The sequence below is a fragment of the Rhipicephalus microplus genome, chromosome 8 (genome assembly GCF_043290135.1).
Source record: "Rhipicephalus microplus isolate Deutch F79 chromosome 8, USDA_Rmic, whole genome shotgun sequence".
Taxonomy (NCBI): domain Eukaryota; kingdom Metazoa; phylum Arthropoda; class Arachnida; order Ixodida; family Ixodidae; genus Rhipicephalus; species Rhipicephalus microplus.
Window position 1 is genome coordinate 19,828,225 of NC_134707.1, and position 288,358 is coordinate 20,116,582.

Here is a 288,358-nt window from a genome sequence, read left to right on the forward strand (position 1 = left end):
CATTGTGCCGGCATTCTCTGCAGTCTGTGTTCCTGTATACTCTTCACGCATTGAAAACAGTGACAGTGCGTTCGACGCATTAGTGGAGCCCTTTCATCTCAGTTGCATTAAGAAGAACACATTGGTGCCGCATTGCATAGTGTCACTCGTTCAAGGACGCACAGGACTATGGGCGGTAAACTGTTCAGCTGAGTCGGTGGTTCTACCAGGAGGACTGAAGCTTGCCAAGTTCAAAACATACTCACCGATGGCAGTGGCTGCCCTCAGTGATGCTCCAGGTGGGGCCTCAGCCAATACTTCTACGGCCGATTCAAAACTTTTACCTATGATCGACAAGTCACTTACTACTGACAAACGCCGCATGCTTCTGGACGTTTTGTCGAAATACGTGGCGATTTTCGATTTTTCCCATGACCATGCGCCCTCGATTCCCGCGTCTCGGATTCTCCACAGGATAAACACGGGAACAGCACAGCCCATCCGCCAAAAACCCTACCGAGTGTCGCCGTCTGAGCGCAAGATAATTGATGAACAAGTGCGTGATATGCTGCAGAAGGGTGTCATTCGAGAATCATCGAGTCCTTGGGCGGCTCCCGTGATTCTAGTCAAAAAGAAGGATGGTACCTGGAGATTCTGTGTGGACTATCGCCGTCTAAACTCCGTCACAAAGAGAGATGTCTACCCTCTCCCACGCATTGATGACGCTCTAGACTGCCTCCATTCAGCATCCTACTTTTCGTCCATAGACTTACGCTCAGGCTATTGGCAAATACCTGTGCATTCAATGGACAAAGAAAAGACGGCTTTCGTTACTCCGGATGGACTATATGAATTTAACGTGATGCCTTTTGGTCTATGTAACGCGCCCGCTACATTTGAAAGATTCATGGACACCATTCTGCGCGGCCTGAAGTGGAACATCTGTATGTGTTATCTTGACGACGTTGTTATCTTCGGGCGTACATTCAGTGAACATAACGAAAGGGTAGAGCTGGTTTTGAAATGTATTCGAAATGCTGGCTTGATTCTTAATGCAAAGAAGTGTCATTTCGGAGCTCGACAAACACTGGTGCTGGGACATCTCGTCAACAAGGATGGCATCAGGCCCGACCCGAATAAGACGGCGGCTGTTAGAGCTTTTAAACCACCTGGCTCAGTGAAGGAGCTTCGGAGCTTCTTGGGCCTCTGCTCTTACTTTCGCCGATTTATTCCCGCCTTTGCAGAAGTTGCCTTTCCACTGACCTGTCTTCTCCGCCAAGGTGCTAGTTTTGAATGGACTCCTGATTGTGAAACTTCTTTCAACCAACTGAAGTTCTTGCTCACGTCGCAGCCTATCCTGCGGCACTTCGATCCTTCTGCGGCGACTGAAGTTCACACCGACGCAAGCGGCATTGGCATAGGTGCAGTCCTGATACAGCGATGTAATCAAGTGGAACACGTAATCGCATATGCCAGTCGTACTTTAAGTAAGCCGGAACGCAATTACACTGTGACCGAACAAGAATGCCTTGCACTCGTCTTCGCTGTGCAGCGATTCCGCTCATACCTATACGGTCGTCCTTTCCAAGTAGTTACGGATCATCATTCTTTGTGCTGGCTTATCAACCTTCGGGATCCGTCAGGCCGTCTAGCACGCTGGGCCCTCCGGCTGCAAGAGTACAACTTCACGGTATCGTACAAGAGCGGCAGGAAACACGCGGACGCAGACTGCCTTTCAAGGATGCCAGTTGATGCTACAGTTTGCGACGCTGACGATTTCGATCATCTGATTGCGTCCGTAGCACCAGCGTTCCCGGATAAGGCCACCTTTGAAACTGAGCAGCGGAAGGACGTGAGTTTGAATCCGTTATTCGTGATCGCACAAGCATCCACTCCGGAAAGCCGCTTTTGCGTCCGTGATGGTCTACTGTACAAGAAATCCATCTCCGGCACCGGTTCCCGCTTCCTGCTGGTGGTTCCAGAGGCACTACGGTCATCTGTTTTGTACGCCATGCATGATGACGCCACTTCAGGTCACCTCGGAACGACGCGCACTCTTCATCGTACCCAGGAACGCTTCTACTGGCCACGTATGCGCCAGTCAGTTGAGTTGTACGTGGCCAGTTGTGCGCAATGCCAGGCGCACAAATCTCTCTCAGCAGCTCCGGCCGGACATCTACAACCTGTGACGCCTCCCAGTTCTCCGTTCGAACAAATTGGCATTGACCTGGTGGGCCCTTTTCCGCGTTCATCGAAAGGCAACAGATGGATTGTGGTATGTGCTGACCATCTTACTCGGTACTGCGAGACTGCTGCCCTGCCATCCGCGACTGCTGGTCAAGTGTCGTCCTTCCTTCTCCATTCTATCATACTGCGTCATGGGCCCCCTCGCGTCATCATAAGTGACCGTGGACGTCAATTCACGGCAGACGTTGTCGAACAACTTCTCCGTATGTGTGGCTCAGAGCTCAGACACTCGACGCCTTATCACCCGCAGACGAATGGTCTCGTCGAGCGAACAATTCGAACACTGGTGAATATGCTTTCTATGTACGTTGCTTCGAACCACAAGAACTGGGACGATGTCTTGCCGTTCGTCACATACGCGTTTAATACTTCCCAACATGAGACCACCGGCTACAGCCCGTTCTTCCTCCTCTATGTTCGACCCCCCCGTTATACTCTGGATACAATATTTTCCTTCTCTGATCGGGACCAATCAGAAATCTCCCTAGCAGAAACTCTTTGTCTCGCCGAAGAAGCTCGTCGTCTTGCTCGTTTACGTACAATAGCCTCGCAAGACAGATCGAAAGTTCGTTATGACAGCAAGCACCGGCAGGCCACATATATTCCGGGAGATCTCGTGTTGGTGTGGAAGCCTTTACGCAAACGTGGCTTGTGCCAAAAACTGCTCGCGCACTACATCGGACCTTTTGTTATCCTTGACCGCCTGAGCGCAGTCGACTACCGCATCGCACGTCTTACAGCTAGCGGGAGACGTTCCAGAAAGACAGAGGTCACGCATGTCGCTCGCCTGAAGCCTTTCAGTCAACGCGACACTGCATGAAACGCGCGGCGCGCTTTGTCTGCGAGGGGGGAAATGTTACGCCACGTATGTGCCGGACGAAGAAGGAAAAAGAAGCAAGGGGTGTGGAAGAAGAAGATCATCATCATCTGCCTGCGCCGATACGGCTCGTCCCTCGAACCGTGTATCAATAAACCCCCAGACGCCTATTGAGGTCGTAACAATATATATATATATATATATATATATATGTATATATATATATTATCAGCCTGACTACGTCCGCCCCGCCGTGGTGGTCTAGTGGCTAAGGTACTCGGCTGCTGACCCACAGGGCGCGGGTTCGAATCCCGGCTGCGGCGGCTGCATTTCCGATGGAGGCGGAAATGTTGTAGGCCCGTGGGCTCAGATTTGGGTGCACGTTAAAGAACCCCAGGTGGTCTAAATTTCCGGAGCCCTCCACTACGGCGTCTCTCATAATCATATAGTGGTTTTGGGACGTTAAACCCCACATATCAATCAAATCAGCCTGACTACGTCCACTGCAGGACAAAGGCCTCTCCCATGTTCTGCCACTTAACCCGATCGTGTTCCTGTGCTTGCTGCTGCCTATTTATTCCCGCAAACTCCTTAATCTCATCTGCCCACATAACCTTCCGTTCTCCCTTTAACCCGCTTGCCTTCTCTGGGAATCCAGTTGGTTATCCTTAATGAGCGGCGGTTATCCTGTCTACGCGCTACATGCCCAGCCCATGTCCATTTCCTCTTCTTGATTTCAACTCTGATGTCCTTAACCCCCGTTTGTTCCCTAATCCACTCTGCTTTCTTCTTATCTCTTAAGGTTACACCTACCATTTTTGTTTCCATTGCTCGCTGCGTCGTCCTCAATTTAAGCTGAACCCTCTTTGTAAGTCTCCAGGTCTCTGCTCTGCAACTAAGTACCGGCAAGATACAGCTGTTATATACCTTCCTCTTGAGGGATATAGGCAATCTACCTGTCATAATTTGAGAGTGCTTGCCAAATGTGCTCCACCCTATTCTTATTCTTCTAGTTGCTTCAATTTCGTGGTTCGGCTCTGGAGTAGTTACCTGCCCTATGTAGACATGGTCTTTTACAACTTGAAGTGCACTATTACCTATCTCGAAGCGCTGCTCTCTTCCGAGGTTGTTGTACACTACTTTCGTTTTCTGCAGATTGCTTTAAGACCCACCTTTCTGCTCTCCTTGTCTATCTCCGTAATTATGAGTTGCACTTTGTCCCCTGAGTTTCTTAGCAATGCAATGTCATCGGCGAAGCGCAAGTTACTAAGGTCCTTTCCATTACCTTTTATCCCTAACTGTTCCCATTCTAGGCTTTTGAAAACCTCCTGTAAGTACGCGCTAAACAGCATTGGGGAGATTTTGTCCCCCTGCCTTACACCTTTCTTGATTGGTATTCTGTTGCTTTCTTTATGAAGCACTATGGTAGCAGTTGATCCCCTGCAGATTTCTTCCAGGATGTTTATAAATACGTCATCGACACCCTGATTCTGCAGTGCCTGCATGACGGCTGATATTTCTACTGAATCAAACGTCTTCTCGTAATTTATGAAGGCTATGTATAGTGGTTGGTTATATTCTGAGAATTTCTATATTACCTGATTGATAGTATGAATGTGGTCGATTGTTGAGTAGCCTGTTTGAAATCCTGCTTGTTCCTTTGGTTGATTGAATTCTAATGTTTTTTTACTCTGTTAGCAATTACCTTTGTAAATGGCTTGTACACTACAGAGAGCAAGCTGATCGGCCTGTAATTATTCAAGTCCTTGTCAACTCCGTTCTTCTGTAGTAAGATGATGTTAGCATTCTTCCAAGACTCTGGTACTCTTCCCGTCAGGAGACACCTCGTAAACAGGGTGGCAAGTTTTTCTAACACAATCTGTCCTCCATCTTTTAGCAGATCTGGTGTTACCTGATCCTCACCAGCAGCTTTGCCTCTTTGCATGCTCTTCAAAGCTTTTCTGACTTTTTCTATCATTACTGGTGGGGTGTCATCTGGGTTACTGCTAGTTTTTATAGTATTAAGGTCGTTGTTGTCCCGGCTATTGTACAGATCTGTGTAAAACTCCTTCGCTATTTTAATTAACCTATTCGTATTGGTAGTTATTTTGCCTTCTTTGTCCCTTAGTGCATACATGTAATTTTTCTCTATGCCAAGTTTCCCTTTCACTGTTTTGACTCTTTCTCCGTTTTTCAGAGCGTGTTCAATTCTCTTCATGTTATACCTTTTTACATGGCATACCTTACGCCTATTAATCAACTTCGGAAGCTCTGCCAGTTCTATTTTGTCTGTTGTACTTCGGACATTCATTATTTGACACTTCTCAGTGAGATTCTTGGTTTTAAGGGAAAGCTTGCCAGTGTCCTGTCTAACTACCCTGCCCCCAACTTCCACTGGACACTTCGTAATGATACTCTTCAGATTATCATTCATTGTATCTACGCTAAGGTTGGTTTCCTCACTAAGAGCCGAGTACCTGTTCTTAAGCGAGACTCTGAATTCCTGAACTTTCCCTCTCAGTGCTAGCTTACTGATTGGCTTCTTGCGTATCAGTTTCTGTCGTTCCTTCTTCAAGTCTAGACGAATTGGAGACCGTACCATTCTATGGTCACTGCATCGTACCTTGCCAACCACTTCCACATCCTGCATGATGCCTGGGTGTGCACTCATTATAAAGTCTATTTCGTTCTTGATGATAATGATATGTAGCTTTTAATGGCGCAAGGGTCATGTCTTGGCCAAAGAGCGCCTTGGAAAAGATGGAGGAGTGGAAATGATTTGGAATATAGCAATGAATAAGATGATGCTACAGGGCTGTATAAAGGCCTAAAATTGCTCGCCCTAAGGCGGATAAAACATGATATATTAAAACAATGTGAGTGAGGTGAAATAATTAGCTATAGACTAATGACAATGCTCATTGTAAAAGAATAAGAAAAACTTTGGGACTGTCATGTTATTTAGCACATTTGCCTCATCAGTGCCCTCGAACACAAGAGGCACAAGGCAGGGTGCTGTCTATGCGGCCACCGCAACAGCAACCTCCGGACAGAGACCATGCTACGGGTCACCTCGAAATATAGTTTTGAAACCATGTATTTCTTTTAAAAATGCCATCAATAATTTTTGTTTAAACAGTGCATCCCTACCAATACACATAGAAGGGTGCAGGGGAAGCTGCTGTCGATAGGGCAGTAGAAAATGTTTTTTTCTGATACCATCCACCTCGCTGCACTGGACAAGGATGTGGAGAACTGCAAGTGGTTCACCGCATTTGTCAAAGCTATGTTGTTCACCACCAAACAGAAGATATGAATGTGTGTTGTGTGTGTGTCCTGTTTGTAGCCTGGTAAGTGTTACTTGTCCGTAGCGTGATTTAGATACCGGTGGCCAATTTTAGAGTTTAGGTTTGATAATATGTAGTTTATTTTCAGTATGCCTGTCCCATAGGCGCTGCCAATATGCTCCGAGTCTTTGATTTAGGAAGTGCTTCATGTCAAGTGCAGAGACAGTCAAAGATGGGTTAGTGGCAGCATTGTCGTGCGCAGATACAGCGAGCTGGTCCGCGGCCAGGTTTCCAGCAATCTCGTGGTGCCGTGGCACCCAGCACAGCACAACATAATGTTTGAGTACGTGGATTGCACATAAAAGCGAGTAAAGTGATACAAGCACATGATTTTTATGTTTTTTCATTGTTTTCAAAGCTGTTACAACACTCAGAGAGTCCGTGTATATAATCGCGCGTTCTAGTCTTAATTCCTTATTATGGCTGGCAGCAACAGATAGTGCATGAGCTTCTGCGTTGAAAATGCTTGTTTGTGGTTGCAGAATACCGGAAACTGAAAAGGATGGCCCTACAGCTGCATAGGACACAGAAGTGAGAGACTTGAGGGCATCTGTAAAAAATTCAGGGCAAACGTATTTCTGTTTAAGTTCCATGAAGTATGTGTGCATATGTGCAATAGGTGCATGCTTCGTCACTTCGGCAAAGAATATATTGCATTCTATCACCTGCCACTGCCACGGCGGTAGGTGTGCAGCAGGAGCCATGAAACACGGTTCAAAATGCGGCACACCTGTTATTTCGGCTAGGCCCCTCAAGCAAAGTGAGTAAGGCTGCCTCATTGAGGGCCGGTTTTCAAAAAGTGCACAACTAGACAGATCATTAATTATGGAATGCGTAGGGTGTTCCTTATCGCCGTTCACTTTCAGATAATAGATAGAAGACATGTAGGACCTCTGCAGGGAGAGTGACCACTCATTCGACTCAGTGTAAAGGCTCTCTACAGGGCTCGTTCGATAAGCACATGTAGAGAGGCGGATGCCCAGGTTATGTACAGGATCCAGAATTTTCAATGTGCTTGGTGAAGCTGAATGATATACTATTGCCCTATAGTCAAGACAAGAATGTACCAGGCTTTTGTACAGATTCATGATGCACTTTCTGTCGCTGCCCCAGGATGTGTGGGACAGTAACTTCAGGATATTCATTGTTTTCATGCATTTATTTTTAAGGTGTTTGATGTGTGATGCGAATGTTAGTTTTCATCCAAGATTATACTAGGAACTTATGTTTTGTGCTTACGGGCGGAGGTTCGCTTTAGATGACAATCTGAGCATCAGGGTGTAAGCATTTTTTCCGTGTGAACAGGACACATGTGCTTTTTTGTGCGTTGACTTTGAACCCATTTTCATCAGCCCATTTGGACACTTTGTTTATAGCAAGCTGGACCTGTCGCTCACAGATGCTGAGGGAACACGATTGGAAAGCTATCTGGATGTCATCAACATATGTGGAGTAAAATATGTTATGGGCAATGTACTGAGGGATTAGGGCTCCTCCATGTCCACTTGCAGTTTCCTCGTGTTCGGTAGAAGGCATTCAAAATCCATAAATTATTGCGTTCTGCGAATTCTGCTAGTAGCTCTCCCCTGGCGCTTCTAGTACTGATGCCATAATTTCCTACTGCCTAGTCTCCAGCCTGCTTCTTCGCTACTTTTGCATTGAAGTCACCCATTAGTATAGCATACTGCGTTTTTACCTTACTCATTGCCGATTCCACGTCTTCATAGAAGCTTTCAACTGAAGCGTCATCATGGCTGGCTGTAGGTGCGTAAGCCTGTACCACCTTCATCTTGTATCTCTTATTCAGTTTAATTACGATACGTAGGACTCTTTCATTATTGCTATAGTGTTCCTCTATGTTGCCAGCTATGTTTCTGTGCATTAGGAACCCCACTACCAGTTATCTTCTGTCAACCAAGCCCCGATAGGAAAGAACGTGCCCATTCTGTAGCACCGCATATGCGTCATCTGTCCTCCTAACCTCAATGAACCCGATTATATTCCATTTAACACCCTCTAGTTCCTCGAATAGTACAGCTAGACTTCCCTCACTAGATAAGGTTCCAGTGTTAAACGTTGCCAAGTCCAGGTTCCAATGGCGGCCTGTCCGGATCCAGAGATTCTTAGCACCCTCTGCTGCGTTGCAGATCTGACCGACGCCGTGGTCAGTTGCTTCGCAGCTGCTGGGGACTGAGGGCCGTGAGTTAATTGATGTATGCATGTGGGAGGAAGTGGCCAGATACTGCACCAGGGTGGCCAATCTTTCTCTGGTGAGGGAGTGTGTTACCGGCAGTGGTTACCGGTGAGGCCGCACCCCAGGCCTCTTAATGCAGTTCTATCACTACGCGGATTTCCTTTCTAATCCGGTTGGGAACTGCGCGGCACCGGGATTTGAACCACGGACCTTGTGCATGCGAGGCGGATGCTCTAAGCACTACGTCATCGCCGCAGCCCCAAATATATACACCTGCCCACAAACGTCACTTTACACTTCAGATATACTTCAGGAGCCCCTGGCGGCTATGGTGGCCATCCACTACCGAGCCAATCAAGGGGGACGCTACAAGCTTGAGTAACCAACACTTGGAGACGACAACCATGCATCACTGGTATAACGTGTTGTATTTCTCCGAGGTTCGATAGCTACACCAGGTTAACCCTCGCCGGCAGGAAATTTGGATGTAAGCAGAAAACAGAAGATGACATAGATGAAAAGAGTGAGAGAAAGGCGGAGCTTCGGGACAGAAAACAGGAAGAAGCGACTGCCGATTTCCCCTGGGTGGGTCAGCCCAGGGGGGCTTTCTAAGTGAAAGTAGGGCCAAAGGGGTTTGTTGCCTCTGCGGGGGCACCTTAAAGGTCCAAGCACCCAGCGTTGGCTCAAACCCCAGGATCTCCTTTTCTCCGGACATGGCAAAGCCACGTATGGCTGGGCGTGGGAGGGACTCGAACTCTCCCCTCTCAGTTAGCTCGGGTCTGTGGTGTCACTCCGCACCAAACGTCTACTTGCGCAGATGCTCATTCGGGGATCTGGCACGAAATTCAGAAGCTCCATGCCTTAATATCATCGTCTGACCTATACGCATAAGTCTTACTTCTTCCCTAGTTGCCATCCCTTCCTTTTTCGCTATATATATGTCGACGTACTATAAGCCTGCTGTTGGCAGTCAGCGCCCGCACTCGTTATCGTCGCATGTGTGGTGATTGATTAATTGATTGATATGTGGGGTTTAGCATCCCAAAACCACCATATGACTATGGGAGATGCCGTATGTGAAGGGTTTCGAAAAGTTCGACCACCTGCGTTCTTTAACATGCACCCATATCTGAGCACACAGACCTACAACATTTTCGCCTCCATCGAAAATGCAGCCGCCGCAGCCGGGATCGGATCTTAGAGTGGTATGTCAGCAGCTGAGTACCTTAGCCACTATACACTATGTGGATTGAGCCCTTTGTATTCTAATTGACCCGTACCAGTGAAATGATTCAACAATCTCAAGTCAATAAAGTTGCAGTGCCGACCATCTCAGTTAAACACGATAGCGTTGAAGAGCTCGTTTCACAGAATTTTTGCCGTCAGTGGCGTTGTTTTAAAGGTATAATAACCATCTTCTGCGTGACCGACCAAGATGCAAATAGTTTCTGGGTACTAGTGAGGATCGAACACAGCTTTTCGCCTGGCAGGCGGATATTCTACCACACAACCACACCAGTTTGAAAAAAAAAAGTTAAGTTGAGATAGCCTCCTGTGCCTTGGGATGCATCGAGAATAACGTTCATATTTTACACATATACGCGTCTTGTAAACAAGCTTCTGAAGGCAACATACACTATCGCAGTTATATTGCGTACTGCAAGTGCGCATTGTCATAAGGTGTCAATATAACAGTGACTTCGCGCATCGTTTGAAGCAGCAAGCCATTACAAAAAGCCCACACGTCAAAGTGAGTATTCACTTAAGACGATGGAGTGAGGTGCATCATACCAGGTTCGAAAAGATTTCACGCGTACAGTGCTTGTGCTTCAACGCATGCTATTCATTACACAGAGGGCAATGATATGTGAAGGGTTCACGAAGACAACCCACTTCCAACTCTATTGACTACATTATAGTAATCCACAACTTTGACTTTTCGAGTAACATCATACGATAAAAAGTATGCTTTACAGGGTGACAGACATAGTGGGCACAGGGCATTGCTATCATGTTCAAGACGATGCTTAAGGATAACCCGATTTTTTAGTAAATATCATGTATCTACTTTAATTATACAGGTATCATGTCGGGTTAGCGTCAGTCGTGGTTAAGCATCACCGTTCAAACTATTCTTCGTAGCACTACACGAGGCTAACACCCTCGCGAGCACAAGCACTTCATTTCAGGTTACCCCTTCTGGTGTTGATCATATCAATGTTGCTTTTGGCATGGTTGCATAACTGTAAACGACTGGTTATATAAAATATATGTGACTGTTCCACACATATATCTGTACGTGCATTATTTGTACATAAATTTACAGGAATTTTCGTAACACGTCGTTCAACAAAATGTTACAACCCAGCGCTTGCTTCGCAGGACACTGTTTGCCATAGTGCATGACGTACCATTTTGTTTATTCTGCAGATTGATGTGGAACATTTTTAAATAGGCCTGTTGAGAATATACGAAAGAAGTGAAATTTATCTTCAAGGTACAATACTGTAACTTTCAAAGAATGTCAAATCTTTAGGGAACTCAAAACAACTTCAATATCCTCTAATATACTTTTGACAGCTGCCAGGCGATAAACAATCCGCAATCTACAGAACCGAAAAAGGAATACGTGCAGAGTCTACGTGCAATCCGTGCAAGAATACGTGCAATCCGCAATCTATATTGCCGAAAAAAAGGAATACGTGCAGAGCCTCTGCATAGGATACCGAAATATGATGCATATTTTTGTTGTTGTTGCACCCTTGACAGATAGCGCGCGTTCCAAAACACCTTCGTACTTACGAATACGTGTAACTTACTCATTGGAGACGTCGGCCGTCGTGCCGTGCCGTCCATTCAGAGTACACTGATTGCTTGGTGGCCACGATGTTTATGACAACGCTCGCTTCTCCTCGCCGCACCTTTCCACGCTAGCAGCGACTCAAAGTCCCGTACTCGGGGCTTTCTCGTAACGAGCCTTGCGATGCTTAGCGACAAGCGTAACAGAATTGTTTATGGTGACCGGCACAACTGCGTCGCGAACCAGCAACTGCTTTTGCTTTCGCAAACAGGTAGTTCGAGCAGTAGCGATTTTCATTTACCCCAGGCGCTCCGAAGCAACCTTTTTTGAAAAAAAAATGACCGCATATCCAGGGAATGGAGGTCAAGAAGCTTGCTCCAGAGGGTAAACCGGTGCCCCACCACGATGGTCTAGTGGTTAAAGTACTCGGCTGCTGACCGGCAGGTCGCGGGATCAAATCCCGGCTGTGGCGGCTGCATTTACGATGGAGGCGGAAATGTTGTAGGCCAGTGTGCTCAGATTTGGGTGCACTTTAAAGAACCCCAGGTGGTCGAAATTTCCGGAGCCCTCCACTACGGCGTCTCTCATAATCATATGGTGGTTTTGGGACGTTAAACGCCACAAATCAATCAGAGGGTAAACCGTGAATCCTGTGTACATATTCTGAATTGTCATCATATAAAGACGTGACACGAGAGTAGTTGTGGTGTGATTGTGAATACACGTTATATACATAATGTTAATTATACGTTTTACATATCTATATAATTAATACACAATTTTTACATATCTATAAACTATATAGATATATTTGCTTGCTGATGCCGTAAGTACATTTTGTTTAAGACCTTACTTACGGGTCACATAAGCTCGGAGGAACGTTTTCCTTTCAGTACAATGGCTTTGTGATCCGCAAAGTGCAAAGTCAGAGGACCTTGAATTATAGGATGTATACATCCTATAGTAATTATAGTAAAAATTTGGAGAAGGGTTGTTACGGCGAGGTCGCGCTGCAGCCGCATTGCGAGCCTAACGCGCCGCCACCTTGGCATCTGCTGTGTTCATATTAGGCAGTGGTATCGCCACACACTGAGTGATGTCTGGCGAAAGAGAAAAGATTCGCGCCAAGAGCGAGCGCTATATATAGGGGTGGCCACCTGGCGGTCTCCTACCAAACTAGAGCACGCGGCGAGGGTGGACTGAGCGTCGTCTGAGTGGCGGCGCGCCATTCAGTGAGCGCTCTTGAAACTAAGAGCACAGCTCATCCTCTACCGGGAACAATGAGCTCTATTGTAAACGCTGGAAAAATGACGAGAGACAATCCCCTTGCAAAAGAACCAAGCTATTAAAAAAATTCGCGTTTCGGTTCAGCTTCCAGGCTAAGGAAATTGCAGTGATAAGGCGTACATAAAAAAAAAAGAAGACAAACACAATTATCAGAAACAGAGTGAGCCATGACTTTGTAACTAAACCAGTGGCGCATACCAACCCGTGCATGCAAGGAAGTATTGCTAACTATGGGAGAAATTAAAATTACTATGAGTTTCAGTTTTGATTGAGCAGTGTTTTGCTACACTAATTTCAAAAGAGCAACACGGCATTTACGATTAGTTTTCAGAAATGACGCATAATTGTTTCGGTTATCTGGTCAAGTATGTTTTAATATTTCAAAAAGTCCTCGAACTAACTGTTCATTGAATAGAGCTTTGTAGCGTCGAAATGGTAAATGTATTATGTGGGTCGCAGGCGTCTGTTAGTAACATGACCAGCCTCCTCGTCACTTTGTTCTTGAAAAAGAATTCAATCTAGTTAAATATCTCGTAAGGTCCCGGCGAAGAATGCCTTATATAAAAAAATCTCTCTCGAAATTCATGCGGCGTTTTGCAGCTGTCAAACAATAAGTATTATGCTCTGCCAGAAATGTGGGAGGTCTACTTCTTGATTATCTCCATCTAATACAGATGGTTTCAAGCGACAAATGTATTAAAAATTACGTCATCTGCCAATATACGGAACCATGTGTGGATACGAAGCAACAAGTGGTAACGCTTACATAGGCGGCGGCGTTGTGAAGGAGAGAAACATGAAGAGGCGCAAAGCGCGCAATGATGGACCGGTGTTTCCTAGCGCACCAAGCCAATCACTGCTCATGGGCGATGAGAGACAGAAGACTCCGATTTAACACGGGTACCCGCAGTTTTAGTTAGTGCACGCGCTGCGAACATTTTTTTTTGTTGGACCCCACACAGCTGAAATCTCCCAGCTGCACTGCCTTGAAGGCAAAGGTCCAGTGCCCATATATACGGAGCGGCTAGCGAACGGTTGCGCAGCGCGAACAGTCGGTGTTTTAGGGAGGAAGCACCTTATGGCGTGGCTCGTGCGTCCTGCATTGTCGTTTTGCGTAACCACCTCTCGTTAGTTCTCGATCCAGCCATAGAGGGTGAGACTATTACTATATAACGAATGCATATACGCTGAAAAAATGCAAACGGTATGATACTAGAGGACATTACTTGTAGAAAGATAAAAATTAAAAGGTGAGTTTTAAGAAAACACGGACGATGTCATAGGTACAGAAGGAGAGAGACGATCGCGCGACTACAATCGCGTGTTCTTCAGCGGCACCGTACGCCAGGAGGCGCTCTATAGTATGATAGAAGCGCCATTTTTGGCACGCGCACATTCAGAGGCTCGGCGGCGGAGGATGGACAAGGCTGCCGACCGGCGTGCTTGCATGGAGGCGGTGGCTCGTGCTCGAAGAAGTGGCCTCCACGTGCGGGCGTGGGTGGCCGAAGCGAAACGCGAAGCAGCGCGTTGTCGTCGATAGGACCCTACAGTACGAGAGCGGGAGGTCGAATCGTCGTGGCAGCGGCGTGCGGACCCAACTTCGCCCCATTCTCTATCATTCACCCTGTAGATATGCTGCATTTTTTTAAATCAACAAAGTCACTAGCAGACGTTGACGGTGTCGGCGTTGGGAGTCGGAAGTTCGGGGAAGCGTAGAAGAGGAAGGGAAGGGGCTGCGCATGCGCAACGGGGATGTAGACGCCGTGGGAAAGGTTGTCAAGCGGAGATAAAGAGAGTGATTCGTGAGCAAAAGAAGGGAGAAGGGTTGTGCATGCGTGTGTTAACGGTGTGGGCAGGGATGCCTCGAGGAGAGAGGGGGGCCGTTAGCGTATACTAGTAGACGCTGCCTGCGTCAGCGCTGCGAGGTGACAGAGGCGGGGACGACTTTACAGGCACAAGTAATCATTTTCCACTTCCAGGCCTCCAGATAATTTTGCAAATATTTGTCAAACTAAGTCAAGATTAATATAAGCTCCCCACTGAAATGTAATATTTATTGTTTATGATACATTTAAGATATGGTTATTATGATAGGTTGAATTAGACAGACAATTGTCTGTTTGGGCTTGAAAGCAACAAGGAAATCTGTACGAACTGCCTTGTAGCTTGCAGTTTGCGCTCTACCATGACATGGAAGCCACAAGGTTCCTTTCGCTTCTGAAATTTCTGGACTGTGGTTTCATGTGCTCCCTGGCTCATTTGCCGGACCAGCACCAATTTCTCGTGAACATAGAAACGCTCTTTCTGGGGAATCCATGTTGCTTTACTTGTGCCTTCGCGCTAAAAAGAGGTTGTCAACTCATTGGCCCTGTTATATCTTTTACACTGCCTTGCGGAACTCTTCTAAACCAATAGGCAACTTTCATACTTTTGCAGGCTGGCGAGGAATACTCGCCGAAAACCATGTTTCATGTCGTCATTGGACTGAACCTACTACTCGGCGTGTTCCGGTTGGTGAGTTGTCCTCCATTTATTGCATATCACACCATAAAAATTGTACGACCATGTTAATAGTATGTTTTGGCATCCTGTACAGCTCTTGAAGAATTAAGCTTGTCTGCAAGCTAATCAACCGTACCAGTCGATGAATGACAACACGTGTGCCTGGCTTTATGAGCAGTGTAGTGAAACCTGACACCGCTGTCACACAGTGCCCTGCTTGTGACCGTCATTAAACCAGAGTGGGTTCTCATTTATTAGAAGCGATTGGGTCATTTTTGCAGTTTGTGTCAAGCAGTGTCTCGCGGTAAAGACATTCGATCCAGATGCGGCTGTAGTGCGACTAACATTGACCACAAGACAGCTATATTACAGAATAATTTCTGTAATACAACTGTAATATCCCTCAAGTGCCACCACTGACGTAGGGGCTCCTATAAAATGAGCGTCTGTGATCAGCATCATAACATGAATTTGCTTCATCTATTTAAAAGCGCACCACTACTGGCAGCAGATGTAAGTAACTAATTTGGAATGTAGCTGCCCTAAGAGCAGTTGTGATTGATAATGAAATTGTCAAGTCAACGAGAACTTTGTGAAATATCCAATGACTTGCCGAACGACTTTTCACCAGCTGTTTCTGAAGTTTCTTTATTGACGAGATTTTGGGAGACCTCTTGTTTAGTCACTGAAGAAATCACGAAGTTATGAAATGTTTCCAAAATAAGACATTAGTCGTAAATTCTTGCGACAAAGTGAGGTGCCAGGTAGTTAGTTATGTTATTTTTTGTGGTGCAAAAGCAACAATGGCTATGATGCGCCAGACACGAGGTGATTTTGATGTTACGGTTTTCTTAATTTCTCAAACAATGTCTCGAATTTCAGGTGTCTGCAGAACAGTTGCAAATAAATGGTCCAGGTGAGTATCTATATAATAATTGATAGCATACAGTAATAATGAATGGTTTATGAAATATTCAGGTGAATACATTTAATATTCGCGAGTTCACGCCAAAACTCTTTCTGTCATTCTGCAAGATCAGAAATCCTCGCCATCTTCAAAACGAGGGTTTCCACTCAGTATATTGTCAGTGTACTAAAACACTGTAGCCACTGTGAAGAAGTTCTGTAGAAAATTGGCGTTTACGTCCGAAAACCGCAACACAATTTTGATGGACGGAAAAGTGAAGAATTCATGGAATCTCTGGCGCTCGGCTACTTATTCTGGAACTAATACTTAATGCAAGAGCGTCTAGTAATTTGCCTTCAATGAAATGCGGTTCTCGTAGAATGGATTCAATCGCACGAGCTTTGGGTGAGCAGGCGGTCCCAGAACCAGTATGCTACTGGGGTGGGTCGAGTAAACTAATGCTGCTAATGTGCCACTAAACAATCGAGTTGAAATCATACAGCTTTGCGGAGGTGCTCTCTTAAACGAAACTGCCTTGGTCATCGGACCGCATATTCGGTCGGAAATCGCACTCGCGGTAAAGAATATGGAGGGAAAATTTGAAGAGGGCCAACACCCTAAAACTATGATGCTCGAATAAATCATACCCACCTCAATGTAACTACCTCTGCAAGAGCGTTCGCAGCGCTTAAATAGGACATCACGGTGTAGTTCTTCTAAAAACTTCATAGACAGATCTACAGACCACTGAAGCTCACCACACCTATTGTCAGAATGGCTTTGTGCTTTGAGGCATGATATGCAGTTTTTTATGACGCGAGGTCCAAGTATAGAGAGAGATCGCATGACTGATATTGTGAGCGCTGGCCAATCAGTTGTGATGTCGGGATGCTATATGGTTGTAAGATGGCCCAAAATGACTCGCTGTATGGAAGCGCAAGACATAGGAGGCATAAAAGTATGACAGTGACAAGTAAAGTTGGTCGCTTTAGATTGATTTCAGGAGGCATATTCAACAAGCTATAGTGCAGCAAACGCGTCGCATGATGCTCTTAAAATGCTGGAATACCTCGCCGAGCACTTGCCAAGACAAGTGTCCCGAACATACCAACGTGTACACGGATGTTGAAGGTGTGACAAGTGATCGTGGTGCGAAAATGCGAGGACTTGGAGACATCACAGCTCTCCGTCAAGGCCCTTGAGTTCTGGAGCCACAGCGGGAAACTTTGTTAAAAGGACGTGCTACGGATTGCCCGCGTATAAAATATAGGAAATATGTACGCACGTGAGCAACAGTATGCGTAATATGGGACCACATGTGAAAATAGCCGACTACGCCATACGCAAGCAGTTCGTTCTCGAGAAAATGGCTGTGACGGCATTGATCTCGGCACCAGACACCCCAGACGGCAACACGCAGGATGGCATTTGGCCGTACACTTCTGCTTTTGGGCGTATACGTTAGACATTGTCACAGATATTTAAAATCCATGCCAATGGATATGAAGACATCTCATGGTATATGGTGATGGAACAGTGTCAAAAACTCATTTTCCGGTCAGCTTCTTGTTCAGTATCTTGTTCCTTTGTAACAGGGATCGCAAGCAGGCAGCCCGCGGTTCTCCATGCGGCCTTCAATACATTCTTTATCGGCCAGAGCCAGCACATGCCTGTCTATCATTAGTTAATAAATGGTTTCGTAAGCTACAGTGATATGAACAATCTCAAGCATATTTTATTCAAAAAGGACCCCATCCACTGTGTTGAACAAAAGTTTGAAACAAAAACTTACTTCGAACTTGGCATCCATGTCTGGGTCATTCGGTAGATGCGTGAATCTGCAGTTTGAATCCTAATGCTGTATCTTCTTCTGAAAATACCCAAACATGAGGCACCAGCAGGGCGACTTTTGAAATTGGCATTGTTGGCTGACTTTTTGTACGAGCTATCTCGACTCTCCTTCTTTCAAGTTTTTTTTTACTGTCCTGGACTTTCCCGGAATAAGTTGGACGACTGCGGACCGCTAGCTAAGGTGACCTTGGGACCCTTAGCCCTTGGAAGTGAATCGCAGGTACCTCCGTACATGTTGAGAAGGCAATGCTACTTCGATACAAAGTGAAGATTTGCTTTATCACTAAGGGTGCTGTTTGCATCTGTAATTATTAACACTATGTTGCTTTCATTCCTCAAAGAATGTGGCATATCAGCACCGTCAAAAAGGATTGTGAATGGCAAGGCAGCTCAAGAGGACCAGTTCCCGTGGATGGTAAGTTGCCAAGGTCCTAAATTTCTTTGCTACTAAAAAAAAAAAAACGTGGGTTTTAAACAAAGTGAGCCTGCTTTATTTTTTTTAAATACACCATCTCTCACTAAAAAAAACCAACAGTAGTAGCATGCAAAGCAGCGCATGGGTCGACTTCGGTTGTGTTCTTCACAGGCACCTTTCCCGATGTGAACACGTCCTTGCATGTGGAGCACACCATGAATTCACTGTAGTTTCTGTTATTGTTACTCGTACAACACTCTTATCGGAGCGCGCCAAGCGGGAGCACGTGACTTCATCACGTGTCTGAAGAATCTCGTTCCCCGACACGATCAGGTGATTGCTGAGAGAGTGCGAAGGGGAAAGTCCACAGCCCCTCACACAGCCACTTAAGCATGGCTGAACGCATAGCGTGTTCTAGCGTGTTGTGTCTGGAATAAAACGGGGTGTTTCATCGCGCGTCTGCCGAATCTCCTTGCCTGACGCAAATCACATGGCATATAATGAACTGCAGATCATGAAATTTCTGGTTGCCTATTATGAAAACTTCATATAAGACAGGTGTTGTCCATCCTGAATGTATTATTTCCCTGTAATCGGGCGTCAATAAACCACGGGTGGTTTCTGCAGGTTCCGACTGTATTGTTTACTGCTGGCGGGGCATTGCCACTTCCCGCTCAACAGTGGAGACGAAGGTGGGATTAAGATGGGGCTCATGAATGTTTTGGTCCCTCCGTTCCTTGAATTGCCACAGGGTACATCGTATGAATCTCTACAGATGAATCGTTATTTTGCCATTCACCAAATACATTCGCAGTGTCACCATCACCAAGTTCCCATCAGAAAATACCCGTCACTACAGTTAGCTACAACCTAAGAATGAATACAAGCCGTGCTAGGAAAACGTCAGATTGGTTGTCAATCACCTCGGTAAGGAAGTCTTGCAAGTCAGTTTTCTTTTTAACCTCAAGTGCCTTTTTTTCTCGTTTGATTGAATTATATGTAGGGTTTGACGTCCCAAAACCACCATATGATTATGAGAGACACCGTAGTGGAGGGCTTTGAAAATTTCCACCACCTTGGGTTCTTTAACGTGCACCCAAATCTGAGAACACGGGCCTACGACATTTCTGCCTCCATCAGAAATGCAGCCGCCGCAGCCGGGCTTCAATCCCGCGAGCTGCTGGTCAGCAGCCGAGTACCTTGGCCACTAGACCACCACGGCGGGGCCCTTTTTTTTCATGCCAATGTAAATACCATGCGTATATGGAAGGAAGGTTTACTGTTTCTACTTTAATCATGGAGTTCTAGCTAAGCAGGGCCGTTTGAGACTCTGAAGTTCGCCATTTCACAGAAACAAGGAAGTGTGATTCTATAACAATAGCTATGCAAATGACTTCAGTACATGGGTAGGAGCAAGACAGCAGTAGAAGTGGGTGAAGCTATTCATTAGTTCTATTTGATAATTATAACTATTTCCTCTAACCATCACTTCTTCTAGTCTTCTCAACAGACATAAAAGACACGCATGAAACATGATCGGTGTCACCTGCAAAAAAAGAAAAAAATATATTGCAAAATCAAAACAACGCTCTCCTATTGAAAAAAAAACATTGTCAAATGCTATTCCTCAGTGAAATGACTGAGGAATGACAGTGAATGACAGTGACAGTGAAATGACTGATCACGCTGCGTTTAGGGATAATATTTTAACGTTTTACGACTGCGTTTCATAAACATACCTTTTTACATTTTATTGGTGTTTATTCATTATACGTTTACATGTAAACCCGTTCACCTATGTACAACACAAAATCATCATCATTATCATCATCATCAGCTTGACTATATCCACTGCAGGACAAAAGCCTCTCCCATTCTCCGCCAGTCAAGTCAGTCCTGGGCTTGCTGCTGCCACTTTATACCCGCAAACTTGTCCTAACTGCGACGTGTGTAACACCCCAGAAACTATTATCACGTCCTGTGTGTGTGTCCTTTGTACGAAGTTGAAAGACAATCTCTTAAGTGCTTCATATTACCTAGACTGCGGGCCCTTTTCAGAAGAGAAAATGTTGGGTGCTTGGGAACGTGTGGACCACGCTCAACGCAGTTTAAAGGGCCTGCTCGCATTTCTAAGCAAGACAGGTTTAGATTCCTTTAGATTCTATTTAGATTCTCTTTAGAGAATCTAAAGATTCTCTAAAGGTTTAGATTCTCTTTAGAGAATCTGATATTGCAGAGACTTTTGTGCGTGTACTACACCGAACGAAACATTGTGTGCAGTGACTCATTGTGCTACACCACAATCACCCCTCATCATACTCTCCTCTTTCTTTCCCTTTTCCTCTTAACCCCATGTAGTGTAGCAGGCCAGAAACCCGCTTTCAAGACCGACCTCTTCTTCTTCTTATTCTTCTTGTAAAACACATACAAGTTTCATAATATTAGTGCATGTTATCTCTCACACTTAGCAATTAAATACTTGGCTTTTGAATCACTTTTACTGGTTGTGGGTTACTTGATAAAAAACTATTGTATATTCCTCCTGACATAATAGCCTTACTTCAAACTTGTGTTGTATTTATAAAACAAATTGCACCCTTCCATCTCCGATAACGTGAAAACCATACACAAAGAAAATCGTTACTTAAAAATTACTCGCGAGATTTTATTAAAAGTGCATGTGTCTTTAGGTAAACATGAAAAACAATACACGTAATTCATATTGTGAACTCCCGAAAAAGTTGGTTACAGAAATTGAAGTTCATGACTCACCTGGCGTGCAGCGTACAAACACTTTTCTCTAGTGTGTTTTCGTTTGATCAAAATTAAAAATGCGCTTGAGTGCCAATGGTGCGGATAGCAAAAAAGTTTGATATAAAGCATGGCTCAAAAAAGAAAAAAAAACTAGGTGCTTTGATTGGGTTTTATATTTGCAGGGACATTCGTACTACTCTCACCAACAGGATCAGAAAACTCAGTTAAAGTTTGCACCAGTGTTTAATTGTTTATTTTCTGTCGGCTTATTAGGTATTCCTGAAGGTGTTCTTCCCAGGCCAGGCTACAAGATGTGGAGGGAGCATCATAACGAAACGGCACGTGCTGACTGCTGGACATTGTACGCTACTGTAAGTATCGTGTGGGAATGAAATACATTCGTGTAAGCATGAGTGACTAAAAGGCTGAATGACCAGTAGAGCATTGGAGTGTAGGTTCGTCTGTGATGTGAAGTTAGTGTAAAGGTGCTACAAAAGTAAAAAGGAGCCCGTGAGATATGACCAAGATACGCAAGCCTGAACGCCAGTGCACTTCATTCACAAAATTGTCAAACGATACTGATGGCAGTCTCTTCTGACACTTTTTCGTTTAAAAACAACGAGCCACTTCTCTGGTGGAGCGCCCTGACATTCGCTTTAGCGTGGCTTGGCCACAGTTTGCGTGCTGCGTTTTAGCTTGGAAGCACCTGTACCTTCTTTTCTTCAGTGTGGTTGCACCCATGACATTGTATTTAGCCCGCCTTTCGGGTATAATGTTACAGCAGCAAGCACAGGACCAGATATGATGATAATGATGATGATGACGACGACGACGATGATGGTGATGATGATGAATAATGTGGTTTTGTGGTGAAGGGGCAATAAGTGGTCAAGGACATGGGAGAGATCTGTGATCTGCAGTGAGTTGTCTTGCTGCTAGTGAGTTTTGAACTGGTTCGAATATAGCGACACCTTCCATTACATGGTATCCATCAAAATAGCTTCTACCCACGAAACAGCAATGCCTGTTCACCCACTTAAGCGATTTGCTTGGGTCACGTTTCCAGCAACGATGAAGAGGCTTTGAAGATCGACGTCATCTACGGCAGCAATGATATTCACAAAGGCACAACCTTGCGGGCCATGAAGATGATTCGCCATCCCGAATTTGATGCCGCCAAGTTTCTCCATGACATAGCCATACTCCTGGTACCGTATTCCTGTATTCCAGGTGACCCGTTTCCTATATGTATTGTATTGAGAAAAAGCACGACGATGAACCCTTTGAAACTCTCACCAGATAAAAAGCATGTCACTTGGTCACACTCTCTTGTTTGGTGGTTTCTGGCCAGCTCCTGTCTTTGCGAAGACTTGTGCCTTCGTTCACGCATATGGGTGCAAAGTGTACTTCAGATTTGCGGCGAAAACACGAGGTTTTCGATAAGTAAGCGGTAAAACGAAAAAACCCGCGTTATTTGAAGGCTGTCCAGATGCTTGCAAGAAGAGTCAACAATACCGCGGCGAACACAGCCGAATTATTGGCAATCAAGAATAGCATATTTACAGCCACTCTGGCTTAAGAATAACAACAAACTGTAATAGCACAAAATTTCTTGAAGCTTGCCAGTCTTGATTGATATGTGGGGTTTAACGTTCCAAAACCGCCATATGATTACGCCGTAGTGAAGAGCTCCAGAAATTTCGACCACCTGGGGTTCTTTAACGTGCTCCCAAATCTGAGCACACGGGCCTACAAAATGTCCGCCTCCATCGGAAATGCAGCCGCCGCAGCCGGGATTCGATCCCATGACCTGCGGGTCAGCAGCCGAGTACCTTAGCCACTAGACCACTGCGGCGGGGTAAAGCTTGTCAGTCTATCCCTTGGAAAATTCCTCAATCATTGCACCATACTGCATGATACTACTCTACTATCGGCAGTGCTCCAGTTTTGTGGACACACATTTTGATAATGAATAAACTAACTTTGAAGGCAATTATTTGCCACTAAGAGAGAAGCTTTGGCATTTTCGTTAGCTTGAATCCTAGACTACAATCTCCGCTAATATTTCTCGTACTTTGCGAAATCGAGCTTTTATTTTTTTAGATCAGTACGTATTTAATTTTGTCGGTCACATAATTAGCGAGGCCATAGCATGACCGCCTTAACATGTGAATATGTTGGAAGGTGCTTCGATACCAGCTTGGAAGTATAACTCGTGCTGATGAAGTTAATACGGCTCAACGACGTCCTGCTTACCGTACTAGGATTTTCAAATAAAGTTTATTATGACTAATTTCCATTGTTTAGCATGCAGTGACCAATAATATTTGATGCAGATCACACATGGTATTATAGATCCACTCTAGGTAATGTAGGCGTGCACACGGGGAGAGCAAGACACCACCCTCTTCTTCCTGCTCATATAAATGTGGTGTGAACACTTCCCCGATACTTACTCGTAAGTGTCGCGTCAATATATTAAAGGGCAGAAATATAGTCACGCATGTTTTTTGATTGCCGAGATAGCCTCATGCATTACATGACCTGCTCACTGTTCACTTTTATCTTTAGAAAGCCAGGCTAAAATCTGGTCAGTGCGAGATGTACATTCTTCGGCAAGGCCAAGGAGAACACCCTGATGTTTGTTGTGAAACAGTTTAATTGATGCTAGTGCAGCGTAGCTATGCCTTCCGTTACCATTATGTTACGCATGCATTCAGACATACTATCCAAGCCCTGCATGGTATAATCTCTGTAGTAGCATTCAGCACTTCGCGGCTGGCATAATTCAAACTAAATCTAGTTCAGGGGACGTGTTCGAGCATTCATGTTGATATTGAAGACAACTGTACATCAAGCAATTGCTCATAAAGGCTTAACTTTGCATTTTTTTATCTTGCAGACGTCCTAACTTTTTCAAGGTGAATAATGTACAAGAACCCCACTTTAAATCCAACTTTGGTCTGCCGCTCAAATTTCACCTTCTTATGGTTGATTCCCACACGCCCAATGAGCAGTGATCTAGTCTCAGCATGTGTACATTTGCCGGTATATAGAAAACGCGGATGGGATCGGAACTTTTCGATTAGCGGCATTTGGATACTACTCTTTAAAAAAATTGCTAGGTTTGGCGCACACTGGTGAACGTGAAAATGAATACTGACAGACTTCACGCTCTAGCTTACGTGAGTGATTCATATTTTATCGTGCAGGTAGACAACGAATTCGTGTATGGAAACAACGCAAAGCCGATTTGTGTTCCGTCTGCACCCGTGAATATATTCAACTCCGACGTCGTCGTCGCTGGTTGGGGCTTTCTTTCTCAAGGTGACACTATCATTGTTTCTATGACTCGATGGTTAAAAATAAGATTTTTTCAAGCCCCGCGCATGAAAAAAAAGTAACGTATGGCTTTAGTTGATTGATATGTGAGGTTTAATGTTCCAAAACCACCATGAGTATGAGAGACGCCGTAGTGGAGGGCTCCGGAAATTTCGACCACCTAGGGTTCTTTAACGTGCACCCCAATCTGAGCACACGGGCCTGCAACATTTCCGCTTCCATCGCAAATCCAGCCGCCGCAGCTTGGATTCGATCTCGTGACCTGCGGTTCATCAGCCGAGTACCTTAGCCACCATACCGCCGTGGCGGGGTAACGTATGGTTTTGCAAACCGAATTTGCGCAGCACGTTGCTGCAACTTTATTGAGAATCCCCAATGTGGTCTTGCTCAGCGGGCCAAAGTTTTTCAGGTGGAAACTGAGGCTCTGCCTTTCTGCCACCGCGAAGTCCTGCTGGAGTTCCCAGAATACGTCGTTGTGGCTGACGCTGCGCTATGCAGTAGCTCACCGCGAAGGGAAAGCTTCGGTAGCAGAACCTTTTGCCATCTCCGTACAGTTCCTTTGATTTTTTTACATCTTAGAGATAAGAAAGCCAGTGAAAATTTAGGCTATGTTTATAGTAAGTATGGCGTACGTATGAAAGGGATGAATATATAACTTGGAGTTGGGAGGGACTGAACTTGTGACATTCAAATAACGCGTCCGTTGCTCTATCAACCGAGCTACAGCGGCGGTCACCTATGGTCTGCAGCGTCACCTAGGTTGCCCGCACAGCAGGATGTCTACAGTGGGTGGTCATGAGACGCGCAGGACACCCACAGCGGAAGCGTAGCACAAGCTTCATTCTGTAATTACGCGATTCCTGTGTAGAAGAAAAACTTCTTGTATCGTGTATTTCCAAGTGTAAAAATCGTGTATTTCCAAGTGTGAATCCAACAGTGAGCACCGTTGAAGGTGGAGGGAGGGAGGGGGGGCTTCACTTTCCTAACATTCATCAGTAGTGGCTGGCGACCACCTTGCCAACGGGTAAGCATGCCTATGTTGACTTGAGTCTTTCCGCTTCGCTTGTGCACTTGTACTATGTTCGCTTAAAGCAAGTGTATACACAGTGGTATGGAATGAACTCAACTACGCATCAAGTATGCTAATACCCGTATGCGGAACTACCAACAACAGCCAAAAGGAGATGCTGAGGTGCGACACCTGCACAACAATTAGAGAGCAGATAATGACGGTGCATCCACTCCCATTACCCTATCTCCGTGTAGACCTGTTGAGGTGTCGTTAAGAGAGACAGTTTTGGGTGGCACTTTTCCTTATTATAACCACTTACCCACTTGCATAACACCCACTACGAGTTCCTGCTGGAGTGAGAGTTAATCAACCCCCCTCCCCTTTATCAAGGTGGATAACGCAACTGGCTGGTAATCGCCTTGAAGGGGGAGAGGGTGCTATCTTGCTGCTGGTTTCATATCAGTAATGACTGGCTGCTTTGCTCACCACCAGGTGACGCGAGAAGAGGCTTTGATGGCTCTCGCTTCCACTTGACCGCGCCACCAGCAGCCACGGGAGAAATCTAGTGTCAGAAATCATACACTGTAGATGTGCTTTTTAACTTGAGTGGTGCCTCACTTTCATACTAGCCTCTATATTTATGCAAACAGTTTTCTTCACACCCGCGACGTGTTTGCATGATACTGAGCACACCAACGGCCCTTTTTTCAGGCTGGCGAATGAAACTCTGTGTATGTACAGTGTCAATTTTTATGAAAGGGAACACGGGAGCACGTGGCATGCGCGCTCCGGCGGCTGTTGGCACCACGTTCAAGGGGACACGAGAGCAACCACAGTCTCTCATGGCGTCATCTCGCGGTTAGCAAATCAACCATTTGAGCTGACATGTAACCAGTGGCAAGATTGCGATCCTCTCCTCCTTCAAGGAGAGTACGTGAGAGCTGGTAACCGCTTCAAAGGGGAGAGGGTTGCAAGCTTGCCGTTCTGTATCAGCAATGAATGGATGTTTTGGTCGCCACGAGATGACGAGAAAAGAGACTGTGGTTGCTATCGCTCCCGCTTGAACGCACTGCCAGCAGCCACCGGAGCACACAGGCCACGCATCAACGTGTTCCCTTTCATAAAAATTGACACGTACATTTATGTGCTGTCTTCATGAATATGTAAAGGCAAGTGAAAAAGAATATCAAACCGATTTTCGCAAATTGGTTCAGAGAATTACTTTTATACGCATAAAAGCGTTCCAAACTCCTCTAAATTTTGAAACTGCAGATGGCCAAGCAGTGGATTATCTTCGGTACACAGTCGTCAAGGTTGTCCCTAATGCACGTTGCGCCGACAAGTTCCAGCACACCGGCTATCGGCAGGATCTTATGTACTGTGCGTACAGGCTCAACACCGATGCTTGTCAGGTAAGCATGGCTCCTATACCACTATTAAACGACCTTAGTACGCGCAAACTGCACGTAGAGACAAAACTGGCCGCTGTGTTCAACCCCGTCACCGTCTTGCTGGACAGAGCATAAGAACTCAAACAAGAAATATATATGTTTTCCTTTACCTATCATAGCTCAAGTAAGTACAGATTTGGTGCTTGATGCGGTATTTTTGAACGACAACATTCTGAAAGTATTGCAACGCAACCACAAATCATGTTATGCTTCTAGATTTGTACAAGACTGAGCAGCCTGCAAGCTGCTAAGATTACTGCCTACACGTAAAACAAAAACACATCACTTCCCCTACGGGCAACCATGGTGGGATACAAAAGCATCACGGGGGATACGCATGAAGTTTCCGTTTCGTTTCCCTTGGCAACACAGCGCAATGAAACTTGGTGTTTGGTGTTTGGCGGCACAAGGGCTATTTGATGGCCAAAAAGCGCCAGTTCATGGGACTAGAGATGCGGACAATGGTTGTGATAACCGGCTGTGTAAGAGCCTTTAAATTCCTCGTGCTAAAGTGGGTAAGTGCAATGAAAGTTACAGTAGAAGAATTGATTGAGAACAAGGGAGACGTTTGTACGGGGTTGTCGTGGCTTTATTTCGAGATCGCTTTCCTAGCCAAAGTTGATTTTTACATTTGACTTCACTGAACCGAAGTTAAGGTCTGCTGGCCGATGCTTACGCTTACTTTCGGCATCCTGTGCGTTCTTCTGCTTCACGGTTCTTAGTGTTTCGCACTCTGTTGCACAGATAATGATGTAAGCATAGCAATCACGGGCTTTATACTGCGCCGGGACACATGCAACGCCTACCATGCCGCGTACCTTTAGGTTTAAATGGAAAATGCTGTATGCATTGATTTGCTGCGCCGAACATGTGTTGGAGAGGGGTGAAGGTAATAGGAGAGCGAACATCTGGTTTGTGGGCGCTCCTATATCCATAAGCAGTGTTGCGTGTGGCACCATTCATCACGTTATTTCAAATACAACGTATACACCTTGGCAGTTAAGAAAGGATACTTTTTTTTGTAAGACCAGGCTCACACGACATTTAGTTGTCAAGATCACCATGTAAATAAGCGTTTGTGAGAAGAGAGATCAAGACAAGCATCTACTTACTATAAACGTGGGGCACACAACTTTTTTGCTTTACTCAGCTACTTAACTCACGTCTCTCTTCAATGAACATTGAGCTGGCGTATGAATGCTACTATTTTTAATCATGTGTGACTGTACATGAGAAGAATAGTTAGCCTGCGTAAATGTGAGAGTAACGGCAGAGTCCTCTAATACAACTACTGGCTATGAAGCTGAGAGAATGTTCGGAATTGGGAAAGTAGCAACCGCTAGGGACGCCCTAGACTGCATACTATCATTGGAGCATTCTCGGCTCTGCATTTGCATGGCTTGGTTGGAACTAAAAAAAGTGTGTATAACTGCACCCGTAAAGCTTGACTTCATTTTCAGAATGTTGTTTCCTAAAAAAAATGTTCGGCGTAGCTCAATACAGCGCAATTTAGCGTTGAATGTGACCCTGAAATTAGAAATTTGATGATAAACTCATGGTGACGTTTCCATGAGATATGCTACCTCTATAAAATAAGCTTTTTTTACTGATGCATCTCAATTTATCTATTGACGAAGATAAATCCGTAGTTTATATAAGTTTTTTTGAGTTTTCCTGCTTTGTTTCATATTGATTCAACACTACAAGTTCGGTAGCTCATCCAATGTATTTTTACCTGCCTTTATTTTGCTGTGTAGCTTACTCATTGGCAATTTTCATGTACTTTATTGATTTCACTGCGAAGGCAAATGCATTATATGCCTCATCCAACGTGAAAATTCACCAGCGAGTAGTGGACCTTTTTAATCTGGACAAATATGCTGGGAGGCCATAAAAAATCATCGGCACAGTGTACGGCGAAAATTCCGCAATGTCGTGCTGCGACTTTATGATGCTTTAAATAGCCACTGCTACCCGTAAAAGATCCCACACTCACTGAAGTGGTTAACGCGTACCGCCCGCCTCCACTTACCACTTCGTTAGGTGTCCCTAGGCAGCCAAATAAAGAGAACTTTTCGGGAATTACCCTTGTAGTAAGATCGACACCAAGGTATGCAGAGCGAAAGCGGCATTCTTTCCAGTCTTCAGGCAACACACTAGGAACAACATCAGACATATACTGAAAACTGCACTTTGAAAAGCCAAGATATGCAACTGCCATCTGAACGATACCATTGTGAGGATTCTGTGCCGCTCCGCGGCGTCCGCTTAGAGAGCACTAAGCTCTTCCCCAGATTTTCGGTAGAGTGTCATAGCCAGTACGAGCACAGAAGGATCCTGGTAATGCAGAAGCTAAGTAGATTGGACCATAGATCGGCAAAAAATGTAGAGCTCGCGAAGGCTACCCCAATAGGTTTTCACGATTGGGGATCACTCGTACTCAGTCCCACAAAAATTGTTTTCACTTGGGATCACTCAACATCAGAACCATTAAAATAATACTAGACCGGGTTCACTCCAATTCACGGCTCGATATAAGCGAGCAAGTCGGCAGATAAAGAAGCTTGGCGACCTCTATGTGACTTCGCAGAATAAATTTATGACTTGCGAATATCTTATATAAAAACCAGATCACTATCCTTCATTACCTTTGATAATTTGCTACAACAGAAGATATTGTTGTTCGAAATTTTGTTCATAACATCACAGGGCGACTCCGGAGGTCCCATGATGACGCGAATAGAAGATGGCCGCTACCTTCAAGTGGGCATCGTATCGTACGGCATCGGGTGTGCGCTGGACGACATGCCGGGAGTGTACGCGCGTCTCGAAGCCCTCGTTCCCTGGTTAATGGAGTTCATCGGTGCCTACGACCGCTACAGGGACCTCAACATGGAGGACATACCGCCGTCGTCTAAATAGTGTGTGTACAAGCCAGGACCTCAGTGGATTTTCTTACGAGAGCTACTCAAGCGAAAACCACAAGTCTTTTGTAGTATTCATAATGCGAACTATAAGCGTCAAATGAAACCCCTACAGCGGCAAGCCCTCGCGATGGTATAACGCGTGCCGTTCAGCTATCACCGCGAAAAGGCACGCGTGTATGCGCAGAGCTGCCTGACAGTATGTGCGTGCCTACAACGGTGATAACGGCACGGCGTGCACTACACCGTCGCAAAGTCTTGCCGCTGTTCTGGTTTCGTTTGACTCTGAAAGTACATGACACGAAGTAGTCATGTACTTTCTGCAGTGGGATACCAGGGCCAAATGGAGGATTTCCAGTGATTACGAAGTTTCTGCCGGTACTCGTGCGCATATGATTTCGCTTTGGAGTGCACGCAACCACTAGCGCAACAAACACCGTAAAAAAATCGTCAAAACGAACCCAGGTCATTCGCTGTGAGGCCTGGCTATTGTAGTCGTCGTGACAGGCACACATGCTGATGTCAGCAAATGTAACTTCAGTTGCCCAAGGCCCCTATTGGTTGGGCATAATACGAAAATATTTTCTTTCGGTCACCAGCGAGTTTCAGGCAGCGTGTACGGCGCATCTAAGACGAAGTTTTTTATGATGACGACGATTATGATGATGATGATGATGATGATGATAGTAGATTATATAGGTGCAAAGGCAACTCAGGCCAAAGAGCGCCGAACACACGGTTTTTGGTCGATTTGATTATAGAAAGTCTACTCAGGGTCGCAAGAATAAAAGAGTGGAGCATAGGGTTTAAAGTTGGGTGTAGTGACTATGTGTGATGGGTTTAAAAGGGGCTATGCTTATGGGTTTTACAGAGTCATGAAGTGTTGACAACAGTCCTTGTCAGGACAAGGAGTGCGTGCTGCATGACATTTGATAAAGAAGTCTCAGCGGTTCTTTCAAGATTGAGAGGAGGCTGAGATTAGTGAGAATATGTTATGGAACGAAGGAAGCCTACACTAGCTAAAAACTTTACGACCACTCTTGGGGGGGAGCAAGGGATCGTCTCGAAGAAAAAATTGTGGGTGAGGCGGAATGTGGCGTTTGTACAGCTTTGGGAAGTGACACAGTCTTTCCGGTTGAAGGTACGGGCAGGTAATTAGAACGTGAACGACAGACAACGCATCGACAGACAGATACCCCTAATATATATGGCTGCCACTTATTCGCTTAGTTACAACTGTGTCAGTACCTTTTCATTCCAGAATCGGCCGCTCAATAGTAGCATTCGAGAATTGTCACCTTACTTCGTAGACTTGTGCCTGAGGCACGCGTACGTGCCCTTACTGAAGCTTCATGGTGCGAACAATAACGACAGCACCCGTAATTCTTGAGTACAGAAAATGTTTACGTGGATGCTGTCGCTGGACAAGTACGGTTTAGGGCTATTTTTAGAGAGTGTCTTAGTCGGTACATCTATAAGTTGGTGACGCTGCCATCGTAATATAGTGCACTGCACTGTTCGTAGATTTTGTCCATATACAAAAGCTTACCCGCTCATCCCCACAAGCTGTTTTTCCACCAGCTATAGGCAGCCAAAAATATTGGCCGTATATTTCTGGAAGAGTGAGCAATTGCAGACTTTAAGACAAAAGCTGTTACGAGATTACAACAACGGCCGTTTGTCGCGCAATAGTTAATCACTACCATCGCCGCTGTCCCCATCTGCTAAAAAAGACAATATATATTCACAATTAACCAGGATTCAAACCTGGGTCCTTTCCGTGGCAGCCCGAAATTCTATCAGAGAGCGATGCCGGTGCTTTAAACCTTTTTGCGAAATGCCCCTTACAGGCTTCTTGTCGAGAAAGAACGACGTTTTCATATGTAATAGAGTGCGGTTGGAGAGTAAATAAGTACCAGGCGTAACACAGTGTGAATCACCCAACTAGCGCATTATTGAGGTCCTTGATGTTTTCGCAAAATTCTCATATTTCTTCATTGTCATCAGTCACAGCATCAACAAAATGCACATGATGCCCTAAAGGTGTGTCACAAGTACTAAACTGCTACCGTAAAGCGAATAATAGCACATTATTTGTTTTTATATGTCCGGAAGCTATGATAAAGGGTGGTGAATTTCTCGCAGGTGCATCCTGTAAGTACACCCAAAAGAGTTTACGACGTGTGGTAGTAACGTATTGATACAGCTTTGGCTGCATCTGTGATGTGCTCTCCGCGCAGGTACGGAGTTTTCTGATCACAATAAGAATATATATATGTGGCCCAAAAAACCAATTGCCACAGGCACAATCCAAGCTGAGATAGCAGCATTAAGCCTTCTTTGGAATAACTTTTTCTCCCATTTTTTAGCAATAGCAAACTGCAGAAGTGATCTAGCGAGTTTCAAACGGGGCTTGTAATAAGGCCGAACTTAAGTGCCACAAACCTATGTGCAGTTTGGGCAACAACGTGCGATAGTAAACAGTAATCTTCCACATGTCCAAAGCACACCAAGAAACTGTGGGAAATACGAAACTCTCATTTTTAAAACAAAGGATATGCACGCAGGTCGTCTTAACAAATATTGCATCTATTCTGAACTCTCTTTTAGGGAGCTTAGATTGTTTTTGTTGTTACAGCACGTTGTGCACGGACTTCACTGCGGAAGAGCAGAACTGAAGAAACTAAGACTTTTCTACCTTTCTCGTCAAAGCATTTCTGTCACACGGAGAGACACCAGACTTCCTAAATGTTTGAAGCGTTTATGATTTGAAAAGTATAGGTAAAACATATATTGAGCAGGAGAACAACCATGTGCAGACGTGTTGCCAGTGAGATGTGTTTCTGCTGCACACAAAAGTATTCTCCCTTCTTCTCACGTAGTATTGAGAGTGCTCGCCGTAGAATAAGGAAGCGATGGTTATGTTTCCTAACAGAAAATAAAAAAACACGTTCATAAAGTTGTGAGCGGCACTGTAATGACGAGGATGTGCCAAGGAGCACACATACTCACAAGTGCTCAATAACCACTAAAATTTCTCTGAAACAATACATGGCCATGAAGCAGCAATATCATTCAAACCTATACACCACAACACTGCATGAATGTAGCTAGAACTGTCTGGGAAGTCTTGGCAGCAATAAATTTTGTTTAAGTGCATAATTGCTGGGAATATAACTCTCAATAACACAATCTTGTGATTGAAAGCTTCATAGTGCAGTGCTGCACAAATTCCGACCATTTGTCGTAGTACACATGGTCGTATGACATATGCAAGAGGCCCACTAGCAGTATGTATTAGTATAGATGCACATAAATTGCAAATGGCATTTCAGATTACGTATTGAAGAAGCGATATTCAGAAACAAACCACACACTTCTATATGTGCTCATGTATTACTACCTTCCAGAGAAGATTCACATGATGACATGCGTTTGCCTAGCATATCAGCCCAAGGTACAGGTTTTATGGCACTTGCTATCGTGAAAACGCAGTGTGGTTTGATAAGGAAACCACCTTTGTAAAGGTTTATGCATAGCCATTAACAAAACAATATAATAAAATCCGAGAAGGATTTGCATGTCACTCGTCCCATTATGTGTGCCGCACTTGTCATCTTCTCTCGACACCATTTTCACGGTTGCAATAAACAGAGGTCCTAATAAAATATATACCTGAATCTTGTGTCTTGCTGAGGAGCTTTCATTTGTTTTAGGGCGCTCAATAAGCTACCCTAATGAGCAATTGGCATACAAGAAGTGTCTGTCAAATGTAACATGGTCGGGGTACAGTTTAACTGAAGTTACCAAAATATTGTGTAGATCACTTTGTTTATAAACTTTCCTTGCACAAACGCTTATCCTAATTCGTTGACATATACACAGTGCTTTTCTAAAGAACCACGAAACAATTGAGTGCCGGTCGTTTTGATGCATTCGACAGTTGCACTTGCGAGCAATTGCGGATGATATATCCTGTGCTTTCTTTCGCCATATACAACACTTTGAATGAATATGTTCCTTACTACGGAGCATTTAGGTGTATGGAAAACCCATGTGCATTCATTACAAAAAGGCATACAGTGACCGATATGCGTAAAGTGGGTCCCTATACCAGTGAGCATGACAGGATTCAATGGAAAGTGCTGCAGGTAGGGCTCCCGTTCATTTACAGTGCCCTGTGTACAAATGGGCTCACAGGAGTAATGAGGACGTCATCTGACGCTTACGTTATCTTCCTTTCTGGCTGATCAAATAATCTATTGATAGTTTGATCAGGCAGAGAAATTGGGAAACATTTCTCATGCATATCAGGGAAGGGTGAAATTGCACTCCCTCGATCAGGTTTTCTACAAAATTATATTTTTGAAGGAAACTGTATCGCCACGCATGTAATTATTGACACGCTTCAATGACATTGTTGATGCCCTGCTGAGATTATTTTTCAATTTTCTTTTTCGCTTCTTAATTCACCCTACTTTCTTGATCTTTTCATTTTCGTACGCAATGCTGTTCACGACCGAAATGAAGTACCTATTACTTTGCGCATCAACCTGTGCTCTCTAGTTTTTCATACCTCACTGTTTATCACAAGCATGGCGAGCAATTATCACTTATTTTGGATGACACTCAGTGCATGTGCAGTTGTGACGAATGATATGTTAAGTGGCTCTATAGGGGCCTAAAATTCCTCACGCGTAGAGCAGATAAGACATGTAAATATTGAAGTCATAAAAGTGGCGTGACATGAGTGAAATATAACAAATAAATGACATGCCGTGATGATAAAAGCTGCGAAGGCCTGCGTGGTAGGCGCAGCAGTCACAGCGAAAGCAAAAAAAGTTACGGCATATTCACGGGGTGAATGATGATGAATGGGCGAAGCTCCGGAGGGATTCATCGGTAAACTGTGAATCTTCCGTGTAATTCGCCCAGTCGATCATCATGTAAAGACGTGAGAAACGCTGTGTGTGTATATACACAAATCAACTTTTATTTGTTCTTAGACGATGGATGGCTTGCGATGTCCCTTGCCTCGCGCGCTTGCATATCGGGATTCTGTCTGCGAGCGCGTGCTGCTGCCGCCTTGCGCTCTCTCCGCTGTGCAGCCTTATCCATCCGGCGACTCCGAGCGCGCGCCAACAGCGAACGGATTTTATTACAACGCTCCCCCTAGCGTACGTCGCCGCACTAAATCGAACGATTGCCTTCAACCAATGACACGGGCCATATGTGACATCATTCCTATTTTATAAGATCTCGCGTCTTTCATCAACTACAAGTACCGCTTTCTAGTTTATAACATCTTGCATCTTTTCATCATCAACTACAAGTACCACCATTTAGTAAACACTACAAGAACTAAACGAGAGGTGGCTGCATACAGGAGACGGTACCGCCATCTAGTGAACACTGCAAGAACTAAACTAGAGGTGGCTACATACAGGGGACCGTACCACCATCTAGTGAACACTGCAAGAACTAAAGTAGAGGTGGCTACATACAGGCTACAGGGGACGCACAGCCCACGCCCTAAGGAGCTTCGCCCCTAAAAGAGCGGCTTTGCAGAGCCTTTTCAAAACACTCATTGGGTAACTAACTACTAAGCTCTAAAAAAAGAGCGAGTAAAAAGGGTGTCTTTTTGTCCCACAACAATAATCGTCATCTATATTGCGTCCCATCCTTGCGCTATTACCCCACACCCGGTAAATTCCGGTCATGATCGACATGCCCATTATCAGGGTTACATTGCATTCTCGATAGCAAAGTGGCCAGTGCCGAGTTTTAAAGAAAGGAAGCGCACGCAAGCCTGATGACGATTATTGTTGTGGGACAAAACAACAAACCTTTTTACTCGATATTTTTTAACCTTAGAGCGTACAATCTAAAGGGTGTTAAAAGGGCGTGTGGTTCGTCCTTTTGTAAACTAATGGGGCTGCAACAAACATTCATCCCTTTAAGGACCAACGCAACCGGGTCTAACAGTTAGTCCCCTCAGACGAGCTCACGAGACCAACAGTTAGTCCTCACTATTACGCCTTAGTGAGTAACCGTTAGTCCCACAATTCACCTCAAAGGACTAACATTTACTCCTCATATTTGCACCTTAAAGGGCAACTGTTATTCCCCACATTTACACATTATCGGGCAACCGTTAGTACTCACAGTTGCACCTTGCCGGACGAACGGTTGATCCTCTCAAATACTCCAATCGAATGAACTTTTTGTCCCCAGTTCAAACATTGTTTTTTGTTTATTTTCGGCCATGCGTAATACTTTTTTCGCCTCTTTTTCTGCGCAGTGAGCAACAAATTCCGCAGAAAACACGCGAAAATGTAGTTAGCCACCTATGTGTAACTGCTTTCACAGTCACGACAACAACGAAAGAGAAAAGTGAGACATCGAAATCTTTTATTTTTCTACATACACATGAAGTTTCTCCATTCTTCTAATAGAATTCATGGTTAAGTGTACAAGTCCAGTCTCATTGTCAAATTTTGTTCACTCCTTGGAGAGCTCCTCCGACAGATACGATAGATGACAGAAAGTGCAGACGCCAGCGCACGCAGCCTTCTGCCTGTTGTGTTCCCACGGCTGCACGTACAATAACATAGTAAAAAATAGTTAGACACACGTGGCAGAAGATGAAGATGCACGCATATGACAAGTACGTGTACGTTACTATAAAAGCAAGCGTTTGAATATGACAAGCAAATAATTTACCTTCACATCTCACACAGTCCATCTGAAGCTGCTCTGACGAAAGATGGATGACAGGCATCACATATGCCAGGGCACACAGTCTTCTGCACGGTGTGTGCCCACGGCTGCACAATGAGTATGTAAAATAGTAAGCCACACGCGACAGAGGATGAGTACGAATGCATATGAAAAATACGTGCAAGGTGAAATGAAAACATATGTGAGATATGTCATGCTAATAATTTCACCGTGATGTCACACATCGTGAAAGACTCATTTCTACTCCCGTGGCACAACAGCTTAAGAGCCGCGGCCGCAACCACAACTCCGCGAACCACCGTGCCGCTAACAAGTCGGCCAGTCCTAAGCGAGCGACGTCGTTCAGCTCGAGCAAGCGAACTCGAGACCAAACACGGCACTGCACGTGGAGTGTCTGCCGCCCGCGAACTTCGAGCAGGAGAGTGCGCGTACGCTTGGCTGCCGCCACGAACAACGCTGAGCTGGTTCGGAGCGAGCGCCGAAGAAATCGACGGTAATACGGCCATTTTCCACAAACTCTAGCGAGTGCAGCGCGCAAACGGGAGTCCGCCGCGGCGGCCAATGGACGGCGCCGAGCAGCTTGCGAACGACTGACGGGAAAGCCAACTGTAATGGTGACCAATTTCCAGTGAGTTCCGACGCTAGCGAAAGCCCCGCCAGCCCGTGCTGGTGCACTTACAGCGCGCGACATACTACAACCAGGCTCTTTACGAGAAACCGCAACGTGTTTTCGACGACTCCCAACACAGCGATGAGGTCTCGGCTCAATATCGTCAGCCTGGAGCTCATCGCGGTGGCGAAGACAGGCGAGAACTCGATGAGCGAGCTTATCGGGAGGCCGACGGCAATGGCGGCCAATTTCCAGCTGGGCGCAAAGCACAGGCGAACTGCAGACGCCGAAGCTCACCTTCGCGATGCATTTCGTGCGTGCGATATACAACGCGACCGAGCCCGTTGCCGGCAGGCGCGATCCGTATCACGCACGCAACAAGTAGAGTAGAATAAAGAATGATAACCTACTTGCCTAAGAATCCAGCGCCGTTTTCTGCCCTGAGTCGGACTGAAATACATATCCGATAGGCATGTTGTCTTCTCGGCCGCCACATTGTTTTTCCCAACTGTTGCTGTTGTGTGTTGGTCGTGACTATCTTGAAGCCAGAAATATACAGCGCGGCGTGGTGACGTGTCGAGACTTGCTCCAGACTTCATGGGTGCAGCAAAACGCAAAAGCAGAACTCACGCTCATCCAAGCATACACACAAGCACCATGTCGTAATTCTTAGATCATCGAATCCAGGCGGCCGTCGTCGAGCACTCCGAGCACGACGCAACACGAACCATTGGCAGCGAAATACGAGGAAAGACTGAGGCAGCGGAGGAAGAGAAGGAGGGCTAGTCACCTTGGCAACGCCTTTCGCGCTGCCTGCAATCCCCGGGCGGTTCATCCCTTTGGAGCGTGTTTGAAGACTAAGTGGTTTCGTGCGGCACGCTTCCCTCTGTTGTTGCTTCTCAACGGTCTATCCATTCATCGCGCGCGCCTATTAGGCTCTGTTACTCCTTTTTCGGGTAATTTTCCGTTAGAGTGTACAAGCACACTTGCTTGGTATGCACTAGGGCATTAATAATAAACTTTTGGGTAGTAGGCCGGCAATCGTTATGCCATTTTTCATCCTTCTTCTGAGAAGCGTGGTATCCGCTAAACACTTGCAAAGTATTTTGTGCCAATTGTTCATGCAGTGTCTGTCGACGATGAGGAATTATGGCTGAAGAGGGCATGTGCCACAGCGGATAGTGGTACAAGAAGAAGCTTTTGTGATTAATCGGAGCATCGGATGCCCTACTCGTTACGCTATTCGCATTGTGCGATGACTGGTTGTTTTTGCACTGTTGTAAAACGCTTTGTATGTCGTATTAACGTGATTGCTTTCCGGACATCAAGCATGCCTAAGGCAAGTATGACAAGAACTCACAAGCACTGGTGAAGCTAAGTGATAAAATACGGGTTCGGCACCCTGCAGACCCGGGTTCGAGCCCCACTGTTGCCTTAGTGCTAGGTCATACCTGCTTTAGGCACAAAATTAACAACAAGTTATAAGCACTGGCATAACTCAGTGGTAGAATATTGGGCTGGCACCCAGCTAACTCGGGTTTGAGCCCCACTTTTTAAATTTGTTTTCTAATTTCGAGTGATGTGGTTACGGACACCAGTGGTGGCGGCGGTGGCAGCGGCGGCGAACAACAAACAACTGCGCGTGGCCCGACAGATGATCTTATAACAACTTTCGCTGTAAAAATTACTATAAAGACATGACGTCAGCTACATTGGCTTGTCGACGTTCTCAAGTTCAAGAACCATGAGTCAAGTGAATATTATACAGCATTCACCGCAGCAGCGACCTCTTTTCAAAAGGCATGCTACGCATTCACTCACCGGCTGTATGACAAAAATTATGCACAACCTTTTAAAAAAGCAGACATTGACTGATATGTTAAAAGCAGGTGCCTACCAATAAGAATGGGAGCGTTCAGGGAAACTTTCCGCTGGTAGGGCTTTCAGTTTCTCGCAGCTCTTCATTTAAAAGTGGGCTAGCAGTGGTAACGAAGACGTCTACAAAAGCTTTATTGCGGGGCCCAGGCTTTCTCGGCATATATTGATGCATTAGCGGTACAAAACCCATATCGCTGAAATATTGGCGTTATCTCCGTTGGGTTTCAGTGAAAGATTGCGTTTTGCGTGAAACAGAATTCATGAGCGATGCAAATCAAATGCAATAGAAAATTTTTAGCGTGAGGAGAAATCAAACCCCGGCTGTTGCAGGGTAAGCAGGTGTTCTGCCACAGGGCCAAGGCATTTTTTCTTGCATTCAAATATTACCTGTTACCATTTTGAACTGCACGCAACATAGTTCATCACAGTAAAATTATGTTGACCTCCCATCACATGCCATCCCTAACTTTGCAAACAGCAATTAACAGTTTTCATTGAGAGCCTGGTACCGAGTGCTAAATATTACACCTCCCGGTTGATCCGCGTACGTTTGTGCCCCTAAATGAGAAAAGTTATGTGAGCTGAAGAACATTGTGAAAATAACAGACTTCAGAAGGCACGTGCAAACTGTACGAGCGAGCAGCATGAATTACTGCCATTTTTCTTGCAACCATTTTTCTGCGGCAGAAATATGAAAAGTATTTTGGCATATATCATGGCTTAAAGTTTTCGAATTCTCTTTTTCACCGCGGCATTTAGACGAAAACCGGCGTGTGGAACATTTGGCTTGATATGCACTTAAGAAATGACATCTGCATTATGATATCAACGTTTTGTTGCAAAATATAAGTATGAAGAAAGATCATCGTCTGAGAGCATGAAGCTGAGCTGCACTCTGCTGGATGTCAGTTTCTGGGGTGGTTTTTCAGATGCCTAATGAATGTAGGAGGTGCTAGAAACGTTACCCGACAGTTTTATTCAACAATACTTTCGTGGTTGCATGAAAAAAATATGTGAGGTCTGGCATATAACTCGTAAAGTCTAAGAGAACACAAGTTCTCCCTCACCTCATAAGAATGATGTACCGCAAATTGGTGGCAAGACAAACATGTTTCACCAAACACGGCTTCTTGACGCACCACTGTGACTGAATAACATACCTCGCGGCTGTCAAAAAATAGTTTAAAAGAACACTCTAGACCTATTGAAAATATATTTATATGATCGACGGATGTAGTGCACGTACCTTGTGAAGCACACGCAGTCATGTGGTATGGTCACTGCGATCGTAGGCAATAATTGTGGCCTATAGTCAAGATGCTCAATCCAATGAGGCAGCGTGGAAGCTCTTGAATTCGGCTATCGCACTTACAATAGCTCCCACGCAAACAAAATGTAATCAGTAGCTACAAGGCTAAATCTCAGAAATACTGACCAAGAGGGAACCACGCTCGAAGCACAAATGTCGAACTTTCGAGACAAGATGATGATGATTAGTGTTTTTTGGCGCAAGGACAATAAGTGACCAAAGAGTGTCATGTCTTTATTATGATGGTGTTGGTGACCAATGTTAAAGAGGAGCCGGTGCGTTATAGCTGTATAGAGGCCTAAAATCCCGTGCTATACACGTGCGTAAAAAACAGTGCCATATCATAAAATCATGGAAGCGATACGTGATATGCTCTATAGATGGGCAATGCATTTCCAGTGAATGTGATCTTTACAAGTGAACGAAGGGAAAAGCGCACATATGAGTCCTCAAGGCCTTTCATGCCAAAGGCATGCAAGCAGAGGCTTTCATTAGGTATACCGTAGCAACAACCTCTTTTAAGGGGTCTTGCTATGGATACCCTGGCTTGACATGGATGACATGGATATGGATGACATAAAAACTATGCACTTTTTTGAAAACGCATACAATGACGGATAGTTAAAAGACGGTTCCCTGCTTATGAGCATCCGTAGGTGAAGCGGTAATTGTTCTTTGTAGAGTAAAGGGAAGTGTTTTTTTATAATGGTGTCTAAGACACTACATTAGATGAGAATGTGAACGGTGAAAGGTTCACCGTTCTCTAGAGCCTCAACGCAGCTTTCGAGACAAAAGAAATCATTATATGGGTGCCTGCGCACTGTTTCGTTCCTCGGAAGGAGGTGGCTCTCACCACGCATCTATGACTTGTGTGTCGATGCGCACAGATGCCCCAACTAAGATCGAGATTAATTGATTGATATATGTGGTTTAACGTCCCAAAACCGGCGTATGATTATGAGAGACGCCGTAGTGGAGGGCTTCGGGAATATCGACCACCAGGAGGTCTTTAACGTGCGCCCAAATCTGAGCACACATTCCTGCAACATTTCCGCCTCCATCGGAAATGCAGCCGCCGCAGCCTGGATTTGATCCCGCAACCTGCGGGTCGGCAGCCAAGTACCTTAGCCACTAGACCATGGCGGCGGGGCTAAGATCGAGAGCAGATGTAGTGAGTAGAATAGTCTACAGAGCAACGTGGAATCAAGAGGTCTTGGTATACTCTGGCACACCACGCACTTCACCAAGCCGCTGATCACGGCCTTGTGCCCCATTCAAACCAGCATATTCCACAAGCCCGTCATCAAGGACCGCTATTGACAGATGGATTATTTGAACCTATTTTTCAGTTGTCGACCAACCCAAACGCTGTTAGACAGGGCGGCGCAATCACGAATTACGAGCAATCGGAGTCCACACTTCTCAGCAGAGAACGAGGAGGACAGCTCTGAGCAATCCCAATGTACCAAGCACGCCGGCAGGGCCAGAGGGCTGGATGCGTACCACCAGAGCTGCCATTTCATTGCAAACTTTCATCCATATCAGGAATTCGTAGATGTACGTTACTGCAGTGCAACTGTGATGACAGCTTGTGTGGAGAATATAACGCTTCACTGCGACAAAAATGCAAGGTCTTCAGAAAGCAGAGTACACATCTACACGAGCATTTTTAATGAAATCAAGAACATCTCGTGTCTTTCTAAGAAGCGTGCTACGCGGGGAAGATCCATATTTTAAAACGAGTTGTTCTACGCTGGCGAGAAACGACGTCGTATATTTTTGCAATCAGCATTTAACCTTATCGGCATTCGACACTTATGGCTACTCTCCTCAGACAGACGACCATTTGTCCAACTCGCTATGTCTATTTGACATATGTCCCTCAGCGAAATATTGTTTCAATAACTCTATTAGTACAGCGTCACCATAGGCACCACCCATAGTGCTCGAGGAAAGTCTGCAATAGGTTCGAAAACGCCTTTTATAAGGAAAACGAAGGCAAAATATGCACCACAAATTGTGCTCGACGAAAGACTGCATTTTGTTACTAAGCGCTTTTTATAAAAAAAGGGCCATACAAGGCGCATTCACTAAATCTTTCAAACAAACAAAAAAGAGCGGCCTATGGTCAGCTTATATAATAATGTAATGCCGAAAAGCCGCAGCGCTCAACCAAAGTTTGGATTCTGACAAAGAGGCGCTCCGTCTGTTATAGACTTGTTACTGCGTACATCCCGTCCAATCGTGGCGCTGTAAAAGTGCTGCATAAGCACGTACTGCAAGAACTGTGTGCACTGCCCTGCGTAGTTGTCCATGTGTAGGTTCATTACCATCGCGCAACCATAGATAGATGTACTTGGTACAGAGCTTGGGATGGCGCTGAAGTTTAGTAATTGTACCAGTGTATTGGCGTTAGGCACAAGCATAATGTACGAGTTTTCTTCTGTCGGCATCGATGAATTCAAGTAAGACAGATGAGAAATGCATGACGCCATACCAGCATTCTTGCGGCAAAAGGCTGTGCTCCTGCAGGCGTCGTATGCGTAGATCGCGGCCTTGTGAACATTACTTTTAGGTAATTTGGTCCAGTCACCATCCTTGTGCTCTACGCCGACCGCCGCCCATGGTGCCAAATCTTGGATGATGCACAGCTGGTCCACCCTGACTCTTCTAGCGACCTTGGTGAAGTTAACGATAGCCTGGCGTGCAACGTGGCTTATGTTGGTACAGATGTCTTGGTAAGGACCTTGCCCCACGTAAGGAAGCTCGAACGTACCAATGAAAAAATAGTCTATGACGTTCGCTACGCTGTCTACCAGGTACTCATTGCCGACTCCCAAGGGCAGTACCACGGACACGACGTGCTTCGTCAAGCCGATGTCGACAAAAGTCTCCTTCAGACGGTGCAGCAGGATGGACAACACAACGTCGTGGTCGGACCCGCTACAGAGACATGTGGGTGCCACCCAGGAAACGGTGACGCCGTCGAGGTTATACATACGCATGTAGTCCGCCACGTTTCTCATGAGGAGGTCCAATGTAGGTGGGTCCCTACCAAGCCTCCAGAACTGCGGTGCATCCTGCTCGTGACCACCCAGCATTAGCAAGATTCGCGTCTCGTTGTATCCTAGAGTGTTCACAATATTCCTAAGCTGTGTCAGACCGTGGCTCTGATCGAAGCGTGGCAGTCGGTTTCTCAGGTGCCCGTCAACGATTCCCACAGACGCGTACACGACGTTGGGACAAAGAGCAAGTGGCAGCATTTCGAACGTGTAGTCATACGGGTATCCGAGCACCCGAAGATGGCGGACTTTGCTGTTATCGAACAGGCAAAATATAGGCCTCTCGCTACGGTTCGGTGCAGCAACAATTGTTGGAGTTGGACCAACTACGTACTGCAAAGACTCATCAGGAGGCGGAGATGGTAAAAGGCAGTTGGACGGTATTCCCACCCAGGAAAATGGAGTGCTCGCTGCGGTCGCTGCCGTTGTTCGGGCTGTAGTAGGTGACGGAGTGGGTGCTTTAGTCGGCATGGTGATAGGTATACCAGAAGTTTTAGACAGGGGAAACATAGGTGCTTCGGTCACTGGGGTGTTCTTGCTCCAAATAAGGAAGGGTGTGAGAAGCAGCCACGATGACAGGAGGAGAGGAAATGTCAAAGCGGCCCACAATGCCCACAGCTGGACGCACATACGCTCGTCTGGGGGTGTAGCTTCGTCGCGGTCGAGAAATCGACGTTCTGGCGATGTCACTGTGTAAGTGGGCGAAGGGGGTGGTGCAGCGATAGGCACGCGCAACGGCGAGGTGTCGACTAGGACGACAAGGTCTTTCCTGCCTGGCGCCGCAACCGCGAGAAGCCTGGGCGCTGTAGTTAACGTGGCAGGTTTCCTTGACGAAAGGCCAGTGTTTGCCACATTCCGGTGCGATAGTGGCACCGCGTTGTCGTGCAGGTCGCCATCCTCCGATGAAGGCCGAGTTGACGAAGCGTAATCCTGGCTATTGGTACCCATTGCACCAAATTTAGGGTAAAACGGACTCTTCAAACCGTGGCCCACAGCTTTTAGGGCAGAGTGGGATGTAACGTTCAAACCGTAGTTGGCACCAGCGCTGAGGTAGGGTAGAGTAGAACCGTGGACAGTGGCACACACCCACGTTAGGAAATTGGCCAAGCACCGGGTAGTTTTCAGAAGAAATTGTTAAATATTTGAATAAATGTCATACAGTTGCAGATGAAAAATGTAGTAATGTAACAAATTGCAAGCACTACCAATAGTTGAGTACAACATAGGAAGTCAATATTGGCTTTGTAATTTAGGTAATAATAATCAAGAATTTGCACGCAATTTAAAAAGTAGCAGCGTGAGTTGGCTCCACGATCAAAATTCCTGAACATTTAATAAACTTCACTAAGACATCGGCAACCTTCCCATCACTGTCTCCCAGAGTCAATACCCTGAATGAAGGCACATTTGGTACGTTTAGATCAAGTCTGAGGAGTCGGCAAAAAGTACCTGTACTTCCGCAACGTAGAGTATCTGTTGCAAGAAATGAGCTAACGTTCAGTTGTCTTTTGTCCTCCGCAAAAATAACAGTTAGGAGAAGGTGCCACAACCAGCACTATCTAAATAAAAATGAAGATATGAATAAGTCTCAAAACGTAGTGTATTGTTTGAAATTTCAAGTTATATTGTCTCACAAAGTTTACTGTTCCACCAGTGTCTGAGGTACTGAGATTCCAATGTAGCCGTTAATAATGAAGCGGTAATTTATAACCACACTTTTTCCCTATTCTGGCGCCTATTATAGATTTAGACGCCGGCGACCCATGAGTGACCGGGCTATATAAATATGTCTTTGCTAACACAGCCGCCATTTCATTCAGAAATTTGTGGAGTACTAGAATGGGCGCTTGATATGCAGGACAAAGTACAGGCCAAAAAAGCCTTGTTCATCTTCTTCTCTGATGGCTCATACCCAAAGCTTCGCAATCTTTTTGTTTGTTTGTTTGTTTGTTTGTTTGAATCCTCTAATCCATGGCTCGTACCCACTCTGGGGGATTGGCCAAGAGAACATGTAGTCTCATATGGACGATAACTGCATTATTGCTTACAACGAAAAAGAAGGGGGGGGGGGGAGTTGTATAGTGAAGACAGTATGTTAAAAAAAAGAAAGAAACCAAAGACTTAGATAGTGAGTAAAAAGAATCAACAATAAAGTAGACACTAATACCTACAACTTTATTTTGGGAGCCGACCAGACAGCTGGTTTTGCCAAACCCGATTAATTTGGTATGTCACGGATATATCCAGAATTGAAATTTACTTTTCGACCCGGGTTTTTTTAGAGTATCTGGTAACGTGGGCTTTATGTTGAAAAACGTTTAGAGCCTTGAATAAAATTATACACAGCATCGAATGCATCTCTGTGGCAATTTCCCAAAACAGAGGCACCAAAACCTAGAACATTTTCTGTGGTGAAATTTAAACCTAGCTTCGCAAATGGAATATCTAAAAGTCGCTTCCTAACTAATGCATAGTTACGACATGAGACAAAATAATGTTCAATAGTTTCTGATTCTTCGCAGAACGGACAAAGGGGGGAAAGTGTCAGACCAGCTCTGTGTAAATAAAAATTTAATGGGGGGACACGGCACCGGAATCTGGAGATTATAATTTCAAGTTTTTTTGACGGACTCCACTGGGCTTTCCATGGAAATTTGAGGTGCTGATAATCTGTCCATTGTGTGATCTTTTCTAAACTATCTGTAAAAATAGCGAATTTCCTATATCTAACCACTGATAAGTATTCTAACTCGGGAAGTACTGAAATTACTGGTCGATCGAGTGACGCTCGTGCCAAACCATCTGCCAATTCATTCAATTTTAATCCGCAGTAACCTGGGACCCACACTAATTTGAGGAGTTTTAAATGCGGCGGTGCTAATGTGTGGAACGCTGCTAGGGCAAGAGATTGTTTAGAGGTTGTCAGAGCTGCACACACCGAAAGTGAGTCTGTTAGGATGATTACACTGGTCTCGGTCGCAGGAATTTTACGAAGACCTAAAATAATAGCTACTAGTTCGGCTTCAAGTATAGGAGTGAAATCTGAAAGCCTTACTGAAAAATACCAGCCGAAGAAATCAGACGCAATTCCTACGCCTGCCTTTTCATTGTTGACAGAAGCATCTATAGCTGTTACATTTTTTGTTTCTGCTTGTACCAAGTAATCGTTTGATGTAGTGGTCAAAAATTTAAGAGATTGGAACTTGGCTTGTGGGGGGAAGATTTCATCGTACTCTATTGTAATATTGATGGTTGAGGAATTAGTTTCAATTACTGTGCTAATGTCTACATTTAAGCAATCCAGTTTCTTTTTAACGAAAATTATCTGAGGGGTATGAAATCGAGGCCAATGTGCAAGAAAAAAAGAGTCAGGGTCGCTGATAAATGAGTACTCTGATCTTCGTGCCGGTAAACTGCAATCATGCCGCTGGGACATCATCTTCTTCGCTTCACGCTCACGCACTGCGAGTATGACTTAATTTCAAACTTTAAATATTTTTTTTCTTCTTTCGGTTGAATATCTCACTTTACATATAGTCCAGGGACGCGATGCAGACATTGTCTATCAAATAAAGTATTTTCGGTGGGCGGGGACACTGTTTTCTACAATAATACTATGGTGATGTTGATGTCCTATACCTATGGCTCACACGTCATCTCAGGTTGAGGCCAAGAAACGAATAGATTGTAGGTAAATGTAATCACATCTGCATTGTAGGACTAATTTATTATAAAGCTACATAGAGGAAGAAAACAACTTAGGAGAGGCCCGAACGTCACTCCTTCTGAAGCCGTGGTGAAGCCGGAAGTCGGCCAAATCGACAGGGCAAATTCGCCTCTCTCGTTTATATCCGAATGTGAAGCAGAAGGCGCGACTGTCTCCTCGGACTCGGAAAGCACGTGGGTTGCGCAGCGCGCGTGTCGGGACGATCCGAAATCATTGGAACGGGGCACAACACTCTAGGCCAGCGCGACACCTTCGGCGAAATCGTTTCGTCCGAGTAAGAACAGCGAGTAACAGCTCATTGAAAACGAAGTAAGTACAAGAGAACTCTCACTAAATGCACTGACGACGGCGACTGTATCCCCGTCATTATTTCAGCAACTCTACAGCCAAGACGATCGGTCGTGCGCCTTCTACGGTTGAATTCCGTCACGTGACCAACGCGGCGCCTGGCCACTGTGCCCGTGTTTCGCGTGAAATTCGCGGGTGTCAGCTTTCTGGGACCACGGGGACTTTGAGCATGGTGCAAGTGACACTTGATTGATTTGATTGATTGATTTGCGGGGTTTAACGTCCCAAAACCACCATATGATTATGAGAGAAGCAGTAGTGGAGGGCTCAAGAAATTTCGACCACCTGGGGTTCTTTAACGTGCACTCAAACCTGAGTACACAGGCCTACAACATTTCCGCCTCCATCGGAAATGCAGCCACCGCAGCGGGGATTTGAACCCGCGACCTGCGGGTCAGCAGCCGAGTACCTTAGCCACTAGACCACCGCGGCGGGGCTGCAAGTGACACTTGAACGCGGTTGCTCTAACGCTAAGATTACAAAGCTGGCTGCGAGTGTAACAAGTGGAACAGAAAAGGTGTTTTTATACGCGCATACAACTTGTTACTGTACTACACATACCAACCACGAAACTGCGTATGTGCACACGGTCCACATTGCGTCTCGCTGGGCTAAACAGTTTCACCCGTTGTCACAAGCAGAAGCACTGCACAACCGTCTCTGACCTGCAAGGCGTTCGTCGTAGTTCCGCTTCGTCATGGTGCCACAACACAATTTCGCTGAACACTTCAAATGCTTCATCCGCGTCATCCGCCAGCCGAGACATGGACATGCGCTCGCTCTAAGCGCTGCTGAAGCCCCGTGGTGGACTAGGGGTTTTGTAAAGGTTGCTAGGAGTACAGTTTGCCAGTAGAAATCTGCGTGACCAACAACGTGCCACCGAGCACGGTTATTGTCCGTCACGGCTCAGCACGATATCTGCGGAGGCACACATGGCGCCGCCAGCCGCGGCAGCTCACTGCTAGACCAGCTACACTGCGCAACACGTAATCATAGCAACGCCGCCAATGTGCCTAGTGGATATAGCCGCCATGATGTCATTTCCTCCACCCTTTTCACGTAGTGCACCGACTGGGCATTCCCTCTCCTATCTTTTCTTCCTCCGTGCAAAGCTACAAATCTATTCTTTATCGGCGGTTCATACCCACTATGAAGGGCTAAAGCAGGAGCAGTCTCTTTTAAAAATGGGTTCATTTATTGATAAAAAATAGGGGATTCTGAATCTTCACCTTTAGGATTTGAACGCGATAGAGATATTTCGTTCCTAGCGCGTACTACAAACACTGCGTGAAATCTTTTCAAAACTGATATGCACGTATGAGGTGGCCTGAAAGGAATAGGAGCAGTAACGTGTGTGCCTTGTGTTGTGAGCGACCAGCTTAAAGCCAACAAGTCATTAGGATAATAACATGTTATATTGCCCCATGGCAAATGTACGCTTGTACCACGCAATATTACTGCAGTATTTCATGTGGCATTGGGAAGCATGCATAGGGACGAGCGTATGTTTCTGAAGAATGAAAGTTACTTTCACTGCATGTCGAAGTAGATAAAGTTATTTTCACTGTATTACAAGCACACGCATGGCTGCGTAGTAGAACACCTGCTTTTCGCACAAACCGTTCGAGTCGGTCCCTACTCGGACACAGTTCATTGATTTTTATTTGCATCTTTCTCGAATATTTGGCGACACATGGGATGATTTTTCGCTCCCAACTAACGAAGCAGACATTGACATCGACTCTGGAATTTCTCCGGAACGAGCTGCTCAACGCTATCGCGTCGAAATAAATACCCTTCAAATCGTAATGCAGTTACGATAGCAAATGTCGTAAAGGTAATAATTCTGCATTATGAAGGAAAATATAAAATATTTGTAGCATGCTTTTCTAAACGTTAGGGAGGGACAATTTACCACCAGTATTCAAGCTGCAAGAACCTCAATGCCTCTCTGAAGACACTTTCGGTTAGAAAATGGTGGGTAAGTTTTGCGCCGTACGAATAGCAAAATGATGTACGAGTCGCATTTGCTGTCAAAGTTGATCTCGAAGATTAGGCTGTACATAATGAGATAGGTTAACGGATACAAATGTGGTAAGTAAGATGGGATCTAAAACATTGCGGGCTGTGTTTTGAAGGTCACTGTTGTGAAGGATACTTCTAATTATCTGGATACCGAATCTTCAAGGCGAAGCTCCTAAGTATTAGGTTGTGCCTTCACTAACCGCAGGACCATCTCTTGGTGGCTCTCTGAAAGAGGCCTAGAAATAAAATCAACAACCAGGGGCTATAACCTGTTTGAAGGCGGTCGTTGCACTTTTTAAGCATCACATTGACCTTATTTATCACCCTTGATATGTATCCATCTATCCATTCATTTAAAAAAAACGTGAGGCCTGCAAAGAAGGCGCGGCACAGTCACCGCGAAAGCTCGGAGAGCGGCCTGTCAGAGACTTCAAAACTCGCTCGGTAATTACTGCAACAACACTTGCTTGATACCCACTAGGGCATTACCAATAAATTTTATTGAGTAGCAGGCCGGCACTTACTATGCTCGTTTTCCTCATTCTTCTGAGAAGCGTGGTATCCGCTAAACACTTGCAAGTAATTTCGTGCTAATTTATTATTCATGCAGTGACTGACGACGATGAGGAAGTGTGGCGGAAGTATAGGTATGCGTCACAGTTAATACGGGAAGAAGAACAAGTCTTTGCAATGGGTTGGACAATCGTAGGGCCAATGTGTTTTGTTCTTCGCATTGTGCGACGACTGGTTGTTCTTTCGCTGTTTTAAAACACTTTCTAAGTCGTATTACCAGAATTGCTTTCCCGACACCAAGCCTGCCTAAGGCAAGTTTGCCAACAAGTCACACGCACCTGAGTAGCTCAGTGGTAAAATACCAGGCTGGCACGCAGCCGTCCCGGGTTTCGAGCTCCACTGTGTCTTAGGTGCCACGATTTTTTCTTCTCACTTCTTGGGGTGTGGTTACGGACACCGGTGGAGGCAGTGGCGGTGGCGAAAAACTGCGCGTGGCCCGAGTTGTGATCTCTTAGCAGCTTTCGCTGTAAATCTTGCTTTATGTTCATTTTTTGTTATTTTCATCTGTTTCTGTCTCTCTCCTTATCTTATTTTAGATATTTATTGGACCACCGTTATCTGGGAGCTTTCGTATGTCAACTTTGTGTTGAAATATCAATTGAGGCCCATGAAAGTATGAATATGATTAACATTACTGAATGCTCACCACTAACGTAACGTTGAAAATCCAGTACACGAAATCGGTTGAAAAATGTCGACACATTGCAAAAAAATCGTATAAGCAAGGATACATTTGAGAGCATACAGAAATGTTTTGTTGTATTCTGAAGAAACCACTACAAATGAACAGGTTTGGTGCACATTGAAAACCGCGCATAGGGTGAGGTGCTCACCCAAATTTTGGAACCTGACAAAGCGGCGCTGCGTCGATTATAGACTGATGCCTGTGCCGTTGCCCAACTATGCCCCTATAGAAGTGCTCCATGAGCACATATTGCATGAACATCCCACACTGTCTTGCGTAGTTATCTTTGTGCAAGTCTAGCAGGAGCACACAAGCGTGGGCGGTAGTACTTGGCGCCGAACTGTTGATGCCACTGAGGAGCTTGAGAGCATCAATGTTCGGCACTAAGAAAATTGCTGCGTTTCGAGCTCCCAGCGTCGTATTTCCCGAGTAGTAAGTCAGATGGGCGATGCACGATGCGTTCCCAGCGTCCTTTCTGCAGATACTCATTTGACTGCAGGCAATATCCAATAGTGCCCTTTTAAGCGTACCATTTGCCATCCAAGCACCGGTCGGCAGTTCGAACCCAAGTGCACCCCAAGGTGCCAGCTCCACCATGATACAGAGCTGGTCTGCCCCAACATTCTTTGAGAAACTGGCGTAGCTGCTAATCACGACGCGTGGAGCGCGGCTCAAGTTGGCGCAGATGTCTTGAAAAGGACCTCGCCCCGTGTAACGCAAGACGTTTGTGCCGATGAAAAAATAGTTCACCACACTGGCTACGCTGTTTAGAAGATACCGGTTGTCAGCTCTCATGTCCAGCATCACAGATACGACGTGTCGTGTCAGGCCATGTTTGGCGAAGGTCTCCTTCAACCGGTGCAGGAGAATCGACAAAACCAAGTCGTGATCAGTACCGCTACAGTTGGAGGTGGGCTCCTTCCAGTGAACAGTCACACCGTCGAGCTGAAACTTGATCATGCCGTCCACCACGTTCTTCATGAGAAGGTCGAAGGTATTGGGGTCTCTACCAAGCCTCCAGAAGTGCGGGGCGTCCTCCTTGCGACCACCGAGCACCAGCAGAATACGTGTGTCCTGGAATCCCTGTTCGTTCACTATTTGCCTCAGCTGTGGTAAGCCATGTTTCTGTTCAAAGAGTGGAAGTCGGCTGACCAGCTGCCCGTCTGCGATTCCCACAGACGCATACACGACATTTGGGCAGAGGGCGAAGGGCAACGTTTCGAACATGTAAAACGGCTGGCGGGACGATCGACTGGCATTAACTTTAGCGTTGTCGAAAAGGCAAAATATGGGCCTCTGGCTGCGATCAGCTGCGGAAACACCGGCTGCATGGGGACCGACCATGTACGACGAAGGCTCTGTAGCAGGTGTGGCTGGCGAAAGGCACGCAGGGGGTATTCCCTGCCAGGAGAAGGGAGTGCTCGCTCCTGTCGCTGATGTTGTCTGTGCTATTGGGAAGGGCGTTGTCTGGGATGTTGGGAAGGGCGAACTGAGCGTAGTGGCTGGCACGCTAGGTGGTCTCGCCGAAGGAAATCTGGGCGCTTCCGTCACTGCGTTGTCCTTGCTCGAAATAAGGAAGGGTATGAGGAGCAGCCAGGACGACAGAAGCAGGGGGAACGTCAAGGCAGCCCACAATGCCCATAGCTGTGTGCAGATACGTTCATCTCGGGGCGTCGCTTCGTCGCGGTCGAGGAATCTGCGTTCTGGCGACATTGTCTCGTCAAGCGGGGAAGAGGGCGGTGCATTGAGGGGCAAGCGCAACGGCGAAGTGTCGACTAAGATGACGAGGTCTTCCCTACCTGGTGCGGCCACGGCGAGAAGCCTTCGCGTACTAGGTGGCGTAGAAGGTTGATTTGAGGAAGTAACCTTCACTGGCATCTCGCGGTGTGTCAGGGGTGACTCGTCGTTCAAGGCACCAGCCTCGGGTAGTGATTTAAAAGTTATAATCTGACCAGGGGTGTTAGTAGTCATTGCTGCGTAGGCTCCTTCGTCCTTGTCCTCCACTCAAGGCACGCACCCACTAGAGGAGTTGGTCAGAGTACAAGCTAATCTTTTTTCATAATTAAAATACCAGGTGATTTGCAGGCCCACTAGTTATTCGTGATTATTTGCAGATTTTAAGTATTGGTTACTTGAATTGAAAAAAACGTTATGCATGCCGAACTTAGTCGTACATATTCTGATGATTCCATGCAAAAATTTTGATGCATTGGTACTAGTATCCTTTTTCTCAATGCATTGAACTGGTGTCAAGGTATAAAAATTAACCAATCGATCATTTGCACTGATTACAGAAAATAGACAAAGCGGAATTCAAAAAAACGCGATCTCTGGAAATAAAATTTGAAGAAGCTAACGCGGCAATGAATTTCTCATGGAAACTTCCATCATCCTTGAACAAACAAGATTAATGCGCCAAGAAAGTAAAAATGAAATAAAACACAGCAAACATGAGGCAGCCCGTCAGTGTCATCGAGAATTCATGAGCCGAGTGGTGGTTGCAACCTATGGTTCCAAAACCCTTGTGAATCCTCGGCATCCTACGATGTCATTACGAATTACTACAATCTTTTGAGGCAGTTAAAACTACTCCAACACGGTAAGTTAACAAAGTGCCACGACTTTGTCTGGCGCTGACAGCCAACTCAATCACTCCCATGACTAGACATCTGTGCACGTATATACTTCGACACGATTGATGCGCATTCCTCGTATTGTGGGTCGGTAGCCACACCCAATTTCTGGGCCTGCAGGAGAGGTCCCCTACTCCCGATCTCCTGTCCAATTCATTGCCAAAAGGGTGGGATGCAGGTTTAACTTCCACCAGCCTGTTAGTTCAGCTCCCGTCCCTGCAAATGGCAGAGGAGGCAGCCACGAGGTTAAGCCTTGCGGATCATCCACCTTCTCAGGTCTTACCACAATAGGTGTTGTTCTCTCCCCGTCAGAGGAGGCGCAAACGTGGAACACGGTGCCTTATCAGTTGGGGACAGGCACGCGTCGCTAGACAGTTTTTGATGTGGACGGAAGGTGTTGATAACAATTGTGTTTCACATTTGGAAACGTGCCCTTTCGAACGAACGTGCCGAAACGAGGCATTGGAAGATCTATTTGTGGGGACCACCAACCAGGAGCTGTGTGAGCGGAAAGTGCGAGCAATAAAATACCGTTCATACTGGCTCTTGAGTATGTATCTGTATCGCAATGGGGCACAATATGGCCACTTTCGCGGAACAAAAGCAAGCAATATTTTTCTAACGTCGAATAAATTATTCTATTTGGTAAGGAAGAACGTGAAGCATTTTAAAGCAATACAACCGCTTGTTTTAGCCTCGTTGCTCATTCTTTATAGAGCAAGCGGTCAATCATAGAGCAAGCGGCCATAGCACAGGTGCTTGCGTCAAAAGAGCCAGCGTCTTATTCAGAGTTTTAAAAACGGAGATTCATAACCTTGCTAACGACGGGTTCTCGATAGAGGCGATGTGATTGCAAAGTGTCGCGGAGAGCACGACGTCTATTTCTTATGACCAAAGTGGGGATGGTGCCACGCAAAAAGGCAGCAGCCGACAAAAGACTGCTCAGACTTTCAATAAGGGTGGGAGAGAAGCACGAAAGAAATTCGGGTGGCATGTTAAGGCACAGCAGAGGAAGTCCATCCAGACTAGCACACACCTACGTAAACCGGGTACCAGTGTGGTGTAGGAGGCAGAACACTGTATACATTGAGAGACGTACGACCTAAATGTTACCGTTGAGCCAGCCCCATCATGCCGAGAGCAGTCCAATGACAGCAGATGTTCCCATCACGCAAGATCATGGCATCACACCAAGGAATCTAGATAAAGCGCTTAGGCACCTGACGAGCACGGCTGCTGGATTGGACAAAAGAAACCAGATAAAACAGCAATTGCTTGAGGTTTGCAATGAAGCGACAAAAGCAAGGGTTCCACAAGTATTTACAATGCCCATGGGCTATATAGGTGGCGCGCCGTGCAGTCTAATATGGTAGCGGAGGATGATGAACCCGTGAACTCGCATAGGAACACATAGGACGCACTGACGTTTGCCCCGTGCTTTCACCGGATGAACTCTTGACGATCGAATGAATGTATTCGTACCGAATTGCCTTCGCAAACTATAAGAACTAATAAATATTCGCTACCTCATTTTTTCTTGACCTTGTCATACACCGAGACCAAAAGAGAGTGGTGCTCGATGTGGAAGTGGTCAGAACACGGGTATAATTGTCAATGGCATACCACGCGAAGATGAAGCAAAACTTGCTTCACGACCTCACCATTCTAGGAAACAACTCCACTCCTAGTGTGGCTGCTGTCACAACGTCGTACCGCGGAACACGGGCCAAGGAATCCGTGGGCACACTCTTGGAAGTCGGTTTTGGCCGCCACAACACCACGATTATGGCAATGTGGGGCCTACAAGTAGGCTTTGGAAATTTGATAATGCACCGAAGGACGACAGCAATGTGACTACGCGAATTGTAATGAGGCTCAATCGTCTGGCCTTAATCGAAAATAGAGATAACTCAGAAGTCAGAAAGTAACAACGGCTGGGAGCGGGTGCCTCTATTGTCTGAGTGATAATTTAGAGCCTCTGAGGGCCACCTCCCTCTATGGATAAGAGCCTAGTAACGATGTTAACAAAATAGCAGTCTTAGCTCGTGTACTGGGACGACGTCGTTGTCATTGCCCCAAGCTTCGACAAGCATTGAAGGCACCTTGCAGTTGTACTTCAAAAACTAAAGTCAGAAATGTGCTGCTTTGCATTGAGGGGCTCTTGTTTTCGGGCCACGTGACTGGAAGGTGTGGAGTTCCTCTCAACCCCCAAAGAACAGCATCCATCGCTTCCGTCCTGCCTCCCACAAGACAAAAAAAGCCATGCGACTGCGCTTGTGCCCCTACTTCTGTCACCTCGCCAAGAAACTTTCACGGATCGCGGAGCCGCTAACTTGTCTCACGAAAACAGACGGGCACATCAAATGACAACGCAAACAAATCCAAGCATGTAAACAACTGCCATGACGCCTGCAGATGTTGCCAGTACTTGCGCACTTAGACCAGTACGCCAACACAGAAATCCACACCAACACAAGCAGCGTATGGCAATGGAAGTAGCGAAGCCGTCCTATAGCTGAGGACTAACGGATGTGAAAAGGCTATCAGTTATGTTTTCCGGTCATTATCGAAGGCGGAGGCCAACGTTTCTCCATTAAAAGAGTGCCTTGTCAGCATCTGTGCTACGTCTAAGGTTTGCCCCCACCTCCGTGACACGCTTTTCAAAGTTTTGAGCAACCAACACGCTTATCGTTGGCTAGTGAACTTGAACGACCCCGCTGGTCGCATCGCAAGGAGTTGAGCCTAGGGCACCAAGGATTCGACATTACCTACGTGTAGAAGACCCGAAGGAAATACTCCGACACCGACTGTCTGTTTTGTGTCGCCGTCGATGCACCACCGTCGATGCACTACCGTCGATGCACCACCGTCGATCGCCGTCGATGCTTCTGGATTTGTGCAAGACTGAGCAGCCTGCAAGCTGCTAAGATTACTGCCTACACGTAAAACAAAAACACATCACTTCCCCTACGGGCAACCCAGTTGGGATACAAAAGCATCACGGGGGATACGCATGAAGTTTCTGTTTCGTTTCCCTTGGCAACACAGCGCAATGAAACTTGGTGTTTGGTGTTTGGCGGCACAAGGGCTATTTGATGGCCAAAAAGCGCCAGTTCATGGGACTAGAGATGCGGACAATGGTTGTGATAACCGGCCATGTAAGAGCCTTTAAATTCCTCGTGCTAAAGTGGGTAAGCGCAATGAACGTTACAGTAAGAGAATTGATTGAGAACAAGGAAGACGTTTGTACGGGGTTGTTGTGGCTTTATATCGAGATCGCTTTGCTACCGAAGTTGATTTTTACATTTGACTTCACTGAACCGAAGTTCAGGTCTGCTGGCCGACGCTTACGTTTTCTTTCGGCTTTCTGAGCCTTCTTCTGCTCCACGGTTCTTAGTGTTTCGCACTCTGTTGCACAGACAATAATGAAAGCACAGCAATCACGGGCTTTATACGGCGCCAGGACACATGCAACGCCTACCATGAAGCGTACCTTTAGGTTTAAAGGGAAAGAGCTGTATGTATTGATTTGCTGCGCCGAACATGTGTTGGAGAGGGGTGAAGGTAATAGGAGAGCGAACATCTGGTTTGTGGGCGCTCCTATATCCATAAGCAGTGTTGCGTGTGGCACCATTCATCACGTTATTGCAAATACAACGTATCAACCTTGGCAGTTAAGAAAGGATACTTTTTTTTTATAAGACCAGGCTCACACGACATTTAGTTGTCAAGATCACCATGTAAATAAGCGTTTGTGAGAATAGGGATCGAGACAAACATCTACTTACTATAAACGTGGGGCACACAACTTTTTGCTTTACTCGGCTACTTAACTCCCGTCTCTCCTCAATGAATATTGAGCTGGCGTATGAATGCTACTATTTTTAATCATGTGTGACTGTACACGAGAATGATAGTTAGCCTGCATACATGTGAGAGTAACGGCAGAGTCCTCTAATACAGTTACTGGCTATGAAGCTGGGAAAAGTTCGGAATTGCGAAAGTAGCAACCGCTAGGAGCGCCCTAGACTGCATACTATCATTGGAGCATTCTCGGCTCTGCATTTGCATGGCTGGGTTTGAACTAAAAAAAGTGTGTATAACTGCACCCGTAAAGCTTGACTTCATTTTCAGAATGATGTTTTGTAAAAAAATGTTCGGCGTAGCTCAATACAGCGCAATTTAGCGTTGAATGTGACCTTGAAATTAGAAATTTTATGATAAACTCATGGTAACTTTTCTGTGAGATATGCTACCGCTATAAAATAAGCTTTGTTTACTGATGCATCTCAATTTATCTATTGACGAAGATAAATCTGTAGTTTATATAGGTTTTTTCGAGTTTTCCTGCTTTGTTTCATATTGATTCATCACTACAAGTTTGGTAGCTCATCTAATGTATTTTTACCTGCCTTTATTTTGCTGTGTAGCTTACTCATTGGCAATTTTCATGTACTTTAATGATTTCACTGCGAAGGTAAATGCATTATATGCCTCATCAAACGTGAAAATTCACCAGTTGCTGTTTTGTTATGTGTTATTCTAGAGGCCGATGAAACACTTGGCTTTTTGTATACAGGGATAACGTGAGTTTATTAAATTTTGGGGTACAAGGTTACGGCTGGCTACATGGAGGTAGGAAGGCAGAGTGGAGAGTTGAGAAGTGAGGGAGCAGCCTGCGTGCAGGAGGGCAAGACGCAACTCTGTACTTCAGCTTGGAGTTCGTAGAGTAGATCAGGAAGAAAAGAAAAACATAATTCTCGGGGAAGCGACACATTTACAGGGAGCATGCGTATGAGCGCGCCGCTTGCGCAATACACAGCGCGCCATGGCCGTGCCTTTTCCGTGTCCTTGTAAAAACTGTGTCCCGCGCCAGCGGCGTTAACCCAAGACGCGAAAAAACAAAAATGATCTTCTCGTGCTCATGACGCATTGAACGAAAACCGCATTTCACGCTTTGACACCATGCGCAAGTTTTGGACCCATTTTGGTGCGTCGTCTTTAGCACCATAACCGTAGCAAGCTACAATCGGTAATGCTGAAGTCTCTGTTCTACAAACGCATGTGTGCCTTGGATTTTGGAAACTGTGTGAAGCCACATGAAGCACCATATGTTTGGCTTCCCCCCGCCACCCTTGCGGCAACGTTAATTCCTGTAAAAATAATAAAAGGTGGAAATTTCACTCATTGCGCTATACTGTGTTGCTGGCGTACATTGAGGAATAAGTGGTCAGTATGCTGACTTTCAGTAAATGAGCCATTATCCATGGCCGCTCTGTCCGAGGGTTGTGCAATGTCGGCACCGCCTCGACAGTCTCTAAAGCTGATGGTTCCCGGTGACGCTTGGTAGGCGGCGAGCAGTGGATTTTTTTGATCTGGACAAATATGCTGGGAGGCCATAAAAGAAAATCATCGGCACAGTGTACGACTAAAATTCCGCAATGTCGTGCTGTGACTTTACGACGCCTTTAAATAGCCACTGCTACCCGTAAAAGATCTCACACTCACTGAAATGGTTAACGCGTACCGCCGGCTTCCACTCATCACTTCGTTAGGTGTCCCTAGGCAGCCAAAAAAAAACTTTTCGGGAATTACCCTTGTAATAAGATCGACACCCAGGTATGCAGGGTGAAAGTGGCATTCTTTCCAGTCTTCAGGCAACACACACTAGGAACAACATCAGGCATATACTGAAAACTGCACTTTGACAGGCGAAGATATGCAACTGCCATCTGAGCGATACCATTGAGAGGATGCTGCGCAACTCCGCGGCCTCCACTTAGAGAGCACTAAGCTCTTCCTCAGATTTACGGTAGAGTGTCATAGCCAGTACGAGCACAGAAGGATCCTGTTAATGCTGAAGGTAAGTAGATTGGACCATAGATCGGCAAAAAATGTAGAGCTCGCGAAGACTACACCAATAGGTTTTTACGATTGGTGATCACTTGTACTCAGTCCCACAAAAATTGTTTTCACTTGGGATCTGGTTCTTTCTTTTTTAAGATGTGCCTTACAGCTAGGAGTATGCCATAGCACTCAGCAGTAAATATGCTGGTATGTTCATTCATTGTTGCAGATTCAGGGTACGCTGGGCCGTATGCAACACATGCGACGGCCGAGGACTTGGAAGCATCACTCTAGTACTCAGCACACCTGTATTTCGCCTGCAAGTACATGAAATGCTGATCGATTGCGATTGGGAGGCCGTGCTTTCCTACCTCTAGAAATGACAAGTCGCAATTAATAGCTCGCATTTCCCATGGTGCCACAGTGTCCTTGTGGGAACTTAGTTGAAGATTGGAGACAGGTATATTAAGATTTTCGAAGTGTGAGGCCACTCTAATGGGATACGTTGGCGTGGCTGATGGTCACCTCAAAAACAGGTGGGCGTTTGATGTATCCTGCAATAGCTCACGAGATGGGTGGTCGACATGAGAGAGCACCTTGGTTGCATACTTGATGCTTGTGAACTGCCGTCGTCGTTCTAGTGACCACCGGTCTGTCTCAACATACAGGCTGGCTGTCGGGCTGGTTCGGAAAGCACCGCTGGCCAGCCGAAGCCCAAGGTGGTGCACTGGGTCAAGCATCTTCAATGCAGATCTTGAAGCTGACTCGTAAACTACCGAGCCGTAATCGATACGTGATAGCACTACACTGTTGAGAAGGTTGAGTAGACAGCCACGGTCTGTGCCCAATGACTGATGCGAGAGAATCTTGAGCAGGTTTAAGGCTTTCAAGCACTTAAGTCGTAGCTGTTTAATATGTGTAACAAAGCTGAGCTTTTAATCAACCACAACACCTAAAAATTTGTGATCTTTTTTGGTAGTTATGGTTTGTCCATTAATTGAAATTTTGGGGGATGGCCTTATGCCACGTAGTTTTGAGAAAAGTACGCAAACAGTCTTGTCACAGTTAAACTTAAACCCATTTTTGTCTGCCCAGCTTGACAGCTTGTTTACTGCCAACTGAATCTGACGTTCACACGTGGCTATGTTGCATGATTTTAAGCTGATGTGAATGTCATCCACATATACAGAGTAGAAGATTGTTTTAGGCAGTATGGTGCTTATGGAGTTCATTTTTACGATGAATAGTGTGCAGCTAAGTATGCCACCTTGGGGGACACCATTTTCCTGAGTAAACCGCCTTGAAAGAACATTTCCAACACGAACCACGAACGTACGTTCAGAGAGGTAGCTTTGAATTGTATTCAGCATGTTCCCTGACACTCCAAGGAATTGCAAGTCATGGAGAATGCCATAACGCCATGTCGTGTCATAAGCCTTCTCCAAGTCAAAAATACAGAAAGGCAGTGTTGTTTGTGAATGAAAACATCCCTGACGTAGGATTCGAATGCTACGAGTTAATCAGCTGTCGACCGGCCTGATCTGAATCCAGCTTGAGGGCGGTCAAGGAGGCCATTATATTCAAGATAATACATGAGGCGGCGGTTTACCATTTTTCCAAAAACCTTGCACAAGAAGCTAGTCAGGGCGATAGGCCTATAACTAGCGACAAGTGTGGCTTCCTTTCTATGTTTGAGGATGGGTATTATAACTGCCTCTTTCCCGGCCTTGGGTAGACGCCCGGAGGACCATACACTGTTGAACAGTAAGAGAATGACATCAAGCATGTGTTCGTGTAAGTGTTTCAGCATGCCATATGTAATCTTGTCTTGGCCTGCAGCTGAGTTGCCACATGTTGCCAGCACTGCCTTCAATTCGTCGATGGTAAACAGAGTATTGTAGCATCCAGCAGATGGCCTTCTATCACGGATGGGCTTACGTTCCTCAGCAAGCTTGTGTCGTTTAAAGGACTCTGTATAATGCGCTGAGCTGAAGATATACTCAAAGTGTTGCCCTATGGCATCTGCCTGGTGTTCCAGCGTATCACCAGCAGTACTGACGAGAGGGACCGGATGAGAGTTGTGCCCTTGAAGTGCTCTTACTCTGTTGTACACCCTATGCGTATCAGTATAGGAGTTAACTGACGAGAGGAAGGACTGCCAGCTCTGCCTCTTTGATTCTCGTCGGATACGCCTACCATTTGCTTTTGCACGCTTGAAATTCATCAGGTTGTCAGCTGTCGGGTACCTGCGAAATTTCAACCAAGCTTTGTTTTGATTCTCGCGAGCTTTTTTGCACTCCGCATTCCACCAGGGCCGTCGTTTGTTTCGCGTCTTGTAAGATGTCTGAGGGATCGATCGCTGTGCGGCCTGTATGATATGAAGTACGACCAATGCTTCACAGTCATCAATGTCTAGGTTCTCAATAGAAGAACGCGACAGTTCTTTAAGTTCTCGGAATTTTGTCCAGTCAGCATCCTGTTCTCTAAATCTGAATAGTTTTGTAGTCGTCTTACTTGTACTTCCTGTGTGTTTTTGGCAGACAAGAAAATGATCACTTCCATAGAGGTTATGAATAACAGACCAATCTATGGTTGCCATAAGTGAAGGAGAGCCGATAGCAAGATCTATGGCTGTGTATGAGTTGCACGCTGCGTTAAAGTACGTTGGTTCTTTTTTGTTAAATATACAGGAGCTGGAGCACAAGAGGAAGTTTTCGATTAAGGAGCCTCGAGAATCTGTTCTTCTGCATTCCCATAGGGGGTTGTGCGCATTAAAATCTCCAACCAAGAGGAATGGATGCGGGAGCTGGTCGACTAGAGTGTCAAACTCTTTAGTAGACAGGTGGTAGTTTGGAGGGATATATAATGAGCACACAGTTGTCATTCGTCCAAAGATAAGGGTTCGTATTGCCACTGCCTCTAAGTCGGTGACCAGAGTGAGGTTTTGGGACGGTAGTGCTTTCTGCACCACGATAGCGACACCGCCGGATGAATAAGCAGTGCCATGCCTGTCCTTTCGGTATACCGCATATCTTTTTAGAAAGTTAGTGTGTCTTGAGTTTAAGTGTGTCTCCTGCAGGCAAAGTATCTTAGGTTGGTGTTGCGCAAGTATTTCATAAATGTCATCCAGGTTCTTCGGTAGACCTCGGCAGTTCCAGTAGATGATACTCTCGGCAGCCATTTTTGAGAAAGAAGAAAGGTAGGAGGGTTATTCAGACTTTGCCGCGTTTGTCAAGCGCCTGGACTGGAGGGTGTTGGTTCCCTCTGAGGCCTTCTGTTGGGCTCCGCTTCAATAGGGTGGATTCCGTGAGCATCGGAGACGCTGAAGACGCCGGTGTCACATCCATTGCCCCCTGTGAACACTCGGAGGCTGATGGAGGTTTCTCAAGAGGGACAGGTGCCCTCTCAGTTGTCTGCGTCGTCCCCGAGGTCTCACGGAGGTTGACCTGCGGGGTTTGGATTGTCTCTTTTGTCTGCAAGACTTCGAACGTTGGTGCAGCCTGCGGCTACTTGGTGGGGGGCCGAGATGTGCACGCATCAGCAGAGCTGTACTGCGTGCCCACGGTTAATAGACGCCGCCCGGCCCCCCGGCGCGCTGCGTCAGCGTACGTTCTTCCGGAGAAGAGCGACACCTTCCTTCGGGTTTCAGAGAATGTGATGTTTTCCGTTACTTTTATCTGGATGATTTCCTTTTCCTTTTTGAAAATTTCACATGTCCGCGAGTATGCTGCGTGCGGCCGGTGACAGTTAGGGCAGCCTGTTTGCGTGGAAGTACAGCTCTTGGTAGGGTGCTCATGATCACCACATTTTGCACATGTTTGTTTTCCGCGACAGGTGTTCGACTCATGTCCATATTTCTGGCATTTGTAGCACTTTCTAGGATTGGGTATGTAGGGGCGGACTTTGCAGTGAAGGAATGCAGCTTTCACGGATTCTGGCAGGATGGAGCGGTTAAATGTTAGTACTATATGAGGCGTCAGCACTTCTTCATTGTTTCGCCTGATGGTTATCCACCGGATGGCGACTATGCCTTGCTCTCGAAAGCCTTCAAGGAGGTCAGCTTCAGTTTCTCGCATCAGATCACGTTGTGAAATGACGCCTTGAACAGTGTTAAGACTGCGGTGGGGGGTGATAGACACGTCCAGGAGGGCGACCTGCTTCTGTTTAAGGAGAAGGTTTGCATGCTGTTTCTGGCTTACTTCAACAAGAAGATCACCGGATGACAGTTTCTTTGCGTCATACTTTTTGCCTATTAGGTTAGCAAGGATTTTAGCTATCAGGAAAACCGACAGTCCTGCAACAGAGACGTTATCTGCCAGAGAGTGCATGACTAGAAATCGTGGGAAGTGGTCACAATCACTTTCAGTTCGTTTGGAGATTTCATCGGTGCGGTTCCTTTTTCGGGACCGATCATTGAGAGGGGGAAAGATTTTGCCATGAGGTGCATTTCATGTTCGGCGGCGATGGTGACCACCCACCACCGAGCCCAACAAGGGGACGCTACAAGGTAGAACACTTGAAGGCGCCAGTCATACATCGCCGCTATAACCAGATATAACTACCCAAGGTTGGGTAACTACACAAGGTTAACCCTAGCCGCCAGGAAGTTTGGAAGTAAACGGAAGAGACTAGAAGACAGGATAGATAAAAAGTGAGAGATAAAGACGAAGATGTAGGGAGAGAGAGATAGGAAAAGGCGACTTCCGATTTCCCCTGGATGGGTTAGCCCAGGGGTGCCGTCTTCGTGAATACGGGGCCAAAGGGGTGTGTTGCCTCTGCCGGGGGGCCTTAACGGTCCAATCACCCAGCGTCGGCTCAACCCCCAGGATCCCCTTTCCCCCGGACACGGCAAAGCCACGCACGGCTAGGCGTGGGAGGGAGTAGAAACTCGCTCGTCAGCTCGGGTCCGTGGTGTCGCTACACACCAAACGCCTACTTGCGCAGGCGCCCATGCGGGGAGTATTACATCTGTATGACGCGATTTCGATAAAGGCAGCGAATGACCAAGGTGTGGCTTAATAACGTGTAGTTTGTTTTGTGTGTGTGTATCCCACTTGCTCTGCCAGTATACTCTGAGGTTTCGTTTGAGAGACGGCTTAAGATCAAGGGCCGGGATTGATATGGGTGTAGGGGCAATGCTTTTGTGGACGGATGCAGCGAGCTGATCCGCCCTCACGTTGCCTTGAATCTCACGGTGCCCTGGCACCCAGCACCCTACAACATGTTGTTTGAGTGTGTAGAGTGTGCATAAAATGGAGTAAAGTGAGACAAGGACGGAGTTTTTGTGTTTTTTAAGAGTATGAAGGGCCGTTACTACACTGAGGGAGTCTGTATAAATTACTGTTTTTTGTATTTTTTTGTATTTGTAATTGCTTGATGTGTTTAGCCACCACAAGCATCGCATAGGCTTCCGCTGTGAAGATACTTGGGCCTGGATGTAGAGGGCCAGCATCCGAAAAGGATGGACCGACAGCAGCGTAGGACACAGAGGGGTTAGACTTGGAGGCATCTGTAAAGAACTCAGGACGTGTGTATTTGTGTTGAAGTTCCAGGAAGTATGTTCGGATATGGGCAATAGGCACATGTTTTGTAACTTCTAGAAAAGACACATCGCAGTCTATAGTCTGCCATTGCCACGGTGGCGGGTATGCTACAGGAGCCATTAAACTGTGTTCTAGTGAGACTCCAGTTTCCTCAGCTAGACTCTTCAGGCGAATTGACAAGGGCTGCCTCATCGAAGGCCTGTTTTGAAACAAAATTGAGCTCGACAAATCATTAATAGTAGAGTATGAGGGGTGCTTCTTGTCTGCTTTTACCTTAAGGAAATACACGAAGGACATGTAAGTTCTCTGCAGATGAAGCGACCACTCATTTGACTCAACATAAAGGCTTTCTACGGGGCTGGTGCGAAAAGCACCCGTAGAAAGGCGGATGCCCAAATGGTGCACGGGGTCCAGCATGTTCAAAGCACTTTGAGTCGCAGACTGATAAACAACGGCCCCATAATCTAAGCGGGTGCGAATGAGGCTTCTATATAGGTTCATGAGACATTGCCTGTCACTACCCCACCTAGTTTGTGACAACACTTTTAAAACATTCATGGCTTTTAAACATTTTGTTTTTAGATACTTGATGTGCGGTACGAAGGTCAACTTGTTGTCCAAGATTAATCCTAAAAATTTATGCTCCGTATTAATAGACAGACGTTGACCGTTCAGTTCAATGTCGGGTTCTGAGTGCATGCCTCTCTTTCTGGAGAACAAGACACACGTGCTTTTTTGTGGGTTCAGTCGTAATCCGTTTTCCTCTGCCCATTTGGAGACCTTGTTTAAGCCTAACTGAACCTGCCGCTCACACATTGCCAGATTGCAAGACCTAAAGCCAAGCTGGACGTCATCGACATATGTACAGTGAAACATATTGCGAGGGATGGTCAAGCACAATGAATTCATTTTTATGAGAAAAAGTGTGCACCTAAGTACACCACCTTGTGGCACGCCTGTTTCCTGCACAAATGTTTGGGAAAGAACCGTGCCCACTCGGACACGGAATGTCCGGTTTGACAGGTAACTTTTGATTATGTGAAACATTCTTCCGCGTACGCCAAGGTGGGACAGGTCTCTTAGAATTCCAAAAGGCCATGTTGTATCATAAGCCTTTTCAATATCGAGGAACACAGAGAGAAAATATTGTTTATGGACGAAGGCGCCTCTGATCTGTGCCTCGATACGAACAAGGTGGTCTGTCGTGGATCTACTCTCTCGAAACTCGCACTGAAATGGGTCGAGCAAATTGTTTGTTTCAAGAAAGTGTACAAGTCGGAAGTTTATCATTTTTTCGAAGATTTTGCCCAAGCAGCTTGTAAGTGCAATAGGCCTATAACTCCAAGCTAAAGAAGGGTCCTTGCCCTCTTTCAAAATGGGAATAACAATAGCCTCTTTCCAGGAGGTAGGAATAGTGCCAGAAGACCAAATAGCATTGTACAAACAAAGTAAGGTTTTTCGGGTTTCGTTTGGTAAGTTTTTTAACATTTCATACATCCCATGGTCAGAACCTGGGGCAGAAGTTCTGCAGGAGTTTAGAGATGTTCGGAGCTCAGCTAGACTGAAAGCTTGGTTATATGCCTCGTATCTAGTGGATTTGTGTTCGAGTTTCTGCTTTTCTATTCTTGTTCTGTATTTTTGGAAAGTGTCAGTATAGTGAGATGAGCTGGATACCTGTTCGAAGTGTGCACCGAGGAAGTTTGCCTGATCTTCCAAGGTATCACCCTGAGTGTTTACGAGTGGAAGAGTGTGTACTTGTTTTCCTGCTATCCTACCGACCATGTTCCAGACATTAGCCTCCTGTGTGTATGAATTAACCCCCGATAAAAACTTCTGCCAGCTTTCTCTTCTGGCCTGCCGACGCGTTCTCCTGCCTTGAGACTTTATTTTCTTGAAGGTTTCAAGATTTTCGGCAGTCGGTGAGTTCCGAAGCAGCCTCCAAGCTCTGTTTTGCTGTTTGCGCGCGTTTCGGCATTCAGAGTTCCACCATGGCACACGTCGTTTTCCAGGGTGTCCATTTGTTTGTGGGATGCATTTTGTTGCAGCATCAATCAAAAACGCTGTGAAGCAGTTCACAGCAACATCAATGTTCAAAGTACAGATGTCATTCCAACCTAGACAAGCGATAGTATAAAACTGTTCCCAGTCGGCTCTGTTTATGAGCCCCTTGGGAACACGTGGTGGACAGTCAGTTACTGTCGTTGTGCTCAAAACTACGGGGAAGTGGTCCCTTCCATACAGATTACTGACGACTTTCCACTGGAGTAGAGGGACAAGAGATGGAGATGCTATGCTCAGGTCTATGGAGGAGTTGGTGTTATTAACGAGGTTAAAATAGGTTGGTTCTTTTAGATTAGGAGGCACGCGCTCGACGAGATAAGGAACTGTTCGATCAGTCGACTTCGCGCGTCATACCGAGAGTCACCCCATAGCCTGCTATGCGCATTAAAGTCTCCAAGGAGAACATAAGGCTCCGGAAGTTCATCAATTAGAGAGTATAAATCGCGTTTTTGCAGGTGATAGCTAGGAGGAATGTAAATAGTGCAGATTGTGATCAGTTTATCAAAAAGAACTGCTTGAACAGCCACTGCCTCAAGGGATGTTTGGAGTTGTAAGTGTGTGCATGCTATTCCTTGATTCACTATGATGGCAACACCTCCGGATGATGTCTTGGCATCAACGCGGTCTTTTCGGAAAATAACGTATTTACGAAGAAAATTTGTTTGTTTTAAATTAAGGTGTGTTTCTTGTACACACAGCACTTTTGGTGAGTGTTCATGTAAGAGTTCTTGGATGTCGTCAAGGTTTCTGAGAGGGCCCCTGACGTTTCATTGTATAATTTGAGTGTTCATGGTGAATGTGAAATAGTGCTGTGTGTACGAAAAGCGAGTGCCTGTTTAGAAAGGGAGTTTGAGTTCACTTAACAGGGCCATCACCAGGCCCTGTTATCTGCTTTTTTGTTTTCTTGACGTGCTCCAGGGAGCCACGCCGCTCTTTCGACACCAAGGGTGCCGACGTATCCATTGCCTCCTCGGAGGCACTGGATGCCCGCACGTGCGGGCTGTTAATTCGAATTTCGGGCCTCGCCTGGTGAGGTGAGGCCTTGAGACCGGAGGACTCTGGAGTCTCCGGTCTCTGTTTGGGAGTAGGCGGTGTAGCCTGGGCTACAGCCGCCTTGGGGGCAGGTGCCACAACCACCGGCTCGGTATGCGCGGGCCGAAGGAGTGGCGAGGGCTGGTGCGGCGGTGCCCCCTGACGCGCCGCATCAGCGTATGTAGGTCCATAGAATGGAGCGACTCTTCACCGTGCTTCCTTAAATGTAATGTTTTCCTTCACCTTCAACGTAATTATTTCTTTTTCTTTTTTCCAGTATGTGCAGGAGCGTGAATATGCGGCATGATTTCCTTCGCAGTTTACACAGTGTGGCGGTTGTTTGCAGTTCTAAGACACGTGGCCTAGGACTCCACATTGTGCACAAGTCTGGCGACCACGACACGTTTTAGAGCCATGGCCATACCTATGGCATTGGAAGCAGATAGATAGATATGTGGGGTTTTAACGTCCCAAAACCACCATTTGATTATGAGAGACGCCGTAGTGGAGGGCTCCGGAAATTTTGACCACCTGGGGTTCTTTAACGTGCACCCAAATCTGAGCACACGGGCCTACAACATTTCCGCCTCCATCGGAAACGCAGCCGCCGCAGCCGGGATTTGAACCCGCGACCTGCGGGTCAGCAGCCGAGTACCTTAGCCACTAGACCACTGCGGCGGGGCTATGGCATTGGAAGCAACGACGAGGGTTTGATATGTACGGCCTGATAGATGTCTTTGTGTACCCTGTTTGAATAGATTCCGGTAGTTTACTGGATGCAAATGTGAGTATTAAGTGTTTCGTCGGTATTTCCTTATTATCTCTTCTAATGATGATTCTCTGTACATTTGTGACATTTTGGCTCTTCCACCCCTCAAAAAGTTCAGTCTCAGTCAATTCAAGTAAGTCCTTGTCAGATACCACTCGGCGAGTTGTGTTCATTGATCTATGTGGTGTTATGGTTATTGGTATGCCACCGAAATCTGAAAGACGGTCTAGCTTTTCAAATTGTTCTTTGTCACGGATTTCGAGGAGAAGGTCTCCACTAGCCATTTTGGTTACCTTGTATCCTGTGCCAAGAGTTTCGGTAAGACATCTAGAATCCAGGAAAGGAGAGACGGTACTGGCTTGCTTTTCAGTTTTTTCACAGTGGATAACATGATAGTGAGGATATGTTTCTTTGGGCTGGTTAAAAAAGTTTATATCATCGGTGCGTACCCGCTTTAAGCCGGTACGATCAGACAGTAAGGGGAATGCTTTGTGCATGCCTGTCTTATTTTTGTTCAGCAGCGTTGGCGGCCACCCACCACGGAGCCCAACGAGGGCACGCTACAAGTTTGCGGATGCTGAAACCTGCAGACGCCAGCCGTACAACGCCACTATAACCCAATGCGCCTAGACCAAGGTAGGCTATTTGCACAGGGTTAACCCTAGCCGCCAGGAAGTTTGGAAGTAAACGGAAGAGAGTAGAAGACAGGGCAGATAAATAGTAAGAGATAAAGACGAAGATGTAGGGAGAGAGTGATAGGAAAAGGCGACTGCCGATTTCCCCAGGGTGGGTCAGCCCAGGGGTGCCGTCTACGTGAAGCCGGGGCCAAAGGGGTGTGTTGCCTCGGCCGGGGGACCTTAAAGGTCCAATCACCCAGCATTGGCTCAACCCCCAGGATCCCCTTTTCCCCGGGCACGGCAAAGCCACGCACGGCTAGGCGTGGGAGGGAGTAGAAACTCCCCCGTTAGCTCGGGTCCGTGGTGTCGCTACACACCAAACGCCTACTTCCGCAGGCGCCCCTTCGGGTAAACTGTACGAGCGAGCAGCATCGATTACTGCCATTTTTCTTGCAACCATTTTCTTGCGGCAGAAATATGAAAAGTATTTTGGCATATATCATGGCTTAAAGTTTTCGAATTTCTCTCTTTCACTGCGGTGTTTAGATGAAAACCGGCGTGTGGAACATTTGGCGTGGTATGCACTTAAGAAACGACATCTGCATTATGATATCAACGTTTTGTTGTAAGATAATTATGAAGAAAAATCATCGTCTGAGAGCATGAAGATGAGCTGTATTCTGCTGGATGTCAGTTTCTGGGGTGGTTTTTCAGATGCCCAATGAATGTAGGAGGTGCTAGAAACATTACCCGACAGCTTTCTTTAACAATACTTGCGTGGTTGCATGAAAAAACATGTGAGGTCGGGCATATAATTCGTAAGGTCTAAGAGAACACAAGTTCTCCCTCACCTGATCAAGAATGATGTACCGCGAAATGGTGGGAAGACAAACATATTTCACCAAACACGGCTTCTTGACGCACCGCTGTCACTGAATAACATACCTCGCGGCTGTCAAAAAAGAGTTTAAGAGATCACTTGAGAGCTATTGAAAATATAGTTCTATGATCCATGGACGTAGTGTACGTACCTTATGAAGCACACGCAGTCATATGGTATGGTCACTGCGATCGTAGGCAATGATTTTGGCCAATAGTCATGTTGCTCAATCCAATGAGGCAGCGTGGGAGCTCTTGAATTCGGCTATCGCATTCACAATAGCTCCCACGAAAACAAAATGTAATCAGTAGCTACAAGGCTAAATCTCAGAAATACTGACCAAGAGGGAACCACGCTCGAAGCACAAAGGTTGAACTTTCGAGACAAGATGATGATGATTAGTGTTTTTTTGGCGCAAGGACAATAAGTGGCCAAAGAGTGTTATGTATTTATTATGATGGTGTTGGTGACCAATGTTAAAGAGGAGCCGGTGCGTTATTAGCTGTATAGAGGCCTAAAATCCCGTGCTATAGACGTGCGTAAAAAACAGTGCCATATCATAAAATTATGGAAGCGATACGTGATATGCTCTTTAAATGGGCAATGCATTTCCAGTAAATGTGATCTTTACAAGTGAACGAAGGGAAAAGCGCACATATGAGTCCTCAAGGCCTTTCAGGCCAAAGGCATGCAAGCAGAGGCTTTCTTTAGGTATACCGTAGCAACAACCTCTTTTAAGGGGTCATGCTATGAATAGCCTGGCTTGACATGGATGACATGGATATGGATGACATAAAAACTATGGACTTTTTCGAAAACGCATATAATGACGGATAGTTAAAAGACGGTTCCCTGCTTATGAGCATCCGTGGGTGAAGCGGTATTTGTTCTTTGTAGATTAAAGGGAAGTGTTTTTTATGGTGTCTAAGACACTACATTACATGAGAATGTTAACAGTGACAGGTTCACCGTTCTCTAGAGTCTCCACGCAGCTTTCGAGACAAAAGAAATCATTTTATATGGGCGCCTGCACACTGTTTCGTACCCCGAAAAGAGGTGGCTGTCACCGCGCATCTAGGACTTGTGCGTCGATGCGCACAGACGCCCCAACTGAGATCGAGATTAATTGATTGATATGTGGGGTTTAACGTCCCAAAACCACGATATGATAATGAGACGCTGTTGTGGAGGGCTTCGGGAATTTCGACCACCTGGGGGTCTTTAACGTGCGCCCAAATCTGAGCACACATGCCTGCAACATTTCCGCCTCCATCGGAAATGCAGCCGCCGCAGCCTGGATTTGATCCCGCAACCTGCGGGTCAGCAGCCAAGTACCTTAGCCACTAGACCACAGCGGAGGGGCTAAGATCTAGAGTAGATGTCGTGAGGAGACTAGTCTACAGACCAACGTGGAATCAAGAAGTCTCGGTATGATCTGGAACACCACGCACTTCATCAAGCCGCTGATCGCGGCCTTGTGCCCCATTCAAACCAGGTTATTCCACAAGCCCGTCATCAAGGACCGCTATTAACAGATAGATTATTTGAGCCTATTTTTCATTCGTCGACCAACCTAAATGCTGTTCGACAGGGCTGCGCAATCACGAATGACGAGCAATCGGAGTCCACACTTCTCAGCAGAGAACGAGGAGGACGGCTCTGGGCAATCCGAGTGTACCAAGCACGCCGGCAGGGCCAGAGGGCTTGATGCGTACCATCAGAGCTGCCATTTCATTGCAAACTTTCATCCATGTCAGGAATCCGTAGATGTACGTTACTGCAGTGCAACTGTGATGACAGCTTGTGTGGAGAATATAACGCTTCACTGCGACAAAAATGCAAGGTCTTCAGAAAGCAGAGTACACATCTACACGCGCATTTTCAATGAAATCAAGAACATCTCGTGTTTTTCTAAGAAGCGTGCTACGCGGGGAAGATCCATATTTTAAAACGAGTTGTTCTACGCTGGCGAGAAACGACGTCGTATATTTTTGCAATCAGCATTTAACCTTATCGGCATTCCACACTTATGGCTACTCTCCTCAGACAGACGACCATTTGTCCAACTCGCTATGTCTATTTGACATATGTCCCTCAGCGAAATATTGTTTCAATAACTCTATTAGTACAGCGTCACCATAGGCACCACCCATAGTGCTCGAGGAAAGCCTGCAATAGGTTCGAAAACGCCTTTTATAAGGAAAACGAAGGCAAAATATGCACCACAAATTGTGCTCGACGAAAGACTGCATTTTGTTACTAAGCGTTTTTTATAAAAAAAGGGCCATACAAGGCGCATTCACTAAATCTTTCAAACAAACAAAAAAGAGCGGCCTATGGTCAGCTTATATAATAATGTAATGCCGAAATGCCGCAGCGCTCAACCAAAGTTTGGATTCTGACAAAGAGGCGCTCCGTCTGTTATAGACTTGTTACTGCGTACATCCCGTCCAATCGTGGCGCTGTAAAAGTGCTGCATGAGCACGTACTGCAAGAACTGTGTGCACTGCCCTGCGTAGTTGTCCATGTGTAGGTTCAGTACCATCGCGCAACCATAGATAGATGTACTTGGTACAGAGCTTGGGATGGCGCTGAAGTTTAGTAATTGTACCAGTGTACCGGCGTTAGGCACAAGCATAATGTATGAGTTTTCTTCTGTCGGCATCGATGAATTCAAGTAAGACAGATGAGAAATGCATGACGTCATACTAGAATTCTTGCGGCAAAAGGCTGTGCTCCTGCAGGCGTCGTATGCGTAGATCGCTGTCTTGTGAACATTACTTTCAGCAATTTTGGTCCAGTCACCATCCTTGTGCTCTACGCCGACCGCCCCCCATGGTGCCAAATCTTGGATGATGCACAGCTGGTCCACCCTGACTCTTCTAGCGACCTTGGCATAGTTAACGATAGCCTGGCGTGCATCGCGGCTTATGTTGGTACAGATGTCTTGGTAAGGACCTTGCCCCACGTAAGGAAGTTCGAATGTGCCAATGAAGAAATAGTCTATGAAGTTTGCTACGCTGTCTACCAGGTACTCATTGCCGACTCCCAAGGGCAGTACCACGGAGACGACGTGCTTCGTCAAGCCGATGTCGACAAAAGTCTCCTTCAGACGGTGCAGCAGGATGGACAACACAACGTCGTGGTCGGACCCGCTACAGGGAGATGTGGGGGCCACCCAGTAAACGGTGACGCCGTCGAGCTTATACATACGCATGTAGTCCGCAACGTTTTTCATGAGGAGGTCCAATGTAGGTGGGTCCCTACCAAGCCTCCAGAAGTGCGGTGCATCCTGCTCGCGACCACCCAGCATTAGCAAGATTCGCGTGTCGTTGTATCCTAGAGTGTTCACAATATTCCTAAGCTGTGTCAGACCGTGGCTCTGATCGAAGCGTGGCAGTCGGTTTCTCAGGTGCCCGTCAACGATTCCCACAGACGCGTACACGACGTTGGGACAAAGAGCAAGTGGCAGCACTTCGAACGTGTAGTCATACTGGTATCCGAACACCCGAAGATGGCCGACTTTGCTGTTATCGAACAGGCAAAATATAGGCCTCTGGCTACGGTTTGGTGCAGCAACAATTGTTGGAGTTGGACCGACTGTGTACTGCAAAGGCTCATGAGGAGGCGGAGATGGTGAAACGCAGTTGGATGGTATTCCCACCCAGGAAAATGGAGTGCTCGCTGCGGTCGCTGCCGTTGTTCGGGCTGTAGTAGGTGGCGGAGTGGGTGCTTTAGTCGGCATGGTGATAGGTATACCAGAAGTTTTAGACAGGGGAAGCATAGGTGCTTCGGTCACTGCGGTGTTCTTGCTCCAAATAAGGAAGGGTGTGAGAAGCAGCCACGATGACAGGAGGAGAGGAAATGTCAAAGCGGCCCACAATGCCCACAGCTGGACGCACATACGCTCGTCCGGGGGTGTAGCTTCGTCGCGGTCGAGAAATCGACGTTCTGGCGATGTCACTGTGTAGGTGGGCGAAGGGGGTGGTGCAGCGATAGGCACGCGCAACGGCGAAGGGTCGACTAGGACGACAAGGTCTTTCCTGCCTGGCGCAGCAACCGCGAGAAGCCTGGGCGCTGAAGTTAACGGGGAAGGTTTCCTTGACGAAAGGCCAGTGTTTGCCACATTCCGGTGCCATAGTGGCACCGCGTTGTCGTGCAGGTCGCCATCCTCCGATGAAGGCCGAGTTGACGAATCGTAGTCCTGGCTATTGGTACCCATTGCACCAAATTTAGGGTAAAACAGACTCTTCAAACCGTGGCCTACAGCTTTTAGGGCAGAGTGGGATGTAACGTTCAAACCGTAGTTGGCACCAGCGCTGAGGTAGGGTAGAGTAGAACCTTGGAACCTTGAACCGTGGCACACACCCACGTTAGGGAATGGGCCAAGCACCGGGTAGTTTTCAGAAGAAATTGTTAAATATTTGAATAAATGTCATACAGTTACAGACGAAAAATGTAGTAATGTAACAAATTGCAAGCACTACCAATAGATGAGTACAACATAGGAAGTCACTGTTGCCTTTGTAATTTAGGTAATAATAATCAAGAATTTGCACGCAATTTAGAAAGTAGCAGCGTGAGTTGGCTCCACGATCAAAATCTCTGAACATTTATTAAACTCCACTAAGACATCGGCAACCTTCCCATCACTGTCTCCCAGAGCCAATACCCTGAATGAAGGCACATTTGGTACATTTAGATCTAGTCTGAGGAGTCGGCAAAAAGTACCTGTACTTCCGCAACGTAGAGTATCTGTTGCAAGAAATGAGCTAACGTTCAGTTGTCTTATGTACCCCGTAAAAATAACAGGATAAGGTGCCACACCAGCACTATCTAAATAAAAATGAAGATATGAATAAGTCTCAAAACGTAGTCTAGTGTTTGAAATTTCAAGTTGTATTGTCTCACAAAATTTACTGTTCTACCAGTGTCTGAGGTGCTGAGATTCCAATGTAGCCGTTAATAATGAAGCGGAAATTTATAACCACACTTTTCTCCTTATTCTGGCGCATAATATAGAATTGGACGCCGGCGACCCATAAGTAACCGGGATATATAAAGATGTCTTTGCTAATACAGCCGCCATTTCATTCAGAAATTTGTGGAGTACTAGAATAAATTTGTGCAGTACTAGGATGGGCGCTTGATATGCAGGACAAAGTACAGGCCAAAAAAGGCTTTTTCATCTTCTTCTCTGATGGCTCATACCAAAAGCTTTGCAATCATGCCGCTGGGACATCATCATCTTCGCTTCACGCTCACGCACTGCGAGTGTGACTTGACTTCAACCTTTAATTATTTTTTCTCCTTTCATTTGAATATCTCACTTTACATATAGTCCAGGGACGCGATGCAGACATTGTCTATCAAATAAAGTATTTTCGGTGGGCGGGGACACTGTTTTCTACAATAATACTATGGTGATGTTGATGTCCTATACCTATGGCTCACACGTCATCTCAGGTTGAGGCCAAGAAACGAATAGATTGTAGGTAAATGTAATCACATCTGCATTGTAGGACTAATTTATTATAAAGCTACATGGAGGAAGGAAACAACTTAGGAAAGGCCCGGACGTCACACCTTCTGAAGCCGTGGTGAAGCCGGAAGTCGGCCATATCGACAGGGCAAATTCGCCTCTCTTGTTTATATCCGAATGTGAAGCAGAAGGCGCGACTGTCTCCTCGGACTCGGAAAGCACGTGGTATGCGCAGCGCGCGTATCGGGATAATCCGAAATCAATGGAACGGGGCACAACACTCTAGGCCAGCGAGACACCTTCGGCGAAATCGTTTCGTCCGAGTAAGAACAGCGAGTAAGAGCTCACTGACGACGAAGTAAGTACAAGAGAACGCTCACTAGATGCACTGACGACGGCGACTGTATCCCCGTCATTAATTCAGCAACTCTACAGCCAAGACGATCGGTCGTGCGCCTTCTTCTACGGTTGAATTCCGTCACGTGACCAACGCGGCGCCTGGCCACTGTGCCCGTGTTCCGCGTGAAATTCAACGGCGTCAGCTTTCTGGGACCACGAGGACTTTGAGCATGGTGCAAGTGACACTTGAACGCGGTTGCTCTAACGCTATGATTACAAAGCCAGCTGCGAGTGTAACAAGTGGAACAGTAAAGGTGTTTTTATAAGCGCATACAATTTGTTACTGTACCACACATACCATCCACGAAGCTGCGTATGTGCACACGGTCCACATTGCGTCTCGCTGGGCTAAACAGTTTCACCCGTTGTCACAAGCAGAAGCACTGCACAACCGTCTCTGACCTGCAAGGCGTTCGTCGTAGTTCCGCTTCGTCATGGTGCCACAACACAATTTCGCTGAACACTTCAAATGCTTTATCCGCGTCATCCGCCACCCGACACATGGACATGCGCTCGCTCTAAGCGCTGCTGAGGCCCCGTGGTGGACAAGGGGTTTTCTAAAGGTTGCTTGGAGTACAGTTTGCCAGTAGAACACTGCGTGACCAACAACGTGCCACCGAGCACGGTTATTGTCCGTCACGGCTCAGCATGATATCTGCGGAGGCACACATGCCGCCGCCAGCCGCAGCAGCTCACTGCTTGACCAGCTACACTGCGCAACACGTAATCATAGCAACGCCGCCATTCTGCCTAGTGATTATAGCCGCCATGATGTCATTTCCTCCACACTTTTCACGTAGTGCACCGACTGGGCATTCCCTCTCCTATATTTTCTTCCTCCGTGCACAGCTACAAATCTATTCTTTATCCGCGGTTCATACCCACTATGAAGGGCTAAAGCAGGAGCAGTTTCTTTTAAAAATGGGTTCATTTATTGATAAAAAATAGAGGATTCTGAATTTTCACCTTTAAGAGTTGAACGCGATAGAGATATTTTGTTCCTAGCGCGTACTACAAACACTTACTGCGTGAAATCTTTTCAAAATTGATATGCACGTTTGAGGTGGCCTGAAAGGAATAGGAGCAGTAACGTGTGTGCCTTGTGTTGTGAGCGACCAGCTTAAAGCCAACAAGTCATTAGGATAATCACATGTTCTATTGCCCCATGGCAAATGTACGCTTGTTCCACGCAATATTACTGCAGTATTTCGTGTGGCATTGGGAAGCATATATAGGGACGAGCGTATGTTTCTAAAGAATGAAAGTTACTTTCACTGCATGTCGAAGACAATAAAGTTATTTTCACTGTATTACAAGCACACGCATGGCTGCGTAGTAGAACACCTGCTTTTCGCACAAACCCTTCGAGTCGGTCCCTACTCGGACACAGTTCATTTATTTTTTATTTGCATCTTTCTCGAATATTTGGCGACACATGGGATGATGATTTTTCGCTCCCAACTAACGAAGCAGACACTGACACCGACTCTGGAATTTCTCCAAAACGAGCTGCTCAACGCTATTGCGTCAAAATAAATACCCTTCAAATCGTAATGCAGTTACGATAGCAGAGGTCGCAAAGGTAATAATTCTGCATTATAAGGGAAAATAAACAATATTTGTAGCCCGCATTTCTAAACGTTAGGGAGTGACAATTTACCACCAATATTCAAGCTGCGAGATCCTCCTTGCCTCCGTGAAGACACTTTCGATTAGAAAATGGTGGGTAAGTTTTGCGCCGTACGAAGCTAGCAAAATGATGTACGAGTCGCATCTGCTGTCAAAGTTGCTCTCGAAGATTAAGCTGTACATAATGAGAAAGGTTAACGGATACAAATGTGGTAAGTAAGATGAGATCTAAAACATTGCGGGCTGTGTTTTGAAGGTCACTATTGTGAAGGATACTTCTGATTATCTGGATACCGAATCTTCAAGGCGAAGCTCCAGAAAATTAGGTTGTGCCTTCACTTACCGCAGGACCACCTTTTGGTGGCTCTCTGAAAGAGGCCTAGAAATAAAATCAACAACCAGGGGCTATAACCTGTTTGAAGGCTGTCGTTGCACTTTTTAAGCATCACATTGACCTTATTTATCAGTCTTGATATGTATCCATCTATCCATTCATTTAAAGAAACGTGAGGCCTGCAAAGAAGGCGCGGCACAGTCACCGCGAAACCTTGGAGAGCGGCCTGTCAGAGACTTCAAAACTCGCTGGGTAATTACTGCAACAACACTTGCTGGATACCAACTAGGGCATTACCAATAAATTTTATTGAGTAGCAGGCCGGCACTTACTATGCTCGTTTTCCCCATTTTTCTGAGAAGCGTGGTATCCGCTAAACACTTGCAAGTAATTTCGTGCTAATTTATTATTCATGCAGTGACTGACGACGATGAGGAATTGTGGCGGAAGTATAAGTATGCGCCACAGTTAATAGGGGAAGAAGAACTAGTCTTTGCAATGAGTTGGACAATTGTAGGGCCAATGCGTTATGTTCTTCGCATTGTGCGACGAGTGGTTGTTCTTTCGCTGTTTTAAAACGCTTTCTAAGTCGTATTACCACAATTGCTTTCTCGACACCAAGCCTGCCTAAGGCAAGTTTGCCAACAAGTCACACGCACCTGAGTAGCTCAGTGGTAGAGTACCAGGCTGGCACCCAGCCGTCCCGGGTTTCGAGCTCCACTGTGTCTTAGGTGCCACCATTTTTTCTTCTCACTTCGTGGGGTGTGGTTACGGACACCGGTGGAGGCAGTGGTGTCGGCGAAAAACTGCACGTGGCCCGAGTTGTGATCTCTTAACAACTTTCACTGTAAAATTTGCTTTATGTTTATCTTTTGTTACTTTATTCTGTTTCTGTCCCTCTCCTTATCTTATTCTAGGTATTTATCTGACCACCGTTATCCGGGAGCTTTCGTATGGGAACTTTGTGTTGACATATAAATTTAGGCCCATGAAAGTATGAATATGACTAACATTACTGAATGCTCAGCACTAATGTAACATTGAAAAACCAGTACACGAAAGCGGTTAAAACATGTCGACACATTGCAAAAAATCATATAAGCAAGGATACATTTAAACGTATACAGAAACATTTTGTTGTATTCTGAAGAAACCACTACAAATGAACAGGTTTGGTGCACATTGAAAACCGCGCATAGGGTGGGGTGCTCACCCAAATTTCGGAACCTGACAAAGCGGCGCTGCGTCGATTATAGACTGATGCCTGTGCCGTTGCCCAACTATGCCCCTATAGAAGTGCTCCATGAGCACATATTGCATGAACATCCCACACTGTCTTGCGTAGTTATCTTTGTGCAAGTCTAGCAGGAGCACACAAGCGTGGGCGGTAGTACTTGGCGCCGAACTGTTGATGCCACTGAGGAGCTTGAGAGCATCAATGTTCGGCACTAAGAAAATTGCTGCGTTTCGAGCTGCCAGCGTCGTATTTCCTGAGTAGTAAGTCAGATGGGCGATGCACGATGCGTTCCCAGCGTCCTTTCTGCAGATACTCATTTGACTGCAGGCACTATCCAATAGTGCCCTTTTAAGCGTACCATTTGCCATCCAAGCACCGGTCGGCAGTTCGAACCCAAGTGCACCCCAAGGTGCCAGCTCCACCATGATACAGAGCTGGTCTGCCCCAACATTCTTTGAGAAACTGGCGTAGCTGCTAATCACGACGCGTGGAGCGCGGCTCAAGTTGGCGCAGATGTCTTGAAAAGGGCCTCGCCCCGTGTAACGCAAGACGTTTGTGCCAATGAAAAAATAGTTCACCGCATTGGCTACGCTGTTTAGAAGATACCGGTTGTCAGCTCTCATGTCCAGCATCACAGATACGACGTGTCGTGTCAGGCCATGTTTGGCGAAGGTCTCCTTCAACCGGTGCAGGAGAATCGACAAAACCAAGTCGTGATCAGTACCGCTACAGTTGGAGGTGGGCTCCTTCCAGTGAACAGTCACACCGTCGAGCTGAAACTTGATCATGCCGTCCACCACGTTCTTCATGAGAAGGTCGACGGTATTGGGGTCTCTACCAAGCCTCCAGAAGTGCGGGGCGTCCTCCTTGCGACCACCGAGCACCAGCAGAATCCGCGTGTCCTGGAATCCCTGTTCATTCACTATTTGCCTCAGCTGTGGTAAGCCGTGCTTCTGTTCAAAGAGTGGAAGTCGGCTGACCAGCTGCCCGTCTGCGATTCCCACAGACGAATACACGACATTTGGGCAGAGGGCGAAGGGCAACGTTTCGAACATGTAAAACGGCTGGCGGGACGATCGACTGGCATTAACTTTAGCGTTGTCGAAAAGGCAAAATATGGGCCTCTGGCTGCGATCAGCTGCGGCAACACCGGCTGCATGGGGACCGGCCATGTACGACGAAGGCTCTGTAGCAGGTGTGGCTGGCGAAAGGCAAGCTGGGGGTATTCCCTGCCAGGAGAAGGGAGTGCTCGCTCCTGTCGCTGCTGTTGTCTGTGCTATTGGGAAGGGCATTGTCTGGGATGTTGGGAAGGGCGAACTGAGCGTAGTGGCTGGCACGCTAGGTGGTCTCGCCGAAGGAAATCTGGGCGCCTCCGTCACTGCGTTGTCCTTGCTCGAAATAAGGAAGGGTATGAGGAGCAGCCAGGACGACAGAAGCAGGGGGAACGTCAAGGCAGCCCACAACGCCCATAGCTGTGTGCAGATGCGTTCATCTGAGGGCGTCGCTTCGTCGCGGTCGAGAAATCTGCGTTCTGGCGACATCGTCTCGTCAAGCGGGGAAGAGGGCGGTGCATTGAGGGGCAAGCGCAACGGCGAAGTGTCAACCAAGATGACGAGGTCTTCCCTACCTGGTGCGGCCACGGCGAGAAGCCTTCGCGTACTAGGTGGCGTAGAAGGTTGATTTGAGGAAGTAACCTTCACTGGCATCTCCCGGTGTGTCAGGGGTGACTCGTCGTTCAAGGCACCACACTCGGGTAGTGATTTAAAAGTTATATTCTGACCAGGGGTGTTAGTAGTCATTGCTGCGTAGGCTCCTTCGTCCTTGTCCTCCACTCAAGGCACGCACCCACTAGAGGAGATGGTCGGAGTACAAGCTAAACTTTTTTTTCATAATTAAAATATCAGGTGATTTGCAGGCCCACTAGTTATTCGTGATTATTTGCAGATTTTAAGTATTGGTTTCTTGAATTAAAAAAAATGTTATGCATGCCGAACTTAGCCGCACATCTTCTGATGATTCCATGCAAAAATTTTGAGGCATTGGTACTAGTATCCTTTTTCTCAATGCATTGAATTGGTGTCAAGGTATAAAAAATAACCAACCGATCGTTTGCACTGATTACAGAAAATAGACACAGCGGAATTCAAAAAACCCGATCTCTGGAAATAAAATTTGAAGAAACTAACGCGGCAACGAATTTCACATAGAAACTTCCATAATCCTTGAACAAACCAGATCAATGCGCCAAGAAAGTAAAAGTGAAATAAAAACACAGGAAACCTGAGGCAGCCCGTTACCATCATCTAGAATTCATGGGCTGAGCGGTGGTTGCAACCTATGATTACAAAACCCTTGTGAATCTTCGGCATCCTAAGATGTCATTACGGATTACTACAATATTTTGAGGCAGTTAAAACTACCCCGGCACGGGAAGTTAACTAAGTGCCACGACGTTGTCTGGCGCTGACAGCAAACTCACTAACTCCCGTGACTAGACACTTGTGCACGTATATACTTCGACACGATTGATGCGCATTGCTCGTATTGTGGGTCGGTAGCCACACCCAATTTCTGGGCCTGCAGCGACAATCCTCCCACTTCCGATCTCCTGTCCACTTCACTGCCAAAAGAGTGGGATGCAGGTTTGACTTCCACCAGCCTGGTAGTTCAGCTCCCGTCCCTGCAAGGGGCAGAGGAGGTAGCCACGAGGTTAAGCCTTGCGGATCATCCACCTTCTCAGGTCTTACCGCAATAGGTGTTGTTCTCTCCCCGTCAGAGGAGGCGCAAACGTGGAACACGGTGCCTTATCAGTTGGGGGCAGGCACACGTCGCTAGATAGTTTTTGATGTGGACGGATGTCACGAGCTGGGCCGACGCTTCGGCTAGAGTTTCCACCTCGTGGTGTGATAAGGTGTTGATAACACTTGCGTTTCACATTTAGAAACGTGCCCTTTCGAACGAACGTGCCGAAACGAAGCGTTGGAAGATTATTTGCGGGGACCACCAACCAGGAGCTGTGTGAGCGGAAAGTGCGAGCTATAAAATACCGTTCATACTGGCTCTAGAGTATGTATCTGTAGCGCAATGGGGCACAATATGGCCACTTTCACGGAACAAAAGCAAGCGATATTTTTCTAACGTCAAATAAATTATTCTATTTGGTAAGGAAGAACGAGAAGCTTTTTAAAGCAATACAACCGCTTGTTTTAGCCTCGTTGCTCATTCTTTTGCTGGTGGGCATAGGATGGTAAATTACGTGGAAGCTGTTTCTTTCACACTTTCAATATGTGCCAGAACTCCTGGTTTCTAACAATGGTGTTCATGGTTGCTAACCAGGAACGCCAAAAACAAAAACCCACACGCTCAAACATGCACTGGCTAGCCTCGCCAATGCTTACACGCAGCATTGTGTACATTTTGATATGAGGAAACGACGTGATGGATCGCGTTGTGATGCGATACTGTGGCGACTGGAGAGGGTGAATTGAAATGCTATGGATGCATTAATGATGCGTAATCTCTGCCAGGAGTGTTATTCTCTGGTTCTCACTGAAGTGCTATGCATACCCTCTGCCGAGGAGTGCCGTATATTTATAATGACTTGTGTGTTGTTACCGAAGCAGCTGTTCATTGCATATATGCTCAAATTGAGTGTGACTTGTTCTAAGGTTTCGCACCACTTCTGTTGAGCGTGCATGTGATTGCTCAGTATTTGGTCTTACTGCCAGGATATATATATATATATATATATATATATATATATATATATATATATATATATATATATATATATATATATATATATATATATATATATAGTACATCATATATCGTTTTTATTATCAGAATTGCTCACCTTTTATGTGAATGCAAGGATTATCACTGAAAAGAGAAGATTCTTCAATAACTGGCTTCCCCTAATAAGAAACCTAATACCGGCAAAAATCAATACGCCACGTCAAGAAACACATGATAGAATGAGCGACGTGTTTGTAATTTTCGATGAATATTTTTTTCTGCGACATCAGATTACCTAGATTCCATTTCTGAAGAATTCAGAGCATTTCAAAAAACAAAGCAGGGGACTATGTTTCACAGAAAAATACTCTGAGACAGTGAAATTCGCATATTCAATTTGCAGCTCAACCGTCAGGGCTATCATACGTGCTGATTGTATAACTTGAGGTCTGCAAAACCTCTTTTGAATTTTAAGCGTAGACATTCTAAGCTGGTCAAGAAGCATTGCTGCAGCGTTGCTGGGACCAGCATTAACGAACGTCTCTGCTCCTGGAGTTAAAAAAATAGGTTTTTCATTCCAGCTCGTAGTTTGCAGGATGCAGGATTCTCTGTTTTTGCTGCTTCACCGGTCTGCTTAAATCTGGTGCAGCGCAGAAGGCACAAAGGATCCCTTCCACGGAATGAAAGCGAGTGGTATTTCGCTATTCTGAATTAAGCTTATCTAGTTGGTAATGAAGAGTGTTAAACTTTTTAACAATAGCTTCATTTATTTTGCGCTAGTAGCTCATCCCTTTGAAGTGCAGGTGGGCATAGGACTGTACATTACGCGGAAGCTGTTTCTCTCATGGTTTTGGTTTGTGCGAGAGCTGGTAGTGAACAATTGAGTTTTGGAAATTAGAAACGCGATGAAATTTCCGGAACCCAGTAACAATAACCACAGACGCGGTACCACAGGCTCTGAAATTCACTGAAACGTGGACTGGCGAGTTTCGCCATCACATATTTCGCCTTTCTGAAGCATTGAACAGACTCTCTGCTGAGGTGTGCCGTATTTTATTATGAATTCTACGTTTGGCACGCAAGCAAATATATGTCACAGGCATGACATCACAAAGACGCAGGGATTGATCGGTATGTAACTCTACTGCTGAGACAGGTGCATATCTTATGAATGAAAGGATACAATTGGTAAGGTTCAAAAAACGTTTGGTGACACAGTGAGGGTAACCCAGGTTGCCATATTGCGCAGCCTTCACCACCCAAGCATACACCAGGCAGTACGATTGCATAAAATACCTGCTCACAAGCCGTCAATCCATAGTCGTCACCGTTAAGCAGATAGTCTTAGACATCAATCTGCGCAACAAGAGACCACCACAAGATTGGGTGACTTTTCCTCTTCCTAACGGTGCTCGATCTACCTTCAGAGTTCTAACACATCAAAGACTTCAGCGCAGTCTTTTTGCAGGTGACGTCAGCTAATGGGCGACGTGTGGGAGCGACGACTTCGTAGGAGAAATTTCACTGCAAGCTGTGACTAGATTTCAACGATACGTCGCCAAGGGCTTAAAAGGCTTTTCCTTGAAAATCAGAGATACTGCTTTACATAGCTTCAAAAATAGGACGCAGCGCACTCAAGAACCACTCAACATAGCAGCCTTTTGCTGGTGCGTTCCTCAGGTACAACACAGAAGGTTACTGGTACTCAAAATATCAGCGAATAAACATAACATGGAAGCGACAAAAACGCCGGGTAGCACCCGGCAACCCATTAACAATTCCGAAGGACTGCCAAGAATTATTATGGCATAAAAGAACACAATGCTATGCAGCTAATCCGAACTTTCATTGTCAGCCACGTAGTATATGAGACCACGTGCCTGAAGTTGCAAGCGAAGGCAAAAAAATAAAATGCAGCATCCGAACGACATGCGGGCAACTTCTTGTTTTTCCGGTCACTCCCTCAATTAGAAACTTTGAAGCATAAGGAATGTGCAAGTAGGTAGACGAGCTTATTGAGGTTCAGATGTTACCGCAATATCAAAGACTCGGAATAAAATACTATACACAGCAATGTTTCGAAATGATGCGGATGTTACATGGAGATCACCGACACATGGTGTTGATCGCTTGAAATCAAGCGGGCCACCTGCTTTCAGCAGCGCCATTAAATCAGCGGAAATGGACTGCCCCTCCCTTTTGTGGCATCGTTCCCCCAGGCTTACGTGAGTGCCGGGAACATGGTCACCGTGGTTTCGCCGCCAGACCCTTTGGTCTGCTGCGAGCCTTGCGTTGGTTTTCCTGCGTAGGACGCTTGTCCGAACTTGCCCGGACAATGTGCCTTCCTCTTCCGTCAAGCACACGTCACGGTGCTCTGCCGATCCTCTTTGGCTGCCCATGACAGTCTCTCCCCCGATAACTTGCCTTCGACAGGTACTCTACTGCGCCGGCCCGATGCACACGGGTCTGCACGAGATGTAGACGCGCTGCTTTAGCAGGCGGAATCTCATCCATGCGCTCGGCTTCTGCGCTTTATGTGATAGCCCTAGCGCCTGTAGGCAAGCGTACATCCTGCTGGCCCGCAAGCCCATGGTTGTCAAGCTGAGCAGTATCTTGGGTAAATAAACCCTTGCTTGTTCACAACCTGTCTCGAGTGCAATATCTTCTGCGTCGTGTCGGAATATCAATGAACCTAGCTGTAGTGTCTATGGCGCAACAGAAGTGCAGATTGTCGCGTCCCGGTCGCTTGGTAGGGTAAGCCTTTCCCAAACCTATCACCAAAAAAACAAACTTCTACAATCATGGAGCAAGCCCCGCCGCGGTGGTCTAGTGGCTAAGGTACTCGGCTGCTGACCCGCAGGTCGCGGGTTCGATTCCCGGCTGCGGCGGCTGCATTTCCGATGGAGGCGGAAATGTTGTAGGCCCGTGTACTCAGATTTGGGTGCACGTTAAAGAACCCCAGGTGGTCAAAATTTCCGGAGCTCTCCACTACGGCGTCTCTCATAATCAAATGGTGGTTTTGAGACGTTAAACCCCACAAATCAATCAATACAATCATGGAGCAAGCGGTCATAGCACAGGTGCTTGCGTCGAAAAGGGCCAGCGTCTTATTCAAAGTTTTCAAAACAGCGATTCATAACCTTGCTAACGACGGGTTCTCGATAGAGGCGATGAGATGCAAAGTGTCGCGGAGAGCGCGATGTTTATTTCCTATGACCAAAGTGGGAATTATGCCACGCAAAAAAGCAGCAGCCGACAAAAGACTGCTCAGACTGTCAATAAATGTGGGAGAGAAGCACGAAAGAAATTCGGGTGGCATGTTAACGCACAACAGAGGAAGTCCATCCAGACTAGCACACACCTACGTAAACCGGGTACCGGTGTGGTGTAGGAGGCAGATCACTGTATACATTGAGAGACGTACTACATAAATGTTACCGTCGAGCCAGCCCCATCATGCCGAGAGCAGTCCAATGACAGCAGATGTTCCCATCGCGCAAGATCATGGCATCACACCAAGGAATGTAGACGAAGCGTTTAGGCACCTGACCAGCACGGCTGCTGGATTGGACAAAAGAAACCAGATAAAACAGCAATTGCTTGAGGTTTGCAATGAAGTGACAAAAGCAAGGGTTCCACAAGTATTTGCAACACCCACGGGCTATATAGGGGGCGCGCCGTGCAGTCTAATATGGTAGCGGAGGATGATGAACCCGTGAACTCGCATAGGAAAATATAGGACGCACTGACGTTTGCCCCGTGCTTTCACTGGATGAACTCTTGACCATCAACGCCTTCACGGGTGCACGGGACCAGATGTTTGAGCATTCGGATGTTGCAGGTTCCGTCAGCGCTGTCGCAACAAAGCTATAGAAACGAATACACACGCATGCTTTTCACAACTTCCAAGTTGTGAAAATTCGTCGTACAACAACAAAAAAAAAACGTTGTTTGGACGGTACCGGTGAAGTGAAATAGCATAGAGACGGAGACTGTAGACGTAACTGCACATTTCATCGCTCTTGCCATTTCACTTCCCTGGCCAAGCTCGAGCTTGTTGGTGGCATGTGGCGCTCCGTAATAATCACCGTATTTGGGCAACGTGCAATGCACCAGAAAAACTGCTTTTAATTTGAGCTCACTGTAGGATATCAATCAACAGATATAATCAAAGTGACTTACAAGCGCGAAAAAAAGCATTAACGCACGAAGGGACGTGAGGTGACACTTACTGCTCGCGAGCTATAGCAGCTGATTGTTCATCGTCGCTGTCAATCTTGGCGCGTTCTACATCCGCCGAAAAAATCTCGGGCGTTGAGACAGTTAACTTTAACACCAATGCTGAAAGTAACCTGAGGAATCCTCTCCGCCAAACGACTTCGATAACACTAACAATGCGTCACTCACTACGCACAACACCAACACGGTGGCACTCGTCACGTTTATTTTGGCACGGACACCAATTTGCTTCGACACCCGGCAAAAAGCGAATTGCTTGCACTGTGCTGCGATCTGTCAACGAACGTAAAAATCAAACAGCGCAGCGTTGTCTAAGGTAGAGTGACTTTCGAAGAGGAAATCACAAACCAGGCAATGCCAACTTCGTCCCGTTTGAATAGAGCACAAGATTTTCCAGTAGCATGAAAGGTTGGATGCGACACAAGGGAGTGACTTGGCATCATACTGCAGCAATACTATAGCACGCATCACCGAACAATACAGAGACACGATGACAATGTCCGCTTCCTTGCAACTCGCCTTAAAAAGAAAGGGTGCAAAGTGAAGCAGGAGCCACATTATAGAACATATCAAGGAACAAATTCCATGACCTTGTCATACACCGAGACCAACAGAGAGTGGTGCTCGATGTGGAAGTGGTCAGAACACGTGGGTAATGTGGGTTCAGAAGAGCACCACGTAGCACGCATGTTCAGTGCGGCAAGTGCTAATGCAAAGTTTCGATCTTGTTTTATAAAAGTGCATGCTATCACAATTACGCGACTAAGGAGAGACCAAGACAAAATAGCAACAACCACAAACAGCTCGTGTTGCCACATCCAGAGGTGCGGATTGTGCTCGGTCACCAATACGCCCAAGCGAACGACTTCCCGAAAACACACACACGTCCTTAAAGTGCGCTATGAGCATGCGGCGGACTGGTTTTATATTTGATTGTGAAGCCGTGGTAGCGTAATCAACGCGACGTTTAGGCCACTTGCGTCATGCACTCTGGGCATCGGATTGATTGATATACATGTGGGGTATAACGTCCCGAAACCACGATATGATTATGAGAGACGTCGTAGTGGGGGGCTCCTGAAAGTGCGAACACCTGGAGTTCTACAACGTGCACCCGAATCTGAGCACACGCCCCGTGACAGCATTTTTGCCTCCATCGGAAATGCAGCTGCCGCAGCCGGGATTTGATCTTGCAATCTGCGGGTCCCCTGCGGACATTGGGGTATCCCGTGAAAAGTACCAAGACAAAACAAACCGGGCCTTGTAAATATAGCCTTACAAACGCAAAACTCTTGATAATGGATTCGAGCTCAAAGCTGTTTTTTTTTTGTTCTTTGGTCCTCAAATTTTAGGCTCAAATATAAAAAAAATCTTATAATGTGTCAAACATACTGTATCCAAAACCCGAAGGCAGGAACACTGAAATAGCGATTTATTTAAAACTCTAGCGGCCGTCGAAACTAACCTAAAGGCTACACCGATAAACAAAAACAGCGCCGGTGTGGAGCCACTAGCACCACTTTCTTACGATCTTTCGACATAAATTCTACGATGCCAAACATAGCGCACAAGGCGATGAGACAGCAGCGTGGAGCTGTACTCACGGACCATTTCCCATGCGAGACGAATGAAGAGACTCCTACGTATATGGCGAAGTCTCGTAGCAATGTGTCCTAACGTCGAGGCTTAGGAAATCTTTTTTTTCTTTGGCGGGCAGTGCATAGCGTTAGCCACCGCTCGCAAACTCGTACTAGGAATCGGCGCTACGTGTCTGCAGGTTCGAAACATAGTTCACCTTCCCTGCGCCTGCGCGAACATCTGATAACTGACGAAAGTACGACATACACGTAATCTTGTTTCGAACGCAAGTTTAGATAATCCCAACGCCGAAAAGTTTTTGACGCGCGAAGCGACGGCTGAGATAGCGGGCGGCGAGAAATGAGTAGGTGGACCGCGCTTATCAGATCTTGATCTCGACACGCCGAATGCACGAAACTGCGCCGCTGCCCAGCGCTGCTTTTTTTTTCTCTGCTTTATCTCGAGAATGTGCCCGCTGTCTGGGTCGTCGAAGGCAAGTTACCGTACTTCTACGATTCTGACGCGTACTTCTTTTCTTTGTTAGCTTCAAAGTTGTATGCGCATTACTTTCGCCCTCGACAGTGCTATCGGCATCAAATTCTTTTTTTTTAGATGCGAAGCAGCTTAGGGTCAAGCTCAATCCGGTGTGCGGCGTGAGCACCCTTACTGCGCATGCGTGTCAAATCCCCCTCTCTCTTCTCTCTTAGGCCACCTCCTCTCTTGCCTCGCAACGCCAACTCAGGGAGCGGCTGCTAACCTGCGCTCCGTTCTCTATCATCTAGGCATTCCTTTCCGCGGCGTTTACACCGCCATTGCGCATTTGCGTCCCCTCTCCCTCTCTCTTCCTTCTCACCTCGCAACGCCGACGCAGGCAGTATCTGCAAGCGAGCTTACCAAAAAAAAAAAAACGAAACTGACTACTCGCGCTGTACAACTGTTCGCTTGCCACCTTGTATATAAAGGCACCGTTGACTTCCAAAGTAGTGCCGGTGTGATATTTCTCCTATGCGCTGCTGAACAATAAGAAGTTTCAGATTAGCGTTTGGCCCTCTAGAGAACAATGTAGAAACTTTAGCTGCCCCACTACATCAGATTTTTTGCAGGCGGGCCGTGAAACGCGAACTGCGGCTCGCGTTACGAAGCATGCGCAGTGGCAGCGCCCACACCGCAAGGGCTTGCGGTGCGCTGTTCTAAAACTCCCCAATAAACATTCGCAGCGTTCGAAGTCATTCGTCTCTCGTTGCTGAGTAGCAGTGATTGGCACGTTCGAGGAGGAAAGACTGGTCTATCACTGCATGCTTTGCGCTTTCCCAGGTTTGCGCAATGCCACGAAAAGTGCCAGTGTCAACGCATTCGCCAGTGTAAGCATTACCACCAGCTGCGTCGCATCTATACAAGGATCTCTTTGGCGAAAATGGCTTAAGTTTTTTTTTCAATATTCTTAGACATCTTGCAGTGAGCACCTTGCGCTCATGTGCCGCTTCCTGTCTTCTCATGACCCAAAAAACTATTAGATTCGCTCTATCAGCAATGTACGATGCTAAAGCAAGCCTGTGACATCTGAAAAGAAAGCTGACATTCATGTTTATGCTTGCCATTCAATTCAAGCTGCAGTTGTTCTACCGCTCGCACCAGATCATCGGCGCGGACAGACCGGTAACCCACGTCCTAGCAATTTCTTTTAAATGAGTACTGCGTTGACAATGACGTACTCTTGTGTCTGCCGATATGAGATTCAAAAGAAGCCACGCGTTTACGAATGTTTTGTAAGGAAAATACGTGATTGATTGATTGATTGATTGATTGTTTGTTTGTTATGTGAGGTTTAACGTCCCAAAATGACCATATAATTATGGGAGACGCCGTAGAAGAGGGCTCCGGAAATTTAGACCACCTGAGGTTCTTTGACGGGTGCCGAAATCTGAGTACACGGGCCTACAGAATTTCCGCTTCCACCGATAGTGCAGCCGCCGCAGCCGTGATTTTATCCCGCGGCCTGCGGGTCAGCAGCCTTAGCCACTAGGGGGGAAAACACCTACGTTGCGTTGGCTACTGAAGGCTCTTAACATTATCTGTGGCGTGGGTGACCACTTAGGCCGCCGCAGAAGGATCGGAGCTTCACCAGCAGCTCATCATGATTTTTGCAAACTATCAGTGTCGTGTTGAAGACAGCCAGATCAAAAGCAGGCTAATTCAATTCTGCTACCGGAACGCCTACGTTTTAATCCAGTGAAAGTTGTTAGGAGATCATTATAAAGCCGCTCTATCATATGGAACAAGCCCTCCGTCCTTTCTGTTCGCGCTCTGTGTCAGAATGATTGACTGCAGTGCCTTTTCCGGTCGCTATTCTCACGTCTAACCATGACACGTGCATACTATCACAGAATGCATACAGAATAGCCCAACATTCAGCTGCGTGCTTTTTGCAGCGCAAATCTCGGCAGCCATGCATTATCTGCAAACCTGAGATCGCTGTAACACTCAAATTAGGCTTATCTGCCTACTTTTTTCAGGGCTTGTAAGGGTGTGTACGCAATTTCTGCTTAGTGCACAAGCATCTGGGACACAATCATATGCAAAAAAAAAAGGCTTGTCAAGTACTTTCAAGTCTAACGGGGCGGAACATACTCTACTCTTTTTTACTTTAACGTGGTGAGCATGCTATGCGACTGCGGCGCCATGATGTACACGTTAAGAGAGCGATCTCGCGGTGTGGCTTGCTGCTGACTCAAGTGACAGTGTTCGCTCCGACAAAATTCCGACGAAAATTTTGACAATAGCTTTCATAGCAAGTTCCAAGTTTTCAATCAGAAGCAATAAAGCATTTATTCCGGAGCAGACTGACCTTCTTCATAATTGCATAAGGCACGTTCCCTCACACGCAAAATAAAATGCACGAAAGGGCACCCATTCTTGTCAGCCTGACAAAGCCCACTCCACAGCAAAAGCCTCTTCTATGTTCCTCCAATCGAAACGGCCCTGCGTTTTCTGCTGCTAGGTTATACCTCCAAGCTTTCTAATCTCTTTTGCCCACATAATTCTCCTCCTCAATCTCACGCATTTGCTTTCTCTTAGAATCCAGTGAGTTACCTCTAATGACCGGTAATTAGCATGCTTACGCACTGCGTGCACAGACCATTTCTTCTTCTTGATCTCAACTCTAACATCTTAATCACCATTGTTTCTCTGATCCACTGTGCTCTATTTCAGTCTTTTAACGTTACACTTTAGAGTTTAGAGCTGAATGTTTCGACAGTGTTTGGTGGAGAAGTAATGTGTACTTTCCTTTCACAGTGTATCCCGAGCCATTATAGTCGAGTGCAACATCCTCGACCTCAAGAAATCTTCACGTGTGGGGAGTATATGAATTATTTCATGGGAGCCAGCAAAGACATGTGGTTCAAAAGCCTCATTCCTTTTCAAAATCAGCAGTGTGTGAGCAGCCTCTCTAGGAATATTGCCATACAAAATACGGCTGGTCTAGCGCACTACAAAATTCGACTTTATGGGAAGCATGCGGAAGGAAAGGGAACGTGTGGTAGTTTTCTTTTCAGTAATACGTTACGATGCGTCTCTTAAGATAATAGTACTGTTGTGCGCAGAGCCATGTGTTAAACAGTCTATGGCATTGTATAAACACTTGTTTACAGTTTGCCAGGGATGACAAGAAAAAGGGCATCTAAAGACAAAAAAACTGACAGCTTTGCCGCAAAGGCAAAGTAATGAACGCGATAGCAACGAATTGGTAGGTCATGCGCAGCATGGCAAGCAGATCGAAACGTGTTCCACGTTTCTCACTCACAAATGACGCACGAAACGCACTCACAGGTACAGATGAACGCGAATAATCGTCTGAGTTGTTAGTGCGCTTTGTCTGAAAAGCGAGCCTTTTTGGCAAACGAAGGCTTTGCTACGATCGCAGTGACCCTTGCGCGCCCCGTAACTACAACGGAATCGTTCCAGTGCAAGCCCAACGCCAGCTAAGACGTATGATCCCCCCCCCCCCCCGGGTGATAAGGGCGCGCGAGAGATCGTCCATTTCCCTCCTCTACGCGGGCCAAAGTACGCGGGGGAGATGACAGCAGCCGCGCGCTCATTGTGCTCCCTTACTGTTAATGCTGAAAACACGATAGTTCCCCCCGAGATGCTCGCCATCAGCGGTAAGTGGTAAGTATAAATAGCTTTCTGTTTGCACTTTGAAAGAGTTGCCCCTCGGTGGTTCCGCGGTTAACGTCTTGCATGCAGGATACGGAGGTCCCACGTTTGATTCCGCGCACCGTAGGCTTTCTTCTGGAATTTTTTTTCTTTCTTGCGTTTTCATATATATATAGATACGTATCATATACTGCGCATGACATCAACGCCGACACCGGTGGTGAAATTCAGCCGAGAGTGTCAATATAGTTACTATCACAATAAGAAGAAAGAAAAGCACGGAATGGGCGCCAGAAAACAAGTTTAAAGGTAAGAAAAAAGAGTAGTGGGCGCGTGTGGAAAAATAACGCCGCCGAAGACGACGGAGAAGACAGCGCATGGTCAAAGTGGCCCGAGTCCTGCCCCAGAACTGCAACGCGTCAAAAGCCGCCCAGGTCATCACTTCGCGAGCTGCCGTCTTCATGGCTCTGGTCGTCTAGCTGACGGATGGTGCAGTCAGCGGCCGGGACGGGTCAGCGTCACGCTGCCTATCTTGTACGGGCCAGGGCTCTCAGACACCCGTCTGCCACGTCAACGTCGCACGGGCCAGAGTGGCCTTGGAGGTGCCCGGAGTTCCTTCTGCCACCTTGAGTCCCGCCATCGAATGGGAACGGCGTCGCGTAGGTCGCTTCGGTTGCAGAGCGTTCTTTTTCACCAGAGAGGATGCTTTAAGACAGACGAACGTTGTGAGCGACTGGAGATGCACATGGGATTTCGTTGTACTGGGACTTTTTAAGTTTTTTTTTTTCTGAGAAAGTAAGTGTTTATGATTAGGTCTGCCCTTCCGAGTGTACTACATTTTGTATTTCTGTTTTTTGTATTTGTATCGTTAAGTGAAATGAAATAGGTTTTTACGTCGCGCCGTTTCCGATTCATGTGTCAGTACAGCTGACTCAAACAAAACGTGGCGGGTAATATCAACATCGTGGCACTGGCAGTGGTGACGGTGGACAAATAAGGCCTCACGCATGACCCGAGTTTTGATATCACAACAGCTTTTGCTGTAATACTGTCGATCACCTGTGGTGCATACCTGCCTACCGCGGCTCATTGTATATTGAAATGAGTCACACGTGTCTGGGAGGAAGGGTTTTATGACGTACGTCATATAATTTTCACTAAGTCATCTTTTGACTAGCCGGGCATATTCGTCCGGCCCTCCTACTCTCCGATATTATGTTTAGAACATTGATCGATGGTTGTTAGCAAGTAAGGAGCAAACGGGCGAGATACGTGTGCAATCGACAACAGGAAATCCAACAGCTGGTGCTCTGTCTTAAAAAAAAGAAAACAAAAGAATTACATAGTAGGGTCGCAGTAGCGTGAAAACAAAAATGAAAAATACCATGAATACTTTGCACTGACGTTGCACACCGATGTCAAGGTCTCGGTCACGTACCACCCATAAATGCTTCTAACATCTGCTTCCGTTAGTCAGCTTGCCCCAACCGGAATCCTTACGAGTACCTCAGGCTGGTTCACATTGGCGCAGATTCTTTTAGCATAGAATAACGGCAATCCACTCAGGTTATTCAATCTGCACAAAAGGTGAGATTAGAATGCTTGCGCCTTTTCATGACAAATTGCGGTTTGTCGCATTATTATGGTGGCGAAATCCTAGATCTCCGTGTATAGTGCAATGTCAGATCAAGTTAACGAACAACAGGGTGTACCCATATAAGATTAAACCCGAGGTCCTGGGCACCATTATTTTTAGTGAAATTTACTGTACATGTGTGCCTCGGCACTAACTTCGGAACTATAGTTTAAAAATTCGTTTTGTGGAGAAACGTTTTCTCTCCTCCAAAAGTTTCAGCAACGTTTAGTGGTAATAAACGCTTTTCTGTAATTTTCGTAAATTCGTACATTTGAACGCACCTAAGCAAACAACGGCGCCCTGATCTGTGCACAGTGTTTATTTTTCTTAAAAAACAATCGATAGATGATGTTGACAAATGTTTTTTTTTATTTGTATAAAAACTTGGGAGAATATTTGTGGTGTCGGGGTTTTGATTAGGGTTCCGCTTTCGCGACCGTTTGGCTGGTCCCTATAACGCACTGTACAGGTGTATATAGTACGGATGCTTGTGTACTTAAATGGAGCTTCCGCCCACGTCTCGTGTGTGTTACTTCCCACTCCTTCTCGACCCAGCTTCGGGTGCCGGGCCTCGTATTCTCTCTGCGGCACGTCCGACGCACGGTACGACAAAAACATCACAGATATGGTGACCCGCAAAAAATACGTGGGCCCAGGAATTTATTGCAACAAACAACTTAAACTGTGTTCATCGAAACTCTGTACAACTGACTTTGACAGTTTCTGTTACTTGAACAAATTACTTTCGCATTTTATTGCGCTTTTTTACTCCGTAACTATGATCAAACGTAAGTACTTTAGGAAAAAGCTCCTGAAAATGTTTGTATTAATAATAAGTTCTTTTTAAAAAAAATCGCTCACATTGCAATCAAATACTTGGTCTACCATTTGTTTAAAACGATGTTGCATTATTTTCTAAGTTAGCTTGCACTGCGTTCCGTCGAATAGAGTCAACGTGACGGCCGCGCCGTTTGTTATCACCTGAAAAGTGTTTAGAAGTTGTTCTAAGTAGTTTTACACAATACAGTCACAAAAAAGCAACTCCACAACAACGCACTCGTCGTTAGTTTGCATGGTACAACAAGATTTGTCTTGCGATTAGTCACGTGACGAATCAGCGGCTGTGTCCACTCGTATTACAAAAGTGCCGTTTCTGCGGCGGAAGAGCTCTTTTTGCGCGTTATAATGGCGCTAAGACAATGAATGCAATATTAAATGCTTATTTGCGAAATGTGAAAGCTAAATTAAAAACTTAAAAGGGTAATATATTACAATAAAAACCCTACCGCCAATTTCACAGTAAGTTCATTTCGCCTGTGTGTTGCATGTTGTCTTCTGAAAACCTAAAACGTATATCTCCTTTCTATCAACAAGACATGCTTAATGAAGCTGTCATTCGTGTCTACGACGCCGGAATAACACAAACTGCAGTTGCTCTCACTTTCGTATCCGAACGTTTGTGCTGATCAGCGTTAACAGGAGTGTGTCCGCGTCTTTATAGTTTCAATAAAGTACATAGTTTAGGAGGCTTTGCTCTTGCGTGTCCACAGATACAATATTCAACACCGTCTTGTTAAATATCTGTAGGCACGCAAAGGTCACCTTTGGGCTTAAGCACTATCTGTGTCAATCACTGTGAATAGCGGCCAATACTAGCTATTGCATGAAGTATTACACCCTACTGGTGGCCCTGCTGTTAGCAGGGGTCCACGAATTCCTCACTCCTAACTGTTGCCCAGGTCTGTATCTGATTGTTAAGAAGTCTTTCTGTTAAACTTATTCATTGTTATATATGTATTACTTTAAAAAATGAATTTAGAGCCTCTTTCGCTTTCTTACAATAGTCAGGAAAGTGGTATTATTAGTTCAGCTTACGACTCAACTCTGAAGCGTAATTTTCAAACCGGTTAGTGGAAAAAGACAAGACACATGAAGACGACACAAAAAGTGCTTCTTTTTTCTCTTTTCTTCTATGTGTGCTTACTGGTTCAAAACGTCACTCCACCGAGCTTGTAGCCAGCCTCCGATTCTGAAGCTACGCTTTGTTCCTCTCTCAATTATTCCCATTGACATAGCGTTTTTTTTTTGCAGGTCTAAAAAAGAGAGAGCAGATTGCATATTGCCCACTGCTGCCTCGACATTCCAGAAAGTTCACCTGGTAAAACATTCCCAGTGGTCTATTCTTCACCATGGATAATGGGCCCCGCATGATGACCAAGCGGTCCGGCAACCTCAGGTACAACTCCCGGCTCTACGCCGACAATGACCAATTGCAGCGTGCCCTGAACTTGAAGGCGGTCGACTTGCTTCACATGGCTTTCGCGTCTGCCGACGACACCGAGAACCAGCAGTTCTTGGACATAGGCTGCGGTACAGGTGACTTCACACGTGACTGGCTGCTGCCTAGATGCCCGCCTTGCCGAAGATTCGTTGCCGTAGACGCGTCCGAAGAGATGCTCTCGTACGCCCGCGCTAACAACGCGCATCCTAAAATCCATTACGATTATCTGAACGCGCAAGGTGACGTCATGGACTTCGTCAAAGAGTACGGGAGGTTCGACCGGATTTACTCTTTTTTCTGCTTCAACTGGCTGAAGGACCAGGCGAAGGCTATGAGCAACGTTTCGCAGCTCCTGACACCATCTGGCGAGTGTGTCCTGGTGTTTCCCGCCTGGTCACCCACGCGGGAGTTGTGGCGGCAGATCGCGCAGCTCGATCGTTGGAAAAAGTTCTCAAAAGTGAGTTTCGACAGGTCGTTGGTTAGTGAGGCATTTAGAGAAAATGGTATCCTGCTGGACCTAATTCATTCCCATTCCGCGAAGCCATAAATTATTTCCTGTGGGGCTTGCCGGTTATAATTTCTGATTGATTTGAAGAACTGCAGTTCTGGAGATGTTCTGGGGATGTTGTGGGTAAAATTTACGAGCTAGTATTCATTAGCTAGTGCTCACTGACTAGTTATATTCAGACGTTATGCCGATTGCTATAGCCTAAATTAGTACAAATACGTCGAACTTAAAGCAGCTTAGCACTGATGGTGCCAAGCCTCGAAAAGTGCAGCACTTGGTAGTCTTCTTTGACTTTCTTGGATTCTCTCTAATTTCCACCTCTATGTCTCTTTCTTTTCGCAACTTTTTACTCTATTCATTTTTATTTACGTCACTTTTTTGTATATTTTTCACCTTTCCCCATCTTTCTGTTTCCGGCTTGCTTCTATCTTTCTGTTTCTATACGTAATTTCGCCTGCACTACATTATGTGACGACAGTATACGACAACATACCACAGCGTGGGCCCTTTGAAGTGCCCCACCATTAATATTATTGTCGATCAGCTCACAGAACTAGAGGAAGAACACTTCTTTTTGGAGCAAGTGCATGTTCAGTATTCTACTGGCTATAATGTAGATGGTTTTGCGTGCTCGGCGCCGAACGATGACAGCGTACGAAATAAAATACCAGCCCGGGTTTCTATAGTGCTGTGTATTTAAAAGAGTTTCCTATCGATCCTTTATCTATGCCTCTTTTGTTCCCACCTACTGCCAAAAAAATTTCGATGGTTAAATTATAGCCCTGTGTGAAAATGCTTCGGAACAAAAGTTCATTTGACTGAAGTATTCCTGTCAAGCATTAAGCATGTAGTGAGCATTCATGATCATTACTCAGTGTAACGTATGATACATTTCAATTCGGTCTAAGCTTCTCACACCTCTTTTATCAAAAGAAGATGCTCGACCCGCTTAGTGACTTCCCAACGCGAGTTCATTATATTGGCATAAAGATGTTCGAAAATAAGTACCTATTCTTTGATCATTGCTGACAGAATACTGCGTAAGAGTATGGCATTGACTAGACATTATTCCTTAGTGCACCTTCTTTGGTGCACATGGCTACACGGCTATGACAGCTCGCAGGAAATATTCTAAAGGTCACAATAGCAAATTTAGGCATGCTGGCATCACTTTACCGGAGGGTTTATATGCATGAATTATCTTTAGATGAGTAAACAGTCGAGTAACTTCTTGATTAAATGCCAGTCGTCTATCCGAACGGTAGCCTCTAGAATGCATCGGACTGCGTGAAGCTTCATGTAGATATACATAGCAGTGCCGCCTTATAATGCAAAAAGCACAACAGCATTGTGCGATTAGGTACACTATGCAGCCGGCATACAACACCATCGGCGCAGGACGATGTATGCCCATAGAGCTCGTGCAGCAGGCAACCAGGCTGCACTTTAGGATAAAGCAGGTGTCTCAAGCTCACCACAACTAGCTGTTCGCAGGTTAGAGCCAGGTGGGTCAGGACATTGAAGGAGGTTAGAAGATCAGAGTGAACCTGCTGGGGGCAGGGGTGCTGAACAAGCTGGAAGCTGATTTTGCTGCCTCAAAGTCTCTTTTGGTACATTTCATATGGGTCACTTCGGAAGAAGATTTAAATTCCAGAAAAGCAATGACACCGGTCAACAGAGTAACTTAAATTCGGACGCAGATTCTCGAACGTAATTCTTGGCCCATTGCTATATTTCGCTACAAGGTGACCACAGAAGCACATAAAAAATTTCAGAATCATTCACGTCGGCGCAACTTATGCATGTAAAAATAACAATATTTACGTGGCACAATAATTGTCATGTGGAGGCCGCACACCGCCAGCGGTAAAATTGCAGGCCCCATGAGACTCGCAGGGTGCGTGTTTCGCACTCCTGAGCTCTGAGCTACCAAGTACAGTTCAGGTTTATAATTGGTAATGTGGTAACTTTAGCCAACTTGTTTCGTGCGCTAAACAATGTAGGTAAACATATTTACGCACTATTTGAACGTCTCTCAATCGAGAATTCCTAGTGAAGCTCCTAACCATTTCTTGTCTGAACTGTTGACACAGAAGCCAAGTACACGCCGTGATGGACAGGCGCAAACTTGCTTACACACCCAGTGTGTAAGCAAGTTCTGCTTACTTCCTTAAAAGTCCTACTTTACGGGTATTGCATAAGGAGTGGTGCTTATTTAAACTGTACAGTGGTGTTTTTAATAGCTTCAGAAAACATAGGTAGGCAAAGCATGCCAGAAATGGTGTGAAAAATGGCCGTTGCGGTCTTTTACTATATGTAAAAAATTGGAGGCTTGGAATGAAGTAACCGATGTATATACGTTGTAGTGTGACTTCAAGTGGGTGACCAGTGCTATGAGATATGTGTAATTGGCGGGATATAATGTAGATGATGGAGTGCATTCAAATAAAAGATATGGAAAAGGGAGAGGGTGGCTATCTGTAGTGTGAAGCAAGGGTTTTCAAATCCGCTCCCTCCTTCAAAGATGACGCGCTGACGCGTTATGAATACTTATATTGGCGTCGGCGATTTCTAGCGTCAAACTGAGAGAGTCTTCCTACACCGCAAGGTATTTGAAGATTTCACGCCGAAAAGCCAAGACTTGAAGGACGACAAGGCGAGACTGTCCTACCTGCGTGGCGTCCTCGACTCTGCTGGCCTTACGGCCAACACGTGTGAGCTGCTTTATAACAAGGTCGAATTCCACAAAACTACAGAGTCCCTTGTCGGTAGGTGCTCTAGATTTTCAGCGCTTCTGCCTAAGCTAAGCTAGCGTTACAGCTGTGCATGGCCATTACCATTCCTCTGTAAATTCGTCCGTGTGAAAATATGCATTCTAACGTTAATGTCTCACAGACTGAATCTACGGAATACGCGACTTTTTTCTCGTGTAGCTCTGGCCACAATTACCGTCCGTAGCATTAACACAGAGAAAAGTAGATTCGATTGGAAAGGGTACCAGCTTGCTGAACTTTCTGATAATGGTCATTAGCAAGGATAACGCGCGCGCTTGTTTTGTAGGAGCCTTTTTTTTATTCTTCAGTTTCAACCTTGTATTTTATTGCTACATTTTTCATTCTCCCCACCACTACATCCATTTATCACTAGGACTGTAATTTTTATGGTGATATGATTAGTATACACTGGTGTGATTTCAGGTTTACCAATAGAAGGGGATGAATGTGCGCATTTAAATTACCCACATCTCACACTCCTTTCCTATTGCTCTGTTTTCATGCACAGATATCCAGCTCTCCGTGAATCCTGTTGCATCATCGCTATCGCCTGAAGAGACAGAGCTCCTACGCAAGGACGTCACCAACCTGGTTCTGAAATGGACGAGCGATCGCGCCTTTTCGTCACGGCCCTGTGTGTATCTCGTGCACGCGAGAAAGCAAGACGAATGTACAACTAAAGCAGGCTAAGTCATTAAAGTTCACCATCGTGATTTAGCGTCTAGAGCTTTGCAGCTGAGTTTAATTATCGTGCGCAGCGGGGACGTCTTAGGCGAAAATCTTATCAAACGGGAAATTGACCACCGGCGGCGACCATTACGCGACGTGGGGTTGACTTATGCAAAAATTATCTCGTGTTTACGCCGCCATATGACGTTATGATGATGTCAATTCTGACGTCATGACGTCTCCGTTCCCCGTGCGCACGCCTACTATGCCTTAGAGACGTCTTACATAAATTCACAAAAGAACCTGTGGTCTCTTTGTGCATGAGTGTGGTGTCACAGATTTAAGTTTCAAAATCGTTTGGCGGGCATTTGATTTGTGAAAAAGCACCTGCCTTTACCGTTTTCGGAACCTAATGAGGTGACATAGCAAAGATACAGAGAAAAAAAACCGCCCCTCGTTCACCCTAGTTAAATATTTGGGCGACCGTACGACCACCACATGTTCTCCGAAAAGGAGCTTTTCAACAAAGGCTAGTATGTAGGGCATAAGATTGTCGTCTTCACTCTGATGTTACCAAAATGGTGCGAAAACAATAAGCACAAATCAAAAGTGAATAAAGACCAATGCTGTTCTAACAACTACAATCACAAGGAAGACAAGACTCCTTCAAAGCGTTAACCCAGAAAAGAACATCACTACGTCATCCTGCTTGTACACCCAATTAAATGTGGTGTGTTTTTTAGAAGGTTGGACTACAGTTTTGTTTCAATATAGGCTTGCTGAAAACTACACGCCTTTGTTTCGGCTGATCATTTGTAGTCGTGCTTTTCAACAACGACTACAGCAGCGTGCTCATCACCCTAAATCACTCCGGCCACACATCTTGCACAAACCTCTCGGCTTCGGGACTGAGTTCGTTGTCAGGAACATCTTGAAGATAAAAAGCATGAGGCACAGGCGCTCCGTAGCTACTCTGTGATGCTTCCGACGTTGAAAAGAGCGAGTTAAACTGCTGCACTACTTTGACCAAAGCAAACTGTTGACAGTATCCATCAATCGGTGGCGGTAGAACAACACAAGCCGGACAAGCCGAAGTCGTCGTTGATGGAACCGTCGGAACCTCCAGTGCCTCCTCCTTTTTCGGCGCAAGCCTCTTTGGTAGTGCCTTCCGCCTTTTCTGAGGGGAGCGTGGGGGATCTCGAGTTTGCGCCAGAACCCCCGATAAGCTTTTGGTCGATGCTTCCAGCAGCCTTCGTAACTGACCTTGGTATGGTGGATCGTCTGCAGGATAGCCGTGCTGTGGGTGTCCTTGACTCACGCCCGCTCTTTGACTTGATACTTGATAGGGCTTTGCTAGTGATGAGCCTACCTTTTTCCCCATCGGACACATCAGAAAAGACCTACACTTCAAAGCAAGATATCTAATAACTTTCAAAATACTTGCGATAATAAACGTTCTTCTCCTGCAGGCTCTGATTAGCTCGTTGGTGCAAGATGGCAGTGTCTCGCTGATAATCGTTAATTACTATAAAACAGTGGAGAGCGTTGAATACCGGTAAGTCCAGGCTCTCCAAGAGTAGCCTAGTAACCAGTTCAGACAATTGGCGCGATTTTGACCACGCACTTTCAGTGACGCTGTGGAGGGTGAACTTCACACCATGCACTGGGACCAGTGGCCTCGTATCAGTCTGTCAGTCGGTCAACAAGCTTAGCAGACAAGGGTGTCATCGCAAAGCTCGAGGATAGCCTGATAGGCGTTGTTACTACCCGGTTCTAAGCATTCTTGAAGCACACTTTGATAAGTACAACCTCTTGATACACTAGGATAACCTCTGTTAACAGATGTCAGGCGGCCAGGGTGTGTGTAGGAGGGTATAGTTATGGGCATTTAGGTGGTTACTGACAGACACAAAAAAGTATGTTTAATGAGTGCTGTCTTCCAAAACAACCACGAACATCTGTTCCGGAAAAATAAGGAAACTTTGATACACATCTCGTCAGCCGAAATGAAGTAGTGTAGCATATATCTTGGGACAAATAATTGGCAGCCGCATCTGTGAATGCATTAGGTGGTAATAAATAAAACCAGATACGGACAATCACCTGTCTGATTGTCTACGGTGTAAATTTTTACTCCTGAATGCAATTAGTTGTGTATATACCCAACGTTATCTTGTTGAAGTTCTAGTTCAGTGTGTTTACTACTTGCAGTAAGTGCGGTATTTCGTAACGCAACGGGTTATTTTTTTCGGCCGTCAGGCATAATGCGAGGCTTAACGAAAAAAAGGGTATTAAGTACGCCACTTTCAAGTATCTTTACATATTCTTAATTACCCGAATTCTATGGTTGCATGTCTTTTCTGACTATTATCGTTATGAGTTGCTTCTCGATCATATTTGGATAGATGTCAGATAGTTTCGTCACTTGCCCGTCAGCATCACTTTTGATTTACTATTTTACGCTCTCGCACTTTAAGTGTAGAGGACAGCAAAATATTTCTTATAATAGAGATACCTAACTGTTAGGAAATTCAAGTCACACATGTTATAAGGCGTAATGGCCAAAGGAGTAGTGGAGGTGCCAACAAACACAATGACATTTTCAAAATAAAATCAACCAGCAACTCTTAAAAATACAGTTTCTACAGAAAGTTTGTTAGCGAAGCCATTCGCAGCACCTATTAATGCATTACGATGAAATCGACGCTGTTTTGGTGGTAGAGACTGATTGCTTCACTGAGACTGCCGCCCATCTGAAGCGATTATCCGATACCGACGCAATGCAAGCCTTGCCGCGTTTCGTGATGGTGCAGATAAAATGGCCACGCATCGAAGGAAACATGCGCACATCGGCATTTATTGATAAGTGCCAATGCGCCGGTAGTGAAGCAAGATATTTATTTCTGAGGCAACGATGCTTAAAGACGTAGCGGATGCACTGCAAGAGGTCACGTGTAAAGAGGTGCTTATCACTTGCTGTAAACGCCATGCTTAGCTGGTTCTGCTTCACATTGCTGTTTCTAATCAAGCTGGCCGAACGCTTCTCGGGCAGCGGTTGCTTGCCAGATCCACCACCGATTCCTTGCACTTTGTCGCTCTGCTTCTGAAGTTCTGCGACACCCTGGCGTGATAGCGTCGTAAGACTGGCAGTGGTCCTTGGGATACCAGCAACCGGACGTGGTCTACAGTGTTACAAATGGCCTCACCATCGCTCATTTCCGAAACTGAAAGGGCTGGCTTGAGGAATACGGCTAATGGCGAACACTACGTCCAGACCTTCTAGCAACAGTGAGTAAGACGACCCGCTCATGCTGAATCAGTAGCAATTGATTCACTAGAAATTTTTTGCAAGCTATCGACTTACGGTACGTAAATCTCTACCGTATGATGGTACCGCTCTTCCTTTTTCGGTTGTCAACCATATACCGGTACTGCAGCACAACAAAAAGCTCCGTTTCTCAATAGTTACCATGGCTTTCTCACGCCGCATCATTGCTTGACAGGCTACTCATTTTAACGAGGAACCTGTCACTCAAGGGTACGCGGGGTCACTGGAATCGGAAGCAGCAACAGCACAACGAGTGGTAAAGCAGAATGGCTATCGTAATGTTTTATCTTATTTGCGAACCATGTTTACTTGAGTCGCTGCGACTTGTACCGCATCGCCAACAATTGAATTTTGTCCTGCGTATTGCATTAGGCTTTTCATGCAGTGAAAAAAATGACAAATGGGCCACATAATTACTCTTTAAGCTGAATCGAACATAAGGTGGTATATAGGTACCGGCAAGAATGTCTGGCACTGGCGTTCCTCTTACTGCGAAGGAGAACGAATCGTCAGCACTGCAGGACCAGACACGAGGTGGAACTTGTGATGAACATCTCATTTGTTTTGATTACAAATGCGTGGCTTAATTTACTGCTTTGTCTTTCTGTAGTCAACGGCTGTCGCATGTCTGTTTCTGTATATCATAAATATAGAATGATCGAGTGAAGTGCCCTTGAACAGTGGTGGTACCAAACCAACAAATGCTTAGGCAACGATAATTTTCGTCATTTACCTGTGCCAACATCATCGAGTGCAGTCAATTAGCACTGATACGGCAGAGCCAAAGCTTGAGAACAAGAAGTGACGCATTGCTTCACCTAATGTTGGAGCAGCTCGTCTGTCTCAACGCACTACGGCAACTCATTGTTTCCGTTACTCTTTCTCATAAGGTTTTGCGGTCCTAGAAAATACATACCTTCTCGGAAAATCACTGAGGGAATCGTTTAGACATTACCAAGCTATATGTCAGACAAGGTGATGACGTGAATTTGCACTCGGCTGAAACTTCATAATGATTGAAATGGTGATTTTATTCGGCAAGTTTGTGCATCTTCTTTAAGGCAGCACCGAATAGCTCACACGAAGGTTCCGTGATTTAGATGTGCCTTTTCAGCTGAATCTTTGTTACTTGCGCAACAATGCGTACCTGATGGTACGTTTCATCAGTCTGACGGCGAAGGTGCCATAATAGCGGTAAATATCGTCATCCTGAAAGCTTCATGTACTTTGACAAATCATTAATGTACGATTTCTTCAGATCTCTAGCACTCATCTCTTACGTTCAGATCTATCGCGGTTTGATGTCAGGACAAATGATTTACTTAGGGGATGTTTCTTAATGTATAAAGTGCTTTTTTTTTGTCATCAACTAAATAAACATCTGCAAGACTCATTTTTTTTTTGAGGATAGAAATTTTCAACCCAAAGCACAACAGACGTTTCTATAGGTTATGCTGGAACATTCTGAACGGCATTCCGGGCATTCGGGAAAACAGTTGCTGAAGCAGAACTGCACTGTAACGGAGGCTGAAGTATTATAGCCTGATATTATAGCTGCAAAGTATAGCCTCTAAAAGCTTTGAAGTGCTGAGGCCATCATACAAAATTAGGACATTGTCATATCTTACGTGTCTTTCTCTCGAGAACCAATGTCTTTGTGACATGACTGACGATTTGCGGTCAGTAATTCTCGCAATGAGCGAAATGTGTATTAAACGCAATTGTTACTTGACCTATGGTTAGAGCGGTAAACATCCACATTTATATCCATATTACTTTGAATAGGATATTGTCGAATCATGCCCCACCGTGGTGGTCTAGTGGCTAACGTACTCGGCTGATGACCTGCAGGCCGCGGGTTCGAATCGTGGCTGCAGCTGGTGCATTATCGATGACGGCGAAATACTGTAGACGCGTTGTGCTCAGATTTGGGTGCATGTTAGCTAACCTGAGGTGGTCGAAAGTTCTGGAGCCCTCCAGTACGGTGTATCTAATAATCAAATGGTGGTTTGGGGACGTATATAATCCCCATATATAAACAATCAATATTGTTGAATTGCGCTATTGAAATCAAGGTTGCGTAGTTTGATGGCTGCAGTGTCTTTTTTTCACTTCGACTGCTACAACTACCGTTTTTTTGCTTTCAAGATAAAATTAGAGAACGTATAGGAGGTTGGCTGTCAGACTAGGGCCCCTCGATATCTTTTTGAGCACAATGTTTTGCACGCAGTATGGTTGCTGGCTTCATCCCCTACAATCTTAATTAGGTGCGGGCCATCTCATTGGAACATCCACAACGAGAGTATGAGCTTGTGAACATCCCAAGCAGGACCCTTCCCGATGATCGTGGCCTAGGATACGTTTACACTAAGCCGCCAAGCTCGCCCAGTGTTCCATGTTGTAGACGCACCACAAGTGCCTGACGAGTGCACCAGGTGGCTGCTGGTGCTCAGCAGAAGTTTCTCTTTGAGAATAATGCTGGAAGAGGAGTCACAACAAACCGGCATTAACTGTGGTGGTCACCAGAACATCGCCACTGCCAGCCCCTCTGCCTCCGAGACTCCGTCTCCGAGGGTGAAACACAGGGGATCCCCATCCTTTTTGTGCATAACTTTTTGCAAAATCATTCTTGTTAGATCGCATAAGTGTACACACAACTTGAAATTGCTACAACTGCATGGCTAGGCTGAATACATAGCCCCGCCACGGTGGTCTAGTGGCTAAGGTACTCGGCTGCTGACCCGCAAGTTCTGCGGTGGAATCTCGGCTGTGGCGGCTGCATTTCCGATGGAGGCGGAAATGTTGTAGGTTCGTGCAGTCAGATTTGGGTGCACGTTAAAGAACCCCAGTTGGTCGAAATTTCCGGAGCCCTCCACTACGGCGTCTCTCGTAATCATATGGTGGTTTTTGGACGTTAAACCCCACAAGTCAATTAATCTGAATACATAATCCTACAGCGGTGGTATAACTAAATTGTAATTGCAGCACTAGAATAGCACCACGCAGTAGGTGAAGTAAGTGTGGTTTGAATAGTTCAAGAAGACTGTTTTAATCCGGCACCTCACTACACTGATGTCCTAAATAGAACGTGATTTGTCTATTATTTTTGCATCGTGATTGACTGTGCTTACCAGTGGCTGGCATACAATGACACGATCTTTCGCTAACGCATCTTACGCTTGACACATATCTTAGACACACACGTGAGGTTTTCGAAGTCTTGTCTCTTCTGAACAAACGTAGAGGTAGATACTGGATGAGTTGGTGCTCCAGCGGAAAATGATGGCGTTACTGATAACGTAAAAATAATTAAAACGACCACATATTGGTTGGTAGGATGTCTTCTCAATATTCACATGACCAACTAGGCAGTCACAAGTGCTGAACTTGTCAATATAACCATTGAAGCCCAGGAAGCGAGCATGCATGGTGTCTCATTTCTCAAGAGAGGTATCACACGGTTGGACACTTGTGGCTTCCAGAGAACAGCATGGCTGCTTCGAATAACTGGCCTTCAAGGCTAAATTGCGCTTTGTGGATCGTTACTGTGCATATATTGAATAGTCTTTGTAAGGTATTCCCAGCACGATAGTCAAGTGAACTGTATACTCGGCTTGTTGAACCTCACTAAATGTTTCTTTTCAATATTTGATCTTTAAATACTTGTGATCATGTTTGGAGGTCGTAGTTGCCGTTGCGATTTAGTAAGCGTATGGCTCCCTCATAGGGTCTCAATGCGAGCCTGTCCCAGAAATTCGATCAATACTAAACAAAGTAACAACCAGCAGAAGCACAAACACAAGATAAATACAGACAGAACCACCCCGAGAATGATGCAAAGTGATCGACAACAATCCAGTAGTCACCACGGTTGCCATCGGGCAATCGCTGCTAGCCTCTGTAACTGAACTCACTTGGTATGCCTTCAAGAGCCGAGCAGAATCGCTCTTCTTTTCCGTTCACAGTATTTCTCAGATGCTTCGCCTAAGAGGCCATCGACAAACGGAGGTAATTCAGTTCCGCTTTACTTTACAATCAACACAAAGTACATCGTTTGGGGCTGATGTTCGCTTGTTTTATTAGATTTGGTACATTGTTGTCGGGACGAGTTAACACCACCACCACTGTGGACGAAACAAGCCCTTTGGCAGATTGCTCCGGCTAGCGGGACGTTGCTTCGCCTTCCAAGACCCTGGCACAACTCGGTATTCACTTAACGACTGAAGGGCGTTTAGCAAATCTTGAAGAAATCTATTAGTTCTTGAAGAATGACCTAACAGAAGAATGCCGGCTTGCAACCAGCCGAGTAGTCTTCTCTGCTGCAACTGCACTTCATCGACTCCTGCTGTCGATATTCACCCCACACTGAGTTTAAAGGGTTTTTGATGGGCATGCGAGTTTAATAAAGTTGATGAATAGGTTCGGTCTTCACGGACAGAATATTCAAGAAATCTTGCTTAAGCCATGCTATCTTGAATTCTTGTAGTTGTGCTGTGCAAAACATTGTGCGCATTCTTTGTGCGCACATACCATATTGTGCGCACATACCACTGGGCGTTTAGGGTGTGTCTACCCTCGGTACATCTACCTTCGGTTAATTAAAAACTTTACTTATTATGAATGTCTGACGCAGTTTCCAAGGACTCCGACCGGGCGACTAAGCTAAAGCAATTTCTTCATAGAGTACACGGGGTCACATTAAACATCCCTGCAGCCCATGCCAAGCAACATTCATGAATGCACGAACACGCTTGATATTCAACGCCCATGTCAAGCACCAGAATCTCTTTAAACACTCTGTCGTACTTCCAGGCCTTAATATCGGCAGCGTTGAAATGGGCAGGACAAGCGACTCCGCGTGATATTGTAGTTAACCCAGAGAGGTGGCTGCATGGTCTTGGCCCCGAAGTTTCTTGCTGCTCTACACCGCCGGTGGCTGGACGGTCCCCTAAGCTTTGACAAACAAGACCCTACGACACGCTGTAGACAGAACTGCGTCGGTGTGCACCAATCGAAAGCGAACACAGACTCTGTAACCTGCGAAGGCTTGCAGACTGAGCTCAATAATAAACGCAGTGCACTCGTCATGGTTGTTTTAGAGCATCCAGCATCCTAGGGCAGCGTGATCGCTCTCGTATTGTTTTTTAAATAAGCCTAAATGCCACGCCATAATATCTATGACCATATATTGGACTTAAAACACAGTGGTTCACTAAACAACAAAGTATTTCCGACGCCCACTAGGGTGGAGCAATCATTATGATGCCGAACTATAAACCGAAAGTTCGCGTGTTCAAGTACCGGCCATGGCAGTGTCATGTATTGAGATGTGGTCACTAGAGCCGGAATTAAATTCTGCAATCTTCAAGTTTGCACTCGAAGACCGTAAACACAAGGTTACAATGCGGGGTTCTGAAAACTGCAGAAAACGCATTGAAAGAAACGAAAGATGCACTCAGAAATCTAAAAACTCCTACGCTTTTGATTGACAAAGAAAACTCAAAGGAAGTATAAGCACTGTACTGTAACAGATCTCTTCGCTGGCACAATGATACAAATACACGTACAAGACCAAGTAAGAGAAAGGAAACATGCCGCATCACTACCTCACTAAGAGTTGTCGATTGTTCCGCTGTTATGCCCTGGTGGCATACGTTCTCTGCACCCTTCAAAACTCTTGCTTCCCGAACTAGCTCGAGTTTGCTCTATTGCTACCATACTGTCACTCTCACCGCACATCCTGTACAAATGTTTTATTCGAAATCTTGGTTTTTTCTCGGATTATTTTCCAAGCAGAATGCCGAAGCCACTGGTACCCGATATCCGTGAGGTTGCTGACGTGGAACTTCCATCGTTGAACTGCCAATGATTGTCCAGTGCTGATGGTCACTGGTGGCTTGTATTATCCCCGAAATACTTACTTACTGCGCTTGCCCAAGTCTTCGCCGAAGAAAAAGGTGCCAACAACGCCCCATAAAAAGTTCGTGATGTTCGCTGCGTAGAAACGGCAGCGTTGAACTGGCACACGTTGTCCAATGGCGATGATCGCTGGTAGCTCGGATGACCTCCAAAAGATTTAGGTACTCCTTTCACCGAAGTCTTTGCCAGTGAAGAGGGTGCTTCCACCACTTCATTTGTTGGAAGATTTTTACGGTACACCATTCGATTTTTTTTCTGTGAAGAACGTGGCGTTTTTCGAGGGGGCGTCTGAACGGCCAATGTAGGTGCACAGGGCTTTAGCGCCCCATTGGAAGTCTGTGAGGGGCGCGACGTCAAACTGCCAGCGTTGAAATTCCACACATTGTCCAATGACGGTGGTCGCAGGTAGCTCGGATTACCTCCGAAAGAGTTACGTACTTCTCTTGCTGAAGTTTTTGCCGACAAACGGGGTGCACCTACCACCCCAAAGGAAGTCCGGGATGTTGAAGGTTTAGAAACAGCAGCGTTGAACTGCCACACGCTGTCCGATGGCGATGATCGCTGGTAGCTCAGATTGCCTCCGGATTAGTTAAGTACCGAGCTTGCGGATGTCTTTGACGACGAAAAGGGTGCCTCTGCTGCTTCATTTGTCGATGATTCTTACGGTACACCATTCAAATTTCTCAGTGAATAACGTGGTGTTCTTCGAGGAGATGTGTCTGAATGGCGGAGGCACATGCACAGAGCACTAGCACTCCATGGGGAGTCCATGAAGGGCACAACGTCGAACTGCCAGCGTTGAAATACCACACTTCGTCCAACGGTGATGGTCGCAGGTAGCTCAGAATGCACCCGAAAGAGTTAGGTACTGCGCTTTCGCTAGTCTGTCGATGAACAAGGTGGCCCCACCACATTATGGGCAGTCTGTGATGTTCGCGGCGTAGAAACGGCAGCGTTGAACTGCCACACGTTGTCTAATCATGGTGATCACTCGTTGCTCGAATTACCTTCGAAAGAGTTAGGTACTGCGCTTATCGAAGCCTTTGTCATTGAACAGCGTGCCTCCGCCACTTCATCTGTGGAAGATTTAATCAGTGCATCATTCAATTGTTCTCTGTGAACAACGTCGTATTTTTCGAGGGGGGTGTCTCAGCGGCTGTGGTACCTGTACAGGGCAATAACGTTCCATAGAAAGTCCGTGAGGGGCGCGACGTTGAATAGCCAGCGTTGAACTACCACAGGTTGTCCAGTGGAAATGGTCGCAGGTAGCTGGCATTACCCCCAAAATAGTTAATCCTTATGAAGTCTTAGCCAACGAATTGGGGTACCCTCGCCGCAGAATAGACGGTACGTGAGGTTCGCAACGTGGTAAGGGCAGCGTTGAACTTCGACACGCTGTCTAGTGGTGGTGATCACCGGTAGTTCGGATTGCCTCCAGAAGAGTTAGATTCTGTGGTCACCAATGACTTTGCCGACAAACAGAGTGCCCCCGCCACTTCACTGGTGAAAGATCTTTTCGGTACGCCATTCGATTTTTCCTGTGAACAACGTGGTGTTCTTCGAGGAGTTGTCTGAGCACCCAAAGTACATGCACGCCTCATAGGAAATGCGTAATGTTCGTGACGTCGAACGGCCAGTGTTGAACTGCCACTGGTTGTGCAGTGGCGATGGTCGCTGGTAGCCCGTATTACCTCCAATATACCTCCGGCTCCCATAGTTGTCTACAGGGCACCTGAGTGGGGCGTACTTGGAAGAGGGGAGCCAAGCCACGCAAAATTTTGGTTCCTGAGTGTTCCTCGATTGCTTTCCTCTCCTTGTCACGGGATTCCCTGCGCAGACCCCCCAGTCGTCATCAAAAACGCCTAATGACCTTTCCGAACTGCCCTCGAAGCGGGTAAATCCCATAACTCAGCAGGCCACTCCGGCGCAGTCAATCGTTGTGTCTAGTGTACTAGCAGTTCAGTGAAACACAAAAAAGTTCCCTCACAAGAAATGGTTCTCTGATCGCAGCTAGCGATCAGGTGTGTGATTGCCGGAGCAGGCCATGGGCAATCGCTGACGGAACTGATTGATATTTGATTGACACTTGATTGACATTTGAGGAAGTACTAAATATGTGAGGGGAAAAGGCCGAGCGTGATACCGTAAAGTGTGGACTTGTGTCCTGGTGTCAGTCTCTTGATAATCCAACAGTGATTACAGTAAAGGTCGTCATCAGGAAGAGGAAGCTTTGCTTTGAAGATGCCGTTACCAGTCCAGACTAACTATACTCTGTAAATCACTTAGCATACAGTGTGCTGATAAATTTTACAGCAGTACTTGCTTTGAGGGCCATAAGGCTTCAAAGATATAGATAATAGTCACCTAGTTTGCGTTTAAAAAATGTTGTCTAATTTACCAAGTTCAGTGTGCTTCTTTCCAACCCTGATAAATCGGTGGCTAGAAAACTCACCTCCGCCATAGCGTGATAAGATATATGGTACAAAGAGGAACAGTGAAGGCTATCGGATTTGCAAAAGTTAAATATTTTCAAGTGACTTCTGATAGTCCCTACGTCTTCTTTACTCAGCACGCTGGTGATATAGCACACTTTCTTTGTACTTGTTGTTTCGCACACACAAGGCACTGTACTTCTCGTTTTTGCTTAGTGTCATCGTTGCCGCTGCAAAGGTTTCCAGTGCTTTCTTTGTACGCTGCGTCTCTTGTTGATTGGTTTGCTTCTGAACTCCATGTACATATCTCAAACAAGGTTCCATGTTTCTACATTTTGATGGAGGCAAAATGCTGGAGGCCCGTGTATGGTGCAATATCAGAGCACGTTGAAGAGCCCTAGACGGTCGAAATTTCCCGAATCCTCTGCAACAGCTTGCCATTTGTATATTGTAACTTTAGGCTTAAAACTTAGTATTAGAACCTCAGAAAACAGGATTGCTGCATAAGAGTTGTTGCCGTAGAATGTGAACTCTTTTTTTCGCGTTTCTGTACTGTGTTACACAAGTGTCGTGAACATAAACTAGCTTGAACTTGTCCTTGTGGATGATTCCACCACTTGTAAGTACGTTTAAGTGACCTTTGCAGTTCCACCTCATTTTGCCTACAGATAGACATCACTGATGTCACATATCCCAGAAAAATTAATATGGCGGATTCAGTCATACCAGAACGAACTTTCAAGAAGATTGTTGAAAGCATTGATGCCTCATACGAAGACTGAGGTTGCCGTCGTTGAAACACGATGCTGCAGCACGCCGTAAAATTACGCGCTTGGACGAGTTAGACTTGGGTATGTAGCTTGAATGAGATACGCAAAAAGAGGATTTTTTGTAGTTTGCTGTGTTTTTCTTGCATGCACGACTGTTGCTGAAAATTTCTTGGTGTGTTTTTTGTAACTACTTTGCACAGTAATATTTTTGTTTTCAATGCGGATTCATTTACTACTGCCAGTGTGTGTGACGAAATCAGGTGTGTATATAAACTAGGACGCAATAAAGCGAACAATGCAACGCAATCAGCGTTGTCTCTGATGGTAATTTTCACTGTTAAAAATATATTTTAGCATGTATCAAACTTTTTCTTGTCTCTTGTCTTGTATGTTGTTCTTTTACGTAGCTCGATTGTATTTTCAGTACCCTGTGGTGCCCAAGGGTCATGCATGCTCACATTTTTATGCTTGCGATGAATTATCGATTGTGGTTGCTACTTCGTATTTTTGTTCGTATTTTGCAAACACAGCATTATAACATATTATTATTATTACTTTCATGTCGCTGTAAGACAATTGAATTAGGTACACGCCTGTAAAAGTGCGATTCTCAACAACTTGTGTTTAATCTTATAACATTGTTTATGGGCACGTGTTTCAACCCCATTTCGTAAAGGAGCTCGGAAATTAGCTACATTCGGAGATAAACAATTCATGCCGAAAATGGACATAGAATAATATTGAAAAAAGTGTATAACTGGCTACGCGATCTGATGTATTAAGTGAAAATTTGACGCTAAGAAATTTCACTCTGCAACTGTTTTTGTTGATGATGTATATATATATATATATATATATATATATATATATATATATATATATATATATATATATATATATATATATATAATATTGCAATTAAAGTAAGCTGTTCTGACTGTTTATGACCAGACGCCCAACCAGAATGTTTGTTTTCAACAGTCATGTGGCTTTATATGAGTCTTATGGTAGTGTTTCTTGCTTTTTAAAATTAAAAAAGAATCTAAAGATAAGGTATGATGTTTTTACTGTGTGAGGAAGTAGTCCAAGTTCGACCAAGCGCACCATCGCTGAAGGCGATTCTAGCTGTTTGCAACATTTATAAACGTATCACTCAGACAACCGTCAAAGAAACAACATTGAAACGCGAAGCGAAGCAGAAAAAAAATATGTGGAGCAGCGAAGTAATGTGGCACTATGAGCAAAAGCGCATATTTTTCAACATTAACTCCTGGGTACTGTACGATCAGTTTACTGCGCGTTTGCCACTACATAATTAACGTTACCTCAGAATTTTCCGAACGTATATATCGCTAAACATTCAGTGACAAGTGCGTCATTAGTGAACGACAAATGCAATATAAGGTAACTTGATCATCCCCAAATTAACCATATTTGTGGGCAAATGCAACTAAGGCACAAAAGCGTGATAAGTGATTGGGAAAGTTTGCCGGAAGCTAAGCGAAAAAACAAGGCCAACTCCACTTAATATAAGTGAAAGAGACTCTTCTGCGGGCCATGTCTTTAAGTGCCGCTCTCGGGGGCAACGTGCCTGCATATGGCGGTCGCGCCGAACCAGATGACGCAGATGCCCTCACCCTAAAACAGAGGGCGCGCGTCAGGCCACGCTATGTTCCTATGTATACAGAACTCCTAGCGGTGGGTCGTATAACTACATCTCAAGACAGACGTAACGCAAATCAATGAACCACGCCAAGCATACTAGTAGCTATCTCGGTAATTAAACACATGTATTTCTAATCCACATATTGTGAATAACCTTCAAGAGTCAATTGAGTGACCCCCCCTCCCCAGGAACACTGTGCTGGGAAAACAGGTCCATGCCCTGAAAAAAGAACATTATTGCGCAATTTCTGTCTAGGGCGGACATTCGAAATTTTATAGCGCAAAAAGCTAACCTTGCACTGTTATGTCTTGAAGTGGTTTCACGGTCATAAATTAAACGTTACTTCATGAATCCATCTGCACAGAAAATTTTCAACGGCGACAGATTTACGAACACTTGGACACGTTACTTCAACAACTTGGACTGGACCAAGCATATACAAACAGCTTCCTGCACAAAGTACATCGACCCAGCTCACCGGAACATTACTGTGGCCACGAAAATGAGAACGTGGCAATATACTGTTGGATTGCTTAAATAACGCAACTGAAAGAAAACGTTAAAAAAAATTAAGAAGTTTGGACATACGACACATCACAATGAAGAAATTACTTCGACCATGTCCTGAAATACATTTTTAGAAAAAGACAAACGTGTTCTTGAAATACTTCTTAGCAGACACCCGACTAAATAAACACTTGTAATGCACCGTTAGATGTTACGTGGAATTATGTGTCAATACATACACTGTGGGTCCAAAGAGAATTGTGTGTCTGTGTGAACATATTTTTGCATCGTGAACTGCTGCAAGCAAACTGTACATAGCCGTGTCATTTCAACATGTTTCAGTGTGCTATAATTATTTTCGGCTCAATTTATAGTTCACTTTAGGTAACCTTGGTTATTTTTTTTATGTTGCAGAACTTACTTGTATAGAGTAGCCGAGATAGTATGAACCTCTGCACAGTAACACAGGTACAACAAAAGAGAACAACGCCATACATCTGCGAGAACACGCAGGCGCATCCGTTTCAATATCGCTTTCCCCCCGTTTGGGTGCTACCTTCCTTGCATCTGTTTTAGCGGTATCAGGCACGTGGGCATTTTTTTATCATAATTTATGTGGCGGTCATGCCGTGCTTGCACAGACGGTGACGCTAGCGCTATTTCTAAAATCGTTTTTGTCGGAATAACTAGTGTATAAAACGTTGATTTACAGGAACAGGTGCCAATGCCAAGCACTGCAGTGAGATCTCGTGTATAAATGATCAGCACTGTTAACAAAACGACAGTTAGCGAAGAAATACGTATTTACATTTACAGAACACCTCGATACGAGTATGTGTCTAATGGCAGGTACGATATAAACTTAGCCCATGTAAGCTCCGTGGTGTATAATAAAGCAATGAAAAGTTAGAGCGTGTATGTAGGTGTACAAAACGGCACATTACAGGGCCACTGACGCACAGCGAATCCGAAATTAAAACCGAAGTGCACCAGTGAACGTTTCCTGACTTGGAAGCAAACCGTCGCCACTAGAAGTTTCTTAAGATCACGCGTTAAATATGATCAATGAGGATTTGATGGGGGCTAGTTCCTACTGACACGTTTTGTTGCTCCACTAAATTAAGACACAAGTACAAAACCACAAGACGTTTGCGCGCAATTCGATGTGCGCTTAGCGCATATGCGCGCAAAGCTCTTTCAGGACTGGAGGTCGCACGGCACCGATTTCCCACAGGGTGGGTGCCCTTTAAAGCGACTAATAACGTCGTTGTTTTGCCGAGCACAAGGCCAAAAGTGGGATTGTACCTATTTAGGCAGTAGGTGCCTGGCGGCAGCAATTGTCTGCCTCCCACAGAAGCGGCGAATCCTCAAATGTTTCACCAACGCTGGGGTGGATTAAGGTACGCCCAGGATTCCTTAGAAGGGAGCTATGGGGCCACCTTTCGAGATGAGCACACAGAGTCAAACGAGCACTAGGTTGCTGAACTCCTATACTTACAGGGAAAAGCCGGTGGGATTCTGGTCGGTACAGGGAAACATATACGCTTTACGAGCATGTATCCTGGTACTCTACTTGTTTATCGATTTGGCAGAGCAAGAGAATGGGTCCAAGAATGATTTTATACGGAGGTGCAATGTGTTCTAAGAATCCACTGATCAAAACTGGGCAGTCTGCAAATCTGTGCGCTCCAGAGTGTACTTGCCGATTTAGTCTTTAGTGTGGTACGATTTGACGGAATACGCACCTATCTTCGCTTAATTTAGTAATTTCGGTTACTTGGGGCATTCCGGATGTCGACCCCTAAGAGAGCTCGCTCGTTCCTTCAAAGTCCCTGGTCAGCTGGTGCCCAGACGAGCCGAATATCTCTATGGGTCTTTTTACCATGCCTAATATACGGACGGCTCTCTCCGTCCCCTTTCCCGATTCGTAATTTCGTCTTATTCAAGGAGGCACTTCAAATTCGACAATATTGAATCCACCCCCACTATTTTCTCGCCAATGATACCGTATCCTCGTTTAAACGCTGAACACATCCGGCATATGAAACAGCGTGACGTTGCCATGAGACGCTGAAATGAGTTCGCCAAGGACTATAAACACTGTACAACTCCCCTTTAATGCTTACGGCATCAAATTTAGCTACCCTAGAACGTTTTTAGAACCACTGCATTTATCGGTACATACATCCAAAACGAATGTCATGGTATACTTCCTGAAGTGTTGAAACGCTAGTAAATGATTTCGGAGTGTGCACAAGTAGAAAAAGAACATCAATAAAGAAACGAAAAACAGAAGTAAAGCAACAAGCAGGTTTACTATACGCAGAGCGTTAAAGTACAAGAAATCAAACATGGGCGTGTTAATGCGTACACGCATGCACACACAAAAGAAATGAAACTGGGAAAATTCTATAGCTTGGTGTCGCTCGTGTGATCCTTAAAAGCGATACTTGAGCACTGAGCAGTGTTACAGGTATGTAACTTCCTCTTGAGCTAACTCTTGTGATGAAATTTGATTCCGAAATTTCTTTTGTAAATGCGTTCACAGTCTTCTCCTAGAGAGAAAAAAATGTGCCTTGCAGATGCAAGCACGATAGTGTGTTGGCAAATCGGCAGTACTTTTTCATATCCTCGGCTAGTAATTCCGTACGGGGCCACTTAGATGGTAGCCTATTAGCATGCAATAAATCAGATGGGACGCTTCTTTATTGCGTTTTTTTCAAACGTACGATATTCTTAGTCTCGAATTTATGACCCACAACACAGTGTGGTTCAGAGGGACGCCGTATTGAAGGGATTCGGCAATTTTGACTACGTGGTGTTCTCTAACGTCCCAAAGGTGGGCATCTCGGCATGGTCGTGTTCTATGATTAAGAATGGTAAGAGCGCACGATGTTTGTGTGTGTGTGTGTGTGTCTTATTTGTGCCCTCTTTTTTAGTGCGCTAATACCATCCCTAATAATTTTTGAGGGTGCGCGTATACCCAAGTACAATTCACCAGCATCGAGATATGGTCGCTGGTGCAGGAAATTGAATGCCCCATCTTCGTGACTCTAGCTCAACACAATTAACACAGGATTACCTTTTCAGGTGTTGAAAACTGTAGTTAACGCAATATAAGCAACGAAAGATACAATCACAAGTCTGAGGAAACCTGGGCAAATAAATGGCAAACACAGATTGATTGATTGATATGTGGGGTTTAACGTCCCAAATCCACCATTTGATTATGAGACACCGTAGTGGAGGGCTCCGGAAATTTAGACCACCTGGGGTTCTTTAACCTGCACCCAAATCTGAGCACGCGGGCCTACAACATTTCCGCCTCCATCGGAAATGCAGCCGCCGCAGCCGCAATTCCATCCCGCGACCTGCGGGTCAGCAGCCAAGTACCTTCCCTACTAGACCACCGCGGCGGGTCAAAATAGCAGGCACAGAAATGCAGAACGGAGTATAAGTGCTCTACGGTTGCAGGTTTTCTGGCTGGCACTATGAAACAAACACCGCACGTATAAGACCAAGGAACAAAGAAAAAAACACACCACAGCACTGTCTTACAACCTCAGTAAGAGTTGGTGAGTGTTCCCTATATATGCCCTCTTGGAATACGTTTGTTGCATCTTTCATGGCTCTCGTTTGGTGAACAAGCCCGAGTTCGCACTCTCGCTACTACAGCATCACTCTCGCCACACATCCTGGACGAATCTCTCTGCTTCGGAAACTCTGTCGTTTCTTGGGATGTCGCCGAAGTAGAACGCAGAAGGCAATGGCGCCCCGTAGGAAGTCTGCGAAGATGGCGACGTCGAATGGCCAGAGTGGAACCGCCACGCGTTGTCCAGTGGCGATGGTTGTTGGTAGCTCGGAGAACATCTTATGGAGTTGAGTGCTGGCCTTCCCGAAGTCATTGCGGACGAACAGGATGCCCCCACCGCTACATTTGTTGTAGACTTCTTTGGTAGACTGTTACACTTTTTCTGTGAAGAGCGTGGTGTTTTTCTACTGGGCGTCGGAGCAGCCGATGCACGTGCACGGGGTGGCTGCATCGCAGTGCAAAAGGTACATGGATGTTGTGGACTCGGAAAAGGCGGGCCAAATGGAGCCGACTTTTGGTTCCTTGGCGTTCCTCGATTGCTTCCCTGTCCTTGTTGCGGGATTCCCTGCGCAGACCCCACAGTCGCCATCATAAACGCCGAATGACCTTTCCACGCTGCCATCAAAGCCGGTAAAAGACAGACGTCAGCAGGCAACTCCGGCGTAGTCAGTCTTCGTGTCCAGTGTGCCACCAGTTGTTCAGCGCAACACAGGATAGTTCCCTCTCAAGAAATGGTGGTCTTGTTATAAGGTCAGCTAGCGATCAACCACGTGATAGCCAGAGCAGGGCATTGGTAATCGCTGATCAAGCCGATTGATATTTGACGAAGAACTTAGCAGGTGATGGGGAAAAGCCCGAACCTGATACCACAAAGTGGGGACTTGCGTCGTGGTGTCAGTCTCTCGATAAGCCAACAGTGATTACCAAGAACGTTGTCATCAGTAAGCGGAAGAGTTGTTTCGAAAATGGTGCTACCAGTCTACACTCTGTTTACTTTGTAAATCACTTCGGATATAGTGTGCTAATATACTTTACCAAAGCGCTTGCTTTGAGGATCATTCTGCTTCAAAGATTTAGCTGAGAGTCACGTCATTTACGTTTTAAAAATGCCCTGCTTTATTGGTTTCTGTGTGCTTGATAAGACATATATTACAAGAACAATCTTTGATGGCTGTGGCATATATACAAAGGGTGAATATGTAAATTTGACTTCGGATAAATCCAGCCTGTTTATTGGTGATAACTTTACAAAAATGACAGTGTTTTTTTGCATGTTGTGTTTTAAACTTACGACGCTGTAAATACAGTTTTATCCCAGTGTCATCACTGCTGCTGCAGCAATTTGCATAATATGCCTTTTTGGCGTTGTGGCTCCTGTTTGTTTGGGTGCTTCTTAACTTTCTGTACATAGCTCACAAAAGACTTCCGCGTTTGATCGCATCTACTTCCTACTCATGCCGGATGAAACCAGTTTCCTCATCCGCCGCTTTCTTGAGAAATACTTACTTCCTTTGTGTCCTCCCAAAGAAAAGCACTCAATGGGAAAGACGGGCTTGAAAACCAGTAATATAAAACTCAAGAACAGCACATATTATAAGCGCTTCATCTTGAAACAAGGGGTCAGATACAATAACTTTCTCTTGTGGAGCTTTGATGTGAATTAGAAGGGAGTAATTAATTCTTTTGTCTCAGTGGGTCTAGGAACCAGTGAAGTGATTTCGCATAACTTTCCGTAGTTCACACCAACGCCCTCTTCGAATGAATCTTCCACAGCAACGACACAGTGACACGTTGACCTTCCTCTAACATTGTCCGCCATTGAATCGCTGGTGATGGTGCTCAGCCTTTGGCACGAAGGTCATGGGTTCGATTCTAGCGGTACTGGTTGCATTTTAGCATAATTGAAATGGCGGAGGTGCATGTACTGTTCGATGCCAATGCTTGTTGAAGGGAAAGAAATAACTGAAATTTCCAGAGTCCATAACTGAGACGTGATTTCTTATTTTATGGTGGTTTTAACACGTAAAACCCAACATATTTTCATGTATCCTCGGCGATGGATCTTTTGTGGTTGTTCGTGTTTCTGACGAGCAAGTAGACAGTGGCGCGCTGGTGGAGAGGAGGTGTTTATTTCCTTACGAAACGTGCTTAGCCCCATCCCATATGCCCTAACTGCCCTACTGTCACTTTCATTGAGCGCCCAGTGCGCACATTCAAGGATACTTTTTAATGAAGAGGGCAATGATACCATGTTTCTTGACATATGCACTTAATCACTCAATCATTTGTGCTCGTTTTCATGTGGTTAAAATGTGGCAAGTTCAGTGCGACGACATACTTCATGTATAGTTTGGCAAGGCTCAATGAAAGTACGGTATAGCACGTACGGCGCTGATGGTTTACGAGCTGCGATTATTTTAACAATATCGAACGATGGCCACCTGGACACCATGTCAGCACCTTCATTACTACGGGGTGAAAAATAAGCGCGCGATGAACAATTCTATTTTTCGCTATCTTTGCCGCTGGTTTCTTTCAGCTGTTGTTTACTTTGTGCGTGTACTATTTTGCGAAGCCTATGATGAACTTTCGTACACACGTAAAGATTTACAGATTATTGTCTGTGACGTACTTGTTACTTGTAATTTTAATCGTTCTTCGATTCCTTCAGCAGTAGGAAAAAAAATGCCATATTAGGCAAAGTGTGCTTCTCTCCTGCCACAAATTCCATAATCTTGTGCAAATATTTGTACAAGATTATGGAATTTATGGAATATATATATATCTATCTATCTATATATATATATATATATATATATATATATATATATATATATATATATATATATATATATATATATATATATATAGCCTATTGCATTTACGTCCCTCGTGCTGCCTTATTTTTATTTTGCGAATGTCGCACACCTAGCGCAAATCAATGCGCTCCCAAACTGAAAGACACCGGCAACGACCGAGTTGAACAAGTAGTGTTTGCCGCTTTACGCGGAACCGATATTGAGCAGAATGAGATATTGGATTGAAATAAACTTTATTAAACGAAATAGGGTGAGGCAAACACAGCTTATAAACTTATCGGCTCATTAAGATTGTCATGTTTTCTTGCAACTATACGTACACAAATATACAGGCAGGGGCCACAGCTGTACAGTCATTTAACGATGTTCCAGTTTAGCACACAAAAACACATTGAAAATATCCTCTATGAACAGTTGCAGAGGTTTAGTATGCATACTAAACATCGCTACATACATTTAGGCATACACACACAAACGCTGACGAAGTCAGTTGCAACCTTGAAAAAGACAAGCGCGCTTGTTGAAACGTCGGATCAAGCAGCCATCCGCTGTTCTCAAATTTCTCATCGCCAGCTTCCACCTTCAACTTCTTGCCTTTCATTTCAATGCGTCCATTTATTAGCATTACTGGTCAACCGCTCAAACATCATACTATTATAATGCAAAACATATAAATAATCTGATACTATTTGTTGCATTGATGCCTAAGCTCCAGAACGAGTGCATTGCTATTTTACTTGACCTGATAGGTGGTTATCACTGGCGTACCAGATGACACAGCAGATGCCGGCATGTTCAGCCAACAGCTCCGTACAAGAGCATCATTTTTACAAATGTTTACATGCGCTATAGGCTACTTCGACATGATACATTAACATGAGAGCGTTTATATTTTTAACTTCCTTGCGTGAATGACGTAAAGCGATGGCCTCGCGCAGTATGCTCCCTCATTGGTCCACTTCATCACCTCCGTCTTGACGTCGTTCTTCAGAGCTTCTCGTTCATCGACAGTGGCCAAGGACCAGGCGGGGTTTAGGGACAACTGCATGTCTGAAATTGACACAATATCACGAAATTCAACGTCATAAGTCTGTGTTCTTACTGTGTATAAATAGTTACGAGTTTGTAACCAAGTAAATCACACAGACAATCATGTCAAGGACAGCACTGATGACTTGACTTGCTGTCTTTGGTTTGTGTGCTAAATCAGACGAACCTAAATGAAACGAAGTGGACAAAACACCACACTTTTCATCTGTTTTGCCTTTTAGGGGGCTTTATTTTCATGCTCCGTGCCTTCTGCTAAAACACTAAGTATCTCAAAAACTTAGGAAGGCTTGAACCACTGGAAAACAAAGAAGAGCGAAAATTTGCGTAGGCATGCCTGACGCAATCTTTTTCTATGTCTATTTATTTATTTATTTATTTTATTGCACTGAATTTTAATCTAATTTTCAACTCTAATGCAGCTGGCGTGTATTGTTGGAATTTTTTCTAATTTTATAGCAATAGCTGATACTACCGCTGATGTACCACCAAAATTTAGAAACTCAATTTTTAAGCTTCACGACAACTTAAAGGCGAACTCCGGCGATTTTGTGACCATGTCAGGATAATGGTGCTTTTATGTTTCTTAGACACCCTTCTCGCGCACCCGATAACTGAAATTCAAAAAAAAATTTGAAAATGATTTTTGATTACCGAAAAACAGCAATACCGAAACCAAAACTCAACCAAGCGCACTTCTACGTGGAACGTACAGATTTTCCTGACACTGCCAGAACCTGCCTGATTAAACATAATGCCCGCCAGATGACACTACCTGCATGTCCACACCGTCCGCGACGATCGGCTAAAATGCTTACGTTGTTTTGGTGAAGATATGGCGAATAGTGTGTGGCTCACAACGCAACATCACTTGGCACCTATGGCACGCCCACCCAAATGGAAAATGAAATCACACACTCAACCAAGTAAGCACCGGCCAAACCCACACAATCCATAGCAGACAAGTAGACGCTGCAGTAGGGCATCAGTTCGTCACTTCGGCCATGCAAAACTCAACGCCACACACACAATGTTGTCATTTATTCTGGCAAGTGAGGTGAGTGTTTCGAGGCAAGCTCTAAAATTCATTTGAAAGAATCAACGAAACTCTCAAGCCTACAATTTCGCAAGGATGGCGCTAACGTGCAAAGGAACGTACCCAGTGAACTTCATTGAGATCCACTGACCTCAAAAAATCGCCGAAGTTGGCTTTAAGGAGGCAACATGCATATGTGGATCTCCAGGAGTAGATCCTAACGCTGTTTTTCCATTCGTAAGGAATTCATAATTTCACTAATACCTAGCACCTACGGGAACCCCTCTAGTAATTTAATAAACCACAATGAAACGATATGACACGAGTGTCCAAGGATATCTCACTGCTATAGGCAGTGGTCATGGTGGTGTTCAAAGCCTACTTAAGAATCTAAAGTTGGCGAGCAACGAAATTGGCGCCAATTCTTACCTATGTGTGCCTCTGGTTTATTGTAATTTGGCTGCACATATAGTAGCTCACAGGTGTTTGGCTCCAAGTCGGCACCGCGAAGGATTTCCCGTACGTAGGTTATCCTTGCATCGTCATCCTCAAGGTCCTGACTTCGGGGAACAAAACTTTCGAAAACCTGATAAAAGTAAGAAAATAAAAATAACGTATTTCATGATAGCGCTGTTGCAAATATCAAAATATTGGCGGAGGAAAAAATGTAATAATAAAACATCAAACATTTCCGGGGTTTCATTACATAGAGAACTGTACACTTGTAATAAGTTTCAATAACCTGTTACAATTGTTACTTTGGGCTTATGCGTGAGACATTTGCATCTAATACTGGAATGTCCCATGGTTTTATCACTGCACATGTCTCCGCAAAAGTTTTCGTGAAGAAATCGATAGAACAGAGCAGTTCTCAGCCAAGATGGCCAAGCTTACAGTGTATGTATCAGCAAGCCCACAGCAAACCCCGGCATCATTTATATATCGAATCGACGAATAAAGGTATTGAAATTGTTCCAAAGTTTCTACGCCGTGAGGTTACTACTTCCGCCTTGCTTTCCATGAACAAAGTGACGCACTTGCTTTGTTTACACTATTCTTTCCCGAGGCACAAATGATCAGCCAATGGATTCTTCACTTACAGAAATGATAGTGAAAATAGTATTATGGGCAGTACCAGCGCACAAACCCACGGGACGAAGAGAAGAGACACAAACAAGCGCTGTTTGTGTATCTTCTCTTCGTCCCGTGAGTTTGTGCGCTGGTACTGCCCATAATGTATCACCAACCAGCCCAACTCTCAGTCCTGCTGACAATAGTAATAATTTATTATTTCGATATTTACATAAAAAATATGTAAAATGAACCTATAGGTCTGCTCGTTGCAGTAACTAAGTGGCCACTACATTTCTCTGTGGAGACAAAAATAGCGGCGTCCGTCCACCACCGGCCACAACATAAATTTTTCTCGTGCGTTCTCGGGGTCATTATAGTACTCTATCTAGTGTGTCGAACCATAAATGCCTGCTTTAGGTTTTACTCTTTTCGTCTTTTTTTAATACAGGTGCAAAACTTTGTAGGCGTATCCTCTGCTCACTGATTGTGTGCAGTGGTTTCAGTCGTTTTTAGTCTACCTTTGCTCATGAACCACGTTTCAATTAGAGCAGTTTATTGATTCATCTAGTTGAAATGCTGTTTTTTTATTTTGTGTCACTTAAATTTTCGCTTTTAGCAGCAATTGCAATAACATCATTAGGCTCTATAACCTTCAGGTCAGCGAACGCCCTTAGTCTGTTCTCTGTGAGAACTTTAGCGCAGCTGGTACTTCCCTGTCGTTAAAAAAAAACAACGAAATTGGATTGAATCGATAACCCAAAGAATTATTTTTTTCTGTTCGATTGCCATTTTATGGTCAATCGTGTTGCACAGGGTAAACGATATGCCGCACGATAGTACCAACCTGTCTGTGAACGGGATGTACTTGGATCTACTTGGTCGTCCACTCGTAGATGGAACACGGTTCCACGTGGCCGCACTTTGCCGAGCGCCAGAGTATATCCGGCGCCGCCACTCATCGAATGGCGTTACGCCTGCGCGCAGGGATCGGTGGGAGCTGTTTCGCTTAGTCCGGCGTCATCTTCTACAGCACTGAAGCGCACTGCTCTCGCTTTGCCTTGAATTTCAACGAGAGGGGCCGTCCACTATGCGCCGGCGCCGCTTCGCTTCAATGTCCGGTGGCACCTATGCACTGGCGCGTTATGAAGCGTGCTTATGCAGAGCTATCCTGTTCTGTTCTAACCAACTTGCTGTGGAGGAAATGGGGTTTACACAACTTGCGCCGTTCAATTAGTATAGGTTTTGCAATGAAAATAGAAAATCATTAAGCATAAATGAAGGTAAAAAATTGGCCCCGTATCTGCATGCTACACTGCAAATGTCGTCGAAAGACGATAGACTTGCGCCTAGAGCGAGTTTATTTGATGTTCTTCGCAAGAAAATTGTTGCATGGTATTCTGGAGGCGCGGCGTTAGAGTGCCTCGAGCGTCCAACGGAGGCGAACGAGCGCATCAAGTCACGTCACGCATGAGACATGGGCGCTATCGTCTTAGCAAAGCTTCGGAAACACTTGCCTTTTCGTGAAAGCGTTGCATGGTCAGCGCAGCGTGATAAACGCTACGGTCCTTAGAATGACTTATGTATGCCATTTCTAGTAAAAATACACATACATAATATTGACGTGTTGTTATGGTTCCTCAGATATGTGAAATAATTGTTTTTAATTGACAATAACACAAGCATGAACGCTGAGCCTTGAGCAATATTGGTGGGTGCTGCGAATGGGGTCGGCCGTTTGGAGTATTGTTTGGTCGCTTTGGTGCCATTTAGGGTACCGGTAAAGGCGGAAGAACGGACAAATATACAGACAGAAAGACAGACAGACCAAAATTTTTGCGTTGAAGGTCCCCAAGAAAGACTATCATCTTTAAAAACAGATATCAATAGAAACAAATATATGCAATCGGCAGGTTACTTCCAAGAGTTCTGTTTTTAATTAAATGTTCGCACAGAGTTCTGTTCATGTTCTGCTGACAAATGCGGACCATAGGCGCCTGCAGCATTTTTTGGGGGGGTGAAAATTATAGTAGTATTGCGATGGCGAAAGGGCGGGGTTTCTTTAGTGTAGCTGAAGACAAGTTTGGCTGAGCCTTCAGGGGGAGGAGGGAAACCAAGTTTTTTTTTTCGCAACCACCTCGGACGCTTGTCATGTGAGCAGACATGTAACTCTTGTACAGCTATTCATAACTCTCAAACACAACCACTTATCTACTACAGTGTACACTTAGTATTTTAAGGTGTTGACCTTACGCTGAGGATGCTTTTCAAGCCGCGGTCAAAGTAACTCCTGCGGTGTGTGAAGATGTCTGTACAGACTGAACTATAGTTAATTCTTGTGAACGTTTTTCCTTCATTTGTATACTTAGCGCATTCCCTCCGAATATTACTGATGTCATCTTCATCGCCAACACAGCGCGTAAGTGAGTTGTATCAGTGCATCTGTGAAGTAACCTCTCTGCATATCACAGTAGATCTGCTGCTATTTTTTTAGTTTTCTTTGTGAATCTGCTTAATGTAATGTTGTTGCACCCTTGAATTATCAAGAGGTGCGCCCGTGTCAGCACGGGTGGGCACGATTTCCGTGGCAAGAGTGAGGAGCACAACAACACTTAATAGGAATTACAAGCACAACCACCCCCACCACTGCTCTGTAACTCTTCAACATTCACTCCTTCCTAGTTTCACGCCACAAAAATGAATGGGGATTTTCTTCACTTACGCCGCCCGGGAGACCAAATGTGGGCCGTTACCAGGGGCAAGGCGGTGAGGGAAGGATATGGATTGCCGAGAAGAGGGGATCACTGCCATGACCACTGGATGGAAAAGTTTGCTTCCTCTGGAGGCCTTGTTACTACCACCCGGTGTATGCGCCAGATGCTCATAACGTCTTCGTTCAATAATTCATTGTTATGAGTTAGCACTACGAAACAACATGTCCAAAGAGCAATGGTTAAACCCTTGCGTTATAATATTTCGGATATATATGCCATAGACAAAAGGATTGCGCAAAGCAATTCCAGGCATCTCAAGACTCACCACTAATGTACTTCAATGACACAAAGCAGCTCACCTTCGAAAATTTTCTCCAGCGTTCCAACTCTGCCACTTTCCTCCAAAGCATCCTCGTCGGTGACCAGGCGGGAAAAACGAGCAGACACTCTCCACCAGGTGTAAGCAACGCCGAGACGTTCTTCATCGCGCGAGCCTGGTCTTTGACCCAGTTGAGGCAGAAGAAGGAGTAGATGCGGTCGAATTTGCCGTACTTTTTAGCAAAGTCGCTCACGTCGTCCCCGATGTTGAGGTAATCGTGCTCTACGCGGGGATGCGCGCAGTGAATCCGAGCGTACGCCAACATGTCCACCGAAGCGTCCACAGCGACGATTCTTTTGCAAGGGGAGCATCGCGGAAGAAGCCAGTCACGCGTGAAGTCTCCGGTACCACAGCCGATGTCCAGGAACTGTTGGTCCGCGTTCTGTTTGGTTCTGAACGCCATCTGGTACAGGTCTAGAACCTTGAGGTTCAATTCTCTCTGACGGTCGTCGTTACTGGCGTACAGTTCCGAGTTGTACCTTGGATTTCGGGACTTCTTGTTCAGCGTATTGCTGTACGTTGTGTTTGGCATGATGAATGTACACTGCTGAAAGGCAAATAAAAGTGAAATGAGACACAATGTAAGCACATCTGACATGTTTATACTAACTTCAGTTGTGTGTACTTCACATTTTGAAAAAAAAAATTTAGTAACTCGTATTCTCAGCATTCTTTATGCGACATTGGTGTAAAGAAACAATAAATTTTGAATTCGCTCGACAAAAGTACTTTGGCTCAAGCATAAGTGTGGTGCCCTCTCATCCGGCCTCATTGATTTTGCGCTGTGAAGATATGTCAATGCTGATTCACCAAACAGCTGAAGATACTATTCTAATTTGCACAAGAGCACAACAGTGACTATATTTAATAGCCGAAATTTTCTTCCTTATTAATTTCTTCTTTCTGCTTGTAATGTATCACGATAAAGCTCTATTGAATATAAACATGTCGGAAAACTCGAAGGCAAAGGGAACTGACCAATCTTGTCCTTAGCGAGGGAAGAACCAGTCACAATTCACAATCGATGCGCTCAACACTTCGCTGCATACAGTATTAAGTTATTATACAACACTGTGCCCATCAAACGTTCATCTTTGTATGGGCGCCTTAAACCTATTAAAAAGGTGCAGTCTTGAGGTTCTGCCCAGTAGAGTACCTACAATATATTCCTTGATGTGTTCTTTATAAATACCCAGCTAATGTGTTACGACGTGTCTGCGGATGTACGAACTTCCTGCCTACAATACATGTGCCCTGTCCTTCGACCGGTGCCCTGTGTTTTCCATTTTGTAAAGGAACCTTGCTGTCGCGACACCAGCTGGTCGTGCGAGCTGTGCTCCCACAGCATGTGGCTTAATTTATAGCTGCCATTTCTGCCGCCGTACACGGGAATAAACGATTGTTTTTACATTACTTTTTTTAGGTATCCCGTTTCAGTGCCACACAAACATTGCCTTTCAACAACGAAATCGACTTTTTTTAGAACACTTGGAACCGAAGTATATTGATGCACTGGTGGCGGTAAAAGTAGTTGTTTTTGAGCGAGAACGCGGCGAGGCACCTAAATGCGTTCCCTGAAAACGTACGCACATGGCAGTATTGAAATTATATGTTACGCTAAAACAAAAAAAGGAAACTAAGCGTAGCAATGTCGAGTGCATATGCCGTAGGTCCTAACCAAGGGCGAACTTCCGTTGGAGTTGCGCTTTGGATTGAAAGTATTTGAATTCTTTTTTCGGTGACGTGCTGCTTGGGGAAACGAATTTTATTATTCAGGATGTGCGCAGTAGTCTTCATTCCAACACGACCTTATAGTTATGCAGATTGCTGGTGTTTTTTTTTTCCTCATACACCGCAGACCAAATAAAGTGATTGGCTAGATTTCAGACTTGCCTCTTGCTGATTTTAGTACGCCGGAAATGCGCGTTCGTACCTGTATATTCCAAATGCCTGTCTGTGTAGTTTTGAGGAAGCATTCATTTTTATAAAGCCTTGGTTTTTAATACAATGCTTGATTGATAATTAGAAAGTTTGGGACGGTTGAGAAAGCAAACATACTGCATGGTAAAATCATATAACTGTTGGATAATATGATGCCGAGTATTGCTTCAGCCGACCGCACCGCATGAATACAATTTCCTGATTGGCGACACGACCTAAGCAATAATCGGTTTACAATTCTCTCTGAACCGATCCTAGTCCGGTAACATTGTAAGCGCTGAAACGAACACATGACTACCATTGACGTCATGAAATATCTTAAGTTTACTAAGTATATAATGCTTGTGATCACTAAAAAGTGCCATTTTATGCCCCGACGCGGTGGTCTAGTGGCTAAGGTACTCAGCTGCTGACCCACAGGTCGCGGGTTCGAATCCCGGCTGCGGCGGCTGCAAGGCGGAATTGTTGTAGGCCTGTGTGCTCAGATTTGGGTGCACGTTAAAGAACCCCAGGTGGTCGAAATTTCCGGAGCCCTCCACTACGGCGTCTCTCATAATCATATGGTGGTTTTGGGACGTTAAACCCCACATATCTATCAATGAATTGCCATTTTATAGCATTGCAGGATCATTCAGGCGCCATGAGGAGGCTCCTAACCTTGATTATCACTATAATGGTTTTCGGTCTTCAACTATTGAACAATGCTGTTACAGTCACGCAGTGTTGATTAAGTGTGCTATATGTTCCTTCTAAGTATTACGTCAAGCTCTTCACCAATACATCTTTGTGTGCCATGAGCATTGTTAGTAGATAAGGAAAAAACGTTGAAATCTGGTTCTAATATTCTGCGAGATGAATTTGAACAGGTGCTGTCAAACTGTGTAGGTTATCCTATGGATATGCCATTTTCAATCGTGTCTGCTTCAATGAAAACAACTTGAACTCCTAGTATACCTTATCAGTGTGGTTAATTGGTCTACATGGTGATACACCTGATAACGTTCACAGCACATGGGTTGACAAATACAACGATAGGAGGTATGGAGAAGCATTGGTCTCCGTCTCTTATCGTCTTTCTTCTTAACGTCGGCCTTATGAACATAAGACAAAGCCTTGTATGTACCAGTGCTTGTCACTTTGACTGTGCCAAAGCAACTGTTTGTGATTAAGCTGAGTTTCGTGTCGAACATTATTAAAAATATGCACACTAATGATGTATGCGCTTTACAAAAAAAATGGCCCTGTATCTGAATGTTACACTGCAAAAGTCATCGAAAGCCGATAGTTTTGTGTCTGGAGAGAATGAACAAAACGTTTATTCGATGTTCTTGGCAAGAAAATTGGTGAATCGTATTATGGAGGCGCCGTGCTAGAGTGCCTCGAGCATGCAGCGGAGGCGAACGAGCACGTCAAGTCAAGTCACACGTGAGACATGAGCGCTATCTGGCAGTTATGCGCGCCCTGCTCGCCCGTCGTGGAGGTGATAAGGTGTAGAACGCAAGGCTACGGGTAGGTGCCACCACCGTGTCGTCTTAGCAAAGCGTTGGAAACACTTGACTTTTCGTGCAAGCATTGCCTGCTCAGCGCAACGTGATAAACGCTACGGTCCTTATAATTACTTATGTATGCTTTTCCTAGTAAAAGACACACATACAGAATATTGACGTGTAGTTACTGTGCCTCAGATATGAGCAATATTTGCTTTTTAAATGTGAATAACACACAACTATGAACGCTGAATCTTGAGCAATATTGGTGGCCGCTGCGGATGGGCTCAGTCGTTTGGAGTATCGTTTGGCCACTTTGGTGCCGTTTAGGGTACCGTTAAGGGCAGAAAAACAGACAGACAGGCAGACATACAGACAGACATACCCAAGTGTCTGCGTCGAAGGTCCCCCAAAAAGACTATCATCTTTAAAATGCGTCATATCTCTTGGCTAGTACGTTTCATGTACTATTCAGTCTCTGACCACGGGAATTTCACGGGATGCACAGCCATGAGCCACACACCACAAAAAGCCTCGACTATGGTGCTCTGTGTCTTCATCATTTCGATGCCAGGGCTTTGGCGAAAGATGCAGCATTCATCGATCTTATCGAATATCAACAGACCTGCAGCGACCGCAGCATTTGGTCAAAGTTGACGTCTTCATCTTAATTGTTGTTCGGTTAAATAATGCTGCTCCCCCAATGGCGTTAGTATAAAACGTATTTATGTGGTGCTAATACGACCACAGTGATATTTTTCGATCAACATAGCAGTGACCATCTTGGAGAAATTCGCTAATACTACCGCATCAACAAACGCAGCCCAATTCCCAATATTTTTCCTTCTTGCGATTTGTTGGTGGCAACTTCCTTGCGTTATCTGAACTATCTACTTAATACGTACGGTACGTGTAATCAAGGAGTACGCATAAGACAGAAAACATTCCCCACATTGAACTGGCCGTATTGATTGCGGATTTTACACAGGATTGGTAACAAACACCACCAGTTTCGTAAAATCCTCGCACGTAACCTTCCTTCTTACTAGGCTATTCGCTTTGTGCCAATTACATACTTTCTATGAAGCTGAGAGGAATAGCGCAGAAACGGGACGAAGAAAGAATGATCAACGCAACACAAGCACTGTTTCTCTCAGAATAATGCACCAACTGGCCCTTCAAGACACCTTTCTACCATTTGTTTCTATGAAGATCGCGCTATAGAACAAATCACTGTTGCCTGGTATAAAAAGCTTCAAGTATATTTACACTCATGTGTGCTTGTCCCAGGAGAGACCGATACAATCAACGAAAATAAAAAGGAATGCTAGAGCTTTGCTTCGACGAATCGAACGTCAAAACGATAAAAGCGATACCCGTGCTCATCCTCATTGCACTCTGTTTCACTTGTCGTTAGGTTCAGTCACCCAGTGCATCAGGCAGCAGGAAGCACAGAAATGCACGCACACACCCACGTGCACCCACCCACACACACGCACACACACGCACACACGCACGCACACACACGCACACGCACACACACGCACACGCACACACGCACACACACACACACAAAAGATAAAGGTTTCCACGCACTTCAACAGAACTCGTATGACAACACCATGCCTACTACCTGCGATGAAGAAAAAGCGCGTACTGATGTTTGTGTCAGGAAACTGCTCCCAAAGCACGCCCGACGTCTGCAAAATACTTGTTAAGACCAGTTTCTGATAGACCAGTTTCTATACCTATAAGACCAGTTTCTGATAGTTTTGCCATATTTTTGATAGAAATGTTTCATATTATGTCCTTAGTAAAAAAACTACACGCCAATAAAGCGGCTTGGCTCGATGCTATTACAGTTAAATTAATAAAAAATAACATAGACATTCTGGCAGACCATTTGCTGCACATGTTTCAACACTGGTAGGACTGTGGTATATACCCAAATGAGCTTAAGTTGGGCAAAAAGTCGTCCCTGTATACAAAGATGGAGACCGATCAAGTCCCTTAAATTACAGACCGATATCTGTGTTAAGTGTAATTAATACAATGTTTGAAAAAATTCCGTCAGTGCAGATAGCATCATTTGCATCCAAACATAATATAATTTGCTCAAACCGGCATGCTTTTCGAGCACACAGGTCTACATCTACTGCAGTTTTGGTATTAACCCAACAAGTTAACAAAGCCTTGAACAACAATAAGATAGCCGTCGTAGTTTACTTAGACATAAGGAAAGCTTTCGATTCCGTCAACCACAACATCATGTTAAGTAAGCTTCATGACTACGGTTTTCGAGGCAAAATTCACCAGCTTCTTAAATCATACCTATCCGACCGACAGCAACGAGGAGTGATGAATGGTGTCGAGTCCTTTACTCAATCAATAGTCTCTGGGGTACCACAAGGCTCTGTTATTGGACCCACTCTTTTTTCCCTGTACATTAACGATTTTCCCTCCATCCTACTCTATTCAGAAGCTTTAATGTACGCAGACGAAACGGCACTAATCTTTGTTGGTGACGGCTTAAGAGACATCAAAGGTAAAATTAACGAAGAGTTACAGAGAGTACGAGTATGGTTTGAACGAAACCACCTAAATATCAACACAGAGAAAACTAAAAACATGGTCTTTCACTCTAGGAAAAAAGAACTCGACTTTGCAGGTTTCAACTTGGTTTTAGATACAGCACTGCTACAGCCAGTAGCCTTGTTTAAGTACTTAGGGGTCATGTTTGACTCGGACATAAACTGGAAATCGCATATAGAAAAGACATGCTCCAAGCTAGCATATGGGTGTCACACGCTACTAAAAGCCCGTGAATGTTTTGGCGCATCGATTTTACGCATCCTATATTTTGCATTCGTGCACAGTCACTTGAGCTACTGTATAGCATCATGGGGCAGTACATATAAAACTCATTTGAAATGTATTAGCCGCCTGCAAAAGAGGGCAGTCCGGATTATCACATACTCAAACAGGATGGATACTGCAAAACTATTGTTTCAAATGATGTGTGTACTTCCAGTGGACTCTGTTCACGTGTCCAGTGTTGCTGATATAGTGCATGGAATAATGAAATGTGATGACCCATTCCCATTAAGCACCTTTACGTTACCGCGCACTGTACAAGAGATGCAGTGGATCACTGCTTTAATTTACCGGTAGCAGACTCTGCCGGTAGCCAGAAATGTCTACGGTCGAAGGCTCACAGAATTTCATGGCGCTCTCATATGGAATGCGATACCGACTGATGTGAAAGAGTCTAGAAATTTTTCATTGGCCATGAAGCATGCACTTCGTGCAAACTTTCTAAGTAATACGACTGTATAGTCATTTAGTATTATTAATATTATTATGATTATTATTATTCTAGTACTATTATTATTATTATGAGCAGCGATGGCGTAGTGGTTAGAGCATCCGCCTCGCATGCAAGAGGTCCGTGGTTCAAATCTCGGTACCGCGCAGTTCCCAACCGGATTAAAAAAAACAAAAAAATCCGCGTGTTGATGGAACTGCATTAGGAGGCCTGGGGTGCGGCCTCACCGGCAAACACCGCCGAGAACGCACTCCCTCACCAGAGAAGGATTGGCCACCCTGGTGCAGTATCTGGCCACTACCTCCCACATGCTTACGTCAAATAACTCACGGCCCTCAGTCCCCAGCAGCTGCGAAGCAACTGACCACGGCGGCGGTCAGATCTGCAACGCAGCAGAGGGTGCTAAGAATCTCTGGATCCGGACAGGCCGCCATTGGAACCTGAACTTGGCAACGTTTAACGCTAGAACCTTATCTAGTGAGGGAAGTCTAGCTGTACTATTCGAGGAGCTAGAGGGTGTTAAATGGGATATAATAGGGCTCAGTGAGGTTAGGAGGACAGATGAGGCCTATACGGTGCTACAGAATGGGCACGTCCTTTGCTACAGGGGCTTGGCAGACAGAAGAGAACTGGGAGTGGGGTTCCTAATTCACAGAAACATAGCTGGCAACATAGAGGAATACTATAGCATTAATGAAAGGGTGGCAGGTATCGTAATTAAACTGAATAAAAGATACAAAATGAAGGTAGTACAGGCTTACGCGCCTACATCCAGCCATGATGACGCTTCAGTTGAAAGCTTCTATGAAGACGTGGAATTGGCAATGAGTAAGGTAAAAACACAGTATACTATAGTGATGGGCGACTTTAATGCAAAGGTAGGGAAGAAGCAGGCTGGAGACCAGGCAGTAGGAGATTATGGCATCGGTACTAGAAACGCCAGAGGAGAGCTACTAGTAGAATTCGCAGAACGCAATAATTTACGGATTTTGAATACCTTCTACCGAAAACGAGAAAACCGCAAGTGGACATGGAGGAGCCCTAATGGCGAAAATAAGAACGAAATAGACTTTATAATGAGTGCACACCCTGGAATCGTTAAGGATGTGGAAGTGATTGGCAAGGTACGATGCAGTGACCATAGAATGGTACGGTCTCGAATTCGCCTAGACTTGAAGAAGGAACGACAGAAACTGATACGCAAGAAGCCAATCAATCAGCTAGCACTGAGAGGGAAAGTACAGGAATTCAGAGTGTCGCTGCAGAACAGGTACTCGGCTCTTAGTGAGGAAACCAACCTTAGCGTAGATACAATGAATGATAATCTGACGAGTATCATTACGGAGTGTGCAGTGGAAGTTGGAGGCCGGGTAGTTAGACAGGACACTGGCAAGCTTTCCCAAGAAACGAAGAACCTAATTAAGAAGCGTCAAATCATGAAAGTGTCAAGTACAACAGACAAAATAGAACTGGCAGAGCTTTCGAAGTTGATTAATAGACATAAGGTATGCGATGTAAGAAGGTATAACATGGAGAGAATTGAACACGCTCTGAAAAACGGAGGAAGTGTCAAAGCATTGAAGAGGAAACTTGGGATAGGCAAAAGTCGGATGTATGCACTAAGGGACAAAGAAGGCAAAATAACTACCAATATGGATAGGATAGTTAAAATAGCGGAGGAGTTTTACAGAGATCTGTACAGTAGCCGAGACGACCACGACCTTAATACTATAAGAACTAGCAGTAACCCAGATTACACCCCACCAGTAATGATAGAAGAAGTCAGAAAAGCTTTGGAGGGCATGCAAAGGGGCAAAGCTGCTGGTGAGGATCAGGTAACATCAGATTTGCTCAAAGATGGAGGACAGATTGTGTTAGAAAAACTAGCCACCCTGTTTACGAGGTGTCTCCCTACGGGAAGAGTACCAGAGTCTTGGAAGAACGCTAACATCATCTTAATACATAAGAAAGGAGATGACAAGGACTTGAAGAATTACAGGCCGATCAGCTTGCTCTCTGTAGTATACAAGCTATTTACAAAGGTAATTGCTAACAGAGTAAACAAAACATTAGAATTCAATCAACCAAAGGAACAAGCAGGATTTCGAACAGGCTACTCAACAATTGACCACATTCATACTATCAATCAGGTAATAGAGAAATGCTCAGAGTATAACCAACCACTATACATAGCCTTCATAGATTACGAGAAGGCGTTTGATTCAGTAGAAATATCAGCCGTCATGTAAACACTGCGGAATCATGGCGTAGATGAAGTATATATAAACATTCTGGAAGAAATCTACAGGGGATCAACTGCTACCATAGTGCTTCATAAAGAAAGCAACAGAATACCAATCAAGAAGGGTGTAAGGCAGGGGGACACAATTTCCCCAATGCTATTTACCGCGTGCTTACAGGAGGTTTTCAGAAGCCTAGATTGGGAGCAGTTAGGGATAAGAGTCAATGGAGAATACCTTAGTAACCTGCGCTTCGCCGATGACATCGCATTGCTGAGTAACTCGGGGGACGAATTGCAACTCATGATTACGGAGTTAGACAAGGAGAGCAGAAAGGTGGGTCTTAAAATTAATCTGCAGAAAACGAAAGTAATGTACAACAACCTCGGCAAGGAGCAGCGCTTCGAGATAGGTAATAGTGCACTTGAAGTTGTAAAAGACTATGTCTACTTAGGGCAGGTAATAACCGCAGAGCCGAACCACGAGATTGAAGTAACTAGAAGAATAAGAATGGGGTGGAGCACATTCGGCAAGCACTCTCAAATTATGACAGGTAGATTGCCACTATCCCTCAAGAGGAAGGTATATAACAGCTGTATCTTGCCGGTACTTAGCTACGGAGCAGAAACTTGGAGACTTACAAAGAGGGTTCAGCTTAAATTGAGGACGACGCAGCGAGCAATGGAAAGAAAAATGGTAGGTGTAACCTTAAGAGACAAGAAGAGAGCAGAGTGGATTAGGGAACAAACGGGGGTTAAGGATATCATAGCTGAAATCAAGATGAAGAAGTGGAAATGGGCAGGGCATGTAGCGCGTAGACAGGATAACCGCTGGTCATTAAGGGTAACTGACTGGATTCCCAGAGAAGGGAAGCGGGTTAGGGGGAGACAGAAGGTTAGGTGGGCAGATGAGATTAAGAAGTTTGCGGGTATAAATTGGCAGCAGCAAGCACAGGACCGGGTTAACTGGCGGAACATGGGAGAGGCCTTTGTCCTGCAGTGGACGTAGTCAGGCTGATGATGATGATGATGTTTGTGTTCTTTCTAATCGCTAGCATGCTTCGAGCCTACAGAAAGCATGCCCGTGATAATTTTTCGGGACTGCGATGCACCAATTTTGTATTTTTAAGGAAATGCGCGCAATGATGCATGCTTACTTTGTAATGGGGGAATGGCTTTAAACCACCAGGTCGTTATGCGAACTGTAGGACATGACAACCGACAACCATTTCTGCTTGTACGGATATGGCGTCTCGTACCATTGCGCCTGTACACTGAGCACGTGTGTTTAGGTAGCATAGAAGTTACTTTCAGTGCCATTCTCAGCATTGAGGTTGGTCTTTGGTAAACACTTGCTCGACATGCCAATGGCTTCCTTGTCACGCCGAAGGCTTCAGATTGAGTGCACCGTTGGTGCCTGCTTTCCATTATTTGCACCGATGGCGTTTTTTTTTTGTCACTGAAATGATTTTTCGCTTAGAGAAAATGACAATAACACCGGAATTCCTTCAACACAGGTTTTACAACGGTGTCACGTTAGTATTTATTGGAAACCATCCGTTCATACTCGAAGGTATTAACGCCCCGCCGCGGTGGACTAGTGGCTAAGGTACTCGGCTGCTGACCCGCAGGTTGCAGGTTCGAATCGCGGCTATGGTGGCGGCATTTCCGGTGGAGGGGGAAATGTTGTAGGCCTGTGTGCTCAGATTTGGGTGCACGTTAAAGAACCCCAGGTGGTCGATTTTTCTGGAGCCCTCCACTACGGCGTCTCTCATAATCATATGATGGTTTCGGGACGTTAAACCCCACATTTCGATACATATAACAATCAATCAACACATGTATTAACCCTTTTCAAACGCCTAGCTCTTCACCATTCCTGCTTCTTTTACCTGAAACGTAGACACGTCCTTTTATTCTCATCAAAAAAGAGGGGAAGCTTTAAGTTGTATTAAATGAGGTGGTGTGGAGCTGGTACGTTGAGCTGTTTAATGAAGGTTTTCTTTCTTTTATACGAGTGGTCATGAATTCATAAGCTCGTAAACCGCGGAGGGCTTCAGCACAACCCTTTTGATGTCTCTGCGTGCACTATTGTGCTGTTTGTTTGTAGGTTAAAAGCACAAAACGCCAATGTTTGCAGCCTGATATCTCGACATGGAACCCTATTTCTAAATCAGCCTATAGCCAACAGTGAATCATCATTTGAACAAAAACTGCAATTCCCGCAGTTTTGCAAAAAAACTGTTTTTCAAACAAGAAAAACTTGAGAACCCTCCTTGAATCTTACGACACAAGGGATCACATTGACGAGCTCATTGTCTTCATTGACAAATTGAGACGTGTCTTAACACGGCCTGGATTCAGTTTCTATTTTTGTTCCGACACAGTTTGAATGGACATAGCTTTTGTCCAGTGGCGCTGAGAGAAAAAAAATTTTACAGAACCTGCTTAACAATGCTTCAGCTCCTTATGCCATGCAACAACGGCGATACCTTCCTTACTATATTTGAATTGACAGGCGTTGAAGTTGGTATTTCGCCAAAGTTTTTTACGCGACTGGTTATACTCTCTGCCTTGTCCCTTTTGACTTCTTCCTTCCTCCGCGTCTTTCCATCAAACGAATGAAGCAGCTGCCTCACTGAAATTGCCGTCCCGATGGGTTTCCTTTACGCTTCATACTTGACAATATTCACAGACAACGCGCATCAAAGAGTGGGTCCATTTTACTTGGTCGTGTCATTTTTAGCTCTCTCTCTCTATATATATAAGGTTTTAGGACAGGCAAGCATTTTTGAGGAAGGCTTTTGTGCGTGGTCTCTGCCATCAACTCTCGCGCAACAAAGATCAGACATTAAAGACTGCACAGGTTCCCACAAAGTGTAAGCAATGTTTTTTTTTTTTCATTTCCTAATGACTAACACACTTCAAACTCGTTTTAAAGAGTTGGCTTGTGTACCCCAGGTAATTGTGAATGAGTTCACTTGAACTCCTCATTTGTTGTTTTTCCTCTAGGGGGTGTTTGTGCAAATGAATGAAGCCATTATTTCTTGTAAGGGGAAGAATTCTTAGCTGAAAAGAAACTATCACATGAACGTGTTTTAGAAATATTTTACTCTACATATACGAGACAAGAATTAGAGAATCGATGCTTTGGACATCCATGAAGGGGAAGAAAACACTAATTTATAAAATCTATGAAAAAAAAAGATCTATAGGAATCTGATGCAGCCATTGTAAGCGCACTTAGAGGCTTCAATGCACTCAGTGACAACACGTTGATGTGGCTGGCCGGAATTCATGGCCGCAATTCTTTCTGTGAGTGCAAATTCTGACATAATTGTGGCATTCGTTCATATCTACACCATTCGCAGACACAAAAAAAAAGCTAGAAACGTTAGTGTTGGTGTATGGGGAGAACTAGGACAAAGCTACTGGGCACATCACAATGGGCAGATAATCCCATTGCGTGTCACAGCTCTAAATAACGCCCACCATAGTTTTTCTACCGTTTTGTAGTGTACCTCTGCACTGCTTGCATTAACCGTTTTGTGAAAGAAAATTTTCAAAAAAAAATTGAGCTAGTGCCCTAACGATACAATGGGATAGGTGTCACTCTTCTTCAAAGATGCTTAACGGGTTGATGACACGTCCATTTCGCTTTTACTCGTAAACAAATGGTCATAGTTTAGTGAAAATTGTCTCTCATTATTTCTAAGCACGTTAGGCACATATTACGCACGCATAATGTTTGTTATATGGTAGAAATTATTGGTGAACCTACAAAGGTATAGGGGAATCACCTTTGCTTCTTCGACGTGAGGAAGCAAAAGTCTTATAACTCTCCTTAAGAGGTGTCACTGTAGCACGAGTTATTCGTCGTATGGCGATAGGCTGTGCAATCTACTGTTCCATTTTTCAGGCTAGCTGTTGAAAAACAGGAAAAGAACAAGTGCACTACGCTGACTTTCCTTTTGCATGGCCTTGGAACGTTCCATTCACGTACCTCTGTGTCTGCTCGTAACATCTACTTCCCCCCTTTCTTGGTCAAGCCTACAGAAAAAGGCCTTCATGGGATTAAATTGAAACAACCTTAAAATAACCAACGATTTATTTGACAAACAATCAATAAGCAGCGCTTGTGGAATTTCTCACGTGCTAAGGGTTGATTATGTTAGGTTGGCAAAGTTATTGCATTGAGAAATTTGTCGCATTTTCTGTCTCACCTTTACATTAACAATACTGTTTGAGGCAGTTCTACTTGTATGCCCAGGTGCTGAGGGTGAGAAAAAACGATGCCTTCGATAATGAAGAAGCTCTTAATAGGGCTGAGCCTGATCCTCGTAACCTTAGAAAGGGTAAGTTACTCTTCTTTGATTTCTTTTTTACACTGACTACGTAATAACTTGCACACCTAATTTAAAAAAAATATGACAATGACGCCTAGAGAGAAAAAAGGGAGATCTCGTCATTAAAATCAGGATGTACAGCCAGCGTACATTCGACTGCCTGTTATAGAGCATGCGCTATCTTTGCTAACATTGCCACGCTGCCTGCCATAAAGCACTATAATTTGAGCTCACAATATGTGCGTGTGTATAGAAAAAGTAACAATTCAGAGCACTTGGTACTATACTATGGTTGAGCAGAAAGGCATTCCAGGTGCGTGAAATCATCCTACGTTTTACACAAAGACAACGAAGAAACCGAAACAAGCTACTACTACTACTATGAACAAGCAAAAGAGAAACTTGCAGGCTACGATACTGGAAATGTTGTTAGGTAATCAGTGATCTTTCACTTGTAAGACACTCTGAAGCGCTGTACCAAACGCACTCACCTCAATGATGTGACGGATGTTTTCGGGAACCTATCAAATGCGTTATCTCACAGGGTTACTAAGACTTATCGCGAAAAAGAAAAGAACATGGAATCCTACACGCAGTAGGGTTTTCGTAGGCTAGTTCCCCAATGAAAGGAACGAGAAAATGATAGAACTGCCAGGAAATTCATCTTTCGAAGACAAATAACAATTATTTTCAGAGACAATAAGCAGTGACTTTATGGAAACGTTGTTGGGACAACATTCATCTGAATTGAATCCTAATTACATGTGCTATCAGAATGTGTTTCTAATCACAAGCGTTGCATTTAGCAACGTAGAAATGCTTTTTTGTCGAGCAATGCAAAACACTGAAGCCTACGTAACCATACATGTTATCATCAAACATGAACAAGTCTCTCTAAACAAGCCTCTCTAAACAATGTTCTCAGATTTTCAAAAACTGTGACTACTTTGAACCAACGCTGAAAGAAAAAAAAATGTTTACTTATATGGTTGGCCACATTTTGCTCAACTTAACCTTCGTTTAGCGCCACCGTTGTGTATCTAGCTCCTTTAAACACAAAAATTAAAGCTGTTTCTTTGGTATCTTATGAATGTCTAGATAAACTATAGCCTCGGTAATCCTTACTCTTTTACAGATGTCTGCGCAGAAGGAAACGCTAAATCCAAAAGGTAATTTTTCGTCTGCCCACCTTTGATTACAGAAATGCGAATTCTGCAATTCTTCAAACATGTAACTAAGCAACTTCCCAGGCTGAAATGAAGTGGTTGCATTCGCTCTCACATTACTAATGAGGTATAAAATGTCGAAGTGCTATTATCACCGCCCACACTTTGCTGAACCTTGTACTCAGCGTATTTTTTTTTCAAAAATTTGACGGAGTATGATTATTAGTTTGGAAAAATAACACAACGAATAAGTCCTCTGTATACTAAATTACGCGTACTCACGAAATTTGGGGCATGTAATTAAGGCCTGATAAGCAAGTTTTTTTAGCCGTCATCCAAATGTAAACAAGCGGTCCATGCTTATCCCAAAACTTCATTTCATTGTGTTTTCACAATTATGCGTGACTTGCTTCAGAATTAATTACGCGACCAAACGGCGTTTCGTCAAACCCTTGATTACGAGAAAAATAAAAAAAGCAATTCACTTCTTTTTGTGACTTCAAGATTATTTCTTTTCTGGCATGACAACCCAATAACGGACTGATAATTGATATATTTACAGGCTGTGGCGTGTCCAGCTACAAGACCATGATAGTGAACGGCACTGAAGTGAAAGAAACACAGTATCCATGGGCGGTATGGCAATCTTTTCGAAATCTCTTCAAAGCGATATGGAAGGTTCAATAAACGAACGCATTTTTTTTTATTTTAGGACTAAAAAGACTACCCGCTCAGAGGAGCGAAAAGAAGTGAAGCCAGAGCTACAACGAGGAAGACGCAATTAGAGCACATAGTACGCGATATTTATTTGACTCTATACAAATTAAAGCACTGAACAGTACCTTCAATGCATATATTCAGGTTTAATTAAAAATAAAATAATAAAGCAATAGTAAAGTAATTCAGGAATGCTCTATGTTAACCATTAACCCTAACATGCTTCTTCGAGACGCCATTTCGTTGCCTCCAGCAAGACTCACTCACCAGTGCCTAAATGCACGCGTCGAGCTTCTAACTACACTTAGTACCTCGTCATGACAACGGCCTTCAAGCGTGTGCGCGTGCGCCCTCTGGTGGCGACACGCGACTGCAGTGTCGGTCACACCGCATTACCACCCCCAGCGAGATTTCTCCTGAGTGTGAAGCAGACTGTAGAAGTCTTAGAATGAAGTATAAGTTGAGGCAGATCGAACAGCGACTTGTCGCAGCATCAATGTCTGCAACAATCTGCGGCATTTCAATGCATGTTGTTTAGTTTGTCAGTAGGTGATACCTGAACCCTTTCAAGGGGCTAGACGTTGGATTTTCGTTTTGTACTCGGATTCGCCAAAATTTTCAATCATTGCATAGTTATTGATTGATTTATTGATTCATTCATTTCAACTGAGTGAAGTTCAGGGAATAATTAGCTGTCGTTTACGTTTATTTTCGTAGCACTTCCCTCTATTTCCTTTTATTGTCTCGTCACTCTCATAACCCCACGAAGATAGCTCTTTTAGTTGATCTGCGTAGCTCTCTTTCGATTCTTTGCTTCCACATTGCTGTTATTGAAATATAAGAGCAAAACCAATAACAACGAGAGCATATTCTACAGCCGATTCTATTTATTTGTCTCTTGCTTTGTAAATGAGGAGCAGGCAGAAATATTTTTTATACTTGAAGAAATCATAGAGCGCAACCAAAGTAATTTTGAACACCACGATTACCACAGGAACGTACGTGTGTTTCCCATACAAGATCTTCAAGAAGACATGAACGCATATTTCACCTTTTCATAATAATAATAATAATAATAATAATAATAATAATAATAATAATAATAATAATAATAATAATAATAATAATAATAATAATAATAATAATAATAATAATAATAAGCAGCAGCCGCAGCCTCCTGAGTACACTCACTGCAGGACAAAGGCGTCTCACGTGTTCCGCCAGTCCACTCCGTCCTGTGGTTGCTGCTGCCACTTTATACCAGCATTCTTCCTAATCTCTACTGCCCACCTAAATTTTGCACCCCCTCACCCACTTGCCTTCCCTGGGAATCCAGTCAGTTGCCCTTAATGACCAGTGTACATCCTGCCTACGCGGTACGTGCCCGGCCCATGTCCATTTCTTCTTGATTTCGACTATGATGTCCTTAGCACCCGTTGGTTCTCTGGCCCACTATGCTCTCTTAATGTTACACCCATCACTTTCCGCGCTTTACTTCAGGTCAATATGAAGAGTGTTGGTAGCCCCTACAAGTAGAACTTACGACGTCACCTCCGAATGCCCATGATCTCAACAGGCACACACAATATTGCTTTTACAATTCCAACACATAGTGCAGTTTCTGCAGGAAGTGTCGCCCTGCCACCATAACTGTACCGGTCTTGAAGGTTTTAAGGAACAAGTAACTTGTGAGACTTCGATTCAACTGATAATTTTCGTTTTTTCTGCTCGCCAGGTGTTTCTAGCAACGCAGTTTCCCTCAGGTCAATATGCTTGCGGAGGTACCATCATCACAAAGCGCCACGTCTTGAGTGCGGCCCACTGCTTTTTTGTGTAAGTGGACTCAGTGTACAATTTGGCTATGAATGGACGGCATTCTCGCCGTCAATGAAGCACCTCAGCGAGCACGCGCTCTTTTTGAAATGCCTTTTTGACATATCTTGAATAGTTTTATACACTTCTCACTAGCGAAGCCCACCCTCCGCCTCAACTGTCATCGTCGAAGCTCCCTGGTACAGTGCCATCTGTGACATTTTTCCTTCACACGGCTAGATAAATGAGCTCTATGAGCGCCGGAACGCGGATGGCGCTTGCATGATGTGGTAAGCGCTACACTATAAACGCACGGGAAACGGAGGCAGATTGGTCTACCTCTCCCTATTTCTTTGACACTGCCCTCTCCATTCAAACCAGCAAAAGCACGTTGCCGATTCCAAGCTCAGCAGACGCTCTTTCTGCGTGCGGCAAAAACGAGACGCGTAGTGCAAAATAAACACAGCATGGTCGTTCGCGTCCCATTTCTAACAAGCTTCGCTAATTTGTTTTATTAGTACGCGGAAGAATGGCTAAGTTCTGGCACGTGACGACGTAGATGGAGGTTTAGGATAGTATAGGTATGGGTGCGTCTCCGTGACGTTGGGGTGACAATTTAGCTTTTAACAGTGGAGCTGGTCGATCTTTTCGTTCTGTATACGTAATTCTCGAAAACTCGGCTGGTAATATGCGTCACTGAAAGCACGCACCGTATTACGCGCCAATGTCCAGCTGAAAATGATTTTCTTCGGAGTTGTGTACTTATAGAAATTGGTTTTGATTCCCGAAAGGTACGAAGCATGTTGATCTCGGTAAACACTTCATGGGGTAGCCAATGATCGGTTTTCTAGGTACACTGATCGAAATTTCCTGCTTAGCGCTTGTGCCTAGTAAGTGTGCTGCTGAAGTTATTTCAGGTGCACAGAATAATCCCTCAAAGCAAACCACGCCACCTTTCATTCAATTTAGAGGGGCATGCAGCCATAGTCACTATAGTAAAATAAATTTTACTCCTTGGTTTCGCCGTGGTTTTGATTCTGGAAGATTCCGTATAGGTCAACTGGATCAATTGATTTGATTGATATGTAACGTTTTACGTTACAAAACCACCATATGATTACGAGAGACGCCATAATGGAGGGCTCTGGTAATTTCGACCACCTGGGGTCCTTCAGCATGCACCCAAACCTGAGCACACGGTCCTACAGTAGTTTCGCCTCCATTGAAAATGTAGCTGCCGCAGTCGCCGTTCAAACCCACGAATTGCGCGTCAGCAGCCGAGTACTTTAGGTGCTAGATCACCACGGCAGAGCCAGTGTATGAATTTATGTAGTGTTCTATAGTTTCTCATGTTAATCAGAATTCCGGCTTACAGGATGTGTACTTCTTTGCCGAACAACAAACATTTTACGGGAGAACGTATGAAACGAACACTGCACCCTAAGTCTCACTGAAAACTATGAAGGAGGATGACTTGAGCATGTTGCTAGATGAAACTGCACGAACTGCACCAGAGGTTAAAAGAATTAATAACGCACATTGAGTATTGACATCCAACATCGTCAGCACTGTGTTTTTTGTTTGTGTAATATTTCCTGTTTTCTGCACCGATGTTTTTGCACCGATGCGTATGTGCGCTGATTCGGTCATCTTTGTTGCACAACTTCTTTCAACTTCGTTGCAGTAACAACGAATACGCACAGAAGGTGACTGTCTCGTACGGCAGTGTGGATCGTCACAGCGGAAAGAAGGTTGACGCTTCGAAGGTGCTCATTCACAAGCATTTCGACAATCTAACTGCCTCGAATGACATCGCCCTTCTTGAGGTACGGAATGTCCTTCAGCATTGTGGGTCTTCAGTTCTTTATTATGGATCGATCCAGGGAACGCCAGCCGGTGTTTCAGTTGCACTTGAGCGTTTTGCACAAACGTAGGCTACAGGGACACCTATGCAGTTATGACTCACGATTACGATATCAATTAACTTTTAGCGCAGGATATCAAATGTTGAGAGAAGAGTCTCAAGCGCCGCAGCCGTAATATGTGGAACGTTTAACTTTAAAAAATTACCGTTTCTTTAAATCAAGATAACAGGGTAATCGGCTTTCAAGGCCGGATACGCTTTTCTCAAGTTTAACCGGATAGTCGGTTTGGCGGATACTCTCAAGCTGTAGCAGTAGATTGTCATTGTATGGGCTGGCTAGGCACCAACCCCAGCAAATAAGTTTGCTTGTGTATTTTCGAGCAGAAACGACGAGTATTTCAGAACCGCACACATATGAACACAAACGATGCACAATCAACATACGTTCCGAAATTGTTCTAGACGTTTCTCACAACAGTACTGGTTCTCTGCCATCGAGAGCGCTGATTGAGTCTGCTTGCACCGCATGTATTGCATTGTTACTGCCTACCCTGATTATGTCAAACTTGGGGATATTACTTAACGTGCAAATGATTGGCCAGTGGTTCAAAATACCCCCCTTCACCCACTGCAGGTATTACTTAGGGTGTAAAATAATCTATGTCGTGTATTAAAAGCTCAGTCAAGTAACGAACATGGCCTCTGCAGCATTTCAAATACTTTCGCACCTGAAATGCACACCCTAAAATTGAAATGGAATAAAATAAGTGTGTGAGAAGTGTAAATAATTGTGAATGCCTTCAAACACGCAGTTATAATGCGCGAGAGGCTAGCCACAGAGTTGCGAGAGTTATTCACTTTCAATAGAAAACAGTACTCTACTATATCTATTCATCGTATAAAACTCGGTGTGGTGTTTCTGTGGCACCATTTTCCGAATACCCTCTGCTGAGTTAATGTGATGGATGATTGAAACAAGAAATAAACAGTCACCAACTATTATGGTAATTCTTTTTGCATATTCCAAGCAGTCCTTCGTGTTGGGGCAAGGCCCACTGTACATAACGTTTTGACTTGCAGCAAGACATCCACTACACTAAAGATAATAATTTTTCGATCACAAGTCACACAGCACTGAGTACACCTTTATTTATTCTTCTGTGAATAAGCGAGAAGGTACACTTCTGCAAGGTACCTCTTCCACTTCTTCGATTATTTCAACTCTTGAGCATGTCTATTCACCTCTTCAATGCATGAATGTACTCAAGTTATGGCTCTGATGAATGCCGACACCTTTGTTCTATGCAGGTGAAATACCCGTTCCAGTTTACCAAAGACGTCGCGCCTATATGCCTCCCAACGACCCCGGTGAAACTTGTAAATAAAGATGCGGTCGTCGCTGGATGGGGATCTCTTTACCTTGGTAAGCTTCACTTAATACCAAACAGTGCTTAGAAAAAGCTGCTCGACACAGCTAAAGAAACCAACAGATAATTAGGCCAACGAGAGCTTGATTTGAATTATTCGCTTTTTTTACTGCAATGTAGTTGCTAAGACCTTATTTCAAGGTAATTTAACAAACACATAAGAGTTGGTGGGGGAACTTTAGTGCATGTCTTTGCTCAATTCATAAGTGCTTCAATGTGAAGGAGCGTAAGATTTGGTGCATCATAGTTTGGATTCTAAACATGAAGTTCAAAAGTGTTATTAGAGCTTGGGTGAGTTGGTTCGTCGTACTTGGACTGCTATAGTACATTACGGTATAGAAGAAACAGCCGAGCAGACAGGAGAACAGAATACTGTGTCACTCCGTTAAACCGTCCCTTTTCTCCCTTAAAGCGCTATACCTATTCAAGTCTTAGCATGAACAGTAGCATAACAGGTTCATGTAACATTATTTAATTTGATTTAGAGAAATTTAAGCGTTTACAGCCACATGAGCAGGAAGATTTATTCATTTTCTGCTTCGTTTCAGGGGGACAAGGCGTCGACTTTCTTCGTCACACAACGGTCACATTTTTGCCGGACCAGATATGCAGTGTAATATTTATGGGACGAAGGTACTCAAGCGTGCTGCAATGCTGTGCCCATAAGCGGGGCAAGGGCGCGTGCAAGGTAAGCCAATCCCAAGTTTCGAATATGTTGCTGTAACCTATCAGTGATTAGGATCCTGTGTTGTACTCATGGCATGAGTGAGAGCGTTCCTTTGTTAAATTTATAAAAAGAAGCGAATTATCCCGAGTGTTTGCGCTAGGAATCATATGTAAAGAGGTACACACTTTGGACAAAAGACAAATTTTTATACTGAATGCTTGACTTTGTCAGAATGGTCATGCATGGACTCATAACGCCGTTCCACCAAAAAATCCCTTCATTTCTGTGTTCAGGCACCCATTATAAAGTGTTCCTTCCGTCATAAATTATTCCGCCAGCAAACAATGTACCTGAAACTTGCAATAACCAGTAGAAGTGAAAGGGCCCTCAACGCGTCTTTCCACATTTGTTCATTTGTCATTCGCATGATCACCTAAATACAGGCTATTCGTCTATCTACTACCCTGCGGCTCTATCTCAACTCAACAAAAGTGGCTTATGGAAGACTTTCTTCTTCTTGTCATTACAACTTCTTTTAATTATAACAGGAGATACATATAGAGGTGTCTCATGCTGACAAGCAGATGATTATATCATCATCATGATTATCATCATCATCATGTGGACAAGCAGATGATTATATCATCATCATTAACATCATCATCATCATCATCAATAACAGCAGCAGCAGCAACAACAAAAACAACAACAACAACCACTACATCAACCTGACTGTGGCGTCCTCATGGCGATTGTCTCTTCCGTGTTTAACCAATCAACCCAGTCCTGACACTTGTAAGGCCACAATATACACACCAAATCATTACTCTCTTCTGCTCACTGAGGTTTATGTCTCGCTTTCACGTTTCCATTCGTTTGGAATTCCTTCGCTGCTCTTGACGAGTAACGGTTATCTTTTCTACATGTTGTACGCTCTTTGGATACCCATTTTTTTTCTACATTTACACCAGCTGTGCGCAACATCCTTTTATTTCGCCTGCCTTTGCACACATTGATTTACTTTTCATCGTTCACTGCGTTTCCTACAAATTAAACCCTCTTTGTAAGCCTCCAGGTTTCTGCTCAGCAGGTAAGAAGTAGCAATATTCAGTTCTTATCTACCTTTTTCTTAGGGGAGAGCAGCAAAGTATTGTTTGCAATTAATTCTTATTAGTCTATATACTTCGATGTCATCGTTAAGCTCCGTGTTAGCTACCTGTAGTAATTATACGCACTCCTTATTCGATAAAAAGTACCTTGACGGAATCACGAACGTGCACCGTAGCGTTGTTCTTTGTGAGTTTACATCTTGTTTTCACTCTAAATCCCTTCACTGAATGCCTTCTTGTCTGTGAGGTAGTTTTCAATTAATGAATAAATACATTATTAACCTCTTGTGTTGCCTCATTACCTATGGCAAAAAACAGCTGTCTTCTCAGACTGATAGCTTGCACGTCCGATAGCTTGCCAGTGATGAGAGCTGAGCTGTCTAATAGGATTTAGGCATGTAAAACCATTTGTCTTCAAGGCCCCCAGTGATCCTTAACCCATTATGAAAACACGCGCGCCCGCAGACAAAAAGTAGTCCCATAGTCCCTTTTGCCGTCAGCTGAAAAGACAAAAGCCATCTTCATTATCTTACTCTTCAATCAATTGTGTTGATCATCTCCATCAGCCTACCCCACGAAAAAAGCTTCCAGCTCTTTACGCGATTCAAAACTGCTTACAGTATCGGGAGCGCCGCACATTCCTGCGCCTCTCACGTTTTTGCCTACGAAATCGCTTTACGTTTTGCAAAAGGAGTATGCTGGATGATGGCGTCATAGTCATGAGTCGTAATATTGACATCCCAATGGCATCACAATTTCTGGAGACGAATCATGTACCACGTCACATGATGGAACCTTTTACATCGCAGTCTGTTGACGTCACCACCCGCTGTCACTATTTGAATTTGATGAAGCCTCAAAAGCGTTCGCCTTGCCTCGTTACTTTGTTATCCAGGGTGACTCGGGAGGACCAGTGATGCTACGGTCCGCAACTGACCGCTTCCAGCAAGTTGGCATTGTCTCGTACTTGATCGGCACATGCGGCGGAGACTTCAACCCACAAGTATACACGCGAATAAACGCCTACATCGACTGGCTGACACAGGCAGTTTCTTCAAGCGCAAGCTACAAGCTTCTTGGCAGTCCAAAGCCCGAAATGCTCAAAAGAATTTCTATCTCTTGGGGATAAGAAAAATTTTGAGTCAATAACACACAACATTCACAGGGTGGCGTGGATATGGCCTAATAAATAGCCCTTTCAATGACTCTGCTTTTTAATGGTATTCACGGTGCATGTGGTCCTCACCACGAGTGTGTTCTTGAAGTATAGACGCCAACGCTGTTTAGTTGCACACTGCATGCGGCCATGTGCACAGATTCACAGTTGAACATGTGCGTCGGCTTTAAACCAACGCTTACTTTTCACACCGATTACGTTATGTGAATCACATAGACGAAGGTAATGAAATTATATACTCGTTAAATTTTCCAAAGATTCCTAGTTGAGCCGCCAGCCCACAGCGCCTGTTACGACAGCTGGCACGTGGATTTGGCTCATAAGACAGAACTGGCTTTACTGTTCGTGCTTTAGAGACAAGCAACCTTGTTCACTGATGTAGAGCATTCCCAGACCGATGCGGCTTCCATTTGTTTGAACAACTATCTGATGTGATAGTGGGAGGAATTGATACCGTGTTAGGGGCGAAGCACATTAGGGCCAAGCCTTGTCCCTGCGATGTCCGTTGTCCTGACTCGCACGTGCTGGGACCGCCGACTGGGAGCGCACCGCTCGTAGGTAGAAAAGGAGAATCATTATCGCAGGTGCACTCATGGCACGCTCTTTCTTTAGCTGCGGCGCCCCAAGGGCTATACAACGAGCTTGCTCCCGGCTCTTTTTTCTCTCATTGTCATGAAGTGCACGTCGTTATGAAATAAATAAATAAATAAATAAATAACGGAAGTTTATGACTCCCCGGAGTGTCGCTCACTCGCCATTATTCACTTCGCGGATATGCCGTGATTTTTTTTTTTACAGAACGCTGGATACTTGTTACTCAGATCTCGCCTCCCGTTGAGTGTTGTGTTTTTCCGAGGCCGTCGAAAGGGTCCATATGCTCTAAATGATTGATTGATTTGTGGGGTTTAACGTCCCGAAACCCCCATATGATGATGAGAGACGCCGTAGTGGAGGGCTCCGGAAATTTTGACCACCTGGGGTTCTTTGACGTGTACCCAAATCTGAGCACACGGGCCTACAGCATTTCCGCCTCCATCGGAAATGCAGCCGCCGCAGCCGGGATTTGATCCCGCGACCTGCGGGTCAGCAGCCGAGTACCTTAGCCACTAGACCACCGCGGCGGGGCCATATGCTCTAAATGATCCACGTAGGTGTTCCGAGATGACACCATGCGTTTCTTGGATCATCACCAGGTTTCTTTTGATGGCTCGTGCACCAAGACAAATCTTGTTTTTCATCCAAGCATAGCCAATGGAGCATTTTTCTGGCTTTTTTACCTAAAAGAGAAAAGTTACAGCTAAGCCACAAGGGCGATAACTTGAGTGTGATAGGCACAAATGTTTATGTCTTCCGAAGGAACACAAGAACCTAAGACTTACGGATATGATCTCGCGCGTCTGCTCTTTATGCGTAGCATGAAGTCAGGTGACAACTTTAAGACCGATGTACAACACAACAGTAGGAAAAGCTCAACGAAACAGGTTAGCATATTACCTCACTGGTCGACAAACTCAGGCTTACGCAGACCCATATCAACCTTTGAGTAACAGGAAGCCCCAGTGAGTAATACTTGGGTGAACTTGAGTCTCAGAGAGAGAGAAAGAGAGAAAGATGAGATCATTTATTAAGAAAAAAAAAGACAGTTTGGAGTCCAAAGTGTGACCGCGCTACATGGTCGGCCTCCCTTTTCCGGGACAGCGCATGACAAGACCCCGATTAGTACCCGACTCACCAGAGTCCGTTCAGACTCCAGTGAGGAGCGGGAGTCCAGTTGACGATTATTCACCGACTCTGAGTCTGACTGAGCCAACTTGAAGACAGCTTTCACGAATCTGAGCCCAAGTGGGTCCCAAGTTGAAAAACGCCAGGCCTGCACGGTGTAGGCGCAGCACAGTCACAGCGAAAGCTAGAAGAGCGGCCTTTCAGAGACTTTTCAAAAAACTCATTCGGTAACTATATACTTCTCGGTAGCAGGCCGGCATTCGCTATGCTATTTTTCGTCATTTTTCTGAGAGGCATGGTATCCGCTAAACACTTGCTAGGAATTTTGTGCCAGTTGTCCATGCAGTGGTTGACAACGATGAGGAATTATGGCTGAAGTGGGTATGTGCCACAGTTAATAGGTGAACTAGAGCACTTTTTTGATGGTTTGGAGCATTGCATGGCCCACTCGTTATGCTATTCACATTGTGCGACGACTGGTTGCTCTTTCGCTGTTGTAAAACGCTTTATTTAACGCGATTGCTTTCCCGAATCAAGCCTGCCTAAGGCAAGTTTGACAACAAGTCACAAGCACCGGTGTAGCTCAGTGGTAGAATACTGAGCTGCCACCCAGCAGACCGGTGTTCGAGCCCCACTGTCCCATTGATGTTATGTCATGCCTGCCTTGGGCAATTTGACAACAAGTTACAAGCGCCGGCGTAACTCTGTGGTAGAATATTGGGCTGGCACTCAGTGGAACCGGGTTCAAGCCCCCTGTGGTATTGGTGCAAAGTTTGCTTTCTAATTTCGCGCGGTGTGGTTACGGACACCGGCGGCGGCGGCACCGGACAACAACAACTACGCGGGTCCCAAAAAGTGATCTCATAAAAGCTTTCGCTGCAAAACAATATAATAAATCTATTGAGTGAGTACGTGTGAGTTTCATATTTGTTGCCGAACTATCACACTATCTACCCAAGTTCAGCACTACTATACCCGTCATGTCTGCTCCGAATCACACTCACGTCCACTCACAGACATTTCCGTACACACGTTTTCATTCTTCAGGCCACTGTTTGTGGATCTGCGACTTGAATTACAGAGGAGGAGATCAGTCAAGCCCCGTCCCCTTTCATACGTAAGTGAGGTAAAGAACTGTCTTGTTTTTCATCCAGGGGCGTCAATACTTGACTTACACTTGACGCTGAAGGCAACGATTCTTTGTCATTCAATAAATATAAATAATAAAGAAGAAATAGAAATGAAGTATTTCCAAATCATGCACAATTACGCAACATTCACGCCACACACCCTCCACTCCGCAACGCATTTACTCGTGTTCCCCTCGTGCAAAGATGCGAGGGGCACCTTCTTTCCCTCGCGCAAGGCCATCTCACACGCGGCTGGACGTGGTAAAAAGTGGAAACCACCCCTTTGGCTCATGAGCGCCATGACGCCACTCACCGAATGCCTGCTAGCGCAGGCACCGCTGCGAGTGACGATGCGCATTGAAATGTCGCTGCTACGCCTCTCACGGAAAACGACAAATAGTAGGACCTATGCAAAAATAGTGTTACCAAAAAGATTAAAACGGGAGAAAACCTTACCTCTTTTCAAAACAACTGACTTCCGTTGAGCAACATTCATGTGACTGGTCAATTAGCACCTTTTTTTTTTCCCCAGATATATTGAGGAGATATATTTAGTCAGATCCCACATGTGTCAGTGTGCTTATTTGTGATTTATTTCATGTTGTTACAAACTACTCGGAAAGCGGAGTTATTGTTGGGTTGCTTTTGCTGCTGTCCGGCGATATCGAGCAGAATCCTGGCCCCCTTTCCGAGGAGCAAGAACAAAAAATGTTTTCTGCGATCATGCAAATCCCTCAGATGTTGCAGAGGCAGTCAGACATTCTTGATGAAATTCGCACCCTACGCTGCGAGCAACAAGCTATCAAACAAAGCGTATCTGATCTCGCGGCTAAGGTCGAGCGTGCTGAAGCCAGCGCATCATGTGTTCCGCCTTTGAAAGAAGAAGTGGAGAGAGTGGCGGCTTGCGTGGAATCACTTGCTGCATCGTTTGCCTCCATGCGCGAACGCCAAGACGATCTAGAAAATAGATCATGCCGAAATAACTTGCTATTTTATGGTCTTGATGATACCGCTGGTGAAACGTGGGCGGAATCTGAGGGACGAATTTTGACTTTTTGCTCCGAAAAACTAAGCGTTGATGCTTCTGTAACATCGATAGAAAGAGCCCACAGGCTTGGGCGTTTTTCACAGCAAAACAACAGGCCGATAATAGTGAAGTACGTGTCATTTAAAGAAAAACAACGGGTGCTTGCCGCTGCGCGAAAACTAAAGGGAACCGACTATTCTATCAGCGAAGACTACTCTGAAAAGGTTAGATTGGAGCGTAAAAAGTTACTCCAGTTTGCTAGAGAACGCGGTGGTGATTTCAAGCTGAACTTCAATAAACTCAAGATTGGCACACAAGGTTTTAGGTATGACGCGGCTGGTGATAGCGTGAAGTGCAATGTCCGATAGCCACGAATTCAACCTCGATCGCGCGAAAAGACAAATGCTGTAACGGAACTTAAAATAATTGTTGTAAATTGCCGTAGCCTCAAGAACAAAAAGGAGGAGTTTGGTGCACTTGTTGAACTAGTAAAGCCACACGTCGTTGTGGGCACTGAGTCGTGGTTGAATGACACCATAACTGGCAGCGAAATTTTTCCGCCGAACTATACGGCATATCGAAAAGATCGCAATGTGCATGGTGGGGGCGTTTTCGTCCTTGTCCACAATGCTATCAGTAGCGTGCCAATAAACCTAAATACCCCATCATGCGAAACGGTCTGGTGTAAGGTTATCCTCGCTAACGGCTCCGCAATGGCTATTGGGTCGTTTTACAGGCCACCTTCACAGAAAGGCCCCGAGTCATTGTTTCCGCTTAGCAATATTTTACTAGCTCTAGATGCAACGCGTGTTATTTTGGCGGGCGATTTTAATTTGCCAAACATCGAATGGGTCCATCTTCAGCCTAAATCTAACACGTCGTCGCTTCTGTACTCTGCTTTTTGTGAAATGATTAACGCTCATTCGCTATTTCAATTTGTATCTCGTCCTACCAGACTAGGTTCCTCTTGCAATAATGTGCTTGATTTAATTTTTTGCAATGACCAAACCCTAATCTCTTCTGTCACAACAATACCAGGTGTAAGCGACCACGAAGTCGTTGTTGGAACAATAAGTTGCGATATCGTGCGCCGCCCGAATCCGTTACCGCGAAAAGTGTTTTATTATAATCGCGGTGATTATGTCTCTCTTTCCCGAGAGCTAGATCAGTTTTTACCAGAGTTCAGACAACATGCTACCAACCTGGATTTGAATACTACATGGCACTTGTTCAAAACTAAGCTTTTATCACTGATACGCACTAATGTTCCGTCACGGGTGCTTTCCTCAAAGCGTAGAACTAGTAAGCCCTGGATGAACAGCAGCCTCAAGGCCTTGATTAATCGCAGGCACCGCGTGTATCGAAAGTACCGCCAGACACCACAACGCGAGCTACATGAAACGTTAAAAGAACTAAACAAGAGTGTTGCTAAACAGATGCGCTGTGCTGAACTTGAGCATCTGGGTCGCCTAACTGATATGATCAAAAATAACCCGAAAGAAGTATGGAAGTACGTTAAAAGCAAGCAGGCTGTGAAGGAAACGATTCCAGATGTTATAGATGACCTCAACTTCAGCGCAGACTTGAAGGGCAAAGCTGAAAGATTCAATTTTTATTTTCAGAGTGTTTTCACCCAATCAGTTTGCCTACCCAGCGGCCCTCAGTTAGTCAGAATAAATTCAGAAATGAGTGAAATATGTTTCACTGAACGTGGAGTCTTAGCTCTGCTACAAAAAATTAAGGTAAATGCGGCACCTGCGATACTCAACTAATTGAATTTAGTCATGATATAGCTGCCTCGATCGACAATGGATGCCAAGTGGACTGTGTATTTTTAGATTTTCAAAAAGCCTTTGATTCTGTATCACACAATTTATTATTACTTAAACTGTCTGCTCTAAATATCCCTCCCTCTTTGTTGAAGTGGCTTGAAGCGTATCTTGTTGGTAGAAAACAGCGGGTTGTTCTCGAGGGAGTGAATTCATCTGAAGTCGATGTCTTATCAGGGGTCCCCCAGGGATCTGTTCTGGGACCCCTTCTTTTTTTGATATTTATAAATGATATAACCCAACAAGTATCCAGCCGCATGCGCATGTATGCAGATGACTGCTGCATATATCGTGACGTCACGTCTGCTCAAGATTCTGCTCAACTACAAAGTGATCTAAATGCTGTGTTATCATGGTGCACCACATGAAACATGACACTTAACTTTTCAAAATGTAATACCGTTCGCTTCACAAACAAAAAGAACATTCTAAATACGAATTACTTTCTTGGAGACAATCGTTTGGAAGTTGTGTCTAAATATAAGTACCTAGGTGTTTTCTTTACGAGCAACCTATCCTGGAACGACCACATTGAATACGTCGGTGCTAAAGCGAGCCGTGTATTGAACTTTCTGAAGCGTAACATTAAACAGGCCCCACCTAAACTAAAGGAAACGCTCTATCTTTCTAACGTTCGCTCAATTTTAGAGTACGGTTGTGTGGCTTGGGATCCAGACACTAAAATATGTACTAATGCGCTAGAAAGGGTTCAGAAACGAGCAGCGCGTTTTGTGTCTGGTAACTATGATTTCACTAACCGCTCTTCGTGCATTCGTAAACATTTGGGTTGGCCTCTCCTGCAGGACAGGCGCAAATTCTGAAGATTAAATCTATTTCATAATATTTATATTGGTAGCACTGGTTTAAATAAAGACGTGTACATTAAAGATCCCACTTATGTATCCTCTCGCCTAGATCACTCCCGCAAAGTTCGCGAATACCGATGTCGCATAAATACTTACAAAAACTCCTTCTTCCCGAAAACCACACACGAATGGAACAACCTACCAGATTACATTGTATCCACCCCGCCACCCTCATTTCAAAATGCTCTGTCACAATTTTTGTTGAAATGAAAGTTGCCAATTTCTGTCTGCATTTCTGTTTGTGTTTTACTTTTCCTTGATTGCCTCGTGTTCCCGAGAATGTGTACACACTGTATAAGCTGAGCATGCTTACTTGTTTTGTTATCGGTATTCATACCCTGTATCAATTTCAATTTTTTTTTCTCCTCCCCCCTACTGTAATGCCCAAATTGGGCGCTGTAGGTACTCGAATAAATAAATAAATGAAAAAACAATGTTTTAAAAGGTAGTAAAAGAGAAGTTCCAGTTTGTCCAATATGCTCTGTATTCGCGATCAAACTACGAAGTGCGTTCAGGCATTCGAGTGCGTCGCTTAATTTTTGTCACGTCTGTACTGCCACGTGTGGCAGACGACTATTTCGCCCAACCAAATGTCGAGAAGTTACGAAGTGTAGCTCAGGCGTCGGCGTCACCACCCGCTAGCGTTCAACGCAAACCTCGCGGTCGTGCGCAACTTGTGGGCGCTCGTCGTTGCGGTCGCCTTGAAGTGCGGCATCTCATATAAAAACGGTGGTATGCTTTGATGATTTCGGCTTCTGTGTAATCGTTGTCCCCATCATCGTTCGCAACTGTTGACTCACCGCAAGAGACTGCAGTGACACGTTGCATCACATGGCACATCATCATCAACATCAACATCATCATCATCACCATCGTCATCAGCCTGACTACGTCCACTGCAGGACAAAGGCCTCTCCCATGTTCCGCCAGTTAACCCGGTCCTGTGCTTGCTGCTGCCATTTTATACCCGCAAACGTCTTAATCTCATCTGCCCACCCAACTTTCTGTCTCCCCCTAACCCGCTTCCCTTCTCTGGGAATCCAGTTTGTTACCCTTAATGACCAGCGGCATGGCACATCATCATTACCCAATTACGCGATCGTGCATGTGGTAGTGATTTTCTCAAGGCAAGATCGACGCTGCTGCAGCCACAGTAGCTCTTTTCAAGAAGACACGATGAAATCGTGTCTTCTTGAAAAGAGGTTCAAGTTAGTAGGAGAAAAAGGAACGGCCAAGCTTGGCCACACTGGCCAAGGTTCGTTTTCGCGGTCGTGTTAGCCAATTTTCGGGTAAGTGTGATTGTATTGAACGCATATAAGTGCTTTAATTTACAAAACCGTTCGCCGGAAATATAAAATTTGTTCTCTTCCGGAAAGCGCACTATGCAGAATTGTACCAACTGTCTTCCACTGAACTTTATTTTCACAGATTAAGAGCTGCGTATGACTTAGGATGCGCTGACAAACTGTATGGCGTCATGCATAGCGTTTGGTACGGAAATTCTGAGGGGACGTCGCAACTCCAATTTTGATCTTTTGCATTTTTATCGCTTAATAAGTGTCTTCTCGGTTTGTGAATACTGCTTTCGGTATTGTGGCAGAATAATGTGGTAGTACGGAAAAATTTCATGTCTTTTTTGTGTCCACCAACACAAAACTAGGCCGCCTGCCATCAAGAAAACCTGTCCTTTATGCTAAAAATAGGTGAGAACCCTTCACGAATCATACGAAACAGCGTACCGCTTTCAGAAGTGTATTGTCGTGATGAACTAAGTGGGACATGAGCTATATGTATACGGCAGCTTGACTTCTTCTTTCGATATTTATCGCTTTGTTTGCCTCCAAGCTTGCATGAACAAAGAAAGTAGCCAGGTAGACATAAAAATGAAATTCCTGCCAGGACCTGCTTAAAAACGTTTCCGCTTGTCAAACCACTCAAGATACCCATACCATACCAGTACTTTGCTATATTTAAATAGGCATGCATTAACGCCGGTATAGCCAAATAGTTTTTCGGGAATCTCAAGTTAAAATCTCTGCATTGTACTCTAATTTTCTACCTTTCTGTCTTCGCGTAGGTCTTTCAAACGAACAAAGCAGCTGTCACTGAAGCAACCGTTACAATGGTGTTAGCCTCGCATTTCATGCATTACATCTTTCATATACAATACAGGTCAAACAGTTCGTTTTACCTATTCGTATTTCATGTTTTGTTCTAAGCACTTATAAAGATTCAATAGGAAGGGAACATCTGTGACGAAGGCTTTCTCGCTTTTTGTCCACCACCCACTTTTTTCTAGATCAGAGAGCAAAAAGCGATATCGACATTGGCTCCTTGCTAAATGTAAGAAATACTTTTCTTCCTAAGGGCTTATGGGGATCGAATACCTTTGTGAGCGATGAATCCGTGATTGCAGTTTACTCGAACTTGAAAATAAGTTTAATCAAACTGCCCGTTTTTGCTGTTTTTACCATTAATAACAGAAGCTTGTACGAATGAATGTTGTCGGTGATTCTTGCAAGAATGAAATCTAGAATTTAAAAAGACTTAATTTTCAGTCTGGTGTCTTTCATTCCAACAAATGTCACGGGCGCGCCATTAGGTAAGACTGCAGGTTTTCCCTAAAGTGTTCAACACATTCACTGCGTAGACCACTTGGCCCTTTTGTAGAAAGAGAAAACACTAGCGTGAAAAGAACAAGAACACGGAGTTTCTGTTCTCAAAGCAGCGGCGCTTAGAAAAACAGTTCCCACGGTGACCACGGAAACGATTAAAGTACTGCTGTCTTAGTCGTGCTATCGGCCATCCCCGCAGCGTCTCAGGCTGCTTTACTAAATAATTTACAAGCGTGAAATGGTTTTCTGTTGTAGCAGACTCCCCCACAGCAACAGCCAACGTCGCCTTTTGCATATTGCTGAAATGGGTGTTAAAGATTTAATAAAATAGGTGTTAAAGCTTTATTAAAATGGATGTCAAAGCTTTAATAATAATGGTGGTTAAAGCTTTAATAAATAAATATCCCTTTTATTCCAGGCCAAGAGTGCTTGCTGATTTCTCAAATCGGCTGCTCTGAACAGAGTTCCTAGTTCAGGTCCGTTTTGTAAGATTGAAGAGAGATCCCGCGACCTGCGAATGGGAAGGGTGTAAGTGTACTCGCACCCAAAGAGCGTGGTTTTAGGAAGTAAATGTTTAGACTGCAGTTTTGCCATGTTTAGCAGCATTGAGTGCAGGCTATTGTGCACAACGCATATTGACATGAGAATCCCCAGCCGTCGGGGCCGGCACCAACCGGACAAAGTGCTGATGATGCCGAAGGGGTACAGTAAGTTCGGCTCGTGAACGGTCACAACGATAGAGTTTCCTAAAATCACCAAGAGGAGATTCTAGCACTTCTATTGTTCAACGACCATGGAAATGATGGGTGGTACATTGATTTGTCTAGCCTTCGCGCTTGTGGGCTTCGAAATAAGTTGTGGTTTTGTTTCTTGCAGTGTTTTTACAGTGTTTCAAAGACAAGAACAAACCACTTCAGACTTCGTGAGCGGATTTGAATTGGTGAGCCTAAAAGGATAAGGTGGTGAAGTGCAACTGCTGAACATCTGCTGATTTTTGTTTTGTGACAAAGCAGCTTCGAGCCACTCGAAGTGAAACGGAACCGCAAGAGGGAAAGTTAGGCGAATTCATGCGCTACCCATCAATACCATGCTCGCTGAAGCTACGTACGTTGCAACTCCCGCAGATACAATCACTATAGTTACCTCTAGCGTATTTCATGACAACTCTGTGGTCACAACAGCCCACGTGATGGCTACAGTAATCCGATACTTAATGAGAGCCTAGAAAAAATGTCGACCGATGATGATTCCGGTCTGTCTTGCTATACAGGCAGCATTTATTTTCTATAACACAATTTGTACTCATCAGCAGCGGTGAAGGGATGTTTTTCTTTCGCCACTCTTGAATTGAGGCTTAACGGGTTCTGTTTAGAAAACAGTCTATCTGATGAGGATCTGTTCATGAATTTCAATTATTAGCACAACATTTTCAGCAAAGAGATAATAGTTGCAAAATGTGTACTTTTTCCTAAAGCACTGGTGATTAATAGAGATTTGAAGGATTTGCTTGGACTATGCTATTTCTGCGATAGGTGATTTTTGGTCACCAGTTATGACTATTTGCTTGCTGAGTGCTTCTTACTTTTGCTGTGACAATGTGCAGTTTTTATTAAGTTGATGCCTGTAAGTACAAGATTTTCAACACCCATGTACACTCGAATTCTTTCTATCCTTTGGAATACCATAATAGCACTAATACGAACATTTTGAAAAATTAATAAAAACTGACAGTTTCAAAGGGGTACAACTTTAATAAAAACATTCTTTTGACTTTTAATAAACGTCTTTGCACAGTACGAGCATCACTGACGCGAAAAAAGTATTGCAATATTTTTACAACTGTATTGCGGCATATTTCGTTTTTTTTGGTTTCCTAAAGTTTCTCAGACATATCAATTTACATCAAAGGCAATCATACCACAGTATTAGTATTTTAGGCTTGTAATCCATGTACCGTGATATGACTATCCTGAAACACGTTTTCGGGTATATCGTCCCAGCCTTGCACAGAAGACAACAAATTACATACAAGTGACTACTTTTACAAACTGTTTGTGGTGTATGTATAACCCGCAGGTTCAAATCACCCCAATTCTTTAAGGATAATATCTTACTGCCTATATACGTTCAAGTACAAAGGTCTAACCACAATAAGGGATTACTTGAAAGTTTTATTCTCGATGTTGGCCTGTCTTACCAAAGTCGGGGAGGATATCAGGTTAAGAGAATTGCATCTTCTTCCTGCATCATTGCAAACGAAGCCTTAAATATTTCGTCGAGATGTTCCTCAAGCGCTAGGTAAACGCCGTCTGGCACCATTCTTTGAAATTTAACGTTCTATTTCTTAAGTTCACAGTAAAAAGAAAACAAGGCCAAGTTTTCACGGCTGACTTTGTTTTTATGATCTTTAGGACGTCCCATAGACATACCATTTTAACTGCTAAAAACACCTACTTCCATTTTTACATTTTTTTATGCACACGCCTCGGAAGGGAGCCTTCCGGTAATAAATGAAACATTTTGAAAGTAATCTACGTCTCATTTTACGAAAGATCAGTAGGCGGCATTGAGGGCATTCACACATTCATGAATTCTTGATATTTTAATGCCAACTTCCCTTATCCACAGATATTGCACATTTTTCGTTTTTCTCAAAAAAAAAAAAACAGCACTCTCTCAGCTGGTTTCATTTTTTTGCGCAGCTTCCGAGAGTTCGACGCAGCAATGACTCCAATGATGGCAAAGATCTTGATAGGGCTCAGCCTTCTCACCGCCAACCTACGGGGTGTAAGCTGTCGTTCGTTTCTGAATTTATTCTAGTGATGTCGTCATGAAGACCTGTGCACCTGAAATGAAGGGCATGATTCGTCACCGATACCTAGAGATAGAAAGAAAAACACCTATTCTTTAAAGCATATTTGCACAGCAAAAAACTACGAGTAGTTACGACGCAAACATAAAAGAAGAGACAAGGACAGAAAGAGTGCTGCCTTGTCTCTTTTGTAGTTGCGTCGTAACCACTGATAGTCTTGCGCTGTCAAATATGTTGATTCCCAATCACCAACTAACCCAAGCATCTGTGTTTCCTTTAAAACCATTTTGAACCAGCGAATATTTTCCTATCTGCGATTAAACCTTTGTCATGTTTCTAAATAAAGATTTGTTGTCTGGTAATAAGTACTATATTATAATCAATAAAGACAACAAAAAACCAAATCAGCACAAATTTTACTCTAAACTCGTAAAAAAACACCATTATTCTAGATAAAAGGTGAAATTATCAGTGGGTATCCAGTTCTTTGACCAGTCTTAGCCACTACAAAAATGTTACGGAGTCAGCAAAATTAGACGAAGGCCTCTGCGAGCGCTGACTAGTTGTGTGTTCCACGCTTATCTTCAATTTATCACGAAGAAATGCAGCTCATGAAACCACGAGAGCAGTTCAACTCAAATTTCCTGGAATGAAAATAAACGTTATCTAGCAAGTGTGCTTACAGCACCTTCATTGTTATTGGTGCACATTGTTGTCCAATTGAAATATATCTAACAAGGAGAATGTGAGTGGGACTTCTCTCCGAGTAACACAGACACATGACAGATAATTTTCTTTGTATCGAAGAAAATTAAGACCATAGTTCTAACGACGCATACAGCACGCTTCTCTACATGACGTGGTGATAGCATGCCTGACAACTCTGTTTTCAAACGATACAAAACTTCCTTGCCTCTACCTAGAATCAATATTATCTAAACATGAACAAGCATTCGTAGCACGGGCTCCCACATTCTTAGAGGCTACGAGTCATTTGTAGAAACTGTAAATAAAGAATACTTTGTTGCCTTCAATCATTCAATTAATCTCTTTTATTCAACGTTACCTCGTAGTTGGCGCCTTACGGCCAATCTTGCTACTGCCTTAAAAATAGAAGTTAAATTAAGTTTTTATTGAATCCAATGAATATTCTAATGCATTGTAGGCCTTGATGCTATTTTTATTTTACAGCTGTCTGCGCAAAAGGAAACTCTCAATCCAGAAGGTACAATTTTTGCACTCCTTTATTTCCGTATTCTAAGACAAATTCAGCATTACCTGAAATGTTAATGAGCCGCTTCCAAGACTAGAATAGATGAGTTTAACTTAACTTTACAAAAAATGACTAACATAGGCACTGGGAAAATGTTAAAATGGCATGGCATTCTTTTCTACGTTTTTGTTCTATCGAATGATTTTTTTTACCATAGATGTGATAATAGTTCGTCGTGTTTTTCTTCTTTCTAGATTTCCCTCCAATACTATTTTATGACAATGGGATAGCTGGCTCTCACGTAGCCTTATATTACCATATTTTTTACACATAAGTAAACAATACCTTCTTGCTTGAGAATGCAAGGAAAATATGAGTGTACTTAGTAATCTCTCCGTAGCTTCATTAAAAGTCAGAAACTTTCAAAGATCGAAACTCGAAACAAATCGCCATCAATTATCTGTAAAGAGAAAGAACACAAAGCAGGAACCAAATATTGTAATCAGAAATGACGCCACAGCATGAACGAAGGTGCGCGATAAAGTAACTTGTGGAATCTCTCGCTAAGCTAACAACAAGTTAGTCGTCTTGTAAACTTGAAAACGCCTGCTTTCCTGGCACTGTAACTGAAAACTGCATGAGTAATTCATTTATTTACAGGTTGTGGCATGCCCTCCTACAAATCCATGATTGTCAATGGCACAGAAGTGAAAGAGCTTCAGTATCCTTGGGCGGTACGGCGACCTTTTCAAAAACCTTTCAATAAAAGTGTGCCATGGGTTACCGCGCATTCACTGCTGACTGACGAGTGCTAGCACACATGAAAAATTGCAGCATATCCAACGTAGTGACCGTTGAAATCGGCATAGAGCTAAGCACCAATACTTCATCTTTCTTTCCTGATACATGCGAGAACCGGAGCCATCCGAGTCGTCAATGGTAGTGCATAAGCTGTTTGTCATTTTATTCGTTTACCATTTGTTATCCGTATGAATGAAGTCAAATAAGAAGCGTGTCTTGTTTGCCAGCGTGCCTTTTCTTGCATTCCTCGCCTTCATTTTTCTGTTCCTCGATAAAAAAAGACACAGGAGTACGCTCCACAAGCAGTTATTTAATTCTAACACCCATGGTCAATAAGGTGCAAGAAGAAGTCGTTAAAAAAGCTATAACAACCTTAAGGGTGCTCTTAGCCTCACTAAGTCGCGAATAACTACAGTAAGCATACTCCTCACACAAGACCTGAAAGATGACGTGAATGCCTGTTTCGCACATTATTTCCAGGTATTATGTAAAAAGTTGGTGGCCCTTTAACTATCTCTGAGGACAGTACAGGCGTAAGTAAATCTCACGAGACACGCACCAAATTGCTTTAACATTCGCAGCTGATTGCATGGCTCCTCACTTGAAGGAGTGTTGCAAGAACCCCATCACTATGCTGGTATCCTTGACATGAACAGTGAAATGATTAGGATACTTTGATTCAACGTCCACTTTGCGTTTTTTTCCCACTCACCAGGTGTTTCTAGCCACGTATTTCTACCCAGATTTTTATGCTTGTGGAGGCACCATCATCACAAAGCGCCACGTCCTCACTGCTGCCCACTGCCTTGTGTCGTAAGTGAACGTTCATAAACTATGGCTTTACGCAGCGATATTGACATCGTCAATAACGCACCACAGTCCAAGCACGCGTTTCATCAGGAATCGCTTTGGTACGTCGCGTGTGTCACTTTCTATCTGCTTTTCTGTTACGCTTGATGATGTAGTTGAAGACTTAGTCGGGTACGTCTCTGGGATAACTTCGACGAAGTAAATATCAAATCACAAGGGCCAATTTCGGTACCGTAGTAGTGCGCCGTCGCCGGTGCCCTTAATCACGATCACTCAAGATATAAAAAAGCGAAATAAGTGAAAATGTATTCGCTGGGATGAGACTCGAGCCTGGGTCCCTTCTGAGCATGGTCAGTGCTCTACCACTGAGCTACGCCTGTTTTGTTTTTTTAGCATGGAATTGACAGCAGTAATTAGGAACTACGCATAATATAATTATCCAGATCTCAGGCTAACACGCACCAGTGTCCAAAACGGGAAGCTACTCCACAACGGGGTCGAAAGTCTGCCCAATACACCGTAGGAAAATGACCAATGCAGGCTTCATGCCGCGTAGGCAATTGCGTTGCCTTGTATGAGGAAGCATTTTAGAACAGTAGAGTAACAACCAGGCGTCACGTAATGCGAAGTGCTTAGCGAGTGTGCTATTTATTGCTCCGACGCATTACGAAAGCCACCGGAATAATTCTTTATTTTCTTGAGCGTCAGAATTCCGCAGCATCAATGAAGTGCACAGTATGTCTTACGAGTGTGTAGAAGGTACCATGCTTTTCTAATGAATGGTGAATATTGGCATTGTGAACGATTTCTCGCCACAAAAAAATTATGATGATTTATGGCGTAAGGGGTATTATGGAGGATGTAAGATGTGCTTGTCGATTGGAGGGTCCGGATCGGAAATTAATTCTCTGTAGGAACCTGCCTTCAGAAGAAGAAGGCTACGTCGTTTGGTGGTGGTATTTCGCATTCTGCACGATCCTGCACCCGTGAGGTGCTGGATCCCACGGAGAATCCAACTTGTAATACAGGGGGTAATATCTTGATCGGCAATGCTTGTTTCCTCAGTGTGAGCAGAGACCACTTTTCGAGCTGGGGCACACTTCATACCTATGGTCCGGACCATGACAGTTCATGCACGCCTCTGGCTTCCCTTGTACCGGGTGCACTCGCAAACTGTTCTCATGCAGCGAATGGTGTGAGGTGTTGGCCGATGCACAAAGGTGATCAATATAAAGAGGTTCCTGCCCATACTGTGGGATGCGATGGTGCCAGCATCTTGGTTTCGGGTCTAGAAGTCCGGTAGCGTCTGCTCTGAAGTTTCTTCTCAGTATACAGAATTGTAAACAGAATACAAAATCGTTTCGTCTTCGCATGAAATTGTTAGGGGTCCTCAGGCGAAAAGCTCCACTATACAGCTTGAATGTGCCTGAAGGCCCTCACATTGCAGCGGTAAACCAGCATGTGAGATGACACCACGCACAGTGGCGGACAGTGGTGCGACATAGGTGATCAAAGGCTAACTTATATCTTGCAGAAACACTTGCGTGAAACAAAAGGGCAGCGTCAGCTGGACCATCGACCACAGACGCGATAACCCTAACCAAAAAGAAGAAATTGAAATAAGGGTACAGCCTGTGCTTCTATGCTTTGCTGTGCATCCTCGAACGCACGGAGTATTCCAGCCCATTCGCTACGTTTGCACACAGCTGGGTCGGTGTCTTCGCCTTCCATTTGGATATCCAGGGCTGCTGTGGTTGTGTGCTATGCGAGATAGAGCTAGCCTCTAGAGAAGTGAGACCCGGTAGGTGGGGGGGGGGGGGGGGTGCATTTGCCAAGAAGCACTTTCCATCCTTGCTGCTGTTCAGCCTATGTTGGTAAAAAAAACCACTACGGTTGCAAGTTGTTCACGTTTAGTAAGCGTTTAATGCGTCAGGTGAGGTACTTCAGCATTGTGTTCATACGAAAATTGGTGTGGCCCGGAGCAGAAGTGGGCACGTCTAACTTTTCGAACCCATCTCGCGTCTCTTGTAAGCAGACAATGCTCCCAAAGACTCGCCAAAAATACGAATGGTGGTAACTTCAGCACGTTCATAGGTCAACTGTAAGAATAGCACAAGAAGCTTGACTATCAAAGCATAAAGCAACTACAGTGCTGGCATTCAACCCGGGTAAACGCTAGCGCTGTGGCCCTTTTTTTTTCTGGTATTTTTTGTTTGTTTCCCCATTTACGTAATCAATCTTAACAGAAAATACATTTTGCAACTAAATGTACGTGCATTTCTGTTATTCACTTTTTTCAGCGAATTCTTTTTTTTTACTTTGCTGCAGTCACCATGTGCGCGTGCAGAAAGTCGTTGTTTGGTATGGCAGCGTGGACCGTCGAAACGCAGAGAGTGTCGTGGCGTCGAAGATGTTGATTCACAAGGATTACGTCGAGACAACGGATGTGAACGACATAGCCCTCCTTGAGGTACAGTGAACCTTTCCACATTGTAGCCCCCCCCCCCTGAAATTTTATTATGAACTAAACCGTGAGGCGCAAGTGCGTGTTTCTGCTGCACTTGGCTGTTTAGTACAAAAAGAACAAGCAAATCTATGTAGATGCCCAAAAAATTAACATGATTCGTGATTGCGATAGGGTTAATTTCTACTGGGTATTGTACATAGGTCGCGGTGCACCCACCTACCCCTATCAAAAACAAAAGGCGAAAGACAGCATCCAGCCCCTGCGGACCGAGCATGGCGTGTTCTTGTGTGGTAGCCGTGTGTTTATAATTCTTATTTTCGCCATCGTGTTATCCTTGTCTCAGTGCATGAATTGGTTCAAGTGTCAAATTACAACTTCGCACTGAAATTTAATAACGTTGACTGAATATCACGACAGGAATTTCAGTGTCATATTTTTTTGTTCATATTTCATCCACATTAGCTCAATACTATGTTCTGAAAGGCTTTGTCTTTAAGTTTGGTTCTAATACGATGCATTGTGTTCCGCTTAACCCGTGAAGTGCTCTACATGTTCTCAAGATGTTTAAATTTACAATGAGGTGACACAAAAACCACAGCACTAGCAACAGTATATGTGTTTCCTATTCGCTCGGTGTTTTTGTTTCCATTCATCGAGCGTGCATCAATAAGAGTGTGGGACGTTAGGCGTGACAGATGACTCATTTATTGAAACGAGACATAACGTTCATAGTGAAGTCATATATATTGCACGAAGTTGGGTAAATGTGGTGGTCGGCCAGTAAGAGCTCCTCCGGGCCAGCTCACCTATGCAAAGGCGGTATATGTGGGGGACGAGAGATGGCTTGATTTACGGATGCTGTAGATGTACTCTCGCATCCGTGAATGGTGGAACCTGCGCATCGGAGACAGTGAGCGTGCGTGCATAGGTGGGCGAGTGCAACAGTCGTATTAAAACAGAAAAGAGAGGCAGGTGATTGGTTGAGTCGATACTGACGTCGTCGCTCTCTATCACAGCCACGTGACACCGCAATAGCTTCTCTTCAACTGTAAAATAGGTAGACCTCGCTTCACTCATACTTTTTGAGAGGAGCAAGCTGCTCGCAAATACGTAAACTATAATTCCGAATGCTTTATTGAATCATCAGGGTGTTACTCAGTAATTGAACACAGTGGCCACATGTTTCTGCTTCGCTGGTTGATTATCTCTATGGAGTGCTTGGGCAGTGATGTTTTGTCAGGAAGGAAAATAGAAGTAAAAGAACGGCAGGGATGTTAACCAGATCATAGGCAGCCGGTTTGCTACCCTGCTCATGAGAGGTGGATGGGGGAGATGAATAATAGAAAGGACAGAGGGAAGAAAGATAAACACAGCACATTCGGCAGCACACGCGCACACACTCAGTCATAGTCCTGCCTTGGCTTTCGTTGTGTGTGACATTGTTCTTACAGCTGCTAGTTTAAGTCCATGTCGCGTAGGAATGTCAACAGAGCTTTTGTCGCCTTCTGCTGTAATGTCTTTTCTCGGGCACTTGAAAGAATAGTGTCCGCAGACATTTTGCTGTTTGCGATGCGCGCAAGAACGGACGCCAGTGACTGTCTCTAATGTCATACAACGGACAGTCGGACAGGATGTGGTGTAGCGTCTCTTCGCAACAACAGGCACCGCAGAAAGCGTTGTCGGACCATTCCTATGAAAAATTAATAAGATTTTGTAAATGCCACTCCTAGCCATAAGTGATGAAGAAGGGTGGCTTCTCTTCGGTCGAGCCCAGTGGGCATGTGGAGAGCAATCAAAGAGGACAAGCGGTGTTGACGATTCGTTTCGTTGCTTTATGGGCACCATAGTGAAAACAAGATTTCACGCGCAAGTCGTCGAAGATTACTGGCAGCATCGGTCCGTGAAAGTGGTATGGCTTCTTCTTGCGTGCCTTCAAGAGCTGCCAGCGCGGCAGTATCGGCCTATTCATTTCCTATGCCACCGCAGTGACTTGGCAGCCACTGAAACGTCATATGATGTCCTTTCTCATGTGAAGTGTGGAGAAGGCATCGAATTTCAAAAAACAAGCTGTTCGTACGGCCTGCGGGGCCGTGCTGAGAGCAAAGATTGTAAGGCAGCCCTTGAGTCGCTGAAAATCGACCATTGTTGCGGTGTTTCCCGATTGACCACACAAAGTGGCGCGCGCAAAGCAGCTAGTTCCGCTGCTGTAGAGCAGCGGAACTAGCTGCCCGCGGAGTGGTCTGCCCGCGGAGTGGTCAGTCCTAAAGCTAATGGTAACACCTCTTGCTAGGACAACTACTGCACCTAACAAACACTGGTGGTTTGTGGAGCCATCGGTATATATATGTACACTCTCTGAATATTTTTCGTGCAAAGGAAGAAGAGACAGTTGTTTCAGCATGGGCGATGAAAGCTCAGATTTGTTCCGGATCCCTGGTACACTAAGATGCACTGTAGGTCGAATAAGACACCAAGGGGGTATCCGTGGTTTAGATGCAGGAGTGAAGCCCGAGGGAAGTTTCTCGTTGTACTCCACAATCATTTTAGCGAACAATGCTTGGCACCTCTCTGAAGGCAACAGTGCAAGGTGATGACAGGGAGCACGTGCAGAGTGGTTGATTTGCGTTCTCAGGGCTTCTACAGCATTGTCAGTTTGTATCGAATAGTCACTAGCAATTGCAATTGTTGCCTCTGTTGACGTACATCTAGGAAGACTAAGGCACACACTCAGTGCTTGGGCTTGCACTGCTTCTAGGACACGAACATTGGTCTTGCTTGCATTGCTCAGCACGGGCAAGCTATATCTCAGGAAACCGAGAAACAGGGCTCTGTAGAGCTCCATCATTGCATCTACTGACATCCCCCACGATTTTCCTGCCAGGAACTTGAACAATCGGGAAATAGTGGTCAGGCACTCCTTCATATAGGCCACATGCAGACTCGAACAGAGGTCCCTATCAATAATTATGCCGAGAAACCGGTGGGTCCTGGCGTAAGAAATGGGTCGCCCGTAGATCGAGATGACATTGCTTGGCAAGGGGTCATTGCTTTGCGAGTGAAGGCCACCAGCGCGCATTATTCTGGAGATATGCTGAGACCTTGTTTTAACAAGTAGTTGGCAATCATAGTTGCTGCTCTTTGAAGCCGGGAACTTATCTGAGGACGTTTGACTGCCGAAGTACAGACACAGATTTTCTATGCGTATACTGAGATCCTAATGATACTCGGCAAGTATTCAGCAAAACCAATTAGTGCAAGATTGAATAGCGTTGGGCTAAGAACTCTGCCTTGAGGAACACTCCTGGAAGTATATCGTCGCGTAGTTGGGCCATCTACTGTTAACACAAAGAATGAACTCGCAGCCAGCTAGGTAACTCCAAATCCACCGAAAGACTCGACCACCAAGGCCAGCCACCACAAGAGCACTCAATATGGCTTTATGTAGTACGTTATCATATGCACCTTTCACATCTAGAAACAAAGCTGTAGATAGTCGCTTATGGGATCTTTCGTCCTGAACGTACGAAACTAGATCAACGAGATTGTCAATGGAAGAACGGTCGCGTTGGAAACCAGCCGTGGAATTGGGATAAATCTTGTAGTATTTAAGATACCAATGCAGGCGGCCTAGTATCATCCTTTCCATTATCTTTCCTACGCAGCTGGCCAGTGCTATTGGGCGGTATGAGGAGAGTTCAAGTGGGGATTTTCCCTGCTTCAAGATGGGTACCAAGCGGCTTACTTGCCAGTCGTCAGGATCATTGCTATCCTGCCACGAGATGTTGTAAGGGCTCAACAGGCAGGGTAGCTGTTTATGCTTTGGACCAGGCTAGGGTCGTATACAGAAACCTCGACGTCTACTCGCCAAGAAAACGGGATGAGCCAATCAAAGATAATATAGACCTATTGAATGCTTGTAGAGTGTCCTAGTACGTAAAGATACCAGGACGCTTGTAGCGACGTCACAACGCGTAGGCTCCACCCATCCCTAAGCTCGCCACTACCCTCTCTGATCACGAGACAACTGGTACAGCAGTCGCTAAGGTACCTGCGACCACAGGGCGCCAGGGAGCTGCCCACATGTTTCTCGCGGGAGGCTCCCGAGGCACTTTACTTCCAAGTGCCCCAGTAGGACGACTATGCCTAACATTTTTTACGAACATAGCATAGTTTTTTTGGCAAAGGGGAGGCCAAGAATAGTAAAGGTTAGAAGTGACCTGGTGGTGAGTATAAAGGACAAGAGAAGGGAATAGGGTACAGGATGGCATGACCTTGTATACCATATAGGATGTTAGTTATAGTTCATGGTTTGGAAAAATGGTGCGAGGGTTAGAAGAATGAAAAGGAGAAAGGAAGGGAATAAAGAAAGAGATCAAATATTTACGCGCAGATAAAAGAGCAAAATACCTAATCTGCGTTTGCCAGGGGTCGCGTGTGCTTTCCTAGTAGGGTGTCTACTCGCGTCGAAAATTCTACAGGCGCTCGGTGGTCGCAGGCTGTCGTTCCCATGTTGTTCCGCTTGGCGTCACAAGAAAAAAACATCCATTGCATAGGCAGCTTAAAAAACCATGTATATAACGGGGAATAAAAAGGTACCTTTCAATCAATATGAGTCTTTGAAAGTGAGGAGGAGGACGTAATAGCGCCATGGGCGAGGGAGTCAGCTGTGACTCTATGCTGCCGTTGTATGCTGCTCATGTTGCTTGGCGTCAAGCAGGCAAAACGAAGTATGCTATTGCCACGTGTATAGCAAGTGGGAGTGTAATGTAACTCAGGGTAATGGGGAGTGATGTGCGAATGAGGAGGCAAAAAAAGAGGAGGACACAAAGTAAAGCATAGCCTAACCATGTGTAGGGTCATGCAGGCAAAATTATCGATGACGAAGTCATGTGCGGTTAAGTATGGTAGTGGAGAGGGGAAGGCAAGTCATAACATAGTCTTATATTGTATGGTAAACTAAGGGCACGGGAACGAAAAGTCAGGAAGAGGATGGTGGAAGATAAAAAAATGGAGGGTCATGCAAAGCATGGAATGTATGGCATGACGCGAAAAAATCATGCATATTATAGCCGTGTACAGTATGGCGTAAAAAAGATGTGAGAAAACGAAGTGAAGAAGAAGGAAAGGAGTGAGAGAGAAGGTAAAGCATAGAAAAATGTCGCATGGTGCAACGCAGGGAAATTGTTGCATAGCATAGTTATGTATTCTATGTTATATTGAGGGTGTAAGAGAGGCAATGAGGAAGGCATCGATGGGAGTGGAGGGGACTGGAAATGATGAAGGCAGAAGGGGAAGCATAACATAGCCAGCAAAGTAAATGTGTAGCATGGGATGGGAAAGGTGTGCGTTTGTGAGGAGCAGTAATCGGGAAAAGGGAAGCAAGGAAAAAACGAGGACGATGATACACCAAGGCATAACTATGTATAGTAGAGCATAGCAAAAGAGTGAAAAATGAAAATGGGGTGGAAAAAAGGAAAAGGAAGGGGAGAGTGTGATGCACAACAAAATGCATACAGTAAACTAAAGCACAAGGAATGGGAAGAAAGGTGCGGAAGGGTGAAATAAACAGAGAAAGGACACAGAAAAGAGGGTGCCTTAGATGTTTTAGTGGAAAGGAGATTCTCTTTGTTTCACTATTTTACCTTGTAGTGGCAAACAATAAGACATTGCAGCCAGGTTAGTGACTTGTAATTGCGGCTGATTGGCAAGTGCATTGAAATTGCAGCGACTTATTCAAATAAGTGACAATGAAAAAGAAGGAAAGAGAAAATAAAAGAAGAAACAAGAAGCGATGCATGGGCTCCAATGTACCATCGGATGGATGTTGTGCGAAACTTGTGGAGGAGAGTGAACTGCGTTCTTTCTAATTATTGATTGAGCGAAACGTTACGTAATGACGCTACAGATAAGTACAGTACATATGAAGCGGACACATAGATATGTTGCACAGTCACATATGTATAGGTAACCAGTTGTGCATAGGCGTGTATAGATGCCAAGAGCAACATGCGTATTGCCAACAATATACATGCTGCACGTGTGCTTCCGAGAATTATACTCCTGGCTAGTGCTACGTAGACCGACGTCGTGGATGGCATCTAACTATACAGCTGACGCTAAGCCAACGTGACACCTGTATCATGTGAGTACATATGCAATGTTAATAAAAATATATAGCCAGTAGTGCTGCCGCAATAGACGTTTCACCACGATTATTGTACCATAGGGTGTTTTTACAAAGCAGTTTTCACACATGGCCTAGCTATGCGGTAGAATACTTGGTTACCGCGCATGATGCTTGAATTAGGTTTCTGGCGGCACCATGAGAAGTATTCCTTGCATTCGTGGAATCAACGCTCCTGACGTCAGCTTTTCTTAACGCTCTCACACTTAAAGTAGCAATGTCTGTTCTCACTGTGCCTGGCTAAACATAAACTGTCAATCACATGTGGCGTGCACCCGCATATATTGCGGCATGTAGTACGCAGGTACGTACCACACGCGTCTGAATCAGAGCGTTTGATGACTTACGCAATGGTATTTCCACGTTATTCGTGTAATCACCAGACTGACATATTTGCCAAACACTCCAATGCTATTGTGCTAACTTTGGTGTACCCCAAGTTAAGGAACCCGTCATGTGTGCACCCAAGAGCAGGGGATTGGATATAGATAGACACATATATAAACAGAAACCCTCTAAGTATCTGTAGTTCTGTAGGAAATACATCACATTTACTAACACAGAATAAGCGCCAAGTTTCATCACTAGTACAGCTTCACAAGGGCTAAGTATGTGCATGTTACTGCTCTACTGAATGTTGGCAACATGGTCTCATGCAGGTGAAGAACCCATTCTCGTTTGGCAAAGACGTCGCACCCATCTGCATCCCAATGGGTCCCGTACCGATTGTCAACAAAGATGCCGTCGTAGCCGGATGGGGATCTCTTTATATCGGTAACGCTACATTGCTCTAAAGAATGCTTAAGATAAGCTCTAAAGAGCATTAAATGAAACCAGCAATTAATTTAGGCAGAAAAAACACATACGAAACGTACTGTGTTGGTTTTAAGTGCAATTCAGTGGGACTCGCTCGCTGGATTTCGTGCCGACCGGTTGTGCGCCCGCGCGCTCCGCGCGCTCGCGACCTTCGGCGTCACCGTAGCTCTGGCCGACTGGGCTGGCCCTACGTCACCTCCTGTCGCCGACGGTCTTCGACGACAGCGCAGCTCTGACCTACTGGACCTGCTCTACGCCATCTACAGACGCCGACAACATCTCTCGCAAGTGTACGACGTCCTCGGACTCCAGTGACCGTGCTTCCATCTTTCCTGTCTCTCCTATCCCCTCAGTTTGTTGTTGCTTCTTCTTCCTCTTTCCTATACCTTTACTTCTACTCTTTTTATCCCTCCTCACTCCCTTCCCTTGTGAGCCCTGTGGCGGTGTCGCTCCTGAAGCAGACAATAACGGGGCTCACTTTTCTCTTCCTTTCTCTATCTTAAGAACCACTCGCAAGTGCAATTCAGTGTTTATGAGCTAACTTGAATGTAATTAGCGTTAGAGGACCTGTTCGCTAAGTCTCATAAGTATTCGTAAGTGAACTGCTCGCAGCCGGTACCGTATCGCTCTTTTTGTTTCCTACTTTGAACTTAAAGAGGCCTATCTGACATCATATAATGTGGTGTCGAGAAATGGAGGCGTTCCCAGCTATGTACAGTGCCCAACTTCAATCATTCATTGATTTGTCCTTTGCAGACGGAGACACCGTAGACTTCCTTCGTCAAACATCAGTCACTATTTTGCCTGACAAAGTATGCACAACGTTATTTGGGAAGCACGGCTTCTCGGACACCCGCCAATGCTGTGCCAACAAACGAAGCAAGGGTGCGTGCAAAGTAAGCCACATTACTTATGACTTATACGCATTTTATACCCCTTAAAGGTAATGCGCACAGACCACCTTAATGAGCCAGAATCTGCGAAGGGTTTTAAGATGGAGCCTCCAATCTCATCTTGATCATTTAGTCAATTAGCATCAGAGATTGTTGTATACAAACGCATTTTAATAACGATTCACTTTCAAAGGCTGGGCCACCTAAATTATTATTAGGAACTGTCCACAGCTCACTATCAATTCACTTACCGGAGGTCATGCGGCATCATAACGTCTACATATACAGCCCATGGTTAGTTTCTGAAGCTCAGTTAACTTCCTATACCACTTTTGCTGTATAGGTAGTGGAGTATAGGTAGTGGAGTATAAGTCTCCCCTACCTGAGATTCTTCTGCTTTTACTGAAATCATTTAATACTGTACTCGAAAAATTAAAAGCCTTATTCTTGAATAATTCTAATGATTTCTTCCCTCACAGAAATTTTGAGTACGAGTTCCAGTGAACTCTCGGAGATTGCGATCGATGCTGGACCTCATTCTATTAGTGCCAATAATCTTTTAGATGCGGAGCGTCTTATGATCGCGTTCAATCCGGTGTGCGGCGTGGCCACCCTCAATTCGAGTGCCCTCCTCTCTCGCCTCGCAAGCCAACGCAGGCAGCGCCAGCTGGCCTACTCTCACCCTGTCTCTCCTCTAAGCATCCCTCCCCGCGGCGTTTACTTCCCCATTGCGCATGCGCATCCCCTCTCCTTTTCTCGTATATTTCAGCCCTCTTTCGCCTGTCAACTGCGACACAGGCAGCGTCTGCTAGCCTACCTTCGCTACCTCTCTCTCTTCTCTAGGTATCCGTCCTCGTGGCGTTTACACACCCATTGAGCACACGCGTCTCCTACTTCTTCTCTAATACGCTCTCCACTCTCGCAATGCTGACGCAGGCAGTGCCTGCAAGCGAGTTTCTCCATTGAAAAAACCAAACCGTCACGGTGGTTTAGCGAATAAGGCACTGGGCTGCTGGCCCGCAGGTCGCGGGATTGAATGCCGGCTGTGGCGGCTGCATTTTCTGTGGAGGCGAAAATGGTGCAGGCCCGTGGGCTGAGATTTGGGTGCACTCTAAACAACTCCATGTGGTCGAAATTTCCGGAGCCCTCTACTGTGGCGTCTCTCCTAATCGTATGTTAATTTCATGGTGTTACTCCTGAGATATTATTATTATTATTATTCAGAAGCGACTACTCATGCTCCACAACCGTTCACTCATCAAGCTGTATATATAGGCAATAGTTGTTCATCTCAAAATCAGGGATTTCTTCTCCACGTTGTTGAAGAATAAAAAATCGTAACGTGCGCGTCAACTCAAACTATAGTGCGCGTATTTGTGCCGAATCAGAATCTTCTGTCTTTCATTGCCTATCAGCAGCAATTGACACGTTTCTGTAGGAAACACCAGGCCATCACATCACTGCGTGCTTTGCGTCTCCTCAAGATTATTTTTTGCGTAATGCCGCGATGACTGCCAGGATCAACGCCACCACCCGTGCAAGCGTTAGCATCCGCTGCTTCGCATTTACGCATGATTACCTTTAGCGAGAGATGGCGTAATTTTTGTTACACATTGCATAGAACCAACCAACCACGTCTATGACTTGTGCTAACGGCTGTATTGGGAAGACTTACATGCGCACTGCTCAGATGTTTTGTAACACAACGCACAGATTAATTAATTAAGAATGTCATCAATTCATTCCTGGTACCGTTTATTCAAGAATACTTTCCGTTCTTGGTCAATACATGCAATTATTACCTTGTTGCGGCGATGTGGCCAAAAACAATGCCATCTTTGTGCCATCAATCGTGCATCATCGACCAATATACCATGGACTTGCAATCGCCGGTTCATGTAGGCGTTTTTGAGCACGCCTTGACATGCCTTTTTTTCGTTCTTTCACCACCGCTGCCAAGCCTTGCCTTTCATCAGCAAAGCGGCTTCTTCTTTGTCTCCTCTCAAGGGCATTGTTTACACGCGCACACACACATTTAAAGACAAAACTGGCCGCCTGTATGAGGCAGATATATATATATATATATATATATATATATATATATATATATATATATATATATAGTTGCAGCAAGGAAGTAACGCTGGCCCCGGTAAAGTAAGAAAAAATAGAGTACAACGCACGTTGGTTTTGCGCGGTATATTCTGACCAACGTTTCGGCTGGTGGACCAGTGGAGTCAAAGGCTGGTTGCATCAGCCGAAACGTCCATCAGAATATACCGCGCAAAACCAACGTGCGTCGTACTCTATTTTTCCCTATATATATATATATATATATATATATATATATATATATATATATATATATATATATATATATATATATATATATATATAGATATATATATATTTATATATCTGCCTCTTACAGGCGGCCAGCTTGGTCTTTAAATCATTCATAGTACTTAAAGAAGAGCTCAAAAAACTGGACCGAAAATGTAAATGGCACATAGCACTGCACTCACACATGAGTCTCAATAAATTGTTGCAAAACGACCAATGTGGCAGCAGCAGTGACACAAAAGTGAAGTGGGGCTTGGTAGGGCGTTGCAAGTGCACCAGCTTGGGGAGGTAAATTTTGGCACTTAAAGAGTGAGCCCGGTGCTTGTCACCACTGCCGTCATACCGTACGTCAGATTATTGATTAGTCCTCTCAATTCCCACGTGATGCGCACAGATTATGGCATAGCTCGACTTTTCAACTCCTCAGTCGTAAAAGTATTGCCTTCGTCTGAGTATGAAGGGGGCCGAAATGACAAACATGTTAGCGAGGAAGCGACCAGCATGCTGCACCGCACTGATAGCACAGCAAAGCCTCATAGGCACATCCTAGGAAGGAAAATTAGATGTTTAGATCTTTCGTCCTTTGCCTATCATCGCTGCCGCAATTTTTTATGCTCTAAACCAAAGTATTATTGAAGATTTCACTTTATGTTCTTTTTCTTTTTCTCTGCATTGTCTCATTCCGTCATCATATCCCTTCCTGTATGCTCTCATCCTTTCCGGTCTACTTGCCATCACATTTTTCATCCTCAAGCTCACTTCCTATTCTTACCACATGCTACACTATAGAAGATTATACTGGCGTCTGCAAGCATGCATGAATATAGCCATGTCAATAAAGAAAGAAAAAATGAATATAGCCATGTCGTTTGGACGCTAGCCTTCAGATCGAGAGTACACGGGTTCAAATCTCACTTTTAATAACTATTTTGCACAAGAACGTTCTTCTTTCTTATACCTTTCTTTCCGTCTGTATGTCTGTTTCTCTCTTTCTTTCTCTGCACACTCGTTATTTATTCCGTCAGGTTTATATAAGCCCACGCTGTGAAGATGTGTAGGGGAATGCACTGAAATTTTCTGGCATAACCTGACCATGATGATGATAGTGGCAAGGTCAACAGTTTGCGGCTGGCTTAAACTGCTTCGCTGTTAATAATAATGCGATAAAGGCATTCAAAATGTAGGTCACATGTGGTGTGTGATCACGTCTAAAGATGGTGATGAATTGAATTGGGACGTTAAACTCCACATACCAATCAAGGTAATGGCTTGCATCACTACAAGGTCACGCCTCTACCGACAGTGAATCTTAGTGTTTGATAATACCTCGAAAGCTTCCGCCTGCATACACTTCGCTAATTTTTTAACATCCAGGGTGACTCGGGTGGACCACTGATGGTTCGGAACAAAGCTGGCCGCTTCCAGCAAGTGGGCATCGTTTCGTACTTGATGGGCACTTGTGGTGGAGACTACAATCCGCAGGTGTACACACGAGTTACCAGTTACTCTGACTGGCTGACTAGGGGAGTTTCTTCAAGCAACGGCTACACGTACATCGGCAGCCCAAAAGCGGACATGCTGAAACCACCTTTCTTTATCGCATGACGAAAATTCGATGCAGAAACACACCCAATGCACTGGGTGTTGTGGTTGTGGCCTAATAAACAGTAATTTCAATGACTCTATTTCCTCCAATGGTTGTCACAGTACCTGTGGTCCCCACCACTGATAAGTTCTTGAGTGATGGATGCCAACGCTGTTTGCTTGCACACTGCATGCGCCTCGGCTTTAGACCGATGCTGAGTCTTGCTACATACTACGTTACGTGAGTCTAGAAAAGTCAGAAAGATCAAATGAATTAGCCCATTTACTTGCTCGTAGTTTGGAATAATTTCAGCGGAGCCTGCAGTCCAGAGTATATGCAGTGCCAGCTCATGTGAATCCTGCTGAAAGGACAAAGTGGACTTCTTGGTTACTGCTTTACAGACACACTGCCCTGTGAACTGGTGTGGCATTGCTTCTGGCTCGTGAAATTTAAATTTTTTTCGAGACTATACCATAAGGCGTGATAATGGCGGGGAGCGATACCGCATTACAAAGTGAGAGGCTGAAAACATGTTACTTTGAATGGGTCTCCGGTTGAGTGTTCGTCGTTTTGCCGAGGCGTCTGAAATGTAGTACACCTTAGTTATGCACGTAGGTGTTTCGGAAGGTGAATGTGTGTTTGTTGGAGAATTACCGAGATTTTTAGAAACCTGTGCACTAAGTGGCCTATGTATCTTAGTTATCTTTCAAGCTTGTCCGGTTCAGCATTTACTTCCGGTTTTTCTATCAAAAGGTGCCAGATTTGTTGTAAGGGCGAAATATTCAACGCGGTAGCAACAAATTGCAATGTTATACGAAGGACGACTTACGGGTCCGCTCTCATGTATGTATAGAATTTATGCGTGATATTTCGTAAATAACGGCTTTAAGACAAATTTGAAGCAAAATTGAGGGAAGTCACAGCGACGCAGGTCGGCCAGCTACCCCACTTGTCGACTCACGCTGACTTAGATCAATCTGTCAGAGTAAGTTTATGTGAGTGATACTTCGGTAAAATGCACTCCTTGTGAGCCGGGTTGTGAAAGCTTCAGCGAGTACTTGTCCGGCAAAGCCCAGTGAGGAATATCTTATTGAGTCTGTGCGAAAGTGAGCCCTAGGTGCAAAATATAATTCCAGAATCAGCCTGTACGACCGCCGTATTTTATGTCGAACTGTAGTCCTGTGTCTTTTGAGCACTAGTATCATTATATCCTCTCACATTCATGTTCATGTCCAGTAACACATATTTGAATGCGCAAGCGTTCATACGCCAGGTCACTATTTAAGAATCAAAGGTGTGAGATAGGGACGAGGGGGCATGGGCCAAGACTGCACGAATTTCCAAACCCCCCGCACGAGAAATTTGGCCGCATACCTGCGTGCTTCGTTTCACACGTCGTCCAAAGTTCTCTGCTGTCCATGCAACATGAGTTCCGGTCTCATTCACGCGTAGTTATGCTTTGCCTTGCTGACAGCGCCTCATCTATGTTCAGTCAGCCACGTTTTGCTGGCATTGATCAAATAGAGGAGGCGCTGTGGTAGATATAGACGCCATGTGGCAGTGTGGTCTGGAAACATAGGCTCGTGCACAACCCAGGGCCACTGCCAGGTCGCAGCGCGATATCATCAGCAGGGGGCTTTATTCGTGCATAGCATCGCATTTTCAGCGCAGCCTAAGAAGCATTGGGGTCTTTAGAATTACTTATCCATATATTTTGCAATAAAAACACATTCGCGAATGCTTACGTATTGACGTTGCGCCTCAGATTTGTATAATATTTGCTTTTGGATTGACAATGTTCACAAGTATCAACGCAGTCACCAGGTTGAAATTGCTGGGCATTCAGCTACTGCTTAAATTTAGCTGGGTGGCTGAATCATAACAGACAGGCCGAGACAAATATATATGCGTTCATGTATCAAAAAAAACTCTATCATTTTTAGAACTCGGCCTGTTTCAAGTGTCAAAAACTAGGCCACTTGGCAGGGAGCTGCCTTGAAAGCAAGAAACCGGGCAACATGCCTGTCTTTCTGGTGAAAGTAGTTACTGAGACAGACGAAACGGAAACAGCGGAACCAGTCATTGACATATTCACAGTCAGCAAGCAGCATAGTAACAAACAGTCATGAAGCCGATTAACAGAACATTACTCTGGGATAGTGAACCACTGCTATGCAAACTGTCACAGGGTTTCCTGTCTGTATAATTTTGTAATACGCATACCGCATTCATGCCAACCAGAGGTCAAGTTATGAAAAATCTGGAAAATAACTTCGCTGATACCTGGGTCGGTTATCTGTATGTGGAGTGGTGAAGATGATAATTGAGCAGGACAGTTGAACAAGGTTGAAAAATAGCAGCCAATGTTCAGAACCAGTACTTTGTGATTGGGGTGCAATTCTTGAACTGAAACTCATGTACGGCAGACAAGTAGCAGATGTCCTAGGCTCTACGGAAGATATGCCTGCGACCTCAACAAAACAAACTACAGACTTTGAAGATTAGTTCAAACCAGGTACAAGTATGACGAGAGAGCTACCAGTCAGCGTCACCCTTTAGCAAATGCTACACCATTCCTAAAAGTTCACCAACTTCCATATGCACTCTACAGTGCATTTGCGTCCAAACTGGAACGTATTTGCCAACAATAAATGTTTACCCCCGTTAGTCACAGCAAGTGCGCAAAACCTACTTTCCCACTTTTGAAGCGAGAAAGCACTACGAAAAGCTATGAACACCTAAATATCTCAGTCACCCTCGCCTGTGACGTTAACCAATATTCCTTTCCAAGATTGACCATACGCCAGCCACCCATCACCTAACAATTCTACGAGCGAATGCTACAATACTCGCCGGAATAGCAGACGCCAGCTGTACGTAGCTGCTATATAACCTGATAAAGCACAATCAAGGTTGGATGTCAGACACAAGGTTAACCCTTTCCATCAGTTAGTGAGGAATGAAATAAAAGAAGCAAGTTCACAAGAAACATTTCAAGTCTTACGGGAAAGAAGAAGTGTAAGACAAAGGAAAAGACGACTAACAGCGTTCCTTGGGTGGATGAGCGCAGTGGCGGCGTTTACGTGAAGCCTGACAGAAGGAGTGTGTTGCTTCAGCGTGCCAAAGGGTCCTAAAGAGACAAGCACCAGGCGTCGGCTACACCCCCGTACAGCCTTTTTCACGTACTCGACCAACCCACGCTCGGCTAGACGCAGATATACGTTGAAACCCGCCCTTTGGCTCAGGTCTGCAGTCACGCCGCTCACCAAGTGCGTTCTTGCGCCGACACACCTGTGGAAGACAATGTAGGGTGAAATATTTCCATACACTTCTTACCAAAAACAAACAATAAAATGTGTATGCTGAAATTCTCTTAGCCAAGGAGGTTGATTGCGGAGGGAAAATAAGCATACTTCATCAGCAGTTCTCTTTCATTGAACAACATTGAAGTAACGGGTCAATTCGTGCTGCAATTTCTTCTTTTCAATATCAATGAGTACATTCTTCTTAAAAGGTTACTGTCATATTCACTAAGGAAATAATGTCAAAGGAGCTTTCTCAGATATTACTGCAAAACCCACGAATCTGCCATACACATATGCCATCACCATATATAGATTAGCATTTTGTCATACATACATCAAGACACAACATTCCTTAATTTACAATTAAAGGCATTTAGTGCATTTTGAGAGGCTAAATACATATTTTATGCACCAGAGATGTTCTTCTGCAAAGTACAAGAAAGGCGTTGCTCCATGAACTTACAGACTCGGCCCGAGCTGCAGCAGCGTTGCCAGCCCGCCACGCAGCTCTTTTAGCTCGTGAGTTGTAAATGCGGCCGACCGGTGACCAAGTGTGCTAAGTGCGTGAGCTCCCAGCAAAGAGAAAGGAAGCGGATGGGCCGAGAGTAGTGTGAGCTAACATCAGCGACGTCGTGCCATTGAGTGAGCATTTTTTAAGCAGCGCTTTGAAAAGTGCCGTGCATTCGTGCGTGGTCAGACCAAACATAGCTGACACCCCCCTCTTTTTTTTCGTATTCCTTTCTGTCCCACACCACCCATCCGCAGTGTGACGTTGTTGAGGTGACCTCAGATAGAGACATTTACCACGACACACTTTTTACACGCAAAGCAGTTCTTTGATTAGCCTTTATAACGCTGTTCCTCCGTCCGCACTGCTCCCCTTGTTGCAGGTGGTGGAGTGGTGCCAAGTAGCCCATGCCCTCACAGCAGTGTGCGGTGACATCTCTGTCCCTCACCTGCCGCGCCCTCGTAACGTGTCAACTCTTTCTCGCATGACCTTCTCCACCGCTCGCAACGCTCGAGTCCGCTCCTCACGTGGGCATCACCTCCCCCACGCCATCTCTCTCTCCATATTTCGGGGAGAAGGAGCCGTGAGTTGGTGGGTGCGCGCTCTGCGCGCTCTTTGAGAATCTCGTGGTGCCAACAACAGGCACAGCGCGCCGCTGCTTGCCACGAAATTGGGCCAACGGGCGGGAGGCCGTCATGGCATGCTTCCCGTTAGTGTGCATGTACCTATCCCGGCTGTCGCCGCCTTTGCAGGGGGTGCGTTCTTGAATTATGACATCAACACCGACAATGCGCAGGTCAGGGAAGCGGAACGCAAGCGTCGCCAGTGGAAGACCTTGCGACACTGACGAGGTGCGAGTCAAGAACACCGATCGCGTTCCAGAATGCGGACGGCGCGCGGCTAACGCCGACGAGACGCGAGCCAAGGAAGCCGAGCGTAAGCGGCTTCAACGCGCTCCGCCTCCTATATCAGCATTTCAAACATACATTCACTCTAGTAAACGCTACATCGAGTTTTGCTTCAAACCGTTCTTCCAGGCACCACTTCGACGCCCGTTTCAACCGAATCAGCGCCATGCGCAGCGCTGCTGCTTCGCATTTCATCCGGGTTCCCTTCGGGGAGATGGTCCATAGCTTTTGTTCACTTCCCTTTCTTTCCAAATCCACTTCGAAGAGGCGAGCGCACGGGTCATCGAAAACCAAGACATTACATAGTTGCCGTATATGCCACCTTTAGGAAGTAGAATTGCACATTTGTTTTCCAGCCTCGCCAACTGAATGCATTTTACATGCTGACGACACAACTATTGTGCTTCCAAGTAATTCATCAAGTCACCTTATAGCAACCCTTAATGTTGAAATTCTTAACGTTAGTGCATGGTGAACTCAAATAAGCTTTTGATAAATGCTTCCAAAACTAATTTCTTAATTTTCACTTCTAGGTCATAAATAATTCCCACGTTCCACCACTTTTTACCGACCTTTACCCCACCCACCTATCATATCATTGTTCTTTCCTTCTAATTCAGCTGAATTCCCGGTTGAGATTTACATACATATTCAAGAACTGCAGTGGAAAATATCCTATGGTATTTGGGTACTATTAAAAGCTAGGTGTTATTTTGATCTGACACCTCTGATCACTCTGTATTATGCATTCATTCATAGTCATATTAACCATTTCATTGCTTCGGGGGCCCAACATATCATTGTCATTTTTCTTCTTTCCAACATGTACAAAATCAAGCTATTCACACTATCGCCGTGGAGCTGCCGACGCTCTCATATTACTGATTTGTATCGGAAACTAAAAATACTAAATATTAACTACCTCAACAATTTCAATGTCTACACTTTCACTTATGAAGTAGTTGAGGGCTCCAGCCTACGAAAAATTTTCTCATTCAAGGCTTTTCTAATTTGTACATTACCCCATTTTTCCTCAAACAACTTTTTTACTTCTCAAGGTGCGAGCTGACTATGGTTCTCAAAGACTATACCTTTTTATTCATGCTCCTGAATTTTTTGCAGTATAATATTAAGTGTGCATTTTCTGTTCATTGTCATTCAAACATCAGCTTCGAAAATAATGTTTCATGAATAGCATTATTCATTCATTATTCTTCAAACACATATCTCTAACAATGTCGCTGCGATTAGTGTCTGGTTCTAATATAGCACAGGTCCTGCTCACGGTATTTTTGTGTTTTAAATTGTATAACTCTTACAATCTCCATTTTTTAGATTTTTATACCATTTACCGAAAATATTATGCTGCACCCGTTTTGCCGTTAAGTAATATTTTCTTTCACTGTGGAGAAGCCATTGCACAGGCCCCACAACCGAAACCGGTTGCCGTACACCTGGAATTCTTGAAGTGGCCCTCGTGTTCTCTGTTGCGTTTCAGCTATGAACTGATGATTTTATTCGACATAAATTCACGTTCCTAAGCTTCATCAACAAAGTATTTGCGTGGATTCAGCACTATTTCCGAAAAAGAACTGAAATAATTAGTGCTGTAGGCTCGGTGGGGCACTTTTTGAATTTCGAATGACCTATATTTTGTGCTTGTTAGATGTTGCTTATCTTACACAGCAGGCGGCGCTTCCCCATTCAGCAGTCGTGGGGCATGTTATTCAGCGCTACTCTACCCTTTACGCTTTGAGTTACCAGAGAGAACAAAAAATACTTTTGAACTCTTGTGTCACGGTACCTAAAGCAGGTGTTTGCTTTTTCTTTGGCGGTCATTGGCACAGCAGGCACGTCGATTGGCGATCTTCAACACTCTTCGTCGATCAGCAACAGGTTCAACCACGTCGTCTGCGAAAACAGAGCGCAGCTTCAGCCCATAGACACGGTTGCTAGCCAGGCAAGATGACATACCTAAGTGCAACTATAGACGTCAGACTCTGCCCAGGCGGCGCTGCGAAAAACGCCACCACCAGCGCCCCCATCGCCGCGCTGGCCATAACTGGGTAGTGCAAACAAAGCCGTTCGAAAGTGAACGTGCATAGGCCCCCTTCTTTCGTTGGTGCTGAGGCGTGATTTTCTGTTAATCAAGGACCTGAAAAGCTTTCTAACGTCATTCCAACGTCGCTTCAGAAAAGTAGGAAGCTCATCAAAGTTAGCTATGGGTACATCGCCTAAAATGTTTCAGTTTACTTGGGCGTGCGGGAACTGGCAACTTAGGTGTAAGCGATTGTGGCATGACATCGAGATTGAGACAAACACTCACTCCGACGTGCGTTCTGTAAAGCCTAGCTCCGCCACGGTGATCTAGTGTCTAAGGTAATCCTCAGGTTCCAGTATTGAATCCCGGCTGCGGAGGCTGCATTTGCCACTAGACCCCCGTGGTGGGGCAAAGTGATAAATTGTCGACTTGTACATTTTCTTGAAAGAAACAATCTGTTCGACTCATTTGAGTGCAGGTTTAGAGGGGGCAGATCCACCACTGACCACCTGGTACGTATTCAGACACACATCCAGGACGTTTTCGTCTACAAACAATACTTTCTGTCTTCCACGATATACAAAAGGCCTACGATGCGACATGGTGATTCTGAATATCAACTTTTTACTGCCAGATGTCATGAATTCACGACATACCAAAAAACTTTGGGCAAGTAAGTCGCGAAATGCGTTCCACCTTTAAAGCCGGCCGTCAAGTACTCACGGAGCATGTTGCATTCAGCATGAAGAATTTAGCGCTGTCTCGTCTAAGGTACTTCAAGTCTGAGTACTTCAAGCCGCGCCGTGAAAATCTATGACGTCAAGTGTTTGGCGGGGAAATATCAAAATGGCGAGGCCATCCGCAAATATTTCTCGTTTTCTGCTTATTATGCATCCTCTCGTAGGAAGGGTGGGGTGGCTGAAAATGCGGCAGAATAGGGCAATCACACGCTCATAGTCGTTTTATGTGCAATAATATAAAAACTAGGCTCAATGCCGTTGAAAGAAAAAAACAATCTTTGCACAGTAAATGCGTAAGAACCCTATATGAGACAAACCGACATAGCACAACTTTTTCCAGAGTGCATTGTCTTGATTGACTTCGCGGAACATGTGCTACGTCCACTTCAATTCATATCTCAGTATGATTTTTCTTTGCCTCAAAGTTTGCACGAACAAAGGAGGTCCCCAGTGGTGCGCTTAAGAATGAAATTCTACGTAGGATCTGCCTAACAGTTTTTCCGCTTGTCAAACCACACAAAATCTGCCAGACGACAGCGTCGCTATGTTTAAGTCAGCATGCCTCAACGCCAGCATACCAAAATAGCTTTTCACGAGTCTCAGGTTAACCTGTCTACCTTGTTCTTTCTTCTTTCCTTCTTTAACTTGCATCTTTTAAACGGGTGAAGGAGCTGTCATACTGAAAATCTCGTCTCAGTGGAGTTGGCTTTCTATTTGATACGTTACACGAATCATAGACAAAGCAGGTCAAACAGCCTGTCCATTCTGCATAGTCGCGTGTCACCTTTTGTTATATGTGCATATAAGAAATCACTAGCCAAGGAACAACTCTGAAGAATGCTCTTTCGCTTGTTCTCCGCCATCCCCTCATCTGCATCAAAGAACAAAGACTGAGCTCAGTACAACCTTTTACAGAACGTAAGTAATTCTTGTTATGTCCAGTGTGCTTACGGGCATTGAATTTTTCCAGAGCAATAAATGCTTGAATGCATTTCATAGGAAATGCGTTCTCTTGTGCTGCCCATTTGCTGTTACACTGGCCAACAGACGTTTGTGCAAATGAATGAAGCTATTGTTTCAGCAAGGACGAAAGAAATAAAGCCTTTAGTTTCAGTTCCATGTCTGTTAATCAAACATTATACGACAAACATTTTCTAGAACAAGCACAGGCTTTGTCTGAAACACTCGACACATTCACAGAGGAGAGAACTCCGCGCTTTTGAAGAAAACTCGTAGCGTGAAAGGAAACAGAACGACACAAGATCGCAAGACTGGTGTTATTGTATCATTTTCATACGTTTTCGCGCTATGGATGCACCGTTAAAGTAGTGAATCAAGTCGCCGAGCATTTCAATTGGAGATCGACCTTCGGGGCATCGGTTTCGATTTCACAAACTAAACTGGCCAGAACTCGTCACTCCATTGCTGTCCTTTCCAAAATTTTAAAGTGGCTGGGAACTATTCGTAGGAAGTACTTTATTTCGCAAAATGAACTCGATCGGCCATTTCTACTGGTTCAAAAGTTCATTGTTTTATTTATGTTATTAATACCGTAAATATTGTTTGCACGCATCTGAAGGTGCCTTCTCGCAAAGTGAACGGAACACCACTGCAGGTGCCTCCTTTCTGTGATTTTCAAATATATTGAACATATTTCTTGAAACGCCCTATCTCTCACTCTCTCTCTCTCTCTCTTTAAATATATATATATATATATATACATATATATATATATATATATATATATATATATATATATATATATATATATATATATATATATATATATATATATATATATATATATATATATATATGAATTATCTTGGCAAGAATAGCATTGTTTATACTGCATTGATGAGCCAACATCTGGAGTTGCATGCCAAGCGATAAACTATCTCCGGCAATATCATTAAGAATGGCTATCTATCTATCTATCTATCTATCTATCTATCTATCTATCTATCTATCTATCTATCTATCTATCTATCTATCTATCTATCTATCTATCTATCTATCTGTCTGTCTGTCTGTCTGTCTGTCTGTCTGTCTGTCTGTCTGTCTGTCTGTCTGTCTGTCTGTCTGTCTGTCTGTCTGTCTGTCTGTCAATGATCTGGGCAAAAAGAGAGAATTTGCCCAAAAAATGGGAGTGTAGAAGTCGCCTCATAGAGCGTCCGGACATTCAGGGTATCAAACTGCACGGAAAATGTCATGCAGCTAAGCTAGGTTTAACTGCGGAAAGTATCAAGAAGTGGTGCTTGTGCCTCTCTTCAGGTGCCAGGAATGCGATAACTTTTGATGTCGGGCTTTCGGTATTCAGAGATATGTCGCATTTTTTTTCTCGTGCTAACATAAATTCCAATGTCTCGGGCAGTTTTACTTTTATGCGCAGCTTCGGAGAGTTAGAACCATCCCTCCAGTAATGGTGAAATTCCTAGCAGGGATCAGCCTGCTCCTCATCACACTCGAGGGGGTAAGTCACGCTTTTGTTTGCGATTTTCTTGCTTGTGATTTGCCTGTGATGCGCACTTGACAACGTCATGTGCTCAAGGATATCAAAGCGCAAATTGTCCCCGAGTTCTGACCACTGACCATGCGCTACCTTGTTGAGCTTGCTATGACCACCTCAGAAAATATCTATTTCCTCAATGTCGTGTGAAAACATATGCATACTCTTTTTTCCCTAGAACAATAAAAGACTGGAATGTATTACCCGATGCTATACGTGATTCTCAAACTGCAGAACAATTTAAAAAGAATGTTACGAAATATTTTCTAGGTGAATCTTCGTAAACGGTGATTGCTGTTTTTGGTGTGTGTGCCTGTCATCTTTTGACTAAGGATCTATTTGCTGTAACTTGTCTCATGTACGTTGTAGGATGTAATATTGGGAAGTGTATTTTGTGATGTATGTGATGTAGCATGTAAGTCGTAGAACGTGGTATAGTGATGTGTACCTTTTGTATCTGCTATGCATTTCTTTTTTACGCATGACATCACGGTTGTTATGTCAGTTTTCTACCCCACCCCTGTAACGGCCCAATCGGCCAACAGTACCTGGAAATAAATAAAAATAAAAAATAAATATAATGTCTGACAAGAAACTGTAATGTACACATTTTCATTCAAGTTGAGAGATGACAATTGCATGTTCTTCTCCTCTTCATCACCAGCCATTGTGACCTTGACGAACAAAGTCCATGTTGAGTGAATCTATCCGCAATTGTGGCCACACAAAGCACTGGACATGGTCGCAGCGAGCACTTATACGCGAACTTCTCAATGTTATCTCTAGGCCTAACCTTATGTCTGCCCCCTCACGTGATTTGTTTATTGAAATAAGGCGTCTCGCTTGTAATGACATGCATTCATCTTGCCTAAATAAGCAGAAAGAGTGTAACTATTTGCCTAGACAAGAAAAAAGTAAATGATAGGCGATCACAACACATATAGGGTCAATATTATTTGCAATCTGCTGCTGTCCAACTTTGAGCAACTTGAGTAAACTTAGTGGTCTAAATGAGATCACGTACATCTTCAAGAACCTATCGACTAAGTATTTTGAAGCTTATATTAGGCTTATCGCCAAAGGAACAAATAGTACTGATTGTTCAAGTTTGGCATTCTTAAAGTGTAATTCGCTCGAGTGAAGATGAACATTGTTTATTAGTGTAGCAGATAGAGTGCCTTATTATTGTTACCCTCCTGTTTTACCGCTGAAAGATGTCTAATAACAGGAATTCAAATGAAAACTGTTTCTGGCTGACACCTGCACTAGGCCATCATCTTTAATTGAAAAAATAACAAACGCCAGAGATGTAACGACACAGTGAATAGCTTTATGCGAATACGATTCTAATATCAAGCCCGGGACTTAGGTAGTGCCAGGCACATCTTTTTCTCAAATGACGGTTCAAACAGTAACGACTAAGAGCTTCACATATTATGCGATAATTGACAAGTCTCTCTGGCAAGTGCTTTCAGTCTCTTAGAGGTTGTGGCTGTTTTAAGAAGCTGTGAAAAGGAAAAAAAAAACTACTTTATTCAGGCATTTAGTTAACCTTTATAGTGAACGCTACTTTGTGGATGGTGCATTACGGACAGTTGTGCTTCCGGTTCTTGAAATACAATGTATTTGAATATCTATTCGCAGCTATGAATATACACAAACATTAACAACCCTGCCATCTTTATCTCTTTCCAGCTGTCTGCGTAGATGAACGGTATTAATCCCGAAGGTAAGTTTTTATGGTCTATCATTTGTGTATTTGAAGAGAAAGAGAGAGAAATAATCGTTTATTTAGAAACAATGTTCCGAGCGAGACCCGCTATCACCCTAGGTGCAAGGGTTCCCTAGTTCAAGAACCCTGTGGCTTTGACTGCCCTTTTGGTCCTGGAGACGAGTTGTCGCTGGTCTTCCAGGTCTCCGAGGACGAGCTTGGCCTTTCACATTTCCATTATGGAAATCACTTAAATACGTTGAAAGTGATGTCCAATTTCCAAAATAGATATAAGGTTGTTTCATTCGGTCTTACCTCAATCAAGTATGCGTCGTAGAAAGACTGATGTGCCAGGCCATACGTTTTCTTTATTATATATCAGTCTAACCCCCGTATTCTAGAACGTCCCTTCACTCAACGCTTCACCTTCACTTGAGAAAGCCGATGGCAGCGCCGTCTCTAGGCACGGAAAATCACTGCATATCAGCGATCATCTACTGCGATTCTTGAATAGCGCAGGGTCATTTTGAGCCGAGCTGTGGCGTAGTGCTCAACTCAGTCAAGTGAAGGGTGAAAGTCGAGTCGAGGAGCGTTTTTGAATACGGGGTATTAGTATTTTCTCTTGGTATTATCATATTGTTGCTTGCTTTTTTTTATTTTTCGCACCTTTTCAACAATAATTTCATGGTGATCCAGCTTCAATGCAGCCTGCATTCTCAAGTTTTTTTCTTAAATATAAGTGAAAAAAGAAAACAAATCAATAATTTGTGCACTAAGCCGAGTAAGGCTTCAAAATCAAAGGTGGAAGACATCTAAAGACTGATTCGTTTACTACTAGGTTTCTTATAGCCCTGAGATGGGTGATCCAGGTTCCTTCTAGATTGGCTATAGATCCCCGCTAGGTTTACGCTAGGTAATGCTAAGTTGTTTTTACGTCAATTCTCAGCCTATAGTGGTTATTGCTAAGCCCAGGGAGGCACAAGCACGACAGCAATGCCAATATAGCACAGTGAGAACCTCGAGCGGAAATTAAGCATTCAGACTTCTCATAGATCAACGTGGTCTGATTATATCAGTTGTAGCGAGGCAGAACTTGGTTGAATCTATATGTTGTTGGTGGAGTGAGCCGGCAGCTCGATAACTTTTACGGCATGAATTCTTTTTGTCCGCCCGTTTTATTTTAACAGATTTTTTTTTGTTTACCGTAGATAAGAACTGAGCAGTGGTATTTAGGCAATTTATGTGGCAAACGCTTGTATTTGGTGATTATGCCCACATAGTTCTTTGATGACGATAGGTTTCTTCAATTTTAGTGAACCAGTGGACAGTATCGGGATTAGGTACCCCATTTTTTGCAGAACATTCTCATTTAGGATGAATATAGTTTTCCGCGTAGGCCACAGAGCACTAATTGCACGGTGTACAAATAACGGCTAACGTTAACCACACTGCTGTAAATATATCCTGCATCGTAAAGTAATTAAAATATTGTTTCCTTTGCTACTATGGTGATAATTGTATTATTAAGTCTGCCACTTTAAAGCTTTAAACTCTCGACAACTTTTCATTGCTTATCTGTACAAACAAAAAAATATTATAAGAAAGAAAGACATGCAGCACTGAATATGTCCCAGCGGTCTTAAAATCGCATGGAGCAATCCATGTCTTGGGGAAGCTTATAGGCAAATCTAACACCGCTCATCTTGCAAACTTGGAAATGCTTGTTCTCCAAACATCATTACTCAACAACGCACCGGTAATTCATTTTTACAGGCTGCGGCGTGTCCTTTTTCCGGACCATGATAGTGAATGGTACAGAAGTCAAAGAAACTCAGTATCCATGGATGGTATGGTAACCATTAAAAATATTTCAATGTACATGCGTAGCGGATTAGTGCATGGCCACGAATGACTTCGCAAATGCTAGCATACATAAAAAATCATGTCCGCGCACTGCATGATGATGAGTGGGGCGAAGCGTCTGTCCATCCGTGCGTCCGTTCGTATGTGCGACCGTCCATGCGTCCATCCATCCGTTCGTACGTCTGTTCGTGCGTCTGTCAGTGAATCCATCCGTGCGTCCGTCTGTCTGCGCATCCATCCATGCGTCCGTCCCTGCGCTCATTCGTGTGTCCATCCGTGCACCCGTCCATCCGTGCGTACATCCGTCCGTCCATCCATTCGTGCGTCCTTCCATGCATTCATTCGTCCGTCTATCTGGTAAACACTCCAAGTACCACCATCTCGCCTTTTTTTTCAGCATCCAGCAGACAATGCAAGGACTAAAAGGTGGCACTCGCGCACTTTCTTACGGCCTGCGCTTCGTGTCTACTTCTCACCTTTCACCGTGTCTATTTCATGGCTATATACTAGTTCACTATTTTCATGACACTGCAGCCCTGGCTAATCCTCGCTAAACCTTGCTAAAACCAAGGAGGTTACAATAATAGCGAAAGTTGGGCTAGTTGATGGTTCATACTTGGGAAGTAAACACAGCGCAAAAATATAGACAAGGACAGAGGAAGAGACTAAAAGGAGGGGGAAAAGTTGCTCCTCCTTTTTTCCTCCTGAAAAGGAGGGTTCCCCCCTCCTTTTCAAACATTCTACGAGAGGCGCGCCAATCTTTCTTTCAATTGTTGTGCAAGAATTGTTAACTGAGTGCCTCTTATGTTCACATATATACATCGGTCAGACTGGTTGATGTACCAACACGCCCTCAGAGAGCATCGAAATGCATTGAATAAAGCGATCTTATCACACCTCACATTTTCAGTCACGCAATGTCATCTTTGAAGGCCTGTTAGTATTGCACGGTCACCCTAATCAGACCCCGCGAGAAATCTCGGAGACACGTGATAAGAACACCGCACCTTGTTTAGGTCGATTAACCTTCGCCATCACTACAACACAAGAAACTTGACTTTAATAACCTACTGTAAACACGTCCCTCGGTTGTTAGTCTATTTGTGACATGCGAGATGCACCCCCCCGCCTCCTTTTTGAGATATGTTTGTTAACACGTGCGATAACCTTTCAGTCGTGATTGAGCATGTCTGCTGTGCATATTTCTTTACTGGCCCTACATCTATCTTCTTGCCATATATAGTTTTTATTCTAACCTGCAGTTCCGAAGGAAGTCGGTAGATGCATATGCTGTGAGGGGCACGCAGTGGTCTAGTCAATGGATTTTAGCTTACAAATTCGCTCTAATTTTTAAAACACACTTTAAGTATACCACAACCATACAATTTACTCGCAAACAGCGTCAAAGAACATTGATTCCTGATGAATCCGTGAATTTATTGGGAGTGTTTGCAGCTTTTAGGCAACCAAGTTGTACTGTTTTTTATTTGCGCCGAAGGCGTACTGACGCTAAACAATAAAAAGATAGGTGTTTCTGATGAAATAACTTACAGAGACGAGTATTGGTGACTTAACTCCAATTTGATGCTTACTAAAAAAAACTAGTATCAGAAAGACACACTTTAAGCACTGTCTGACCAGAAAGGATTGCCACGTTAAACTCGTTAGGCGTAGCCTCCTTGGTTTTAGCAAGGTCATCTCATATACATGTTCATATAAAATAAATGTGTTTTGTCATCATCGTTATTGTAGGTCTAAAAAGAAAATGTTCTGTTGAAACGTTATTGCCGTCTGTGACAACATATTTTTCTAAACAGGTTTAGGGAGGGTTGGGGCGCAGTGCCATGAATACAGTGAACTAGTATGTAGCCATGAACTAGAGGTGGTGAAAGGTGCGAAGTAGACACAAAGCGCAGGCTGTAAGAAAGCGCGCGAGTACCACCTCTCGTTTAGTCCTTGGCATGTCCGCTGGATGGCGGTACTTTCACATGCTGAATATATGATGAAAAGATGCGAGATGGCAGCACTCGGAGTGTTCACTAGATGGACGAACGGGTGGACAAACAGACAGACAGATGCAAGGGCGAACGCACGGATAGATGGACAGGTGGACGCATGAATGGACGGACGCAGGGAAGTACGCACGGATGGACGCACAGACGTGCGGACAGATGCACGGACGGACGGATGGATGCACAGACAGCCGCACAGACGGACGTACGGATGGACGCACGGATGGATGATTTCATTTTCGTTAGAGGTGGAAATGTTGTAGGCCCGTGTGCTCAGATTTGGGTGCAGGTTAAAGAACCCCAGGTGGTCGAAATTTCCGGGGCGCTTCACTACGGCGTCTCTCATAATCATACGGTGCTTTTGGGACGTTAAACCCCACATATCAATCATCAACGGATGCATTCTTCGCCCCACTCATCATCTGCTCCCTGGATATGCTGTGATTTTATTCCATAAGCGCTTGCGCGCCCGTTGGCGGCGTTAGTGTGTTTGAAAAAGGTGTATATAAAAAAGCAGTGAGCCTTGGCGTCATGGCACCCTTGACGACGATGACGCGCCGCACCTGATGGCAAACTCCTAGCGTAAAAAGAACAAACGAGGACGAACTGTATATTAACAGGGCGCTTAGGCATACTTAACAAGTCTAAACTTGCATGTAAACAAACGTGTTCAGCTGTTTGATAGCGATGCGGAAATTGCGTACCAACAATGCATGTATGCCAGGAGATAGGCCGCGTTCAACCTGATTTTGGTCCTAACGTAATTACAGTTAATAATTAGCCTCCGAGATGTGCTGCTTAGAGTATATTTCTGGGGCAGAATTCGTTACGGCGAAACTAATTCCGCCTTTCTCATTTGTGTAGGCAGTTGTGAAAGCTTCGTGACGGGAAAATGGAGTTACGAAACAAGGACCGTAAACAGGAGGCGTGCAGTCACTGTTTTCACCACTGAAGCGCAAAAAAGTAGACAACAGACTAAGAGAGACAACGAGGACAAGCGCTTGTCCTCGTGGTTCCTCTTAGTTCGTTGTATACCTTTTGGCGCTTCAACTGTAAAGGCATGAAATACCAACTAGCCACTTCCATGCCTCGCTTCATTCACTGCTCGCTGGGGGTCAAGCCAAGTGGCGAGGGCTGAAGGGAACAGCTCACAAGGTGGACAATACAAGAATCGTGCCGCATGACACGAATGCAAAACACGCACTTCACATCATGGCGGCAAGGAGAAAGTTTATTGCCATTTTACGAATTCTGACTACAGAAAGCAGAAAAAAAATACAAGGATATTCTCAAGGAAATACACAGTTTATCCCTTTAAAAAGTGTTCCAGAACTACCTTATATATGATAGTTTTCATAACCTCCCCAGATGAGTAGTTTGTGAGGCTTTCACTCAAAGGTTATTTTGTATTTTTTCTATTCACTAGGTCTCTCTGAGTATGCATCACCCTCATGGTAAACACGCTTGTGGTGGTACCATCATCACGAAGCGCCATGTCCTCACCGCCGCCCATTGCCTTTGGCTGTAAGTGAACTTTACAAACACCCTGGCTTTGATGAAGTGGCGTTCACAAAACCAATGCAGGAACATGATAAGAGCAAGCAGAATGTTTGAAATCTCTATGTGACGTACGGTACATGGCTGGTGTGCTCCCGTAAATGTGGAATAGGAGCCCAGTCACTTCTAACATTGCCGTTGAAGCCTTATCATCGGCCTGATAACGCCGACTGCAAAAAAAGGCCTCTCCAATGAACCCCCAATCAACCCGGTCTTGTGCGTTCTGCTGCCATGTTATACCTGCGAACGTTTTATTCTCATCGACCGACCTATTTTTTTTTTTACCGGTCAGCCACGTGCCCCTCCCGTGTACATGTTTTTCTTCTTGATTTAAACTATGATATTCTTGACCCCGGTTTGTTCCCTCACCCACTCTGCTCTCTTCTTGTCTCTTGAGATTACACCTATCACTTTTCTTTCCATCGCACGCTGCGTAGTCCTCAACTTAAACTCAATCCCCTTTGTAAGCCTGCAGGTTTCTGCTCTCTAGGTAAGTACCGGCAAGATGGAGCTGTTATATACCTCCCTTTTGAAGATTAGTAGCAGATTACCCATTCATGGTTCGCGAACTCTTGTCGTTTGTTATCACACTAGTCTTATTGTTCTAGTTAATTCACTCTCATTGTTCGGCTGCACGGTTACTTCCTGCCCTAAGTAGACATATTCCTTTCCCACTTCCAGCGTCTCTCCGCCTATCGCTAGGTGCTGCTTTCTACCGAGATGGTTGCGCAGTGCTTTATTTTATGCATATTAATTTTCAGACCTACTTTCCTGCTTTCCTTGTCCGGTTCAGTAATCATGAGCATTAATTCGTTTCCTCAGAGACTCATCAAGGCAATGTTATGAGCGAGTCGGGGGCTATCAAGATACTCTCCATTAACTATTATACCTAACTCTTCAATCTAGCGCCCTGAAAACTTCCTGTAAACACGCTGGGAATCGCATTGTAGAGATCGTGTCTCCCTGTGTTACACCGTTCTCTATTGGGATTCTATCACATTATTCGACCATTCGAGCGACTATAGGCGGCGCAACGGTACGTCGAAATGGCGGATGAGATGACGAGATGGTTATTTCGCGAGCGTGCACATCAGCGTTGCAGAACGTGAAAGACGCGTTTATTGGTTCATGACTACCGAGAGACTGAACTGCGTCGCCGGATGATCACCATGTGGCAGCTTCTGAGCTTAACTACATGGCGCCGCCTGTGTCGCTGGAATGAATGAATAGAGAACTATGTTGGCTGTGGAGCCACTGAAGATTTCTTCCAGTATTCATTTATGTAATATTTTATCTACCTAAACATTTTGTTATTTATTTACTTATTGTACCCGAACGGACTACAGAGGGGAGTGGTGAAAGATAAAATGTACAAAATTTGAGTAGTAATATAAGACAACAAGAAAATAATACTGTAATGCAAAAAACAACAGACAAGTAGTAGCAGTACTTACAGTGTAGTTAGGAAATGTTTAGCTAGCATTAACAGAGTAAACACAGTACGGTAACATTATTGCAGCTTATACAATGTTAGCCAATTAGTTGAAAATTAATGAGCAGCAATAACAACAAAACATGTTATTTTTGTTTGTTAAACACTGCCAGCTACAGCTTTGCGAGAAATTCTGTTATCAGTGATGGTGACGATGTCGTTGCAAAGGTGGTTCTATTGTCGAGGTGTCCTGTGGGAAAAGAATGACTGAAAGTGTTAGTATTTTCTGGTTGAATTGTGGCTTTGAAACGGTGGTCGATACGGTGCGATAATTAATGCTGCTGTGAAATGAAGTCATCTCTAAGACATGAATGATGGTATAACTTATAAAGGAAGGTTAAGCGAGCTGCTTTTCTCCGAGATGCTAGTGATGGAACACATACGTAGGCTTTCGTTGAGGACATGCTGGAAGTGCAGTTGTAGTTAGAGTAAATTATTTGAACAGAATTATTTTAAACGAGCTCTAATGAAAAGTTGAAGTTTTCGTTGTGTGGGTCCCACACTGTGGAAGCATACTCTAATGGGGGGCGCAATAATGACTAATTAATTAGTAATTTTAGGAATGATAGGACATCGGAAAAGTTGTGACGTAAGCAACCAAGCGTGCTCTTACTTTTATTGATTATGTACTTAATGTGAAGAGATCAGGTTAGATTCCAAGTTATATGAACACCCAAGTATTTGTATGAATTCACAGGATCTAAAAGGGTATTACTGAAATGATTAAATGGAAGGGTAGTAGAATTGCTATGAACACGCAAAATTCTACATTCCGTATTATTTCTATTCACCAGATATTAAACCATTCACTTATGTAGTTGAAATACGATTGATGTGCATAAGAATCGTCAGTACTCGTTTTTTCACGGTAAATTACGCAATCCTCCACAAACAAGTGAACATGAGAAGTCGATGTGAATGGTAGATCGCTAATATAGATGAGAAAAATAAGTGGTCTTAATACTCATCCCTGAGGCACGCCGTTTATGTTGATGTAGGGTTCGTGGATGCGCTGATTCCGTAGCACCTTCATTACTGCTGATCTTTGGACGGAGTCAAATGCCTTCTCGTAATCTATAAAAGATATAAAAGGATTGTTTGTATTGCGTGAATTTCTTTATTATCTGATTGATAGTGTGAATGTGGTCTGTTGTTTTTGCTTGGTCTTTTGGTTGATTGAACTGTAATGTCGCCTTAATTCTATTAGCTATTATTTCTGTAAATAGTTTGTAGATAACGGACAGTAAGTTGATCGTCCTGTGATTTTTCAAGCCATTGAATTCTCCTTTTTTACGGAATAATTGCGCTGTTGGAATTCTTCCAAAATTATAGTATCCTTCCCGTCAAGAGACACTTCGTAAATAAAGTGGCCTCTTTATTTAGCACAATTTGTCTTCCTTCTTTTTGCGGCTCCATTGTTACCTTCCCCTTAACTTATCCTCACTTTCGATGCCTAGTGACTGCCAATCGGTAACAAATTAGGAGCTAATCAATATTCTACCAAGAATGATTAAATCATAGCAAATGTTTGGTTGACTTTAGCCTGGCTCATAACCAACTGAAAAAATGATCAATAGCGACTCAGTAATAGGTCAGTACCAATTACATTATAGACGCGGCCTGAAATACCTTTGTCTGACCCAAAAATTTATACCCGATAGGTCGTGATAACTAATCGACAGCTTATGACTAATTGTCATTACCTCACTATCCTAGGTAATATTTTGTCACGGGACAAAGATCACAGAACGCGTAATAGCTAGTGTTATGTATCGTGTCACTGTGACCACTGTTGGGTAATTCCTGTCTCAGCTCACAGCTGCTTCTGCGCAGAGCTGTTAGATGGAGCGGACAAGGTGACAGTGAGTTAAGGCAACATTTATGTACAGCATAAGCCGAGGCGTTACACATTTGGCACTTGGGCTGATGGCTTAGGGATTCCACACTGATGTGGGACGTGGAGATTTCTTTCGGAAGCTTTTGGACGCCCTGACGCTTTCGTCAGCTGCTTGTCGTCACGCCGCTTGGTTCTTTTATAAGACATGGCGACCCTTACGACAGCAGCCTCCAGTCAGCAAAGCAACTGCCTTCGAGTTAGCAGCCTCCAGTCAGGAACCGCCACTGGATTGCACCCATGGGCGAGCGTTATTGTCATGCGTTAACGGTACGAACACACTGGCGGCGAACCACTCACCGACGCCACTTTTCTCTCTTTCTCCCGTGCAGCGTCGTAGACTTTCTACCGCCAGCTGAATCGCTCGTTTGGCTACTTTCGCTGCTGCCGCCGGCTTCCCCACAAGCAAACCACCAATGAGCGTCTGCTTTTCTTCTATTCCTCCTCACATGAGGCGCGCCTCCTCACCCATGCCTTTTCCTCTCAACGTCTGTCGCGTATAAGACAAGCCGTGAGCTAGCAGGTGGGCGATCGCACCTCGACATGTCCATTCTGTCTCGCTTTTCTAGCGGCGCTGCCAATACAGCGTGCCGATGGCTGCCGAGTGGAGGCGCCGACGGGTGACCTTCCGCCAGTGTGCACGTACTTTCCTGCCAGTGTGCACGTACCTTTACCCGCTTTCCGCGTTGCCGCCTCGCCGCTTTGTCCGCCCCGCCTTCGGTGTGAACGAGCCTTAAGGCACACCATTGACGGTGATGGCGTCAGCCGGGCACGCTCGCTGGTTTTGACACTGGTTGTCTTTGAAGAAGCAATAAAGTTCGGTTTGGACTCCAAGGCATAGTACTGGTCACGTGGCATGTCGCCGAAAAAAAAAAACATGCAACAACCATTCATGTGACTGAACTCCCAACATTACGTATTAGGTAGTCACGCGAAAAGTCTAGCCAGGTATCAATAGGAAGAACTATCCATACGGACCGAGCATACGTCATGAACCACCACCGCTGCAGACTTGGTGCGATACGGAAATAGACGCAAGCAACGGCAAGGCACTGCCGCGTTCTTCGGTGTTTTGTTTGAGGAATTTTCGTTAAATGCAGAGCATTTCTCAGTGAACTTCAGTGACCTTGAGCGTATCTATCTATCTATCTATCTATCTATCTATCTATCTATATATCTATCTATCTAGTCGCTTACGTTTGGGTGCTCTTGTAGTCACCCCATTTACTTGGCGTAAACCAAAGTTATCTTGAGAGAGTAATATGGTTTTGACGAATACGACGCGCTTGCAAAGAGATGAATAATGTCACAATCTTGTCGCGTACGTCGTCAAACACTTCCCGCCAGACAGCGGTGCACAACCATGGGCGGGTATGTGCCGCTGGTATGTGGGTATGTGCCACGGGTGATTGACACTTGGTATTTGCTCAGGAACGACGAAAACATACGTGGGCCATTTTAACGCGCGAGCGTTACGAAATACCCGACGTCGGTAGCGTCGACCCGACGAGTTCCAGCTGGAATCGAACCCCAGCATTCTGGGTGCCAATGAAGCATTTTACCACAGAACTACGCCAGGTCTCAGAACTGCTTTTCAAATAGACGCTAATCCTCGTGAAACATTAATAGTGGTTTCAGTGATGCCTCCCTACTTTATAAACATTACATAACTACTTTTTTCATACAGCCGTCACGTCGGGTTATAACGTCAGATGTGATTGGTCGCCATGCGCTGAAAGTTGATTTATGCAGCAGGGTCCAGGGGAAGCATCTTCGCGAGTATCAGCGCTTCATATCAGCTTCTGGTGTTGCTAATCCGCATGTTCCAATTGGCATCGTTGCGCAAGTGCAAACAACTGATTATAGAAACATCTGCAACTCTTCAACATATGTCTATGTGTGCGACATTTGTACAGTAATTTGGCGTCGTTTCATGACGTGTCGCTCAATAAAAAAAAATTGCAACACGGTCACCTTTCTTCCGCTTGCTTCGCATAACGTGGATTCCCAGGTACGTGGATTCTGCAGAATTTTTTTTACTTCTTTTCTCAATGACGCTCAGTTGTTATGAGTCATGACAACCATGGCGTAGCGTGTGTGCTTTTTTTTCGCCATATTTTGTACTTTTGTACCCCCTCAGGAGAACCCGGCGCGACAACTGAGTTGAAAAGCCCATTGCGCAAAACTGCACGCGTGTAGCTCGGGCCACGTCGCTCTTATACAATCAAAGCTAATCATTCTCGGGCTAACTCGGCAGCAAAGTCGGTGGCAGCTCGAAACAGACGACAGGCACAGCGATTGTATTATCATGGCCGGTGCAGAGGTGCTATCGCCTAGCGATGCTAGCTTTATTGTACTACAACACTCACGGCTGACTGAATACGTCGATCACGCGAATGGACCATCGCTCTGACCACTGGCTATACGCGAAAAGAAGGAAAAGCTTAGGGATCAAGAGACGCGGCGTTCCGCACTTGCTCCCCTGTGCGAACGGCTGAGAACAATCTCCGAAATTTTCGCTTGCTGCCGCTGCAGTAGAGATGCGAAACTTCGGGTAATTTAGTGCAATTAAATAAACCCCGTGTTTTTTACAATATTTTGCAAAAAAACATTTTGTTAGCTTGTGGTAATGCTATATTGCCAAAAGTCAAAAGCGACCATTTTCCATCTGTAAGCCCCGCCATTCTGGTCTTGCGGTTAGGGTACGCGGCTGTTCACCCGAATTTCGCCGGATCGAATCCCGCATGCGGCGGCATGCATTTTTGATGCAAGCGAAAATGCTGTAGGCCCGTAAGCTCAGATTTTGGTGCAGGTTAAAAAATACCAGATGGTCGAAATTTCCGGAGTTCTCTACTACGGCAACTCATAATCATATGGTGGTTTTGGAAAGTTAAACCCCACGTATCAATGAATCAACCAATCAATCGATCTATTAATATGCAAATAACAAATAGGAACTTCATTCTGTCTTTTCACAAAGCAATACAACATTTATGTGATCAAAGGCAGGTCAAAAGTACCCACGCAAACTCATTCAGTTCTCTGCGAATGGGTATGACTTCTTGGAATTGCTACGGCTGAGAACAAAAAAGTCCACATTACTATTTCGTCATAACTTAGATTACGGAAAAGTTCATCAAGATTGTAAAAACTCGAGGTTTTCAGTTTCATTCCGAGTCAGTATCACTGGCTTCATCTGTTGCTTTCTTCATTATGCTGAGATGTCACATTGGAAAATGCGTAGCTGCTGTTGCAGTGCTTACATGCAGCGGTTTCCCGTTTCTCGCAAATGGTCTCCCCGTCTGTGAAGTACATCAGCACGTCGCAAATCTGTCTTACGATTGCAGAAACTGCTTGCGCATGGCTTTATATGCGGGCTTCCGCCTCGGGCTGCAGACGTGTACGAAGGAAAGTCAAAACTGATCAAAAAAGCCACAACTTTGCCGCAAAGGCAAAGCAATGAATGCGATAGCAACAAATTGGAAGATCACGTGCAGAATGGCAAGCAGACTGAAACGTGCCCCACGTTGTTCCCGCACAAATGACGTACGAAGCGTACTCACAGGTACAGACGAACGTGATTAAGCGTCTCAGTTGTTACTTTTCTGTGTCTGAAAAGCGCGCCTTTTTCGCAAACGTAGGCTGTGCAACGATTACAGGGACCTTTGTGCACCATTTAACTACGACACAATCGTTCCAGTGCAAGCCCGACACCAGCAAAGGCATATAATAGTCCCCACCGGGAGATAAGGACGCATGAGAGATCATCCGCCAAAGTAGGTGTGAGAGATGACAGCCGCCGCGTTCTCATTGCGCCATATTGCTGATATTGCTGAAAACAGGTAGTTACCCCCTCCCCCGAGAGGCCCGCCGACATCGGTAAGTGGTAGATGTAAATGACTTTCCGTTTCAACGTTGAAGGAGGTACCTATCAGTGGCTCAGTGGTTAACGACTCGCATTCGCGACGCGGAGGTCCCACGCTGGATGGCGCGTGCTGGAGTCCTTTTTTTCTAGATTTTTCTCTTTCTCGCGTGAAAAAATATATATTTAGACGTATACATACACTGTGCATGACATCGACGCTGATGCCGGTGGCGAAATCCAGCCGCGAGTGTCCATATAATTGCTATCGCAATAATAAGGGGCACCAAAACATCGGAATTCGCCCCCAACACGACCGCACCGGAACGAAGAAGCTACGCTACCATCTAGCTATATAGGCTTGATTGATTGATTGATATGTGGGGTTTAACGTCCCAAAACCACCATATGATTATGAGAGACGCCGTAGTGGAGGGCTCCCGAAATTTCGACTTTCTGGGGTTCTTTAACGTGCACCCAAATCTGAGCAAATGGGCCTACAACATTTCCGCCTTCATTGCAAATGCAGTTGGCGCAGCCAGGATTTGTTCCCGCGACCTGCGGGTCAGCAGCCGAGTGCCTTATTCACTAGACCACCGCAACAGGGCAAGCTATACAGGCTGACACTGCTGTCGACTTTAGGCGATGTTGATAGCGCGCGGTCACACGTTGTTTGGAGTCAAGGTATCAAGTGCGATGTTTCGGCTTCATGTTCTGCGTTTTAGTTTAACGTTCAACTCTAGATGTTGTATATAAGCTTTAGTTGTGTACGTCTTACCCCCCAGAAATTTAAGCAAATATTTACAACAGCACTGAAAAAAACGAAAAAGAACTGTATTTCAATAAAATTTTCCTGTTTTAATTTCGCACTTTGCCTCTCTACGCAGGAAGAAGCTTCGTGGGTAAAGTCTGCACACAGTTCATTGAGAAATCTTGGAATTTAGCAGAACTATACAACTAGGCCGAACACTAGTTCCAGTAATGGTTCCAGCCTTAGTTCATTATTGCAAGCTGCGCACATTTCTTCTGTACTGTTTCTTGTTTCCTGTACTGGTATTACGTTTACTATTGCCAAACGAACAATCTTGAGCACAAGCTAGTGTATGTGCGCTTTTTTTTCAACTTTTTTCAACAACTTTTCTTTGAACTTTGGTGCAGTAAGAACGCCCACGTGTACAAGGTCATTGTCTCTTATGGAAGTGTGGACCGTCGTAAAGGCCGTAAGGTCGAGGCTTCAAAGATGCTCATTCACAAGGGCTATAGCGAAAATAGGATGTTGAATGACATCGCCCTTCTTGAGGTACTGTGCATCTTTCCGTATTGTAGTTCATTGGTGTTTTCTGACAGATGGGTGCATATGAATTAGGACGTGAGCGTGTGTTTTTTGTGCACTTGACTGTATAGCTAAAAACATACTGTGGAGACACCTGTTTAGTTTCTATAATTCGTGAGTGCGGAAAATTGAATGCGCTGCATGCAACTACTTAAAAACGTGGCCATACGCAGAAGTACAGTACCTGCGAAAAACCTTTAAGGCATTAAGTACACAATGCTGATGCGGACTACAAATAATGGCCGAGCTTGCAGTAGTGGGTTATAAACGTTTAATGGTTCACTGGTTAAGCAATTCGCAACGTATGACGTAAGATTAAATGTACGAAACACCGTACTTTTCCGCCACTGATGTCTTTAACCGCAATCAAGCAAAAAAAAAAATACACCACCTCTTGCTGAAGGGAACCATCTCTAAATGTGAAGCAGCCGGCACGTACGCCTACACCAGCAGTTCCTTTGACGCTGGTACTCATCGCGGCGTAGACGAAAGAAGAAACCTGTTGAGGCACAAAGCACGCAGGGTTGAACTGGTGTTTTCTACTCAACATGCTAATCGCTGCTAAAGGGCAATGAGAGAGAGAGAGAGGACTCGGATGAGACACAGAGACCCGCAGTCCACTTTTAGTTAACACACACACTCCAAATTTTTATTGTTCAACAACGCACAGGAGAAATCTTCCAGCAGCACTACTTCAGAGGTCAGGATGTAGCGCTTATATATATACGGGGTGGCTAGTGAACGGCTAATAATCGGGAGCAGTCGGTTTTTCAATCAAGGAACTCGCTAGCATGCAGATACGGCCTGCGTCGGCGTTGGGAGGCGACAGAGGTGAAGCAAAGGAGAGGAGAAACAGAGGAGAAGGAGATGCAACAGGCTGTGGGGTTGTGAGTGCCACGGAGAGGGCCCCATGTAAGAGAGAGAGAGAGAGAGAGAGCGAGCCTAGGCTAGGAGACGCTGCCTGCGTAGGTGTTGCGATGAGAGAGAGTGGAGAGCGTCGGAAAAAAGAGTGGTGGTGGTGGTAGTGGTTAGACGATGAGAAAAGGCACCTAATTTCTGCAACCCGGTCGGGAGCACGGCGCAGTGCCTAAAAGAAGAGTGGGAGACACACAGTAGGCATACGCGCAGTGGAACGCGGACGCTACCAGATCAAACTCGCTCTCTAGATGCTTCACATGTGAAATAACCAGGATGGAATGTAATTCGAACTTGGGTCTTCTTCGTGGCAGTCGAGTATTCTACCACAGACCCATGCCAGTACTAACAGCTATTCCTTAAAACGACACTATAAAGGCTTCACGTTGTGAACTAATTACATTAGCCTATGTATGCAGGCTGTCCAACATAAATTAAGCCAAGAATTTGAAAACGAAAGACACTTCAGTGGCGAATTGAGCGAAACGCGTATTACTATCACTAGCCTGTTAGTACGCAGGCAATTTTTTTTATTTCTCCCCGTGCAAACAATTAATAATTATTTTTATATCCAATTTCAATTAAGGACTGCGAACTTAAAATATGAACACTGAGATGTAGAGCACTTTCAGAAACCACAGACAAAATTGCTTCCTGTACGATACGTCTAGCGCTGTTGTTTTTTCTACGTTGTAAACAAAGCCTATTAGTGCGCTCGCGGTCTGTCACACAGCTACTTTTCACGTTTCGCTGGCTTTCTTTAGAACGCGGAAAAAATAACAGCGCGAGACGTATCGTACAGGAAACAATTTAGTCGGTGGTTTTTGAGAGTGCTCTACATATCAGTGTTGATATTTTTGGGTTTCCAGCCCGTAAATAATATATTACGTAATTAGAAATTATAAAACTTGGGTACGGGGAGAAATGAAAAAAACATGCCTGAGTACCTACAGGCTAGTGCGAGCTGTATGCGTTTGGTTCAATTCACCTCCTAAGTGCCGTCCACTTTCAAGTTTTTGGCTCAAGTTATGTGGGACACCCTGTCTAGTGTAGCATAGGATAAAGACTGAGGCGCGATGGCAACCTCACGACGTGGTGCGCAGTAAAATGTAATGTACTCGTTGCTTCGCACGACAGACCTTTTGTTGCTGAATGTGTGAGTGATATGTATGTTTCTGATATAAAATTGGCAATAAAAGGTTATATTAAAGGGGCGTGCTTCAGCGGTTAGAGCACCCGTCGCCTGCCATCGCAAAACAAGAGGCCGTGGGTTGGAATTCCATTTAGACAGCTTTTCCTTCAAGTTTTTTTTGTATTTTATATTGTTCATTTCGCTACCGTATTTTGGTGGAGGAAATAGGCAAGGAAATTTCTAATGAACTCTGAAATAAAGGACTTTCATGTTATATTGCGCAAGAAACGGACACTATAAGGCGAGTTAAGCTATCACCACTGTGCAAGAATACCTTAGGTGAGCGAACGCCGGGCCTATCCAGTGCCCGATAATGTTCCGCTTCACAACGAGCCCGAGAGATGGCGCTAGAAACTTTGCCCCGACTCCCCCTCCTCCCTCTCAGGGTAGGAAAGCCCCGTACGTAGGAAAGCAGCGGCGCCCATTTATCGTCGCCACAACCCCCTCGCCGCACTGTCAACCTCCTCCCTTATCACCCGCTCCTTCTCGGCGTCAGTTTATGCGTGTCTCGTGGTTGATATAACGCGATAACCCGGTTTTCTCCGATTTAGAAACCGTCGGCCACGTGCAGGTTGTGCCTTGCGGAATTCGCCAGCAGCCCGCCACGGTCCCGAGTTCGGCGAGCCCTCTATCGGCACGCCGAAAACGAGAACATAATCGGTCTCTTCCAGCCAAGCGCTTGATTCGCGGCGGCGTTGGCTCACCTAAAGTATTCTTGAACGGTGACCATCACTACTATTCTGAAGCGCAAGTTATTGCTCTACTGAATGTTACCAACACTGTCCTATGCAGGTGAAATACCCGTTCAAGTTTCGCAAAGAAGTCGCGCCTATCTGCCTCCAGATGACTCCTGTGCCAATGGTCGACAAAGAAGCCGTCGCAGCCGGATGGGGATCTTATTACGTTGGCAAGATATAATATCTTCTTTCTTGGGATAAGGTGTTGGACAAATTCTACGAAACCAAAATGATCTGTTTAATGATCCTAAGGCTAGCTTTCTTGCAATGCACTTAGCCCAATACTTGCGGAATATAAAGAAGGTCTACAAAGCCGCGGAAATCGCGTGGGGCAACGATTTTCGTTTTTGATTTCGGAGTGATACTTGCGACCTAAATGGGATCTAACTAGAATCGTATGCTCGATTGGCGGGCGCACGTTGGTGAACCTGTTGCTGAGTTCACGAGCATTTTTAAATAATCCAAGTTTACTGCTAGTGTTTAGTACAATAACATTCTTTGTTGCTCGTATTACCTACAATAGATCTCCTTGATTTCACGCAATTTCATGTAGACACAACTGAAGCGTTTTCAGCTGCCAACACCATCTTTATTCCGTCATTCATTTTCGCTTCGCAGGTGGACCTGGCTATAACTTTCTCCGTCACACAACAGTCACTATTTACTCGGATGAAATGTGCACTTTGCTATCTATGGGAAGCTCCTACTCAGCCACCCTTCAATGTTGTGCCCACAAGCGAAGCACGGGCGTCTGCTCAGTAAGCCACAATACTTATGAATTATCTACTTCCAACCAGCCCCCTCGACAGGCATGTGCAAAAACCACCTTCAACATTAGGTATTAAGCCAAAATTTGTCAAATGTGTCTGAATACAACCGCATGGCACATTTTTTTTGGCTAGCTCACAATAAGTGGTGCTTACAGCTCACCCGTTTTTTTTAAGTGTTATTCTGACTGTAAGTTAAACACCTGGGCACCCTGTATTATTATGAGCCATTTCCTACATTAGGCTCATGTTGTACACATCATGGGTACATTCATGCTGTCATTCACCGACCAATCATTAGGTACTGCGGCAACGTACCCAACAACACTATCGCCTCTGCCTTTTCATTCGTCCTTAAATAATTCACATATTTCTGTTGCGATCGCCCGTCCAACCTCTCTCAACACGTGTTTGCACACCTTTTAATTGTGTTATTCGCAAGCTAATCTAACCACCGGTTACTCATCCAACTACCATTAGGTGTGTTGATGACAAGTAATCTGTCATTCTTAAGGGCTCTTCTTTTACCACACCATATATATATATATATATATATATATATATATATATATATATATATATATATATATATATATATATATATATATATATATATATATATATATATATATATATATATATATATATATATATATATATATATATATATATATATATATATTGTCACTAGCGTCAAAAGGTCTTCTACTGGGAAGAACTTAGCCGGTGGAGAGGCGCACAGAAAAACACAAGGTTTGCGCGGTAGGGGAAGCACTGTCATGGTGAAAGCTGGAAAAGCGACCTTTCAGAGCCTTTTAAAAACACTCATTGGGTAACTACTGCAAGCACACTTGCTTAGTACAACGTGACACAACGTGCATAATCTTTAAGGGGTGCCTACGATGCCGGGGCGAAAAGGCCCCATCAGAGACTGCCTCGTAGTTAACGTCGTTCACGCGTCGCAACACTTTGTAGGATCCAAAGTAGCCACTGAATAGTTTTTCTAACAGTCTTTGGCGTCGAACCGGAGTCCAAACCCACACTTGATTGCTTGGATTGTAGTCAACTTGTCCATGGCTAGCGTTGTAGCGCATGCATCTGTATTCTGCTCGTGCGTATTGTGTAGGCGTGCTAATTGACGCGCTTCTTCAGCGTACTGGGTAAGTTGTACAGCGTCAGGCATGACCGAAGCATCGAAATTGTGTGGCAGCATCGCATCCAGCTTGGTTCGAACCTCACGTCCTTGAATAAGATGGAAAGGCGTGAATCGCGTAGTCTCCTGAACAGCAGTATTGTACGCGGATGTGACGTATGGTAGCCCCTGATACCACGTTTTGTCCTGGACATCTGCGTACATCCGTGGATGACATATCGGCGATGGTTTTGTTGAGTCGCTCTGTGAAGCCTTCGCTCTGCGGATGATATGTCGTGGTACTGCGATGGCTCGCGTAGCTGAGCTTGAATACGTCATGAATGAGCTGGGCCGTGAACGCTGTTCCTTTGTCAGTGATTACCCATGAAGGGCACCATGTCGAAAAATAATCTGGTCCATGAAAAATTGGGCAAATTGGAAGCCGTAGCGCGTCGCAGTGCTTTTGTTTCGGCGTACTTTGTCAAATGGTCTGTGGCTACTACGATCCACTCGTTGCCGAAGATGACAACGGAAAAGGCCCCAGTAAACCTATTCCTACTTGATCTAATGGCGCCATAGGTGCTTCGATCGGTTGAGGAAGCCCCGTGGGCTTCAGTGGTGGGCATTTGTGGCGTTGACATTCCCAGCAGCTTTTCGCGTATCGCTTAACGAATGCGGAAGGCTTAGGTGAGCAGTAGGCTTGTGGAACTGTGGCGAAAGTTTGAGGGGAACCTAAGTGACCAGGGGTAGGCTCATTGTGGCAGGCGAGAAGATTGTCGTTACGCATGTCAGTTGACACGACTAGAAGGTAGGTTCTCTCCTTACCGTTGGAGCTTTTTTTTATATACAGAACTCAATCTTGCAGGTAGAACGACGACAGATTCTGAGAAAGGTGTCCAGGTAATGAGGAGTTGCGCCCTTTAATGTTTTCGATAATGCGTGGATTTCGTCGTCCTCGCGCTGTCATGCACTGAGATCCGCTGTAGTAAGAGCCAGTCACGAGGCTGTTTATTGAGGAAGCTCTCGTGTAGGTTCGTGTGAACCAAAAACTGATGATATAACTGTCGTCGAGAAATGAATCAACGAGATTCTTTGTTTCCACCAAATACTCAACACTCTATATACTTCAGGAATCCCGAAAGATAAATTGCAGGCAAGGAACACAGCACGCAAAACTTGAAAGATGTTAACAGAAAGAACATATGGCTGAAGACGCTAACAATGCGTGGAAATAAATGATCGGTGAAAATTACCTTTAGCACAACATAGTGGGGTGCGGTGCTTGCAGCGGAGGCTCTGCTACCAAGACATGGACGCACTCACGCAAACGGTGACAGCGGTGATGCGATTGAGACGCCCACGTCGTTGACTGGCAGGTAAAGCAGCGTTGAGGTGGTCGAGGTCAGTAACCTTTCGGCGTTTGGCAGCCGCAGCTCAGACACGAAGCTGTAGACATTTCTTGGCTAACGCCAGAAGACCAGAAAAAGCCTGACGCCGTCAGGTGACGAGAAGAATGTGGGAGCCCGCAGTGACCTTGATGCAAAAGCTCTGCTGGCAGCCATCGCCGCGCCCTGGCTACCTTCTTCACATGATCGCGACTCAGCTACGTCTGCCTGGCTTCACTGTTCTTCTCCCGTGACTGTCTTAAATCCCCGTTGAGTTACCTTACTGGCTCAAAAATGTTCCCGCCCACCCGAGCCGCAACCTAGCTCCATCTTTGTCGTCCTCTTTGGTTCAGGCTGATGGTAACACGCACTTTTTAAACGCACACAATTACATCACGAAAGCCCTTTTTAGGTTTTTTCGCCTTGAAAAACTGCATATAACGCGCGTTTCACCACACACAACACACACCCTACCCACGTTAACTACAATCTTACGATGGATCCATTTATTGTGCCTTGAATGTTCCCACAAAATCTATTGAAAGTCCACTTCACATTTCACAGCCTAGCTACAGCGTCCTGCCCAAACCTAAGCAAGCCACACTTCCCGCTAAATTGTAGTTTTAAATCCAGAATATATATAGACTATGAACGTCCATGCCCATAAGCCTAATTTCAGATGCAGCGACCGGCTCGACAACTCGACTCTCGGAATTGCGTCTCATACCCTATAAACAGCATATTTGTTTCTTTCACGTGAATGTAAAACGAAAACCTTGTATTGCCTCCGATCAGATACCTGCTTGTAGTTCTGCCTCGGGATAGCATGACAATTCGACGAGTTGATTGCCTTAGTGTGGCAATACATGGACAACAACAGTAGCGTATGCCACAAGTGTTAGCGGTCTGCAATGCTCTACTGCCCTGTGTAGTCACGTCAGCACCTTGTCTAGGCCCAGACGTCTTTAAGACACCAAAGATTGTAACCTGAACGATTTTCTGATCAGTTGACACCACAGAAGGCACCTGAGCTTCCTCGTTGCTCAAAGAGCTTTGCAGTGTAATTGGCTTGCTATATTCTTGTTCACTTCCTGCAAGGCTAGCCGTTTTACTGTGAATACATTCAATATTTACGTTTGGCCCTTCCTGCCTTTCAACTTCGTCATTTGCCACTGGCTCAATTTGTGACACTGCCATGTACACTTGGACAGCTGTTTCTGCCCTCTTTGTCAGATCTCTTGTATAAATCTCAACAGAACTAAAATTTGAACTTGGGTCTGTTTATAATATAGTTATCCACATGGCCATAAGCCATGCCGACGGCATCTGTTATTACAGCTGGCTGCACGCAGACAGACACTGCTGCAACCCCTCTGAGCTTTCCACTTGGCTAGCACGCAACAAACATGCTCCTTCCTCTAATTTCTTTTTGATTTTTGAACGAAATGATTTCGTAGTCGTTTCCTGCTCTTCGCACGGAACGCTACACTCTCTACTCTGGTATGACTTAATCACTGCGCCACGTTGAGGCGAGCTAACTATGTTTCTCAACCATGCCCGTGCCACTGCTTAAATTTGGTAGTGTTACGCGGGATGACTCTACGGCGAGAGTTGTCTACAGGGCATGACTCCTTGTTATGCCACTTGTTTTGCTTCGTGCACCGGAAGACTCGGCGTCCCTTCTAGAGACTGCCCCTTGGTTTTCGGATGTGCACGCCATGCGAACATTCATTGCCTTTTCATCTGTGCTGTCTAGAGAATTCAATACCTCGTCTATTAATGTGCTTTCCGTTGCACCAGTTCGCGTAGCCAGATGGCTATACAAGGAACTCGAAAGTTCCTTCTTTGAAACTTCCTCTGAAGCCACATTGATTACGGTCACCAAACATCGACAAATCTCTCCCTCACTCTTCCCTTCAACTCTGCCGTCTACCTGTAGTGAATCTGCTCCTAAAGTTTCTTCACAGGCGTTATCAAGCCTGCCATCGGAAAGAGTCACTGAATTACTCACAAACGAGAGGTGGCACACGCACACTTTCTTACGGCTTCCGCTTCGGGTCTACCTCCCACCTTTAACCACTTTGAGCTCACGGTATATACTAGTTCACTGTATTCATGGCACTACGGCCCAACGCTCGCTAAACCTTTCTAAAACGAAGGAGGTTACGCCCAGCGAGTATAACGTAGCAACCTTTTCTTGCCAGATAGGGCTCAATGTACCATACGAGCACACACCGACGGCAACGAGCATTGACAACTACAAACCTGTATCGATGTGGTTTTCATTATAAAACCATGAATTGCTTTAAAAAACGCCTGGCGTCTTTCGTTAAGCAGCTGGCGTCTTCTTTTTGTTTTGCTTTAGAGACATCTGGCGTCCTTTCGTTTTGCTTTTAGAAAACATCTGGCGTCTTCCGTTGGTATATTTCATAATTCAATGGCGTTTTGAACAAATATTTTTATTGTTTACTCACGCACAGGAGCGATCTCACCAGGCACTACCTTGGAGGTAAAGAATGGCTGCTACTGGGAATGAGAGATGGCTGAAGTCGGCTTTTAACTCTTCTACTAACATTTCCTACTGGATCATTCCAATGGCTGCTAATGGGGAATGGGAGACAGGAGCATTCGGCTTTTAGTTAACGCGCACGCCGCGAACTTTTTATTGTTCAACAAAGCACAGGAGAAATCTCCCACCAGCATCACCTTGCAGGTCAAAATGTAACACTTGTTACACACTACGACTACGACAACTAGAGACGAAGGGGTGCCGCTTTTAGGAGCTTCGCCCCTAAAACTGGCATAAAGCGGTGATAGTACGCTCAAAGTCCGAGAAGACAACGTACTGCCTTCTTGTCACGTGGAACAGGAAAGTGGCCATGACAGTACTTTTGTCAGGGTCTGGTCGAACATCATCCGCACTGACAACATGTCCGAGGAACTTGGTTTCTTCGAAACCGAAGTGGCACTTTTCTGCTTGAAGCGTCGGGTTAGCGCAGCGCAACGCTTCCAGCACACTCTTCAGACGCTTAAGGTGCTCTTCAAAAGTCGCAGAAAACACATAATCCAGATAAACTAGGCAAGTGTGCCAATTCAGACCAGTAAGAACAGTGTTCATTATGCTCTGGAATGTTACAATTGAAGAATAGAGGCCGAAGGAAAGCAGTTTAAATTCATATAGGCAATTCGGTGTAAAAAAAGGTGGTTTTCTTTCACGATCTCGTTCAGCAGCTTCGAACTGCCAGTAGCCGCTTTTCAAGTCTATCGATGAAAAATACTTCGACCACCAGAGTCTGTCGAGAAAATTATCGATGTGAGGCAGCTGATTCAAGTTTTTTTTTTAGTCACGCTGTTAGGTTTTCTGTAGTACACGCACAAGCGCAACGTTCCATCTCTTTTTCTTTACCAGAACGGACATGAACAGGGACTCTTGGAAGGTTGTTGTAGCATCTCTTCGACTTGAGCCTTTATTATATCACGCTCCTTTGCCGAAACGCGGTAAGGGTGTTGATTTATGGGTGAGGCATCGGTGTACGTAATTATTCGGTGGTTGGTGATGGGCGTCTGACAAACCTTCCAGGTGGACGCGAAGAACTCTTGAAATTAATGTAGCAGTTCACGTAGCTCGGTCTGCCGCTGCTCCGAGACAGTCGAGTTGACATCAACTTTGACAAGTAACGAAGTCACGTCTCTTGGTGTCGGTCCAAGCCCGTCGTTGTCTGATGTAGATGCGAAACATTCAGCAACATCCAGGACAGTGAAGGCAATAGCAATGGCAGTGTCACAAAACAGATAGCGATATTCGTTATTAAAATCTGTCTCAAGCAGCGCAGAGTGCCCGTCATGAAGTGTGACGAGGCTACGGGCAGCGCAGACACCTACCACAGAAACAAGCGCCAAATTGCAATTGGTGACCACCTCACCGTCCTGTATCTTGTGGGACACCACATCAACTAGGACGCTTGAACGCGGAGGCAATGGGGTGGTGTCGGCCGAAACACGAAATGTGCTGTCACGGATGTCATCGGATTTGTTGGTGAATCCAGCTGTCGAGAACATCACGGTACGCTCCCGAAGACCAATAACAGCGCCATGTTCCCGCAAAAAGTTAACTCCCAGGATTAAGTTTCGGGAACAGTCATTAAGTACGAGGCAGCTGGCGAGAAACGTACGTCCCCGAATGTTCCCCCTGATAGTGCAAATGTCGATTGGGTTGAGTACATGCCTACCAGCAGTAGGAATTGGTGTTTTTTTACGTAACAACTTTCATCTTTGCACCTGTGTCCAACAATGCCCTAACTTCGCGGTGACCGTCCATTACCACAGGTATGTCCAAAGAAAATCTCCTTCCAGCTTTCATCACTGTCGTTGATGAATTGCAGCGGGTTCGTGCTTGCGTCGATGGGAGGCCTTGCTTGCGTTGAGTGTTAGTGGCGTCATTCCCAAAGCTCGCTGTCGTTAGTTTTTCCACCTAGGGTTCGGCGAGCGAATCTGTGCCACCCCTGGGAGGCTCCAAAATTTTAGAGAAGTTCGTATTGGAGACAGGGACCACGACTGCCGCTGCACTGGCATGAGCTGCTGTGAGAGGTACTTTTCGATAGCTCTCGGTCGTTCACCGAATCTCTGTCGTGGCGAGTCAACGGCGAAACTCTAGAGTCCAAGGCAGCGATAGGGACATTCCCGGTACTTATGCCCAGCTTCACCACAGTGATAGCACAGTGCTGTCTGGTGCGCGCCATACGTCTGATTTTCTCGGAAGCGGCTGTCGATTTTCCAAATTCTGAATCGGCTGCAGCAAAGAAAGTGCAGCCTTAGTCATAGGTTGTACGAAGCGCAGTAAAGAAGGAATATAACGACTGCTAGCTTCCGCCTATGATGCACGATATGGCTCCGTCGGAACAGATGGGCATAAGTGGAAGGCGCCACTTGCAGGGCTTGTCGTACTTCGTTCTGTCGAGGCTGCAGATGGACCCCTAACTAGGTTAGGACTGGCACTGAATCTTTTGCAGCTCGTCGCCAACCACCGCCCGAATGAGGTTGCAGAGAAATTTAGTGTTTATACCACTCTCTGTACCTCCGATGTGGCCTACGGATGAACCAACAATCACTTGCCAGTCGTATACAGTGGGGACCTGCTGCAGCACTTGTTCCATATTTGTGGCTTCGGTCAAAAACTCATCCACAGCCTTGGAGGGACATCGAACGAGACCAGCAAAAAGCTGCTCCTTCACTCCTCGCATTAAATGGCGGAGCTTTTTTTCTTCTGCCATGTCCTGGTCGGCTCGACGAGAGGGGCTCGTCATGTCCTCGACGTGCATCATGACGGTTTCATTCGGCAATTTGGATGCGCGACTGAATCGCTCACTCGGCTCGTTCACGGCGATCGGGATTGGCCCAGCTTTGCAGCAACTGACGGCAAAAGGCGCTTCATGAGGAAAAAACTCACGGTTTTTGTACCATGTACGAGCGCCCTCCTCCAGGCTGGACTACACGTTCCTCATCTTGCCGACGTCGGTCTAATTATTGTAGTCAGAGACCCGTTCGAACTGAACCAGCAAGCCCTTGGCATTCTGAAAGGCTGAGCCATGGAACACCTTTGGCACTTGTGGCTTTCGCAGCGAATGATGCGCTGCTGGAGCGTTTCCCTGGAGCACCTCCCCGAACGTTCGAGGCTGCAGTGCCTTCCACAGCGTTCGCGGGTGTCACTCATGTCATCTCGGAAAGAGGTCCAATCTCAGGAGGTAGTCCGTGGATTCTTCGGCTTGCGCGGTAAACAAGCGTAGTCGCTGCAGGCACAGGGCTACCAGGAGGCGTGTAGGACATCAGCTGGGGGTTACCCAGCAATTCCACCAGTTGTCGCGTGCTACAAAAAGTCTTCAACTAGGAAGAAGTTAGCCGAGGGAGAGGCGCGCTGAAAAACTGGTAAGATGGCTGTCTGAAATCAAAACAACCACTGGAAAGGGCGTGCGCTGGCCCAGAACATCTTCTATTTTAGAAAGCAGCCATGACTCGTACTCGCCATATCGAATGGGTAAGCGGCAATATAAATAACATGGAGGCGCCTCATACCTGCTTGACGACGTTTAAATCGTCAGACTGAGTGCGGCTGCTGCAAGACAAAAATGCCTAAACTCAGTTCCGTTGCTGCTGCAGCAACAAGCCAATTTCTTGGTCTTTTCGGCTTACATATCGTTATGCACTTTCTCGTACATTGAGCTTCTCTTGGAGTCCAGCCTTTGCCTTGAATGACGAGCAGCTATGTTACCTACAGCCTTTACTATGAATGACCAGCACTTATGTTGCCTGCACACTACATACAGGGCCCATGCCCAGTTCCTCGTGTTGATTTCTCAACACGAGGAACTGTCCATGAAATTCGTCTGTTTCCTGACCCACGATGCTTCCTTCTTGTCCCTTCAGGTTACACGAGTCATGTTCGTTTCCATTGTTCGGTTCGTCATTCTCAATTAACGTTGAACTATCTAAGCAAGTCGTTAAGTTTCTGTTCGGTAGATAAGCACCGGTAAGATTCTGATACGTTTATCTTTCCGGGAAATGTGAACTATCTGTCATTACTTGCGAATGCACGCCAACTGTGCACCAGTTAGCCTGTATAGTTCAGTGAGACACAGAATGAACTGCACATTATCAAGCCACAATTCGGCAGGCAGACGCTGGTTGCTAAGGTGTGCTGTAGAAAACTAGGTGGGGTTGTCTAGACTCAGTATTGAGCAAAGACACACATTTTGTCCTTTGGTCATCTACCTAATTGTGAAACTTGTGGTGCGACACCTACCACACTACAGATCCTTCTAGAATGCCTTGTACAAGGAGCTAATATCGCAAGATTTGTTTCAGTTACCGTGGCGACTGCAAACTCCACTTTTACCTTGCAAGTTCATTGGCAGCGAAGTGATTTTTCAATCTGAATAAGTGTTTTTGTTTTTGCACTTATTGGTTTTCATATATTGATGTCCAGGTGGTTTGTGGAGCTATCTTTTTAGAGGCTTTCGTTAGGGTCGTTATTTCAATAGAACGTACGTGCCTGCCTTACCTTGCCTTCAAGCGCTAAGATTAGATATGCGTGACAAGTAGAAAGGATTTTATGATCACCTACGTTCACAAAGATATTGTTGTAGCGTAGAAGTTATCAAGATATTGAAGTAAGGGATGCAGAAGAGGACGACATTGACTAGTGATCACATCAGCCGTTATATTAACAGATTCTCATCTCTTTGTTCGGCAATTTCTGTTGGTGCTGAATATCAAGTAAAAGAGGCATTCAGAGTAGTTTGGGTGTCTGGACCTAAATGCTTATTTCTAAATGAACCAGCCGATTGCTCCGCTAAGTCGTCAATGAGCGGTCTGATTTTTCCGCACTCTCCATCATCCACTCATGTGACTGCTGCTGGATTCAGCAGACGTGTGCTTATGGAAGTCTTTAGAAGTACAGCACTGACAAACTCTACTGAATATCACCATTTATTTTATCCCAGGCGAAGAGCCCTTTGTCAAACTCGTAAACAAGAAGTAGCTACCAAAAGGCTGCGTTTCCGGGTACCAAATCTAAATTTTTACCAACACAGGCCACCTCGCCGCGGTGGTCTAGTGGCTAAGGTACTAGGCTGCTGACCCGCAGGTCGCGGGCTCGATTTCCGGCTGCGGCGGCTGCATTTCCGACGGAGGCAGAAATGTTGTAGGACCATGTGCTCAGATTTCGGCGCACGTTAAAGAACCCCAGGTGGTCGAAATTTCTAGAGCTCTCCACTACGGCGTCTCTCGTAACCATATGGTGGTTTTGGGACGTTAAACATCACAAATCATCATCATACCAACACAGGCCTGCTCAGGCAGCTTCGCCACTGTGCGCGTTCTGTGGTGAACTGGAAACAATGGATCATTTAGTTTACCCACAGGCAGTTTAACACAATACGAAAAATCCTTTTGAAAATACTCTTACGCGGTATTGGTATGGGTATATGTGTGCCTTTCATTTTGTCTTTTGGAGCTTCTATTTCTGGATTCTCCAGCGCGACAGTATGCGCGGCCTTCCTGTACTATATAATGAAACTAATAGGTCGACTAATTATTCTGTATAAGCATGCTACCGTGTCTACAAGCTTATATACGTATAAAAATTAGAGTATTGCTCTTATTTAGGAATAAATTGCTTTCTTTTTTTTAAATAATTAAGTTTATTAGATCAAGCACCGCAGTTTTCCTAGATCATTGGTAATCTTTCTAATATATAAGCTCCATTATTTAAAAACTGCGCATTATTTTGTAGAACCACTCATCTCACTTCTTGGCCAATCCGCTGCAGTGGGTATGTGCCAGGGGCAATAGGTGAACAAGGACAAAAACTAAAACTGTCACTTTGCTGTTGTATTTTTCTACTCGAAATGTTTAGGAACTACGCTCGCATCATTTTGACGCAAGCGCTGGCTGTGGCTAAAGATAGAACTACGCAGCGGACGTGTTCATGTCTACCCCACGATTTCTCCAGAAGGTAATCTTCCTGCTTCCACTTCGATCGTGACTCCGGTAGAGCCGGTCATGTTGACTCAGCCGCACAATCCTGGCAACTTTCGTGGCACAGACGAGTCATATCGTAATTGTCTTGATCGCGAAATACGAACACTTTGCCACAGTTTTTCATTAGGACCCAGCAATTAGGCTGGTTAATGATGGCTTCTACATATGCGATACAGCAGGCGTGCGGTTTCAGGCTCATGATCCCTACATAACTAGTTGGGATTCTCGTAAGCAGAAGCTCCGTGGTCTTTTTGATAGACCAGGTGGGCGCCAGCGCATCCCTTCTAAAGGCCTGGTCTCCCGGCCCCAAACTTCAACCGAGTCGTCTGTATCGTACATACTGGATGTTCTCGCTGTTGGCCGTCGTACAGATACGAACATGACCGTCACAGACAAAGCATGCTATGTGCTCAAAGGGATTGCAGGCAATGCTTTCAATGAGCTGGTGCCGAAGAACTTCTCAACCATGCACGACATATTGAAAGAGCTCCAGCAATTCGAAGAACAGAAGAGTCCCCACATTACCCAGCAGTTCAGACTCCTTCCAAATACTGCCGCTGCGTCAACTTGGAAGATCTTCAGCTGACGTGCAGTCAATTTCGTACCACCGAGAGCGAAGTCTTTATCGTGCGTCATGAAATCGAGGTGGCATCTCTACCATCTATTCCGATGTGGCCATCCATTGATCCTTGACCAACAATCTCCTCTATTCAGCAGGTTGTGCAGGAAGAGCTAGCAAATGTTGGACTTCAGCCCGCCTACTGCCTCAAGCAACCTCGAGTGAGTGCCATGACGCCACCTGCACGTGTCCCGGAAATGTCTCCTCGCTACCGGGACCTTGCACACTGAAGAACGCGAGACTACAAGCCCATATGCAATCATTGGCAGTGTGTGAGACACAACCCTCAATATTGTCGCTCACGGACCTCCCCATCTCGCTTCTTTTACGGCCGTCGACGCTACGACAACCAGTCTATGCAGTTCGCTGCTCAAGAACATGAACCAAGCTTCTGTAACGTCAATCCAACGCTCCAGTCGCTCGCCTTCCCCGCACAACCACCACTCCTGGTCACCTCAGCCCTTTCGATATTCGTCGTACCAACCTATTGGATGCCCATCCTCGGAAAACTGAACGATAAAGCTTCCAGAGGTGACACTGCGTTGGCGCCTCGAATTGAAAACCCTCTGCTTAGCCTGACCATGGACCACAACCTCCTTGCTTTAGAAAAGGATGGTATGTCTGTTACTGCTCTAATTGACAACATTACCCATAATTCTATTTGTTGCTCTCATCTGAACTAATTAAGGTTCTCATGCCTTCTGAGTCCCCATTAGTTCGTGTTGCTAATAGAGGAACGCCGCCTGTGGTCGGAATGTGCACCACTTGTGTGGAAGTCGCTTACCTCCTAACTTCTGTCCTGTTCTATGTCCTTGCTGATTGCCCTCATGACGTTATTCTCAGACTCAATTTCATGAGTGACCACTACGTTCACATTGACTGCTCTGCCACTGTCGTGCAACTTGAACTACGCAACGTCCCCTTACGTGTCGGAGCCGGCGAGTTTGTCTGGCTACAACCCCCCCCCCCTACCTAGCACGAAGCTGTGTCGCCCTTAAACCGCACCCTAGTGTTCCGGATGGTGATTACGTCGTGTCTCTTTCTCGCCGTGTTGAGTGTTTTAATGGCACACAGTGTATTTTTTTCTAAACACCGTTATAGCTATCACGGCAAACAAGACATCTCTCACTCTTTTGAACATCGAACCCAGTTCTTAAATTATACCACAAGGCATTGCCCTTGCCACTTTATTGCCATCACAGGCTTGTGAAATCTCATCGGTGTCACCTGAGCTGCCCTTTCCCTTCTCTTCAAACATACATATAGCTCACGCACCTGCATCTTCAACACTGCAAAGAAATGTAAGAAACCTGCATGATTGCTTCAGATCTTTCTCCCTCTCAGGTATAACTTTATGATCTTCTCTCTACCTATTTTTGACTTGAATGGCAAACCTGTAGGTGAAACCTCACCAGTCAAGCATCGCATCGATACCCCTAACGAGGCTCCAAACCACGGGTATGCTTACCCCCTGTCGCTATCAGAGTGCCAAGTAATCCAAGAGGAGGTTGACAAGATGCTCACAAAAGACAATATTGAGCCTTCTTCTAGTCTGTGGGCTACACCTGTTGACAAGAAGGGTAACACTTGGAATTTTTTTGCAGATGTTTCTTTGTGGAGTTCACAGTTATTATGATTTGGTTCGTGCATTGCGCCAGCCACGCTCGAGGGCATGAGCAACACACTTTTGCGCAACATTAGGGCCCATCCGTCTTTGTTACCTTGACGATGTCATTGTGTTTGGACTGAATTCGCGACTCACCTCGACCGACTTGCTACCATCATTGTTTCGTGCGGCTGGTCTACATCTTAAGTCCTCGAAATGCAAATTGGGACACCGCAAAGTTGCCATTCTCGGGAAGCTTGTTGACTCATCTGGCATCGCCCCACCATGGTGGTCTAGTGGCGAAGGTTCTCGGCTGCTGACCCGCAGGTCGCAGGATTGGATTCTGGCTGTGGCGGTGGCTTTTCCGATGGAGGCGGAAATGTTGTTGGCCAGTGTGCTCAGATTTTGGTGCACGTTAAAGAATCCCAGGGGGTCGAAATTTCCGGCGCCCTCCATTACGGCGTCTCTCATAATCATATCACGGTTTTGGGATGGTAAACCCCACATATCAATCAATCAATCAATCAATCAATCAACTAATTTGGTATATGTCTCAATCCTGCCGAATTTCGGGCTGTTCTCAATTTTTTTGTACGAACTTGCGCCAAAAATGTTCGCAGTTTTGTGTGCCTATTTTGATATATGAGACGGTTTGTAAAGAAACTACGCGGACATTGCATGCCCAGTAACTTATGTCGTACAGAAGGACGTGCCATTTTTCTTGGGTCCTGGACAAGCCGCTGCTTTTTCACGCCTGATTACGTTGCTCACCGCACGGCCATTCTCGACTACTTCAACGCGTTCGAGCCAAGCAAGGACCACACTGACGCTAGCGACTACGGAATAGGGGCTGTGCTAGCTCAGCGACATTCCGGCCACAATAGAGTCCTTGCATATGCCAGTGTGCTGCTTTCGCCTGCCGAACGCAAATATTTCATTACTGAACGGGTCTGATTGGCAATTTTATGGGCAGTTCGCCATTTCGCACCGCGGTGCTACTCGCCAACTTCTCAAAGACCGAGGTCGCTACTTTCTATCTAAAGTCATCGGTGATATACTTCGTTCTTTGGCAACAAAGCACGAGCTTCAGACGGCTTACCATTCCCACACAAACAGTCTGACAGAGTGGATCACAAGATCACTGTCATGATCTTCATCTATGTTTCAACTATCATCGTGACTGGGAAACTGCGCTACCTTTCGTCACTGTCACGTACTACACCTTACGCCATGACACTGCTGAATATTCTCGCCTTCGTCTTCTCTCTGAACTAGAACCGACCTTACGCTTTGATATGCTAGGGTGCAGTCCTGCCAACCTGTCGAACGTATGCTCGCCACCACCACGGCCATATCATGGTATCATCACGGCCGAAAAGTCATGCCAGATTGCCTTTCGACGCCTTGCCGACTTCAAAGTGCACCAGAAGTACAAATATCACTACGAGCACCAGAACCTTCTTTTAATCCGGGCCACCTTGTCATCCTGCAGTCTCCATCTCGGCATATCGGCCTGTTCCTAATGCTGCCTAAATACTCCGGCCCCTACACTGTGCTACGCAAGCTAACTGAAGCTACCTATGAAATAGCACTTCACGACCCCGCTGCGTCTTCCACATCTTCAGACGTCGTTAATGTTTCTCACCTGAAGCAGTATTTTTTGTCGCACGCCTTCGAATAAGTGCCAGGTCGTCGAAACACCACCACGGATCAATGTGCGGTGTCACACTTCTCAAGATTTAGAAGTGAAGGAGGAAGAAGCAAACGACGTTGGCAGCTCATGAACAACCACCATTTTGCCTGTTGTCTTTTCCCCCTAATAATTCACTGAAATGTATTCGCAACAATGTACATTTTATAACCATTGTTATTCCTACTTTTCATTGCTGTAATTTTAGTTACGTATAGGTGTGTTTTACGCAATCATGTTGCCAAAACATTTTAGGCCCATAATAGTCACACATTTTTATTGTCAAACAATGTTCATCATTAACAATGTGTGACTATAAGGGGCCTAAAATGTTTTGGCAACATGATTGGTAAAACACACCTATATGCAACCAAATTTACAGCAATTAAATGTACGGTATTGTCAAACAATGTTCATAATTCGCATTGGCACCAACCTCTCCTTACATACAGTTAATTGAAAAAAAAATGTTCATCATTGTTTTACAACTCACATACATGAAAGGTTTTGGCCAACATTAAGCCCTGGTGACAAACACTGTCACCTTAACATTAATATGGTTTCGTACTGATCAGCCTTTACGCAGTCCTCTTTAGCCCCTTGGTTAACTGAAATATGGCGTCAACTTCATTTGAATAAGCTGATTGGCCTGTATTTATTGAACTTATTGATGTCTCTTTTCATAATTATTGATGTCGAGTTGGCATATTTTCAAAATTGTGGTATCCTTATTGTCTTTCAGCAGACCTCGTGTTACCTAAACTTCAGCGAATTTGCCTATGCATCCTCTACAAACCTTTCAATAGGTCCCCTGTTGTTATTAGTTAGATTTCCGCTTTTTTGTAGATACTACTCCTTCTGACGTCATTCCATTTCAGTTTACGATCAGCTTGATGATTGTAACAAATTGAGAAATTTCAGAAATTCAAAAACTGTAGTATTCTCATAAACTCAAGTAATTGCAATTCAGTATACACAAGGAGGTCCAGGAGTCGGAGACTGAATTGAAATGCAAAGATAGCTGTAATACTCTTCAGCTAATTAACTATAGCTATCTATACGGGGAGGTACCTTCTTCCTGATTTGTTAGTACAACCATCTGCTTTACTGCATACGTCTTAGTGCATACACGGCTCTATTGCTGCCTGGTTTGCTTAGATCATGTTCAATTCTCTTCATAGCGTACCTATACTGATGTCGGCTACCATAGGCCTATTCATAAAGTTTGAAAGTCATGCCAGCTACATTTTTGTGTGTCTGTTGTGCTTGATGCTTTCATGATGAGATGTTTTTATGAAATTTTTCGCGTTACAGAAAAAACTGCCCTGTCAAATGTCATTTAAATACGGGAAATTAACTTGAACCCACCTTGTAGTTCCTGACCTGTTGATCTAGAGCACGTTCGCACTCCCACAGAGAAAATCAAATACCACTGCTCGTCATGCATTCGCATCACTCGCAACCCGCAGGGCGCGGGTTCAAATCCCGGCTGCGGCGGCTGCATTTCCGATGGAGGCGGAAATGTTGTAGGCCCGTGTGCTCAGATTTGGGTGCTCGTTAAAGAACCCCAGGTGGTCAAAATTTCCGGAGCCCTCCACTACGGCGTCTCTCATAATCATATCGTGGTTTTGGGACGTTAAACCCCACAAATCAATCAATCGCATCACTCGCAATGCCCACGACCTATGGGTGGCGCACCGTGCAATCAAAGATGGCTGCGGAAGGATGATCAACCCGTGAACTCGCATAAGAAAAGATAGGACGCATGGACGTGCTCCCCGTGCCGCTTTCACCGGATGAACTATTGATTGTAAAATGAATGTATATCGAACCAAAGTACTTTCCCAACCGATAGGAACTGCTGAATGTTCGCTACCTCATTTCTTGCCGCAGTGCAAGGGGTGTGTTGCAAATAAAGAAAAAAAGAAGGGGTGGCGGGCGTGAGCTCGATTTGCGGGCGCTGGCTCGTTCAGTTGTTCCCTTGATTTTCGGTGTTGCCAGATGATCGGGGTCATATCCCTTTCTTCGTTCCTCACACTTCGTTCTGGTGCCGCAACCCACCCGGCCGTTTGGTCCTCGACTTTCGCCAATGGGTAAACTCATCGCCAAGCACCGCTTCGTTTAAAAGCCACCACGCAACACATCTTATCGCTTGATGACCTGCTGGAAGACTCGTCAAGCCCTCTTGAGAAGCTCGAAGATGTACTCGACCTTATCGTCGCGAAGATCAGCAAACTCATGGACTTAAACAATGATATCCAAGCTGCTCTTCATTATTATGAGTTGTTAGCAGACCTGACCACCACCAGCCAGTTCAAAGGCAAAGTCATCTGCGCTCAAGGAAGACTTCGCCGCGCAACCAAGCCGTTGCCACCAACCCAACCCGTATCCGTCAAAGACACAGCCATCCTACTCGGTAAGCCTCTCGCATACATATCACAGCCCGCCACGGCGTCATCTTCAATCAGCCTTACGACCTCTCTCACCTCAACGTCGAAGCAAGCAGCAACTTCGTCTTCGTCCGCCCTATCAACTCCTCTCGCTTCGACGTCACAGCGGGCCGAGACTTCACAGTGAACCGCCCTCACGACCCCTCTCGCCTCGACATCACCGCGGGCTGCAACTTCGCTTGCGACCGGCCTCACGACTCCTTTCGCCTCAACGTCACTGCAGGCCACGACTTCACTTTCGACCGGCTTCACGACCCCCCCTAGTACCGACATCGCAGCAGGCTGTGACTTCACTTGCGACCAGCCTTACGACTCCAATCACCTCGGCGTCGCAACAGGTGACGACTTCACTTTCGACTGGCTTCACGACCCTTCTCGTACCGACATCGCAGCAGGCCGCGACTTCGCTTGCGACCAGCCTAACGACTCCTCTCGCCTCGAAGTCGCCTCAGGCCGCGACTTCGCTTTCGACCTGCCTCAGAACTCCTCCCGCATTGACGTCGAAGAAAGCGACGACTTCGCCTTCCAGTGGCCTGCCAGCATCAACGTCAAGCACAACTCGAATGAGCTTTGAACGCAGACCGAAGGAACTGCCGCTTTCCACGCGATCCACGGCGCTTCGGCAGAAATACTCGTCCACAAAGTGCGCTATGGAGATCTCGATGTCCAAGGGAAACCACGGATACACCATGCTCATCGACCACAAGTACCCGGTTTCATGCGGTCTGAGCTGCAGCTCACCAAGGCAGTATCTTTTACTAGACGAAGAGGGCAAATGCATGTACTATCGATCACGTGGCACCGTGTGCCTTCAGGACCTGCCCCAAAAGCAACAGTACGTGGAGTCCTACAACTCTCCTTACACTTTCCTCAAGCCAGATTCTGGCGATGTGGTCTCTAGCTCGTCTCCCCTCAAGTCCAAGCAAGCCAAGGACTGGGAGTGCGAGGAGCAGTGCTGTTACGAGCCGCGCGCTCAACCGAGTACGTGCACCTTATTGTCGCCTACGGTGCTACCACACATCATGAGATGTCGCCTGACACCAGAGAACTGCGCTGCATGTACAAGCACCACATCACACAGCTCCAGCACTACGCTATGCGCATTCTGAAGGGATCCGGTGCAAAGAAGGACTCTCGCGAAGCAGGACACAGTGTGATTGCGAAGTTGTCGGGAGACTTCTGCAATGATACTACCAAATACGCCGCCATGGCTGAGAATCTCGCGACCATAAACGTAAGCTCGTTTACGCCGTCGTCCGAGATGCTGTACTGGACACCGACAATGTGCCACCAGCAACAGCACACATAAACGAACCTCTGCTGCCCTCGAAGGTGGCCGAGATTCTCATCGTTGGTGAAGTCGCCACGCGACGGAACCATGATCTGTCAGCGTCATCGTTGTCCTGGTCGAGCGAGAAAGAAAAATCGTCAATTCAGGAGTCTTCATTCAGACCGGAAGCAGCTGCAAGTTAGGCACATGATCACGACCACCTGACTCCCGAAAGGGTCAAGCAGAACATATTTGCGCAGCATATGCAGAGGCTTCATATTAAACGCTAACAACAGCACATGGATAACGCAGGTTACTAAGAAGTCTTCAGAGTCTACAAAGCAGACTAAATTCAGACGCATCATATTACAAGAAGCGACGCAAGAAGCTCAAAATCCACCAGCGTGAGTTTGGGCATCATGTCGACGCTATCGGGAGCACCAAGCAGGGAAGCAAGCGCACCGGGTCTCGAGACGGAACAATAAGGATATCAAACAACGCCACCGCGAAGTCATCTAAATACCATAGCTTGAATGAACGTCTTCCCACGCAAGAAAAGCCACCACCTCCCCAAGTTTCATCGCCGTCGCCAAAACCCTTCATCGTCTCTGTGTAGCACCTCCTGGCAGAGTCATTCAAGGATTTCCTAAAACGTGCGCTAATTTGCCGGCCGCGGGAATGTGTTACAAATAAAGAAAGAAGAGGCGGCGGGCACAGGCACGAGCCACAGGCGCTGGCTCGTTCTGTTGTTCCCTTGATTTTTAAAGTAGCCAGGTGATCAGGTCCGGGTCCCTTTCTTCGTTGCTCATAGGGTGGTTGTGACAGCTGATCGACCGTGTATCAACGATGATTTGCATAGTCCTGAGCGTAGTACAGAAAACTGCGCGAACTAGAATTCACCTATGAACTGAATGGCACTCCGAGATCATTAGTGCCGAGCCTGTCTGGCAGATTTGCCACAGTAGTAGGCCACTAGTGAGTAGCGCACCATCGCGGCTGCAGTGGACCGAATGTTTAACGTAGCGATAGTTTCCAAATATAATACGCCGTCGTCATTACTTGCGCTGTAAGCATCATGCAGCAGCTTCTTCAACGGAACAGAAGCATTTACCTACGCACTAAGTAGCGCTTTTGTCACACTCATGAGCAGACCAACTTTGCGCGATTCCCTGCACCCGGACGTTGCTGGTTCCATCAGTGCGATCTAATCAAGGATATCGACACGCTTACACGTTTCGCTACGTCGAACAACAACGTCCTTTGAACGGCACTGGCGAAGTGCAGGTGAAGTTAGCGTGGGCTGTAGTCGTCACTGCATTTTTTATTGCTCTATTTCGCATCGCTGGTCGAGCTGGAGCATGTTCGCGGCATGCGGCACTTTTCAATATCCACTGTAATTAGGACATTTTCCAATCACAAGAAAAAATGTGCTTTTCTTTTGAGCTCGATGAAGGATATTATACAATAGAAACAAACAAATGACTTACCAGTGCGAAAAAACATTAACGCATGACGGTACGTGAAGTGCATCTCTCTGCTTGTGAGCTAGCAGCTGATCATTCATCCCCGCTGTCACTCTCAGCGCGTTCACAACCATCTCCGTCCAGTGAAAAATCGTCGACGTGAAGACGGTTTCTTGGAACATCACTGTTGAAAGTAATCTGAGGAATTCTCGCCGCCAAACGACTTCGATAGCACCAACAACGCGTCCTTCACTACGCACAGCACCCACATGGTGTTGCTCACCATGTTTATCTGAGGGTGCGGACCGCGGAAATCATTTCACTTCGACACCCGCAAAGAAAGAAATCGCTTGCAGTGTGCTGCCATCCATCAACGAACGTAAAAAAAATTGCCCGCAGCTTCCCTCGGGGGAACACTGAGGAGGATGCGGAGCATATAATTGGTTAACGGGGTGTTAAAGTGCGACTTACTTGGGTCGATGGCTAAATTGGTTAACGTGGTTGTGAAATGGGGTGTTAAATTGCGACTTACTTGGGTCGATGGCTAAATTGGTTAATGTGGTTGTAGGAGGGGGTGTTAAATGAGTGAACACGTACACACGTATGCGAAAGGGCGGCGCTGGTCGAAGGGACGTCGATCATTGTGTTTGTGGATTCGTTGGAATTCATTTCACCGCGACCTTGGACGTCAACGCGCCGTACAAACCAACCGACGAGCGGCAACTGAGCGAGCGAGCGCCGACCTTGAGTATATATACAGCGCGACGGCGCATGCACTGTCAGCTGTTGAATGTTCTCGAAGCGCGACGGCGCATGCGCGTCCACTGGAGAATCAGGAGAATTGTAGAATGTTCTCGAAGGGGAGAAGCGCGCGCGGCACAGATGGTGGGTGACGGTGCGTGCGCGCGTCAGCTGTCGAATGTTCGAGAAGGGGGAGAAGCGCAACGGCGCATGCGCGCGCGTCAGCTGCGGATGTTCTCGAAGCGCGACGGCGCATGCGCGCGCGTCAGCTGCCGATGTTCTCGAAGCGGGACGGCGCATGCGCGCTACATTATACAGCTAGCGAATGTTCGTGAAGGGGAGAAGCGCACGTGGTGTGTAGAGGAGGAAGGGTGCACAGATGGTGGAGGAGGGAAGCGCGCGCGGTGTGTAGAGGACGAAGGGATGCACAGATGGTGGAAGAAGGAGGAGGAAGCTTGCGGACGGCGCCGCACTACAAGCCTCGAGTATTAGATGCTCCGCATCTAAAAAAACAAGCGACGCAGCATAGGCCAAGGTTTAAAAACGCAAATCGCGAGCCTGCGCTACGTTGCGCGTAAAATGAATGTTCTAAAATTTATGCGCTACAAAAGCACTGACGAATGCTATACGCACGTACAAAAGGTGAGTTTCAACTCTAATGGTCCGCCGATAACATTTAACTATTCAAAGTGGCTGCAGAAAATCTCGTGAAGCTGATATGTGTACCCTGCGGGCTCTAATCGAAAGCGCGAGTTGCCACAAATTTTCACGAAAGCTTTGCGTATCGCAAGGACCAATCAGATTTATCGTGTCACAAACGGTCCAGTATACTTACTGATTCCCGAAACATACAAAGTGGTTTGTGCTTGTTCCTTTCTAACACGTTAACACTGCGGCTAGCACCGCCGAACAAGTCTGCCTACTGATCATCCTTGAGAGGACGCTCCTGAATTCCATTAGGCGGTGTGACAGTATATGAACATTGCGAATACGACTCCAAGGCAAATTCGTTTTCTATCACTCTATCATAATTATCTCCGGCACCCTTCCGCAGCGCCGAAATCTTTCTGCATCTAACGTTGCTCTGGACTACCTGCAGTATCGAAGGCGCCGCATACTTCTGCATATCCCGTTCTATCGTCAACACCGTGGTGTTGTTATGTGATGCAACGATGACATCTCAAGGACATCCCTCATTTCAATAGCATGTGTTGTATGATGACGTAATAGGACGAAGCTATAATATGATGATGGTGTTTTGAATCTCTGGGTTTTTACGACGCCATGGACCACTACTTGTATTTGATAAGCCCTCGAAATATTTCGCCTTGATATACTTTGTTATCTTTTTTATCTAGGGAGACTCCGGTGGACCATTGATGATCAAGACACCATTTAACCGCTTCCAGCAAGTCGGCATCAGTTCGTACGTACGTGGTAAATGCGGTGGCAAACTCCCGGACGTGTACACACGAGTTAGCGGTCACGCCATGTGGCTGACTTGGGCAACCTCCTCGAGTGCCGACTACATGCCTCTCGACATAACAAAGGCCTAGAAGTTCAAGGGAAATCCTTCCTTTTTTGCTTGACTGAACTTCGACGTGGTAACACATCCCATACGCCTGGTGGTGTGGGTATGGTCAAATAAACAATCATTTCTTTGACTGCATTCTCAAGTGGCTTTTGATGTTTAGACAGTTTCCGCAAGGTATATACTTTTGAAAGGAGGACGCCAACATTGCATGCGCTCATGTGCCGAGATTATTGCCAGACGACGTACACATCCGCTTTAACCTACGCTGATTACTGTTAGAATTTAAGTCACGTGACTGAGGAAGAGAGAGAGTGAATTAAACCTATTTACACTGTAGTTTTATTGAAGAATCGCTGTTGGACCACTAGTTCAGGGCGCTTGTAGCATCAGGCGTTGGCGACAACTTTGGGACGCACAGTGCGTTCCCACGCTTCGCCCTCATGCAGTCATGCAACCGCGTGCGCCATCTTTATTGAAGTTGCTGTAGACGGGAAAGATGTTCCTCCAGAAGAGTTTCATTGAGCTGGGTAGACTGTGGCTATTATTTGACGCACCATGATCCTGAGCTAACGGGGGGTTACGACTCCTTGCTACGTCTAACCGTATGTGACTTTGCCGTGTCCGGGCAAAAGGGGATCCGGGGTTTGAGCCAAAGCCAGGTGATTGGACCTTTTAGGCCCCCAGCTGAAGCAACACACCCCTTTTGCCTCGGCTTTACGTAGACGGCACCCCTGGGTTGACCTACCCCGGGAAAATCGGCAGTCGCCTTTCCTTACCCCCCTCTCTGATCTTTTTCTTTCCTGTCCTCTTTCTCGTCTGTCCTGTCTTCTAATCTGTTGTTACTTCCCCATGTTCATAGGCGGCTTGGGTTAACCTTGTGCAACAAGCCATCTTTGGCCTACGTGCATTAGGTTATCGTAGCGGTGTATGGCTGGCGTCTGCATGTTTCTCAATTCACGAATCTTGTAGCATCCACTCGTAGGGCTCCGTGGTGTGTGGCCACCATTGTTACTGAATTATATTCCACTATCATGCATAGTACTTTTCCACTCCTCAGTGATAGTGCCACTTCAAAGCGCGTACGCACCGAAAAATTTTTCTTTTTCAGCCGGCCCAAAGAATGATTCTCCCGCTATCACGTCGTACGCAGTGGGAAGTCCAACAAAACAGCCAGAACAGTGTCTTCGTTCATAGTATTGTGGTTACTGACAGCCACGCTAGGTGATGACTATAAAGTTACAAAAAAATGGCTAGTGGAGACCTTCTTTCAGAAGCCTGTGACAAAAATCTATTTGACAATCTAAGAACCTTGCAACATTCGGTGATATTCCCATCAGCGTAACAACCTATCTATCCATGAACTCTGCACGTGGAGTTGTTTTCGACACAGACCTTCTTGACTTGAATGAGGCTGAACTCCTCCAGGGCTTGAAAGAACAGAATGTGACCATTGTGAAGCGAATCGTCATCCGAAGGAACAATTAGCAAATCCCCACGAAACACTTGGTACTGACCTTTTCCACCAGTTAACTACCACAAACAACAGAAACTGGCTATACTAAGACATCGATCAGACCCTACATACGAAACCCTCGCCAATGTTATCAGTGTAAAAGGTTCGGTCATGGCTCTCAAAGCTCTCGTGGTCGACCTGCTTGTGAAAAATGTGGTAGCCAAGGCCATGTGTCTGGCAAATATAATGAAACCCCACATTGTGTAAACTGTGACAGACGTGGCATGTTCACGTTCTTTCCCACAGTAACAAAAGAAAAGCACGTTATCACAATGAAGATTCGCGAAAACATCTCCTTCAATGAAGCGCGCCGAAGGTCTTCAGCTTTTGATGGCACAACTTACGCTGATGCGGCGCGTCAGAGGGCAGCGTCACATCCCCCCCCCCCCCGCTACTATCGAGGCCCACGCAAAGTGAGCCATCGGGTGGGGTGGCCGCCGCCTGCTCCACCTACCAAGTGAGAGACTCAGGCGACTCCAGCGTCTTCGAGTCTACCAACCACATCTCACCAGGCGAGGTCGCAGATGCTCAACAGCAGCATGCGGTACGCAGGCGTCTGGTGCCTCACATGAGGCAATGGACCTAAACACGGTACCTCAGGTGTCGGAAGTGCAGCGTGGCTCCCTTGAGTGCGCTACCCAAGAAACCAAGAAACCAAAAACAGAGCCTGATGACGGCCCTGCTACTTAAGCTACAACTTACCACTTGAACGGCCACTTTATTTTGTACACACAGCACAGCATTACTTTCCACCAATATGGAAACAGAGATTATACAATGGAACGTCAGAGGCCTTCTTAAAAACCTCGACGGCATCCAAGAACTTCTACACAAACACTCAGCAAAGGTGCTGTGTGTACAGGAAACACGCTTACAATCTAAACACACACCCTTTTTACGCAGTTACATTATTTTCTGAAAGGACCGCAGTGATGCCCTGGCATCATCCGGAAGTGTATATGTTATAGATAAGCAAGGTATAGCAAGTAAGCACTTAAAACTCCAAACGTATCTTGAGGCAGTTGCTGTTCGAGCGGTGCTTCTAAGCAAACTCGTCACCCTTTGCTCTATACACATACTTCCACATTTTCAACTTCACAAACGCGAATTCCAGTCCTTGACAGATGAACTTCCCGAACCCTATCTTGTTCTAGGGGACTTTAAAGTACATAGTAGTCTATGGGGTGACTGTCGTTGCGGCGTGCGAGGTCGCCTAATTAAACTGTTCCTTTTCTCGTCTTGTGCCTGTCTCCTGAATAGGAAAGAGCTTACATATTAAAACCTCGCTAACAGTACCCACTCCTCCATAGACATAAGCATTGTATCTCCATCCCTCCTATCTTTACTCACATGCATAATCATAAATAATCTTTATGGAAGTGACCATTTACCAGTAGAGTTAAGTACACCAATATCATATGAATGTCCTCCACAGGTACTTACTTAACATGTACTTACTTGTGTGCGTTAAGCATAGAGCCTGCTGGGGACTACTTCATAGCTTTTCTAATGGACGCTGCCACCAAATGTATTCCTAAAAAAATGAACTACCTGGCCAACAACGTGTCCCTCGGAGGAGTAATGAGTGTCTAAAAGCGCGTAAAAAACAAAACAAAGCGTAACAATTGCGGCGAGATTGACGTATGGCCGAGAATTTCACAAATTTCAAGAACATAAAATCCCAGGGTAGGAGAACGCGCAGACAGGAAAGAGGAAAAGTTGGAAAAAAATTATCTGGCATCATATTATACACATTGAGGTAAGGTGTGGAACCCGGAAAGAAGGGCAAAAGGAAAGCAAGCATATGCGCTCCCTCTGGTGGACGCACAAGGTGACAGCTTGGAATACCAGGCAAATCACCTAAGAGCACACTTTGAGCAAGTTTCCAGCTCGTCACACTACTCTCATAAGTTCCAACTGTATAATACAAGAGTGGAGAAACAGAAACTAGATACGAAATGTACACACTACGAGGCATGCAACCAACCTTTCTCCCTAGCAGGACTACAAGGATCTCTAAACTGCTAAAGCACTTCCGCTCCGGGGTCTGACCGTGTGGTCTTTGAAATTTTGAAGGACCTACCTCTCAAAACGCAAAAAAACCTCACCCTACCTCTACAATGCCATCTGGTTTGCCGGCGACATCCCTTAGATCTAGAAAGAGCCCATTGTTATTCCCATTTTGAAAGAAGGCAAGGATTCATCCTCCGTTACAAGTTACAGGCCCATAGCACTGACAAGCTGCCTATGCAAACTTTTCGAAAAGATTATAAATCACCGACTCGTACACTTCCTTGAAACTAACAGCCCACTTGATCTGTACCAGTGTGGGTTTCGCGATTGCAGATCCACCATTGACCACCTGGTACGTATGGAGGCACAGATACGAGATGCTTTTCTTCATAAGCGATTTTTCCTATCTGTCTTTCTCGATATGAAGAAAGCTTACGACACCACATGACACTTTGGAATATTGCGAGACCTCTCACACTCAGGTGTCCGAGGAATACGCTGAGCATAACTCAGAGTTATTTGTCGGATTGCACTTTCTATGCTCGAGTGGGGAATGTCTTGTTACTTTTATATAAAAATGAATACCTTGCACACCTGTATTCCATGAAACATGTCATATTGTACATACGTCGACGACGATAGGTTACAAATCATGCAAGCTCACAATGTGCGAGTTGCAGGTTCAACTCTGCTTGAATAAGGTAATGAAGTGGGCAGACCAGAATGGATTTATCGTTAAGCCACAAAAGAACACCAGCATTTTATTCTCAAGAAAGAGAGGTCTCCATCCAGATCCAGACATTGACCTGCATGGTGAGAGGCTACCAGCGAAATCCGAGCAAAAATGTTTGGGCATCATTTTAGACAAGAAAGTAAAATTCATTCCTCACATTAAACATCTCAAAAAGAAGTGCCTGAATGCAATGAATGTATTCAAGGTTTTATCGCGGACATTATAGGGTAGTGATAAAAAATGCCTGATAAATCTTTCTAAAAGCTAATATGCACACGCTTTGATTATGGGGCGATCATTTATCAGTATGTAGCACCAAGTACCTTGCAAATGCTTGACCCTGTCCACCATTTGCATCTGACTTCCTACGTGTGCTTTTTGCACCAGCCCCGTAAAAAGCCTCCACGTTGAGTCAAATGAGTGGTTGCTTCATCTGCAAAGAACTTACGTTTCCTTTGTATATTTCTTTAAGGTAAAATCAGACAAGAAGTACCCCTTATACTCCACTACTAATTATTTATCGAGCTCTATTCTATTTCAAACCAAGCCTTCGATGACGCAGCCCTACTCTGTTCGCCTGAACGCTCTAGCTGAGGAAACTGGTGTGTCACTTGGACAAAGTTTAACGGTTTCTGCAGTATGCCCGCCACCATGGCAGTGGCAAACTTTAGACAACGATGTGTCTTTCCTAGAAGTTACAGAACACGCGCCTATCACCCATATCCAACCATACTTCCTGGAACTTCAACACAAATACACACGTCCTGAGTTCTTTACAGATGCCTTGAGACCGAACTCTTCTCTATTGTACGCTGCGGTCGGCCCATCCTTTTCAGATGCTGGCCCTCTAATCTAGATACAAGCATCTTCACAGCAGAAGCTTACGCGATACTTCTGGCCGCTAAACACGACAAACAATTACAATTACAAAGATCAGTAATTTATACGGACTCCCTTAGTGCACTAGAAGCTCTACAAACTCTTAAAAAACCCATCCTCGTCTCACTTTATTCTATTTTACGCACACTCTACACACTCAAACAACCTGTGTTAGTGTGCTCGGTTCCAGGGAGCTGCAAGATCCAAGGCAATGTGATGGTGGACCACCTGACTGCATCCGTCCACGAAAGCACTGCCACTACACCCATATATATCCCGGCCCTTTAGCTTAAACAATCTCTCAAAAGAAAGCTCAGGGATTACTGGCATAGCAAGTGGGATAGACACACAAAAAACAAACTACACGTTAGTAAGCCACATTTCGGTTATTGGCCGCTAGTATCGAAATAACGTCGTACAGAGGTAACACTAACAAGGGATAGGACACACACAGATCAGTTGTCTGGTGGCGATCTACCATTGTATGACATGTGGTGAAGCACTAAAAGTTCTTCGCATTTTATTCCAATGTGAACAGTTAAACACTCTAAGAAGACAATACTTTCCATTAGCTTACCGACAACATACACCATTACACCCTGCAAGGTTTCTCGGCAGGAAACCACTTTTCACTCATTAATCGTTGCTAACTTTTTTAAAAGAAATGTGCGCTTCTATAATGTAATATACCAAAGCATTGCGTAGCACGACCTGTCAAAAGAGGTTGCAACTGCGGTGGCTACATTGAAAACCACTTGCATCGCGGCCCTCGGACAAAAGGGTGCTGATGAGACACTTGTGCTAGTTCCAATTATCTTCACAAACGCTTTTATTCTCAGAACCTTTCGCCACCCATATTTCTATAACTTTCACACCATTGCCATAGCTTATTACTTCTATGTTTTACCAACTTTAGCACGAAGAATTTTAAGGCCCGTATACAGCAACCAACCATATTCATTGTTCACATCTCGTCTTACAACCTGGCGCTCTTTGGTCATGAAATGGCTCTTGCGTCACAAAACACCACACACATAATCATCATCATCATCAATAGAACTGTTGGGCATCCTCTAATAAAGGGCGGCCCTACACCAGTTCCTCAGATTCACATATTCAAGACCACAGATTACCTTATTGCAAGAAGTATGGGTAAATACAGTTTCTCTGTCATGCTATAAATTGTACGTAATCAAAAGGCTCTTCGGCAGCTCAATGACACTTCATTTTACAAACGACTTGATGCAGACCCCACAATGGACTTCAAAGAAACTCTAAAACAAAAGATATATGCACTCTGGCGAGATAAAAAAATATGTGATAAGGCAGCCACAACACTAGTCCCGCTAAGTCCGTCTGCTGGCCGATTTTACATGCTGCCAAAAATTCATAAGCCGAACAACCCAGGCCGCCCCATAGTCTCTGCAAACGGAACGGTGACAGAAGACTTGTCTTGTTATGTAGACTCGTTGATTCGTCACCTTCCCGCCACGTATCAGTCTTTCTTGAGGGACACGAACCACTTTTTGTCGGTAGTTAACGACATTACCGTGCCTAATGGTTCCTTTCTGGTAACGCTGGACGTATCGTCACTCTACACAAACATCCCTCACTCGGATGGCATCTTCGCGGTTGTAGAAGCGTATGAGAAATGTTCCGATGATAAGCCAGTAAACAGCACTACCATTGCGGTGCTACTTGAAATGATTCTCCACATGAACAATTTTATATTCAATGAAGTCCATTATGTACAGGTCAGCGGCACTTCGATGGGGACTAAGATTGGGCCAAATTATGCCAACATTTTTATGGGGAAGCTTGAAGAGGAGTTTTTACGCAGTCGCCTATTAAAACCGCTATGCTATAAAAGATTCATTGACGATATTTTCTTTATTTGGCCTCATGGTGAATCGCACCTTCTCTCATTCATATCAGATTTCAATAACGTTCACCCATCCATCTCTTTTACGCACGTCTACTCGACTGAAACCATAAACTTCTTAGACGTATCTATTAGCCTAATAAACGGCAACCTAATCACCAAACTTTATCAAAAGCCTACTGACCGACAACAATACCTACATTTCAACAGCAGTCACGCCAAACATTGTAAATCCAGCATACCATATAGCCAAGCTGTTCGTTTTAAACGCCTTTGCTCCGAGCAAGCAGACTTCATCGCTAGTTGTGATAAACTGCATGCTTCTCTTCTAAAGCAGAAATACCCGGCACCGATGATTGATGACGCAGTGGCACGTGCTGATATGCTTGACCGAAAAACACTGATCAATGCAGAGAAACATTCCCATAGCCTCAATAATGCTAACCTAGTACTCACGCATAGCGCTTCCGCACCCAATGTAGCAGCCATTCTTAGGAAACATCACAACATATTGACGCAAAGCGATCACCTAAAAGAAGTTTTTTCAGAGCCACCCCGCGCCGTGTTTCGTCGCTGTAGGAACTTGCAGGACATCCTCACGTCCTCCAAAGTACGGACTAACAATTACATTTCACACGTTGGTTGCCATCCATGCCGCAAACCTCGATGCAAGTTATGCAAACAGATGACAACCACCGCTGTGGCTAAAAGCTCCGCAAACAATTTCACTTTAAAAATTCGTGGCGATTTCACCTGTGACACAGATAATGCGGTTTACCTGCTTGAGTGCTCCTTTTGTCACTTGCAGTATATCGGTCATACTGAAAATTCATTTCGCTACCGTTTCAACAATCACAAGGCCCATGTGCACTCCATGCCTCATCTGCCGATTTCAAGGCACGTCGCCACTACCGGACATAGTTTTGAATCATTTAGGGCAACTGTATTGGAGGCGGGATTCACGTCGCATTATAAGCGTGAGATACGCGAATCATTTCTAATTCATAAGTTCGGAACGGCTTCTAGGGGTTTAAACGAAAACGCGGGCAAACTGGCTAGCATAATTGCGTAGAATACAGTGCGTGCTCGGCCTCATGCGGCGACAAACTTATCTCGTTCGTGTGTGTGTGAATGGATGTTTAATCCTTCGTAAAAGTGCATTATGTATCGTTATTATTATTATTTTGTAGAGTCAATCTTGTGCTATGTACGCTCGGCGCATTGCCTATATTTCTTATATGTTCTGTGCTCGTGGTATCTCACTGGCCAGTGACGCGATTATTATTATTTTTTACGCGATATCTTTGTTTTTGTGATTGTGAGTCACAGTGCGGTGTTGTGTCCACCATGCGCATGTACCTTGCTTTCATTGCGCATAGCATCTGGCAGTGGTGCACTGTTCCTGTGTATACATCCGCCTACCTATATATTAAGTGCCTGTAACATACTGCAATCATTCTGACGAAGGCTGGTCCACCAGCCGAAACGTTAATAAATCCACATTTCGTACGTGCGTCCTTCTCTTCAATCATCTATTACACCGGACCATCGATCTTCATTCCTAAAATATTATACAACTATGGATTCCCGGAGGACCACGTCGAAATATATTTCATGGAAATTCCCAAAGGCACCACCTTCCACTGTCGTCGTGGGTGACTCACAAACCAAATATTTGTTCCAGCACTTTGACCCTCTATTGGCAGGTACGCCAGCTTTTGTTTCACATAATGGCGCTGTTATAGCTGACATGCCTTTGCTGATCGATTTTGTCCCTCCAACGACGTCTACGTTGATTGTGCACATTGGCACCAATGACTTAACGAAGAACAATGCACGTGCCGTCTTCGAAAACTACATTCACATGCTTACCTGCATCCAAAAGGAGTATCAAGGTATACGGAATATTTACGCCACACTTATTTTGCCGAGGGCTGCCAACCGCCGCCGTGGATACAAGAATCAAAGGTTTATTCACCGGTTCAACCGTGAAGCCAGCCTTTTCAACAGTCTCTTACGCCGTTATTGCAGACGTTCCAGTACGGCGCACCTTTTGGACCATGCACTCGAATGTTTTCCCCCCGCACGAGTCCTAGCAGCGGATGGCGTACATCTCAGCTTTGAAGGCGTTGCTCTCGTGGCATGTCATATCCGACAACTGTGCTTCGAGTCTCCGAGTCAAGCAACCACTGCATCTTGGCAAGATTGTGCCCCAGCTATACAGCACCATACGCCGTCTACTAGAGGGGTAGGTCCTGAGCCGTCCACAGCCGTGTCCCTGCTAAAGAAACCAACGGGCAAAAACAAGAATCGTGGTGATCGTACTGATGACGGTGGGTGTACTTCGAGAGTGATCCGAAACAATCCCACCCCCGAATGCCAGCCACCCGCTGGCCATTGTCCTTCGCAGAGGGGTAAGGAACACTACCCGACCTTCGACACATCACGACACACAGCGGATACAGCCCCTCGCGTGAGGGGTTCCACTGCAAGTTCTTCCGTCATCCTGTCCCGCCGTGGTCATTCTTTGCAACAAAGTGAGGGACGCTTTACTGGCGCCGCGGCATCAACTGCTACAGAAGACATCGCCACTACTCAAGCAGGACCCACTACGAAAGCAGTTGGTCCTACTGCTCACCCAAGGTATCCACTTCGAAAAAAATTTTCCGATGCTGTAAAAAGTAATTCGAAGAATTGACTAGCTTCGACGCATGCCAATGAGAACTTTACCTCGCACCTTTGTTCCAAGGGATTTCAAAAGATGAGAAGGGCAGTGGAAAAACGAGTTCGTTACGAGCTACACACTGCCACTTTAGAAACTTACCTCGCTGCTTCTATTGCACCAAAAGGTCTGAACCTTTTCCTACGCCCTGCCACTTCTCAATTGTCAAATAATAACGCAAAAAGGTGGCAAGACACCCTACAGAAGTCTTCGCTAGAACTTCTGCGTATTACTGTTAATCATTACCGCTCGTCTTTGAAATCTCTGATGAACGAAGAGAAGAATATGTGTAATCAAACCCCGCTTAGTACTCTGGAGGTTAACTCGCTGTGCATATTCGAAGAAAAGAAACGCAATGAAATATGTGCTGTCAAATGTAAGAAGTTACTCAGGGACGGCGTGATGTCTCATTGCACACCCGCGCAACTCCTTAAAAATTTAAGTACGGCGCCGTCCCGTTTCGAAAATACACCCCGTTCGGATGATGTTTCAAACGTAGTCAACATATCGAACTGTAGTCTGTCCAAAGATGAAATGTCTGTATTATCGCGTGGTTTGAAGTTTTGCCCCGCAACGGGTCATTGCGATGAATTCCAGCTACTCAGTGACTTAGATAATTTCGCACGCAACCTGAGATTGAGGGAGTTCTTTCACGGTAGAAATAACAGTAGCCATGCTTCCGGGGTGCTGCCGTCAGCTAAACGTTGGACACCACCATTACAACGCGATAAATACCTTGATCTATATATTGATGCTGTTCAGCGCGATGTAATTCAAGCATATAGGCAGAAAACTTCGTTCCGTCGAAATCTGCGTGACGGAGAACTGAAAGCGATCGAATTATTAAGGAAGCGCAACGACATCACTATTAAGCCAGCCGACAAGGGTGGTGCCATCGTGGTTATGAACACAGCAGACTATATTAAGGAGGCTCTTCGGCAGCTCAATGACACTTCATTTTACAAACGACTTGATGCAGACCCCACAATGGACTTCAAAGAAACTCTAAAACAAAAGATATATGCACTCTGGCGAGATAAAAAAATATGTGATAAGGCAGCCACAACACTAGTCCCGCTAAGTCCGTCTGCTGGCCGATTTTACATGCTGCCAAAAATTCATAAGCCGAACAACCCAGGCCGCCCCATAGTCTCTGCAAACGGAACGGTGACAGAAGACTTGTCTTGTTATGTAGACTCGTTGATTCGTCACCTTCCCGCCACGTATCAGTCTTTCTTGAGGGACACGAACCACTTTTTGTCGGTAGTTAACGACATTACCGTGCCTAATGGTTCCTTTCTGGTAACGCTGGACGTATCGTCACTCTACACAAACATCCCTCACTCGGATGGCATCTTCGCGGTTGTAGAAGCGTATGAGAAATGTTCCGATGATAAGCCAGTAAACAGCACTACCATTGCGGTGCTACTTGAAATGATTCTCCACATGAACAATTTTATATTCAATGAAGTCCATTATGTACAGGTCAGCGGCACTTCGATGGGGACTAAGATTGGGCCAAATTATGCCAACATTTTTATGGGGAAGCTTGAAGAGGAGTTTTTACGCAGTCGCCTATTAAAACCGCTATGCTATAAAAGATTCATTGACGATATTTTCTTTATTTGGCCTCATGGTGAATCGCACCTTCTCTCATTCATATCAGATTTCAATAACGTTCACCCATCCATCTCTTTTACGCACGTCTACTCGACTGAAACCATAAACTTCTTAGACGTATCTATTAGCCTAATAAACGGCAACCTAATCACCAAACTTTATCAAAAGCCTACTGACCGACAACAATACCTACATTTCAACAGCAGTCACGCCAAACATTGTAAATCCAGCATACCATATAGCCAAGCTGTTCGTTTTAAACGCCTTTGCTCCGAGCAAGCAGACTTCATCGCTAGTTGTGATAAACTGCGTGCTTCTCTTCTAAAGCAGAAATACCCGGCACCGATGATTGATGACGCAGTGGCACGTGCTGATATGCTTGACCGAAAAACACTGATCAATGCAGAGAAACATTCCCATAGCCTCAATAATGCTAACCTAGTACTCACGCATAGCGCTTCCGCACCCAATGTAGCAGCCATTCTTAGGAAACATCACAACATATTGACGCAAAGCGATCACCTAAAAGAAGTTTTTTCAGAGCCACCCCGCGCCGTGTTTCGTCGCTGTAGGAACTTGCAGGACATCCTCACGTCCTCCAAAGTACGGACTAACAATTACATTTCACACGTTGGTTGCCATCCATGCCGCAAACCTCGATGCAAGTTATGCAAACAGATGACAACCACCGCTGTGGCTAAAAGCTCCGCAAACAATTTCACTTTAAAAATTCGTGGCGATTTCACCTGTGACACAGATAATGCGGTTTACCTGCTTGAGTGCTCCTTTTGTCACTTGCAGTATATCGGTCATACTGAAAATTCATTTCGCTACCGTTTCAACAATCACAAGGCCCATGTGCACTCCATGCCTCATCTGCCGATTTCAAGGCACGTCGCCACTACCGGACATAGTTTTGAATCATTTAGGGCAACTGTATTGGAGGCGGGATTCACGTCGCATTATAAGCGTGAGATACGCGAATCATTTCTAATTCATAAGTTCGGAACGGCTTCTAGGGGTTTAAACGAAAACGCGGGCAAACTGGCTAGCATAATTGCGTAGAATACAGTGCGTGCTCGGCCTCATGCGGCGACAAACTTATCTCGTTCGTGTGTGTGTGAATGGATGTTTAATCCTTCGTAAAAGTGCATTATGTATCGTTATTATTATTATTTTGTAGAGTCAATCTTGTGCTATGTACGCTCGGCGCATTGCCTATATTTCTTATATGTTCTGTGCTCGTGGTATCTCACTGGCCAGTGACGCGATTATTATTATTTTTTACGCGATATCTTTGTTTTTGTGATTGTGAGTCACAGTGCGGTGTTGTGTCCACCATGCGCATGTACCTTGCTTTCATTGCGCATAGCATCTGGCAGTGGTGCACTGTTCCTGTGTATACATCCGCCTACCTATATATTAAGTGCCTGTAACATACTGCAATCATTCTGACGAAGGCTGGTCCACCAGCCGAAACGTTAATAAATCCACATTTCGTACGTGCGTCCTTCTCTTCAATCATCTATTACACCGGACCATCGATCTTCATTCCTAAAATATTATACAACTATGGATTCCCGGAGGACCACGTCGAAATATATTTCATGGAAATTCCCAAAGGCACCACCTTCCACTGTCGTCGTGGGTGACTCACAAACCAAATATTTGTTCCAGCACTTTGACCCTCTATTGGCAGGTACGCCAGCTTTTGTTTCACATAATGGCGCTGTTATAGCTGACATGCCTTTGCTGATCGATTTTGTCCCTCCAACGACGTCTACGTTGATTGTGCACATTGGCACCAATGACTTAACGAAGAACAATGCACGTGCCGTCTTCGAAAACTACATTCACATGCTTACCTGCATCCAAAAGGAGTATCAAGGTATACGGAATATTTACGCCACACTTATTTTGCCGAGGGCTGCCAACCGCCGCCGTGGATACAAGAATCAAAGGTTTATTCACCGGTTCAACCGTGAAGCCAGCCTTTTCAACAGTCTCTTACGCCGTTATTGCAGACGTTCCAGTACGGCGCACCTTTTGGACCATGCACTCGAATGTTTTCCCCCCGCACGAGTCCTAGCAGCGGATGGCGTACATCTCAGCTTTGAAGGCGTTGCTCTCGTGGCATGTCATATCCGACAACTGTGCTTCGAGTCTCCGAGTCAAGCAACCACTGCATCTTGGCAAGATTGTGCCCCAGCTATACAGCACCATACGCCGTCTACTAGAGGGGTAGGTCCTGAGCCGTCCACAGCCGTGTCCCTGCTAAAGAAACCAACGGGCAAAAACAAGAATCGTGGTGATCGTACTGATGACGGTGGGTGTACTTCGAGAGTGATCCGAAACAATCCCACCCCCGAATGCCAGCCACCCGCTGGCCATTGTCCTTCGCAGAGGGGTAAGGAACACTACCCGACCTTCGACACATCACGACACACAGCGGATACAGCCCCTCGCGTGAGGGGTTCCACTGCAAGTTCTTCCGTCATCCTGTCCCGCCGTGGTCATTCTTTGCAACAAAGTGAGGGACGCTTTACTGGCGCCGCGGCATCAACTGCTACAGAAGACATCGCCACTACTCAAGCAGGACCCACTACGAAAGCAGTTGGTCCTACTGCTCACCCAAGGTATCCACTTCGAAAAAAATTTTCCGATGCTGTAAAAAGTAATTCGAAGAATTGACTAGCTTCGACGCATGCCAATGAGAACTTTACCTCGCACCTTTGTTCCAAGGGATTTCAAAAGATGAGAAGGGCAGTGGAAAAACGAGTTCGTTACGAGCTACACACTGCCACTTTAGAAACTTACCTCGCTGCTTCTATTGCACCAAAAGGTCTGAACCTTTTCCTACGCCCTGCCACTTCTCAATTGTCAAATAATAACGCAAAAAGGTGGCAAGACACCCTACAGAAGTCTTCGCTAGAACTTCTGCGTATTACTGTTAATCATTACCGCTCGTCTTTGAAATCTCTGATGAACGAAGAGAAGAATATGTGTAATCAAACCCCGCTTAGTACTCTGGAGGTTAACTCGCTGTGCATATTCGAAGAAAAGAAACGCAATGAAATATGTGCTGTCAAATGTAAGAAGTTACTCAGGGACGGCGTGATGTCTCATTGCACACCCGCGCAACTCCTTAAAAATTTAAGTACGGCGCCGTCCCGTTTCGAAAATACACCCCGTTCGGATGATGTTTCAAACGTAGTCAACATATCGAACTGTAGTCTGTCCAAAGATGAAATGTCTGTATTATCGCGTGGTTTGAAGTTTTGCCCCGCAACGGGTCATTGCGATGAATTCCAGCTACTCAGTGACTTAGATAATTTCGCACGCAACCTGAGATTGAGGGAGTTCTTTCACGGTAGAAATAACAGTAGCCATGCTTCCGGGGTGCTGCCGTCAGCTAAACGTTGGACACCACCATTACAACGCGATAAATACCTTGATCTATATATTGATGCTGTTCAGCGCGATGTAATTCAAGCATATAGGCAGAAAACTTCGTTCCGTCGAAATCTGCGTGACGGAGAACTGAAAGCGATCGAATTATTAAGGAAGCGCAACGACATCACTATTAAGCCAGCCGACAAGGGTGGTGCCATCGTGGTTATGAACACAGCAGACTATATTAAGGAGGCTCTTCGGCAGCTCAATGACACTTCATTTTACAAACGACTTGATGCAGACCCCACAATGGACTTCAAAGAAACTCTAAAACAAAAGATATATGCACTCTGGCGAGATAAAAAAATATGTGATAAGGCAGCCACAACACTAGTCCCGCTAAGTCCGTCTGCTGGCCGATTTTACATGCTGCCAAAAATTCATAAGCCGAACAACCCAGGCCGCCCCATAGTCTCTGCAAACGGAACGGTGACAGAAGACTTGTCTTGTTATGTAGACTCGTTGATTCGTCACCTTCCCGCCACGTATCAGTCTTTCTTGAGGGACACGAACCACTTTTTGTCGGTAGTTAACGACATTACCGTGCCTAATGGTTCCTTTCTGGTAACGCTGGACGTATCGTCACTCTACACAAACATCCCTCACTCGGATGGCATCTTCGCGGTTGTAGAAGCGTATGAGAAATGTTCCGATGATAAGCCAGTAAACAGCACTACCATTGCGGTGCTACTTGAAATGATTCTCCACATGAACAATTTTATATTCAATGAAGTCCATTATGTACAGGTCAGCGGCACTTCGATGGGGACTAAGATTGGGCCAAATTATGCCAACATTTTTATGGGGAAGCTTGAAGAGGAGTTTTTACGCAGTCGCCTATTAAAACCGCTATGCTATAAAAGATTCATTGACGATATTTTCTTTATTTGGCCTCATGGTGAATCGCACCTTCTCTCATTCATATCAGATTTCAATAACGTTCACCCATCCATCTCTTTTACGCACGTCTACTCGACTGAAACCATAAACTTCTTAGACGTATCTATTAGCCTAATAAACGGCAACCTAATCACCAAACTTTATCAAAAGCCTACTGACCGACAACAATACCTACATTTCAACAGCAGTCACGCCAAACATTGTAAATCCAGCATACCATATAGCCAAGCTGTTCGTTTTAAACGCCTTTGCTCCGAGCAAGCAGACTTCATCGCTAGTTGTGATAAACTGCGTGCTTCTCTTCTAAAGCAGAAATACCCGGCACCGATGATTGATGACGCAGTGGCACGTGCTGATATGCTTGACCGAAAAACACTGATCAATGCAGAGAAACATTCCCATAGCCTCAATAATGCTAACCTAGTACTCACGCATAGCGCTTCCGCACCCAATGTAGCAGCCATTCTTAGGAAACATCACAACATATTGACGCAAAGCGATCACCTAAAAGAAGTTTTTTCAGAGCCACCCCGCGCCGTGTTTCGTCGCTGTAGGAACTTGCAGGACATCCTCACGTCCTCCAAAGTACGGACTAACAATTACATTTCACACGTTGGTTGCCATCCATGCCGCAAACCTCGATGCAAGTTATGCAAACAGATGACAACCACCGCTGTGGCTAAAAGCTCCGCAAACAATTTCACTTTAAAAATTCGTGGCGATTTCACCTGTGACACAGATAATGCGGTTTACCTGCTTGAGTGCTCCTTTTGTCACTTGCAGTATATCGGTCATACTGAAAATTCATTTCGCTACCGTTTCAACAATCACAAGGCCCATGTGCACTCCATGCCTCATCTGCCGATTTCAAGGCACGTCGCCACTACCGGACATAGTTTTGAATCATTTAGGGCAACTGTATTGGAGGCGGGATTCACGTCGCATTATAAGCGTGAGATACGCGAATCATTTCTAATTCATAAGTTCGGAACGGCTTCTAGGGGTTTAAACGAAAACGCGGGCAAACTGGCTAGCATAATTGCGTAGAATACAGTGCGTGCTCGGCCTCATGCGGCGACAAACTTATCTCGTTCGTGTGTGTGTGAATGGATGTTTAATCCTTCGTAAAAGTGCATTATGTATCGTTATTATTATTATTTTGTAGAGTCAATCTTGTGCTATGTACGCTCGGCGCATTGCCTATATTTCTTATATGTTCTGTGCTCGTGGTATCTCACTGGCCAGTGACGCGATTATTATTATTTTTTACGCGATATCTTTGTTTTTGTGATTGTGAGTCACAGTGCGGTGTTGTGTCCACCATGCGCATGTACCTTGCTTTCATTGCGCATAGCATCTGGCAGTGGTGCACTGTTCCTGTGTATACATCCGCCTACCTATATATTAAGTGCCTGTAACATACTGCAATCATTCTGACGAAGGCTGGTCCACCAGCCGAAACGTTAATAAATCCACATTTCGTACGTGCGTCCTTCTCTTCAATCATCTATTACACCGGACCATCGATCTTCATTCCTAAAATATATAAATATATATATATATATATATATATATATATATATATATATATATATATATATATATATATATTTATATATATATATATATATATATAGCTGCCATAACACGCGTCTCACTTCGTCGATCAAGACAATTCACTCGTCAAAGCGATGGGCTGTATCATATGATATATATATATATATATATATATATATATATATATATATATATATATATATATATATATATATATATATTTATATATATATATATATATATATATTGTTCGCGTTGCTGTTTCTATGGACAAAAGATGCTGATATGGATGTCCATACGTGCAGATGTAGGACGTCTTGCCTAACTGTAGAACGCCAGCGGCATCGAAGAAACAAGAACTCCAGGGCCGACCTGCTTAATAATTTTTCGCGCTTCTTAAACCATACGTTATGTGCAATCCAAGACGATTGCTATATTTAAATCGGCATCCGTTGGCGCTGATATACCGCAATAGTTTCGCAGGTGTGTCTGGATAACCTCTCCGCCTTGCCCCTTTTGTTTTCTTCCTTCCTTCAGGTGTTTCGTTCAAAAAATAAGAAGCAGCTGTCACACTGAAGATTCCATCAATAGGATTTCCATCCTATTCCGTGAGTGACATCATTCACACAATGCAGGTCAAACAGCGAGTTCATTGTCGATTTACCTAAAGCATATCATGTTTTATTTACTTATAAGCGTAAAATAGCTAGCAAGAAGCTTTGAGGGAGCCTTCACGCTCGTTATCCACCGTTCACTCTCCTGCATCAAAGATCATAGTTCAAGCCGGCACTGGCTCCTAACGAACCATAGGTAATTTTTTCTGTGTCATGAGGGCTTGGCGGGCCTTTAAATTGTGTAATAGCAATCAATTGTTGACTACAAGTACTTTGAAATGCCTTCATTGGTCAGATGCCTTCTGACCGACTGAGGCATCAAATGCCTTCTGTCGATCAGAGCGAGCCGCACTCGCTCTGACCGACAGCCATTCATGAAAAAGTATAAATTGATGCTTGCAAGGATAAATAGAAGAGTAATTATTCATTTTCCCTCAATTATTCTATTAGACATGTGGGACACATCGCCAATAATGAGCACAGGTTTTGTCTTCAGTGCTAAGCGCATTCATTACAAAGAGCACAGACGTTTTTGAAGAAAAACCGTAGTTCACAAGGAACAGGAACGGAGAAAAAGCTCAGTACTGCTGCTGTCGTGTCGTTCTTGCTCATTTTGCATTACGGTATTTTCTGAAAGAGTGGTCACACAATTTTCCCAGTGAAACGTGCGACTCAGCGCACCCGAGAGTGCTTGGGGATACCATTCAAGATTGCTATCTATCTATCTATCTATCTATCTATCTATCTATCTATCTATCTATCTATCTATCTATCTATCTGTCTGTCTGTCTGTCTGCCTGCCTGCCTGCCTGCCTGCCTGCCTGCCTGCCTGCCTGCCTGTCTGTCTGTCTGTCTGTCTGTCTGTCTGTCTGTCTGTCTGTCTGTCTGTCTGTCTGTCTGTCTGTCTGTCTGTTCATATGTGAATGTTCTGCAACCCTGTACGCATTTTGCAGCCGTCAAGAGTGTCAACGCATTTCAAAGACGTGTGCTGGGGCTTCTCATATTTGACGGCATCGTATATTGCTTATTGCGTACCGAACAAAACCTTTCTTATTGAGCCAGTGCAAGTTGCGGGATCAGTTATGGCCAGAGTTGTCAATTTAGATTGATGTAAACTACTCTAAAGATTGGTCTCCCTAGACCTCAGAAGACGTTAAAAAATACTGTGGTGAAAATTTCGAAATATTCTACTTCAGTGCCTTTTAAGAATGTTCAAAAAATGCATGTTTTCAATAACCTTCTTGGTACCTTTCATAATTTTATCATGACCTTTGAAAGCGAAGTTCCCTCAATTGGCCAGTACAAATTATGACAGTGGTGCAAAGCATACATGATACCTAAGAATGGCAAGAACTTTAAATCTCGATATGGCCTTTTACAGAAGCACTGAGTTCGAGTGGTAATACGAAAATAAAGCAGATAGCCGCGTGAAAACTTATTACGCAGAAGAATGAAAACATACTATGATTGAGTGATAGATTGAATGGTTGAAAGCTTTACATATGGAGCTTCTCCTGTGGCCTGATTGGTGGTACAAAAATAGGCGACACTGACTCTTCGAGGAGTGAGAACGAAGCTTTAGCATTTTTGCCGGGGTATCTCTGCAGCGCGAGTGGATCGCCACAACGCGTCCCCGTGGGATGTATATTGTCTCATTCGTGAGGCTACCTGTGGCCGTGTGAGACGATATCAAGAGTACGAAAGTGACTTTGGTTGTCGCATGAAAGAAAGAAGTGTAAATGCAAGGGATAGGTTTCTTCGTTAAAGACAAGATTAGTCAAAATTTACAATTATGCCCGATTAAATATTGAACATATTTTAAAAATATATGTAATGTTTACTAATGTAATGTTTAATATATGTAATGTAATGTAATATATCAATGTTTACAACTGCCTCCAATTATATCCCCTTTATGTTCCTTGCCGTCATTTACTGTTATCAGATCACATGGCCGTTAGGTCATCCCACCGAACAACCTACGGTATACGCGCAATACATGTAAAGACAAATTGGACCTTTTAGCCCCCGCCATGGTGGTCAAGTGGCTAAAGGACTCGGCTGCTGACCCGCAGGTCCCGGGATCGTATCCCGGCTGCTGTGGCTGCATTTCCGATGGAGGCGGAAATGTTGTAGGCCCGTCTGCTCAGATTCGCGTGCATGGTAAAGAGCCCCAGGTGGTCTGAATTTCCGGAGCCCTTCACAACGGCGTCTCTCAACACCATATGGAGATTTTGGTTCGTTAAACCCCACATATCAATCAATCAGGGGACCATTTAGGCTATTGTGGAAAGCCCTAGGAGGGCCCCGCCACGGTGGTCTAGTGGCTAAGGTACTCGGCTGCTGACACGCAGGTCGCGGGATCGAATCCCGGCTGCGGCGGCTGCATTTCCGATAGAGGCGGAAATGTTGTAGGCCCGTGTGCTCAGATTTGGGTGCACGTTAAAAGAACCCCAGGTGGTCGAATTTTCCGGAGCCGTCCACTACGGCGTCTCTCATATTCATATGGTGGTTTTGAGACGTTAAACCCCCATAGCAATCAATCGAATCGCCAAAGCCCTAGGAGGCAGGTCTTACTGTAACGCACTAAAAGTGAAGCATCAGAAAATAACCTACACCCCAATTCGCGAAATCACCGTGGAAGGATCTAGAGCAACTTCTTAAGTTCAATGAATGCGTGATGTTTACATGCCAATATTTCCGTACTGTGAGATACATCAAACTTTCTTTCTCAACATAAAAAGCACAGTATCAAGAAGCTCTCTCTTTATGCGTAGCTGCCGAGAGTGCGACACAAAAATGATTCCGACAGCAGTGAAATCCCTAATAGGGCTGAGCCTTCTCCTGGTCACGCTTCATGGGGTAAGTCAGAATTTTCTCTTTGATTTTTTTTTTGCACTACATGATTCCCAATAACATGTTCAATCGCTATTCTGAGCACATTTTTGCAGAGATGCTTGGCCACCAACTACACAGTGTCTCTTAACTTTTTATAAAGTGGGCAACAACTTTATCATGTATAGACATAAATACAGGATTGAATAAAATAACGTATGCTCATCATCATAAGAAGTACTTCCGGCCGCTGCATAGTGAAGGTATCTCCCATGTTTTTTTACACTAACCTGGTTTTCTGATTTTTGTAGTCAAGTCATTTCTGCAAGCTTCCTTAACACATATCCTATCCAAGTTTGCAGCCGTCTCACGCGTTTCCCTTCTCTTCAAATCCACTCTATTACCCTTACTGACCAGCACTTATAATGCCTAAATAAAGTAATTATGTGCAAAACTACCGTAGTAAATACAAACTTCTATAATATTATCATTGAGAGGTGAAATGAAAATTGATATTTTGTTCTACGAAACTCTGAACCACTAAACTAAAAAGGCATTTCATCTGCAAAGATGAAATGACGCACGTCATCAAGAACCTATTTCTTCTGCACAGTTAGAAATATTGTGAGCCTATTGCTGATTCCAGGAAGCTACTTGTTTTGGAACCAACATTCTAAGTAAGAAAACTTGATCTCATTCATTCCTTCATTATTTCATTCAATTTTTTTACTGAACACTACTTTGTCGATGGTGCATTGCACTTACGGCTTCTTTCCTTGTATAAAACGGAGCATAATATTTGATGGAAGATAAGTTTTTCAAAGCATGTTTCTTTGTTTGATACTACATTAATGAAAGCTAGCTTATAAATCGAGAGGGAGAAATAAACTTAGAGAAAAGGCAAGGAGATGAACTGAGCATTGGTCATGTTGGGTAGCCTGAAAGTGAGAATTCGGAAGGCATTATATCAGAAAGTGTAAAAAACACAGTAGTAAGAACGATAACAATGAAAAGTTAGCTTCAAAGTGCACAACACAGACTTGGCACTTGTGATGGCGCTCATGAAGCCCACTCTTAATATCACAACAGTGCTTTCGTGGCCTTGTTCATGTACAAAACCATCGGACTAATGCCCCAGAATGATCTTTCTGATAGTGGTCTCGCATCTAGAGGCTGGAGTTTATTTGCCAGAGCATGCTGCTGAGTCCGGCAGAATAGGAAGCCACATACAGAGAATCTAATGAAGGTATAGGGAATGAAACAAGTACATAAGTACATAAGTACATATAGAATTTTTGATATTTACTTATCACACATATACACCACAACTATAACAATTGCTTAAAGCAGTACAGTTATATCCTCTATATGTTCCTTGAATTAGTATATGCTGCGCTACAAACGTTACCGACCTCACCAACGTTATTCTTTTTTTTTTCAGCTGTCTGCGCAAAAGGTGACGCTAAATCCTAAAGGCGAGTTGCCCCTGCATTTTTTTGTGTTCAACTACAAATGCCGCATTACTTACAACCTGCAAATGAGCAATTTTTATGACCGAAGTGGTTTCACTAGCTTTTACATAACGGAATTGGGACTGCATTACAAAAACAGAGCTAGCTATAACAGGCAACCGTTTGCTGAACGTTTGTCAATATACTTATTTGCCTTTTTGTTATAGTTGCATTTTTCTTGTTTTGGCTTTTTAGATGCGGAAGCATCTTATACTCGCGCCTTGTAGTGCGCCGTCCGCGCCGTCCGCACCGCTTCTCGAACATTCGACAGCTGACGCGCGCGCATGCGCCGTCGCGCCGTCGCCCACTCTTCCACCATCTGTGCATCCCTTCCTCCTCTACACACCGCGCGCGCTTCACTCCTCCACCATCTGTGCACCCTTCCTCCTCTACACACCGCGTTCGACATCTACAATTCTCCTGATTCTCCAGTGGACGCGCATGCGCCGTCGCGCTTCGAGAACATTCAACAGCTGACAGTGCATGCGCCGTCGTGCTGTATATATACTCAAGGTCGGCGCTCGCTCGCTCAGTTGCCGCTCGTCGGTTGGTTTGTACGGCGCGTCGACGTCCAAGGTCGCGGGGAAATGAATTCCAACGAATCCACAAACACAATGATCGACGTCCCTTCGACCAGCGCCGCCCTTTCGCATACGTGTGTACGTGTTCACTCATTTAACACCCCCTCCTACAACCACGTTAACCAATTTAGCCATCGACCCAAGTAAGTCGCAATTTAACACCCCATTTCACAACCACGTTAACCAATTTAGCCATCGACCCAAGTAAGTCGCACTTTAACACCCCGTTAACCAATTATATGCTCCGCATCCTCCTCAGTGTTCCCCCGAGGGAAGCTGCGGGCAATTTTTTTTAGCATGTTTCCCCAGTTGTAATAAAATGCCCACTGTAGCCTGTTACCATGTTTTTACCTGTTCTTTGAAGATATTAAATTATAGTTACGATCTCGTTTATTCAATGAACATGAGAGTTTGCATTTTTACACATCCACAGCTCGAATAAGCAATCACAAAAGAAAAAAAACTACAAGGCCCGCTTTTGGCCGCTTATCCAGCTCGAATGAGAAGTCTAAAGATCTTCGTTAAAGCCAGGAACATGACAGAAATCTTCACTGTTCATATCTAAAATAGAGATATAAAGACGAAGCTACACAAGTTAGCCATTAAAACACAACAATTCTCAGGAAGTTGCGCACGAAAGTGCGCAGCTCGGGGCTTCTAGAATTATAGACATGATTAGGTGCCTGTTAATTATCTAGGACGCAGCAATATGTCTGTCTTCCGGGCATCATAATCTAATAATCTGCTGCTCACCAAATTATTTGCAGGTTGTGGTGTGTCCTTCCACAAGACCATGATAGTGAATGGCACTGAAGTCAAAGAAACTCAGTATCCGTGGATGGTACGGTATTATTCCCAAATCATTTTAAGCAATGTGTGACCTGACTTAGCGTGCACTTGCGGATTACAGCGGAAGTGCAAACACAGGCATGCCAATTATAGCATGTACAATGAGGGCCTATCACTGCATAAGTGTTTGCAATGTCTGCTGTTTTGACTGTCAGTTATAGAGACTGGAAATATGTCAAGATGCAAGACAGCAGCTTTTTCGTCTCGCGGTCTTGTTCGTTAAGACGTTGACTCTGTTTTTGACACTGTATTGAATTACCCATAGATGATTTGATTCACTGAATAATTCACTGAATAAAATTGTGACGTCTTTGCGCTCTCTCTTCCACACCATACATGAGGAGCATTTTTTATTAGAATTTTGATTACGCACTTCTTATATCCATCTTGTTCCTTGTTATTTTCCTTTTTATACAAAGAGAATGGTGCGTTTTTGTTTACCAGCGTGTCGTTTCTTTCCTTCCTCGTTTTTGTCTTCCACTTAGATAAAGAAAGGTGCCCAAAAAATATTGAACAGTGAACTCTTATTCTACCCTCTGTAAAATAGTCACAAGAATAAAACAACATACACAGCGATCTTACAGTTGCTACGTTACTAATACCTCTGGTATACGTAAGGTCCACATGCAAGTCATGTAACCACATGTGAATGAATACTTCGCACTTTATTTCCAGGTGATATAAATGTGTATGCAACAGAGATACTTTACAATCGCACAAAACGCACACACAGTATTGAGTTGGGGCGTCTATATGAAAACTAATTTTGCCTATTTGAAACGTGCTTCACTATTTGCGTACAAACTTAACCTACATTGCTGTGTGAAACTCCATGTGGTTTTGTATTATGTGCCCTATTGTTATATTTTACTAAATATTTTCTCTCCAAGTGACAAGGAGCAGCGCATGTCATTGTAAAGAAGCCAACTTCTCCTATTCCTTGTGTCAATAAAAACATTCAAACGATTTGGCGTTAACAATCAACGACATCGCTCCTTAGATGAAAACCTTTTGTGCAACCCCATTGGTTTCACCTGTCTTCCCGGCTTCCACAGAAAAGTTGATTATGAGACTTGAACTCAACGACTGTTCTGCGTTTTCTCTGCCCGCCAGGTGTTTCTGGAGCTTAAATACGCTGACGCTGCGAGAGCTTGCGGTGGTACAATTATTACTGAGCGCCACGTTCTCACAGCCGCCCACTGCCTAGTATTGTAAGTAAAAATGGCATCCAATATGGCTTTGGCAGAGTGGAATCGACCTCGACGACCAAACACATTAGTCCGAGCACGATACAGTCGCAGGAATGACGTCAGCAGGACTTGGGGACATGTACGCGTTGCGCCATCTCTCGACGGTGGCACTGGTAGCTGACAGTAACTTAATGTGAAATAGCAAAAAAAAACATCTGGTAAGAAACTAATTATTGAAAACAAATGCTAGTTTTATGCAGCAGTGATATGTTTGAACTATTTGTTAAAATTGCAGGGTTGCATCAAAAAAGGCCATGTGCAGTTTTGCCGTAATGTTCCAGCTCGTCTCTTCTGTGTAGGACCAGGGGTCGTTTCCAATAACTTTTTTTAAGAGATATGACTCATTCGCCTATTTCCATTCGGTTGAAGCAAGTGGTTGCGCGTACAGATGGCCCGTAATCTGGGAAATGTTTACAGTAAGTGAAACCACTATGCTGCAGCGCAGCCCCGAATTTTTTTTCCCCGCTTTCTTTTTTCGCGGGGGAAGTGCAGGGGAGGTCGCCTAGCTTGGATAGCCTTTGCACCTGTTTTGCACATGTTTTAAAATGGCGGGTCTATCAGGCTTTTTTCAACCAATAAACGAGTAGCATATTGTTATCTTGTTCTTTTTGTCGCGTCTCTTATCCCTTCATCTAGATGTGTCGCTTCGCTCAACATTGTCGAAGCACCCACTTACCATGCAATGCATTTCATTGGGCGCGTCTACCTTCATGACACGAATGATTGCACTGTACGCAAATACTTCACATATGCTTGAAGTGTTGTTATAGCCTCTGAAATGAAATAAAACTATGGTCACAGGGATGCGTAGTCTATCGCCAAGTTTAACACACATGACTGCGCATTTGAACACCGTGCAACCAATTTCTCACCAAAATCTATGAAGGGGTGTAGCTCGAGCACGTTTCCAAGCCATAACTGAACGAACGGTGCAAGAAACTGGCACTAGTAACGAACAGTAAAGGCAGCGTTTACTTTAGATGTTGTTAAGTGACAACGCTCTTCTTGTGTTCTTCGATAAACTAGGTTTCTTGGGCCAAACACGCGTTTTTTTTTTTTCATGCAAAAAAACAATACTTGGCACGTAAATGTGGGTGCACTTTCATCAATGCCTTTCTTCAACAATTGCCATTTTTTAAAACTTCGGCGCAGGGACAATATATACGTGCAGAAGGTTGTTGTTACATACGGCAGTGTGGACCGTCGTAATGGCAAGAAGGTCGAAGCTTCGAAGATGATCATTCACAAGGGTTACCACATGACGAAGCACGTGAACGACATAGCCCTCCTTGAGGTACAGTAAATCTATCCGCATACTAGCACACCCGCTATAATGCAGTGAAGAAGAATGGCGATTTGAGCTAGTTGGTTTGAATTCATGATAATAAGGGTTGCAGCGTGAGCACGAATGTGCTAGAAGAAACAGACGAAAGTCGAGGCACGGAAGGCAAAGAGGACAACCCGAGCGCTGTGTTGTCCTCTTGCTCGTGCTGTCCTCTTTGCCTTACGAGCCTCGACTTTCGTCTGTTTCTTCTAGCACATTCGTGCTCGCGCTGCAACCCTTATTAGCTATAATGCAGGTTGATTCATCGGAAGTGGTGTTTACATTGCACATTTTCTTTGAGCGCAAAAAGAAGCAGTGAAGACACCGAGGCAGTATTTATGCCTTGTGAGTGTGAGAGTACTAACTTCCGCTGAGTGTGCAACATGAAGTGCGTTGCGTCCCCGAATGCGCGGGAGGCAGATCCTGCGAATGTGGGGCGAATTGGGCAAGCTATACTGTTTAGCAACTCTGGTGTTGGTAGAATTGTCACTGTGTGTTGCTTGTTCGAAACCGATAAAGGTACGCCACGTATTTCATTGTTGCGCCAAATTTTCAAAACCAAAATTTAAAGAGACCTTATGACTTTTTCAATCTTTTGCATGTTTGCAAATATTTTTTAATCTTTTGCATTTATTAAATACATGCCCATATCATTTTCTTCACCTTCGTACGTTGAGCCCGTTCTTTTCAACCGCGATGTATTACCCATTTTAATAATTACTCCTTGTGCATGCCCTCAAGATTTAGGACTTCAAATTAAATTGACATGAAACGGATGAATGAATTGGTGGATGGATGGATAGACGCATTGATGGATGAATGGATGGGTGGATGAATAGATGATGTTCCACCTTTTATATGGGGCGCTCGGTATGTCACTTAGATGTAACTCCTGAAGATGTAACTCTACGTAAAACTAAATCGTACTCCTCTGTAGCATTTAGCGACCAATCCGATCAGCTGCTCTTTGTTGTTTCTGACTGCTCGCATTTTACATTCCTTTCACATTTCCTAAACCTGCCTTATTGTAGTGAGGCTGCCTTAATTTTTTATGTGCGTTTCATTTACGGCTCAACAAGCGTCTCTTCTCCAAAGAAAAGCTATCTTAGTTATTTTAGCCGATATGATTCTCTTAAACTACAAACATTGTCTTATACCGGAGCTGTGTATGGCTAAGAGGTAGCAAATTACGTCGGTTTGTGTGCGCACAATATTCTGCAGCATGACTCACATTTGCAGAGTAGGTACAAGTGCGGAAAAAGACGCGCAAATACTATTTTGTCCTCCCATATGGGACAGTGAGACCTATGCATCAGAGAAAGAAAGAGCATGTGCGGTTTTGGAGCGAGCTCAAGAACAATCTCAAAACAGAAAAGCGAAGTGCACGACTCGTTGTGCCAGTCATGACGTCATTGTTTACCTCACAGACGAGAATGCACAGCAACATCTCCACAACTGCTATGCGTAGGCCACGCTTAGTCCGAATAGCAGGCTACTCACTGAGACTTAATCAAAAATTCCGAGAGACTTTAAAATAAACTCTTGGGAAGTAGAGGGAAAAAAGACGCAAGAAATGGTAGTTATCAGGCCTGCTGGCTACCTTTTGCTGGGAGGAAGTTTAAAGTGGATTAAAGGTCACTAGAGAAAGGCGTTAAAACAATGCGGAAGAAAATAATGAAAAAAGGACAATAATGCGATGAACGGCCCTTGAAGTCTATCTCTGAGACCAGTTTTGCACCAGACATGTAAAAATTCCCTCGAGATCTGTGCTGAGGACATTTTCCGCCGATGTTGTAAGATCCTTCCCTGACAATGGATGATGGTCAAGTCTGTTAAACACTTTTCAAAGTTCTTTCTGTTTTTTTTTTCTCTTGAACCTAAATGAAGACGTTCGGATAGATGAATTATTGTTTATTCGCCTTTAACTCAGTAAATAACACAGAGGCCACAGGCTTTAACCTTGCTGGTGATGCATCTGTACAAAGCACTCACGCTGCGATTGTTCTGCTCAAGGCCTCGTTAAACATGCCTGGTTCATCGGACGTGCTATTGTGATAACGCGATAGCGTTAAAGTTTCAGACCAGCATTGGCGTCAGTGGCTGTGAGCGAAAAGTCATCACCTAATGCTTACCGAAAAGTTGAGAACGATGCAAACAAAGTACATATTAAAAAATTCCGGATCATTGTGGGGAGCAAACCAGGGTTTTTCGGGTCTTAGTGAGGATCGATCACGTGTCGTTTGCGTGGAGAACGAATCTTCTACCACAAGGCTGCGCATCTGCTTGTCAATACAGTGAAAAGAACTTCCTCTGCGTAAAAATTCAGTGAAAGAATCTTTCAAGGTTTACGAACACATGCGTCCTGTATAGATGCTTCACATTGCTACGTGAAGTATTGCAGTAATAGTGCGTGGTACGAGCGCAAATTGCCAGTGGTCATCGGAACAAGTGATTACCTTCGTGGTTTGAAGGTGGTCACCCATTACAGAAAGCACACGCACTATTACGCTCGTTTATTTTAGGCTACGTAGTGGGTACATAGCAAGTTACAACAGGTTTTATGCACTAAGTGTTTGAAGTACGCACTAGGAACATGGCATCGCTTTTGTACTCAACTCCTAGAGGCGAAGCTTTATGGTCCTCTAATTTTCTTAGTGTTCGGAATTTGCCATGTTTTCGCAAAGGAAACAAAATTGGCTTTCCTTCACTTTACTATAGTGTTTTGGCGAGAAAAAGAGGTTGGAAGTTCAAGTTGAAATTGAGGTTAGGCAGTTGTAAGGCAAAAATGGTTTGTACACAAGAAACAGGAGAAAAAATTCGATGCAGAAAAAATTTAAAATAGAAAAGAGGTAATACAAATACACAATTAAGAGATAACACGCAGTAAGTTCGAATGTAATTATAACACCCCGAAGCAAGAAAAGATTATGGCTGCACTGAGTGCTGGCATTTTTCTCGGTTGCAGGTGAAATATGCGTTCCAATTTAGCAAAGAAGTCACACCCATCTGCTTGCCTATGACTCGTGTGCCACTCGTCAACAAAAATGCCATCGTGTCTGGATGGGGATCTCTTTACTACGGTAAGATTTCCTTAACAGGAAGAAGTGCTCACAGGATAAGTTGTGTCGTAACACACACAACCTGAGTGTACTGAAACTATTTCAGAGAGCAACTAAATTAATATGTCATGCCTGAGATGAGGGAAAGCATTTCATCAACGTGCACAAGTTGTAGTGCTCGCTTCATGCGGAGAGATCAGTTCTACCAAGGGAACGAATGCAGGATACCACCTAAAAACAGTACTTTTACCACAAATGAGGCGATTGCATCGGTGAATGATCGCAGCGACTGTGCTTAAACAAAACCAAAGGTCTCGTTTGGGCCAAGCAGCCGCCATCAGATTACGCCACGTTCCACACGTTTTTGTCGCCTTGATTCTCCTGATAAAACGCCATGTAGAGTCTAGGGCCAATATTTAGGAGAACGGCGAATTTGTGTTTATTTCATGGTCACTTTTGAAGCATTGTACCCCTATTCGTTGTTAATATAGAAAGCACCCAAGTGAACAACCCAATTAAAGCATAAAGTAAAGTCAACTGTGCGATCAGTGTTGGTGTTAAAAGCCGAGTCTAGAGGTACCGAAACAAATCACCGAAGTAATTTAGAGAATCGATACAATCACACCCAAAGTAAGGTTTATGTGGTTCGTTTCGAGCTATTGATTAGATCGAAACGCTTGCACGCACCAATAACGTTGCCTTTGCGAAACCTCATTGTTAGTTCTAGAAGTGGCAGGTGCTTTAAGGCATCTTGCGTTTCTTTTCTTGTGTGCGCAAAAAAAAAAAAACTTTAGTCAAGAAAGCAACCACGACATAGCCCTCACTTTATGACGGTAGCGTTTGTTGCAGACACTATACGACAGGCTCTCTGATGCGACCTGTAGGAACCAGCCTGCAGCTAAAAAGTTTTTAGCGGCTTTCAAAATTTAAGTTCTGGGGGGGGGGGGGGGGGGGCTAAGGCACTCTCTTTGGCTACGAGCCCGACTAAGAATTTATTGGGATACTACACTAAGTTGTCACTACGTGACATACTAATGTACTACATACTAGTGTAGTATGTCACTAAGTGACATACTACACTAACCTAAAAGCTGTCCGAAAAGCCCACTGGAGAATGATCGAGATATAGACATATTATTAGAAAAAGAGAGAGATTAGCCGTCGTCAACACATCACGGACATGCTACTCAGTACGGGGAGGGTGAAAGAGGCTCAAATATTACAGATAGAGTGAAAAAGGCATAGATATACCTAGAGGGTGTAGATACACTATCAGTTTTACTTGCTTTGGACGATGCTCTAAAAATATATTTTAAAAGCACAGGACACATCTGTCAAAGTTGCTTTTGTTAGTTCCTGCTGCTGACGCTCAATAAAGAGCGCGTATGCGTTTCCCGAGTACGCGACGGGGAGGTTAACGGGCAGGCCTGAATTAGCCGGTATGTGTGGATGCATCAGACGCGTGTTTGCTATACTTATAAAGCTTTGTAAATCTTATGAGTTTAGTGATTCCAAACGGTCCCTTCAATATTTGTTCTTTTTTTTACAAATCAAACAGACATCTTTGACTTTAGCTAATGTGATGGAGGAATTGAAGGGTGCGCACCTCCCTACAGTTGATAAATTTTTTGATAAAGCTACCCTTTATTTTCCTTTTTTACACAGGTGGACAAGGCGTAGACTTTCTTCGTCAAACAACAGTTTCAATTTATCCTAGCATAATATGCTCATTGCTATATTCAAGGCTTGACTACTCGGACGTCTATCAATGCTGCGCCAACAGAGTAGGGAGGGGTGCGTGCAAAGTAAGTTACTTCACCTATGAATTCTCTACCCAAGCTTTCAACATGAGCATTCACCTGCAGTGTCATCACGAGCATCAGCAGTTTAGCCACATTCTTCTAAGAGCGTCAGAACGTGTCTCACCTCAACTGTTTTCAACATTATGCGAGTTAACTCTGAAGTGTACTATGCACCAACGCATTTTTCTCAGTATTTCTTGTATGAAACTTTATTCCGGGCTCCCCAGCTTATTTTAAAATTACGTTTACCATCAGATATTGTGCTTTCCCACCTTTAAGGTTATACTGCATACTTACCTACAGATAAGAAAACATGAGGTTGTTTGAGGAATTGGTTCATTTCAGGGCTTATATTTCACAGTTGAATGGCAGGTCATAATTCTGATTCGTTATTCTTTCCACACAGGGTGACTCTGGCGGACCTCTGATGCTTCGTACCGGCACTGGCCGCTTCCAGCAAGTTGGCATTGTCTCGTACGGCACTGGCACTTGTGGTGGAATCTTCAATCCGCAGGTGTACACTAGAGTGGATGGCTACGTGGACTGGCTGACTCGGGGAGTATCTTCGAGTACCGGCTACAAGCCCCTTGGTGAGCAAAAGACGTACATGCTCTGAGGCAGACCTTACTTCATCGCATGACGACACTTCAATGTGGTGACTCATTCCGTACTCCGGATGGTGTGCGTCTGCTCAAATAAACAATTATTTCAACGACTATTGTCTTCCAAGTGGCCTTCACAGTGCATGTGTTCCATGTCGTGGATGTGTCCCAGAAGAAAGGATGCAAATGGTGTTTTATTGCACACTGCATGTGTTGATCTGAAACGACATTGGTCAGACGTGTGCGTGCACTTTAGACCGAGGCTTGTACTTGTTACATATCCTACTACGGGTGTCAGGCACAAAGACATCAAATGAGTTTTACTAAGGGAAGTGTCTCGTATGCCTCATAGAGTACAAAAATTGACCAGCGTCTCACACTGCCGTCTCCTGATGGGCACAGCATGCATAATGACAAAGAAATATCACGGGATGACATCCCCATATTACGTCATCATAATATTGCACATTGAGAGAATATATGGCGTTTGTTACATCATTATCAAGCTACATAGGAAGGAAATAAAGACGTCACTATGGCTTCATCATACCACCATGACGACACTTTGTGTCCAGGAACATGAACATGTTATGACAAGATATTGCATCGTGTTCAATGGTGAGCCTATCAGGTAGGCAGTGCATAATTAGGTGAGGTACGTAAAATCATTGAGCGAATGAAAAACCGCATTGGCTGAACTAAGCATTTAAAGTGTGGTGGAGTACTAAGAATTAAGTGACTGAACGATGGCTTTGCTTTCCAGTCGTCTAATTTGAGTAAATGAGGGACCATTCGAGTTTTTGTTACTCCCAAGTAAGTATCATGGAATCACAGTTGGGTCTCCAGTGTAGGGTGACTACGGCATTTTCTGCCACGCAAACCCAGTTGATCAGGTATCGCTGATTATTCTCGTCTCTGTTTTAAAGACTAGAGACCCTGTGCACTAGTGTGACAATGTCTAAGAGAAGTGCAGCTTCCATTTGTTTGCACTAAAATGAGGAGGGATACAGAGAAAGGTTCCCACATTAACAAAACGATAGAGACTGCGTACGTGTCAGCCGGTTTCTCTTGTCTCTTCTTTGTCATGTCATCTGTACTCTTAATAAGAGATTTGCCAGGAAGCATACTTTATAAAATATTTGGGTAAGTACTCCATAGTGTCACCGTACGTTTCCTGGATGATTTGGTTGAGAACAAAGTTAGTCTTGGTAACAATTTTGCTTCGTTCATTTATCACCAAATTGTTCTAGTAAAAAAAGCACCCTGTTACATTCTTGTTCCTTTTCCAAGTACGTCTGGTTATTTTACGATTTTCTTAAAATAGGGAAAAATTCTCTTAATATTTTATTTTTATGGCTTGCTCTGTCATTCCCAAGTGAAGTATAAGCATTTCCTGAGTCGGCAAGTTTCTGCACTTAGCTAAGTATTGGCTCCGTGCAGCTTTTATTGACTTTGCTCTTGGAGGACACACGTAAACTGCCGTTCAGTTTCTGAGAATACCTATGCTAAGTCTATCACCTCTTTCTTGCCTCTAAATTCAATAAAATATCCTGGTTCTCTTCAGCGATAGTGAGCTGCCTTATTTCTTAGTGTGCAGTAAACGTTTCAGAAAGAAGACAGATAGGACAGTGCCCATAATTACAACAATTTAATTGCACAGATGGTGGGATTGTACATACACAGTCAAGAGGGCGCGGAGTTTACACACACACAAAAAATTAAAAAGATGGCACATGTACCCCAATGTCTTACTCAAATCTTGAAATGACAATTTACCTGAAACGATATTTGTATTCATTGTCGAACAGATTAACGGACGAGGCACCTACATATTCAGTTTTTGCTTGGAAAATCAAAAACGCTGGTTGTACTTAAGTTGCCCTTTTGTCTATATATCTTGGCATTTCTTGGCATTTATCAAACTTTGAGCTCCACCCACAATGCGCACAGTGACTTGCCAGGTGAATGCCCGCTGATCCGCGGATGAGATTTGTGTGCTCCCTAAAGCAATCATTCAGGCAAAGCCCCGTCTAACCGACGTAGTATCGGCCACATGGTAAAAAAATGTGATACACAATACCTATAATACATTCTACGAACATTTTTGCTTGCTTCTTACTGCACCCGATTTTCAAACATCGTTCATAATTAGCTTTCGTGAAACAACCTTCACCACAGTTTCTTCAATGATATTTAAGCAGTGCGAAACTTTGCGCACTTAAGGATTGGCAGAAACTTTCGGCTTTGGCTCCTCCTGAGATGCATGCTGTGCATTCTTCCCCTGATTCAATTAATTCAGAAGTGACTCTACTATGCCTGAGAGCAGTTTATCAGAAAAGGCTACTTTCTTAAGTCCATTAACTTCGTTAACGAAATTGGCGATTGCAAAACATTGACAATGATGCCCATCATGTATGCTCCTCGTGTATTATGTTCATCGTAATGAGCTAATAAAATATCACCGACGAATGCCTCGAGTAGACATGTTTTTAAATTCATTGAGGGTAAGGCTACCTTAACAAGGTAGCCAAATCCTAGATGAGATAAAACAGCATGTTTTACAGCAAAACAGCAAAACAGGCGTTAGTGATATTTTATTGGCTCGTTATGTTACACGCATCAATCGAGGCTTGCTGAGGCACATACTGTAAAAATATTCCGATATTTTGACAATCTTTAGCCATTGATAGTGCAAAAGAGTGTGACAGAAGGCAGCATGCCGATGAGATTTTTAGAATTTCGTCTTAATCACATACATACATATACACATACATAAATATGTATGTATGTATGTATGTATGTATGTATGTATGTATGTATGTATGTATGTATGTATGTATGTATGTATGTATGTATGTATGTATGTATGTATGTATGTATGTATGTATGTATGTATGTATGTATGTATGTATGTATGTATGTATGTATGCATGTATAACTGTCTTCACAAGAGTGTGAAACACTATCTGAAATGCCATTAAAGTAAACATGAGCAATTATTTGCACAGCCAAAGTCCCCTTCCCTTCATTTCACAAGTACGCGAACGCCTCCCACAAAGGTGTTTCATCTTTTCTACCAAAAGCTTTGTTCCAGCTGTACACGTCTCATTAAAGCGGTCAGTCGAAACTCACATCGGATTAGTATTGTTCTCAGTGACTCACTCGCCGAGGTCACTGCTGCAGGTGTGAATTGACGAGCCTGAGACATAAACAGCCGTAACTAGCGTCTGTTCAGACGGATGTCTGCGTGTGCGAATACTACCACACGTGTCCCTGCAGAAACATAAGCTCTAGGTCGAAAAATGTAATTTTTTTATTCTCAGGGAACACCGTCATCAGCTGCAGATTAGTTGCACTCTCGAAAAAATTCCTAGACATCTCATTGGCGTACTGCCTTGTGTCACACTGTTCTGCACCCTAAATGACTGAAAAATCACCAACACAGTGGAATACTTTAACGGTATGTGTCTTAGCAAGCCTCGCTCTCATGCGGGGATCATAACGACCCAATTAATAATTGCTGAGGACTGCCTTAAAATGACATTGTTCTTTAGAGCCAATCAGAGCAACGCTATCTTTTTAAAATAACTATGTATGTAGACTGCATGTATGTTCTAGGCAGTATGTATGTATGTATGTATGTATGTATGTATGTATGTATGTATGTATGTATGTATGTATGTATGTATGTATGTATGTATGTATGTATGTATGTATGTATGTATGTATGTATGTATGTATAACACCTAACTTAACACAAGTGTGACACACTATCTGAAATGCCATTGAAGTGAACATCAGCAATTACGCGTACACTTTAAGTCTCCGTCCCTCCATTTCACAAGTTCGCGAATGCCTCCCGCAAAGGCGCTTTATCTTTTTTTCCAGAAGCTTTGTCCAAACTGCCCGCGTTTTATTAAAGCGGTCAGTCGAAACTGACATGTGAGTAGTATTGTTCTCATTGACTTATGTGCCAAGGTCATAGCCGCAGGTGTGAATTTGCGAGCCTGAGACATAAATAGCCGAAACCAGCGTCTCTTCATGCGGACATTTAAGTTTCCCAATATTTATTGCACACAGCATAACACGCACTCATCTGGAAAGTTGCCGTAAGTACACATGAAAGTTTTATATATGTCAAGAAAACTCTAAGCCTCTTCATTCGCTCTCGCATAGAAGTCAGCATTTCGAGTAAAAAATTACGATAGATTTCAAAGAAAGCTTACAACAGAAGACGTAAAAACACATGCGTTGCACTATGAAGAAATATTTTGTTTTCTGTTTTTTTTTTGCACTACGAAAAAAATGTGTTTCTACACTCACACCTGGAGCGACTAAACTTCATGACAATACCAGCGTCAATTAGAGTGATTCGATTTGTTATGATGACACACGCTACGCATCATCTAGGTCATACATTTATTCTTAGGTTTATGTTCTTTTCAACGAGTGATGACATGACGTATATTTTAAACTCGAAGGTTATGCTTGACGGAATAACAGCATTCGCGGTCGGTGGTGCTGCTCGGAGGGTGGTTTTGACGTTTTCCTAAACCTCTGCCACTCTGAAAGTTTTGCTTTCTGTGTCAATATGTTTACCCGCGAATATTCAAGCCTCTAATGAATGGTCAGGCTAATTGGCTTGCCATGCTCACTGAAATGTGTTGAGTGTTAAAAAGAGGGAGAGAGATGTGATGTTGAAAGGCATAGAGTTTACCCGAAAAACAAATATTTGTATGGGTGACTATCCAGCACTAGTGAAGGTGTATTGAGAGACAGAAAAATAGAGAGGAGAGGAATGAAAGAAGGAGGGATGAAATTAAAAACGCACACACAAACGCAGCAGAGTCACAATCATTGAGTGAGTGAGGCACGTCACACGCATGTAAAAATGGAAAGCGCTTTTATCATTTTCAGCCACAAAGTTTGGTCTTTTTGGGTTTCCAAGATTGACTCCCCAAAAAGCGGCTGGTCGTCCTGCCATGCGCACACTGCTGCGAGGGATTACCTCGGAGAACGATATTGAGGGTACTAACACGAAATTTGCTAAATGTTTTCATCAGTGGCCACAACGCTCGCATGCAGTACTGTTGGCCCATGAGATGGATCAAGAGAGGCTGTTAGTAAGAGAAAGCCCAAGGCACATGCGGCAGAGGCGAGTAGTCTCGAATTGGCGTAGGCCCGATAGAGATGAGACGCAGCAACTAAGAATAATATGCCCGCACATGAAGTCGCGAGGCATGTATTAAACACGCCCGGCTTTTTTCACATCCGTTATCACAGCCCGGATCCATTTAATCTGCTCGAGGAAGAATAAAATAGCCTTCAATGAAAGGTAGCTTGTGCATTGTAAGCTTTTCAGAAAACACGCAAGTGCGCGCAAGTTATAAAATCATTACCTACTAAAAACGACGCCACGATGCAACCCTGGAGCAAAAATTTTCGACAAGGGCTTTTCACTTCTTAACTGTTGTTGTCATCTTCAAGGCGTCAACTTTTCTTTATGCCTTCAAGTCACTGCCTCGAAAAAGTTCTCTTGTCGAAACATCTCCTCCAGTGACTGCTTCTGTTCTCAAGATTTTTGTTGCTTCAAGCTTCAGTCTTCCCCTGAACATTTATTGTAGTAGAAGCAAAATCACTATATATATATATATATATATATATATATATATATATATATATATATATATATATATATATATATATTGTTACACGCAAGAAGTACACGAAAAGGTTGAAAAACAGGCGAGCCTGGATGGTTCGCGTTTACTTCCACAAGGGGTCTCGAGACAGCACACCCAACGTCGTCTTCCTTCTTCACCTTTTGTCTGAATGTTCATTCGCGCTGTATGCGCCGTGCATTGCAACCGCTCGTGACATTTCCCCGTTGGCAGACGAAGCCCGCCGGGCGAGTCACTCAGTGGTTCGTGCATTGCATAGCTTCATGCGAGCGACGTGCGCCACTTCTGTTTTAGCCGAGCGCCGTCCAGTGCTTGTGAGCCGTGCTATGCGGTAGTTGACCTCACTGAGGCGTTCGAGGATAACGTAGGGCCCGACATAGTGAGCGAGAAATTTCTGGTACAGGCCACGTTTCCGTAAAGGCGTCCAGAGCCACACCTGATCTCCAGGATTGAAGTGAACATGTCGGTGACGGTCGTCATAGCGGATCTTTGACCGGTCTTGCGAGGTGACGGTGCGTAGCCGAGCGAGGCGTCGCGCTTCTTCTGCTCTACAGAGAATCTCGTTGATCGGCTCACTGTGATGAGCAGAGTAGGGAAGCATAGTGTCAAGATTATAGCGTGGTGGACGAGCATAAAGGAGAAAGAAAGGTGAGTAACCAGTGGTCTCATGTCTTGCGGTGTTGAAAGCATAGGTGATGAAAGGCAAAATTGTGTCCCAGTTTTTGTGCGCGGAGTCGATGTACATGGACAGCATGTTGGCAAGCGTTCGGTTCGTGCGTTCCACTAGACCATTAGTCTGTGGATGGTATGGAGTGGAATGGCGGAAGCTTGATGAGCACAGACGAAGGGTCTCTTCGACAACATCCGCGGTAAATTGCCGCCCACGGTCGCTGATTACGATGCGAGGAGGTCCGTGTCTGAGGATAACTTGAAACAGCAAGAAGATGGAAACGTCTTTTGCTGTGGCCGACGGCAGTGCTGCCGTCTCACAATAACGGGTTAAGTGGTCTACGCAAACGATGACCCAACGATTGCCGTCTGTGGATCGCGGAAAAGGGCCCAGAAGATCTATACCAACTTGCTCAAAGGGGGTGCTAGGAGGCGAAACAGGCTGAAGGCGACCAGACGGCGCGTCAGTTGGTCGCTTGTAACGCTGACATTGGGTGCAGCTGGCGACGTACCGTTCGGTATCATTGCGCATCCGGGGCCAATAAAAGCGTTCCTGAGCACGGTAGAGTGTTCTTGTGCATCCAAGATGTCCGGAAGTTGGTTCGTCGTGCATGGCAGATAATACGTGACTGCGAAGGCTCTTGGGGACAACCAAAAGGTAGCGCGCACCGGTAGCCGAGAAGTTCGTCTTATATAGGGCGCCGTCACGTAAGCGAAAACGATTGTCTGCAGCGGACTCCCGCGCGGCCGCGAATAGCGGCTGTAAGCTGTCGTCTTTCCTCTGCTCTGATATGAAGGTATCCATATCCGGAAATCCCGTGGACACAAAAGCGATGTATTCATCAAAGTTGTCCGCGTCACATTCAGTCGTTGGGAGTGGCAGGCGAGAGAAACAATCAGCATCAGCGTGTCGCCGGCCGCTCTTGTAGGAAACAACGAAATCATACTCCTGCAGACGGAGCGCCCAGCGTGCTAGTCGACCAGAGGGATCCCGAAGATTCACAAGCCAGCATAGAGAGTGATGATCCGTGACGACAGTAAAGGGGCGCCCGTAGAGATACGATCGAAACCGTTGCACAGCGAAGACGACCGCCAGACACTCTTGTTCGGTGACAGTGTAGTTGCGCTCGGGGCGACTCAATGAGCGGCTAGCGTACGATATCACATGCTCGCTGTCGCCGACACGCTGAACTAGTACGGCGCCAATGCCAACACCACTAGCATCGGTATGAACTTCTGTCGGTGATGACGGATTGAAGTGGCGAAGAATAGGCTGGGACGTCAACAGTAGCTTTAGCTGCCGAAACGATGAGTCGCATTCCGAGCTCCACTCGAAAGGAACACCTTTTTGGAGAAGGCATGTGAGCGGATGAGCTATGTCAGCAAATTTGGGAATGAAACGGCGAAAGTAGGAGCATAACCCTAAAAAACTTCGTAGCTGCTTCACAGAGCGAGGTGCCTCGAATGCCTCCACAGCTGTTGTCTTTTGTGGATCTGGTCGTATACCTTCTTTGTCGATCAGGTGTCCCAGCACAAGTGTCTGTCGTTCACCAAAATGGCACTTTTTAGAATTAAGCACAAGGCCGGCCTTCCTCAAGCAGTTCAGTACCAAGTCCAGGCGCTCGTTATGCTCACGAAATGTTCGGCCGAAGATCACAACGTCGTCTAGGTAGCACATACAAACTTCCCACTTCAAACCGCGAAGTATAGTGTCCATGAACCTTTCAAACGTTGCGGGGGCGTTACAAAGCCCGAAAGGCATCACGTTGAATTCAAATAGTCCATCGGGCGTTACAAAAGCGGTCTTCTCTCTGTCATCCGGGTGCATAGGGATTTGCCAGTAACCTGATCGTAAATCCACAGAAGAGAAGTAAGAAGCCGCAAAGAGGCAATCGATGGCGTCGTCAATTCGTGGGAGTGGGTATACGTCTTTCCTAGTAACGGCATTTAGGCGACGGTAATCGACACAGAATCGCCACGTGCCGTCTTTCTTCTTCACCAGTATTACTGGAGCTGCCCAAGGGCTAGACGATTCCCGAATTACTCCTTTACCCATCATTTCTTCGACTTGAGCGCTGATGATCTTTCGCTCCGCAGAGGACACACGATATGGTTTTTTGACGAATTGGTTCAGCGGATCCTGTGTTGATGCGATGGCGAGTACGGGATGCAGGAATCGATGTGGGGCCGTCGTGCTGTGCAAAGTCGAATATTGAAGAGTGTTTCGAGAGCAGGGCCATCAAAACACGACGTTCATGGTCACTGAGCGATGTAGCTACCATTCCGAGCATGTGTTCGTTTGCGGTGTGCGAGACACTGGTTTGTGCTGTATCCGGTAGTTCTGTAAGCACTGCCATAGGTATAAATGACTCTCCCTGAAACGTAGCAAGTTTTAGGCCTTGAGACAGCACTACGGCTTCAGTGGAGCAATTTAGCGTCCATAGCCCTGCGCATCCATCGGTAACTGAAACCATACAATACGGAACCAACACATTTTTCTTAAGACAGTTTCTATGGACCGGTTCCACCGCAACATCGAACGAAGTACTAACAGAAGACGAACAAACAACAGGAACGCGCATCGCGGATAAAGCGGGCACAACAGTGTCTTCAGAAACACAAAACACACTCTCTTGCTGGGATGATTCTTCTAAGAGCGCAGAGGACACACTTCCGCAAATACTGAGTTCTCCTGTTCGGCAGTCAACATTGGCGCCACACAATTTCAAAAAGTCAATGCCGAGAATTACATCGTGTGTGGAACGCGGAAGCACGGTAAACTCAGTGTTAAAGGTTTGACCACCCAAGGAGACATCCACGTTACACACACCAACCGGGTATAATGAGTCCCCACTCACTCCACGAAAGCTTGTGCTGTGGTCCCAATGAAACATAACCTTGCGTCCCAGCAGATTTTTGAACACCACACTCATGACAGAAACAGTTGCTCCCGTGTCGACTAAAGCCATGGTAGAAACGCCATCAATAAGTACATTAACCTTATTCTTCAGCATGAAGATAGGTGGAGGTATCCGAGTCGGCAGCAAAGATTTTCCAGCGACCTCACCTCCATCGGCCGCGCTGGCTAGTTTCCCGGCGGTGGTGACGCGAAGCGGCGTCGAGGAGATGATGACGTCACACGCCGTCTGGGAGATGGAGATCGAGACGCTCGGAAAGCTGGTGGTGGTGTCAGAGTACGTTCGGAGGCAGGAGAGCGGTAACGGTTTCGATACCTTTCTTGTTCTCCAGAATAGCTGTCCAGAGGGAAGTGACGGCTTCTTTCTTCTCGGAAGTAGCCTTCAAAAGTGGTGTTTCCTGGCCTATTAGTGTCCATTGCACGACCACCGTGTTGCATAAACGATCCCGACTGTCCATTGCTGAATGCCCGACGTCGGTTACAATACCTAGCTATGTGGCCAGGCGTGCCACAGTTGTAACACACGGGCAGAGGGCGAACTTCCGGACGCTGATTGAAATATTCCACAGCGGCCACAGGCTGAGAGTAACTCATCCCCTCCCCTTGGATGTCGTAGGCAGTGCTGGGTCTTCGTGGGCGAACGTCGCGTGGATGCTGATCAAAACGCCGATCAATCGAGTCGTAATGGCGTTGTTCGGTCTGGCCATAATGCGGGTCGTGTCGGTAGCTGTTACAATCCGCAGCATTCACCGAATGCTGCCAAGTAGCCGGAGGAGATGCGCAGACGGCGTCTCGGAAAGCGACGGAGGCGCAACGCGGCTCCGCATAACGCGTTTGTTCTTCGTGCCGCAGGAGCTCCTCACGGACAATCTGCCGAATGGTAGCTGAGAGGTCTGTCTGCGGACTCGCGTCAACGCTGGCCACAGTCGTGACATTGGCTAGCCGTCCAAACTTCGGCGTGATTCGGCGAGTTTTCAGCGCCTCGAATGTGCGGCAGTGCCGAATCACGTCTGATACGGTGTTCAGGTTGTCTTTTCCAATGAGGAAGTTATAGACGTCTTCCGCAATACCTTTTAAAAGGTGTCCCACTTTATCTTCCTCGGGCATTCGAGAGTCCATGGTCTTACACAGCTTGAGAACTTCTTCAATATATGTCGTGCAAGTCTCGCCGATCACCTGAGCTCTCTGAGCTAAAGCTGTTTCCGCTCGTTTCTTCTTAGTGTCCGAGTCGCTAAAGCACTTCTTCATTTCTTCAATAAGACTGCTCCATGTAGTAAGCGTGTCGGCGTGGTTTTCATACCAAACCAGGGCCGTGTCCGTCAAATAAAAAACGACATGCCTGAGCTGGCTGGCCGGGTTCCAGTTGTTGCATTGGCTTACCCTTTCGTAATGGGTCAGCCATTCATCGAAGTCTTCCCCTGGCTTTGCTGAGAACGGCCGTGGCTCTCGGTAATGCTGATACAGCGGTGGTCTTGCCGAGGCATTGCTGAGGGGGTCATTTTGCTCCAGAGACATGTCGGGGCGCGATGGCGAAAGTCCGGCAAGGCGACGGCTTCTACGAAGTTCTGGTGCTGACGGCTCCGTCGTAGGTCGTGGGAGGTACCCAGCACAGCTCCACCAAATGTTACACGCAAGAAGTACACGAAAAGGTTGAAAAACAGGCGAGCCTGGATGGTTCGCGTTTACTTCCACAAGGGGTCTCGAGACAGCACACCCAACGTCGTCTTCCTTCTTCACCTTTTGTCTGAATGTTCATTCGCGCTGTATGCGCCGTGCATTGCAACCGCTCGTGACAATATATATATATATATATAATGAGATATAACAGACAGTAATGCCAAGGAATGTACAGGGGAAGTTATTAACATTAATGGAATGTAAATAAGAAGAAAGAAAAGTGGATGAAAAAACTACCAACTTTAAGCAGGAATCGAACCTACGACCTTCGTTCGATTCCTGCTTACAGTTGGTAGTTTTTTCATCCACTTTTCTTTCTTCTTATTTACATTCCAATAATGTTAATAACTTCCCCTGTACATTCCTTGGCATTACTGTCTGTTATATCTCATTATTATTGTGTTAAAAACACGGAAAAACGAGCCCTTAGGTATACACTTCTTTCCCTTATATATATATACATATATATATATATATATATATATATACATATATATATATATATATATATATATATATATATATATATATATATATATATATATATATATATATATATATATATATATATATATATATATATATATATATATATATATATATATATATATATATATATATATTATCAGCCTGACTACGTCCACTGCAGGACAAAGGGCTCTCCCATGTTCCTCCAGTTAACGCGGTCCTGTGCTTGCTGCTGCCAAATTATACCCGCGAACTTCTTAATCTCATCTGCCCACCTAACCTTCTGTCTCCCCCTAACTCGCTTGCCTTCTCTGGGAGTTCAATTAGTTACCCTTAATGACCAGCGGTTATCCTGTCTACGCGCTACATGCCCGGCCCATGTCCATTTCTTCTTCTTGATTTCAGCTATGATATCCTTAACCCCCGTTTGTTACCTAATGCACTCTGCTCTCTTCTTGTCTCTGAAGGTTACACCTACAATTTTTCTTTCCATTGCTCGCTGCGACGTCCTCAATTTACGCTGAACCCTCTTTTTAACTCTACAGCTTTCTGCTCCGTAGCTAAGTACCGGCAAGATACAGCTGTTATATACCTTCCTCTTAAGTGATAGTGGCAATCTACATGTCATATTATGAGAGTGCTTGCCAAACGTGCTCCACCCCATTCTTATTCTTCTAGTTTCTTCAATCTCGTGGTTCGATTCCGCGGTTATTGCCTGCCCTGAGTAGACATAGTCTTTTACAACTCCAAGTGCACAATTACCTATCTCTAAGCGCTGCTCTCTTCTGAGGTTGTTGTACATTACTTTCGTTTTCTGCAGAATAATTGTAAGATCCACTTTTCTGCTATCCTTGTTTAACTCCGCAATCACGAGTTGCAATTCGTCCCCTGAGTTATTGAGCAATGCAATGTCATCGGTGAAGCGAAGGTTACTAAGGTACTCTCCATTAACTCTTATCCCTAAGTGTTCCTATTCTAGGCTTCTGAAAACCTCCTGTAAGCATGCGGTAAATAACATTGGGGAGATTGTGTCCCCCTGCCTTACACCCTTCTTGATTGGTGTTCTATTGCTTTCTTTATGAAGCACTATGGTAGCAGTTGATTCCCTGTAGATTTCTTCCAGGATGTTTATATGTACTTCATTGACGCCCTGATTCCGCAGTGTCTGCATGATGGCTGATATTTTTACTCAATCAAACGTCTTCTCTTAATCTATGAAGGCTACGTATAGTGGTTGGTTATATTCTGCGCATTTCTCCATTCCCTGATTGATAGTATGAATGTGGTCGATTGTTGAGTAGCCTGTTCAAAATTGTGCTTCTTCCTTTGGTCGATTGAATTCTATGTTTGTTTTTTACTCTGTTAGCAATTACCTTTATAAATAGGTTGTATACTACAGAGACCAAGCTGATCGTCCTGTAAATATTCAAGTCCTTGTCATTTCCTTCCTTACGTATTAAGCTGATGTTAGCATTTTTCCAAGACTCGGGTACTCTTCCCGTCAGGAGACACCTCGTGAACGGGGTGGCTAGTTTTTCTAACACATCTCTCCTCCATCTTTCAGCATATCTCATGTTACCTGATCCTCACCAGCAGCTTTGCCTCTTTGCATGCTCTCCAAAGCTTTTCCGACTTCTTCTATCATTACTAATAGGGTGTCATCTGGGTTACTCCTAGTTCTTATAGTATTAAGGTCGTGGTTATCCCGGCTACTGTACAGATCTCTGTAAAACTCCTCCACTATTTTAACTATCCTATCTGTATTGTTAGCTATTTTGCCTTCTTTGTCCCTTAGTGCATACATCCGATTTTTGCCTATCCCAAGTTTCCTCTTCACTGATTTGACGCTTCCTCCATTTTTCAGAGCGTATTGAATTCTCCCCATGTTATACATTTTTACATCGCATACCTTACGCCTATTGATCAACTTCGAAAGCTCTGCCAGTTCTATTTTGTCTGTTGTACTTGAGCTTTTCACAATTTGACGCATATTATTTAGAATATTCGTGCCCTGGGAAAGCTTGCCAGTGTCCTGTCTAACTACCCTGCCCCCAACTTACACTGCACACCCCTTAATGACACTCGCCAGATTATCATTCATTGTATCTACGCTAAGGTTGGTTTCCTCACTAAGAGACGAGTACCTGTTCTGAAGCAAGACTCTGAATTCCTCTACTTTCCCTCTCAGTGCTAGCTCATTGATTGGCTTCTTGCGTATCAGTTTCTCTTATTCCTTCTTCAAGTCTAGGCGAATTCGAGACCGTACCATTCTATAATTACTTCATCGTACCTTGCAACCACTTTCGCATCCTGCACGATGCCTGGGTGTGCACTCATTATAAAGTCTATTATGTACTTATTTTCGCCATTACGGCTCCTTCATGTCTACTTGCGGTTTCCTTGTTTTCGGTAGAAGGTATTCAAAATCCATAAAGTATTGCGTTCTGCGAATTCTACTAGTAGCTCTCCTCTGGCGTTCCTAGTACCGATGCCCTAATATCCTACTGCCTGGTCTCCAGCCTGCTTCTTCCCTACCTTTGCATTAAAGTCTCCCATCAGTATAGTATACTGCGTTTTTCCCTTACTCATTGCCGATTCCACGTCTTCATAGAAGCTTCCAACTCAAGCGTCTTCATAGCTGGATGTAGGCGCGTAAGCCTGTACCACCTTCATCTTGTATCTCCTATTCAGTTTAATTACGATACCTATCACCCTTTCATTAATGCTATAGTATTCCTCTATGTTGCCAGCTACGTTTCTGTGAATTAGAAACCCCACTCCCCGTTCTCTTCTGTCAGTCAAGCCCCGATAGCAAAGGACATGCCCATTCTGTAGCAACGCATATGCCTCATCTGTCCTCCTAACCTCACTGAGGCCTATTATATCCCATTTAACACCCTCTAGCTCCTCGAATAGTACAGCTAGACTTCCCTCACTAGATAATGTTCTAGCGTTAAACGTTGCCAATTAAGATTCCAGTGGCGGCCTCTCCGGATCCAGAGATTCTTAGCACCCTCGGCTGCGTTGCAGATCTGACCGCCGCCATGGACAGTTGCTTCGCAGCTGCTGGGGACTGAGGGCCGTGAGTTAATTCACGTATGCACGTGGGAGGTAGTGGGCAGATACTGCACCAGGGTGGCCAAGCCTTTTCTGGTGAGGGAGTGCGTTACCGGTGGTGGTTACCGGTGAGGCCGCACCCCAGGCCTCTTAATGCAGTTCCATCACCACGCGGATTTTTTTAAGATCCGGTTGGGAACTTCGCGGCATGGGGATTTGAACCACGGACCTTTTGCATGTGAGGTGCATGCTCTAACCACTACACGCCATCGCCGTACACTATGATATATATATATATATATATATATATATATATATATATATATATATATATATATATATATATATATATATATATATATATATATATATATATATATATATATATATATATTAATTATTCAATACTGCCAGGCTCCCTTTGGCAGCCACGGCTGGAGCGGTACAGTGCAGAGTTTGAACACAAAGTTTACTCGCGACCAGTAACACAATCCGCGGTACACAGGGAAGCAATAATTCAGTAAGCTTTCAGGTTGTCACGACACACACACAAGCGCGCGCAGTCAGTAGCACGGCCAACGATTCGTAAAGCAGTAGTAATTCTCTTTACAAATAGCTACGTGACTATACAATATAACCGGCAATGCTAGTCCAATGCAAAACACACAGAGTGCACTGCGCGCATTCACTAGGAAGCGTGAAAATAAAAAGCAGTGTGCGTTATTGCCATGGTAGCAAGATAACGCGTGAAATACGTTAGTTCAATAGAACAGGGAAACAAGACCAGCACTTCCAATCATACACAGTTTTGAATAGCCGTTGAAAGAGCATTTTGATTAGTTAAGATAATAATGTCACGTGGCAAAGTGTTCCATTCTGCTATCGTTCTCGGGAAAAAGGATAGACGGTGAGCGTTTGTTCTCGTGAAAGGCATTAGGATTGTTTTGTTGTGCTTGTTCCGAGTGGGGCGTGACATGTTGAATTCGAGATAAGTACTGAGGTGAAGTTTTGAATAACCATTGACTATGCTGTGTAAGATTTTAAGACGATGTATTTTACGGCGGCACTCTAGTGTGGGTAGGTCAGAACACCTGCGCACCCCGCCGCGGTGGTCTAGTGGCTAAGGTACTCGGCTGCTGACCCGCAGGGCGCGGGTTCGAATCCCGGCTGCGGCGGCTGCATTTCCGATGGAGGCGGAGATGTTGTAGGCCCGTGTGCTCAGATTTGGGTGCACGTTAAAGAACCCCAGGTGGTCTAAATTTCCGGAGCCCTCCACTACGGCGTCTCTCATAATCATATAGTGGTTTTGGGACGTTAAACCCCACATATCAATCAAATCAATCAGAACACCTGCGCAGTTCTGTCACGGATACTTGCCTGCTGTATGCGTGTGAATAAATCGGAGCGCTTTCTTTTGTACCCGTTTAAGCATCGCTGAATCCGTCTTTGAGTGTGGGTCCTAAACAACGTCTGCATATTCAAGCAAGGGCCGGACCAGCGTAGTGTACGCAACAGTCTTCGTTTTGCTTGTACAGTGCTGAAGTCAGTGTCTTAGAAGCCAAAATCTGTGCAGTGCTGACGATGTAATGTTTTGTATGTGTTTGTTCCAGGTGAGGTTTGATGTCATGGTTACACCCAAATATTTGAACTCGATAGCAACCTTCAATTCAACATTATTAATTTGATAAGTATAATGAAACGGACACTTTTTGTTCGTTATTGTCATTTGGCAGCACTTTGTTCTGTTGAGGCTCATGTTCCAATCGGCACACCAATTACTAACAGCTGTTAAGTATTTGTTGAAAATTTTGCGGTCATTTACCAATACAATAGGGGGATAAACAACGCAGTCATCGGCAAAGAAACGGAAACGCCCCGGACAGTCGAACTGTAAATTGTTTAAATATATAATGAAGAGCAGCAAACCTATGACAGAGCCCTGTGGGACTCCAAAATCAACTGATGACAAGCGGGAGGCAGAGTCACCTATTTGAACGTACTGATACCGGCTTGATAAGTAGGACTCGAACTACTGAGTTATTTTCTCATTTTTCAACAAGGTTCGAATTCTTAACATTAAGTTGCTATGGGGAACTCGATCAAAAGCTTTTTCGAAATCCAAGAATATAGCGTCAATTCGCCCCCCCCCCCCCGCCCTTATCTAAAAACGTTGAGATGTCGTTAGTCGTGTGTATTAAATGTGTAACTGTGAAAAATCCACGCCAGAAACAATGTAGATTGCTCGTAAAAAACACGTTGCTTTCAAGATACGTTATTAGGTGTTTAAATATAAAGTCCTCCAAAATTTTACCGGCTGTACACAAAAGGGATATGGGGCGGTACTTTTTTACAGAGAGTTTCTCACCGGATTTATGCACGGGAGTAGCTTTTGCAGTTTTCCAATCGTCTGGAACCACACCAGTTAGTAGACTTTCGTTAAATATAATGTAAAGGTATTTCGAGCACTACTCTGCATACCGGTAAAGGAATGCGTTTGGTATTCTGTCGGGACCTGCGGACTTTCGGGGTCAAGGTTGAGCAAAGCCGAAAATATTCCCGGCTCGGTAATAGTTATATCAGGAATGTCGAAGCCAGGAATAATAAAATTAGTGCAGCTCTGGGTTTCACGTACAAATACAGACGAGAAAAGGGCACTAAAAGCCCTTGCTATCGAGCAGGCATCGGACACCTCCCTCGTCGTTTATTTTAATTTTGCCAACTGGGTTTTTCTTTTGGGTGATGTGAGTCCAGAACTGCTTAGGGTCAGTGGCAAGAAAGCCGTGCATCTTAACATTGAAAAAGTGATACTTTGATTCTTTGATTTTTTTCCATAGGACGGCCCTCAGGGAAGGTAACACATTAGGCGTTTTGGGCGCCCGGGAAAGACGCTTAACACGACGCTTTGAGTGAATTATGTCACGCGTAATCCACGGGCTTTGGTGGTTAATTTTTCTTTGTTTTTGTGGGACATATTTGTTAATACATGCGCGGCCATCTTCAAGTGCAACGATAATCCGTTTACGTCGAGATACCCGTTATTGTATTTGCTCTTAAAGGTGTCGAAATTTATATGTATGTATGTATGTATGTATGTATGTATGTATGTATGTATGTATATATATATATATATATAAATATATATATATATATATATATATATATATATATATATATATATATATATATATATATATATATATATATATATATATATATATATATATATATATATATATACAGACCCCCCTCTCTACTACACATCTCCAAAAATATTTTTTACATCCTTCTCAACTCTGTGTTCAGCGTAAATCCTTCGTAAGTGAAATCGCCATGCAACGTACGCATTCAAATAGTACTGTTCATATTCCTCACTCAGCCTTTATTTGCCACGATTATACGATCCGGATTTTTCTAACTGAGCGACATCCAGTAGAAAAAAAGCGTTTCACGTGTACGCCATAACTCACTACACTTTTTGCTTGTGCAGTCGTGCTTATACCCCATGTTTTAAAATAGACAAACCATACCAATTTCTACTACCTTTGTTTCTCATACTACGAGTGTTTTACTTATGAAGCATACGTAGAAACAGAAATTTCCTGCCACCTATGTTTGTGAGGATGTCATTGAGCAAATTTTTTTGTTATAACTAAAGAGGATATATATTATTTTTGTATACCAATTCACAAACGCAGGTAACTAAGGACTACGGACAAAAAGTGTGAATTCAGCATGACCTATTGGTGGGCACTAATAAAATTGCTTCTTCATTGTCTTTCGGTGAGTAGCATTACCAACTAATTTCACAAAATTCGTAGCTTATTTCTTCCTTCGAAGTAATAAAATTTTAAAAATACCCGTATGCCTAGTGAAGGACAAGTACGTTCTTTTGTTATCAATTTCGATCTAAACTATGGGCTTTATTTAACCTTGAACGCTTCGTTTGCACGTTCCGTAAAAATTAAAAGCATAAAAATAACAGAAAGCACAGCGAACCATATCATGTGTGCTATTTATACTAGGAGAAACAAAACTGTGGTATTAAAATTGTTAAATGTGATTTCGTAGATGTTTTTATAAACGTGGATTCTTTGTAAAAGTACATTGAAGGCCACTCCGACAGTTACAAGTGCCACTATAGCCATTTATCTGTGAGGTGACTGCCCACGTCAGTATTACCATAGATATGAGTATGGTTGTGTCGATTTTTGAATGTTCTGATACGAACAATACATCAATGTGGACAGTGAATGCTCACCCGAATCTCGGCAACAGTATTTTCCTAGATCTTCAGTTTCAATAAAATGAAGCAGATATGTAACTAGCATCACCAGTTTTATATCAAGACCTAAATCTAGGTTACCCGCAAACGAGAAATTCGAACATGTGGCTCTATCTTCACCTAAACTTAAACACATAATCTAAAGCAGTTTTCATGTCCTATCTTTTGTTTTAAAGTTTGTAACCAAACTGTCTTCTTTAGATGTATACCGCCATATGTATTTTAGATATTTCTTGCCGTTTGCATGCTCGGTGATAATGCGTGTTACTGAAATTCTCACAAAACAAGTTGCGCAAACAATTTTTCAGGTTGCTTCAGAAAAAGTGCAGCTAAATCCTACGGGTAAGTACTGACTCTTTGTCACAAAAAAAAAAGGTCCTACATGATAGGGAATATTTTCGCAGTGATTTGATACGCCGTCAAATATTGAAAATTTCTAACTTTGCAAGAGAAACCGACTCGCCGCAACATAGGCCACAGGTGTGACATTTATATTATCATGTTTTATTTTTCACGTTTGGTTATAGAAGTTATAATACAATTTGCCAATGCCGAAAGAAATTTTTATTTTCATTTGTATAGAATCACTATCCGGGCCCCGAGAGCATAACTTATAGTTTGATAATAAAATTGAACGCATCGACAATAAAAATATTATTCTGAACAAGCTGCTCAAGATAAAAAATATTTAACATCGGTAAGCCGATATTTTTGCCTAAAGAAATGCATTTTACTTCATCCATACATTTTACTGAAACTACGAGCACTTACAATCGCTCTTTTGCCATTTGACTACTGCAGTAAAATGTGTAAGCCATGTCTAGAAACCGAGACTATGCCTCTGACACGCAATAATTTGCATCTGCTTTTGTCCTCTACTAAATCAGACTAGGCAGTTGAGCGAGCATAGTTTTCTGACAGCCGTCAAAACAATAAACACTGCAAAGACAGTAACTTCATTGGATGCCCCGCCATGGTGGTCTAAATGGTTGTGATTCTCCAGCGCTGATCTACAGGCCGTAGGATGACAAACCCCGGCCGTGACAGCCGCATTTTCAGTGAGAGTGTATATTCTCGAGGCCTGTACGCTTAGACTTAGGTGCACGTTAACGAACCTTACAAGATCGAAATTTCCGGTGCTCTCTCCTGAGGCGTCACTCATAATCATATCATAGTTTTCGGACGCTAAACTTTATAAAAACAAAGATTCCGGTTGGTGCGCCTGCATACGTAGTTACAATCTCACGAGTTTTATATATGCAAACATCATACCTTTTGTGTTACTTCCTAAGTCAACTGACCGATGGGAACACAGTAGCAAGTTTTTTGACCCGGTAAACAAAAGAGGTCCTGAATGCTGTTGCTTTCGAATTCTGGACATGGTCAAATTTTGTCAACTCTGCTCAGCGCACAGGGCTGCTATGGCTTCTTCGATCAGCCTAAAAGTGTCACCATTAAGAAACTTGACAGTACGGCACAATTTCATGGTGACTAAATTAAGGCTGCTCTCTACTTACCGCCCCATTCGCTTTCACAAGGTTTGGCTATAGTTCCCACACCCACAACTACTTGAAAGCTATGACAGCTCAAATACCTTACAATGTCTGCATTTCGTTAATTACAACACCAAACTTTATAGGCCTGCGCAGGGTCCCCATTAAGGGGTTAGGAAACCTCACCGCTACCTCTCTCCCACTACTGTTTGCTGAGCTAGAAGGAAAAGCAACTTTCCATTGGATGCAAATGAGGAAACGACGCAAAGACGTCCTTCCCATAATAATGTGTCTTTGGTTCCTGGATTTCTGAGGGTGAGACTCAGAAGTAAATAGCTCCTGGATTCCGAAGTGAGTGGTCGTCCCTGTCGTTAGTGTCCAAAAACCGCATGGCCTGATGCCTCCACCAATGTTGATGGCAGGAGACGTTGCAGAAAATAAAGATGATTTACTTCAACGTCACGAATAGCAAATCACGCAGGCGCTGCTTAGCGCCTGACATTCGAGCAGCACGCACCCGTGTCCCTCCAACGTGAGCATCTTCTTCGTCCACTTCTCTGCTCACACTGAAAACCGAGCTTCTGATACAGACGTAAACGATGTTGCACCTTGCAACCCACCATCGGCCCGCTCTTCAAACAGTGATGGCACAGATTCGTTTGAGTAGACGTATGGTGCAGACATGGTGTCACCCTCAAGTAATTAGAGAAGGAAAGGGGGGAGTGGCATCCGATTCTCCTTTGACCTCGTATGCAAACCTACACTCTCTGATTTTTGAGCCTGCTCTTGTACATATGACTGTCACACGTGTAGCACTTTTTATGTCGGTACACCGATTCTGTTTACAGACAGCGACTTTTTAGGCGTGTCGTGAGACAAACGACTTTCCAGAAGAGAGTCGATGTGAGTTTGTACAGAACGCGATACATACGTGATTGTCACTTGTATGTAAGAAAAACCGAAAAGCATATGTTATTCTTGCGGCCACGACGGTGGGATTTTCAATGAAGCGAAAACAGACCCATGCGCTTAATTAGGTTTACGTTAATGAACCCAAAGAGGTCGACATTTTCGGAGCACTTCACCGTACGTTGTTCCTAACAATCATGTTATAATTTGGCACGTGAAACCCTAAATACTATAGCCACCTTATGTTCACATAGATTACATACATAACTGTCTACCAGGGTCACTGCCCTATTGATTTCAGACTGCGGTAAGGCTGACGTCCTTAGCTATATTGTGAATGGGAAACCAGCCAACGAATACCAGTTTCCGTGGATGGTAAGAAAAACAACTGCCTTTTCTTTCCTCCAGTCTCTATACATTTAAGCCTGATGATTTTATACGTACATTCACGTTTGTTCAGGTTCAGCTGCAAATGCGTATTGCTGGCGATCCAGATTACTACGTATGTGGCGGAACCATCATAACGAAGCTTCACGTGCTTACAGCAGCCCACTGTTTCGACGTGTGAGTCAATGCAGTAGTCCTTGTAATATAAACATCACGGTGACTATTTATTTCATGCGTTACATGGTGCATCGCTAACCATGACGAATTTCTCAACAATGCATTCCTAAAACTTCTGCAGCTCGCGTAAAAATGTCAATCGCGAATTATATAGTCGATTCGGATCAGGCCAAACTGCAATAAAAAGCGGCTGCGTGACAACGGTGTTAGTTACTTGTCTCAGACTATTTCGTGCTCGTTTTTTTTTTCTTCGTGTTATGTGCGAATGTGACTTCTCTTCTCGTTTTTGCTAATTGTGCCAACTGGAAAGCCATTTCGACCAACAGTAAATATGTAGTTAGCATAACGTCAACTGAAACTAAGTGTTTTTTTTATTTTATGCGGTAAATATTACATTACGCTCTAACTTTTTTATCTCTATGTAGTTAGCACAATGCCTAACGAAAAAAAAAGTGACATTTTATTTTATATGTGGAAAATCACCCTATGCTATAACCTTCATATCTCTTTCTGAGGGACGCTGCAGTGGAAAACTTCATTTTAATTTTTACTGCATCAGCTTTATATTTCTGCAACTAAATCTAATGGCACAAGTGTTCTCGCATTTATGGCCGCTTCATTCCAAAGTCGAAGCTGCATCTGAAAGCTCGTCAGTAAATGTATGTATGTATGTATGTATGTATGTATGTATGTATGTATGTATGTATGTATGTATGTATGTATGTATGTATGTATGTATGTATGTAAGGATGTATGTATGTATGTATGTATGTATGTATGTATGTATGTATGTATGTATGTATGTATGTATGTATGTATGTATGTATGTATGTATGTATGTATGTATGTATGTATGCTTGTATGTATGTAGATATCTGTGTGTGTATGTAGAAAAACTTTCAACCCATGTTTCGTGCTTTCACTTGAAAACAGTTCGCATTAAGGTAAACACCTTAACAATTATCTGTTACATACACCCGCACTCATGCTTGATTGATAGTTTAACCTACCAAAGCGAAAGCCTTTATTGACTCATACTCACGGCGACCATTCGTTCATCCAGAGCCCGGGACAGTGCAAATTGTGGTCTCACCTCCTCATTCCTCCTCTTCACTTATGTGACTGTCGAGAGCTTAAAAAAACAATACAAAGACATTGCAAACTAAGTTGACTGGCCACACGCTTTCTCCAAACACAATTGGGAACTTCCGAAGTGTCCAATATTTGCATGGACGTCCGCAGATAGGTTTACATGTCTTTTTTATATCCACTGTTGTGTGATTCGGGGGTTGTTTTACAGCGTCTAGGGTGTATTGACTACTTTCTTGTGTCCCTGTCCGCCTGCCCTCTGCTTTAGGCCGTATTCTTACTAACTAGCTCTGCTCTGTCTTATTCTAACAATACCAGTAGATAGTAACAAAAACGTACTCATTTCGGCAATCAACTCGATCTACCACCAAGTCCAATACAAGGGAAAAAAGTTATGCAGCCGCATTGGAAGTGAAAGCTGTCGGAAGTCCTGAGCAGGAATTCACCTGTCCCTCACCAACGCTCGCTTTCAAGGGCATGCAAGCGCTGGAATTTCAAACTTAAAGCCTGTTTGGCGCCCAAAGCAGGAAATCAAGGTTTTGTTTGTGGTGCAGTGATGCCTTTTCCTCACCCTCTTTCTTTCCTTCTCAATCAAACATCTTTCTCTCTCACACTCGCTTCTTTTTACCGCTCCCCTTGTTATACTAAAGCCTACAAAGTTACACGATGCTATACCGTTCTCCTCATTATTTTCATTTCCCTCACTCCCACTTTCGTTTAACACTCTCTTGTTATACTGTAATACACACTGTGGTGTTTTTCTGTACCATCCCATTTCTTTTTTTAGTTCTGTCACCTTCACTTCCTGTTCCCTCCTACTATACTCTGGTAGCATGCAGCCTCCCTCTATTTTGTCCTTCTCACCTTTAATCCACTCCTCACTCTCACTTTCTTGGTGTAAATGCCTATACTATAGATGGTTACGCCTTAGATGGTTTAGTCCGCGAGATGCCAAGCGGCATGGGACGACAACAGCGTACGAACCCAAACTCCAGAACAATCTTGCACTTATTAAGCAATGCAATTGCTTTCTCTCGCACTTGAGATTTCGAAAATAGATCCCACGTGCCTAAGGCTAATACAAAACAGTATGTGTTTTCCGTTCTATTGATAGTGGTTAAGTGTTTCACGCTAAAAGCTGTCAGGCCTGCGAGTAATGCGTAGCACTATCACAGCGAAAGCTGGAAGAGCAGCCTTTCAGAGCCTTTTTTATTAATCTTCGGGCAGCTGCTGCAGGTAAATTTGCAGGGTACCCACTATGTCATAAATATTTCTGTAGTAATATGGCATTCACTATTCCATTCCTCATCATTGTTCGGAGAAGGGTGGTACCCACCGCGTAATTTCAAGGGATGTTTTGCAATTTCTTTGTGCTGTGGCTGAAGATGATAAAGAATTATTCCAGAAGCTTTTGTAATAACAATGCCTCACGGTGGCTATACGCCACAGTTATTAAATAAACAAGATCAAGCTTTTGCAAAGGGTTGTAGCATTTGATTACACTTTCGTTGCGCAAATGCATCATGCGACACCTGGTTATTCCTTTGCTGTTTTAAAATGATTTTTCACCCATAATAATGCACC

The 288,358-nt window shown here is 44.8% G+C and overlaps 7 protein-coding genes and 2 long non-coding RNA genes across 12 annotated transcripts in view; 7 read left to right on the plus strand and 2 right to left on the minus strand.

Moving 5' to 3' along the window:
• The first annotated feature begins 15,100 nt into the window (after positions 1-15,100).
• LOC142768409 (uncharacterized) lies at positions 15,101-18,346 on the plus strand. The gene is made up of 3 exons (XR_012885273.1): positions 15,101-15,185; positions 16,056-16,089; positions 18,273-18,346. It is a non-coding gene; the product is annotated as an uncharacterized LOC142768409 (long non-coding RNA).
• A 3,032-nt stretch (positions 18,347-21,378) lies between these two features.
• LOC119165244 (trypsin alpha-3) lies at positions 21,379-29,877 on the plus strand. Its single transcript, XM_037417426.2, has 5 exons — positions 21,379-21,471; positions 22,167-22,308; positions 24,313-24,427; positions 26,727-26,866; positions 29,615-29,877. The coding sequence occupies exons 2-5, from the start codon at positions 22,243-22,245 to the stop codon at positions 29,825-29,827; spliced, it is 534 nt and encodes a 177-aa protein (XP_037273323.2). The 5' UTR covers positions 21,379-21,471; positions 22,167-22,242; the 3' UTR covers positions 29,828-29,877.
• Positions 29,878-94,415: 64,538 nt separating this feature from the next.
• Positions 94,416-100,883, plus strand: LOC119165725 (juvenile hormone acid O-methyltransferase). The gene is made up of 4 exons (XM_037417807.2): positions 94,416-94,547; positions 96,688-97,334; positions 99,994-100,153; positions 100,668-100,883. Exons 2-4 carry the CDS (start codon positions 96,786-96,788, stop codon positions 100,847-100,849), a joined length of 891 nt encoding a protein of 296 aa, XP_037273704.2. The 5' UTR covers positions 94,416-94,547; positions 96,688-96,785; the 3' UTR covers positions 100,850-100,883.
• A 2,944-nt stretch (positions 100,884-103,827) lies between these two features.
• LOC119164226 (transmembrane protease serine 9) lies at positions 103,828-181,056 on the plus strand. Of its 2 annotated transcripts, none has more exons than XM_075871235.1 (15): positions 103,828-104,116; positions 141,353-141,455; positions 142,582-142,615; positions 143,175-143,248; positions 145,065-145,162; positions 146,826-146,967; positions 148,314-148,428; positions 148,981-149,120; positions 163,277-163,361; positions 165,260-165,333; positions 166,116-166,213; positions 168,539-168,680; positions 175,521-175,635; positions 176,434-176,573; positions 180,288-181,056. In XM_075871235.1, the coding sequence occupies exons 2-15, from the start codon at positions 141,393-141,395 to the stop codon at positions 180,516-180,518; spliced, it is 1,551 nt and encodes a 516-aa protein (XP_075727350.1). In that variant the 5' UTR covers positions 103,828-104,116; positions 141,353-141,392; the 3' UTR covers positions 180,519-181,056. The 2 variants fall into 2 exon arrangements, with proteins under 2 accessions (XP_075727350.1, XP_075727349.1); XM_075871234.1 differs by having other exon boundaries at positions 141,371-141,455.
• LOC119164228 (juvenile hormone acid O-methyltransferase) lies at positions 122,076-129,407 on the minus strand. Of its 2 annotated transcripts, none has more exons than XM_037416376.2 (4): positions 129,087-129,407; positions 128,089-128,652; positions 124,374-124,530; positions 122,076-122,911 (listed from the first exon to the last, which is right to left on the minus strand). In XM_037416376.2, the coding sequence occupies exons 2-4, from the start codon at positions 128,638-128,640 to the stop codon at positions 122,748-122,750; spliced, it is 873 nt and encodes a 290-aa protein (XP_037272273.2). In that variant the 5' UTR covers positions 128,641-128,652; positions 129,087-129,407; the 3' UTR covers positions 122,076-122,747. The 2 variants fall into 2 exon arrangements, with proteins under 2 accessions (XP_037272273.2, XP_037272270.2); XM_037416373.2 differs by having other exon boundaries at positions 128,089-128,655.
• On the minus strand, positions 169,235-187,263 carry LOC142768850 (uncharacterized). The gene is made up of 3 exons (XR_012885501.1): positions 187,024-187,263; positions 183,543-183,789; positions 169,235-169,571 (listed from the first exon to the last, which is right to left on the minus strand). It is a non-coding gene; the product is annotated as an uncharacterized LOC142768850 (long non-coding RNA).
• A 4,940-nt stretch (positions 187,264-192,203) lies between these two features.
• LOC119164229 (chymotrypsin-2) lies at positions 192,204-232,404 on the plus strand. 2 transcript variants are annotated; one of them, XM_075870379.1, is made up of 7 exons: positions 192,204-192,238; positions 193,994-194,067; positions 197,522-197,619; positions 206,059-206,200; positions 209,133-209,247; positions 209,696-209,835; positions 232,094-232,404. In XM_075870379.1, exons 1-7 carry the CDS (start codon positions 192,217-192,219, stop codon positions 232,289-232,291), a joined length of 789 nt encoding a protein of 262 aa, XP_075726494.1. In that variant the 5' UTR covers positions 192,204-192,216; the 3' UTR covers positions 232,292-232,404. The 2 variants fall into 2 exon arrangements, with proteins under 2 accessions (XP_075726494.1, XP_075726495.1); XM_075870380.1 differs by lacking the exon at positions 193,994-194,067.
• Positions 232,405-250,252: 17,848 nt separating this feature from the next.
• LOC119165728 (chymotrypsin-2) lies at positions 250,253-264,082 on the plus strand. The gene is made up of 9 exons (XM_075871236.1): positions 250,253-250,351; positions 252,933-253,017; positions 254,432-254,465; positions 255,850-255,923; positions 257,045-257,142; positions 258,334-258,475; positions 261,471-261,585; positions 263,230-263,369; positions 263,773-264,082. Exons 2-9 carry the CDS (start codon positions 252,955-252,957, stop codon positions 263,980-263,982), a joined length of 876 nt encoding a protein of 291 aa, XP_075727351.1. The 5' UTR covers positions 250,253-250,351; positions 252,933-252,954; the 3' UTR covers positions 263,983-264,082.
• Positions 264,083-285,405: 21,323 nt separating this feature from the next.
• LOC119165729 (anionic trypsin) overlaps positions 285,406-288,358 on the plus strand; it is an 11,838-nt gene continuing 8,885 nt past the window's right edge. The window contains exons 1-2 of the mRNA XM_037417812.2: positions 285,406-285,496; positions 285,582-285,685. Of these exons, the coding sequence (XP_037273709.2) occupies positions 285,494-285,496; positions 285,582-285,685 (107 nt within the window). The 5' untranslated portion in view covers positions 285,406-285,493. The remainder of the gene's footprint in view (positions 285,497-285,581; positions 285,686-288,358) is intronic.

Coding starts and splice junctions, on each gene's coding strand:
- LOC119164226 (XM_075871235.1), top strand. CDS start 141,393: ATGCCTTCGATAATGAAGAAGCTCTTAATAGGGCTGAGCCTGATCCTC. Junction 142,616..143,174: donor GGAAACGCTAAATCCAAAAG/GTAATTTTTCGT, acceptor ATATATTTACAG/GCTGTGGCGTGTCCAGCTAC. Junction 145,163..146,825: donor GCGGCCCACTGCTTTTTTGT/GTAAGTGGACTC, acceptor ACTTCGTTGCAG/TAACAACGAATACGCACAGA.
- LOC119165244 (XM_037417426.2), top strand. CDS start 22,243: ATGAAGATGATTCGCCATCCCGAATTTGATGCCGCCAAGTTTCTCCAT. Junction 22,309..24,312: donor ATGACATAGCCATACTCCTG/GTACCGTATTCC, acceptor TTTATCGTGCAG/GTAGACAACGAATTCGTGTA. Junction 26,867..29,614: donor TCAACACCGATGCTTGTCAG/GTAAGCATGGCT, acceptor ATAACATCACAG/GGCGACTCCGGAGGTCCCAT.
- LOC119165725 (XM_037417807.2), top strand. CDS start 96,786: ATGGATAATGGGCCCCGCATGATGACCAAGCGGTCCGGCAACCTCAGG. Junction 97,335..99,993: donor GTTGGAAAAAGTTCTCAAAA/GTGAGTTTCGAC, acceptor CTACACCGCAAG/GTATTTGAAGATTTCACGCC. Junction 100,154..100,667: donor AACTACAGAGTCCCTTGTCG/GTAGGTGCTCTA, acceptor TTTCATGCACAG/ATATCCAGCTCTCCGTGAAT.
- LOC119164229 (XM_075870379.1), top strand. CDS start 192,217: ATGAACGGTATTAATCCCGAAG. Junction 197,620..206,058: donor GCCGCCCATTGCCTTTGGCT/GTAAGTGAACTT, acceptor ACTTTGGTGCAG/TAAGAACGCCCACGTGTACA. Junction 209,248..209,695: donor ATGGGGATCTTATTACGTTG/GCAAGATATAAT, acceptor TTCGCTTCGCAG/GTGGACCTGGCTATAACTTT.
- LOC119164228 (XM_037416376.2), bottom strand. CDS start 128,640: ATGCCAAACACAACGTACAGCAATACGCTGAACAAGAAGTCCCGAAAT. Junction 124,531..128,088: donor GCTGGAGAAAATTTTCGAAG/GTGAGCTGCTTT, acceptor TACTTTTATCAG/GTTTTCGAAAGTTTTGTTCC. Junction 122,912..124,373: donor TAAACCAGAGGCACACATAG/GTAAGAATTGGC, acceptor TGTCAATTTCAG/ACATGCAGTTGTCCCTAAAC.
- LOC119165728 (XM_075871236.1), top strand. CDS start 252,955: ATGATTCCGACAGCAGTGAAATCCCTAATAGGGCTGAGCCTTCTCCTG. Junction 254,466..255,849: donor GGTGACGCTAAATCCTAAAG/GCGAGTTGCCCC, acceptor AATTATTTGCAG/GTTGTGGTGTGTCCTTCCAC. Junction 263,370..263,772: donor TAGGGAGGGGTGCGTGCAAA/GTAAGTTACTTC, acceptor CTTTCCACACAG/GGTGACTCTGGCGGACCTCT.